A 288,358-nucleotide genomic window follows, 5' to 3' on the forward strand; every position below is an offset into this window, starting at 1 on the left:
CAGCTGCTCCTTCCTCGTGGAGCATGGAGAGAGGGACACCCAGGCTGCACCGACCAGAGCACATCCCTCTCTGCTGCCTAACGCCGAGCCCCAGCGCAGCCGGGGCCTCGCAGCTGGGAACAGAAGAGGAATTAGAGCTGGGTTATTTTAAGACTTGCACAACTTCTTGGCTCATGTGATAAAGATCGTTGCTTGTGTTTTACAAAGCAAATCATAACTCGGACCCATTCCCCTGCCTGCTGCTGCCCTCTCTTTCCCAGGCCTGGCCGTATATTTATGACTTGGCCTTTATTCCAGGGATGAAGGGACGAAGCTCCCTGCCCTGGGACAAAGCTCAGGTGCAGCTCTCCTATGGCAGGTCCATCTCAGAAGGCCACAGCCTTCATCTTCTCCCTGGCAGCAGTTGAGCAAGGCTGGACTGACACCCCTACCACCACCCGTGGTGGCCCTTCCCTCCCCATTAACTGTCTTCTGGGGGGTTGTTCTGTCCTTCTGCCCTTCTTTTCAGGTCCAGTAGATGATGGAGGCAGGAGCAGAAGGGTTGAAGAGCCAGTGACTGCTTTGCTAACACACAACCCAGTTCAAAACGTTTCAAAGCACGCTACAGCTCTGCCCGGAGATCTTGGGGAAGATCTGTGCCCACAGTTAGCTTCCTTAGCTTCCTCCAGACACAAAAGGATGCATTCCTGCTCTGAAAAGCTTACAGGCCAAGAAATTGTAAGATTGCCTTACAAACAAACAAAAGGCCCCGACGACAATGTTTAGATGTTTGTCCTCTTTGGGTTTCTGGGTGAGTTACACAAAGTGTGGGAGGAATGGGGTAAAATGTAACCTAGCTTACTTCCTGCAGTCCAGCTAACTCCCTGTGACAGCACTTCCAGAAAAAAATGATCAAATATTGATGATGTCATCTATCAGCATGAGAGTGGGGTGGGGGTGTCCCTGAAGCAGTTACCCTGTATTTGTGTTTCTCAGTGCAGCAGAAGCTGAGGGATGGTTTTCTGCCTGGACCCTGGGGAATGGGTTGGGTTTAAGCAGACTTAATGTTGACGGTATGCAGGAACACTTTTGTGAGCAAACATACCACAGGCTTCAAAAATAACTTGGGCAGGTTTTTCTAAACCTGCTAAAATTGCAAAACCCGACAAACTGCTCTGCATCTTCCTTAGGAGGGGACAGCCTGCTTGGGAACGTCCCTGCCATACACTCCATGATGTGCATGCATGTCACAGTGCTTTACTGCTGAGCTCCTCAGCTCTGCAATGCACACGTGGCAAAGGGATGAACAGGAATCCTCCAACCTTGCTGATTAAACACCACTGTGAAATTCACTCTGTTTTCGGTTGAAATATTTGCCATTTTTGCATAAGCTAGAAGACGACTTCCAGAGATGGTGATCATTTGTAAGTTATTTAATGGTTGAGAATACAGAAATCTCAAGACATTTGTACTTTAAGTGTCTCCAGAGAGCTTCAAACACAGGAAATAACACAGAAGCAGCCTGAGAAGAAGTGGTTTTTTTAACGCCACCTGCCATACGGTGGTTCTGCTTTCTGCGCAGGGGCCAGCAGAGAGCTCGGGCTGTGGGCACGGGCAGCCTCTCCCAGTGCTGAATGCGAGGGTGTTACCGAGGTGTGTGTTGCCCTTCAGACAGCGATGGCATTTTAAGAAGTGTATTCATCATTTTAACCGCTCCTTGCGCTATTCCTCATCGCACCAGGAAGCAGTACCATTGCTTGCAAGATTCATTCCAGCTGCTGTAGTTATATTGCAGAGGGCTGCCTGGCCTCCCTCCATGCTCACTCGCACCCCCCAGGCTGTGCAGGCAGTGCATACCAGACATGGTGGTGCTACTACAGAAGTAGCTCTGCTTATGTTTTTGAAGGAGAACCAGTCCCGTAAGCTTCCTGAGGATGGGCTGCTACCCCCATAGCACCATTAGGCACCGAGTCTTTCCTTAGGACTGGTGCTGCCCTGGCGATAGCAGAGTCTCCTTTGTCTGTCACTGGTCAGTAGGGACCAGGCCACTCTAGGTGGGATGCCATCTGGCTCTGTGAGCGGTTTCCAGTTTTCTGCTGTGTTTGCTTTGTATCTAAAGTTGCTAAAACTCAAGAGCTTTTCCTGTATGTCTTGGGTGAAAGAACCTATTGCCAGTTGTTTCCATAGCACTAGAGATGCAGGCTGGCCTTTGCATTAAGAGCTCGTGGTGTTCCAGGATGTGGTCGGGGGTGCTGTGTTTTCAGAAGTAGCAAATGCTTGGGGCATTGGTTTTGAGACCCAGGAGGAAGTACCTTTCATCTTCGAAGATTCTCCATGGAGCACTTGCTGAGTACCCTGCAGAAAATGCTGCAGCTCCTGAATCATTGTGACCCAGCACCATTTGTTCCCCATGCCTTTTCTCTTTGAAGTAACAGGTGAGAGCCAGTCCTGCTGAGCCTAATCTCAAGCAGCATACAGTTGCTCTGACATGATGGCCTTTCCATGGGGATGTCTGTGGTGCTCTCAGGAAGCAGCCCATTTCATTTCCACCTTTCAAGCATCTACTTGGCCTAAGTGCTATTATTTACATGATGGGCCTGGCATTCCAGCCCCATGCTCGATTTTTGTGTGCCCTGGCCAAATTCAAGGTTACTCTTTCACTGTGCCCTGGCCATCGTCTTCTTCCTCTGTTACCGTGGGGGTTTCTTGAACAGGGTACATGTCATGAAGGTGAAGAAACCCTGCTTCCCTTTTTAGCTAATGCCTGCAGCTCCCACCCCCAGTGCCACCTACCATGTCTTCCCCGTGTCCTTTCGCAGCTCCTTTCAGAACAAATCCCAAGTCCCTGGCCACGACTCGTGTTGGTGTGGCTTTGATCCTTGGCGCTGAAATCAAGGGAGAATCTGGTCTTCCCTTCACCAAGCACAGGACAGTTGTCTCTTCCACACTGTCGTGTTTAACCCCAGCTGGCAGCTAAGCACCACACAGCCGCTCGCTCACTCTCCCCCCTCACCACAGTGGAAGGGGGGCAGAATTGGGGGGGGGGGGGGGGGGGAACCAACTTGTGGGTTGAGATAAACACAGTTTAATAGGACAGAAAGGAAGAGAATAGTAATAATAACAATAAATGACAACAATAATAATAAAAGAATTGGAATATACAAAACAAGTGATGCACAATACAACTGCTCACAACCCGCCAACTGATGCCCAGCCAATCGCCAAGCTGTGGTGCCCCCTGGCCAACTCCCCCCAGTTTATATACTGGGCATGATGTCATAGGGTATGGAATAACCCTTTGGTCAATTTGGGTCAGCGGTTCTGGCTGTGTCCCCTCCCAGTTTCTTGTGCACCCCCAACCTCCACAGGCAGGGCAGCATGAGAAGCTGAAAAGTCCTTGACTTCGTATAAACACTGCTTAGCAACAACTAAGACATCAGTGTGTTATCAACATTATTCTCATACTGAATCCAAAATATAACACTGTACCAGCTACTAAGACGAAAATTAACTTTATTCCAGCCAAAAAGCAGGACACACATCCAGCTCACGGGCCTCTCCTCCATCCCGTACTTCAATTCAGCCTTTCCCTTCTTAGCCCACATTGCGCATCTTCATGTGCCACTTGCCTCCTTCTTCCCTGCTTGGGTTTGCTCTTTCTTACCCTTCTGGTTATGATGCACTCTCCAGCTCACTCTGAGCACAGAGTTTTTGTCCTTCACAGAAAGCTCACTTGCAATGGCCCGAAAGTAGCGCCAGGCTGTTTTCTAACTCATTCCATGCCTGGAGAAGGCATGGCAGCGTCCTGGCAGCGCTAGAGCACGGGGCATACTGTTCATGCTCTTCCTTCTGTTCTCCGGATGTTTGTAGGCAAAAGAGCCTGGAGAAGATGCTTTCTCTTTGCTGAAAATAAAGGGTAATTTTGCATTTATTTTCCTACCAGGCAGATTCTGAGGAACATTTTGTCATACGGGCTGTTTTAGAAAGCCAGTAAGGTGGAGCTATTTGTTTAGCAGCAGGAAAATCAATCAACCAAACAAAAACTGTTGGGAGATTCCTGGAAATGCAGCAGGGAGGGCTGATCAGAATCTCCACTGCATGGCAATCACGACCAGCAGAAGTGGGGTAAATGCCTCTTGTTCTTCTGGGGTGCTCTTCCATCTGCTTCAGCTGCCTGTAATGGCCCTTTCATGTTGCTCTGTATATACAAACCTTTCTGTGATCATTTCTGTGGAAATCTGGATCTTTTCCTTGTTCCCTCTGCGTACTGCTGAACACCACTCAAAAGAAGAAGGAGAGAAAAATAAAAAAAAAAAAGGGACTCTAGTCATATTCATTTGCACACAGCAGCAAATGCTGAAGGTCTTCTGAGGCTGCTCTTAAAACCATTTTACAAGCTATTAATGTTATAAAGTAGGGAGAGCTTGGAAGGTGAACATGTAGCTCCCCCCCCCCTCCCCCCCCCCCCCCGCCTTAGGTTCCAAAATCTGAATGGTAATACAGAAAAAGTGGAAGCAATTTGCTGACCGTTTCCACTGCACTGGTTATGAATGGCAGACAACATCAACTAAACACCCTTCCCTTTACACAGCAGCATACTCTTGCACAGTGTCCCCACACTTTCAGATGTGGATTTACCATAGGGAGCTAAAGGGTAGTGAGCTACCCCCCTCTTCTCCCCAGTGACACCACTAGTTGGCTGTGTATCTGTGTGGGCACGTTCCTAATCTTGTGACCCACTAACAGTCGAAGCATGCCTCCCCCCTTCCGCTTTGCACCAGATCTGCTTTGCCACATACATAAACAACTCTTACATATGATTTTTGAAAGGAAAACGAGAAACTGGGGAAAAAACCCAATCCATAGATGAGCTCTAAACTGCTGCTTTACAGGTGTCTCCACTGGTTGCTTATTAGCATTCACCTTTAAGCTACAAAAGTGCTGTGACTGCTGTGCTGGTTCTTCAGGACAGCTCCCAAAGCCCCCAGGGGAACAGCTGGAACACAAGGGTCCCTAATGCGCGGCTCCAGCCTCATGGAGCCACCAGACCAAAGACAGATGTATCTGTGCTGTGTGAACTAGTTCACTGGGGGAAGACCCTGCTTACCGCAGCCCAGTGGGCAGGATGCTTCCATGGGCAGTGGGAGGTAGCTTCAGATTGCGCGTCCACAAGCACTGGGACATATCTTCAGGTCCCACCATGAAGAGACAAGCCCATGCACTCTCACTCGGAGTTACTTCTAACCACCACGAGACTAAGGGAAATCCAGCTTCTCCAAAGCATTCCATTTCTTAGCCTGCTCTGGCTTTTCACAGTGCAAAGACTTCCCAGTGGTTCTGGGTGTGACCATAGTTCTGAAGAGCACTAGATGATATATTCCTCAACACGACCGCCTAAAGACAAGACACAGTTCCCAGCAAATGTACGTACAAAATCTTTGTTGCTGTCTGACTTTCAAGCGTTTCTTGCTGTAACAGTTCACCCCCCTGCCCAAGTGAGCGTGAACCAGTGTTAAACCCAGGTGTCAGAGCCGTGCTCTGGCTCAGCATAATGTTGTGATGCCAACATAACTAGCAGCCTCACCACCAAGGTTAGCATTCACCAACGCCCCACTGCGTCACAGCACTCAATGACATCAGTCTGCACCCTACTGCTTTGCTCAAGCCACAAGAGCTTGTCATAAAGGAGAATATTCCCTTGTCCCCTATCCCAACCTGTCTTTCAGGACAGTTTGAGGAAGCCTTGTCGTTCCTATTCCTTTTCTTTTAGCGCATATAGCAGCATGGTACTGCTCTGCACGTGCATGTGTGTGCACATAAGCATGCACAGCTAGGAATGGAAAAAAAAATAAAAAACAAATCAAATCTAGAAGTTGACATGGATTAGTGTCTGCTCATGTAAAATGTGTAGCAGGATCTGATGCATGCAAGGCCATTACTGGCAGTCCCCATAGCCAAAGGTATCTATTTACATAGCAGCTGCATGAGCATTCTGCCAGTCAGGGCAGTCACATTTTCCCAGTGCCTCGCCAGTGACCGGTAATGAACACGCTGAGCACTGCTGGCAAGGAAAGATTAACCACACTGCGACAGAACAGGCTTGATACATTTTATTGGCAATACTAGTGTCATACTCGGGAACCACAAACCTTTGTCAGACTGTTAGTGTTAACTTGCATGACAAGTATCAGTGACCAACTGTATTTGAAATATAGTTAAAGTGCCTAGAAATAATAGGCATCTTAAAAAAAAAAAAAAAAAAGGAAACTCATTCCATCCACTCAAGCCAACCTTTATAGATCTTACATCTTAAACACAACTGATGTACTGTAATTGTTATGTGGACTTTAATGTAACCTCTACAGCAGCACACAGACAATGCAGTTCTCTCATTATGCACATGCTTTAGGATCGTTTATTTTAATGCTTTCAAATAAATATGTTCCATGCAGCACACTGCAATAAATAAAGAGCAGCAACTTTCCTATAGTACATCCATTCATAATGTAAGTCACCATGTGAAACACCACATCTAAAGTCTTTGGCCCAGTCCCATACAGTGAAGCACACAACATCTGCACATAATCATATCTGGCTTCATATGGATTTAATAGGACTATGCCAGAAGGGCAATGTGAGCACAAGTTTAACCAGGGGTTCCTAGCTATTAAATACAGCTACTAAGTAGTTAAAAGGCAACAACTAAACCCATAAAGGGTTGATTTGTCTTTTCTTTCTTACTTTTCAGACAGAAATATAAAGTATGAAAATGCTCTGGATATTTTCAGCCTTGTGTAAAGCAGCGTGATTAATACGGAATGCTTTGAGCAATACTGGCATGTACACTGGCATCAAAAGCCACAGCAAGACTGACTCTGACACCGAACACCGGCTTACTCAGTGGGGGAAAGCTGCTGTTCTGGTGATGGTGGGCGCTGCTCCTTCTCTTCCTCTAGGCCGACAGCTCCACCGCCCCTTCCTCTTCACTGTCTGCTCGGTTGGCACGGATTTCCACCAAGGTCCGAGCGAAGCGGGTCCATTCATCGTTGTGTGGAACAGCCAGCTGGGGGAGAAACCGACAGGTAATTAAGAGACCACATGGCGAGACTGGTTATCTCTCTGGCCCAAAATCGAGGCACCTCCTTTCAGGAGAGCTCCTACTGCAGTCAGTGCCGTTGTGCATGCTGAAGGACCGAGGCATGGGCCTCACCAACCCACTGTGGGTTGGTTATGCTGTAATGTGCTGCCGAGTTCCCAGGACAAATCTGGCAGCTTCTTATTCAGTACCAGCTAGAAGGAGCATCTAGTCAATGGCAGAGAAAAAAAGCTTTATCTGCTTGATTTTAAGGAAAAGTTTCTTGCTGGAGTGTTGTTGCAAAATCTACCCCTTGGTTAAAATATTTCAGATTTTCCAAACTAAGGTGAGGCCTTGATCTCTACAAGCATATACATGTACGTTTAACTTCACACGGGTGAGCTGGCTATTTGAAGTCAGTGAGGCTGTGCCCAAGTGTAATTGTTTGCAGGACCGAGGTCAATGTGAGCAAGGTAACAGAGATTTTACAACACTGTATTGAAACTATTTTCCTGAAGTTCATTAAAGCTCTTAATAGTAAAATAAATATATTGTGTTATTTTAGTTACCCTCCTCTATGTTAAGGAATTCACAATTACAAGAAATGCATTCTCATGGAAATGTTATACCAACTGGATGCTGCATTACTGGTCTGATTTTTTACATCATCATGCAAGATCCGTTTCCATTTAATACTATTGATGTTTCTAATGAAGAGCTCTTGAACACTAGGCTTCAAGAGGGACATGTAATCTAAATAGCTAAACTTCCAGACAAAATGCTTTAGTGCTATAGCAAAATAATACTGCAGTCATTTCCCACTGGATCCAACACGGCAATTTCTAGAAGATAATGCAAATTGGGATTGAGATAATTGGGGGGGGAAAAAACCCCGCAAGCAGTTTTCTCAAACTTTGTTTTCATTAACTCAAATTCCAGAAAACAGCAACAAGCATCCCGATGAACAATGCACATTTTTACTGCCCTCTTGAAGCCCTGTGATCATGTCCTGAATATAATATGAAAAAATAACTGTTTCAAGATACTATGCAGTGCTTGGTACTGAAGAAGGCAACTGCTTGGAAACTACGGAGCATATAATAAAATGCTGTCCACCTTAGCAAATGGATGCCTTTAGACTAAAGAATGACTATGACCTTAGCTAATCCAGTTTGTGGTACCCAATATTCAATCTGTACTGACTTACTCCTTTTAAAACACCACCAAAAATGCCACACAGATGGCTGGCTAACTACGTCCATTTGGCACTAGCAGATTATAGGTGCACACAAGGCTGTATGGTACACTGTACTGGAATGCAGTCAATTTATCCTCTTCTCTTTACATCCCAACAGCTATACATATTAACTGGAGACTACAAAAAGGATCTATTACATGAACTAGCAAGCCCAGCTGGGGAAAGAGCTTGTGTATATGCCCAATGTTAACCACCGGTGAAAGCTCCACGTACACTACTCCAAGTTCAGTGTCAATTGTATGGACAAGAATTTGCAATACTGGATCTAAATATCTCCTTTGTATCTCACTCATGTTGATGAGTTTTTCAACTATTTTGTATCTAGCTTTGCCTCTACATCCAATATTTTGGGGAAAAACATAGCATGTGTTTAAAAGCTTCCCATGTATAGTGCATATATCAGTGACGCAGTTACATTACGAAGGGCTGGTGTACAAGTTTGGGGTTTTGCCTGTTGAAACACTGAATATAGTACAGTTCAGCATTTACTAAGGCTACAGTGAGAAATGCAGTCTGTGTGAAAGCCAGCTCGGCCCTTGTCTTCCACGTTTTGCATTCTTCTCCTTTACTTTTCCCAGGAATGGAGACCAGAGTTACAGGAGTAAATCATTTGAGACAACTGTCTCTCACACTTACATGCACAGATGTGGATCTGTTATGGTCTTTATTTGAAAGACAGCTCTGTTCTTTCAAAAACCTTCAGCAGAAGGAAATGTTAACACCAGAATGGAGGTCAGTGCACCAACACACAAGTACCAACAGCACAGGTTTGGTTACAGCCACACGCCTATAAAAGCTACTGTATAGTAAGTTAAGGGACAGTGCAGAGAACCTTCTATCATAGATGCAACCAAACCCAGCTGTATGGCAATTTCCCTGTTACTATTGCTTGTGTCCTAAAAGATTTTATTTCTTGTGATGTGTATGGCACTATCATTTATCAAACTCCTGAATGAATGAAAACGTGAAATGAGTCTTACTTATTTCAAGTAGTAAAAACATTAAAGTGGAACAATATCCTAGGCAAAGGACTTACTGAATTTAATAAAGCCTCATTTCTCCTTGTCTTTTAAAGTCCTAAACAGCATTACATTGTATTAAATGGCTGAAGAAAACAATACGTCACTCTAAAGAAAAAAAAGAAATATATTTATGACATTGAGATCATTTAATTTCCTTTACTCCACAGCGTGGCCATAGACAAATAAAATCAAGTCCAGTCTATTAAAACAACTTGGTATCTCAAACTTGAGGAGTCTTTCCACAAATGTATGCATTACTTGCATTACTATTAATTGACAGTGTTAGCAAGACCTGGGCCATTTTTAATGACTCGGTTCACAAAACAATTAATGATTGAAGTGAACACCTTTAGCACAGAGATGAAAATACTCAATGCTCACACACAATCTAATTACTTAGAACTTTGTTTTATTTTAATTTTACCTTATTTAATCTCATGCACTGCATCATGCTTTCAATGAGGGGCCAATCCTGCTAATAGACTGTTAGTAGAATAAACCTCTCTAATATAAATTCCTCTGGGATGCAGAAGGAAACCTTAGCAATAATGAAGTCAAAGGAAAAAATTACTTTTACTCTTCTACCCCCCCTTCTTTCTGTGAAGGCCCTAACACTGAACCACAACAGTTATACAGAAAAAGACCACAAATAAAAACAAAAGCATCCACAAACTCCAAATTCTTGTCTGAATTAATGCTCCCCTTCCAGTCATTTCCCAGTCAAGTTCCTTCAGCCAGGCACACTGACACTCACAGGTGTTAGAGGCCTGGGTCTATCTGTGGAATCTTCCTTTCAGCTTCTTCACTCAAGTTTTTTTCTGTAAATACCAGAGCAGGGGTGGAAGAAACGAGGAGATACTTCATAGAGGAAGGGCAAAGGTTTTGAGCTAGCTGGGTGTTCCTCACTCATTTGGCATTTTTGCCATTTTTCTGTCCACTTCCAGTTACTACAAAGCAGCATGTGTTGAGTCTCAGCAGTCGTGATGTCAACACAGGGTAGAAATGTTCACCAAAGCATAATAACTTAATGTAGTAACTTATATTAACATTTGAGGCAGAAGGTTATTTGAATGAACTAAGGTATGGAGCAGAACAAGAAAATAAATGCTATTAATTGTTCTCCTTTGATCCCTTTACAATGGAAGGTAAGCGCTACCAGCACCTAATTAATTGACTGAATTACTCACACTGCTTTAACTTAAATATCATGGTTTAACTTAAATATCATGGTACATTTAGGTTGTGTGAGATGATAGTAATTCTAATGAGGAAAACCAGTATTATCAAAGCAAGGTGGTGACTTTAGCCAAACTTTGTCTGTTAAGCTGTTGGAGAGGAGTACTTTTGTCTTTTGTCTGGCTTTTAAAATACTGAAAGAGTTCAGGCTGCAAGACTACTGACCTGCAAGTGTGACTACAAGTTTACACATCCAAATAAACCTGCTTCTGCTTGTGAAGTTACATGTGCTCAGCTGGTTACAGGAGTGAGAATTTAGTATAGGAAAACATCTTCTCAAGATGTTAGGATGGTGACCCATTTTTAATTGGGTGAAGATATTTAACTCAGGACAATTGGGGTCTCTTATTTCTCAAAAAAAAAAAAAAAGTTTTCTTTATGTCACTATCAACTTTTTAGATCTCCTCCCCCAATTCATTTTCATAAAATATTCTTCCAAAAGCACTCAACATCTATGAGTATCTGTGCTTCCTACATGATCAATAACGTATAACAGGTAACAAAGACATGTAACATACTAAATACTAGACACATTTAAGATTTTATCATTTAAACTAGTTCACAAACTGTTTTTCTTGCTGATATTAAAAAACTTATTTACATGATGCAAACTCTCAGAATTAGTTTTTCTACCACCTCCATTACTTTATTTTTAGATAAGCAGATTTTGCTTTAGAAAAGATAACTCTCCAGCAAACTCCTCCTGGCTGAACGGTGCAGCTCAAACAACGTGGCTGGAAAAGGAAAGCCTCCCTGGGCAGCACCTCCCAGCCTGCAGTCTTCAGACCCCCATGCAAAGTGAGCTCCGTTGAGCCCCCAGATTGAGAATGGCTGTATGCTGCACACGAGGGCTAATATTCAGCAGCCACAATTGATATTAAGCACCAGAGAGAAAGACTGGTAATTTCAGCAAGCCCAGGGGCGGCCTCCAAAGAGTAACACTAAATAGATTTCTGCCTATTCCTGCGAGGCGTTACAGTTACCGGTTTATCTTAGTATAGAGAAATAACATTATACCTATGTGAATCTTTCCCAGCCTGTGTTTACCCAGTCCACCATATGTACATATACCAAGTGAAGGCAACTCTTGACTGGACAGAACACAATACAAAGGGCCTAGAAGGTAAGATGATGGGATGCAACAGCAAAAGGATTGTAAATTAGGAGCTGAGATGACCCCATCCTCTTGTTCTTCTCCTTCCCATCTGCTAGAGGTGACTGTTTCCTGGCCAGCTAGAAGCCCCTTGTCTCTAGTATCATTCTCACCCTCTTCTGTTTTGGGTGATAATGTGTTGAGCTGTTCTTTCAAGATTGGAGAGGATCTAAACATCTAGATTTGGAAAGAAGGGATTTGTCTAGCTAGGCCACATAGGTCAACCACAGTAGGTCCCCCCAGCTCATTTTTCAGAGTCATGGGGTTACAGCAGACTCTGAAGCAACAAGGCTTGTAAAGTTTAAAGGTAAGATTGTTCCAACTTGTGCCTATTCTCTACTGTGAGTAAAGGATAAAATGACCAGACCCAAGGGAAATGACCACCAGGATCTTCCTGACAAGCGCCTGGCTTTGCCTTGCTGATGTGTCACAATACTATGTGATTTATGCAGTGAACAACAAAATGGTATCTTACAGTGCCACCACAGAGCCCTTGGATTTTTGAACCTTCTGAAGCTTCTCTGTGTTTCCAGCATGATCACTCTAGCCAAGCACTTCACTTACCTGTTACCTTTCCAGCCCTGAAGCACAAACACGTGCCTCCCTCGATGCCAGTACTGACCAAGGAGATGGTTTATGTGCATCTAGTAAGAGTAACAGACCCATCTCGCCCCGAGGCTCGCCAGCCAGCTCGTCACAGGCAGCAGCATGAATGTGAATTTCACCAGAAACAGCCCCCTCCATCTTCTTGTCAAGGCAGAGATTTCCTGTGTGTGTAGAGCTTCCAATCCATACACCAGAGATCTTACAAACTGTATTTTCCATATTTTTCCCAGAAACTGTGCTATTAGCAACTTCACTGAACACTACTATTCTTAACACTCTTAAGACAGAACTCAGGAAAAGGAGATGCTCTGACCAGACAACTCTTGATGCTGCCATTTGTGTCAGCTAGTGCTGGGCTCCCCAAGCAAGCAGAAAAGCAACAGAAAACCAGTTCCTGAAGACAGAAATCAACATAAATCTCTTCTCATTTTCAGATCATTTAACACCTTCTAGTAACATTTGCTCTTTTAAGTTAGGTCTACTTAAAATAAAAAAAAAAGTAATGATTCTGAGACAAAAAAAAAAAGCTTTGAATGTGCTTTTTAAAGGAATCTATCCAGAAGGTTGAAATAAGATATTACAACATATTTCAAGATTTTTCTATATTCCCCTCCTATCCATCTTTTTTATGGCTGAGAGTGTTTCAGCTCAATTTGTCCAAATCTCTGTATAGCTTCAGTTTCCCTGAAAAACCACTTTCCAGCAAATGAATTATTCATTGAGGATATTTCACTTTATTCCTGGCTCCTCGCCTTCCCTGGAGCCTGTAAATCTTTGGGATGGGAGCAGACAAACTCTTCCTGCCTTCATCCCTTCATGCTCCTGTCCAGCACAGCTCTCTGAGGGCTGGGGACTCTCCTGAGAAGGAGATAAAATGCAATGTCAGCAGTGGCAGCCTCCACTTTGGAGAAACCAGTGTCCCATAGGCTCAAAGGGAGTACAATCATCTGTGTTCAGCCTATTGTGTCTCCTTTTTAATGACTCTACCTCGTGGGTCAATCTACCTGTCACTGAGACACTGGTTCATAACATGCAGCGCTGATCACTGGTGAAAGTATTGTGCAATCCCAATCACCAGGTTAAGAATCACAATTTTTCATCTTCACCTAGAGTTCAGACACCTCAAAAGCAAAAATAGCCGTGGGAAGAACTTCCTCAGTGTTGTCTCTGACTGAGGAGTTGTTCTGAAGAGACAAATTTTTCCAACCAGAATGGTCTATGATCGCTTCTAACAGACACATCCCGTGGACACAGGTGTAAAAGGAGAATCTGAAAGTGAACCATTACACCACAACTTGGAACGATCTGCCAAAGTATGTGGTCTGCAGCCGGCCCGCGCAACTGCATTGCCACACACTGTTTTCAATTAGACGTTTGCAGACGAGCCTGCATGGTGGTCCAAGATACACTCTAAGGGTGACAGCGGTTCCTGAGTTAAAAAATCTGTGATCCATTCAAACACATTTCGTAGAAGTACAATGCTTTCTTGTTTTTGTATATAGAAAAACTTGTTCTGATCTAAGTTGATGGGTTTCTATAGCTGGTCACCATGTTCCTAGAGATCAGAAACTTTCTGATTAACACGCAACTTTTATTAGTTGCATTTGGGTTTGTTGTTGTTTAGAGGCAAAGGTTGATCTTATTTTAGACAATCCTGTTTACTTCTCTCCAATTCAACACAGCCGTATTTACAAAAAAAAACTCATATCCAGCAGGGAAAATAAAAACTATATGAAAATTAATGTTCCTCTAATCTCCAAAATACTCTGTTGCTATTATAACTTTTGAGAAGCGCAAGTTAAACACTCTTTGAAGAGACAGCTAATTAAAACTTAGAAGATATTCAGATTAATTTGAGTTTGTGGAAAACACCAAGTCTGGTAAACTAACTTTAACAATTAAAATCTCAGCCTTCACACTAAGTTATTTGTATATGTGGTTTATCATCATTTTTATATTCTTTCAATTTAATAGCATCATCAAATAAACGTAGCTTCAGGCGAATATCATTTTAGCTATTTTCTCTACGCAGAATTTTTGTCAACCTACATTGTCCATATCACCCTCTAAAATTAAGTGCTGTATTGAAAAGAAATGTGCTGCAAATACTTTGTGCAATGGATTAAGATCTGAATGCAGTTATGACATTGTAGGTAAAAATATTTTTAATGATGATAAAATATAACTACTTCAGCTTGATGTTTTCTAAAAAGTAGAACAGACAATCAGTCTGATTTTCTGGGTAAAAGAGAACACTTGCAGAATGAGGATCGTAATACTTACAAATGAAAACCAAGAATTATAGTTCCACTTTAAGCAACTGACCCTATCTTCCAGAGTTCAACAGATGTTTTATCACTATCACTGAGGTGAAAACAGATACGTAAATATTAAATATCTTGATATGCACACAGAGAGCAGGCAAGCACGCACCTATTCTGGCCCTGGTCTTGCCCCCCAGAATCAATTACAGACCGCCTTTGATATTTTTCTCTACCTATATGGATTTTTTTTTTTCCTGAAAAAGCCTATATTTTTCCAGGCAACACCCTATGCCACACACATGGATGGAAACAAAGTGGGAGGTAATATGTAACGAAATGGCCACCAAAGTAACCAAGAGCACCCTTTCCACATAACTATGGTACCACTGTATTTAACTCTTGGGAGAGCCAAGCATCATTGTTAACAATGGATGAAACCACTAGCAGGAACTCAAACCCCACATACTGCATGCAGATGATTTTAATGAGATACAGTGTTTAGACCACAAAGGATACACTCCAGAGTAGCTCTATATATATTTGTTTACTTAATTGAAGGGGTGGAATACCATAGGCAGCCTAAATACTGCATTTATTCTATGCACAGCAGTCAGTCCAGTGTCACAGACAGACTATACGCCACCCTTCTACAAAGTTAATTACTTAGCCCTCATCTAGATTAATGTCTGTTGTGATTTATTTCTTTGCAATTCACCAGCAGGGTCTGATTTAACTAGTGCTGCCATAGTAAAAAGAAGACAAAATATTAGCTTATACAACAACAAAAAAAAAGAGCTTAATCTCAAACAGAAACTGAATCCATTTTCAGCAAACTTTTGACTTTTTCTAACGAGAACAGTAGCTGCTGAATTGTTACACTTGATGGTAAGTTATGTTTTGAATACCAAGCAAACAATGGTGTTATTTTAATAATTTATACACAATATGCAAAGATACACTTTATAAAGGACCTACATAAGAACTCAAGCATTTGAATACCCATTTATTCATTCAGCATTATGATACTGTCTTTAATCTTTAAAAAAAAAAAGCAAAAAAAAAAAAAAGCAATAAACAACAAAACCTGTGCTGGAAGTAAACACCAATTATGGAAAACTTCAACCTGAAGGATTAAAACTTGATAGGGTATATGGAAAAGAAAAGAAGGAAGTGGAAAGTATCTTTATATTGTAGACAACGCTACAGTTCCACCTATAGTATCAGAATTGGCTCAGGTTCTCCTGAATTAACCAGAATGCTGTCCAAGCTACCAAACAGGTTATGCTTCCCTCAATTAATGTATCAAAATGCTGCACTTGGTATTGACTACAGAGGATAAAATATTAACTAATCCCCAGTCACCTTGAAAGAGATGACTGAAAAGTGAAATTTAGATTACTTTTGTTTCCTTAGATCACTTCGTATTTTTAAAACACAAACATTAAGCTGTAAGCCTATAGCCTGTCCTTAAGCACACCAGAGTGCTTTCACCAGTCACATTGTGTGGAGGGTCCTCTCCTACGGATCTCCTCAAGTGATACATTCAGTGGCAGAGACTATTGGCCTGTTTAAGACCTTGGAAACAAGAGAGATTTAATATAATTAATCAGCTACAGGAGCAGAAAGAGCATCTGCCATGCTTCAGAGAAGCTAACAATTTTGCTTCAAAAGATGTGGTGCCCTAAGCATCAAGGTTCTTGCAGTTCCTACCTTGCCACCACTTCTGTAATGCCATCAATTTACAGGTTAAGAAAAAGTGAGGCATGCTGCCCACCATTTGTCTCCCATGGGGATCTCAGTCCTGCTTTGATTGCCATTTCTCAAAGTTATTGAAAACTCCTGTGATTTTTTGCATGAGTTTCAGGATATTTAATGCTTGGAGCTAAGGGATCAAGAGAATTCCTCTACCAAATTATATTATCAGTTCTCATCATTGCACTAGAAAGCCTAAAAATACCAAATCAATCAAAATTAGAAGGTAAGGAGCCTTCAACCTATTGTTCTTTCCAATACCTACATTTTTTTTATTGACTACTACATTGATTGGAAGAACTGTCCTATCATTTTTACTTGAAATACTAGAGGTTCACCCTGTGGGGTAGCTGCACTGGCAAAGGTACCTCCCTGAAGTTCAGCTGAGTGAAGGACTATTGCCTCAGGGAATAAATAAATCATGGTGTCTTCAGCTCAGCTTGCTTCCTTTCCAAACCAAGTCAGCCATATCCACGCCATGAAATCTGGCAGAACAGGAACTGTAAAGGACTTTTGCCACAGCTTTCTGGCTCCCAGTTGGCAAATGGACTCTCACCAAAAGCAGCTTATGAACCACTCAAAGATTTTGGTTTGCAGGAGAGCTGCTGCCTTCCCTGAGATTTTGCACACGTTCCATTATCTGCCAAAGCTCATCCATGAAATAGCAGGGGGTTTTGTTTTGTTGGGTTGTTTGTTTGTTTGTTTCCATTTCAGACATAGACTTTTTCCATCACTCTAGGCATTGGAGGATAAATTTCACATTTAAGTTAAACACTGAACATGGAATTTTAGCCACCAAATAGGATGTATTAAGACCCAGAGTTATCCTCAGTTGATATTTTAGGTTTAACCATTACTTTCCAAGTCACAAATTACATATTTTTTCATGTTCAAAATACAGACCATTTTGCAAACCATAAAAAAAGATTTGCAAATTGCTGCACACAAACTGAGCTTAAACTGAATTTTGCATTTTGTACTTTTTCCCCTACCATACTCTCTGTTACTTAAAGCTATAAACATTTTTCAGTAACACTTCTTTTTACATCAGAAAGGTGGTAAAAACTTTCAGAGAAAATATCACCCAACAGACTAGCTAGATGTTTAAAATACATACTCTGTGACACTATTAACATGCATTGACTTCAGCTCTGTCCCCCACCGAGTGTCCCAGGATGCAGGGTCGGGATGGGGCAGACCAGCTAAAGCACTTGCTCAGCTTTCACTGCCTCACCTACAACTACCATGGGAAGCCTGGACCCAGATTATCTTTTCCACTAAGCTTCTTCAAAGGTTTGCAGGAGAAGCAGTAACTGAGGAGCTAGCAGTGAAGCCACCGGTAGCGCTGATGCGCTAAACATATAGTGGATGGACTGGTATGTCCAATCTGGAGCCTGCCTTTCTCCTTTGTCTCTTGCCCTTTACAGTGTTTCCCAGCTCAGCAGGAAAATACCGGCAGGAAGATTGTCACATACAGCTCTCCCCCCTCCCTCTCCTGCAGGCTTTACTGTGCAGAAAGGGAATGATCTCTTACAGCTTCTCTTCTGCCACTCTCATCACTTCGTTATCTGAGTCCCTTCTAATAGTGCATTAAGCTACATGATTAACTCCTGTCACATGTGGCTTGTTCTCTCTGATCCTCTCTGCAGGGGTATGGTGTGGGCCTTTGCAAGGGAAAAGGAAACATACGTTGGCTTTAAAACCTGTGTGCAAATGAATAAAAAGGACTGGAGCCAGATTTTTGTTGGTTGGTTGACTAGTTTTCTTAAGCTTTTTATTTCATATGATGAGGAGTTCAGGAATTCTTATAAAAGATATTTCTATCATATTGGAAACTCATGTCTTTTTATCCCATGAAATTCTCTGGAGAGCTAGTAAGCTATCTCTGGAGAACTACCGAAATATTTCATCATATGCAACTGGAAGGTAAGGATAAAGAATCACCTGAATTTTTAGGATGACAATTTAAGCCCCCTCACCCCTCCTTTCTGTCTGTTTTCACTAATGCCCATTTAATTCCACTGTCTAATAAACAAATGAGAGAAAGCATATCTTTGTTAAAAATCTGGTACTTCCTCCTTTAGTTTTAAGAAGTAATATTCTGGTAGTAAAATGAAAGTGGAATTTCATGTTCATTTATATATATAGTGAAACAGAAGAAACTCTGTCATTACCAAGAATGAGCATACATCACGGTATAGGGAGGAGAGTGACCCACTGCTATATCAAACACCACATCACAAAATCCTGTTGACAGGCTCCACTTCAAGACGCTGTTTGTCCCACTGTCCCTACCCACTCTGGAACTTCAGCTTTCCACTAGTTAAAAATATTCTTCTAATTTTTTACTTGAATACATGACCAGCTTGCAGCCACATGCCTGGTGGCAGTGTGTCCTCAGCTTCACTAGTTCTCCCTCTCTGGACCCAAACACACCTATCTCTGTAAGTACACGAATCATCTACATTGCCACCACGCTCAGACTTCCTTGGCTAGTCACACCAAGTTCTTCAGCCTGTTTCTACAGGCTACTCTCCTCTCCCAGTAGCCCAGATCCACATCTCTCCCTGATAAGTTTCAAGCATTCTTTTAAAAAATACACATTTTTAAACAAGAGGGGAAATGATTTTGAAGTAATCCTTTAAATCACATCATTTTTATGAAGCCGCTTTGTAAGTCAGAAGCCCACGATGAAGGTGACTGAGAGGGGCAGAGAAGCAGTGAAGTGCAAGGCCCTAGACTGGCACTGGAGATAAAGAGCTCCAACCCTCAGCAACCAGCCTTGGGTAAGTCAGATTAGTTAGATCATGGCTCAGTTTTCCCTCTTGAAAAGCACTTCCCCAATAAAGATTGTTATTTGTAATGCAAGCCTCCATTCCAGCTTGTATAAGTACCAAAACATGACTGAAAGAACAAGGTAACTCATATCCTTTTCCATTTCTTATCAGACTAGTATGACCGACAAACACACAGCCATGCGTATAGGGGTACTCATGGGCATAAATGTATGCATTTCTATGTCTGGATGTAGCCAAGCCTCGTTTTAAACTGTAGAAGTATATAAATGCTTGGTTTTAACTTATCAGTGTAACAACAACATTGTTTTTCTACAGGAGAATAAACCAGTGCTTACATAAAGACCTCAAAGCATTCACAGTAACCTAAAGTAATGAATATTGTAATGAGAAACACAAGTATTTAGGGTGATAATGACTGGACTTTGCTCTACTTAGATCGGCTCACCCCCTATGGAGGCTACCAAAGCTTAAAGATTTTATCACCCTAGTAATCAGCAATGGGTAATGGCCTTCATAAAACACAGTAATTAAATTGACTGATTTCAAACTAGTGCATTTTTTTCATTAGGGAGTTCTTATTTAACCTACTTCAAAAATCCCTTTGTGAATACTGGCTATATCAGTCAAAATTCAAATGACAACGAGGGATGAAGAGCTTTTTCTGTTCAATATTTCAGATATTATTCAAGTAAAAAGCTGGAGTTCCTAGTATGCTGTCATTCTTACTTTTTTTTTTTTTTTTTTTGTCATCTCTAAGAGCTTCCAGTTTTAAAAGTCTCTCAAGACTGAACGTTATAAAACTGGGGGCAGAGGGGAAGCAAATCAAAACCTTAGCTCTTTACATTTTCCAACAACTCTTAAGAGATTCTGCTTTGTTAAAACATGCTTTTAAAATTCTCCGAGGCCAGTATTCCAGCCTCCCTAGCAAAAATATCAATGGTGAAATTCAGGCACTGCCTCACAATCCATTTAATTATCCTTTATGCCTGGATTGTGCGTGTTGTTGTAACTACTGTATCTTACTTGATCTTTGAATACTTTGAATAAAACTTGGTTGTAAGCACAACCCCTTATTATTGCTCAAATTTGCCTTTACAATATGTGTGTAAGCCATTTATCTGTGTTCCAAGAATACTTGTAACTCAACACAGATTTTAAAATAAAATATTTTATGGCAAGTCTCAACTCTGGTTTTGCGGCAAAAACATTTCCTAACTCAATATATGCTCTACGAGAGCTTTATGATGGCAAAAGTAAACCTACTGGAAAATCTACCTGGATAACTACATGACACAAAACCTAGTTTCGTATTTCTCTCTCTGGGCTACAGCAGTTTTTAACTGCCTGAAAGAGATGTTGGCTATGTTTTCCATATGAAATCTATAGTGAAACACAGGGATCTCAAGCTAGGAGTACAAAGTACCAACCCTTCCCCACTCTACCCAGAAAAATAAGTGACTCTAGCCATGCTGAAATGTGAGAGTTGGTCACAAATATGCATTTTTCTTTCTCTAAAACCCTAAGAATCTCAGAGCAGCTGTTAAAGGCTGCTGAAATCAAACGAAACTGTTTTAGAGGCACCAGTGGGATATTCCTTACTGTACCACTTCATCCACATATTTCAGGCAGTTGCCAGCTCCTCTCTCACTGGTAATGTACTTGAAAATGAGATATGGGATTAACACCCATCATGGAGCAAATGGGGAAGTACACAAACAATCTAACGCAGCAGTCCTAAAAGGGCTTAAGGAGATATTAACTCTGAAACCTACCAAAGTCACATAAACATCAATATGATTCTGATTTCACTGCAAGGAAATGAAGACAGAGGTAATAACTGTGTAATGAATCCCAGGTAACTGCTTTCTTTGGCAGAGCCAGCTTTCCTGGATGGTCTAGGGAAAGACCTTTTCTCACTTTTCTCCAGTTCCACCTGTCATACTAGTCACCCTTTAAAAGCATGACTAGAATCAACTATCTGAAAGACTGCCAAATGGATGCAACAGTTTGTCCGGTAACTAGTTTAACAAAATAATGTACAGTAATAAGCTCCTTGTGATTACAGTTTCAAACTCTCCAATCCTGTGCTGCAAACTTACTTTATATTTTATTAAAATCAAATAATAAATCATTGATTTACAGTTTCTATCTATTTATTCACAGTGCAAGCAGAATATGACCTGGAAGAGATTAATGGGAAAAAAAAATAATAAAATAATGGAAGATGGATGAGAAGCTGCTTCTTTCACAACCAAAGGTGCAAAGAGCATTCTCAATAAGCCAGGTAAGCAAGAAACGTGGTTGTTAGAGAATATTTATGACAGCGGCAACGGTGTAACATCACTGAAGCATGCATAATGGGAGCTAGCTTTCTAGAAAATATAACTACAAAAGAGACATGCAGTTAGATCTAACTATCAATCACCTGGACCTGTGAATAAATCTATAGTCAGTGGTCCATGTTCTGTTAAAATCAACTTGTAGCATACAGAAAACTTGCTGCCCAGTAAATAAACTGTGAGACCACAAAAGCTAAAATATGTTATACATACTATCACAATAATAATATCTAAACTACTAGACCAGCAGAGGTTTGAATATTTAGTTCTTACAGAGTAAAGTATATTTAGAATGACTGGTTATATTCTCTGGTTAAGTTATATACATTTAAGATCCCATCACACTGAAACAATCAGATTTTTGTGTGTGCGTTTGGGTTTTTATTTCATTTTATAATTCACATTCTTTAAATCAGTGGTTACTGATCCACAAGAGCACATCTATAGGGACTATTTAAGTCTCCTCTCCCCTGGAAGTGTGTGTATAACTCCTATTAATGCTAATGGGCATAAAGCACACGCATTGAGGAGAAAATAGACCCCTCACTGTGAAAATAAACGTGTTCAGTTATTTTCAGACACAATGCCGAAATCAAACAACTAAAAGTACATACTCTAAGGAGATAACATCATATAGCCTCACTGAAAATGTCACCATTATTTTTAACTCCCCGGTCATGGACCGTGCCACGTCCTTCATGTTTCTGCCATTTCTTATGTCATAAAGAATATGACTAGATAACACATCAAAAAGAGCCAAATCCTAAATACTTACACAAGTGAAACAGCCCTGATTTCACACTCCTTGCCTCCACAAAGGATGCAAGGTTAGTCCTTGTGTCTTACATTTTCACTTAGGCCCTATAATGTTTTCTCCTTACACCATATGGGTTAATAGCAGCAGTAAACTTTACCGTTCTCTAGAATAGTTCCTTAAAACTGTGATGAATCTACCAAAGTAAAAATTCCTATCACTTATTTTTTTCCTTAATGATTTGATACCCTGATGTTTTCTGCTCTGATCAAAATTCATGGAGTCAATTCCATCTGTTCAAGCAGTTAAGAAAAATTGCTTATATAGTAATGTGAAATTCAAAGACACTATGCTTTATTATAATACAAATATAATCACAATTTTTCTGATAGAACCAATGTTTTATGAATTTACAGCTGATCTAATGTGATCCTCACAGTCATGAGAAAAGAAAGGTTTTAAAAAGGGTACAGTATAATTGGAGCATTAATGTTTTTGGTGAGTATATTTAGGGTCTTTGTAAAGTGGCCTGCTGACTTTCTAATGCGAGTAATCACACCCATCTTCCCAAATCAGAGACGTGCACCTTCAAATAAGTAGATGCTACTGAGTTATCAGTCAGGCAGGGATGAGTTCTTCCAGTGATGAGGCCTTTTCAAAAGTTGATGCTGTAGGAGATGGGTAGAGTGCTATTGCTGAAAGGTCAACTGTCACAGCTTAGGTGTCGGGCTTTGCAATACTGCTGGGTAAAATATGAAAGCTAGGTGCTCCCAGAAGCTGTACAGTCCAACTCCCAGCCCCTTGCCCCCAGCTACATGCTCATTCATCTACTCTCACACTGAGTCAGTTCATGGAGAAAAATACCCCAAAGAAAACCAAAAAACTCAACCAAACAACAAAAAAAATCAATAATTCTCTGCTGATCTATCTCCCTCCCCACAATGTGGGTGGTGACAAGCACTGCTACCAGCACGAAAACTGGGCAGTGAGTGATATGTCTAGGGCTGGCTGGCTGGCAGTGGGAGAAGGACAGCCCATTTTAAACTGTCAGACCAGCTCCATCATGTCCCAGAATCAAACCCATACAAAAAGGACAGTCAAAAGAGGACCCCAGCTGAGCCATGGAACTGGCCAGTGTTTGCACACTTAAGTAAAGAGAGAGCCTTAAAGGCTGCTGTATTTCTGCCAGACACTTCCAAAAGTGCATGTGCATGCTGTGAATTCCCTGTGTGTCATGCCTGAGGACAGCTAAGCATGGAATAACTCATCAGAGAGCTCTTTATGGATTGGCACAGAGGGTTAATGATGGAAGAAGCTGTTATTCACTGTACAAACCCTTGGTGCCAGGCTCTTGACCTACAAAGTCTTTCTGCATCTCACTTAAGGCTTTATAGTGAGAAGAGTTGTGCTGGAGAATATATGAGCACCCTTCTTTTTTAAACCAGAAAAAGCCACTAACAGCACAGCAGTCCTAGTAGTATCTAAAGCTGTTGCAGCCCAGACCACCTCTCCTGAATTTGGTACAGGAATTACTGCAGAGACTGATACTGCTAAAATGAACCAGGCAACAAATTAATGAGCTCCTTCATTCATTACGGAAGAGGATGAGGGGTGGCAATACCCCATGACCTGTCAGCAGCCATGTGGATGGACATCCATCTGTTTGCCTAAGTGTGTATGGAGCTGAGCTGGAGATGCTGGGGCTCTGCACAGGCAGGGCATGCAACATCCATGAAGCAGAACACTTTATGTAACACTGATCTGGACTCACACAAATAAATACTGTTGAATGACAGTCTTTTCTTTTTTAAGTAATAGAAGCCTGTCTTTCTTTTTGATCTGAGTGTATCACTGTGACTCATTTTGCAGGTTGAAGTCTGATTATAAAGAGAAAGGCCAAAAACTTAAATATTACTTCTTCTGCATAGAACACTACATCTATTTTCTCCTGGGTGAGCTTGCAGGGATAAACAATCCTATGAATGATTATTTGGTGTATAATATGCAAAAAGAGACATTTCTACAGCCCGTCTAGACTTCCAGACAAGATCAGACTGCACTGTCATCAAAGACATTGCCATAGCCTATCGTTTCACTTGGAAGACAGAAAAAACACCTTTTCGGAAAAGTCATGCAAAAATGAAAACTAAATAAAAACAGCCTGACCTGTCAGTGTCATAGTGGAAATCTGAGCGCAGTAACCTTAGACAATTTAGAAATTATGCTAACAGTATGGCAAGAAGTTTCAGCAAACATTTGTGAGGAAAGGCAACTCCTGCACAAGTGAATGCAATCCAAAAACATGAGTCATGCACAAGCAATTTTGCTATGGGCCATGAAATCACTTTATGAGAGTTACAGATAATTCTGTATGTATTCTATAATGTTTCCCTACTGTGTAGAGATGGATATCTCAGTATCCTATCACAGATAATGATGGAAAACAAATTCTCTACATAAAAGCTGATTGCTCAGAGATTCACCCTTAACTGTTCCAAGGGATTGTAATGCTGACAGAATACTTTACACTGTATTCATCAACAAAGCGGTAGATTCCATCAGTGCCAAACACACTGCAGTTTAGATGTTTTTTATAAGATGTAGCAGGGTGAATTGAGAGCAGCCTTAGACACAGCATACACATTCTACTATTTCTCAGCACCTACATACTCTTTATCACACATACATCTACAGTCCTCCACAATGACACCTCTCATTTCCTCCTGTTTGTACTTTTGCACATATACAGACATATTCAGCATTATTCAGTATTAAAAGAACAGATGTATTCTGTACATGCCATGCTGAGAAAAATCTACAGCATTAAGCCAGTCATGAAATAAGAGATACTGGAGTATAAAAGGTTAACCCTTCAGGACCAACTTCGGAACAACACAGCTTCTTTCTGAACCTCTATTTTCCTCTTCATGTTCCTTTGTAACTTTTTCCAACTGTACCCATAGGCCCATTAAAAAAAAGTTTAAAAACACTGAAAACTTTCAAAAAAGTCTTCTCTCATGAGCCCTTAACCAGTTAACTCTTTTGCAAGGTAGCTTTACAACAAACACACTGTTGGCAACCCAAAATCAACGGGGACTCCACTGAAAGAAAAGTGGCTTATTCTTTGGAGATGTCTTACTTATGTGTTATAATACATGACCTTTTATCAAACTTGGATGTGGCATTCTCCAGGAGCCAAGCTTTAAAAAAACAAAACCCAATAATAATAATACCTCTCCAACATCATAGATCCATATGCGGCCTTCTGAATCACCAACTGCTACCTCCTTCCCAGCCTGGGCCCAGCGGACACGGTTGAGGGCAGAAGCTCCTTCTATAGTGACACTGGCTGTGGGAACCTGTCGAAACAATAGGAACAGAAAGGACAATAAAATCACACTGCCTGTGAACCTGGGGGTCAGTTTTGAACATGTCCTGCTTAGCTGGGTGAGTCACAAGTCCCTTGGCATTGCTGGAAATAACATACAACCCTCGTCGGCGGGGAAGAAAAAGGGTTCATTGTTTCTTCGATCACATGTGCTAAAAAGAAGAAAGAGTAAGAGATTGCTTGGAATGAGCAGGGAAGACTTTTCCACAGTAAAGGACAGTAAATGAAACAGTTTTTTCCCCTTAACCTCGGAGACATGTGAAACCACATCTGCTTCTTTCTCAAAAGTCACTGACTTATGACCAAGAACCAACTGAGGGTAGGACTTGGCTTCAGTCCTGCCCTGGCTTCTGGCCTCTGACTCAGGCCCAGATAACCTGACAGTTGGCAGACACATCCCTGTATTCATGCTGACACATCCTTTAAATCCATACTCACCTCTGCAGCTAGATGCAGAGGTCAAAACTTAGGTACTACGTCAGAAAAGTCCTGAGCCAATAACTTCAGAGCAAGGACATGGCAGAAGTGAGAACAGCTGAGCTGACATTTAGGAACTCCTACAACATGTTCCCACAATTCTCTTTTACGTCCCCAGGAGACTTCTTCTGCTTTAAATACACCTGGATGCTGTCTAATTTCCAATCCTCCTCCCCGCCCCAAGTCAACCAACTTAACAGGTGATCCACAAGAATACATAAAGATTCTGGTTAATGCGTGGGACGAATAAAGCAATGAACGTGATCTTAGGAGAAGTATTTGCAATCTACGCTGGAATGAGGGCATCAAAAGATGCTGCAGGAGGAAGGAACTGTGTGGGTGTTTGTCCCAGATAGGTAGATCACTCAGTTGATTTAGGTCACCTCATAAGACAAATGACAGTAACCTACAGGTCTGCTAATGCTCCACTCAGCTGCCTTTAATAGGAGAACCTGCCTGAGCAAGGAGCCTGGAGCTTGGTGTGATGGTCTTCCAAACAAGGGTTTTTAGCTTTAAAGCTTTTTAGGCCAGGACAAACAGGATAGGAGAGCTGCAAAAGCAGCTCCTCCACCAGATCCATCTGTGAGAACAGGTCTTGGTCACATGGTGAGATGGGGACAAGGGGCTGTCCTGGGATCTACAAATGGACATGAAATTGGAGAGCAGCCCAGGCAAGAAGAGGTAGTTGAACAGGAACCAGAGCCCAGGCTATCTCTGGAGGAGTGACAGGTACTCCTTCTGTCCTCCTTGTTGGCACAATGCAGCAGAAGCAGGGAGAAAGCAGCTTGAAGGTGGTATTAAAGCCTGGTCTGAACACTGACAAACTGACAAGATTAACAAAAACATATTTTGCTGACTTCCATCTTGGTTCTCTGGCTGTAGCTTTATATTGTAGTGGTGAGACAGGTCCAAAGATCCAGGAGAATAATTTTAAAACAAACATTGATAGCTCCCATGCCAACCTCCTTCTCCTCAGCTCTAACGCCTTCATTGTGTCACACGAGATGAGCGACGGTAGGAAGCTGAACCTTTGCAGACTTCCCGAGTCTCTCGTTATGGCCACAGCACGTGCGTGGCCATGCCAGCAGCAGGACAAGGACTGGGAAGCAGGGCTGCTCCCCCTGCCCCTCTCCCCCTGGAGACTCCCCACTCCTCCTCCTCCTCCTCACCGACCCAGACACAAGGCTGCAAAACCAAAGCGGCAGCTCAAGCGCAACGAGCCTGCCCAGCCAAAGCGTCACCTCAGCAAAGGGCTTCACGGTACTGTCCCGAGGCCCATGTGTGAAATGCAAGAGGATTTTGTTTGCAGAATGATGTAGAAATAATGCTGGATAGCAATCAGAAAGCAGACACCATCCTCCGCCCGCCCCCCCCCCCCCCCCAAGAAGTCATTCAAATGCAAATAAGCTACTGGACTCATCTCCCCATTGTGCAAGGCCTAGGTCCTGTCCAAGGCAGTATTACCCAAAAAGCTGGCACACTCCAACTCCTCGTCTCAACTGTTACTGCTTAGTGGGTGAGAGTCAGTGGCCTAAATCTGACGTGGGGTCATTGATCCATGATAAAATCACAGTAGAAAACAAGCAAGTTTTAGTCCTGTGATCACTGATTTATTAAAAAAAAAAAAAAAAAAAAAGTTTTTTTAATTCCAGCCAAAATTAATTTCAAAACATTTGGAAATGGGTTTCTTCAAACAACAACTAAATGCCACATTTTAGCGGACTAATCCACTAACCAGCTATGTTTCTCAGAAAACTGTAGATCAAAGATACTTGTTTCATATACAAATATATGCAGCGTATATTTAAGGCACTGAATTTTCACAAAATCTTTCAGAAGGCTGAAATACATAACTCTAGAGCTTTTTTGTTGTTGTTAATACAGCATTCTTTCAGTGTTCCACATAAAAATAAGCAGCATGCATGCCACAGACACAAGACACACCCCATGCTCTTTTTCAAAACCCGATGGTTTTGCAAAATCCTGTTACTATTCCACAAAGCTATCTAACAAAATAAAAAAAGCAATAATGAAACAGTCTTTAAAAATCTAAAAAGCCTTTTCTCCAGTGATACAGAGAGAAATATAGTAAAACCATAGCATCTTAAAATAGATTTGTCTCTCTCGGTAGTGATAGATTAAATTACATATGCCTATTTTAGATTTCAAAGATAAGAGTTTATTTTATAATGGTAGCATTATGTTTTTAAAATCACATGTGAAATACTTCACAAATTCTCTGAAGTTGGTGCTTGTCAGATTTTTAACAATTTTGAAATGAGATTTTAACAGGTAACAGATTAAGAAAGATAGAGTCAGAAAAACCTACATGGTAAGAATATACTTTTTATTTTTTTAGTGTTATTGCTTACGTAGTGTCAAAACCTGCTTGCAAATACATCATCTGTTTCTAGAAACAGACACCATCTTCACACTTTCAAAGCTAAGGTATGGCACGCAAAAAAAACCAAACCAAAAACATTTGAATGGGATGTAACACAGCAGAAACAAGCAATTTTGTAAGTCAGTTTAGTATCAGTTCATAGATAAATAAGACTCACCAGTAACCTAGAGTCCTTCTCCAATCTTGATCAAAAAAGAAATGTTACAGACACAAGTAAGAAATTGGCATGTGGTATGCTGAAACTATCTGCAAACCTCACTATACTGATCCATAAAAATTATATTCAGTTTGCAAAAGAGTGAAGGAGTGAGTAAGGATTTTTTGCTTAAGTTTTTTTTAATATTCTTTTATCAAATGTAAAATAAAATGTGATGACTTCCGCTGCTATTACAAGAACAATTTCTGGTATCCACAGATCAACCTGAGGCATGCAAACACCCTTGTTACTTTACACTGAGATTTTGAGAACAATTAGCTTGATTAAATCTGTGGTACAGTCAAATGATTTTAGTTATTGTGATCAGAAAGCATCTAGCTCTCAGGAGAAATGTTTTTAATAAATATGAGGAGTAACACTAGTAGAAACTGTGTTACAGTTCAAAAATTTGAAGGTAGCATATTGTAACTAAAACCAGGTATTTTCTTAATTGGTTTATAGTAATACCTAAATAATAATGTGGCTTATTTCCCAAATTAAACAAAACCAGGTCTCATTAACAACAATAATACCTATTTCCTACACAGAGATTTTTATCAATAGCTAGCAGTTAAACACATTAATATACCTGTCATTTTCTACTGTCTTCACAAATACTTTGACATCACATATCTGACATCTAAAAGTAATAATGATCTAAAAAATAGGTGTTTCAAGATTTCTTATTACAAAGGCAAAAGTGCCAACAAGGACTTTTTCTTAGCAAACAGCGGTGCAGACTTAAATGGCATAATCAATCACAGAAATCTTGAAAATTATGAACTAATTATGACCTACCAGATAGAGGGTAAAAGCAAACAACAATCACTTTCAGTTACGATGTTTAAAAGAACTGCTTACAGTTCTCTTCTTCAGTGCTACTTTTGCTGCTTCTCCCGCATAACAAAACCTCACAACTATTCAGAATCCGCCAGTTTATCATTTATAGAGATTTTTTTAAATTTGTTTCATCAGTGCTCAGTAAGGAAACCAAATAGTATTTCTGCCTCCAGAGACCCAAATTCGATTCTCATAAAAATACAAAGCTCAGATACCACAGAAATAATTCCAGTCTGATCCTTTCATGAGAGCTGATTTTGACCTCTCAGAATGGAAATAATTTGTGAAATCAGGGGTGGCCTTGTGTGCAGAAGAAAAGCAGGATCGAGCTTGAAATTATTTTTTTTCCCTGATGTTCCTATGTATTTATATGTAAACACACTGAAAATATATCAGCAGTTTTCTACGTACAACCTTATTATTGATGGGAATGGGATCAAGCAGTCCATACTAATTTTTTGGAAATAAATTATGGTCTCATTGAGATAAATGGCAAAACATCAGTTGATTTCAAGCAGAGCAGGATTTCAGCCCTGGTATTTGGGGGGAAAGGGTTATTTTTTTTTTTTTCTTCTTCTTAAAATGCTGGGTTTTATGCTCTGTGTTTAAGCCTGCATTAATGAGAACACCTGAAGGATATGTCCCTCCCTTCCCAAAATAAATTCTGAGGAGACTCCTCCTGTATATCCTCCAGCTGTATGTGCTCTAATTAAAAAGGCTGCGCTGCTTCCTGCTCAGAGCACTTCAAAAGGCCTCACTGCTCCCCTTGACAATGCAGCGCCCGGTGCTGGTTCCTCTTACCTGTCCATGCTTATTTATGGCAAGCACTACTCACTGGAAGCCATAAACTGTGCCCGTATTTTACTCTGTCTGAAATGCATAGCATGTTTACGTGAAAGGTGTATTAATGATCAAACTAATCTTAAGGAAAAAAAAAAAAAAGTAAAAAAAAATAGGGTGTATGGGGGGGCAAAATACTGCCGCTTGCTCTTCAGTCTTCTCTTTTTTGGAAATAAAAAGAAACTGTCAGTTAATATGTGGCTTTTTCTTTTTTTTTTTTTTACAGTCTGTTTGTTCTTAATTTTACAGAATATCAAGTAAAAATATGCAAGACTTCAGTTGTGGAAAAATAGTTTGATTCTGATTGCTGGCCATCTAAGACTGACCTCAAGTGACATAACAGGTTTTCTCAAAACCATTTTTGGGGGAAACTCAAATCCAGAAAAAATAGTATCTATACAAGTCTGCAGCATTTTTAAAAATCTGAAATAATAGGTGGAAAAAGTGGTGTTTGGCACGTTTAGAAAAAAGACTTTTTTAAAAAAATACAGCATTTACCATTCCCAAATTTTGCAAAAAGCTCTCTGACTAATCCTTTCTTGTCAGCGAAATTCAGAGGTGCGATGTCTCCTCCCCAGTGGTCCCCGCAATTTAGTTAACAGTGGTGGAAAGAAAACTTGTTTTTTATTTGCATTTGTGCCTTTGAGTGTCGCAGCAAATCTCGGAGAGGAAAAAGGTGAGGGCATAAAATCACAAATAACACGTGAGAGAGAGGCCCCGCGCTTAAAAAATTCAAGCGGAGCAGCTAGCGCCTCAGAAGGGCGTGAGGCGAGGGAAGACGCGGGGCCACACTGGGTTTCTGACACGCTGGAGCCACTGGTACGGGCCTCGCGAGTTACCGTCTCCAGAGGATTTGGCGCAGAGGATGAACACGAAGCGAAGCGAGGTCTCCCACAGACACGAAGCACCTCCTGAGCGCGGGCGGCCGGCGAGGGGCCGCCCGGCGCCTGGGCCCCCGCCGCAGGCGGGAGAGCTGGCAGGCCTGTGGCCGTCGCGGCCGCGCTGCCGAGGTGTGACCGCCTGAGTGGCGCGGGGAGGCATCGAAAACGGGGCGTTTGAAGCGCCTGGCTGAAGCGCGGCCTGCCAGAAGCGGGACTGGGGGGGGGGGGGGGCAAACCAGAAAACTACAGAACGGGCGCGGTTTAAAAGCGCACCTTAAAATAACAAGAGAGGGGAAGGAGGCTCCTTCCCGAGTCGGCACCGCGGCTATTTATTTGTGTTGGCCTTCTGCCGGGGGTGCCGGAGCCGGCCCTCCCCACCCCTGACAGGTACCCGGCAGCAGCAGCCGCGCCGCGGGGGAAGGCGGGAGGCGGGCGGGGGAGGGGGGCGGTCAGGCGCCCCCGGCAGCGGGACCTGCCCTCCCCTTCCCTCCCCGCCGCGCCCCGGGGCGCGGGCGGCGGCCGACGCCGGGCTCTCCGCGCCCTGAGGGAGCCCGGCGCCCCCGCAGACCTCCGGCGGGAGGCGGGGGGGGGGCGGCGAGGGGGTGCTCGGCAGCGCCGCGCCGCCGGCCGTCACAGGGTTAAGGTCTCTCCCGGCGCCCGCCCGCCCTCGCCTTCCCGCCACCGGCCGCCGCCGGGCCGCCGCGCCGCCTCACCTCGGTGTCGTTATTCAGGTTCCACAGATCCAGGCGCCCCATCCCGTCCACGCAGGCGAAGAGCGCGGGATGCACTGGCGACCACATGACATCGTAGACATAGTCGGCATTGTCTTCAAAGGAGTAGAGCGGCTTGTTGTGCTGTAAAGCAGAGAGAAGCATGAAGACTTCGTGGCGCTAGTGCTGCCTGGGGCTGTCTGGCGAGTCTAATTAAAAACTTTGCACATTTACAAAGTGTCATAAAACTTCCCCAGATGAAAGGTCCTCGCGAAGGGTGGGACTGCGCTTTAATGGGGCAACAACTGTCCGGTGGGATAAATGAGATGCCCGGCGTGAGGGGTGTGGGACGCGCGGGTGACGGGGCGGGGGGAGCGCCCGCGGCCTCTCCCGCTCCCGGCCGGCACCCCGGCGGGGGGGGGGGGGGGCGGCAGGGCAGGGCTGGGGGATGCGGGAGGGGGAGGCCGAGGCCGGCCGCCGGCCCCGCCGTGCCCGCCCGAGCCAACCGCGCTTGCGGCCGCACCCGATAAGGATCGTGAGACCGGCGGGCAGCCGCGCGGCGCCCTGCGCGGCCCTCCGCGCGCCGCGGGCGGCGCCTGCCACCTAGCGGCGGGCGGGGCGACCCAGCGCCCGCCCCGGCCCCGCGGGCCGCCCGAGGGCCCGGCTGCCCGCCGCCGGCCGGCGCCCCGCACCCCGCGGCCGCCCCGCCGCCGGCCGCGGCCGGCTCGGCCCGCAGCGAAGGCCGCCCTCTCCGGCAGGCGGGAAGTCTTAGGGAAGCTAGGAGGTACACCGCCGGGAACCGGGTGTAATTGTCCGTCATGAATTATTCATCCCATCTGGCTCGTCTAATTTTTGCATAATGGCTTCGCTAATCCCCGATCAATTAATGGAAGATGAAATTTGAATGATAATGAAAACTCCGGAGATGAAGGGAATCAAGTATTCTCGTGGCTTGTGACAGAAACCTAAACAATGGGACTTCTCCGAGGGTCTCCCTCCCTCCCTCCGCCGCCAGCTGCCTGCGGCGGCCCCGCCGCCTCCCCGGCGAGCGGGGCACGGCGGCAGGAGCGCGCCCGGCGCCGCGCCGGCCTCTCGCGGGGGGCTGCCTCCGCGGATGCCAGGGTCGCCTCTACAGCCTCCGTCTCGGCCGGGTCGCTCTGGAAGGCACCCCCGGTCGCCGCGCGAAGGAGACGACATCGGGAACGCCGACACGTGCGCTGCGTAGCCGTGCCTTATTTCTCCGAAAAGCGGAGCGACTGATACTGCAGCCGTTGTAGCGCTTTTCCGCCGCATACGGCTCATGCAGAGCGATAAAGCGGTCGGCTTAATCTCGCTTTACCGCCGGGTCCTCGCCAGTTTTGTTCTCGGCGCTCCTGCACCGCACGACGTGCTCCCCTGCGTCGGGGCCGCGAGCGCGGCGGCTCGGCACGTGGACGGGCGGGCGGGCGCGCGCGCGCCCCCCTGCCCCGCTCTGAGCGCGAGTGCTCGCGTGACGCGCCGTTACGGCAGTCCCGCACTGTCATTAACTCGGGTGTGTTTCTGCTCATCGCAGCTATGGCGAAAGGCTATAAAAAGCATCCAGAGATTTAATTACGCGACTTCGTCCTTTGAAAAAAACAGTGAGGATACAAAGGGATCGGGTTCTGTAGGCCAGGTTTTCCTACACTTGAAGTAATGAAAGGCACTTTGAATGATTACAGGATCGGGCCCCAAATCTTTATAACTGGCCTAACGGGTTTTTGTGCATTTCCTAAGAATAGCAAGCATTTTGTTTGGCGTGACAATAAAATGAAATTAGAGCTTGAGCTTATAGCCTCAAATTTATACAACATTCTTACTTCTTTTCCGAAGCTGGAGTTTTGCAAAAGAAAAGGAAAAAAATCACAAGAATATTTTCTTACCTAAACAAGGTCGTGTTCTCCAAACACATATGTATCTGCTTAGCATATTATCAGTACCAGTGGAGTTCCTTACACGCGTGAATGGAATTACTTACGTGCCTGTGCTAAAGCATTTGCAGGTTGAGGGCCAAATGAAGACTAAGCTTTTGAAGAGGCAGAGGTATTTCGCAGGAAATTTCAAAGTGAATCCTTACAGCTGTGATCTGGGAAATAATATTTCGAGCGGGCCATACCGATCCACAATGTCTACCTGCTGTTTTGTGTATTTTCACTGAAAAGACCTGATTTTGGTTCGAATACATCAACCGTGTAAATGTTGGAAAAATGGGCATTGAACACAATAGTATACCAAAGGGAAAGAAATCCGGTCAACTGCTAGGTGGCTGGTGTTTTTCTTATGCATGGGAAATGTGCTGCATATATAGCATTTTAACATTTAATGTCATGGGAGAAGTAACAAAATTCCACAGAAGAGGACTATTAAGATATCAATCAATCCAGGGCAGATTTCAATCAGCATTTCCTTTTTGTCAACATATCAAAACTTGTTTTGATCTTATTTTGGGTGTGACACTTTTTTAATGCTCTTTTTAGTTCTGCCAGTTTGTTTTCCAATTCATGCCTAAAGACCAAGGCAGTAAAAGGAAGGGTCAGGAGATGTGGTTCTAGTCTGTATCTTGCTGTTCACATGCTGTATAGTCTCTGGCAAATAGCTTTAGTTGATGTGCCTCGGATTCCCTGTTAGCAAAACAAAACACTTTTGGAGTGCTGGTGTTTGAGGTGAAAAGCGTAGCAGATATGCAGTGTGTATTGCCTTTACCATAACAGTGGAAATAATTCCGTCGGATAGGAAGTCAGAGGGAAAATCTGGACAACAGGAATAATACGGCTTTTGAGAAAGATCTCAGACATGCAAGGAATGAGACACAAATGAATGGAGATGAACAGGGAGTGGAGCGCTGTAAGGAAATGAGAAATTGCAGCCATGTGAGCAGCCCAACCAGAAGGCAAGGTCAGCTGCAGTGCGGTTGGGAAAAGGGAGAAATCATATGGTACCACCAGGCAGTGGCAGTGGAGCTGAGCTACAGAGCTATACCTTTCATAGTGCCCCAGCATCCCTGCCCTCCCAGCTTGACTAGCATCGGGGGGTAGGGGGTGGGGGGTGGGGGATATTTCCCATACTATGTCTTGTTTTGCACTTTTTAACTAGAGAAGAAGGTAACAACTGCATCAGGTTAGGCTGGAGGTCCCTGTTGCCTAGCATCCTGTCTTCAATGGTAAGAGCTAGTGGCCTTTCTTAAAAGCTGACATTTCATCCTGGTCTGATTTTGCCCACTGAGAGCAGTTATGTTGATTTCATTGTGAAGACTCGATTTGTAAGGTTAAGTGTATATATAAATGTTTGCAGGAATTCCTTACTGTAAGCCTTTTAACTAAGGGCCCAGGCCTGCAGATTCTTTTAATGTAAGGATTTATGAGTAAGGACTGACACCAACCACTTTTAGAAAATGTTGAAATGTGGAACCATGTAAAGGTCACTTTAAAGCAGTTTTAAATTTCCAAAACTTCAGGCTTACACAATCTATAACTAACATGTGGCTATTATTATAAAACAACTGAAATCTAAACTTGATGAGCTTTCATTCTTAAATATCAACCCACTCTGTTATTCAATAGTAACAGAAGAAATAGTTTAAAGCAGTATCTTCAGACAAACTTGTGCCAAATCTACTTATTACTGAAAAAGAGAGTTTAAGGTGAAAATGTGGCCCTACTGAATTAATGGAGTTTTGCCATTGATTTCAGTAGGACAGGATTTGAGCATTTAGTGGAAAAAGTGAAAAAGCCAACTCCAAGACATGTGGTTTTGTCTCATTTATTTAAGCATGTCGTCAAAACCTATTGTTCATCCTCAGTGTTTGCATACGGGCATTGTTTAAAAGAACGACATAGAGTGAACATTTTAAATACATGGGAGCTGTCTAGGAATTAGCGCTTCTCTATGAAATAAGATACGTAAATAAATACTACGTAGTTACATAAAAGAGGTCTTTTTTTCCACATATAAATTTGAGCAGTGTATTCTTCTTATTATTTGCATAGAAGAATTTTCTTTAATCCAGGAGGTGCCACACATAAAGTAGCTAATTATCCATATAAAAGAATGTATACATATCCACAGGTTTTAACTAGCATCTGACTTCTGAAAAGCCATGGAAAAAGCTATTGGCTTTGCCTGTTTCATGAAGGGAGCATTTTACACATTGGCACAATTTCTGTGGGTGTCAGCTCCACCTAAAGGTACTTCCCTAGACTGTACCTTCAGCAGTGCAGATGTACGGTGACACCACATACTCTGTTGTCTCCCCTTCTTTCTACTTCATTGTCTTCCATTCTAAAGACAACAAGCCAAGCCTGTACTTCTGGCTCACACTGTATTATCAACAGCCATGAGTGCTGTGCGGTATTATAAGTTGATTCAAGCTAATTTGGATTTTCTAGGTGTGCAGCAAATACGACAGATTCATTAGTCCTTGGCATAGAAACTTTCCAAACAAGCTGATGTGTTTGTTTAGGCTCAGGGCTCAAGCTCCAGCTCTCGGGCACTTGGAAAGAGCGGAGTCGGAGCGGTCCTGGGCAGAGTGGCTGCTCTTGTGTCTGGCCCTTGAACAAACCAGGGAATAGGGGTTTGGAACTAGATGCTCTTTAAGGTCCCTTCCAACTCAAACCATTCTATGATTCCATGATTCTGTGCATCCGGCCCCTATGGGACCAAATATTGTATAAATAGCCTTTATTCGTTAAAAAAACCCAAAAAACCTACAAAAAGGTGTCAAAGGAAGGCCATCTCTTCTGGCATAGATAACACACAGGGAAAAGAAACTGCTGTCTTTATTTAAAGCAAGTGTTACGGTGTCACACTAACCAGAGGGATGCAAAAGAAACTGAGACAGGGCACAGCCTGTGAGACTTCCACTCAGGTTAGGGTCTGAGCTCTTTCAACTGTTTTATAGACCCTAGCTGCTAGACCCAGTCTTCTCCACCCTGAGAGAGACTTCTTACTACTTTGCTGAATCCAGGCTCATTTTTTTCCTTTCTGACCCTGCCAGTTAGCCAGGCCAACCCAAAAGATGCGGATAGTGTAAGCAGAAACTAAAAGCTGCTGGGAATTTTGAGGCAAATACTCCTCCAGTTAGCTTTACTTCAGTCTTGACCTTTCCTCCTTTAACCATCTGCTTCCTGGGACACCAGCTGTTAGCTGTTTGGGGTTACTTGTGCATACCTCTTGTGGTGGGGTATAAGTCCTCCGCTGTGTATAAGGCTCTACTACTCTTGTAAGCCTTCACGTTCTCCATTTGTATGAGAGTTAAAGAGGCCCTGTTTTTTATTCAGACTGATTGATCTCCATGGGAATTTTGCCAGTTCTGGACTACCATGTTTCTCCCAAATCTGTTTTCTAATAGTTATGAAAATTTAGGATAATCCAATAGTTCCTACTTTAATACTATACTTATGGGACTTGACTTAGCTCAGGTTATGCTAGCTTTTAAAAAGTACAGCGATCGCAGGAACTGTTACAAGATGCCATAAATCAGAGGTGCTAGTTACAAGTACATCCCTGATGGCTCAGCGAAGCCTGTCTGCATTCTCCCCAAAGGGTATCATTATCCCACAGACCCCGATACTATACAACTCACAACTTGCAGTCTGCATCACTTTTCCCAGGACTAGCCAGACCTTGAAGGATGGCAATGGAAAAGCAAAAGGGGGATGTTTATGCACTTCAGCATTAGCCACTCAATGTCACTGGCTAACTGAGGTGCCCTAAATTGAGTTACATGAGTAATAGCTCCTTTACCAGTCTTTAAATTCCTTCTGGCAGTCAGATTCAGTGCTGAATCACAGATGAGCCTCCGGGGCAAAATGGACATTTCACTGGGCTATGACCTGGGTACATGTTGTGCCATCTCACTGTCAGATGATTATTAGGTCACTGAATCAAGTCTAAATTGCATTTTTGGGCAAGGGAACAGGCTTAATTTTTAGATGCAGTAGCAACAGGGGGGAAGAAATGAGTGTGGAAATGACCCATACAGTCTTCACAGCCCTGTTTTACTTAAATACTGTAGTATTACTATGTTGATTGGTTTTTGGCATCCTAAAAGTTGCAGACAGTCAAGGCAGAAAACTATTCACTTTCAGAAATGATTGTTCTTGCAGAGATGCTGAAACTGTTGCCTCTCTTAATTGCCAATAATAAAAGAAAGTCCAATATTTTTGCATAAACATGTGGGAATTATTATAGATGGAGGAGGGGGAAAGGGTGAGACTGAAAGGAAAGGGGTTATGAGAGCAGACCAAGTCTGGAGATAACATGATGATTACATTTTTGTGGTTTCCTTCCAAGTCAAAGCGTCATGGGTGAGCATACAAGAAGGAAGCAAAGGAAAAAAGGTTTGATGGTTGGCACAGGCGGTTTTAATGAGAACCAATCTTAATGTCTAATACTGTGGTATGGAGGAAAAAAAACCAAAAAGAACTTGGGAAGTCAGATATCACCTGACTTTTAGGAGCATCAGAAAGTCAAAGAGCAGAGCTTTCGGGGTCTGTGGAGGTAGCCTGGAAGCTATACAGACAGATAAACTGCTGATTTGGTTAACCCTCCTTAACTGTTCTAAGTCCTCTGCAGAGGTGCGACACAGTCAGGCTGTGCTGCTACACGTCAGTTGTTCTCTTTTACTCTGCCTTTCCACTTACTCAATGGAAAAAGACCTTTTTATCTTCTGAAGGCAAAAGGCAGAAAGCATGGCATTCCTCTTCACCACTGCATTATTAGCTGAGGAACTATTTTCAGTGAGTTTAATATAAATGTGTATTACTTGATGTCTAATGTAAATTTAGATGAATAAATCTTGCCACAGATGAACTTTACAAACATCAGAAGCTATGTAAGGCCTTGAAACTCTACAAAACAGGCTTAAGAAATATTTTATATGAAGAAGCTAATATGCTCACTGGGTTATAGTGAGGCACCAGGGAGGTCAGCGTTCCCCACCTCACTTTTCTCCCCAGTTCCTATTGGCCAGGCTGGTGTATGGTTGTTTCTGCATTTTAGCTCATCCAGTTTCATTTCCAGTCTGGAGACCCTCTTACTCCACACTTGCGAAAGTTGTGCCTACAGGTGTCCACTGCTTGAGGTTTAATACCTTCTGCTCCACTCGCCCACATCAAGCTGGATGCAGTGTGGCTGGCAACAGTGGAGAGGTCTGTACAGGTATTTGCCATTCGTTCTGTATTTCCTCAGACTGCTGGCTTCATCGCTAAATGTTAATCAAGTTTTCCACCTTTTATTTAAAACATGCTTTAAGCAACCCAGCACTTCTTCCTATGTTACTAACTATGCATTTCAGTCACGAGAACTCTTCAGAAATACTATCATTTTCCTTTGGAATTTCTACCTACTTCTCAAGATGGCTCAATTTCTTCTTTTAAGAAGCTCAAAACACTATAGAAGGTCTTATTGTCCCTACTTGGCAAACTGATTCACAGTTTCTGTAGCTCATACTCCTGACTTTATATTACTATATTCCTGGATCTTTTCAGAGAACCACTTGGGTGACTTGCTGAGAAATACTAGTGAGGTATGGTTTTCCTCGGCTGATGGAAGAATCGCCAAATCCTGGTCAGAGGAAACACTGAACACAGAGTGAAACACTGAAGAAGGGTGGATGCGGTCTTCTACCTCCAGTCGTCGCTCCCTGTTTATATCCCACATAGGTGGGATCAGGAAGCAGAGCTGGAGAGTGAGTGGGATGCTTTGGCAGAAGCTGGATCGCTGTGCTAGCGTTCTTCTGTCATGCAGGAGAGGCAGTGGCATGCACTTAGGTCCTGAGCCTACTCCTGTTGGAGTCAATGGGACTGGTCTCCCTGCTTTGGGCCTCAAGTTGTTAAAAAGAGGTAGTTCAGCTCAAATTGCGAGGCGAGGAGGGGAGTGGGATAATGTGGCTGCGGTTTCAGGGGGTTGTTTCCCACCCCTGTGATTCTGACAGGAACATTCAGTATGAGGCCCCTGAAAATTCAATTTCTCTTTTTAATGGAAAATGCTGCTTCATCACAGGGTACCCGGCCTGGCATTGCATGTGGACTTGGTGAATTACCAGGCTTGCAAGTGACTCTGCTGCAAGGTTCAGCTGCCAGGAAGCGCAGGCAGGAGCATGGGCAACACTGCAGGACGGCTGACACAGCCTGATGCTACAGCACTGTCTGCTGAACAGTCAAGATGAGTATTTGTAGCTGCTGCCACCAGGATGCCCGCAGAGCTTTCATGGGTCAGCAAGCAATGATTTTGAGGCTAATTATTATTGAAGAGAAGTCCATCTTGTAGGATTTTGAATACAGTTCCTTTTTTTTACTGATAACAAAAGTCTCTCACATAGCAGAGAAATGACGGCTGCATGAAGCAGGTGGGAGAAAATTTCCATTAGGGAAGAAGTCCTGGGTTTTATATATTGATAATTTTCCTGAAATGTTTCACTATTACATAGTGAGCCTGATCCTCCAGCATAATTCTGCAACAGAACAGTCAGTGGGAGGTTTGCATTTTGATTTCAGGGGAAAAAGGAATGATGACTTTGTTTTGTACAGACTATATGAGCTCCTGAAATCCAATTCTGCTTTCCATGTGCAAATAAAGCTTTCATTGCTACAGCTGGATTTATGTTAGGGTTTTCTGAAATAGAGTTTAGCCCACTGAGTTTTTCAGAACAGCCTCAGTATTTTAGATGACTGTTTTATTTTTATGTGTGTGTGTGCCATTCTTCACAAAATGTTTCACAAAGGAGAAGCACGGTTTGCCTGAGTAGATGAAGTATGTTGGCCAGCTGAAGAATATTTTCCTATCACTTTTCAAATATGGCTACACCGAAAACCAAAATCATGAGAAACATTTCATGTGAAGAACTTGGGGCTGATTTCAAGCCACCTGACTTCACTTTGGTTTTGCTCTTTAAAATTACCTAGAAAATACCATAATCTTCTTTTTTGTACAGCTGGATGCGAGCCAGACCTCTGGCTCCAGAGGTAAAGGGCAAAACCTAAAAAAATCCTGTCTGAACAGGCAACTCCACCCTCTTCCCCAAGTCAGCTTGGCCTTTTGACAGAAAGTGAGCTCTGAAGCAAATTCATTCATTGCCTTGTTTTTGGACAAAACTCAAAATTCTGAACTCGCACCACAGAGAGACCATTTCCATGAAATCCAGCATGCTATTTTATCACCCTTTGTCTTTCCCTATAATCAGATAAAATTAGCATTTGGACAGTGATTAATCAGATTAATCATTTTAATTGCTTTTATCAAAGAGAAAAGCCTGTGCTGGAAATGAAGTGTTGTCAAAGGAAGGTGATTGCCCTATGAGCGGAGTCAAGAAGGAGCTCCACGTTGTGATGCAGCAGTAAGGGGGATCATTCTAGCCAGGTATTCAAAATAAGAGGAGTGAAATCATCCCCTGAGATAGACATTTGAGCCCCACCAGAATCAATGGGAGAGAGGAGTAGTAAAGGATTCCACAGAGAGGAGAAAATAGGGAGAACTGTCTGTATTCAGTTCACTTACTCCCAAAATAGGCTAGTTTTGGTCTCCCTCACAGTATATTGTTTCTTTTCCTCTTTTTCTTCTTGATGTTATTTCTTATTAGCCTCCCTAAACTCTCTGGGCCCTTTTGAGATCACCCACCATGGCACTAGAGACAGATGCAGATTGCATCCAGATTCAGTGGGGTGGTAGATGCCCAAAGCCAGAGGTCCTGACACCCCTATAGTTTGATTTAGCATCTGGTCAGAGCACGCCCTGGCTTTCTTCTGCTTGTATCTTAGCTTTTCTGGCTGCAGAATCAAGGTATAGCTGTCTGTGTGTGGCATGGGTAAAGAGGCTGATTGCTTCCTGGTAGTTATTTGGGAGAAGCCAGAATAAGAAGACAGACCCAGGAGCTCAGAAGTGCTGCCGCATCTGCTAGTTTAGATATGACCTGAGGCTGTCCGGATGCAAGAAAGCCATCAAAAGCTCCAACAACTGATTATCTGCCAGACTTGGGCTCCTGTATAGTTGTTGGTGGGAAGAAGTAATGGTGGTACCTCCAAAAGATACCTAAGGTATGCATTGCAATTACTTCTTTCCAGTGGCTGCATAAGAAACCAAAGTATGGAAGCCCTAAATAATAAGAGGATCCAGGAGAATCCAACTTAATATGCAGTAAGAGTCATCTAAAATGCCTCATGTGCTAATGTGAGAAGACTGAATATGGCCCAAGGGATTTAAGAAAGCTTAGAAAATAACATCAAGAATGAACAGGTTCAAGACTGACAGTAGTGATACTTTCTAAATTTCACTAAGTCCAGCTCTCATCTACACTTAAGTGTATGCGAGATAAGGTACATGAGTAACCTCTGCATTTTGCCCGTCCATTTCGCTGTTGGAGACCTGTCTGATCCTGTTTCAAACTGGAGAAGTAAGGCTGGCCCTAAGTGGACGAAACTGGTTTTCATCAGGAAGCGTCAGCACATTAAAATCAAAGCTTTAGTCTGAGAAGATCCTACTTTCAGTGAAACCAGAGTTGTTCATAGGCACAAGATACAGCTCAGAGCAAAATGGCAAGATGATCACAGCACTTCCTCCCCTTAGGGAAGACACCTTTGCAGTGTGGCCTGGTGCCCAAACCACTGGCTTACAGGATACTCTCGTGGAGCTCCTACACTCTTCATAAATAAGTGCATATTCACTGGAATAGGAACATCTTCCATAAGGCAGGGGAATGCTTTATACCATTAACCACTAACATCAGTGTCTCTAATCTGTGATCCACTCTAATCACCTGCCACGGGACTTCACTAAATCAAGTCATTCACTCCAGCACTTCCAATTACAGTTAAAACAATATTCATGAGGGAGAATTCACCAAGTTGTTGTAATAGTTCACTAAGTTTACTGTCCTTTTATCATGACTACGTTTGACTACATTTCTATTTGGATCTTTAACTTCAGGCAATGCTATCTGTAACACAAGAGGCTCTCACTCACCCACTTAATGTGATTGAAATTATACCGCAGAAAAATCTGAGCCAGTAGCCAGATACCTTGATACATGGTATTTGTAATGTAAAAAATAGTAAGTTCTTAATCTTAAAAAAAGTGATGACCCGACCCTGTTATTTTAGTAAACTTCAAAAATTGCCCATTTGTGAGTGCATTGTTTTCTTGGTGACTGATCCACACAGTCACATACTGTTCTGATTAATTCTGCTACACCATTTTCCACCACAGTAAGTTTGTTCTATCAAGTTGATCCTATCAGATCCTATCAGTCAGGCTTTTGGGGAAGGGGACTGGGGGGATAGAGGTACCTGTCTTTAGCACCACCACCACCACCGGCTTCTTTGCATTGTTCTAGTGATAGGCTTCAGCTTAACCTCTGAGGAGATGGTGTTCAACCTCTAGATCAAATTAAAACCAGTGGCATTTGAAGTTATATGCTGATAGGAAGGTATGAAAGTGGAAGGTAAAATAATTTACTGCAGGATTCTGTAGGACTGGGTTATACCAAGATAATCAGCAAAGAGATGGGCATAAGATATTGAAGGTACAGAAACGTACGTGAAGGCACATAGCATAGAAATGTGAATTTTTGCTGTTTAAAATGTGGTTTCTCAAAAATCACAACAGACTGCAGACTGGAACAACACAGGACACCAAAAGAGAAGAGCAGCATGTGAAGAGCATACGAAAGAGAAGACAAAGGAGAGGGACTAGGAAGGAGCTACCATTGATGCACATGCTAGTAAGGCAAAACTGAGCATGATCAAAAAAGTAGGTAGTCTGGCACTGAAGGCACACACGTCCTCTGGCTCAATTAGTCCTTGCTAATGGTTATGTGGTGGTCCTACTACCAGGCTGCTCACCTCTGTCTCTCCTTCTGATTATGGCACTCACCACCGTTACTTAACATTAGGCAAAGAGGGAGATAAGCATAGATGGGGATACAAGCAATGCTGTTACAGCTATTCCAATCTCTTTTCTAGTCAGCTGCCCATCTGAGCATGACCTAGGCATAAATGCAAGAGGAGAAAAACAGTCATTAGCACCTCGCCTCAATAAGGATAAGAGATAAAGGAGACAAGCTTAGGATGAAAGAGCTAACAGAATCCAGCTCTCTATCCAGACCTTTATTAACTACGTCAGCAGAAACAAGCCATCTTCTAGGCTTTAGCTGAAACTAGCTTGTTTTGCTACACTTTAACAATTCCAAGCTAGCTCCTGTCCCTTGACACAATACCTAAAAATTCGCACTCCAAACAGCAATTGCTATAATAACAACAATACTTACATTTCATTATTTAACCTCATGCTATTTGTTCATGAGGATTAGTGCTTAATTAATTAACAACACTTAGCATTTCCACTTAGCACTTTGCCTCTTCAAAGCATCATACAGACAATACCTAATTAAGGGCAATGCTGCGCAGACACTTCACATCAGGACTTCCCTTTGACAGCTCTGCATCCAAGACTTGCTCACATAGTGTAGCATGAATTCAAGTTGAAAGCCCTATTGACTTCATCAGGAACCAGGTAATGCCGTGGCTATCAAGTGACTCTCTACCTTTGCAAATTCCTTTTCTTTTCCTGTTACTTCTGCTTGCTTACTATTCACCCAGGGATCTAATTATTGGCTAATGTGATGGGTGATAATATGAACCTTGTATTAGTGTCATCTACAAAACCTTCATTCTTCCGTTAGTGAAAACCTTATTCTCAGTCACCTGGTTGAACTGCCTTTGGAGAGAAAATGTGTTAACCACAAAAACGGATTATAAAATGTCAAGCCAGAGTTTTTAAGGGAGATGGTGCTTTCAATCCATCAGTCAAATGCCTACTATGAAAGTGCCTTTCTCGTAAGCACCCCAGGGTGCTACACAACATCAATAGACAATATAAACACAGAGCTTTCACGGTTCACTTTACAATTGGACATTGACTCTGAATCTGTGAAACAGAAAGGAATTGAATTTCATGACCAAAGAGTATAATGTGCACAGGATTAAGTAGACAACACTGGCAGAAGCAGGAAAGCAATATGGCATTGGATGCTGATAGATTAAATTTACAAATAAGAAACTAAAGGAATAAACCAATTCTGAGTAAACTGTCATAAACCAGCAGTATCACTCAATGCTTCCTATCAATGCACTATTTTTTTCAGAGAATCAAATGTGCTGATGGGTTTATTCAAAGCCCACTGATTGAGCAGGCCCTGACTATGGGAACTGAACAAAGAGAGCCCTAAATATCTAATAGCTCCAGCCAAGAGAATTATCCAGGCAGTATGGAAGGAAACTTCTGCCAGAGTCAAATTGGAAGAAAAAGAAAACATTCATCACAGTTCAAGAACTTGTCTAGTGTCTCAGAGGATGTCTTCACAGGGCAGTGGCTGGCAGCCTGGGGCTGCTGCTGCTCAAACCTGCTCCAGAAGAAAGCAAGCGATCCAATACAGCGACACAGCTTCCAGCTCTGGGTGGTGCTGTGCTGTGTCACATGCACATCACAGCTCACATCAGCTAGGTCAGACAGCTTTCTCAGGAAGCCCCTCCTGCCACATGAGCCACAGCTTGATAGATATTAGAAATTTAAATGGTTTGATTCTTTGAAAACTGATTGTGTATTGAACAGAACCTGACCTAACCATTTTGGCACTGAATTCTTCCACAAAGATAACCGTGTACTGCTAAATGCAGTGTCTTTGTGGCCAAAATATACTGTGTTAGTGTTACTGCTAACTTCTAAAATCTTAGGAGTTTAAAATAAAAAAAACCCAGGCCTTATTATCCCTTAATATAATTTCATTTAAGCTGCAGATGGATAAGACCCTTATTGCCATATTCAACCTCAAGCTGAGGGTCAGATACTCATCCCAGACTTTTCTGGACATGTATGTTTGGAATTCAGTACCTGACTTTCATCTTTCCCCCCAGTCCTCACAAATTCTTTTCCCCTTACTCAGCTTCAACTTCAACCCTTCAATATTCCCTTGCCACCAGTTAGCACTGTCCAGGACTCCCTTACCTCAGACACCAAACAGCCTAGCCAGCCCCAACCAGCTAACACCTAAGCTCTCCATCACTTGGTTATCCTGCAGCCCTTTCTAATGTTTACCACCTAGGACCCATCCCAGACCCATTCAAGCCTGCTCATGACCACTCCCCTGGACCACTTCTGCATTGGTTAAGGCTGGATCCATGGATGTGTATGGTTACATGTGAATTAGGTAAATCATGCACCCTTATTATAATGAGTTTCCTAAAATATAACTCAAGACAAAACTGTTAGCTGTGGTCACTGTTGATCAGGAAAAGATACCTGTTAATTAGCATGCACACTGGAGCAGGCCATTAACAAATGCATTGTGAAGCTACTGTGGAAGCTGATTCAAGTGATTATCTAGGTAACCGTGCTTCTGTTTCCAGCACAAGGCTGTCACATAAGCCCTTCTGAACACTTTTGTATTTACATTTGCTGTGACTCTGTCCTAGCACCTCCAAGCCCTGATGTCTTGGAGGAACACACGCTGAGATACTTCCTGACTGGAGTCAGCTTCCAGTACTGGAACTCTGCCGGGTGCAGCTCAAGATGTGAATCAAATGCAGGCATAAAAACACAGTTAAGACAAAAGCCCGTCATTTGGAAAGCAGTTCTCTACTCTGGTGTATGGCAAAAATAACTGTTTAGATGACTTTTACAATTAGGATTTTACCCCTCATTCTCCTGTTTTACTCAGCCTGTGCAATGAAACAGGTTGGTCTGTTTCGTCTGTCCCACAATTTTCACTCATGCTGTCATTACTCTATATCCATACAGTTCTATGGGGTGTTGGGGTTTCAAAGCTTCACAGGACTGTCTATTAATATCTGCTGTTCATAGTGCTCTCCCTGTAAGAGGTCATGGGGACAAGTCCATAGAGTAGTCAGCAACAGATCCATGGTGGTCATGAATGTTAAGTTCCAGCATGTATTTCCTCCCTGCTTCCAGCCAGCCATCAGTGTCTAATGTCATTGGGACAATTTATGCTTTTTGGCTATCACAACCTCATACAGCAATGAATTTCACAAGTGACATTGATTGCATTAAGTTGTACGTGTGCTTCCCCTGTTGTTTCATCAGAAGAAAGTGTTCCTGCTGCTGCATCACCATGGTGCATGCTCCTAGCCTTGCAAGTTAGCCTGCACAGGCAGTGCTGGATGGATTGTTTGACGACCTGCAGTACAAGATATCCTAATCTCCTTGCCTAGTGAAATTGCTCAGCACTAGGGTTAATACTGAAGTGCGGGCCAGCTGAAGCTACCTTTAAAGGGCATGGTACGCTCCAGAGCAAATATGGTTGACACAGTTACACTAGGTATATATTTTACTTACAATTTTATCACTATGCCTATTCTAAGCACAGCCTTTCAATTAATTGATTCTTAGGACTTGATATAGAAAATATTGAAATATTTCTGACAACAGCATTTTCAGAAGTAGCATTACCCATCCCACCCCAGCTCGGATTTCTCACCTTTGTGGTCCACAACTTGACTGTCCAGTCAAATGATGATGTGACAAAGAGATGGGAAAAGTCAATTGGACCCACTGCCATGTGACAATTGATTCCTGTGACGGGTCCTTGGTGGCCTTCAAAAATTTCACCAATGCCAGCTTTACTGCAGGAAGAACAGACATTTGCATTCAGAGAATGATTTAACATCTGATGATTTAACATAATTTTTCTGTCCTCTTAGGTTCCTGTTTCCTTTTAAAGTTCCATTTAATCTGTAAATCTCTCTCCTTTCAGTAAGGCCTTTGCCTGCAGAGGTTTACTCCTGTGGGCACAATTAATGCTTAGGATCCAGCACAGGGAGACTTTCTCTTACTTCTGAAGACTTGCCTTACTTACTTTCACATAGACCGTCTACTACTGTAGCTTGAGATAACATTTATGTATAATTATAAAATAATTCTGAATTATAATTATACTATAGCTTATGCCTCTGAGTAAGCCATTATCACAAGGAATAACATTAAAATAAAAATGCAAATACATTAATGACTTATCATGAGCAATTCTTTTCCTCTTAAATATCTAAAATAACTTTCCACAGCATCAGTTAGGTCACTAGGAAGCAAATCCTTTTTCACAAAAAGTGAAGGAACTGTTCCTGTCATCAGGTATCATACAGTCATTACTTTGAACAAGGGGAGATGTGCGTTTCATCGGCCTGAGGCTAGAATAGCTATTAGGAAGGAAAAATACAATGCTGTGTAAGAGAGAATGTGCACAGTTTTCTTTTTCCTGGAAGCAAATGACACCAGATCAGTTGTCAGTGCTGTGCAGGGAATCATGTGTGTCAGAGCAGGGGAATTATGAAATTACCCTTTTAGTTACATTATAGAAAAATTACCACTGGAAGAAAATACATTAAAAATAGCCACAGCTCTGACAAGGCTGCCAGCCCCGTGCCAGTGTGAATACAGCGTACCCAAAGAGATCAGGAGCTGCAATGGAGGAAATTGGTTCCTCATATTGCTAGCATGGTGTCCCCTCACCTCTCCTGTTGACCATGGCAATGTGGCCTCACTTAGGCTCTCCTGCCAGACCTTGCAGCATGTGCTGGAGCAGGGACTGAGTTCTGCAGTGCCTCTACAGTGCTGGGTACAAAGCACACCTCTTATTTTATGCCTATCTGTCTACCATGTAGTTGGTTGCATAAGGGGAGTTCTGGAGCACTGAGAACACCTTGTGTATCTGCTGTGCTTTGACACAGCTGCTTCAAGAATAACATGGCTCTCCGCTGTGCTGGGCTGAAGGACGCAGGAGCCTCTGGAAATAAAATGGGAATGATAGCAAAAAGCTCTAGGAAAGACAGGCAGGAGCAGAAAAGGAGTGCATTTGTCAATGGTCAGCAGAAGGTTTGCTAAAAGGGTGGGCTAACAAGAGGATATGGCACCTTCCTTCTCTTGTGAAGAACAAACCAGGCATGTCTGAAAGATCAGAAGTGAGAAATGCCCTTGGGCACGCTTCATTTATCCTAGCAGCCTAAGACTAATTCAAACCATCAGCCGCCACAGAGCCTATCAGTACAATGCCTAAATATACACAATTTTGCAATACTGTCAGCAGTCAGGCTAAAATAAAGGTACTTTAAAATAAAAATTATACTGAACAAAATATATGTAAAACAGTATTTATACAACATTAGGAATGTCTAATAGAAGCCTTACAATCTTAAACTAGTGCATCCATGTCTATTTGGTCAACAGAAACACAGAATATGATAAAATACGAATTCAGAGAATATTGCAAACTACTGAAGTGTGGGGGTGAGCTTTAAATCTATCAGTGAAAAAAGTTTGTTCTCTACAAAAGCCTTTCAAGCATCCCAGAGGATGAAACTACTACTAGAAGCTATCGGATCACACTAGAATCCTGCAGATTTACAGGGTGCAAAATAAGGAACTTGCAGTATTAAACTACAGCCTGGGTTATGCAAGGAAGGAATATGACCACCATGTGTGAGAGAGCACAGAGTACCCGTCCTGGGAGCCGGTCAGCCAGAGCTCGTCTACCCGTGTGGCACACCGCGGCTAAGTCTGTGTTAGCAAATAAACCAGGTGGCAGCCTGGGGGCAAACGGCGTGGCATGGCTCCTGGCTGTACAACAAAACCCTCTTGCCCTCCTGGAGAGGGTGGGCATGTCCAAACTGCCCTCTGAGAGCAGGGGCCAGCAGGGCTCAGTCTCTAGCCTGGCTGCACAGACACAGCCTGCAGTGCTGTGCGGGAATACCCAGTGCTGGATGGCTGTGCACTGGGACATGTGTGCTCTGTTTCTCACATGCATGTGCGCCCATGGTGGCTCTTCTCTGATATATCCCTGTGGAGACTGAAGATGGACCTAAGGATGGTAAAAAATAAAGCAGATTACCATCTCTTAGGAGTGGTTTAGGTCTCATTACCCTGCAACAAAACTGTCTCCTAGGGCCTGAATCAACCTGCCCAGACATAGATACCTACATCTCAGCTAGCTGCCTAGACCTCCGTCTCACCTCATGGGTGAGAAAGAGGCATTTCTGAGGTCCCTGTCATCTCTTCTTCAGGCAGATGTCTGAAAAAGGTAAAGGAAATAAAACCCTAAGAGCAGTCGTTGCTTCCCACCAACTATGCAGGGATCCTGGGGCAACTACCCCAGTATAACAGGCTGTGGCATAGATGCCTAAAGTCAGGTGACTCTTGTCCTAGTCGAGCGAAGAACAGTACAGACACCATTGATCCAAAAGAAAAAACATGAAACACTCTCCACACACACTTGGCTACCTCATACCAATGCAGGTACACAATATTATTTAAGTACAAAATGCTGAACATCACCTTCCATGACGACAGGCTGTGTAGACTGTTCCCTCTTCACTGCCAACAACAAAGTTATTGACATCTCCAGTTGGGAAAGCCATTCCTGTAACCGCCACTGGTTTGGACTTATTGTACACCAGCTCCATGCTCTCCTACCAAAACAGGTCTTCATTATTATTCCGCAATCCTCCTTTGTTTGGCTGTTGGGGGTTTTTTTCTAATTATTTTCTAAAGGTTACACAGGGTAGCAGGAGGGGAAGAAGAAATCATTTGACCCAGCTGCAGGACTTCAGTGTCTACATAGGACATTGTGAGAAGATGCAATGTCACAAACTAGGATGCACTGCTCCTGCCATCCCCGCCGCTGTCTGTCACATGTTTGAGAGCAGCTGGAAGGCGCTAGTCTTTGCTACAATATCTTAAATCAGGCAGAGATGACAGGTGAGAATTTAAAATCTAATGGTGCAGAAACTAAAGGTAATACCTTAATGGTTACACTTGCCAGCCCCAGGCTCTAATAAAATATGCAATACCCTTCTATTTACAAACATTTTTGAAATCAATTGTTTGTAAGGAAACGTGTAATATTGTGTGCACCTGAGGCATTTATCAGACTGTGCCAATTGTCCCTTTGCAGAACAAAATTTAAAAGTTGTGGTCCTGTCACTACCACCATTCTAAGCATTGCTTTTCAGGGATTTTCTGAGGTAACCATAAACACTCCCTCTAGACTCCACCATCAAGCTACAAACGAGCAAGCATATTTCTTTCTTCATTTGGTAGCTATATTTCAAAGTAAATCAGCATGCCCATTTTTGCTATTGCAAGTACAACCAGCACGAACAGTTTCTGGCTGTTGCAAGATGCGCACACTTTGAGCAGATTTTGCAAAATTTTCTGGTTGTTCAGCCTAACTGGTGTAACCCAAGAATCCACAAAGGGGCTGAATGATTTAGCAATTTTCATTTTTAGCTATTTAAGTGGGTATGTTTTCTGTGTTTAAAATGTCTAAGCTGCTATTCTTCTAGGGCCAAAGCCTGTAGCATTTTTCTCAGGAGGGCTTTTTGCCGTAGCTAAAGAAAATGGGCATCCCTGTGAGAGGAGAGGGCTGCAAATCCATAGAGAAATACTTTTGCTTGGTTTATACTTTTCTTTGAAATACATTTGATTCTATTAAAAAAGGCAAAACAAGACTGGAAAATGCATTGGCAGAGCACCTGTGGACCATATATTTCTGTGAAAATCTTCTGGGGTGAGATCATCATTTAGTGTCCATGTGGAGAAGCAGCCAGATGCTGCGGTGGACTCTCTCCTCCCAGCACCTACACTGTGGCTGTACAAGAGTGTTCTGGATCTGTGTCTTCAGAAAGTTTCAGACTGACACACATCAGCAACACTCTACTTCTCCCAATTTAAAGCTATGGCATGTAGCTTGATGTCAAGTCCTGTGCCTTTCTTTTCTAGATCACCAAAAGCCATGTGCCAAACTTCAGCGTAATGTGGGGTGTGTTCCTATCCTTGTTGAAAGCCAGTTTTGGAGCAGGGAAATTCCATCTGAGTGATGAAGTACTGGAACTGAGATGTTCACAAATGTCTGCTTCAAAATTTAGTATTCCAGTAAGTGAATACATAAGGGTGGGATTTATGTTCTTGATGTGAAGTGAGAAACTGGGGAAGGGGTTCAGGTGCCTAAACATAGACATCAGGGCCATTTTAGATGCCTCCACTTCTATTCCATAAGAGTATTGGTTTCTTATAGTCCTAGGACACAACTATCAGACCCACACTGTTGCCTTAGATGAGCGAACAACATGATCTAACTTTGAAGTTGGCCTCACTTTGAGTAGGGGAGTAGATGGCATGACTTCCAGAAGTCCCTTCCATCCCAGGATTTGACAGTTTTGTACCCCACGGTGGGTATCTGAAATAATATTTCACACTGGGATAGCAGGAGTCGTCCTCCAGAAGTGTCCAGTCTTTCTCTACATAAATTGTAAAGGGAACTAAATTACTAGCTGAGACTTGACACAGACCTAACTTTTAGTTGGCTAAGGTTAGGATAGAGGAGTCCCACCTCTTGTGTCAACACTGAAAAGCAAATAATTCTATAGTAATTGCACATTAATGCATGATTAATGGATGGTTAATTGAATCATTAAGAGGAGTTTCTACGCAGCATTTTGAGACAAGATCAGATCCCATGATGCTTAGCAAAAATTATACTAATTTTTTTTTTCTACGAAATTATGTATAAAAACTGAGTGATGTGTTGGAATAGAAAATGTACTACTCCAGAAGATAACACTTAAAAGATGCTTTCCATAGACCTTTTTCAGCATCAGATTCTTTGTTTAGTTTCCATTATTATAATCACTAGTGGTTTGGACAATTTTCCTGGGTTTTCTTTCATTCCTGGTACAAAGAAGCGGGGGGGGGGGGGGGGGGGCGGGGGGGGGGGGGGGGAAGGGGGGGAGACAATAGTAGCAAACATTCCAGTGGGGGGAAATTAGTTCTCAAACTTTTGATTTGCATTGTTTGTTCCTTTGGCTACTGAAGGCAGGCAGCAAAGTAAGCTTTCTGACTGTGTGCCTTGGAAACCCGTAGTGCCTAGGGTGTGTTCAGCAGCAGTGCAATCTAGTCCATATTTGTTAAACAATGCTGTAGAGTAAGTACAATTTATACCACAGGCGACTTCTGTAATTACCGTGCTTTAAAATGGATTATTTCATTTTCACTTGAAACTGACCTATGTATTAACGTCTTACAATAATTACATGATTTGTGGTAAAGGAAATGGGTTTTGGCTCTTAGCAGAGACTGCTGGAAGCAAGCTGTACTCTTTCAAGTGCATCCATTGGTTTTAGTTTGTATAGGACGTGAGGTTTTGGCTTTTAGGAGCTATGTTCCATTAAGCAGGTATCCTGCTCTACCGAAGGTGCTTTTTTTTCCCCTGTATAGGTGAAAACAAACCCACCTGTGGAGTTGAGAGCATGTCCAGGCTCCAGGAGCACATTTTGCCATCCGTAGAGACGGTGATGAGATTATGCGCATTCTGTGTTCCAACTACATTCACACAATACACAGGATGCTGAAAACACATTAACACTGGAAATCAGAGAGCCATTCTCACTTCTTCACAAACAAATTTCTCATGTCTCGTAGGTTGTTTTAAAGAACAATTAAGTAGTCACATAATACCTGGAGAATACAGGACTCAGCTTTTGCCAGATAGGATTATTTTTTTTTACCTTTAAATTTTAAGAGGCACGTTATGGAGGTGGAAATATTTTCAAAGTTTCATTTTCCTCATAATAAACCAACACAGCTGAGTAATGCTGTGAAAATACTGAATTATGTGGATGAGATTTCACCCACAGGGATATGTATCATTCTACTGATGGCTTTTGACACTGAAAATAACCGGCAGAAAGAGGTAAATTGTCCAAATGGACTCAAAATGAAAACTTTATTCAAGAAAACAGCTGCCTAAAACTTGAACTTTTCCAGAATTTGGCTTGCATGCTAAATATTTGCAAATGTACTCCAGTTGAAAAACATGAACAAGTTCATCAGCATTCTCCAGCACTGGCCAATATACCTTTCAAAATCTGTCATTATAAATGTAGAGTGACTAAATTTAGGGTGTTACACCTGGTTCACCATAACATAGTCTTTCCATGGAGGCTGAATTCCACTTAGTATGCAATAATGAAACTTGGCCTATTCCTTTTCCAAGGAACCTGGTAACATTTTGAGCCTAAAGAGTCATCTGAGATCTGATGGTGACATGAGGCATGGTTCAAGTTCAGCAATCTCCAAAGTGAAAAATCAGTCAGACTGAACAATAAGATTTAATTTCCTTTGACCAGTACAAGTGAATCTGCTGAATTAAGGGTAAGACATATACACAAGTCAAGCAAAGAAAAATTGTATTTCCCTGCCTCTTTTGCTGATGAATAGAAGACCTGCGTCTCCAGGAAGAAAAAAACACTTTTCACTAAAACTTTCCTTATTTAATGAAAATTAGGACCAACTTACAAGAGATCCCTATAGATCTTCTAAGCCAACTCCATGTAGGGTTAGAAACCTAGCATTTGCTCCTGCTGAAAGGAATGCCAGAACTACCACTTATTTTAGACTACTTTAAGATCCAGCTGCAAGTCACCTACCCAGTCAGTAGGGAAAGGCAGAAATCTTCAGAGCACTGGCTACCTCTCAGGTTCAATACCTGAGCGGGCCCAGTAAATGCCCCCTCCCTAAGTGCAAAAAGGGCAGCATCTGAATACACAGTGTGTGTGTGTGTGTGTTTATGTGTGCGTGCACACTGAAGTTGGACTCAGCAATTGCTGCTGAAATGGTACCTTGTGCTTGGAGGCCACCTGTATGCACCAGTAATTTGCAAGGTCCATTCTGATGCTGATTCTTCTCTTTCTCTCAAGATTGTCAGGCACCTGGCTTCCCTTAGATCATCAAATGGACCCCAGTCTGTCCCTCACATGTGTCTCGTGCTATTATCCTCATACGATGGACCTTCTTGCTGCTTAGTGAGAGCTAATGACCCCAAGTGCTAAGCATGATTAGCACATACTGATGTGTGAAGTAAGAATAGACCTATTTTTTCATGGGTGTTTGACCTTCAGTAGTCCAAACAGACAGGGACAGAGTGGGTGGGAGGAAGCTAAAGCAAGCAGTGGAGTATCTAGAATATTTAGGGGGGAGGAGAGAGTGAGCCATGTCTTTCCAGCAGCACCTCAGTGTGCCAGGTCTGGCTTTAATCAGGGCTATCAGTCATCAATTTCATGCACAATAAAACTCACGGCAGAAATGAAAAGATGTAAGGAAAATGGATGAAAAAGGCAACCAACTGTACGTAACAGAAAGTCTAAACAGGCTCCTTCCTTTCAAAGGGTCACTGCCAGCTTGCTTTTATTTATTTTGGAAATGAAATCATCATGCAAAAAGGTTTTGTCTTAATTAAAATTTCCTGTTGTCCCAAGTGCAGATGTGTGGTGGGTGTGAAAGGAAATTAGTGAGTAAGCTGTGGGTAGAACTCTCTTTCCTGATGAATCCAGGCAGCAATCAGTGATACTAAACTTCAGGAAGGTTTAAGTCAGTGATAACAACACGCTCTCTGTTTCAAATAAACAAAGTGGGAGAAAGAAAAGAGAAAAATCCCTTTTTCACATATGGCATAAGTTCGAATTAAAAGATGACTATTCAACTCACGTATCTAGCAGTACGTAAAGTAACATTGCTACAGTAGAGTTGTCTTAATTTAATCCTTTTTTTTTTTTTCTTCTTAGCAGCTAGGATTCAAGCCAGCCTTTTGCAACCAAGACTTCGTTTACAGTTTATGTGATTCCTATATATGAACATAAAGTAAGCACTCTTTTATTGTAAAATCTGATCACTCCTTAAAAACATCATGCTTCCTCATGTTAGACTGTGTAAACACTTATTTATACCAATCCATGACAGCACACAAAGTGCCCATCCACAACTGAAAGTAATTTATTTATATTTGTCAAAAGCAAAACATCACATATTGTTCTACTGCAATAGTAAAACTAGTTTAATATATAATTCCAGGAGGAACAATTTAATCTTAAATGTTTTTTGAGTGTAAACAAATTACTTCCCATTAATCTTTTCTTTTCCACTAGATTTGGAGTCCCAGTTGTTCAATTTTCAGTGATAGTCAGCTTCTTGCCACTAGTTTTCTGGTCTGCTACATCTCTAAATTGCACTTCCAGGAGAGACTGTTTCTTTTCATGCAGATTGAACATTACTGGCGACAAAATGAGCAAAAACATTAGGGAAATGAAAAGCAATGTTGAAGTTGCAACCCATGGCACAGATCATTAGATTATTACATCAACATTCATGATAGTGGAAATTTAGGGAACAATATTTGTGCTGCCTGGCCCACTAAGCGAGCCCATGCACACCTGTCATTTTTTAATATAAGAGGCTTGCCATCATAATACTGGCCCCACGCTGAATCTTTTTCATTAATTCACCTGGCATGGCTTCTAGAGCTGTCTTTTAACTCCAGGGATTATGTTGTCACAGTCAACTAAAAGCTGAACCTTGATCTGCAAATTCCAAAGATAAGAATCGCAGAATTGTAAAAGCTAGAGGTGCAAAAGACCTATCACTTTGTCTGATCCTTCCCTCTGCTAGAACAAGATTATTATCTTATCTCTCAGAGTGCTTTATGTAGTTCAGTTTCTTATGTTTCAGGAAATCTGCATTTTTCTGCATTATTGTATCATACTATTACATTTTTCTCCTTTACAGCCTGAATTTTCTTTTCTGCTTCCCCACTCAGGAATGGTCCCAAGCCCACTACCAAGATGAGATATATTTACCATCCACAGAGTACACCTTCCAGCTCTTATGAAAAGGCTGCCTGAGCCCAAACCCTGGAAGAGGAGAACTCAGGAATTCACAACATCTTAGTACAGGACGGACTGGAGGTCAGTGCCATAGCAGAGTGAGGACACTTTAGCAGGCAATCCAGGCTTGTCTCTTCCTCCAGCACAGTATGAGTACTTTGTAATGTAAGAGAGTCTTCTAGGACAGACATCATCTTTGTATCACAGAGAAACTCTCTTCCTTCTCAGGCATTCTGTGCTACTGCTCTGCCTATATATCTCCCAGACATCACCAGAGCCCTGTGCCACCATCACTATATCTGCAGGTATCTGTTGTGTCAGCAAAATGCTCTTCCACATCATTTTATCGAAACAAACTCCCCCTCACTGTGCAAGCTCTGCCCTATGGCCCTGTCTGGAGTAGGAGACCATGACAGGCGTTTATGTATTGCTGTATTGGAAAACAGAAGCAAACTGCCCCACTCTCTTCAAGGGCACCAGTCTCTACTTGCAGGACCCCACTGAGACAACCATAGGTGCCTAATCTGGTTCAAAAGAGAAATTCATGTACAACAAGACAACAGTTAATGATTCAAATTGCCTGCCATGCTGGTCTGACAGACACACAGTCCCTAAAGTGACCTGGCTGTCTTTACAGGCAATGGAGAGCAAGAGTCACAGTCCCACTGTGCTGCCACAAAGGCGCCTCACTCAAGGGTTGTAATTGATCCAGCCCTCTTCCTTGGAAAGGAGGATAATCTCCTGACCTGACCTACAAAGTGTGATGGTTAAGCACTTACAGGAGGTGGTTGTACACCTCTCTTATCTATTTCTTTCCCTTCAAGGGCCACGCTGTCTTCATCTGTGTGGCAAACAGCATTGTAGACACAATTAGACAGCTCCACTTCCCCGCTGACCTCTTCCTCTAAGGAAAGGAGGTGATTTTTATCCTTACCGTGTGAGCAGCAGCAGATAAGGGAGTTCTCTGAACCGGAGTGCGCCTGTGACTGCGATTATCCCACAAGACAATTTGGCCAGAGTATGTTCCACCAACAACCAGGTTTGGGTGAAAGCGGGCAAAACAGACAGACATCACGGAGGACTGGAGTAAAACAGGTAGAGAAAAAGAGAGGGGTAACATGGTCAGTCATCTTCAATTCTCTCCTTAAGGAAGGATATTGTCATTAGCATTTTGTATTTTAGAAATCGCTGTATGAGCTCAATTCATATTCCTTGCAGACCAGCAATTCTGCTAAAGCCAATAGGACAGATGCAAAGGCCTAATTTTTACCCTAAAATGTGTGGTACCATTGGTCCTTGGGAAAATACGCACCACAGGATAAGTCTTCGCATGATGCTAAAAACTTGAGATAACCTCTCCCTGACAGCGATGGGAAAGTGCTTAATTTCATTGACAAAAGTGAGAACTTCAAGTAACCAGATGCCAACCCAACAGAAGCTGGCATCCTGGCCCATGATTTCCCATCAGGGAGAGCTCTTCCCTTGTTGCTCCTCTAGCTTTTAACTCTCAGACAATTTAAGTTGAGTTTGTGAGAGACCCTCCAAAGTTCACCTCAAGGTGCGCTGCCTTGAGAGCATTAGCTGACAAGCTGTGTCTCATCGTTGGATCAATGACTGATTTCTCTGCTACAGAGAGGTCCTCTTTTAATAGCAGAGGGAATCACACTTTCTCTTACACTGTTTGAGCAGAAATTAGTTTTTCCTCATTTTAATGACAGCTGAGTTGCCTTTGTACATTTTCTTTACCTGGGGTTGCTGAGGAGCCAGACTGGTGTAATGGTTACCCTGGCTATCTGGTAGAGTGCCCCACAAGCCAGTATGGAGGTGGGTATCTATCCCAACTACCACCTTCCAGTCTCTTTAAAATAACATACAACATCTGAAGTCCTCTAGGGAACAATCCCCAGAACCTTCACATGCCAAGCTACAGCCAAGAGCAACAGGCCGTAACTCCTTCAAGTCCTCCATCCTCTCTCTAAGGAATTATTTCCTGTTTTTATATAATTGATCCTGGAAATGTCTTTGTTTTATGCAAATTGGAAAGCAAAAGTTACAGCACTCATATTATTTCCTGATAAAGGAACATACAAATAAAGACAGTTTGCAAAGAGAAGCAAATGTCATTTTTTTATGGGCAGTTTTAGTGATGCTTACAAGCAACAGAGCAAGACTTGAACTGCTGCAGTCCTTATAGTCAGAAAGTTAAATTCACTGTTAGTGGTCACATTCTTAAAAATTCATTTTCTGGCTGTTTCCAATGAGTTTTGGTAACAAATCTTTGTTACAGTTTAATGACTGGATGTTTTGAAGTGGTGATGTTCCTGTGTGTGAACCCATTTTACTCAATGACAAAGGGTTAACTAAATTGCCATATTTCATGTTGCATAAAAAGCATAGCAGACACTTAAGCAAACTTTGTTGAATTGGGAATGTAGGAGCTGCCAAGCTGAACTAGACTCAATGTCTACCTAGCTGACGACCCTGTCTCTGGCAGGAGTGGATGGAATTGTAAAAACGTGGGCAGATGTGTTGTTTTCTTTCCTTACTGCTCCTTATCCTGATTTCTAGTGACTAGAGACTTGTTTGAACTCTTACACCAGAGATTTAAAACCTCTTCTGATAGGGCTAGAATTAATTATGCTAACTCTTGATGTCTATAACTAGGTTAATAAGAATAAAGCAAAATGTGAAGTTTGAACAGTTTTTAACTGAATTCATGTGGCTGCCTGATATCTATTGTTTAAAGCCAGATTATATGCTAAATTAGCTTAGTTTCTACTTACAGCATACAGCAGTATATTCAATACTGGTTTTTTTGACCTAGTAAGATTGCCAAGACAATGAAATAATCTGCCACTACCTTTTTTCTTCACCATTCTCTCTTGATTCTCATGGCTGTTCACTTGACATCTCTGACCCCTTCCCTTCTTGACTAAAGCTTTTGCATACATTTCTCTGATGTTACATAGTCTAGTATCTAATGACTAGCTGATTAGTATACATAATTGCCTATTTTAGTCCACATCTATCTAACCGCTTGAGCATAGTAATTACACTATGGTCAGTTGTAGCAACAAAACGTAGCTTCCAAACACCAGTTCCAAAGGACCTATTAGCTTTACAGATAAGAAAACCCACCTCTGAGTTACAGGACTTTGGTACTGCTAAGAGGGGCTTAAAACTCAGCTACAAGACAGCTGCCATCCTGTTTCCACAGATCCCCCATACATTATAATTAAAACGACCCTACAGCACATGTTCTACATTTTATCTCTTTGTTTAATGGCTTCATGAGTTGTTTTAATCAACCCCTCTCATTCCTTATAACTAAACTGACAGATATTCTTACATGAAGTGAAATAGCCAGATGATTTTAAAATAGTACAGCTCCACCACTGTGTACACCCCGCAGCAGCTACAAGGCTCCACATGTATTTTAAGAAACCCCAATTCAAACAGTCATTCCACAACAAAGTTCTCAGTTTGTCTGAAACAAACTTGGGAGACTCTGAAGCAGGGCGAAGAAGCCAAGTGGACAGTGTATTTTTAAATGTTGTGTTTTCATGGTTAGCGTGTTTTTGAATTCAGAATCCCAGAATACAGTTGAATGGTCAGGATATAAACTGCTAAAGTGTGTTTTTCATAAAGTTCAAAAATAACCTACAGACATGACTCGGACTTAAGCCCTCTGTGCTACTTGTAGTTTTACGTATCGCTCCAAAGTAACTTGCATTCTTCAGCTGATGAAATGTTCACATCCTTTTAATTATGTCAATATTATTTTTCTACCGAGGAAAAACTTCTGTCAAATATTAGAATTTAACAATTTAAGGACTCCACTCCATAGTACTTAATAAAGTGATTATTTTCTTAAAGTTAATGGCAGTACTCAGGTGAGTAAGGGCTGTAAGATCCAGCCCATTCATTTAACAACTTTAAAAGCATTCATTTCTTAGCCTTAATGGGAGAGAGTGGCAGACAGGTCTCCAGTCTGTCTGAACAGCTCTGTGTTCAAGGAGAGCAGCAGAAACCATTCCCTGTAAGCCTCTTCTGCCTCCAGGCTGCCTCGTTTGCCAATTCAAGCAGTCTTGCTCCTCTAAAACAGTTTCGCCACCAACTTCAAAGGGGGAGGAACTAGCGCATTGTCAGGTTTTAAAATAACAGCATATCCCTCTTTGCACTTCTATCACACCTTTCTAGGGAAATCTCACGACACTTTCCAATAACGATGGTAAAGCTTCCCAGTTTTTCAGTTAGCATATCTTATATGCTGTAAGTGCTTAGTTACCCATTGCAGAGGACAGGAGCAGCTAGTTTCATAGTATATGGCAACAGTCCACAAAGAAATATAAGAGGGATCATGTCAGAAGGCAACTCCACGAGGAATTTAATGTCCACAGTATAAAAGCAGCATTTAGAATAGTAGGTTCCCAGCGTTATCTTTTTATGGGTGCCACAGAGCATCTATGCCTGCAAGCTGTTGGGACCTGCAAGAGACAGGCAAACCCCAGTGTTTGGTCACCCTCCATTTCTCTGAATTGCTCTGTGCAGTGAATCATTTCATTATTCATTTTAGCTTAATGCTCTGGTGTTTTCTCCCTCTATGCAAATACAGTCTACGGGATTTAGCTTTCTCTGTCTCTGCTTAGCTTTCTCAGCAACCCTACTAAAGTATGTCTGGTACTCTGGCTTTGTGATCTTCCACCCAGATTTTCAACTCCTGTCTCTTGATGATGGCTTTCTGGTGGGCACCACCTCACTGGTGCGGCCGCCTCGTCCCCTGTGTATGCTCTGCCTGTCCGTGGAGGTGAGCAGCTCTCAAAGGGCCAGATGAGCGAGCCTGAATTAGCTCCAGGTGGGACCACTGCCCAGGCAAAAGGGAGAGCCAGGCCCAGGCTGGTACACCCGAGATTTTTGTCTGGCAAACAGGCAATCCCGCTCCCCGAATGCTAAAGCTTCTGCTCCCGGCTGTTACAAGAACCGTGCTGAAAACCTGATTAAGAAACAAAGCATGAAATGTCTGTGCTCTCGTCACAGCAAAGAGAGGGCTGGCCGCAGAAACATAAGTGTTGCCCAGCCCTTGGAGAGGCCTGCAGTTGAAGGGACGAAGGCGGGACACCCCGGCCCCTGTTTTGGCAGCTGTCGGGTCACCTCGGCCCCTACGGAGAGAAGCGCTACAGGGGCGAGCGGGTGGTGACTTTGCTCAGCCGCCTTGGCCTCCTCCCTCCCTCCCTCCCCGCTGATGCACTCGACTCAAGCGGGCCCCGAGCCCTCTTCAAGTGGCTGGCAGACCTGTTTTTTATTTTAGAAGCTTAATCCGGCCCAGATTTGGATTAATGATGGCATATCCCTTCAACCACAGATACACATGCTCGGGACAGACAGTCATTTAGATTCTCCTTGCTGAGAAGCCTGACCTCAGTACCCACATCTGATGTGTGTAAGGCCCCAGAGACTCAGCTGTCTGTGCTCATGTCCGTAGATTTGGATGGCACTCTGCCCAGCCACCAGTTGAACAAGTTCACAAAGACCTGGGTGCTAAACAATAATGACTTTCAATAGGCAATGACTACTGCATTCAGCGAGACCCCTTCTGCAGGAAACCACCCCCGTAGGCAGCGCTGCCATACTGGTGCCATATGCCTACACTTGACACCAGATGGATCTCAAAACAATACTTTGTCAGTGGGAAGAAGCGATCTGAGGAGTTCACAGGCATTTCTAGACTCCAGAATACCAGGTTATATTGCAGCAGGCACTCAGGAAACTCCCGGGTAGATTTTCTAGCTGAGCAAACACATGTGAAAAAGCACTACAGTCTGTGACATGCTACTATAGGTCAGTCTAACACAGACAACAGCGGGCAGTAAAATTAACTCCAGCTGAGCCGAAGAGGCAGATCCTTTTTCCATGCTTGAGGGAATTGGCTTAGAGGGGCTGAGAGAAGAGGGACAAAGCTGGGGTACTGCCACTTAGCTAGAACCACGAAAAGGTGCCAAACTCATAGTCCTTTATCCACAGGAACTGAAGAATAGGGACTGGACCTCTGATCACTTATACCTGCCCTCCTGAGGAATAAATAAATAAAGACAAAGGCCAAAACTACACGTACGATTTACTTATAACCTTTTGCTCTCACTCCTGCTCGTCAAGAACAGCATTTAAAGAGCCTAAGCACTCGCAGTCCCTCTGGAGAGTTGCCCTACCTTCTTCTGGCCAGGCAATCAGGAGACCATCTCCTCATGCTTACATTGCTACACACACTTATATGTGGCTGCAGAACAGGCACAGATGATATATCTCAACTGCAAAGGTGGATTAAAATCATCATCTAGAAACAAAACAGCAGCTGAGTTACTAAATAAAGCCCTTTTTTCCTGCCAGACCAAGGACTGAGAAACAGCATAGAATGTAGCAGTATCAGATCTGAATACTGGTTTGTCTGGTTTATTGCCCTATTACATCCTTTTTGCACCACAAGAGAAGGTGTGAGATACCTTGAAAGGGGCAATTCTAGGGTGTCTTTGCCCTGGCTACTGAGATACCCGGGTTTGTACTCTGAAATAGAGACTATGTTCCTTCCAAGAGTCTTGCTTATTTTTAGTATCAGCTGTTATCAACCTGGATATTTCTGTGTTTCACATAAATGTCTAAGTATTATTAACAGTAATAAGCAAATGGCAGACAGGATAGCAACAGAATTACAACTGTTTTTCCCAATTAAATTTGAAAAGGTACCTAAAACATTATTTATGTGTATGGAAATCTTTACCAAAGAAGTTAACTCTTAATTCTAAAAGCTTTAAATGCTAAGACTTCTGTATTGCTCCCCATGACTCTCTTCCTATTCAACTACGAAATAACATCTGAAAGATTTTGTGCTGGAGATTATTTGTGGTACCATACAAAATTTGTCTTCTACTAAAAATAAAATAAAAGCAGTTGACATCCTTCACGTATTTAAAAAAATAAATAAACCCAAACAAACACTTCTTCAAACCAAATGTCAGAATCCTGTTTAATTAAAAAAAGGAAGTTTAGACTTGGTTATGGTGTGTGTCGACATCTATCCCTTTGATTTACAAGAGTATGGACTGGAAATAACAGATTGCTTTATTCAAGAGAAAGAAAGGAGGGAGGGGGGCCCAGTGTGACAGGAAAGAGTGTAGGCTGTATTAACTTCAGTGCTTGTTAAAACATGAAGGATTAATGGTAGAAAGGGAGGGAAGAATTGTGAATGTCTCCAGTTTAGGATCTTCAAAAATGTTTGGGGATTCTAAGAATGTCTCACCCAACCACATGAAAGCTGCACAGAGAGACTCAGCCACACGACTGCTCTAAATCCAAAGCTGGTATTGCTCCACTTATACCATCAAACCAATGGAGCTGAAATGTAGCCACAAATTAAATTTATTTTTATTGAAAAAGTACTAAGTCCTTAAAAAGAAGGAAAAGAGTATGTCAGGAAACGCAGCTCTTTCTTAGATGAGTTTACAGGGTAGGTAACTCTGACATCTAACCTCAGTGCTGACATCTGAGCATGGCAGCAGAATCAGAGCACTCTGCCCAAGTCTGCAGAAGGGCAATATCCAGCCTCATGCCTTCATTTTAAGCAGGGCAGAAAGCTGAAGCTTTCTACTTTCATTTTTGTAACTGCAGGTTCAGCCCGTGTAACTACAAGAATAAAATAATCAGAAGAAAGTCCACAAGCTGCCTTGCCAAAAGGGAATCTGCACTGCAGCCCTTTTGGAAAGTGCATTTACTGATATTATTCATTTGGTGGTGGTGTGATGACTCAGAAAAGCAGCAAAACTGCTTGCTGTATTGCAAAAGCAGATAAACACGATACTTTGCATATGCGATACAGGGAACTTCTGCCTACCTTTATCCACAACTGCAACAACCAATCAGTTTGGTAACCCTGAATTACTACACATACATGCAAGCCTAAGAATACAGTCTTTACTGAACATCATACTTTCTTTGTTAGACTGATGATGAGAGAATTAAAGCCTGGAGAAATAAGGAGCAATTTCATAACAACAGCACATCAAAATCAAGTTTTCTTTCCACCCGACTGCTTACATGCTAAGTACCGGAATTTTCTCTGATTTGGCTGCTTATCAAATTGCAGGGTCAAAACCTTAACCATCCGTGTGCCTGCATGTTGGAGAAGCAAGCACTTCCTTGGTGTGTCTGTTTTATTTAGTTCATGATACCCCAACAGTTATACAAGAGCACTCTTAATTGTTTGATTAAATTATTCACAAGCCTGAAGTCATGGGTCTGCACCACCCATGCAGACCTGGAGCCTTAGGGCATGTGTCTGCGGGTGGAGCGCAGAGACCCTCTGCCATCCCCACTCATACCACAGGCTGGCCAGAATTTGGAGCAGATGGTAGGTGTCAGCTTGAGCGTGGCACTCTGGCACTCTGCTTGCACGCAGCAGGGCTTACTAGTTTTGGCACAGTATTAGCCAAAGGCTTCTGGACCAGAGCTGCTTGACACACAGCCAGCTCAGGCCATGGGTAATGGTGTCACTGCCGGCCACCACCCATAACTATAGCTGCAAGTGCTTTGGGACGGAGACTGCTTTGTTACAATGGGTTTGTAACAAATTTCTTTCAGAGGCATCTGTCTGGTGAAGGCCTCTAGAATTGACCAAATAATATTACATGAAAAATTTACTTGGTGGAGTGGTCAGAAATGCCATTAGGTAAGAAGCAGTTCTTAAACTGAAGTGTTCAGTTGCTTTCTGAAAATACGGGGCTGGTGGCACAATGTCTGTATCAACTACCAGAAATCCTTTCGACATCAGTCATCACCTACATGGGACATGACAAAACCTAAGTTGTCTGGTGTGTTTCTACTGACACTTTTGATTCTGTTAACTAGTGGTTGCTGTTTTCATATGGAGGGAAATTCCAAGAGATTTTAGAAGTTAAAATCATTGGTGAATTGCAGCCTGAATAATTTTCTAGTGATGAAACCTCCTTAACATTCTGCACACATTTACATTTAGTCACTTTGACTTCTGTTTTAAAAAGCATCTCAAACACAAAAGGTGTCTCCACACACAAGCTGGTTGGTGAGACAAAGGTATTTAGGTGCTGCAAAGTGCATTGGCAAATCCCCTTGCCTGCCTTTCTCTTCATCTTTAGGCACCTAACCACATTTGTAAATCTAGCTTAAAATCATTGGAACATAAATTAGTGTCTTAACAGTTTTGGTCTGCCAGCAGCCAAAATTCAGATTCAGGAACAATCAATTCCAAACTGTATTTCATTGCTAATTCAGGGCAAGATATGAGTCTTCTATTTTCAGCTTGTACACTGTTTGCTATGGAGGATGTATACAGTTTTCCTTTCAACAGTAAGTAATATCAGGTTGCAATTGTCACCCCTCTTTTTTTTTTTTTTTTTTTTTGTCAGAAAAGGGCTTATTGGACTGGACTTCTAATATTAAAGGACTGTTTAACACAGATAGCTACCCCAAATAAAGAACCTCAACCAAACCATGACCTCCATCGTGCTCTAGTGTGACCACCCTCCCATATAAGTGATCACACAATCCTCATGTTAGCTTAGTTACATTTGGGTTTCATCTGCACTCAGAAAATTAGTAAGATAAGTTACAATGAACAGTCTGCAGTAATTCATGAAGGGACAATAACTGAAGAGAAACAAAAGATTTCACATTCAACTTTTCAGCTCCATTGAAATGCTTAATTCTCCATTCCCTACAGACGCTAAAGAAATATGCTTAAAGACAAAGTCTTTGCACAATTTTAGGGACAGTTTAACTATGACACCAACAATTGCTGTAGCAAATACCCCTAATGCTATGCACTAAGTATCAAAAAGTATACCCTTTGCATGATCCGCTGTGTATATATTTAATCTACAGTAGGTACATACTGATAATACAATAAAGAATGAAAACTGATGCTTCCCTAATCCTTTTTGTTTCTCTATCACTCATTTTGGTGAGCAGGGCACAGATTGCAGCATTCAGTGCGAGAAGGTCCTGAAAGAGGTGGAGTATTTAGGATAGGACAAGTTTTGAAAAGCCCTCTGAAGCAAGGTTTACATTTCCATGCATTGTTATCCATGCATGTGGATAGCAGAATTTGGGGGTGGGGGGGGGGGGGTGGGGAGAATATTTTAAGCACTGCAAAATGAAATACAGATCTTGAGAAGCACATACTCAAAACATCACACAAACCAAAGCCATCTCTAAGTGTTGCAGTTATGCAACTCCAGGCAAAAGCATCTACACAGGTGAAGCCACTTCTTCTATCTAGCAAATGCCTGGGGAACCTGGCTGGGAGGGACAAGTCCAGGAGTTCTGGTCACTCTTCCTGAATTACTTCTGCATATTCTCTGATATTATCTAATATAAAACACAGACCTAGTCTTGGCAGCTCAGCCCCATACTCATAAAGTGCCCCAACCATTAGTCTAAGGACTTAAGTTTCTTGTTGTTGCACATCTCAAAGTCTGCTTTCTGCTGGAACCATGACCTGGCCTCAGGAGTGAGGCTCAAGGGTCCCTATCCGGGGTGGTTCCCACCTAACCCTATGCAAAAGCCGAAGAGATCCCCCAGAGAGTGACGTGTGGGCTAGGCTTGCCATCTTGGTGTCCTGGACTCTTCTCACAGAGAAAGCACAGCAGATAATCACTTGATGGCAAGTTCTGGAAATATCAAGAGTTGGGCTTTACAGAGCACACAGAGATAGCAAATTCCAGAGTTGGAGAACAGGAATAGAAACACGAGTTGTTCTTGAGCTGTGGTGGTAGCTTGGTGGTTTCTATGGCAGCAGTTTCCCAAACCATGCATTTGATCAATCAAACTATGTGAAGCCACAGATGAATTACAAGCCAGTTCCGATGCTGCAAGAACAATTATCTACAACAACTTGGGCACAGTAGTCACAGATGCTCATAAGGGAGTTGCAGATAAATCTCAAATGTAGCACCCAGTCCAAACCCCCACAATAAATGCAGAGGCCGTGAGAAACCTGGCATAGTCAGAAGATTGAACATACCTGACCAAGAACACTTTAAAGCCCCAGCTGAGGAAAGAACTTATCTATACGCTTAAGTCCATCTTTTCTCATAAGTCTATGAACTTTATTGTAGTCAGTTCTAAGTTTCCCCTGACTTCAATGACTCAAAAGCCTGTTCACAGCCAAGCAAATTGGTAAGCGCTTGTGATGGGTTAACCCTGGCTGAACACCAGGTGCCCACCAAAGCCATTCTATCACTCCCCCATCCTCAGCTGGATAGGGGAGAGAAAATATAACAAAAGGCTCGCGGGTCGAGATAAGGACAGGAGAGATCATTCACTATTACCGTCACGGGCAAAACAGACTCAATTTGCAAAACATACTCAATTTATTACAAATCAACCAGAGCAAGGTAATGAGAAGTAAAATGAAATCTCAGAACACCTTCCCACCACCCCTCCGTTCTTCCCGGGCACAACTACCCTCCCGGATTTCACCACCAAGCCCCCCCAGCGGCACAGGGGGACAGGGATGGGGTTTATGGTCATCACACGTTATTTTCTGCCGCTTCACCTCCTCAGGACGAGGGCTGATCACACTCTTCCCCTGCTCCAGCGTGGGGTCCCACCCACGGGAGACAGTCCTCCACGAACTCCTCCAACGTGGGCCATTCCCACGGGCTGCAGTTCTTCACGAACTGCTCCAGCATGGGTCCATTCCACAGTGTGCAGTCCTTCAGGAGCACACTGCTCCAGCGCGGGTCCCCCACGGGGTCACAAGTCCTGCCAGAAAACCTGCTCCGTGGGCTCCTCTCTCCACAGATCCGCAGGTCCTGCCAGGAGCCTGCTCCAGCGCAGGGTTCCCACGGGGTCACAGCCTCCTTCGGGAACCCACCTGCTCCGGCGTGGGGTCCTCCACGGGCTACAGGTGGATATCTGCTCCACCGTGGACCTCCCTGGACTGCAGGGGGACAGCCTGCCTCACCAGGGTCTTCACCACGGGCTGCAGGGGAATCTTCGCTCCGGCGCCTGGAGCATCTCCTCCCCCTCCTTCTTCACTGACCTTGGTGTCCGCAGGCTTGTTTCTCTTACATGTTCTCACTCCTCACTCCGGCGGCAGTTTCTCTCCATCCCCACTTTTTTTTCCTTCTTAAAAATGTTATCAGAGAGGCGTTACCACTATCACTGATTGGCTCGGCCTTGGCCGGCGGCGGGTCCGTCTCAGAGCCGGCTAATATGGGCTCGCTCTCTCTCGAACACAGGGGAAGCTTCCAGCAGCTTCTTACAGAAGCCACCCCTGTAACCCCCCCCCCGCTACCAAAACCTTGCCAAACAAAACCAATACAGCGCTTTCCTGAACAGGCAGTTTCTTGATTCAGGACTTCTGAGAGCTGGTAACCTCCTTTCAGGGAGGAAGGAAGGATGCCCTGACATTCAGCTAGTCCCAGGAAGACTCTAGAATTAGAGGCAGTCACGGCCCAGCTGACTTCTGCATAACCTCAGAGACACGGAAGGGAAAAGGAGTATGAAATGTCAGACTCACTGAATTGCCAAGGTTGGAAGGCACATCTAGAGATTGTCTAGTCCAACCCCTTGCTCAGAGCAGGGTCAGCTGGAGCAGATTACTCATGACTGTGTGTAGCTGGGTTTTGAGTATCTCCATGGATGGAGATCCTATGAACTCTCTGGGCAATCTGTGCCAGTAGTCAGTCACCCTCACAGTAAAAAAGCTTTTTCTTATGCTTAAATGCAATTTCCTATATTTCAGTTTGTGCCCACTGCCTCTCGTCCTGTCACTGGGTGCCACTGAGAAGAGCCTGGCTCCATCCTCTTTAGTCCCCCCATCAGATATTTATACATATTGATAAGATCCCCCTGAGCCTTCTATTCTCCAGGCTCAGTAGTCCCAGCTCACTCGACCTCTCCTCATATGAGAGATGATCTGGTCGTTAAATCATCTTAGAGGTCCTTTGCTGGACTCACTCCAGTATGTCCAAGTCTGTCTTGCACTGGGGAGCCCAGAACTGAATGAATCTCTACTTACTGGACCTCTCTTTACTTATCAAAGACCCTACAAGTCTTTGACTGAATGGAGCTCTGCCTAATCCTGGAAATAGGTCACTTGGTTTTCCAGGTTGTCTGGGGAGCAAAGGGACAACAGTGTATCTTCTTTTACTTATTTCTAAGCAATTGGCATTTTGTACTCTGTAGTCTGTGTCACTTGGGCAAACTTCTATCAGTTCACTGTCAAAATAATTACAGTAATCTTTTCTTATCTTTTTGATTTAATTGTAGCTTCTAGTGAAGACTGACAAGCTATTATATTTGCCCAAATTCATCACTTTCACTGATGTATCATTTATAAGTAGTGTCACTACATAATTGGAAATAATTGAAAATTAATTAAACATTGCACATAGATATGAGGATTGAGAGACTGAGAGGCACAGATAAACACCTATTTAGTGGAAGTGCAGAAGATATCACAGGCAAGTCTGTATTTATGAATAAGGGTGGGAACATGAGTTGTCTTCGCACTGTTCATGTCTCCCACAGTAAATTACTGTACAAATTCTGGTATGAGTTGCCTGGCTCTGCACCCATAAAGCATTACGGAGCAGCTAAGGCCAGGCAGAAATAGATGACTACTTCCCATTATAGACCTAATTTTTAATTCCCCTTTCTCTGAACAAACCTTAGTTTCCTGAAATTTCACGTCCTGCTTTCCTCACCTGCAAGGTTCTGCTGTTAGGCTTCTGCTATTTTTTCCCGTGAGTAGTCTTGTAGAGGAGCAAGGAATGAGATAAGTGTTCTTCTGGTCTCAGGGTCAAAGCCTTAGTTACAATAAATCAGCAGTTATGCCAGCTTACATTTCCTGACTCCTGCAGTAACAAAGGACCACATCTTGCTCAAAAACCAGCTTGCCTGGGTCATCCACTCTCACCTGTGATGGGGCATTTTATAATGTATCACTGTCCTGTCAAGAAGAATGGATTTACCCCAGACAACTCATGGCAAAGAGAAGTTCTGCACAACTCCTATACATTGTTAACTCAGTCCAAATTGGGCTTAGTCTATTTATTTACAAATGTAAACATGAGATAGCAAATATTAAGCACGTTCTTCTCCCCATGAAATGACTGGTGATTCAGTCTATGTTCATGACCAATACAGAACTGAAGTGGAATCGATATTCATCTTAGCTACAAAAATACTAAATGCTGTTGTAAGGGCAATCAAAATGAATTAATCATCCATCCTAAAGCATCCTGGCACATTTTGTTGTAGAGATAATGAAAACACTCTGATCTCTCCAATATGACAAGTTTTTAAAAGTATATTGTTTCCTGCACGTAGGACATTTGGTTGCCATCTCATGCTAAAATAAATGTATTTTAGCTTTTCTTCTCTGATACTTTTCATGATAAAGACAACCCTGTTTTAATAAAATTTCACCAGATAGATCTGCTTTGTGAAAGTTAAATCTATGGTATTTGTCATCATTCTCATTCTGTTATTATGGTTATATAATGGATTGCAAAATTTTCGCAAGACACTAGGAATGACTTCATATGGGCACTTATTACTAACAAAGACTAACTTTTTATAATCATCATTGTAGTGACAGCAAATATGATACCATTATGCAGAGTAGTGCTTGTATAATAAGAATTACTGGGCAGTCCCTGTGGGGGCTGATAGAGACTCCCCTTTCTGCCGCTTTCCAGAAGACTCTCTACCCCACGGAAAACCTCTTCCAAGGATAGTATCAGTATCTTGGCCAGTCGGCACGTGCTTCTGCTTTCCCTTTGTGGGAAGCAGGGAGCGTTAATCATCATTAAATCAATGTTGCCCATATACAAAAGGTCTTTTCAGGGAAGTACTTGTCAGTCATCCAGCTGTGGGGGAAGAGGGCGGAAAACTGTTGATTTTAGACCTAAAGCAGAGGACAGTTGTATCCCAGGCTGTAATGATGGATTCCTTGGTTTCTGGGGCCTTTTACAGCACTTTAGAAGAGTAACTGTTTTATATTTTGTGCCAGGTAACACAGAAAGAGGCTTCACTCCTCACACAGAGCTCCCACAGAGACAAAAATCATGAGGTGAAATAATTTTCTCGAATTTGGACCAAATGTAGTCTCCATTGCAAGTAGCTTACACTGTTAACAGTTACATAACCTAAACAGAAAAGTCATGCCTATGGCTGTTTATCCATCATTTGCAGTGCAGCTAGGGAATTGCATGGTATTTCATATCCTTTATGGAAAAAAATTCTGTGGAAGGATCCCAGTGACTTATAGCTTTCACATCTGATCCTGCATTTCTTGTTCACCCATACCCCTTTTAGCACTGGGAGTTTCAGGTATACAAGAAAAACTATAAAACATAATGTTCATATCAACAAAGGAAAATTATGTTCTTTTTTTCCTTCCTTCCTCCCTTTTTGTTGAAATATTTTACACTAGGTCATGTTGAAATGTAACCAGATCAACAACTACTAAACCATAAAACACCCTCAGGAACAATTGCAGGATTTGGTGATTTTTTTTTCTCTGTGATTTTGGCATAGTGTGACAAATTTGCATTTTTTACCAACAGAGTTTTTAAAAATTCTGAGTCGAACGAATAATGTCATGTGTTTATAAGTATCAATAATCTAAGCCATCTGCAAAGGAATGGTTTTGCAAAGGCATCTCTTTCAGGACACTCTGTGGATTTTGTCACTGCTTGAGGTTTTGGCAAACCATCAATATCACTATAATTTTCTCTTATGAAATATAGTTTTTGACTGTTTTTTTTTTCCTTAGCTAGCTAAAGTTTAAAAATACTGCATGTCTAACTCTGCAAATTCAAAGGTTAGGTTTTCTTCAAATTGCATTATTTGAATATTGCATATTAGATGCTAGCAATTCAGAAAGTGCTGAATGTTTCTGTGAAACAGAATGCAAGTTTCAGTGAAACAAAGAAACTTTAAAAAAAAGAGAATGCCTACCGTATCAAGTGGCCAACATATTCTTTATATTTGGTCTGAAAGGAAAACTACGTGAACTTTAAGAAGAAAAACAGCATCTTTAAGTACAGGTTCATTACAAATCACTATTTTAACACCTACAAAAAGCACAATGCTATTGTTAGTAGTGACAGCGTATCATTTAAGCATATGATAATCTACCCCCTCTCCAAAAAAAGCTTAGAAGCAGGAACTGCCTAAAATTTTCTATCCAAATCAAGCAGATTTGTCACTTCCTAATTCTTTGATTCATAATTGAAATCTTTGTTTCAAATGAGGAAGATGATCTATGTTAAGTATTGCTCTAAGCAAAAGAGCATTCTGTTGCTAGCAGACTTTGTATGTATAAACACAGTCCTCAAGTAATTCAGAATGTTAATAGGGAAACTGCACCCACCTTTCGTATTTGCAGTCATTTCACAGACTGATGGGATATGGCATACAATTATGCTGTTATAATGTACACATTGGCTTTGATGGGTGTATTGCTCTTCAGGGTTCTGCACAAGATAGCAATAGATCCAAGTCACCATGGAAAAAGCAGCTTTGCTAAGGGTTGGGAAAGATACAGGTAAACGAACCCAAGGGAAGGCACACAACTCTGTGAATCCAATTGACTTCCCTTTAGTCTACATAACGATGCTTAGTTTCTCTCTGATCTTGCCTGGAAGAAGGTTTCCTTCTCCCACTCTTGCTATGAAAAATATCATGATTTGATCTTCTGAGGAAATAAAGTCAGTTTTAAGAGATTTTTAGGACTGAAAGGCTATGTGGAAAACATGGCATACTTTTTCTTGAGCTGCAGATGCTAGCAGATGCCATATTAACAGCTGTGGCATTTCAGCAGTAAAGCAGGACTTGGGGCATTTCATACTGGTGATCTCAGGACTGGATAAGACACTGTGGCACCAAAGACAGAATATACATTTTCACATTTTCAATGACTTTTCTGTCCTCCCCCACTGATGCCTCTGGGTTCCGCAATAGCCAGGAGATAGGAGACTCTGCCTCTTGTATAGTTGGTCCTCTTTGGCCCCTCTACAAATCTGCTGCATGCAGGTCTCTCCTCTTGCCTAAGACGCCAAAAACCATTTTCCAAATACTACAGCCTTCAGATGTGTGGGTGACTTATACACAATCTGTCCACAAGTATTGGAGCACTAATCTTGGGCCAAATGATAGTTATTTTTAATCACCAAAGGCTAGAAGTGGTGTAGCCTCTAATAGGAGGAACAAAAAAAGATATCTGGTATCAGTTGAGAACAGGAGGAAGAACCTAAACCAAAAGCCTAAGAGACAAGACATGGGCTCTTGTTTACTGAAATCCCCACAGAACAAACTGTGCTCTATGTTTCTATGTTCCGGCCTGGACAAACACAACAGGACAGAGGAAAAAAGTTTTAAAATAAGAACAGAATGAATATGTCCTTCTATCACAAGCCATAGCTGAAACTGTTCTCTTTCCCCAGTAGCATAGCTAGAAATTCCCCCCAATTTTAATTCAAAATGGTGCATCTATGCATCTGCATGAATTATTACAGTGTGCAAATGACCATGTAGTCACAAATGTAATAGCAACAAAGTGTCCTGGAGAACAGGCACAGCAGAGCTCTATGCAGCTCCACAAAGATCATCCTACCAACAATGCATAGCAGGAAACAAAACAGAAATGAAAATGAAACAAACTCTTCATCTCTGAAGAAGCCCTACTTGATTCAATTTTACAACATTTTGGTATGCATTACAAAAATTCTGCAAGAAATTTGGGTCCTTAGGTACTGGAGCATTCCCAGTATGGGAGCTGCCTCAGCATCTTCACAGGCAGACATTCAGAGGTCCACTTACCAGAGAACTAGTTTGAAAACGGGCAGAATCTGATTCATGTTTAGGATCATAGGGTCACAGGATAATTCATGTTGGAAAAGACTTTCTCTTCCAAAGGAGGGGCTTGGGGTTTTTTTGAAAATTTGCAGTCAGCTCAGAGACTGTCTTCTCTGAGATTTGCAGCCTTTTAAAGACTGACCACAGGTGCCCCCTCTAACTAGAAACTGAGGAACTAGACAATTCAGCTCTGGGACTGGACATGCTGCTGGTTCTTCAGATTGTTTTCACTTATGAAATTCTGGGAAGCTTGGAGGGAGCTTACGGTCTCTCATTTCTTTGATGGCTCTAAAGAGCTGAATCCTTACTTGAAACTTAGCAGCAAAAAAGTGAGGAAGCCTTTGTGAAAAACAGCAATATAACTATCAGAGAAATTTTTCTTTAGTTTTTTAAGTATTCCAACCATGCTTTCTTGACAATTAAACGTGTTCCTTTCTTTTGAAGTTCTGGAGGGACTGAGCTCTGGTTTGGCTTCCACAGAGATGGAAACTCAAGGACAAGAGGAAAAGGAGGATATTAGTCATTTATGCTGTTACCTCAGCCTGCTCTGCACACAAATCTCATGGATTTGGGTGCTCAGCACCTTTAGAAGGCAGGCTGCTGGAGCAAAAAGTACATCTGAAGGAATTTACGTTGATTTTGAAAGAGCAGACAACAAAGGAACCAAATCAGGAAAAAAAAAAAGGCAACTGCAGCCAATATCAGCCACTAAATAGAGACCTTCACTTACCTCAGTGCATCTAATTCTAAGATATGCATTTCTTACTCCATCCATTTAGTTGAAAAGGGAAAGACCACACCAGGATAAGCAATGAAGAGTGGTCAAACACATAGCTTAATGGCAGTGTATTGAAGCCACTACAAAAAAGCTAGGGGAGAATGAAACATTTTGTGGTGCAGCTGAGTGGCTGATTTCTGTACCCAATCCACCAATATTTTCCAAGCATGGACAGCTTTTCTTGAAATTAAAATAGAAAACACAAGTCCCATATCCCACAAAAACCTGACAGTTTAGTAAAGAGATGGAACCAACCAAGTAAATTTGACTGCACGGCATTTTAGGAAAAGGACAGAAATAGCTGCAGCTATTAAAAGTGATATACTGCTGAAATCTTTTTGTGATTATGCTAAAAGTCAATCTGACTCCTTGAAAGAACTCTTAAATGGTTACTGCTTCCTCAAATAAAAGCTACTTCACATGTGCTCTCCTTCCTTAAAAATATGCTGAATGGAGTTACTTCTAAGTGTCAGATCTGTACTTCTCACTGCCCTTTTGAGACATTTGGAAAAGACATAGCTGAGAAAGAGGAAATTAATAGATCAGGAAATAATCTATAATAAATCAAAATGCAGTCAACGTAGTCATTTTTTTGTTGTTGCTGCTATCATTAGACTGGGTGTAGGAAAACAGAATCCATCAAACTTTCCAAACACAATGCAGAGTCCTCCAAATCAGAAAGTAACATTCAGTTTGGTTTATTTGCATGAAACTAATATCTTTAGCTGTCTTCTCCTCACCCTTCCTCTCTTGAAGTGATGGATGTTTGAAGCTGAGGTCCAGATACCTCAAGCAATTTTAATAACCCCTGTTTGGTTCCAGAAGAAAGGAAATGGTTTGCAATATCCTGAAGTCCACTAGACCAACTGATTATTTATTTCCCTTGTATCTTCTGCCTCTGTAGATCAGCTCTAACTCAAAAGCTATGAGACCTGGTTTAAGAGCGGTGCTGTACCCATGCTAACAGGACTTGCTGAAAGGAAGGGTATAATAGCTCAGAGTTCAAGTACCCACTTTAGGGCAAAGATAGTCTGCATTCTCCTTTGCCTCACTCAACCAGATATGTTGGTGCAAAGTTTCAGATACTTCTTCAGGTCACTGTGGCTTAGAAAGCTTAGATCAGTCCCCCAGGAAACAGAAGAAACATCATGGGCAGAGATGACCAGTAGTACATTAACAATAGGCATTGCATTACAAATAATCCTCATAATTAATGGGTAAGGTAAATTTTTATTTGTTCAGTGAAAAAACACATTACGGACATATAAGTGTTTTCTAAGAAAGAGAGCTAGAATAAGAAATATCATTGATGCTAGTCTATTGATCAATAGTACAGGAACGTTCACATACAAGGCCAGTCCCATGCATTGCATATATCAATATAGGATTGAGCTCATGGTGAGTCATATCATCAATAACCGTGCCATACTATTTTCGTTTTTGTCACCCCCACCTAAATGCAGACCAAGAGTAGCTGAGAGAAGCAGTGTGAACCACTGCTTAAAATTCTCCCACCAAAACGAGGGAGAGTCAATGTGATTTCCATGTCTTTGCTGGAATGCTCTGGATACTGCCAAACCAACCCAACCAGGGATGACTCATCTGTAGGCCTCATACAGTACTTCTGAAAGGCTTGGGTTTTGCCTTTGGAATGCACTGGATTACACCAAGAGTTTGTGATGCTCCAGCATGGGGGAAGAGGACATCCCTGACTTTTCCCTACAAGGACATTCCCAGTCTGCACTCTGCAGTATTAACTACGTGCTCAATTTATTCCTCACTACCTGAGGAAAGCGTTGGGCGTTCATTCCTTTGGCAAATGAAATCACCCTTCCACTTTGATTTTGCTTCTGAGACAACATTTTTTTGCTTGCATAGGAAAACAAATGAACAAATTGCCCAATCCCTCACTCTTCCTTGCTTTCCCATTTCTAACCTTGTGGTAAAGAGATGTATGATGAGCTATAGAGGAAAAAATCTGTGGGACTTCCAGCTAAAATACTGGCAGCACATCACTGGATGAAGTAGAATCAGAGAATCATAGAATAGTTTGGGTTGGAAGGGACCTTTAAAGGTCACCTAGTCCAACTCCCCTGCCATGGGCCGGGACATCTTCAACTAGATCAGGTTGCTCAGAGCCCTGCCCAACCTGACCTTGAATGTTCCCAGGGATGGGGCATCTACCATCTCTCTGGGCAACCTGTGCCAGTGTTTCACCACCCTCATTGTAAAAAATTTCTTCCTTATATCTAGTCTAAATCTACCCTCTTTTAGTTTAAAACCATTCCCTCTTGTCCTATTGCAACGGGCCCTACTAAAAAGTTTTTTCCCATCTTTCTTATAAGCCCCTTTTAAGAATTGAAAGGCTGCAATAAGGTCTTCCTGGAGCCTTCTGTTCTCCAGGCTGAACAAACCCAACTCTTTCAGCCTGTCCTCATAGGATAGGTGTTCCAGCCCTCTGATCATTTTTGTGGCCCTCCTCTGGACCCGTTCCAACAGGTCCATGTCTTTCCTGTGCTGAGGACTCCAGACCTGGACGCAGTACTCCAGGTGGGGTCTCAGCAGAGTGGAGCAGAGGGGCAGAATCACCTCCCTCAACCTGCTGGTCATGCTTCTTTTGATGCAGCCCAGGATACGTTTGGCTTTTTGGGCTGCAAGCCCACATTGCTGGCTCATGTCCAGCTTTTCATCCACCAGTATCACCAAGTCCTTCTCCGCAGGGCTGCTCTCAATCCCTTCATTCCCCAGCCTGTACTGGTACTGGGGGTTGCCCTGACCCAGGTGCAGGACCTTGCCCTTGGCCTTGTTGAACCTTATGAGATTCATACAGGCCCACTTCTTGAGCTTGTCCAGGCCCCTCTGGATGGCATCCCATCCCTCAGGCATGTCAACTGTACCACTCAGCTTGGTGTCATCGGCAACTTGCTGAGGGTGCACTCGATCCCACTGTCCATGTCATTGATGAAGATATTAAACAGTACTGGTCCCAATACAGACCAGTAGAAATATAAAAATCTAAAGAAGGGCAAAAATAAAACAAGTAGAAGAAAATAAATATTCCACAGGAGGAGAGAGTAGAAGCCAGTAGGACTGTTTTGTTTAGAAAGGATTTGATAGACCACATGACAGTTCACATAAATTAATCAGTAAACAAGTCCACTTGGCTGATAATAATTTTTCCCTTAATGCATATTAACTAAAATTGGACCCAGTATTTGTAGCACAACATATTGTAGAGCTATGAAATTTACTACCACCTACACTGTATTGATGAGCCAACAACCTAATATGACTTTAAATGGGGCAAGAATTTCATACCAGTAAGATGATTAGTGACAACAGCTAAGATAAACTTTTAGAGAATACATCATCCCTCACATCTGAGGACTGAAATCAAATGTGTTGTTGATTGGAGTTAGGAAAAAAACATCATCACTGGTACATTTTTGCATCATTGTCTGCCATGGCTGATAGACAACTTTAGTTGAAGCCCCTGGGTTCTAGCAACTTTCAGCAAAGGCGCTGGGAAAGCCTGTTGTTCTGATTATGACAACTTCAATGATCCTATGTAAGATTACGAAAAGTCATATAAAGAGGTAAAGAAAATTAAGAAATTTCTTGGTGATCATCTCACTTAAATCTGTATAATATACCAGGAAAGACAGAAAAACTTTACAGTTCCTAGCTTCAAGAATTTACCAAATGCGCACAAGAGGTATGTAAAGTTCTACCTGCTGAAGTTCAGCCAGCTCTTCAGCTGTCTGGAGATGTTTCACATATCTATTTCTACCGATGTTATCAGAACTCCTGAGGTGGAATTTCTTAGAATTTCCTCAGAAATGGCTTCATAAACCTATTTATTGATTTGGCTTCTCAGAAGTGGCTTGCATGAGTTCCTCAACAGTCACATCTGAAATGAGTTTCTACTTGCTTGTATCTCACTCTATAAGCCCCCAAATTGAAAGGCAAAAGGTGTATTAGTCAGCACCATATAGTATTTATTAAGACCACATTTTTATAGAAGGTCTTTGGAAAGGAAAATAGAGGGCTACTGGGAAAATACACTCAAAGTACTGTGTTTGTCATATCTGGGCAACCTAGCTGTACTGGTAAGGTGTGTGTTCATCTCTATCTGCTGGGCTGGACTGTTATAAGATCATGTACTGCAGAGGAAAAATAGGGTGTGTCTCAGAGAAGACCTGGAGAAATGACTGAATCAGGACTGAATAAGGGAATATTTCTCTTGCAAAATGGCAATATAAATGATATTGGGCTAACTAATAATACATTTTGGTTTCCACTAACTAACAGAATAACATGATGAACTGAATTCCAGACTCTGAGCTAATTTTTTTTTCCTATTTTCCATATGAGTCAGTTAGCACAAAACCTGTGTTCAAGAGACCAAGTCTCAAGCTTTTTGCTTCCCCATTTCATCTCACGTGGATATCCCCATCTGATCTGAGATGCAGCAGATATTCCACAGGTCAGAAGCCCCATAATGGTGGTTCAAACATGGTTCCAACTCATAACAGACTTATGGTGCAAATTATCTGTGGACAGTTTGAGCAAGAAAAGAAATATTTCCCATGAACAGAAGAACTGATTTCATTTAACTGAAAGATTATGAATCCAGGATGTATGTGAAAGCACAGGGCCATATGTGTCTCTCAATTCACAGGTTTTAAGGATCCAGTTTGAAAAAGGGGGACATCCAACTTATGGGTGAATTAGACAGAAGCTCAGCCAGGCCAAATCTCTGGCCACCACTTTGTCCTATGTGTGTTTTTCTAATGGAGAGTATAGCCTGTCTCAATGCTTTGAATTTAGTGAGTCATACCTCCCCTGTTTAAGGATACCTACTTTTAAAATTAGACAGTTTTCAATTAACAGAGCACATATTGTTATGTCTGTAGTCAGTCTTCCCTTTGTGTACTCAGAAGGGCTACCCTGAATCTGGTTATTATCTTGCAAAATCAATCTAGTTTAAGGATTATTCTTCCTGAAAATGCAATGGGCAATCTCTCCTCTTGAATATGTTGTTTAAAACATTAAGCTGCATGTACATCCTAGAAGAATTTGAACATGGGACCTGAGCTATGATCTTAAGCAGTCTGAAAGAACACATCAGTCTGCTGAATATGATATCCAGAAAAATAGAAGTTCTCATTTCAAAGGTAATACACACACACACACATACATATATATGTATATAAATCTGCACAGCATATTTGCTGTGCAGGCCTAGACTCCTTGTGAAGTTGTTTTTCAGTATAGCAAATTAGAAAAACATGCCCAGAATTAAAGGTTACTTAATCGGGTTGAAGCAGTAACTTCAATTCCAGCAACTCCCTCCCACTATGTTACATCTGATAATGTACCCAAGTCCAAACATAAACTCAGTTCAAAAAGATGTTTGGTCCTTGGATGTAAAATGACACTTAGCTTACACAATTAGCCAGGTAATACATATCCTTCCAAGAGAAGCAATTTTTACCGCAGAATAATCTGCATTTTACTAATCTCTGATTGTTAAGTTTTACTTGCTGAAACTTTTCCATATGGCTTTTTGAATACCACTGTCCTGTATTTAATTACCACAGAAGGATATTAATGAAGAGGTTGGGAATTTGGCCCAAGCCCTGTTCCACAGTTTGGACAGTTTGATGGAGATAGAGCCAATGAGCAGAACATTTCTGTCAATACAAGGCTGTGCCATTTCACACATAAAAGCAATGGCAAAAGAGGAGTAAACAGACCTATGGAAATAAAACACCCAACTATTTTTGAAATGGCCATAAACTTCTAAAATAGTATGGTCATAAAGTAGCACTGAGTGAAGTGAAACACTGGTTTGCTAAACTAAAGGAGAGTCAAACAGGAATTGGTGGAATAGTCCTTGTAATTGAGACTGTTTTTATCAAGCTGTAAGAAAGACGCATGCCCAGAAATGCAAAGTGTACTTCCCAATTTTAAAGGCAAAACATGATATTGAGCAGAACCAAGGCAATGGTAGGCAGCTTGGAGTACAGAGGATGCAAGGAAGCTAACGTGGGTGGGAAAGCATATGTTGCTGCCTGGATGAGGAAGTGGTACACCACAGTTACTTCATAAGTGCAAGGGCTTTATAAACTAAATCTCCCAGGGACTGTTTTAAATACACAAAGAATGACACGCAGCCCTGACAGACTTTCAGTATTGTTTGAGAAGGCTGGTTGCCTTCTAAAAAAACTGGACTGCTGCTTGTACTTTTTCCAAAAATGCCTATTTTTAACCTCAACCTCTTCATATAAACAGTGGGAAGATGCACCATGTAGTAAACTCTGTTTCATCTAGCATAAAATTAATGGCCTCCTCAGCCTTACCTGACAATGGAAAACATATTCCGGTGTGGTTTTCTTGAACTTCATGTTCCATACCAAGGCTACCCCATCAGGCTCATGTGGAGCATCTTCATTATTGTTATAAGATGCAACCATCAACTCAGGGTACTAGAAAGAAAAAGAAAAAAGCAAATGAAGTAAGATGGGTGATGAAGAATCTATGCAAAATCAGATGAGACAGAAATAATCTACACTAAATATGCAATATCTGGTTTTAATTATAATACAAGCTCATAGTATTCAGCTTCATTTTGGTTTTATATTTTACTCATCCTTAACATCCTTAAAGCCCCTGCTCCTTGTACTCTATCAGTTATTCTCAGATACCACAAAGGCAATGTTATTTTCTGCAGGTAGTTCTCAGAAAAGACAACTAGCAGATATTCATAAAGGGAATGCAAAGCAAGGAAGAGGAAAAATCTGAAAGCTTGAGTAATTCTGAAGTATTTCCTTAACCATTTCTTCAGGGAAAAAACATTGTCTTAGCTGATTTTGATAATAAAAACACTATGACCATAGCATTGACTTGCTTTTATTCTGAAATTCACAGTTTTTTCAGCATCCCTGAAAACTATTCTCTTATTTCATTAGGCACTCTTCCTATTCACTTATGCATAGAATCAACTTGAAAGCTCTTCTTGACAATTCAAATAGCAAACAAAACATTTTCTTCACAGAAGCTCAATTTTGCAAGATGCTGAGGTCATCCTGTAAAGCACAGGGTGACCTCAAATTCCACTGACTCAGTAAGATTGATGCAATGAGCACTCTAAAATCAGATCCATATTTTCTTGTATACCCATTATCCACTGATGTATAGCAGTAGATATGCAACACACATGTAAGTATTTGCTCTGTTTATACATATATACACACAGATACACGTAATATCATATATGAAAAATAAGATTTTCACATTATGCTGATGACCTTGTATTGTTTCAAAACCCCATAAGAAGTAAGAATTTGCCCACAAAACATCAATTATTTTCTACCGACACAATAGCACCCACTTCTCCACTCCCTCGTTTGACACTAGGCACCTCTGGTAGCCTCTGTCCTTCCCTCTAAATAGTCAAAGTAAGGCAGTGGACCTTATGGCATGTCCAGAGAAAAGCATGTGGCTTCTGCAGCCCAACGAGCCAGCAGCCCAAGCTCCGCAGGACTGACACCCTCCTCTTGTAAACTAGGAATGCTTTCCCTCCAAATTTCTCAATGATCTCTGCAAATCATTGTCACTTTTTGTCTTTCCCGGGTAAATTCCTGCCAAACCATTCACCACTTTATAGGGGAACAGCGCAGCTGGTAGATGTAAAGGAAGTGGGACAAAGAAACTGCCAATAGTGCTATTGGGAGCTGTGAATTTGGTCCACACCAGGCATTTTAACAATAAAAAACCCCCCACAACCCTTTATATCATTATTACTGGGGTTTGAACCTCTCTGCTGTCAAAATCCGTTTGGAAGAAATAATGTGCACAGCTATAACTTTTGCCATCAGCAGCTGTTCTTTCCCACTTTGTGTACACTTCCATGGATAATACATCATGGAGCTGATGATTTTTCTATTCAAGCTCATTGTTCCAAATGAGCCTGGACCCACGTGTGGGAGAACCAGCAACGACACGTGGCCACCATAGCTGCCTCTTTCCTCTTTTGGGGCAACTCTGACCCGGTAGTACCTACAACCTGGCAGACCCTGGCTGCTGGCACAGCTTGTAAGGGCAATTTAGCACTGTGGCAGTACACCCCCTCCACCCCCCAACAGGAAACGAAACTTCTCCAGGCAGGGAGGAGAGGAAGAAAAAACCCAAACCCTAGAGGCCGCAGGCTGAAAATTGAACTGACCAATGGAGATGTGCCAGGTACATGGAAGTGACCTTTTGGCCAACAGGGATTAAAACGACCACAGATCAGATTCGACAAGGGTATAAACGGGGCCCTGCCGGAGGACGTTTTGAGCCAGTCCTCCTTGGAGCAGCGGGTCTGCAGTTGGGGACTCTCCCCTTGGGTCGGGGCACCGCCTGAGGTAACTCCTGCAGGTTGAGGGCCCTCATCTGTTAGGGGAGTGTCGGCTGTGTAGTACTAATTCCCCTTCCGTCATTGAGCCTGTGGCCTACAAATGTTGTCAGAGTTCTAACTAACTTTCTACTGAAGAATAAATCTGAATAAACCTGTTGGATTTGATTGTGCGTGCCTCCGAAACAAGCACCCAAATCACTTGCGTGGGATTTAGAGCATGCAGCAGACCAACCACCACTTCTCCCTCCTCGAGAACTGAGGGAGACCTGAGGGTGGTTAAATCCCACACCTGAAACACCACCTCGCTGGACATAGCTGTGCCAGCCTGCCCTCCACTGCTCTCATCCATCTCATCCCCCTCTTCTCTCTCTCTCCCGCAACAGAGATTACGACAACTTCTGAACAGAAAGCTCAACTTCTCCTTTGAACCTTTCATTGCACATTGGCCCAGGTCCAAGTAAACAGCATGCGCAGTAGTCTCTTGGCAGGGCATCTCATTTTGGCTGAATAGGTTAGGTACCATTCGTGCAAACAGCTGAGCTCGCAGTTGCGAAGGGGCAGATACCTTGGCAGGCAGAAGCGACAAGCCCTTCCACCAGCATGACTGCAGCCAGCTAGGGTGCGGGACCAGGTCTGAAGCACCAGTTTAGAGGCACTTTGGGGTTGGTTTACACTCCTGGAAAGTTTAGCAAGCATGTTCTGGTTGGCAGCACATCTGGCCATAAACAAACACTGACTCAAATCTTGCTGGTCTATATGTAGGTTTGGCAATTGCAGTTTATGCATCTGACTGGAAATACAGTTTCAAGTTTACCCAGATGCTGGGGTCATACCTAGCTGGGTAACACCATTATGAGGCTTTTTGACTCTTAAAAAAACAGAGCTAAGTGCAGCACCCTAAATCTACCCATGACACACTCACTGCTTCACTCAATCTACTTGCATTTACAGAATTTCAGTCCTCACCAGGTGCCCGGCTGTCCTGTTACTGCAACTGAAAACAACGTGGAAATGGTGGTGTGGGAAACAGCATTCAAGGCTGCTGCCTAAGAATCAAGAGAGACACAGCAGTATTCCTAAGACTGTGGTTTTCTTGGCTTTAGATGAGCTAAGGTTCATCCTCACGGACAGAGCAAGGCAATCCCACTCTCTATGTTTACATTCAGTCTGTTGGGCCTTTCCCTTAGATCCCTGATGAGGCATCTAAGCCATTTTCCCTTTGCTCTGCAAAAGAATCAAGGGGCTAGTGGGTTACTTTTAATGGTATGAATGATCCCACGTGTTTGGGACCGTATTTTACATGTGACTGGGAACAGAATAACTTCTTTAATCAATGCATCAAGGTCCTTTGTTTGATTAAGCTTCTGTTTGTCTCCAGGCTGTTTTGCAGCAACAGTTTTATCGCAGAAAAATTGAGCAATGTGTTCTGCAGTTCCCATGATTATTCAAGTTATCCTTGGCATACTGGACACTGCCATGTCCTGGAGCATGGGTGAGAAGCGGAGCTGGCAATTAGGTGAAACACCTCCGTCCAGCTCCAGCTCCTGCTGCACAATACACCTCAAAGCAGGAAAAAGAGGGGGCAAATCCCTCCTCCCAAGCCAGCGTAAGGTGGTGTGCAGAAGCCGCCTCCCAGCACAGAGAAGCCGCTGGGCCAGAGAAGCCCCCGCTGGGGTGCCAGGGAGCTGAGTGTGAGGAGTTAAGGGAGGGGAAGGCAGGAGGGGCCACCCTGGAACAAAGAGGTGGGAAGCAGAACATGCCTAAGAGCCCCAGGGGCTGAGCAATTACATTTGGCAGTGCTCTTCTGAGGCGGCTTTTTTTCTTGCTGCCTTGGGAATACAGTAAGAGCTGCCTGTTAGGAAAATATCAGATAAGAATTCCATGTAATTTCCAGCCCCTGAACAAGTGAACAACCTAAGATAAGTGTTTCCTCAGGCTTATATTTGATTTCTGTGGAAATCCATATGTGCTTAAAGGCCACCCACGTCACACCAGTGCATACCTGTTGTTAAGCTGATATTTTGTATGAAAGCAAAGGGATAAATCCTTCATTTCACACACGGGGCAGAAGCTGGATATTACAAGAATCCTAACTGCAGCTGCCTGTTCTACGCCACAGCCGGTCAGAGAGCCGGACCAGCACAGCCTACCAGTGACGCTTGGTGGGACCCTCCAACTCCTCTCCTCCCTGCTGCCTGCCACATCCTCCGTGCAGTCAGCTGCCACCTTACCTGAGAAGTACCTGGAGGGATGGAAGCAGCCCTGCTGCCATTTCAAGGGGAAGGAGAGAAGGAAGGATGTGAGAGTTAACTGTGCTCCTTATCCACTGCCTCTCTCCAGCCCGCATGCACGCTTTACGTACTTGGCCTTAGACACATCATGCTGTGTCCACATGCACATCTAACATGGTGCAGAAAGAGCAGCTACTTCTAAGATTAGGCTAAGCAAAGCTTTTTCTTAGCACTGGGCTGAGCTACATCTATAGCATCTTTGCCACCCACACCAGACTGCATCAGGGCTCTGGACACACCAAGGCATGCCTGAGGCTGGGTTTGGAGCCAACTAGGCAGACTGGCTTGCGTTTGCATTTTTCAAGTCTATGTCCTCCTGGAGCAGTTCTGTATTGGGGACCCTGGAGCAGAGTCTCCCTGGTTTCCTCCCCAGGGAAACCAGCTGCTTTGCTCCAGGCTGGAACCTAGAACAGGCTAAAAGGGACGGAGCAGGGAGGATGAGAGGGGCTGGTGCGAAGCTGGGACCGAATGAATTAGACAGGACCTGTGCTGATGTGTGCGTGTGCTAATCCCAGCTCTCCAACGGAGTAACTAATTAAGCTGGTTTCTGTGCTTTGCTGATGTGGCTGTATTGCTTTTGGGAAGCTTAAGCAGCTCTATCGTCAGTTTTATTTTGCACTGACAATGCTTTGCGGCTGGCCATATTTTTTTAGGGAGAAGTTGGAAGAGATATGGAAACGTATCTCCTGGCTTCACATCTTACCTGAAGAGACCAATCCATACAGGTGACGACACGATGCTTTGACCAGTGTTCGTCATAAAATTGACGGTTAAAGGAAAGGTTGGCTCCTGCTTGAACATCTCTGTGTGAATTCAAACAAAGTTATCAGGTTTTGAAGTACCAGGGTTCAAATGCTGTGAAAAGCAATGCAAAAGTTTCTGACTACTTCTTCTCAAATCCCTGCCTGGGGAAGCCTGCCACCTTGATTTAGTTGCTCTCCCTGACTGTCTTGCTGATAATGAATCTGCACCAAGGAACAAATCTTACATCTGTTTCACAAAACCACATTTCTTTATTTCCCCCTGCCTTTCTGACTCTTCTGGGTCACCCTGGGCCACCTCTGCCACCTTTGTCTCTCAGGACTGAACCTGGCCCTGGCATTCAGCTCCCCGTTTTCTGAATCTTCACCTCCAAGCTATAACCAAATACCTCTCATTTCTGACTCCTGCAATCTTAAAGGTACAGCACCTCCTCCCAGCAATGGGGAGGGCAGATGCCTTCTGGCACCATTAGGATGGGCTGAAGCTCAGTACTGGTCCAACGCTGCCACACTGATGCATTTAGCCAGTTCACAGGGGTGATGGCCTAGAGTAACCTCCAGTAAGTAACTTCAGTGCGACACAGCTACTGAATTGCCATGAGGCTTCAACAGATATGCAGCTGTTGAAACCTAAATACTTCCTCTCCTACTAACAAGTTTTGCTGCTTCTACTCCCCTATCAATTGCTGAATACACAACCTGTCACCTCTCGTCTTATGCGTTTAGATTGCGAACGCTTTGGGAGACCATAATTTTAATCTACAGAATGCATAGTACAGTGGGATCCATTACACACCCGAGGCAGTAGTAGAATATAAACAACAGTAATTTGAATTTGTAAAAATATCATAATATAAGCACACAGACATACATCACTGGAATGTATACATGCATATCTACATTTACATGTGCATATACACATTTATGTATTTCAATTATTTTTTCAGAATTTGAAATTTCACCCCAAAAATGAAACAAAAAATTAAAACACCTGAATAATATGTCAAGGAAAAAAACCCCAGAGCAATAAAGTATGAAGCTATTCTACAAAATAATTTTGGCTAACAAAGTGACCCAGGCCTTCACAGAGGGATTTTAACCTTTTCTTAACTATAAAAATGTTGAATTTAGTTTTAAAATTAAGGCTTCCTGGCATTGGAATTCATTTTATAAAGCTTATTTTACCAAAGCAAAAAAAACCCAAACTGACCCATCTTTCTCCTCTACATCTCTGCCACTGTAGTCAAAGAAGATGTCTGAATCTTCAGCCAAAGCTCGCTCAATTACACGTATTGTCCGGTCAAAAAATATCAGGAATTCTTCTGAATGGAGAACTTGCTGTTTTTCTTCTTCTGTCAGTTCTCTAGGAGGAGCTTGGAAAATGAAAAGATGTAGTTAGGAGTATGACATTTCACCTCTCTCCCCATGAATCAACATCTTCAGTGGGCTTCTTTTGACATGAAAGCTTGCTGTAGCAATGTCAGGACAAAAATCAAAGCTTTACTCTTAAAATCATGACTAAGAATTTTTTAGTATATCTAGATACTCCTGTATATTCCCAGAATGTAGCATTTACATAGAAGAAATCCTGTAACTTATATATTTATTATTCTGAAATGGAAAATACTTAAACACCCCAAATTAAATAAACTCAGTGTTCTTATTTCAGGAAATGGCTGTGACTGACATTTAGGCAACACCTAACTTGAAAAAGCAGAACACTTATGTAACAGGGGACCTGTCAGAGGAGCCAAAGATAAAATAATCTTCTTAACTTATACTACAGTTCTTTGTACTAAAAGGCTCACATAATCTCTCCCTTCACTTCTTCCCATTTCTCCTTGGTGTCACTGATAAATTTTGTCTTTGCCTTAGAGCTTTTGTGAAGCAATGAAGTAAATAACCAAAGATCTTCTATGAGGCAGCAAAATCGAAAGCAACCCACCAAACACCAGTTTCTTTAAGGCAGTTTTATTCCTTTCAGGGGAATCCTAAGAGCTAGAGCAACAAACACCACTGAGCCATGGCCAAAGCTGCCCTGGGAGGAGGTAGGAGCTGTCTCAGGCACCGGTCAGGATAGCGTGGTCTCCCGAGATGGGGGCTTTTTTACACATACGCAGAGATGCTAAATCTTTACTGCCAAGCCAGTATTTCCAGTGTGGCCCTTCATTTGAAAAACACTATCTTTGCAGGATGCACCAATGCTACGTCTCCATCAGTTTAATGACCTGTTGGTAAATTCCAACTCAAACATCAGAGGGAAAGGAAAATGGGATGCTGCTATTCCTACAGTGCAATATTCTGTTCTCAATTACACTAGCAGGGTTGTATTGATATTGTGTCAATGTTGTATATCAATTATGCCATTGCCCACATCTGCTTTTAAACCATCATTTTAGTTATATTTCAGAATTACTTGTATTTCAAAAAATGTCGTTAGTGCCTTCATAGTTATGCCAAACCAACCTTGCAACTAGCTTAAATTCCCAGCGTGAAAAGCTCTGTTGACATCACAGGAATTATGCTAACAGAGAATTTTGTTCCAAATTTATAATTTGGTACACAAACAACATATTGTAAACAGATTTACTGCAGAATTACAGAGACTCATACTTAGAGTTAACTGGCAATCAAAGGTCTCCTGCATTTGGCTTTACACTACAGATTTGAGGTGTTTACTTGTGAAAATGCCCTTGCAGTCTCCCTGGGCCATATTGGCTTAAACCACCAGCAACCAAAAAAGATAATTCAGCACGGTGTCTCAGAGAGCACCCAGTATACAACAAAGTTTAACTCCGAGTCATACATATCTTAATGTTCAATTAAACAATGAGTGACAAAGTTAAAGTTGCAGTTTGAAATTATTTTCCAGTTGCTGTGCCATGCCACACAGCTTCTTTCAGTGATCAGGGAGATGCAGCCCTTGATCGCCACCTGATTTTCCCACAGTTCGCACTAGATTCGTGAGCTCTGGTGCCCAAGTACGACGCCACCACCCAGGGGCAAGGACGGATTGAAAGGCGCAACAGCAGGCAGGAGTAGTGACATGGTCTGCATTAATGTATTACTAAGCTCCCCCAATTTTCAGTGTACTTGCTTTCAGAGCACTCCCTGTGGTTGGGAGAGGCTGTTATCACCACACTTAGGTTTGCCTCAACTGGTCAAAGCGTTAGCTCTGAAAGACAAAATCTCTGCACTACACCTGGGCTAAATATAGAGGGTAGGAAAAATGCAAAAGGTGGAGGAGCAATTTGGCCCTCAGGAGACAAAGCAGCTAAGAAGTTGGAAACTTTAGCCTTTGATGATCTCCTATGGCCTTGGCCTTATGCCTCCTACCACCAGGTTAGTGGTCCCTGTGGAGCTCCACACATCCAGAGAATATCTGCGTCCCCCTGCATGGTCCCCCTGAGTAGCAGAGTGACAATTACCAAGGCGGGAGCACAATTTGCCTCTAAGTGCTTTAGACAGAAGCAATGCATGTGAGAAAAAGAATGACTAGTAAAAAGTACAGGTTGACCTATTGCAGCATCCACTGCTGAAGAGCAATTGGCACTAAGGGAACTCATCTGGCAAGGAGGCCTGTAATGAGGCAATATCCCACTGTCACCACCAAAGCATCGCTTTCCGAGAATCAAAGACAACAAGCATGACAATGCAGCAAAATGGCATAAAAGGGGAGAAAATAAGTGCAAATGCAACTGGAAAACTAATTTTAAACTGCTCCAAATGGTAAAAATTATTTGCTAAATCACATCCTCTCTACAGCTTGGAAATATAAATTTATTACTCGTCCATTTGCCAACTATAACTGGCAAAGAAAAAACAACCAAAAAATCAATAGAAAGGAAAAAAGGCAAAAAATAAACAGCTTGGGAGCTGTGGAGTGTTCACAAGCAATGGAGACACACATGATTGCAGTTCTACCTCAGCAAAATCTCCCTTGCAGTTAGCAATGATCTGTGGGAGGCCAGCAGTCCATTAAACCCTCTTCGGCATCAGAAACACCTTGGCTAAAGTTTGTAGGGCATAAATCAGCTTACCTCATTCATCTGACTGACACACCAGATGCCCCCTGGTGATATTAAGCTTCATATTTTAACCTTATTTTCTTCTTTCATTCGGCTTCCTCTGAAGTTTTATTTGAGGCAATCTCTTCTTACAAGAATGTTAACATCATTACTTTTTCCAGTGTAAAACACTGCTGTAACTACTGCAAATACAGGAAGTATAAGCAAAAAAGCCAAAACAGACAGGCTTGTTCTTTCAAATATGAAGATTTTCTAACCATTTCTCTTTCAGAGCCACTTCCATTTTCCCCTTGTTCCTTCTCCCTGTCTGTCCATTACCTCAAATAAAATGAAAAGAATCTACGTAATTTTCTGCAATTTTTCTTCCTATCTGGGAGCTTACAGTTACTTTGATCTAAGCTTTCAAGAGACACAGACTCTCTTCAAGGAAAACTCTAAGAAACATAAGTAGATGATCAAAGTATTTTTTTGTTTTGTTTTGTCACAGAGACCTATGTGATGTGACAGTATCTTCAGAAACTCCCTGTAAGAATACAGCATTTGCCTTCAAGTATCTGCTCTCCCTGGCGTAAAAACCAAACAAACCACATCTAACCTTCCGTGTCTAACAAAGCCTACTGCGATGCTTAGCTTACCAGTGCTAAAAGTTACGTGCTTATTGCCTGGAGTGCAATGAAAGCTCCTGCAAAGGCAGACCTATACTTTGCTCTTGTTTCTATACTGTGGCTTTGTAATGAACTATTGTGCCTGTGCTCTGCTTCCTACCTGGAGGATCTGAACCCACCCCTGGCCCTGCACAGCTCATGGCGAGAGAAGCCGTGGTGCAGCCACCATGTTCCACCTACACAGGGCCACTGGGCATCCCATCTGTCCGTGGACCCACTGAAACATCAGTGGGATCAAGTACCCACAAGCACGGTGCTGTCTGGGTGGCTCTGGGGTTATGAGGTCAACTGCGTGTATCGAAGAAGCCCTGTACTCATATTAATGTATAACACTGTGCAAAACAAAATGGAATTTACATTTAAAATTAAAATACTGTGCAGTTACATATGCGTGGAGTACACCGCAGGGGAAGAAAATGCAAGGTATATCCATAATGAAAGACATTGTACACTTGTGCATGAGCAAAAAGGTCTACAATATGTAACAAAAATTGAATGTGACATAAATCCAACAGATTTATTCAACGCTTATTTCTGAAAAATAAGGGCATTTTTTTTATTTCACGTGTGATTTAACATGACCCTCAGAAATACTGTATTTCACATCAGGTCCTTTGTCCACAGATTTCCTTGGAAAAAACAGAAAAAAAAATTTTGATATGAAAACATTTCCTTGGATCTTTAGGCACTAAGATAAAAAATGCTGCAGACTTGATCTTATCTGGCAGAAGCGGGTTTGTAGTAAATATAATATAAATAGTTGTGATAACAGTGCAGGATCAAATTCACAAATATTTAAATACCAGCATTCGAGTCTTCTCCCAAGGAAGCCAAAAAGATATTTAAAAAAGAACCCCAAACCAGAAAAAAGACCCACAGTTAAATAAGTATAATAGAATATAAAAAAATTTCTCCTGGAACCTAAGCAATTGTAAAAACCTGACAAAAGAAATGAAGTCCATTAAAGGCAAAAAAGAAAAAAAAAAGAACAGAAAGAGTAAGTAAGGGAATGAAAGAAAGGGCGAACTAATAAAAACAGTAAAGCAGGAAGCAGCCTTGTTATGAGCCCAGAGATATAACGAGAGACAGAAGGAGATTAGTAAAACCCTTTTAAGAGCTGTATTATTTCTTTCAGCATGTATTTAAACCCAGGTAGACTGTAGATGTGCTGACGACCGAGGATGGTAGAAATGTTCAGCGTCAGAACCGCAAGGCGCTAAGTGGCTCTCAGCAGCTTTTAGTCCTTGCCTGCCGATAGCGTGCGATCCTCTTGTTTTTCTTGTTCTTCTCACATTCATGTCAGGCTTGATATATGCCATATTCTGGTTTGATACGTGCTGTACCATGGTTCGATACATGTCATATCTTGGTTGTGCTGGGTTTAAGATGCGAGCCCCTGCATGGCATAATTGCTGAACTTATGAAGGGAGATTTTCAGGTGCATTTAGGCATTGTTTGGTTCTGGAGTAGCAGGGTCCAGAGGCTTAAATTTGAAGCCAGGCAGGGCTGTTCCTGATCGTGCTTCTCCAGGGGCTGTGCTGAGCACCATCCCTGAGCGCAGCTGAGCCGGGCTATCGGGATGGGCTGGCACACCTGAGCTCGCTGTGGTGTTGGCGGCAGTGAAACCGTGGTGTTACAGGCTATTACAAACCTCAGAGAGATCACAGGGGCAAAGCCGGCAACCTTGTCCTGCTCCTCCGATGCTGGTGGCTGGGCTGGCGAGAGCTAAAGCATCTCCCCCACCACAGCCGGCTGCGTGGACACCCGAGCCCCACGCACAGGGCCAGGGCAAGAGCGGGGCACAGCAGTACTTTGAAGCTGCAGATCCCAGACTCCCCCACCACAGCCTTTCATGCAAGTTTCTGTGGATATATCCACGGCTTCAGATAAACGCAGGTTGAGGCCCACTGTCAAGATCCAGCCTGTCCCACTGTTCCTGTGGTTTCTACCGACACAAAGAGGCACCTTAGGTGGAGCTCCAGAGCGCTCTGGTGGTGGAAAGCCCCAACCCATTTGATGCCACAGTTTGGGACCAGTCTCTCGTTTACATGGTCAGGAGAGGCTGGAAACAGGCAGAGTCCAGCCCAGTTCACCAGCAGGTATCCCACACTCGGCTCTTCCAAGAACGATGGGGCGACTGTGCAACCGAGACATGGGTGACAACAGGCAGCCCCATGGAAGAAACACAACGGGGTCCCAAGGCTTCATATGCTTCAAACGGTCAACAAGCCAGGTCTTCACCTCCCATTCCAGAAACACTCTGGGGGGCTGGAGCTGCTCCTCTGCCCTTAGTACCGCCATGGCATTGAAGTGCTGCAAGAGGTGTTGTGCCAGACAGGCTGCCCTATTGCAGGTGCACTGTGTGCCTTATGGTGATGCTGAGACAGGTCCAGAACTACGGTCAGACCCTGCAAACAGCCGTGACTGCTGAATAATGCCACCAAACCCTGCAGAGCAACGCTGGGGTGTGTGAGGGGAAGATGAGGAAATTAAGCATGCAATAAATGTCTGTAGAATTAAATTGGACTACCTATAAACCACAGAGGAAAAAAAAAAAAAATCACATTTCCTCTTAAAATACCATTATAAAAATAGAGCACTCCTGTCCTGTTGGCTTCGGGAGAGGGAGAGTGAACAGACTGGATCCAAGCTTTATTTTTCATCCTGACCTATTTTTGAGTTATATTCATGAAAAAAATGTCTGCCTTTCTCTCCCCGCACTTCTCTCTCCCATGTTTTTTTTTTCTTACACTCCTATAACTCAAAAAAGGCCATGCTGATTTTTTTTAATCTGTTAAAAAATGTGCTCCCTGAGCTGAAACCAAATTTCAGCCCAGAGCAAATTTTTACGGCTGGGTTATAAATCCCTGAAAAACAGGATTCATAATGGAAGTGCTGACACAGCCTTAACTACTATATAGCAGTGTGAATGGCGCCACTATAATATCTATTAGAGATTCTTTAAAAAGTTTGCAAAATATTGTCTTGCCTTGCAGAGAAAAAGAAGCCAGAGTACTTAATGCCAACATAAACATGCTTTTAACCCATTATGTGCTAATTTGCAGAAAAGCTATTAATTCTGAGTAGGCACACAGAGTGCAGCACCGACAGGAAATGTTCTTCTAAACTCCTGTTTGACTTGTAACATGGTTTTAATCACTTCCATGAAACACAAACGATGACTTCAAACTCTGAATGTTGCTCAGAACATGAGAAGGGTGATTACAACAGAGAGGAAAACGGGATTTTGTTGGCAAAAGGGCTGAAGCCAACAGGGAGAGAGCAACACCAAATGCTAAAAATGGGACTCCATTCCCTGCCAATTTGGGGACGACTGCTTCATTTGATTCATAGCATTTAATGCCAGTCATCAGCACGTCACTATTTTATCCATTGCAACACATACTGCAGGTCAAGTTCACTTTCTATCAGGCAATGGGCATGTTTTCTTCTTCCTTGAACGCAGTCAAGTGTTAGCACCTCACAAAGCCGGTTCTGCTAAAACAAGCTGTGCCTTGCTTTTACAGCCTGCAGTTTGTGTGTCTGAGACTAGTGCTAAACAAGCCCAGTTGATCTACCATTCCTGGGGGGTCTGCTAGGCAGGGAAGGGGAACACTGCCCCAAGACTAAAGAACAAAAAGAAATAAAAGATGTTGGCAGTGGTGCTTGGTCAGCAAAGTACATAAAAGGCTAACTTCAAAGCCCGCAAAAAAGTGAAAGAAATCAGTTCAGGAATGTATTTAGATTTTTTCTTCTTCTCTTCATGCAGGAGTTTGTCCTTTCTCCTGAGGTATGGGGGTGGGGTCAGCTGTAAGCTGAATACTAGAGGGACATTCAGCAACTCAGGACAGTGCTTATGCACTGCGTGCAGTGATACTGGTTTTTACGGCTTCCTGTCGTCATCAGTAAAAGAGATACTGTGTTAGGTCCAGTGACTGCTAGACCCCATATGTGAGTTGACCCCACAGGTTTGGGAGGAAGGGTAATTTTCAGGAAAAAGTAATTTTTCCTGTGTTGCCATGTTTCTTGCGCATGTCTTCAGTTCTGCCTTTGCCGACTCTTGTGTGACTCCTGTTCCTCCTGTCACGGCTGCTCCCGCTGCTCCCCTCCACCCACGGCAGCGGTGGCTGGCGGCAGTGGGAGAAGCAGGAGGATGAGAAGTGGAAGGAGTGAGTTCCACCCTCCATGTTTCTACAAGGACCTAACAAGCAATGGACACAGCGGGATTTATGGTATGGGTGATTTCTACGATGCTCTTAAGAGGGAAGAAATATCAATTTACAATCAAAACAGGATGGCTAGTACTGCAACTCACTTCAGTGTGTGAGGATAGTGCCTGTGGGCACTATACACCAACTCAGTTTTTTTGGACACTGATTTAAATCTTGCCAGGCTCCCTTGGATGAGAAAGGAGCATCCACTGCTACATTCTCAGTTAATGATTTCATGGGCTTCTCTGTAAAATGACTCCATATTTTTCCCATAGTGAGATCATCTTGTGAAAAACAAAGCCAAGATCACAGAATCATCCTGATGAGGATCACCACAGCATGAAGTGACTTAGGCCCTACCTGAGGAAGTAAGTTACCTTTCAAGAGGGTAAACAGCGTTGTGAACAGCCCTGGCAATACAGAGCTAAGAAATGCTGGAGAAGAAACTAATTTCCTCTCACACTGGAGCTGCTGATATTTCAGCAATTTTCCCCTACTCCACACAGGGGTGAGCTTTGACCGTTCAAGGCGACATACCAGAATAGCCAATACTCTAGTAAATTCCCAGATGAGGAAGACCAAATTTCACATCCCTCTTCTCATTATGAAAGCTAGAACAGGTCCAAGAGAAGTGAACAAGAGACACCCAGCATATCTACTGTGTCCAGTGTTGACACGCACCACTTTGACACGTGTCTCTTGTCTGCACCAGAAAGAAGTAGTAACCTGAATTATTGTCTCTTGTAACCCTGGAGAGTGTCTCAGTCCAGAGAAATTGATAGAAGGGCTGGACCTGCCTGGCTTCAGCTTTGGCCTTAAGTTCCCTGGGGGCAGCTCCTACAAAAAATTTTGACAGTCAACATTTTCCAGTTGAATGGTTTTCTGTTGGAGGATTCCTGACCACCACTAGCTTTAAATTTGCCCCTCTCAAGCAGGCAGGCAGTTGTGGACTCTAAGTACCTTTGAAGACCAACCAACTTTATGGAGTTGCTGGAATGCCTGGCATTTGCGTTTTAAATCTTTCATGTAAGCAAGCTATTTGAGCCAGATGACAAGTAAGCACCAGTCCTGGAATCCAAAAATCTCGACTTTGTTCCCAAATTATAAGGACATGTAGCTTCTTCTAAACAGCCAAGGTCTTGTGCCTTTCACAAGCTTCTCAGACCTACCAGCTGGGTCGCTCGGATACAATTTTCTGCTTTTATGCCACTCATATGGTTTTGAATCAATAAAACTGGTGACTGTTTTGATTTCGCAGTGTTCTCAGTAATGGAGACTACCTATGAGAATAACTACTTGCAGGATTCAGTCCTTTAAAGCTGTAACAAAATCCTTTTCATTTTTTAAGTACCTTCTTTCACTTCCTGCTTCTGGTCTTGATTTTCTGTCTCCAAGTCATCCTGTGCTTTTGGCTCCACCATCTCTTCATCATCTTCATCCTCTAAAAAAAAAGGAAGAAAAAGATTTGTGAGAGTCTCCTCTTTAAGGGGGATGGAAATTGTGTATCTTCTTTACAATTATAAACTGGTAGTAAACACAGGTAAAGCAAAGTGCACAATAAATGGAAATGTCTACATTTATACTCAGAGTCACACTCTCAGACACTTCTCCCCAGACTGCAAGATAATCTGCTAACACAGGGCACCTGCCACTTGAGCTCCCTGTGGCAACTTCCCATCTCAGATGTCGGCTGAGTATCTCCCTGACCTCGGAGATGACTTCTTGGATGGTATAAGAACAGATGCAAACATGTTTCAGCCTGGCAGCTATTCTACGGTTGGGACACCTGCTATCCAGGCACCTCATTTCCAATTCAATTCTCACCAGATTAATTTGTCTTTTGACCTACAGGAAGGGGTTAAATAGAAATCTGACCTCAGGTCAGATGCCACTAGCAAGCAAACAAGCATGGTACAGTTCTGAAAAGTCATCACCATCAACTGGGGGAACATGGCAACCAATAGTGGCATTTGGAGCTTAAGAACCATTCTTGCATTAATACAAATTTAATGAACACTAAAATTTGACACATGTCAGTTACTACTGCCAGATGTTTTAATGACCTTTCCTGACCTATGCAAATGCCTTTCCCCCCTCCCCTCTCTTCCCACATTCACATGTTCTCATTTTATTCAGGAGGGCAAACTATTCATTCCTTTCCTTGATGTCTGTCTGAACTTACAAAGGTTCCGATTGTCCAGACCAAAACATAATACAGCAGAGCTGGAGAGACAGTGATGCACCAAAATGGCTCAAAGCCTACCTAACCCTCATTACTTCTTCCCAGCTACAGCAACATGATTCATTCTCTAGTGCCCAGGGCCGGCACCCAACCCACTCACACTAACAAGAGGGTAGGGATGCTCAGCCTTCTAGATTCAGTGAAATACAAAGACTGAAAATAGACCTGGTCCTAAAAGAGTGAGTTACAGTAATTAACAGTTAGGATGAGCAAATCTGTGGGCTATGGAGGAATTATTCTGGAGTGATTCTGGAGCTTGATGTACCATCAAGGCATAGCAAGCACCACTGGTGTCCTGGGTCAGTCCATCACATGAGAGAATGCATGTTGTCCCAGACCTGGGGCATTCGGCCATCAGCAAAACCGCCGCAGTTCCTTCAGGGCATTCTGAGCAATCTGGCTGTCACCACACAGTTTCTTGTGACATGGTGCTTCTCCAGGCACACTCCCTGATTTAACCCTGCCACCTTAACACAGCCTGGAAGCGGGCAGGAGGCAACATGTCATGCTTCTCCAACTGCTCGGCTACTGGCACCTTCTCCTGAAAAGGTTGGCTGCAATCAGTCCTGGCTTCCTGGGGAGATGTTGGTGCTGACAGGTTGCATTCAGCTAACAGTAACATGCAGCTGTATTTTGTTTTCAGTAATGTAACAGGCACCATACTATTCCCACCATGTTGCCTACCCTAGGACTTCTCCCCCCAGAAGCCCACAGAGCGCAGGTTGCTAGCTGACATCTTGGCTGGAGAGCACGGCTTAGCCACATACCGTAAGGAAGTGTCTCAGCATGGGCAGATATGCTTTTCCCTCTTGGGAAAACGAGGAAATCTTGGCATAAGATCTGCCATTGCTCCCCCTACTGCTAGCAACTGCAGCAAGGAGAAGAGGAAAGCTCAGCTCCCCAGCCGTCAGGGAGGAGGGATAACCGTGTGCTCCCCAGGCTGGGAAGGGAGGAGGAATCCAGTATGGATGGGCAGGCATTTCCAGAATTAAAAGCACTACTAATGAACGCAACCCCTTTATCAGGGATTTTTCAGACCACGAAGCTTGGAGTGGGGAAAAGGCAGGGTATTCACGATGCCTCCTTTTGATGCCTCACTTGACAATTATGTTTCCCTAGGTACCCTATATAGAAGGGCCATAGAGAAGAGCTTTTAGAGAGCAAGCCAGGGCGTTTCAGTTTGGCAGGGTAAAAACATTGCTGTGTCCACTGGCTGAAAGACAGATAACATCTGACGCAGTCAGCAGAGAAAAGCTCTCCTGCTGTACACACACAGGAGGGGTAATAAAAGGTCCTTCTGCCACCAGTCTGCGGCACTAGCGGAGATGGGGATGTATGAAGGAGAGAGGCACGCCCAGTTTCAAAGAACAGATGAGAAGTGTGAGAAGAGAGAGGAGTGACGGGCGCAGCAGGGAGTGAATACTCTGCTAACCTCAGGTACACATGCACACACAGATAGGATCGCAATGGTGTACAGATATATGCACACAGACACGCTTATGGTAGATACCTAATGAAGCCAACTCCCACAAGAGTTTTGTGAGTCTTGCATTACAAGTTTTCATTCCCTAGAGCACCAGCTCTTGGAGCCAGCTGTTTACATATGGATTTCAGCTTCCATTTTTAACCTGTTTCCTACCTGTCAGCTTGTGCAGGGAAGTTTCAGAAAGGGAAGGCTTTGAGAAAACTTGCAGGCAGCAAACAAAAAATAAACCAATATTTAATTGAAAATCTTGGGATTTTTAAGGCAGCATGCTATGCTTTTTAATGCCTCACTTGTAATTTGGCAATGGATATGGATGATGTAGCAAATGTAGAATTTGAGATTTAGTAGTGGGTTTTCAGACTGAAGTGAAGCAAATTTATCCCTGTCCCCTAGAAGTCCTCGATCCCTTTGATTTTGGGTGTCAAATTGTTTGCCTGCTTATAGCCCATTCCTGCTTCTAAAGCAGAGTAGGAATGAATGGCTGAGGCACAGCTGGAACAGGGGGATGTATTGATACTTCAGCACCTATTAAGGTAGATCTTGTTCACTTCCCTTCCTTCCTCTTCTGGGCACAATCAAAACCAAGTTTCCCTAGATTTCTCTAGATTTAATTGCAGCAGGAAAAATAAGTAAAGGTTATTACAACACATGCCATGCCTTTTTCCAAGGGCACAAACATGAATAAATTTGTTTTATTGAGAAGGTGCTGCAAGAGTTTTTAGCAGATAAGACACAGTTGAGATGTCCTTATTTATTTACAGAGAAATGTATACACATACACAGAAAAACTCAGCTAAAAGAATGATAGGATTGTGAGCCAAATGCTAAAATGTTAGCAAATGCCAGAATTTGGATTGCCTGGGCACGATTAGCTCCTTCCCCCTCCCCACGTGTAGGGAATGATGACATCATTCTGGAATTTCCTCCCTCTTGAGTGCTTGGCCTCATTTTCTGGGTGCTCAACAAGAGACACCTGGGGCCTGAAATGCAGAAGTGCTGAGAGCTGAAGTCAACTGGCCCTGGGCTTTGAGTGGAGAAAGTGCTAGGGAAACACTACGCATGTGAAAGCTCCCACAGCTCTCTCTTTCAGCTTTCACTGAAAGTTATCACTCTGATGTTTTTGTCCCTTCTCCCCCTGTGCTTCAGTGCTTTGGCATGATGGCAATAATATTGTGAAGATAATAGTATTTTCAGCCTGCACAGATGTGTTGCAGAGATACGTTCATCAGGATTTGGGGCATATTAAGATGCTGTCACGGGAGCAACAGAGAAACAAAAGCTTGGAAGGGGATTAATCTTTTCTGTGTTCAGTGTAACACTTAGACCACGTGCATTAACATGAGATCTGTGGCCAGAGCACTGAATGGAAGAAGATAAAAACCAGAAGGGTTAAAAAACTGCCTCCCCATTGACTAACTGAAACAAGAATCCGTTATGGAAAAAAAACCCTATATGTTATCATGTAATTAAAACTGTATCATCATACATATTAAAAAGGGCTAATTAAGGATGCCCAGGAAACCTGCATTCTGGAATAGCCAATGTTGCTTGGCTTTGCAACCTGAATGTTTATTTGCTATATATTTTTTTTTTTTTTTGCTATTGCACACTATTTAATGTCAATGAATGCATACTTACACATTTTCATAGCACATACATTTGCTGTTGTGCCTAAGTATGGTTATGCATTTGTACATTTGACTGTGCACATACACATACATTACAGAATAATGGGAAGTGCTTTGGCATTAATTTTCCTGTGTTTTACTTGAGTGTGAAAAAGATAACATTTATGGTACATTTATTGGAGAATCTGTGAGTCTCTACAGGGTTATTTGTTTCCACACGTGCCTGCTCAGATTGGATGTACCATTGCAGTAATTGTCCAGGGAGATGAAGACAATCCTGTAGTTTCTGAACAGAGATAGCCTTTCCCTATTTAAAAGCATATCTGACATTGGGAAGTTTAAAGAAGTAACTTTTTAACTGCTTACATCACAGATGTAGGAGTCTTCTAGTCACATTTGGCAAACACAGAGTTGTTACTAACACCAGTAGTGTTACACCCTGTTCAGAAGATCTAAATCAGAACCCAAATGTCTATTAAAGGAACCACATGAAAAAGAGCTAGTAATGAAGAAGTGTATAGCTGCTGTGTAACACTTCTCCTTTGTAGATCTCAAAGGACTTCTTTGCAAGGAGGCCAGTTTTGTTATGCCCATTTACCACGCAGAAGCTCACAGATAGACCCACTCACTGTAGATCACTCGGTAGACCAGCAGCTGAGTGAAGAACAGAGGGTTGGCTTCAGAGTTTCAGCCTAGAGTCCTTCCCACCAAGGCCACCCTGCCTTTTACCATAAACAAACAATTCCTCAATGGAAATGATCATTAAATGCTTAGGTTAAAGATGTTTGTCTGCTGAAGCTGGTGGAGCCGTATGTGGGATAACTATAGACTGACATAGCAGGACCAAATACCGTTTCTTCTTAACTCAAAGCTTGATGACTCTCCAGGCTCTGGGAGGTGGCCGATCAGTCCTAACAGTGCTTTGTTTAACATGATGAAGTAAAAGCAGAGCAATTGTTCTCAGCTTGTACTTAGCTTTGAACACTCCTGCTTCTGTTCCAGACCAGAAGTGGTCTTGTCTGTCTAAAAGCTTGCCTGTTTTTTCCAACTATAGAAGCTGCTCTAATAAAAAAGTATGACTTCTTCCTACAAACCCGGTTTTGTTTAATCTGTGTGTAAACTTCTAATTTTCGAGTGTTGCTCAACTACTAGCTCCAATGAGCCTGCTCTATGCCTGGCCTTTGCCTTAGCCTCCACAAGGATAGATCACCACTTTGCAATCGCAGTAAATGGAGGGGAAAGCCCTGTAAACACATGGCTAACTCCCTGGCACCTGCAGAAGAAATGCCCAGATGTGTTGAACTGGATCAAATGTTCACAGAGAGCACAGATGATCTCAGAAAGTCAGACCCTGCATTTCTACAGAGCTGAACTATTTATTACCTACTTGGACTTTGCAGGGTTTTAAATCACTGTATTTATTTTTACAGCATATAAAAACATACCAGGCACATTCAGGACAAACTAGAATACAGTAATTACATCTGAGAGGACTGCACATGACACTGGCTTAGGGTTTTAATTCTTGAGATGAATACTGTTTTGCTTGGGTCAACATTTTCTTTGTTAGTTGTCTGAGTTTTGGATTGTCAGTTTTAGGCAGTTAGCACTGGTACTGCTCAAATAGTTTACTAAATAGCTAATTGAGGGGGGGGGGGAATTTATGTAATTATAGGCCTCTGCTCTGCTAATATATGTACCACCAGTTAAACAGCAGGCAGCATGTTGTGTATTTTTCTTGGGTGGAAGATTTACACCTCCTCAGACCTGCACCTCTGAGACTAGCTAAGAAGTTGCAGCTTCCGTGTATTGTTTTTAGTATTGACAGCTATATCGAGTTAGACCAAGAGCTCTGTTTTTAATTCTGGGTAGGTACAAACAATCCCTTTATTAAAGACATATCTTTAAAATAGCAATTTAATTAGCATCACAATTATATATTTTGTTGCCTGAGTCACTGATATATGAGAAGCCAGTGGGTTATTATATGGGGTTTTATATCAGCATCAACATTCCTTCAGTGCATGAGAAGGATCAGCCGTGCATATGACACATCCAGTAAAATCAAGTGTCTTCACCAGAAGCAGACTTGATATTTGCAACTATGAAATACCAGAAACCGTTGTATCACTTTTATATTTACAACTGTTCAAATTAATTTTGCTGTTTCTGTTAGGAAAGAATTACAAACTAAGCAAGGACAAATGCATTGTGTTTATATTGACATAAGCCTGAATCAAACAAGTTGAATATTGTTGGCATTATCCTAGGAAGGAGTTAAAACACTGTCTTTCCTTTTTGAATATGTTCTTTCCATCACTAGCAAAATATGCAACAAGCAAGGGAACACGTATTTTTTCAAATAGGACTGCTTGACATTTCACATTTTTGAAAATCTATGATTCGCAATCTGGCTGAATGACCTATTTTTCATATAATGTAATTTTCTGAAATATGTCCAGCTTTTCACTTTCATCTTTTGACTGCCCTTTGAAGCAAGAGGAGAATTAATTCATCTGTGGATTTTGTTTGCAGAGTGGGATGTGAGACTGGACGTACACTGGGCACATGTTAGTCATCCCAGATGGAAATATTCTTGCATGCAGGCTCTTCTTGGCAATAGGCAGCTGCCTCCTAAAATGTATTTCAGTTAGCCAAAGAAGGGAAGACTACTCAGTGCTGAATACTGAAAAAAACCAGAGGTGAACAGATATTGGCCTAAGCTCTGTGCAACAGGCAACAAAATTCAGATGAGAATTTCATGTGAGCCTGAGCTTGCAAGCATATCTGCATGCAAGAATCATATGCCTGCAAGGTATCTCTGCCCCCTACCCAGAAAGATACTTAAATGGGCATTGCAGGAACATTAAAAAGCTTCAGGTCATCCTTCTAGAGTTCCCCATCCCTGATACAGCACATTCCCAACACATCATCTTGTCCTTATGAAGAAGTACAGAGAAATCATGCTTTCTAATGGCCATCAGATGAAAACAGAACATTAGGAAAAAAAAGGGTAAAATTGGATGGATGAATGAATGTCTGGAACTATCTTATGGCCATAGCACCTAAAAGACTTGAACAGAAGCATGTGACATTCCTCCTTCACTTCCCACCTGTACGTTTTTTAATCATCTGAAGAAAATGGTCTGTCTGTATATTCTTTGACTGCAGTTCTGCAAGAGCAAGAATAAATCACAGCAGTGCAAAAGCAGATTGCCTAGCATCTTCAAACTCCCTTGATTTTTTTGTTATCTTGAAGTGCTGTAGTACACTTGTAAAAGAGAGGCTTCACATATTGATAAAATACAGGCTGTATGAGTCACATTACTTTTACCAGACTCAGGTATATTGACTGAATCTTTTTGAAGAAAATATTGTTTTAAAAATTAATCATAAAAGAATATAATGTTTGACACATATATCACTTTAATCCAGAAGATTAAAGATTGCAGGGCACTTTTCCCTGGAATTAACAAATTTAGCCTAACGTCTTCCACAGCAAGTAGACTAGTAATAATAGACCAGTTTTAAAAGTGCGGGACTAAGAGAAAAAGCCCTAAGTTTTCTTGTTTCTTGCAAAATGAAGTACTACTTGCATATTTCTGCCACATCTAAGAAGGGTTTTCTGATCCCAACCCTTGTTCGCAATGCAAATCTCTGCAGAGCTTCACCCCTCATCCCATAAGGAGCAGGTGGTATTGCCAGACATTATGACCAGATCCCTAGAGTCCTCCTTTCGGGCTTCAGCTATCCTTGTACCGGTGCAATGAAGGAAATACATATTTCACCTCAAAAACAAACACTGTAGCCTGGCTGACTGAGAGGAGTCATTTAGTTCAGAAAATTTATTTTGCCTACAGCATAGGCTGCGCCTGTACTATTGCCACTTAAAAATTTGTCCTGAAATTTACTACACTTCCCTCTTAAAACAAGCACCCTGTAAGTAATTTTTTACTCAACATTTCTTTGTAAAGCTCTCCTTAACAATTACCGCATTCAATTACTCCTGGTTGGGGGATTCTCAGGACTGCTGGTATATGATTTCTCATAACCATCTCCTGATCTAGGGTTTCACCACTCAGCTCCAGTCCCTATTCCTCTTCCTGACTTGTGTTTGCAGTCAGACTTCTTTTTGGTACATTATGAAGATATCTTATTTTTCCATTTTGTGACAAATGATAGACTATCACATCCAAATGGCAAGAAAATGTCACAGAAAAATTTGTTTTACTATAGCATTTCACTAAGCTCCATATGAAACTATCCAAATCTCTTCACAGCCCTGATTGCAAACCTTTGCACCGGTTCAATTGTTAGAATCAGTGCTTCAGAATATAATAATTTATCTACCAATTAAAATGGAAAGTTGCCTCCGATTCTTCAGGGAAGCATTTCTCTAATTCAAGAAACTGATTTTCCAGTTACTTGGCCTGAGCACAGTTTTCAGTTGTGGTGAGAGTCTCAGAATTCAAAGTGTCCCTCAGTTTTAGTTTCTGGTCAGTCTAGACCAGACGTGGATTCTTCTTTCCTCTTTTGGACTGTTGCAACATTACACTGGTTGAAAGCATTATGCAGTCCCCAGAGAACTAAAGTGCAGAGTACCCCACTGGAGTCATCATCTCTTCTAGCTGATTCCCTTTTCTCCTCTTCCTCCCTCCCAAAAGCTCATGTTCAGTTCTATTGTGCTTGAGAATATTCCAGTTGGAAGATGTAACACACAAAGAAAAGCACAGAAGTTTCCTTTTCTTGGCCATGGTTGGGCCTTCCAATAAAAATGCCAACATGAAATAATGATTGAACAGCAGAAGCCTTACTGCAGTATTTACAGACCTCTAGCTCCGAAACCAAATAGCATAAATTTAAAATATCCTGCTACAGTATAACCATGGTGGTGTTATCCTTGAGGAGGAAAGCGGCGGAGACCCTTTGTTTCTGTGGATGAAGAAGGGGTTGCTAAACCATGCAGGTTTTCACAACCTCTGAAACCTGTAAGGATTTCTTCCTGCTGTGCTGCTGGAAGAAATCACGTCGTGCCAGCAGTGTGAAATGACTCCTGCCCTGGGAAAGGGCACCGAGACGCGTGGCAGGCTTTGTGGATTGGGCCTGCTCAAGTCATTTTCAAACACTCAGATCATGTAATAGTGTTAAATCACAAAAGCCCAAGTATGTTAATGAAAACCAGTCTCCACAACCTATGGAACTAGGAGCAATTGTAAAACAAAAGCTGCTTTCATATTAAACACACACACACACACACACAGACATTCACACAGATGATGTATCTGGCATATACACAGTGCCTGATTTGGAGGTCAATCACAGAAGACGGTTGCCTTAGCTGGGCACGAGGTACTTACTTAAAACCTTAAGTATAATGTAGACCAAGCCAATTCTGTGCGACTTTTACTGCTGACATATAGGGGCTAGGACTTCACTCGTAGACTCATTTATTCCAAGTGCCAATGACTTTATACTCCACAGGCCACCTCTCCTATTTTCCACCATGCTTTTGCTTGAGCAAGATTACAAAATCTTGCTACTGTGGAAGAAATTAATTCTCCACTTCCATACTGTGTCTCCGTCCGTGAAGCCACACTAATGTGCTTTAGGTCAAATTCTCCAGCCCTGATTCTGGCCTTAACTTCTCCTGCAGGCATTAGCATGAGTTCTGGCCTTTCAGAGTTCCTCCTTTATTTTTTGGATATGAAATAACATTTCAGTCCAAGGCCCTGAAATTAGCCGTATGGCCACATAGTTGTTTGCATGACCATGGTTTAATTTTTAACTCCATCTTTTCCACGAATCTCTCTCTCTTTGTTCTATGGCACTTTATGAATAAAAATCAATGCTTAAGATGTAGCATATGCTTTTGTAACTGAAATATCTGACAGCATAAATCTCTACATTTATACACAAACCTCAACAGAGGGAAACGGAGACAAGAATGCTGATGTATTACAAGGATAATTGGAAAAAACAACTATATTCATAAACAATTACCACAGCAAATACACAAAGGCTCCCTCTCTTTGTCTCCCTGAAACACACATGCATACACTTTGCTCAGCGCTTTAAAAATAACCATTAGTCATACGGCAAATGCATTTTACATGAGCAAAGGTTCATTTCAACATTTGTCTTTAAAAAGGCAGACAAAAAATTGTTTTATTAAAAAATTAAACTACAGAAGAATAGCTGGATCATGTCCCTATGAGTGTGTGCTTATTACTTCTATGGGCACTGAACAGACCCCACTTAATTCTGTTTCCCACTGACGCCAGTTCACCTTAGTCACTGGTGTCAGCCCCGATTTGCATCAGCGTGTGCGGAAAAGGAATTCCCTCTGACAGTTTTGAACTTGCCATATTTTAATTTCAGTGTTTTTGTCCTACCACGCTGGGAGAGCAGAGGCTTCCTCTTCTAGTGCCTCAGTTTCGGGGGTATCAAGACGAGCAAAACCTTTTGGCGGCAGGGAAACCAAGGCGCAAGCACATCAGCTGCTTGCCCAAAGTCACTCCTGAGATAGCTGCAGACGATGGAATAAACCCCGGCCTCCTCCTGATTCGGAGGCTGATACTTCAGCCGCTGCCTCCCCCAGGGCATGTGATCAGGGCTCAGCCTTCGTTATGTCAAACCAGCTGTTAAAAAACACAAGCCGGTTTCCCCCAGCTGCTTGTTGCAACCTGCCCGGCGAGCGCCCAGCTCCCGGCGCTCCTGTCCCCGCTGCTGGGAGCCCCCCTGCCCCACGCCCTCCGCCCTGACCCTCGCCTTCCCCTCCCTGCCTCCGCAGCCGCTGCGCCCCGCTGCCCCTCGCCTCCACTCCCGCTGTTCCCACCCCAGTTCTGCTGGAGGTCATGCTTCAAAGTCTGCCCCCCCTCCCCCCCCCCCCGCCCCGGCCCAGGAAGGCCTCTTCCTTCCTCCTGGCCCCTCTCCAGCCTCCCTGGCATCGGTCTTCCTGAGGCAGATATCAAAAATCCCCTACTTGCAATCCGGGGGTTTGTGCACGCCGAGAGCCATACCCACCTGCAGATACCTGTTTGACACGGAAATGCCCTCCGATTTGGATTCTCAGATGAACACTTCAAGGTTTTCCTGAGAACTTGGGTTGTAAGACACTAATTAAAAAACCCCTAAAAACCAGCCCTTGCCCCACCAAGTTCCCCATTGCTATGGTCAAAACCCAGCTTCTCTGCTGCAGCTTGGAGGATCAGGTATGTTTTTCTGTGCTTAAGCTCAACAGACTTCAGTAGCTTCAGATGTCTAAACCGGCATACTGCATCTGCAGTTGGCGTACATGGGAAGATTAAACTGCACCACAACCGCTCATCACTGGAATATCCTTCCCTTTTCCGACTTCACACTCATCAGGAAAACCATTTCTGTGGCTACTTTACATCTGTCACACTTTGGAAAATGGATGCTTTGAAGTGCCATACAATAGGCTGCCTGTAAAACAAAATCCTCCTTTTTCTCCTGAAACACTGTAAAGACCCTCTCCTCAGCCAGCTTTCGGGAGCATTCAGCTACAGACAGGGGCATTAAGTCAGAAGAACCACATGAAACTGGAGAGAAAATAAACTGGCTTATGCCACCTCATAGTCCTTCACTTGAAGAAGCATCTCTACACGGACTTTTTTTTTTTTTTTACAGGAAAAGAAAAGAAAGAAGTTGCTGGCTTCAGCCCCTGCGTCTCCTTTTGGTTATAACACAGCTCACAGCTGCAAAGTTTACACGTGTTAACTTGGGATGCCACAAGCCAGCCAGCAATGAGGTTGTCATCCTGATCTAAGGAAACACAATGTGCATACATGCCAATGATTTTACTGCAAGTGAAGCGTTTTGCTGAGATAATTCAAAGCATACTATATTTCATCAGTTGACTATTCCATCTACAGCCGATCACAAAAGCCAGCAACACTGGAGCCATATTCCATCAAAAAGGTGCAGCTCCGTAAAAGCTTAGTCTTTTGCAAAATGGTACCACTTTCTTTGTGGAAGGGGTACCTTGCTTTGTGGAAAGCAAGATGAAGAGACAGTTCTGGCAATGTCAAAATGGCTTGTTTTCACATTTTCTGAATGGATTTGGGGGGGCTTTCCATTAAAAAGTACTTCTTATATTTTTTACTTTTAGACTATTTTAAAATATGAGATGAAGCAAATCAAAATGGAAAGATTTTGGTTTTGTTAAAACATACATGTGTTGAGTGAACAGACAGGAAAATTCAGGTGGCATTTCAGTACACTGGAGTCTTCTTTCAACCTGGAACAAAATTATATTTTGAAATTTGAAATTTCACAGCACTGCATGAAGAAGGGACTCCTTCTGGGCCTGACTTTAATGCTGTCACTGCCTAAGGGATTCAGCCTTAGTTGAGTGGGGATTTTAAATTCTGATATTAAAGCAACACAGAAGCACACACTAGGTTGGGGATAAGGATGTCTTTCATCACAGTAATGACAAGATCTCTTTTCCCGTGATCTGAGACTCCCTCTCCTACAACTTCAGGTTAATAATTTCTTTTAGGCGGGACAAACTTAAAGTCATGCTTCCAGTGCTGAGTGCCTGAAGGCAAATTTCACATTCATGTCCTGAGAACAAGATAACAGACACCAGTGACAAATCTACTAAGTGCACATTTGAAACACAGCCCAGTACCCCAGACAGTGCCAATATTTGGAGGAAATATGCAAACGGGCATTTACCACTTTTGAGGCCTGATCCTGACTTTTTTTTTTTTTTTTTGCATGCAGAACTCCAAATGAATGTGACAAATGCATTATGAAGCCAGCAAAGTACTACCAAGTTGTCTTGATGGCCCTTGCATGGAGAAAGAACTGCCCAAGCAAGTCTGACAAGCTTCTCGGAAACCATTGTCTTAGTCGCCTGTACTGTTATATAGTTGGATAAAAAAGGAAAAATCACGGCAACAGAGGTGTTTGCTTTGGGGGTAAGCACTGGGGGTAGTACTAAATTCAGCAGCCACAGCAGAACAAATAGAAACTGTGAGCTTTCCACCACATTAATGAAACTTAATTCAAAAGGTGGAGTGTAATGTTCTTCAAGATGGATAATTCACATAACTTGTGTGATTCAAACACTCATGTCTCCACACCGGCTCCACACCACCTCAGGATTTATGTTTTATTTCAGTTTTCATCGGATTGCTCATGAATGACCAACGACAAAAGAGCATGTGTGCATTTTTCTTTTTCACAGGTCCCTGTTAATGAGGACTCTGTTGCATTAAGACAGTCAAGATTGTCTCTGGCAAAACGTGTTGAACCAAGGTGTTTGTGCCTGCATAAAATTAAGCCACAAGTAGAGCACTTATTTCTGACAGCAGATTTATAATAGGAAAATCCCAGCAGGAATGAAGAGTTAGAAACCCCCGTTGTAGGCTTTTTCATAAACTTCACCTTGATTTAGTATCTCAAACAAGTAGCAGGAAAGGCTAACAGCAGAGGTAATCCTATCATCTTTTCTCCAACAGCACCATTCCATCTTTTTGACTTCCTCATGCTGTTAACACGAATTCAAATCATCTGTGTTTAAACTTAAATGCAGTGATTGACAGATCTTTGTAGTCTCAGTCCACACTGAAGATTATTCTAGATACCTATCAGTTATTACTACAAGCCCTGTCTGATATCCAATACCTACAGGGAAAATTGTTTTTAACGGTGTAATGTCTGATCTATTTTGAAAGCTATTTTAAAATAAGAAACTAACGATAACCAGGTGGCTAAAACTCAGACAGGTTTTTTTATGGGTTGATATTTGGGGGGAGAAGGTGGAAGATAACAGCAGAACTCTGTTATACTGCAGTAACAACCATGATTCAGAGCAAAACACGGACAAAAAAGAAGCATTTTGTTTTGATTCCATGACATCGATTTCTGTAAAATCACCTATTCCAGTAACATAGGATACAGGAAAGTTTAGGGGTTTGCTCCTGGCTCTTAGTACAGACTCATGACAGTATACGCTGCTATGAAGTAATTGCTTGCTTTCATGAACACAAGTCATTTCAAAGCTCAGTTGCTATGCTAGAAAACGGGGATGCTAGAAGAGACCTCTGTGTGTACTTCATCTCTTACTGTGGAAACAAATGAAAAATGAAATAGTCAATGCAGTGGTCAGACCATCCACTGTGCTGAAGGACCAGTAGTGCATAAAGGGAGAATGATGTCCTCTTTAATTAATACCCCCTGAGCTCAGCTCTGCCAACCCCACTGCTATGATGCAGCTATAGCCTTGCTGCTCCCGATTACAGCATTACAGAATAGGCTGGCATTAGGCACGAGAAGATCACCCAGTTGGGTAGCAAAGCACTCCACTTGATGGCCCTGCACCCACAGGGACGAAAGTGGAAGCACTGCCCTCTCACATGAGCAGCCCAGTGAAGGTGGAAGATGGAGGAGTAATAGCTGAGCAACGCCAGCTGGTGCCCATCTTCAGTTCCCTGAGCTGACCACTTCACTCTGAGGTCAGCTCTTCCCTGAGCCTGTTCCATCCTTCCCCACCACTCAGTTTTGCTGCTGAAAGATTTTGAATCAGTGCTGCCTGACGACCTCATGCTCTCAGTGCTTTCCCCCACAGCACTGAAATGTAATAGCAGGGAAAGAAGTACAAGAGAAGAAGCTTGGCACAAACAGCAGGCAGGACTTTGCCCTCAAACTCCACCACTTTTCAGAGCTCCTACTAACATGACTGGGATCACACCCAGATCTTTGTGAAACGTGATTAACTTTGTGCTCACAGTTAAATGAATCTCAAACTGTTAGACAAGGGCTTAACAGTGCTGCTCAGTTCAAGAAAGTCTTTCCTGGTTTTGTGACTGGGGTATGAGGAGCGAGCACAGCTAGTGTGTTTTGGCTGTAAATCGTGGTAGGAAAAGAATAAACAAAACTAGGGAATGGAGCTTGTGTGTCTTGGGTTAGATGGGATGATTCGGGCTGCTGAATTCCTAGTGGCTTTTTCAAGATTTAATTTATCCCTGGTTGTTACCCTGTGTGCTTAGCAATGAAAAAAGAAGTACAAAAGAGATGAAAATACTGACTTTATGAAGCCAAACTCAGCCCCCTAAAATCAAAGTCAGTAAAGGCATCAGTAGTTTGGCCAAATTGGAAAGTCACAAAGATGGGCAAATTCCATCAGCAGAATGACAGCTAAAAATAAACTCACATGGAAATGTGCATGGAAGTGCATTTTTTCACGCACTGGGCAAATAAAATCCGATCGGTTTTTGCATTCTCAGTATTACCCCATTGCATTACATGGGAGCCTGAAAGAAGACGGTGATTTAAATAAAAAGATCCTCCCCTGTTTGTCAAGTTGTCATTTTTCCATCTGCAAATAATGAAACATAAACTACTCTGAAAGGGAGAGAGATGGAAGGGAATGTATTCCATGGATCTGTGGAGAACCACATAGAAACATATACAGAAAAAGAAGCTGCAGCATGGAGCACTTCCTGACCTCCTTTTGGCTACAAGTCTAAAAGAAGTCTCTAAGGCAAGAAGCATGAAAGAGCTTAAACAAGAAACCCTTCAGAAGTACAGCTCTTTGCTGCATGAATACCACAACACAGGGAAAATCTGCTGTGTAGGAGTACAGTCCTCCCACTTGAAAAGAGCTGGTAATGCCATCATGTCACGGAAAGATTTTCTTCATGGCTTTTGTGCATTGAAGGCATTAGCAAAGTGGGAAAAGTGCGAGCTGACAATTGTGCAGAAAGAAGGGTTTCTTAATTACATTGTAAAGCATGTCTCATTTAAACATGCAGCAGAATTAATGTTAAAAATACATGTCTTCCCATATAAAAGGATGCAAAATCAGTGCAGTTTAACCTAGCAGATAGTGCGCTCCAGAGGTCTTTACAAATATTAAGGAGATTAAGTTTCATCAACGGCACCTAAATATTACTACTACCCCAGCTCCCTCCTGTAGTGTTTGCCACAGCAGTACTCGCAGGCCCCCTGTGTTACCTTCAGCTGGACCTTCATACAGTTCAGTCCATGCCTCAGCCCTTGGCCTAATGCTTTGTCTGTCCTGACTGTTCATCATTTCCCACTTCACAAATCCCCAGTTCAGGATGTGTTGACCCTTTCCTATTTAGCCATGTCTGGACGTCTGCTCACATTTGCTGCGCCATGTGGCTTCAACCAGTTACATCCATCCCGCTTGTGGAGGTGAGACTTGAGCTCAGATCAGTGTCTTGCTGTGTTCCCACCCAACTGAGTTTCTCCACAGCTGGCTCCCAGTTGTGCCAGACTGCAAGTCAACAGTCAGGCAATACGGAGCACCAAGGCATTCAGCAGAGGCTCAAACTGTGAACCCTCATGACAACAGAAAGACATAACCCAAGTGTCAGAGCCGAGAATTGAAACCAGGGCTCTGTATTTTGATCTGATACCTTACACAAAAGGCTGTGTAGGTGACCAAATCAAAGCCTTTAGCACCAGGAATGTGAGTAAGATCTGCTGGGTTTTGAACCAGTACCACTGCCCGAAGACTACACCAGGATGATGGCAGGCTTCCTGTTAATGCAAAACTTCCTGGGTACGCTGAATATGAACATGCTTATTCATACTATTTCCTTTTGTTACATGTTGGTGAATAGCAGCCTTCATCTCTACGCATGTCATTTTTCTCATTTCAACTGGTATATCAGTCACCCTGCTGAGCCTGCCTAACACTGTAAGGACCAAAGAATATTCTATACAAATTAGTGACACAGACCACTTGTAGAGTACAAAATCCTTACGTGAAATAAATACCAGAGATACACTTCCCTCCCTGTCCTGCTTATGGAATTCAGAATTAAAGGCCAGACTTGCTTTCTTTCCCTGACCTTGGAAAACTCTAAATAGGATTATTCTCCTTCTGCCTACTGATCCTTCAAATGGCATTTGCTTCCACTAACATGCTTTTTAATTCGGGAAACATTTTTTTCTTTTCTTTCATTTGCCTTGGAAGTCCACTGTAACACATATAAAGCACGGGCTCTGGCTCTTGTGATATGTTTGTACAAGGTCTAATGTGCATGTGCAAGCATACACATGCACATTCAAACAGACAGTGCTAATATGCACTGGTGCAGCTCAGCACTTCACCTTGCTTTGGGCTATGCTTTAATAGAACAGGCATCGGGGCCTTGAAGCATAGCAGTAACGAGCTGTTCCAAACATGCTTTGTGTTTTGTTTTCAGAGGAGGAGTGGTGGGGGCACAAGGGATACTTAATCATAAAAATGCTGAATATTTAAGCCCTTTCCCCCTTCCACCACCCCATTTAAATCAGCAATGCAGTTGGAATGAAATACAACTCGGCTTTCAAACATTTTCGTATTTAATTCAATTTACTTCTAGATTGATAGCTAAACTCAAAACAGATTTTACCCCTTTTCTCCTGGATGGGGAAATAGAGATGACCATGTTCCCTTTGAACTTGGTTTAGAATGTTTCTGTTTTTACCTATTAACTAAAAACAAACAAACAAAAGAAAGCAATTATTAAAGTGGTCCATAATCTATTTCCAGTAGAGGACTGCAATGAAATGGGGTGAAGAGCTGAGTTTCTCTCTCCAAGCCTAAGGGACAGGTGTTTCCACTAGCTGACACGTGGGTTGGCTGTCTCAGAAAAAGGACAAGATCTTGAATTAGCCTTTTATTTTCAGAGGCAAGCTTTCTCTACAAAAGTTTAGGTGCATCTATGAAGCACTTTGGGTGATAGGAACTGTGATTTTGGGGGTAGATGGCTCCAAGAGCCACCCACATATGTGGGGAGAAGAACCCATGGGTGTAGCTCACCAGAGGTCAGACTGAGAGGTGAAACTACCCAGCCATCATGTGTATTGTACCAGTTGACTTCTGGGAGGAATGACACCAAGGTAAAACTCAATCACCTGTTTTGGGACAGACATGAGTAAAGGGGAATGGAAATTGATAACAAAATCACAACTTCCACTGATGTAAATGATAAAATCCACCAGCTAGGCATTTCTAACACTCTAAACTGGGAATACTGAGACTTTTTTAGAGTGATCCTTCAGCAAAATGGAAGAATTAAAAGGTTGTGGACACAGGGCACACACACAGTTCACTTGAGGAAAAGAACTACCTCAGCCCAGCCCCAACAGAACCTATGCTGCCAACAGCTCCGTTCTTAAGCAGAGATGTTTGATCTCCACAGATGTCAATCTTGCCACTTTCATAAACATTCATTGCATTTTAATGCTCTTTATTTTCTTAAGTCTGGTTTTGGTGACTATTCCAGAGTTCAGACGTCTCTCCAAAGTTTAGAGGACTTCATTCCAACATCTATTTTTTTTTTCTGAAAATACACTGGAAATTTCACAAGAAAATCTTTTCACTCTCAAATCTCCACATCATTCAGGTTTCGTCCAGGTCAGTGAGAGTATTTTGCAGCTTGCTCACATATTTTTTTTTCAGGGGTTTGCTCAAGCCTGAAGGGTAATAGAGGAAAATGATGAGGAGATGACTTTCAGAGGCCCCTTCCAGCCTCAACCATTCTGTGATTCTGTGAAAACTGACTAAAAATGAAGTTAACTGGGTCTTCAAAAATACAAGTTGTTTGAATTTGGACAGAAGATGAATCTGTGGGATTTTTTATTTGAACATTCCTATTGCCAGCACATACTAATAAAATGCTAAATGCATTTCTGAACAAACAACTACCCTCACAGTGTTTGTAGCTGAGGTCTCTGTCTTGACTTTTAGATAGCCTAAGATCAACGTCCTCTCACTGGAATTGCGGTTATCTGTATTTAGTAGGAGGAGAGTGGAAAGGGCTGTTCTTTTGCTTCTGTAATTCTTCCAGAGCCTACAATAATGAAACACATCTAGAACCTCCTTCTACACTTCATTTCCATTCAGAGGCCTATTTTACACACCACAAGCATAGCTCTATTTCACACACCTCTCATAATTTCAGTGAGTGCAAGTTCAGGCACAAAGCCAGCCCTGCTTCTGAAGGACTCAGCCCTGCAAAGTCTGTTCACGCTCAGTCCTCCTCTGATGTTTAAAAGGGCCCAGCCTCCCTTAGAAGTACTTTACAATTCAAAAGTGAGGGTGAACTGTTTTCTGTTCGTTAAACTTTGCTCTGGCCTTGCTAGCAGACCCAGACTTTCCATGTGCACAGGAATGCAATAAACACACAGGGAAAAAAAGATCTGTGAGGAAAATAATTTAGAAATCAAAGGATCATAATATACCACTTTTAAAGTATTTTGTGGATTGAATTACTGAATAATAATGAAAGATGAGAGATTAATGGCAACCTGGTCCAAAGCCCTCTATTTATGCCCAGGCCAAATAAAATGGTAGGCAGGTGCACTCTATCCCTGACTCGATAGAGGACTTCTGTCTGCCCCTCACTTTTCAATCCCATTGAAGTTATTATACATGCTTTTGTAAAAAGACAAAGAATATTTCCCAGAGTTAATGACAAATATATTTTATCTTTAGTATTTACCTCCATCAATTACATTTTTTTGGCAGTACTATAAAACAATGCAGGGCAAAAAAATCTCCATCCATTCTAAGCAGAGTTCCCTCCAAAATTACTTTCATCTTTGTTTACAGGAAATCCAGACAGACTACTAAAATATCTTCTTTTTTTTCTTCCTGGCACTAACAACCATCTGAGATTTTTTTACTCTTTTAAGAATTTCAGGAATTTTTATTTGCCAGAACAGAAAACTCTAACAAAACAGCAAATCATTTCTAGAGAAAATAAAACATTTATTTCCTGCCTCCAAATAGTTTTTTAAGTTCATCCATAAATAAGGCCATGTTAATGCCTTCTATAACTCCTGTTCCAAAAGCTCTTCCACTCTAATACAACTTTTTGTTGCACATTTGTACTTTGTTATGCTACTTGTTCTGTAACAAATAAAAAGCCCAAACCAATTTTCTGGCAACAAGTTTGCTCATTTATAAAGTCTTTTAAAACGGGGGGGGGAGAGGGGGAGGGGAGATGCTCTGTTAGAAATTTATGGCATCAGATACTTATTTTATTTCTCCTAAGTTAAGGTTCTTTATTGATAAAAAGCCACACCAAACAGCATCAACAAGGATCAGAAGACTGAACATAATGGACTTTCTAAGCTAAATCTTAAACAACAAAGCATTTATTGCAGTGTTCAAGTTATAAGGAAGAGTAACAACTGGGGAAATGAATGATAGAAAGAAATGGTCTTGAGGAACTTGCACTTCTATGGATCAAATTCTGTCCAATGGCAAGAAGGAATTGCTAACTGAAAGCTGTTCACCAGAGTATACAAAGAAAGAAGGGGACCTTAGTCTAATGCCTAATAAATAAACACGAAAAGCATACACCAATTACAAGCTATATACTGAAGCATGACGAGACCAGGATAGGCATAAAGAGTAGCAGAGGTTTAGCTAAAAACGGGGTTCTCAAAGAATTTTGCTGAAATAACACTTTTGGTACAAAAAGGGCTTCATGTTCTGACAATTGCAGGATACCTGTGATTTCAAACTCTGCATGCAACATATTGTAGTGATTGACTTTGCAAGTGATATACAGGAAATGCAGCAGACGTGACTGCAAAGTGAAGCCTTATATAGAGGAACACAGTTTAAACCACTAAAAAGTGTGGGAGGAAAGGAAAGAATGGAAGCTCAGCTCTATAAGCCTTTTTTAGGCCAAACCCTAGAAAATCAACTGGAAAGGCTGAGTGCTCAGCACTTTGGGTAACCAGGCTATTTGTTTAAGTGCCTGTATACAGATTTATGAGCCAAAGTTCCAGCTCTTTATAAATCCTTAAGCACAAAGGCAGAGGGTTAATATTTCAGAAGTGCTTAGTTCTTAATTACATTTAAAAAGATGAGGTGCAAATCTACGTTGTAGAGATTTTCAGAAGACCTCAACACCAAACAACTTCCAGTATGGCCACCTTGAGGCTTGTAGAGAATCAGTTACAAAATCTGCTTATCTTAGACCTAAATAAGGCCTAAATGTATTTACAAACACGACCCTAGGACTCTATCCATAAACAGTTAATTTCTGTGCCTACTACTATTGGATGCACTTGTCTAAGACCTGCCCGATCTCTGAGGCCTTAGCTCTGCCCCTTCAACTCCAGTGAATTTCACTAACAGACGGTGTTTTTACAATTCTTATTTTATTGCAAAACTGCCATTGCTATGTGAGGGCAGGAAGGGCTGCAGAAGGCACGAGTGCATCAGAGGTGCCCTGGATGGGTTGCTGCTCCCCAGATCTGCCACTTGTCCACCAGACCACCATTTCTGCGTGAATCTGTCGTCTTCAGCACATCCCCAAATCAGGGCCAAGTTCAAAATGTGCAGTGCTGCTTGCATGGCATGTCTGAGAAGAGACCGTATCGCCACTTTCCTAAAGACCACTGCTTTCTAAACAAATATCACTGAAAGAAATCTTGAGAAGAGGGGTGGAGAAAGGAACTGGGGGGAAAAAAAAAAGATGAGGGGAATTGACTAAAACCAACCTAAGGAATATTTTTCTTATTCCAGCATGAAATGTTGACAGAATTAAATGTGGGATTAAAAAAACCAACCTTCTAACGCACAGTTTCATGTTACCTCCGCAAGAGTTTTGATTCCACTTATGAGACTTCCCGAATGAAAACGCTGGCTGTGTGCCTGCCTCAAAAATACATTTTTTCCTCAGCAGAGTGGATTTGCCAGTTGTCAATGCCATTTCTTTGCTAGCCAGCAAAATATGTTCGTACTCACAGCAGGCAATTACCATTCTTTTCTCTACTGGTAAGGGGCATGACTTCACTCCTAGGCCTAAGATCCCTGGATCCTTTCCTTGTTGCACAGTCTCGTTAGCCAGTGTAATTAACCCTTAAAGCAAATGGAACAATTATTTCCTTTCTTTTTAAAGTGAGTTTAAATGGCTTCATCTGAGAATGGTTTTGTAAACAGGCGAATCTGTTTTACACATTTGCGGCCTGTTCCAAGGGGCATCGGTTGCTGGGAACGCCATCGGAGCTAAGCTGCCTCGCACCATGGCTTGAAAACCGCGGTTACAGTCAGCTCTCCAAAAACAAAAACACCGGGGATCGGATCCAAAACTTCTTAAAGTTAATAGGAGCCTTTTAATTAGTTTCAGTGTCTTTGGGGAAGGCCCTTAGGGCAAATATTCCTTTTTGAAACTTGTTCTCCAACTCGTGGGGCCGGGAGGTGGTATTTTTCATGCATACACAACAGTGCTGCAAATGCTCCCAAGTGCTCTTATTACAAGCCCCAAACCATACTGGGAAAAAAAAGAAAAAAAAATAACAGGTCTCTGGAATACGAATCTGATCTGCTTTGTCTGATAAGAGCAAGAATATTCCAGTGAACACCAAATGCGATAGAGCTAACAGATCTGGGCACCTCACTCACAGCGAGCAGACAGGGCAAATTACTGTTAGGGTCCTGATCTGTGTAAGTAAAGCATAACATGCTGACCACTGAAATGTGCCACAATGAAAAATAAAAAAAAAATTAAAAAAAAAAAAAAAATAAAAAAGAAAAAGTCAGGCTTCTTATATAAAAACAGTTGTGAATTCAGCTGTATAAACCACGTGCTTAAAAATGCTGGGCCCAGAGATTTGCTATGATCAGTTAGATCTTCCATAGCACAGCTGGGAAGTTTGGGGCTAAACCACTAGACATACACGCTCTTTTCTAGAGTACAAGGATTACATCTTTCCTTGTCGGACCGAAGCACGATCTTTTGTTTCTGCCACTGTGCAGCACTCAGGCCAGAGCCGGCATTGTGCTAGAGAAAAAAAGACAAACCTTGGTCACATACTGATATTCATGTAACACAGCTCCTCGCTCAAAGGAGCAACGTTAACAGCTTCACCCCATGTTTACACCACAAAAAATGGGATCAGAATCTGCACTACAGTATGTGGGGTACAACTTTCCAGCCCAAATATGGTCCTGAACTAGAGTTATGTAGAACAACCTGTCTGTACCAGAAAATGCAGACAGCTTCTTAAGGGTTACATTTCCTTTTTACATACTTCTACATCAAAACCATATTGCTGCATAGCCTGGGATTCAAACACATCCTACAAAAACAGGCAGCATAACTCTGATATTGAACTCCAGCCCAGTTTTAATTGACTGCCAGCTCTCAGCCACTTCCTAAAGCTCCATATAGCCAATACCAATGTTGTAATTTCTAAATGTGTGCTTCTCTCAGCTGGAGACCAAATCTAAGAGCTTCGGCTTGCCTTTTGAAATATAAACATGATATTTTAACTCTCGCAGTAGACCCCCACCTTAGACACCTTTCTGAAGGGGACAAAAAAAATTAAGGAGGGTGGCAGGCAGGCAGTTGCTTATTAAGAGGATATCCCTGAAGTATAAACAACACAACATTTTCATCATTCATTGACAAATAATTTACAGTGCTGCTGGTGAAATCCCTTAGAAACGTCTTCAGGCACTGGCAACAGGGTAGACTGATAAGTATTTTTAATTAATGCCACGGTAATCATGTGTTCCATATACTTAGGATGGTATTTTCATGCCAATACTTAATAGCAAAATGGCTTTCAGTGCATGCTACAGTTCCCAAAAGCACGACTCTACAAAACTCAGAGGCAGCGGTCTTGGGCAAGAGAAATGTTTAATCATGGGAATTTAGGTGAACACTACACACTGTACATTGCTATGGCCAGGACTGGCAGACAGTGCACAGCCGTTTTGTCCTAGCTAGGTGTCTAAGAGCAGCCTCGCTAACATTTCTAGGCTTACCATGCCAGACAGCCTTGATGGAGCAAGTCACTTGATGAAGTAAATTGGGGGGCTCATGAGTCCCTACCTTCTTTAGATGGTTACTCCCCATTTTGAATGTCCGTATTTTCCCAGTTCTGCTGTACTCACTATTGCCTCCAAAAACCTTCTGGGAAAACTCTTCCTCTGCAGAACCTGCACACAGGAACTGTTGATGACATCCTGTCCCTTCCTTTCAAGTCAGAATAAATTTTTAGGCAGATGCTAGGGATTAAAACAGCTATGCTGTTGTCTGGAGGGCCCTCAGCTTGACAGCAGTAGCCCACAACAAGAAGCAACACTAGTTTTGTTTATTTATAGCACTGGTTGAAAGGTTTCAAAAGTGCAGTGAAAAACATAATGTCACTTCCTGAAGCAGGCATAAAGACATATATAAACATGTCCTCCAGCCAGCCAGAGAATGCGGTTTTGGTAGCAGCAAGGAGGCTGCCTCTGTCACTCTAGGAAACACACTTAAATGAAAGCTGAGTTCCAGTCCTGGCTCCCAGTGTAAGGGGAGGGGTGATTTAGCAATTATTTCTCTTGTTCATTATAGCATCTCGTGCCTGCAAAGCTTGCAGAATATTGGCACTACCCCAAAATATCTCCGGCGCTGATACATCACAAAGCACCAGAGTGCAATGATGCATCACCACTTCCCCACACAGCAACATGACAGGAACATCACTAAAGAACAAGACAGTGACTTTAACACTGAGTAATTTAATTGATGACTTGAGCTCTAAATAGCCAATTCCCTTCACCTCCTCAGCTGCATCCCTCCTTATAAAGATGTCATCCACACTAAACTAGCACTTACTGTTGTGATACTGATTGATGCTTCATGGCAGCAAGTAACAGGAAAGAGCTCTAGTGAAAGTTCATTAACTTTAAGCTAATGCATTTCATGATAAACAACAAACTGAATCACTAGGGGAGGGAGAACATCTTTGATTAACCGGAGATGATCTGTAAAACATCAGGAATGCCCAAAAGCCAGATGGAGCAAAGGGTGAAACAGAGGAAGATGGAGGAAGCTAGAATGGAAGAGAATACTGTCTCTGAGCACAGGACTGGCAACACAGAAAAACCAAGATGTAGGTTCCCTCAGTGTTTATTAGACAAAGTAAGATCTCCATCCCAATGGATAACTAGGGTGTTCATTTATTTTACTCTTCTTCAGAAAAAAATATATGGAGAAGCTGAAGGGAGAACTGGATATGAAACCATGTCAGTTTATGACTATTTCACATACCATGACTCAAATGGTCTTTTTTGGTCAACAGCAGTTTCAAGATAACTCGAGTGATCAGGTTTCTGCTTGGATTGCAGAGAAGCTGTGAATCCACCTCACAGCTACACCAAACTCCATGGCTGTATTGGAGGCAGGCCAGAGGTTTCTCCATGAGCGCATACACTGATGGGGCAACTCATGCACCTCTGCCTTTCCCACCCAGCCCCTTCTTTCTACTCCAAAACTTCTTTCTCTACTCATGCCTTGGACCCACTTTGTCCATTTAGGAGTATATTCTCTACATCCTGCGCTCAAACACTTGGTCAAAAGATTCCAGGGGAGGTCAGGAAAGAAACCAAACTTGTGACACTCTTTGTATTTCTAGGTATCATTGCATAACAAGACTAAGGTCTCTTAAATCTCCTGGAGTACGGGAATGCAGGCAAATTCCCACAGCGCAGCTCAGAATTGCACAGCCTTCTAAAATTCCTCCAAATTTCTTCATTCAGTCTCTAAACAGAGCAGGGATGTGGAACATGTTGGTACTTGAAGCTTAGAACTACCACTTGGTTAATTATATAGCTGATTATGTAGGACTCTGTTGGCTGACTTACACACAAAAGCTTGGGCATTTCAGTAAAAAAAAGTAAAATAAATAGAAAGACCTACTGCCACAACGTGGCAGGAGCTAGGAATGATGAGAAACAAGGTCCTCTGGCTTCATGTGTGGCATTTACAATATGGAAAACTCAATGCCACACATGAAGTACAGTAAAAGTAACAGAAACAACAAAGTAGCTCTTGGTTTCCTTATTTAAACACTTCAACTACAGCTGGAAGCTCCCCTTCTGCAAAAGCAACTCAGTCAGCACAAGCCCTCTGAACTTTTTCACCCAAGTTGCCTTGTAGAAAAAAATACAGTTTCTTGCTTCTCAGTAACAGAATTTTTTAAAGTATGTGTGTATATTTAGTGAGGTTGTTGAATTACGGAAACCAGAGCTACACCCGGCAGATAATCCTTAAAAAAATAAAAGCCTTTTGTGCATTTTGATTGGGCTGACTGCTAAAAATACTCCAATGCAGCTGTTTAATTTGCTGTAGCTCGAATGCTAGTTTTATACTTTTAATTACTACTATACAAAATTCTTTGATTGCATTTGATGAAATTAAGATTTTCAACGTTTAATGATTAAACCTGAGAAAAAAAATGCAACCACTTGCTAGTTAAAATGTAAATTGTCTGTGCTGGGAAACCGAGGTAAATCTTTTCAGATAGTTGTCACAGATCTAGTTACACTAGCTTGACAAACTGCTCAAAACATGTTCATTCTACAGTCTCCTAGGGGTCAAAAAAGGTGTTCTCTTAGTAGAAAACCTAGATACCACTGCTGTCATGTAAGTTTTGCACTTATTTCTGAGGATAAAATATGCCCCTGTAACAGCAAATGTCACATTTTCAAAGACCCAAGGTAGCCTGGTTTAGATACACATTATTTTTGTTGGTGCGTTTTTTACACACTGTCCCTCAGGTACGCAAACACTGGAATTCACATGGACAAAACCTGTACACTGGGAGTGTGCAAATACACATGTGTACAAATAAGAGAGATGTTTACAAGAGCACACAAAACTTAGTGGTTGAGGTATTTTGCTATGCATACAGAGACACAGGTTTTGAGTTCTTCTGGACTGATGCTGAAAGCCACCCGCAATTAACCACGTGTTCTTTTGTGTGTTGTACCTTGACCACATTAACGTGATGGCCTGCTGGGGGGAGAGCAGAGTTTCCACCTTAGAATATCAGAGCCCTCAACGTATGACCACTGTTCAACCACTTTTTCTTTGTAAAAGATGCCTGCCTCAGCCCTTCTCTCTCTAAATTTTGGAGTGCTCCAGATTGTTTAGTCTAACTGTAAAGCTGCCGTAAGGGCCATGCACTTCATCTGATGTATTTCCTCTATCTGGGATAGGTGACTGTTGTGCCAACATCTGGGGTAATGAGGCTGATGTTCAGATTATCCTCTGGAAACTCAAGTCTATCACCCCAGCCAGTGTTACTCAAGCATAGGTCTGGCAACAAACTAAATATATATTGTTCTTTTAAACAAGACCAAGCCATATGAAAGGAAAGCTGAAGTGCCAAGATAAAAATACAGTGGGTGTTATTAGAAGCATGTACTACAGAGGCATTTGTTCTCACAAACTTTTTAAGAAATACTGCAGTGATTATAGCATGTTGATACCTATTGCAGAACCTGAGTCTTCACGTAACTGCATCACAAGTACTGGACTTTGCTGCTAAATAAAAATTGTGCACCTACTTCACAAGCTGCACAGGGACACCAGGAATTTAACAGAAGGCTCTGCTCTTATGCAGTATGCAGTAAGCTGTACTTAATTCAGACACGCCATTTTTTTTCTTACGCTTTTACATTTTTACCTAGTAATTATATTACAAAGGCACGCAGGCAAAGGACAAGCACACAAAGCACAATCTCTTTCCATTTTCTTCCTCCCTGCAGAAAATGCCAGGATTTGAGATGATCTCTCTGACTGATTCTTACAGTACTCAATTCTACCTTCATTTAGCAATCTAGTATATTTTGCACCTTCAGATTTTTAATTAAATATTTTAAGTCACGCACAGTTGATTATGCCTCCTGAGCACTATACACTTTGTTCTAGTGTAATGAACTCTTGCCATACATATGTACAGTAACAATGCAAAAGCTTTGTAAGTCAATTCTTATAGTACCCCAAATGAAAGCAGCATGAAATCCCACCTTCATGTCAGTTGTGCACCTTCCACAGATTACAGTAAAAATGGCATGTACAGGTATGCATCTGGGGTTTTTTGTTTGGGTTTTTTTTGTTGCTCTGTTTTGGTTTTTTTAGGATGGGCAACAAAGAAAAACATGTTGCATTAATGGGGTGCAGAAAAAAACTGGACTAGTTTTCTAGGAGGTGCTGTCACAAAGACTCAGAGCAAGACTGGGGTCAGAACAGAGACATGTAAACTCTGTCTCTGGCAAGGAGGTGATCATGGTATGCCTATATCATGTGTTACTAAGGGTAGGCAGGGGATAAGTGTGGGACAAGAGTTCCTGTGTCAGCCCAAATTCCCTGGGCAGCTACATGACCATGCATAATCCATGCTGCAACGTGTGCTTGTATATGACCCAGAACATGGAAGAGGTGAAGCCTGAGCTCCCATAACCCTGTAACATAGCTGCCCTAGGGTATGTCCCGTGGTGCACGATATGGATAGTGGGAGCACAGGTCAAGGAGAGCACTCCACTTTATAGTTCAGCCTCTGCCTCATGTGCCTACAAATGGCACAGATGTAGCCAGCATTGTTTCAAAGAAGCCTCATACTTGCTTTGCGTTGCTTTCCCTGCTATAGAGCATATAGGAAAACCTTGACTTGTCTAATTTCTCAGTGTGTAGCCATGGCTAGAGTATTTTTAGGAAATCACACAAGAAATATTTCCCCTATATGTTAATGGAAATGGCATCCACATTAGGCAGTACAGACCCTTACACTGATTTTGCTACATTCCCTGGCATTGATGCATTTAGGTCCTTAAAAGCTCATCGTGACTTAAGTCAGTCCACTCCTATCCTGCTAAATATATGGTTGCAAAAGTTAAACAAATGTCATTAAGAAAGCTGTGATCTTCCCTCAGTCATCTCAGGCATTTGCTAAATCTGCCCTTTTCCATGGTGTTTTCTGTGATCATTATGATGCCTGCAGCTCCAACAGAGGTAGTAACAACAGGAGCACTTGTTTATACAAGCCACAAAGAGCTGTCTACATTTGAGTACTGTTCTCTTTTGATCTCACACACAGTCAGTTTTACCTACTGAGTCCATCTTTCTAACTATGGCCACTTTTCCCAACATTTCCAGAAATCTCAACTCATTAACATTAAAATAAAACTTCTTCCAATAGACTGATTTTTTTTTTTTGCCAATGAATACAGAAAAATTTCATGTTTCTAGTTTCATGTTTCTAATTAAATAATTAAGATTGTATTAATGGCACAGGCTTGTTTTAATGACAGACAATATTTTTTGATACAAAGCCAAAATAATATTCTGGAGAGATCCTCTTTCATTACACAAAAGTCTGAAAACAAGCCAAACTGTAAAGTGGATACTGTGGAACCTAGGAAGATAGAGACCGTCTTTTTGTTTATTGATTTTTACCAGAAATAAAGATTGAGAACTATTCCAATGTTTTCTCCTATTCTTTGCATTAAAGATAGAGGCTTATTCAAATTATAGTGAACAGCAAAACCCATCCACTCTGAGGCATGACTCATGTGTTTTTTCTTTTGAACTCCCAGCCCAAAAGCAGCATGCGTGGTAGAAGGCATGGGTTCATTTGCCAACGCACGACATTTTTCATGCTGTCACAATACATCTTGTGCCAGCTAATCAGCCAGCCAAGAGTGGCACCCACCAGCTGCAAAGGACGCTCATCACTTCCATTCCCAGTTGGTGGGAAAGTGCCATGTAGAGAAGTTTGGACACATAGAGCAATGCTGTTTCTAATGTAAAAAAGCAAACAAAAACCAAACCCTTATGACAACATTGTAAAAGATAATCTAGCAGTGTCACAGAGCCTTTCAGAAACAATTCATTAAACTACTTTAAATATTCTTATGCAAGCTCTGGCATGAAAATACTGCAAAGTCTGTATAACCAAAGCAAAAGGCGATGAAAGATCCTGTACAACCTCAATTCTCCCTCTTTATCCCTCCCGCAATACTGAAGTTGCCAGGGTTTCACAGATGTTTTGAGATCATAACACAGGGTCAGAGGATAACTGGTAAGGTCAGCTGGAAAAGGGGGAATGTAAACACTTTTTTTGGACCTTCATGAATGGGACTCTCAGAATAGGAACTTCAGGCTGAAAGCAAAATGAGATAATCTGACTCCCTTGCCGTCCTGTACTGTACTTTTGGCTCAGAGTTCAGCATCTTCTACAAGCCTCAAAGTTGTTTTACCTGCTGATTTTGTGAGTGCCACTCCAGAAAAGGCAATCGTAAAGGGATATAAGTTCTAACCCAGAAAGAATAATTTTACATTAAGGAATAATAAAAAGAAAAGATATTCAGGAGGTTTTAAGCAAACCAACAACTAAAGATTTTTTTTTTTCATTTCATCATAAGAGAGCAGCACACTCTACTGGCTGTTTCCCTGCAGTTTTCTAGGTAAACCCCTAAGCATTATTACTGTAAATCAGTATCTTTTACTGTTCCACTGATACAATCAGAGACAATATAGTCTAGCTGGAAAAAAGAAAACTGAAGGACATGGATGGCAAGTTCTGCTCCTGCCACCAGCTCATGTTACTCAAGGCAAATGACTTGACTTGCAGCACTGCAGTTTCCATGTTAAAAGAGTAAGGAGAATGACACCAACCATTGCAAAGCACATGGATGCTCATAGTTTAAAGGCACAGACAGAGAGTACTAGTACTGTCGTTACTGTATTAACAATGAAAATACAATGGTAGAGGTTTACATTTCATCTTTTATACCAGCTCAGTCGTTCAAGATTCTTCCACATTTTAGCACAGCACTGTCTCAGGAGAATGCATGTCTGTATACTTATCAAGATGTTTGTGGTTAAAGATTTTCTGTTCTTTAGTTTTGTGTCTCTGCAAATACACGATTTTGCCTGGAAAGTATATAACTGATGAAATTGAAGACTGCTATTTGGCTGATTTTGCATGGAGTACATTACAAAGAGATGTCGTTCACTCTCATGAAAAGTCCATCTCAGAGGCATATGCCCTACATGCCAAGTTGTGTGTTAGACCACAAGAAACAGTTAAACTGGTGCTCCAGTGTTGTGTGAGGTTTCTGCTGTTAGCACCCGGTACACAGAATCCAGTTTCACATAACTGATTGGTTTAACGTGTTTTTTCCTTTCAAAATATACCGATTCAGTACATTCCAAAAATGTTACTGTTAAAAAACCAACTTGCATACTTAAACATCCCTGAATGTCATATACAGGGAACTCTTCTTTCAGGTTAAAATAAATTAACCTATTTAAAAAAAAGAAAAAAGAATCCCAGCCCCTAAAGCAAAACATTGGTTTCACAAACAACTATCAATAGTCATTAGTGTACTGCAATAGTTTGAAACAAATCTGTAACTTCCATTTTATGCAACTATTTGTAGTATTTCACTACTACAGACATCTTTGTTTCTTTATCACAGCTCTACACTAACTTCTCTATAATTCAAAAGAACATATCTTCGTTCCCCAGCTACAGCTTTGCATATGTACAGACTACTTATAACACTATTAAAAGAAACTCCCTAACTAGAGACATAGAATTAAGTGAGAAGAAAAGAAAAAAACCAACAAAAACCCAGATCCTACAAATACTTTTGTCCACGTTTACATAAAAACATTTTTATGAATAATCTATTTCTTTAGTATCAATACACTTAACATGATTTTGCCTTTTTTTGCTTGCAGGTAAAGAAATATAACCAAACTCTTACAGAGTCTACAAAAGAGACAACATGATTGCAAGATACTTCCAGGCTTTTTTTTCTACAGAGAAAGAGAAAATTCCCTGTGTTCACTGAAAGTAAAACGGGCTCTTACATGCAGCTGTAATTTTTAGTTTATCTGAAAACAAATCAATACTGTCTCCACAAAACTCTTAACTCTTTATAATGGCACTAAACTGAACTCTCTTTATCAAGTTCTCAACAGAATTTCAAGTTTATTTGTCTATGTTTACAAGAGATTACATTCAACCAATTGCACCTATGAATAGAGTACCCAGCTCTTTTATCCGGAAAACTGGACAAGAGCTTGCTTCATGAAACTACTTCACTGTGTACAAAAGAATATATGATCATATACAGTGTCACAGGAAAACCGGTAAGATAGTTTTCAGAGAATGGCATCTTTGGGGCAGCTGACACATTTCACACACTTCTTTCTGTCTCACAGCTAAGGAGGGATGAAATTTACCCCTGTAAGAGAAGCTAAATCCTTCTGGTATAATTCAGCCAGTCAGACTTCAGTTCCTTTGTCCTTAGGGCTTTCTTCAAAACCTTTTGAAGTGAATAGAAAGACTTCCCCTGACTGCAGTAACTTTGGCTCAGATCCTAAACCATGCTCCTCTACCTTTCACTCACCCTTATGCCTTCCCTCTTTCCCAAACCTTGGAACCAGTGTGCATGTTTCATGGCTTACAGGAGCCTCAGGGCCGCTCTGAATTACTTTAGCTAATATTACCTCCCAAAGAACTAACTGAGGGGGATACAGCATCAGTCTATTGTACCTTCTCCTCTGGTCTATCTCCATAATGGGCTCAGAAGAATGGTTGGCTTGAGACAGCTAAGATTTTTAGTGTGCCAAAGGAATTAATATCCAGAAACTAATTCAGCTTTTTTTATTTTACTGGCAGAAAATAAGGCCAGGTTCTGGCTGGAAACAACTACAATTCATCTCAGAAAACAACTTTCTCCCAGCCCTGCATTCCTTCCCAGCAAAGGGGACATACTCAGAGCTGGGCTCTGGGAGCCCTTCACTGCAGGGTAGTGTGCATGGCGTAAGGCTCTCCGCATCCCAATGGCACCAATTAACAGAACAGACACTTATAAATATAATAGTAAGGGTCAGATGCACAAGGACTCTCCTTTTATATGGCGATTACAATCAGCCTAAATTTACAAAGGTAGAATTCACAGTGCCCATTACATGTGTTTTAAGTGTCTCTAAATCTGGCCGAGTCCTAGCAGGATGCCATCCAGAACCCCGGGTTCCTCTCGGAGAGGTACTGCCTTTCTCTTTTTTCTTCTGTAATCTGCATCTCCATGGTACTCTAGCAGCCATGCATTATTCAGTAGAGCATTGAGTAGTGTGAGTGACATCTGTGGGTCCTTTTTCCCTTCATATTCTCACCAGAAAGAATTATATTTCATTGTTATCAGGCCCAATGTAATGGTCAGATGGTACAGACTGTTGGCAGAGCCACTTGCCAGAAACAGCTCTCCCATGTCAAGTACGTGCGTCGAAGCCATTTGACGATAGAAGCATTGCCTGAAATCACATTGCATCTCACTGTTACTGAAATTAAGGTACATCCCATCCCATAGGTCTAAATGAGCAACACAAAGGAGCTGACTGCTGCACTCCATAAAAATGCAGTCAATGCTATGACTGAGCGTCTAATAACAGAAAAAACAGGATAAAATAGTACAGAAGGTTTATAAAGAATAGGGATAATGTGATAAGGATCAAATGTGTTCAGTTTGTACGTCTAGAGAAAAATTAGCTTCATTAATTTATTGATATCTTTTTCATATCCAGAAGAAGTGTGTAACTTTCTGGTAAAATAAGAAGTGTAGAGCAGTTGAAAGGAAGATTTTACATTTAGTTCAGTACTGCAGAGAATACAATGTGCAAAAATATCATTCTCCAAAGCAGAACCAAAAGGGTATAACACAGACAATCAATCTATAAAGCTATACAACCACCAAAGCCACTGTCTTTTTTTTTGCTAGTTCCTGCTCACTAATTTCCTTCTTTTCTTCTAAGTGCAGTAATAATATTGCATGGGTCCATTTTATTTATTTACCTCCTTTAGGATAATGTGACAGTCTACCAACCTGTCTGCATGCTTATACCTTTTCCATTCTAATTAATAGCTTGCCTGAACCACACAAAAATGAGAAGCTATGTGGGCTCTGCACTGTTTGTACCTTTTACTGTTTCTTTACCAATTTTTTTCAAGTAACTTTTTGTGTAATCACTGAGCAAAATTCTGGAATACACAGTCACAAAATTCCCCTTTAGGACTTTAAAAAGCACACCAATGTAGAGAAGAAATCTAATTATGACATCAGATCATCATCAAACACAGACAAATGTATTCTTCTAAAATAGATTCAGAATTACATGTTAATAACTGTCCGAAACGTGTAGAGTTATTTCTGTCTTATGGCCTAGTATTTTTTGAAAGCTTGATGAAACATAAGCACAGCAAAAGAGAAACGTTGCTACAACCTGCAATCGTATGAAATAGGAAGTAATCAGGAGGCTGTCTAGCATTACTTGCATCATCTAAATGTGGAAGAAAACTTTGACCACTGGGAAATTATTATTAAGCAAATAGTCAGCTGCATGGATATGTTCCTTCTTTTTCCCAAAGCATCTTTCAAACACTTTGCCTGCTGCAGAGCCTGCCAGACAATGTGCGATACACAACTGTGTTGGTGGGCCAACGACCACTGCCGTGTTCTCCACAGTTGCTGCCTGCCGATACAGGGTGGGTCTGCTCCTGCTTAGACTTAGTCCAGTTTAAGCAAGCTATCTGAGCTCTCCATGTGGTCAAAAGGCTGAAATAGGCGTCTCCTGAAGGCAGCTCACCCCACCTTAGATTGTTATGTTGCTGCTCTCTGGAGATGTCCCTGACTCTACAGGCAACCCCAGCAACTAACATAAACAAGGCACTTCATAGCAAGCTGGGTAAGACAGATGCTGTGTTCAGTGATCAGGCTGCAGCTGGGGTCTTCAAGGGGGCTGGCTCAAAGACCGATGAACACGGCATCCCTTGAAGTCTTCACCAGGAGCACCCAGGAAAACATTACGAGAGTACCTTCGCCTAACTAACCCTAGTGAATACTCCCTGCTCGGCATCATCATTCTTATTCTCTCATGACGAGTGGTGGGTTTTGTCTCTTGCTACTTTTATCTATGTGGATTTGATCCACTGGTGAGTGTGAGAAAAGCTTGTAGTGTTTGGAGGGCCAGCTGCTGATGGGGGCATGTTTCAGGTACTGGTGTGTCTACAACACAGAGCTGCTAAGCTGCGGCTTGAAATTCCTGTTGCGCTGTACAAGAACAAGAGAATAGTCTGTGCAACTGAACAGCAGCAAATTCAAACTTGAAAGGAGGAAATACTTCTTTCAAATAAGGTGTAATAGGACCTTGGAGCTCATTATGACAGGATGTTGCTGGGGTTATGGTCTTATGAGAGCGTAGGCATGTACTGAAACAGTAGTAATATCCAGGGTTGTAATAGTTAATGCTAAAAGGAAGAGTATGGGAACAAAAATGAAACCTTATGCTTCAGGATTTAAAGCAATCTCAATTTACTGAGAGAGATCTTTTCTGAGTGTGATGAAAAGAGGGAGGAATTATCCACCTCTGCCTGCTCTGAGTTGCTGAAACCTTTCTCTGAAATACCTCATTCTGCATGTTGTTGAAAATAAAAGTGCCACACTGGATGGATATCAGACTTGATCCAGACTGGCATTTATGTTACTGAATATCTCCTGTATATTGTATTGTTGATTGTATACTACAATACGATAGTACTGTATGTGAGGTGTTTTCTTTAAGGGCAGGACATTCAGATGGATTAACTATTTGTTTATTTCTTTACTTTAGTGTCAGAGATGTCTTTTCAAGCCACATATATATTCATTTCACATAAAGTGTAATTAGACTTTGGAGGTTGTTATCAGATGATCTCCCTGGGGTGTGTGTATGTAAGAAAAGATTTTGCATTTTTAGCTGTCTCCAAGGACCACAGAGATCACAGTTCAGCCAGTTTAGGCAAGGATATTCCTCTGGGAAAATGGCAGGATGTGAACAACTTCCACTGGCACTAGCAGAGACAGCACATACAAAATGAGGGTACACACAGCCCAAAAGAAGATGCTAAGAGCAACGAGAGGGTTGTACATACCCACAGAGAAGGTTTCAGCCATGTTAAAATATGATGGGTTATTGTTAGTATGAGGTGAGAAATTTTCCCCTTGTCAATTAATAGAAGGCCTGGAATACAGAACATGCTGACTTACATATTTTGCTGGGGAAATAATTGGAAATATTTTCTTATTGAAAAGGAGACAAGTGGATTTAAAACATGTCATGTTTTTAGATGACTAAGTTTCCTCTGTATGGAAGAAGAGTTATAAATATTGCATTTGAAAAATGCCATGTTGATAAAAAAGCTACAGTTTCACCAATATAAAATATGAATGTAAACAACATGTCTGTCAGACATGGCTGTAACATACTGCTTAACACTGCTAACTTATAATATGCACCTATTATTGTTAGTTCTCTTAATGAAAGAAAGTAAAGACACTGCATAAATTCTTGAACACATGTTTGACTTTTCCAACTGCCTTGTGCTGTAGAACATCATGCTAACAAGAAGTGATGCTAACAAGAAGCTAAAACCAGTGTAGCAAATGGGGCATTTAAATATATATAAACATACAGACATTCATATATAAATAGAAACTGGCTATTTTGGGGAAATGAATGGATCCCTAGACAGACATATTTCAGTTTAATATTACCTATATTTTCCAACATGGTAACCATTACAGTCCTGCTTAATCAGAAAAAAAAAAATGGTTATGCTCAGTGCTAAAATGGAAAGTCAATATTCAGCTATCATCTCTTTTAGGTTCAATATGAAATTTTGTCTGTCAAGCACAGGGAGCAAAAGGAATATGAATTTTGACATTTTTCCTCGGTCACTTCAAATTAAGACTTGACACCTGTATCTGCTAGCAAAAGGCGTGTGTTCATGTTCAGACCATTTCCATATAGACTACCACCATGCAATGGCACTGACAGTGTCAGAAACCCCAAATCTCTGTTTTAACATTATAAAAAAAAGCATATTTTAATACCATCTCCAAATATGCTGTACTTGCACTGTCTCAAAGAGATTATTTTTCTTTCCTGCACCAAAATCCATGTTCTCTGCTGTGATTTTCAATCTCCACTCAAGTACAAAGCATCTACATCATTATTTGCTGAGAACTGCGGCTCAATGCTGCAGCAGGGTGGCATACCTCTATCTAACCACCACATCATAAAAATGATGTGCACTTCACACTAAATACTGACTACAAAGTCATATGCAAGCATTAAGCTATACTCTTTCATCTGAAACGGAAACAAAAAACTAAAATGAAACTAAGGGGATTGCATAAAACAGGTTGAGATGTTAAATACTTGATGATGATTACTAAGAAGTCTGGAGGCTTGAGTATCTGATTAAACAGAGAGAGAAAAATGACCCTTTGAACTTACAACCTACTGGGGGTGGTTTCTACTGCAATAACACCCTGTTTAAACCCTATGGCTACAGTACATCTGCGGTTCACTGGCTATAATTGCAGCTTTAATACTGTAACTGTAGCAAACAAGTCCCATGGTGTATTAGACTAAACACACGAGGCATTCTGTCCTCTTGACTACAGCCTGTTTAATGGCATTTCAGGCTCCAGCACATAAGTCTACTCTTGGCCACGCACTCCCAAGCAGTTAAAGTTGGCCTGAGCTGGTTCCAGAGGAACACCGATCCAACCCAACTGGGCATTGGACAATTACTTGAGAATATCATTTAGGGTTGAAACTGATATTTATCTAGTGATTGAAATCAGTTGGGAACTCAGTTACTGTTGTGTCAGCATTATGTCTTTCCTGGAGCCTTCGGCACTGTTGGTTTGGCTTGTTCCTACACTGGGCATTTACAGCTGGGCTGACGTGGCAGCTGAAGAAGCAGCATACTGAGTGTATTTGTTTGTGTTTTTTATTATACTTCACTCTTTATCCTGGCCCCCCTCCTGAAAAAAAACAAAACACAACCCACATCAGGAGAATTGAACTCACTTGGACTATCCTTTCCCTTCCTTTTCAGAAGTCTGCCCACGCTCCCCTTGCCATGCATCACAGGCAAGAGTCCAGCCCAGAGCCAGGGACTCACTTTGAGCCTCTTTTGTCAAACACACTGCAATGCGCAGCCTCATCTCTGTAGCTTCCCAAATAGAAATCCGTGTCTACTTACGGTGAGTGAGTGACCTATGGAAACTCTTTAAATGTGATGTTTCCTCCTGCCTTGATCAGATGTCCTGACTTTATCTCTGCTGTTAAGGACTGGCCAGTGGAACTCCTGCTGCCATGTCTCATGATGCATGTATGTAGACCTCTGTAATCCTTCCTTTAGTGAGAGGTTTCATCTACCCAGCCCTGCCCAAAAGACCAACCTTTTAATGCCTTGAGTCTTCCTTAAATCCTGCACTTAAATGAGTCATTAGCAATCATTAGCCTTGTCCTGACCCTCAGAGTAGGAAACATTTTTTTTTTTCCCAAGTACTTTTGCTTTCCTCCAGTAAAATACAAATTTTCCAGTTTTCTGACTGTATCACTTGGTCAGCGAAACCTCACAGCCCTGTTAATGCTCCTGCCTCCCACAGTTGGACATTTCTTTTACTGACTTTGTACCTTTCTTTTTTTGCATCTTCTTTCAAACCCATTTTTCAGTATTTTCTCCTATGTAGCCAGTTTATCTAAATGCAGGGTGACCCTGAATACAAATGAGACCTGACATTTTTTCTGTGGGGTGGAGATAGGCACTGGTCTTTAAAGCAAGGCCATTCCTTTGCTTCCCCACTGCCTGTCCCTGAACCTCTGTTCCCCTGCCACCCACTCCCTTTCACAGCTCCTACTTTGTAACCATACCCTCCTATCTCCATGAAACACCTGCATCCCCATTCCCACTTCTTCCGCTGGAAAGCCCAGGGACACTCCTCTATTCCTGCAGGCACTGCAGAGGCTTGAAGGGGGCATGCTGTTTACTTGCCTCTGTGTTATGTAGAAAGTCCAAACTCCTGACCACGAAGAAAACATAATGACTATAAGGCAAGTACATTCTTAGGGCAACTATTTGGGGGGGGGGGGGGAAATCTTGTTGTTTGGGGTTTTTTTTAATGTAGGAGAAATGGTAGATTTTATAAATACCCAGCAGTAGCTTACATCACCAAGTAGAGTCTAGTGAGAGCTGTTTCCACGAGCTGCAGGTAGAGTGCAAACCACATACGGAGACTTATGATCTCGTACCACAACTACCAGCCAAAATAGTCACAGTCATTTCCTTAAAATATTGGAAGAGTACTTGACACCTAATTTGGCCAAGGAAAGGAGACTGCACACGAATATTTAGACTTCCACTATATCCTCAAAATAATGTAGGTTAGAACTTTAAAAATAATATCTTGCCCCTAGTAATAATAGTAATACTTCACAGGGTTGTAAGTACCTTTCAACCTAGGTTATCAAAACACTTTACAAAGGCAGTTAAGTAAGTATCATTATATCTATTCTACTCTGAGGTGACAATGACTTTGTGTCAGTTAAAACTGCAGAACAATCCAATACTTATCCATTATTCAGCTTCCCAAAATAACCTGTAATTCTCTAAGCAATTCTAACAGGAAAACGAAGTTACAAACGGGGCAACTGAATGATTCATCCAACAGTGAATTTAACAGCTTATTCTCCTAACAGGCAGAATTACCACCACATTGCACTCAAGCTGCAAATAATAACGGCTTGCATCTATACACCATCTTTTGCCCTGAATGATCGCAAAGCACTGGACAAACTCTCTGCAGTTAACAGCTGAGGACTGCCACATGGCAGCATAACGCAGCCACCTCTGGGAAGGAATGCAAATAGCATACTGAAGCAGAAAATTAAATTAAAAAACCACACAAACATGAGCTTTTTTAAAGAAAAGCTGTAAAAGGGTGTAAATTCTCCTTAGTGTAGAAATATAGCAGAGTTCTTTTTGGTAGGCGACACGAAAGTTACGGTGAGACAATCAGTTGAAAAACTCTGTGGGGTTTCCTAAATAAACACAAAAGCCAGGGCCCCAGCAGGTGGCCAAGTTTGATATTCAAATCATTAACATTTTACATGTGGAGTTTTCATTAGGACAAGGTTACCACATGATGGACAATCTGTATATATTTGCAGATGTGGCATGCAGGGAAGTCAAACCTGGGCAAGGAGCATAATTCACAGCAATCTCTCTGCCCGAGAATAGCTGAAGGCAATGTCCAATCAAAGTACTGTCAGTGCAGTGCTCAGCGAATAAATGAGTTGCTTTGACAGGAAATTCCAACAGCAATTTTAATTCTGATCAGGCTTCAGGAAGTGGAAAGAATAAAAACACATCAATTATAGTGACAGGAAGTTTTAAATCACATGGCAAGCAGCTGCTGCCAAAGGACACGTCTGCCAGCTTTGTTAAGAAGTATGGTATTTTGGTGCGACCAAAATTTTACACCAAAATTTTACAGGCTGACATCAGTCCCTAATTGTATGTTATCCTACTAGACGGGTAAAGAAAATGACACAGTGCAGACAGCACACCGTCATTACAACAAATCAGAGAGGCTGCTTTTATTTTTTAAATCCTGACCCAAAACAAGCATATTTATAACAACTCCAGAACACACCACCAACTAATGATATGAAGTCCATGCACGTCTACCTCAATAAAGCAGGAGATCCCAGCAGCAAGGCAGAGACCATCATTTCCTGAGTCAGCCTTAGGCTGCAGAACGATCAGCACTTTAATCATTTTACATACATTGCCTTTTTTCATTAATCCATGTTGTAAATGGTGACCATTGAGATGAATCAGTTGTGCACTGATCAGAAGCCTGAAGAACGTCTGATACCAAGTTCTTACTGTACAGTGCAGACTCAGAGTCTACCCTTATAGTTATATAGGTTAGGTCCTCAGTTATATAGGGTTAGGTGCTCTTCCATGCTCCCTGTGCAGTACCGCATCTACCATGAATGAATTCTGGGCTAGATTTCTTATGGCAGAACCTAATTAAGCTGGCCTGAGAATGGGATGGTGGGGATGGGGTGGGCAGAGGGAGGAGGTCTCAGGCTAAGTTGCTGATTCTCCTTCTATGGCATGATGGTTCAAATGGCTATCACTTCAGGGCAAATCATTCAAATGGATGCAAATTGTTCTGGCCTCACTTTCAGGTACACTGAAGCTGTTTTATACAGCACTAGGACTAGAGAAGGGTGCTACAGATAATGCAAATGTGATTTATAGTCTGACATAATGCTGTAAAGCAGCCCAGCTGTACAGGGGATTTGAATCCCTATAGTAAAACCTTGATCTCACTTTTGTCAATGAGATTTTGTAATTGGCTTCAGCGAGTATTTCTGCCCTGGAGTCCAAGAAGGGAATGGCTATTGCTGGCTACATGACAGATGCCTACAGAAGGTTAGTCAGATATGGCAAGTGCCATTCAATGCAAAGTGACCGAAGAAGTGTGTTGAACTGCCAAACAGTGATTGACTCATATCCTACATGGATAATTGGTTTATAACCTCCACAACTGAATTACATCCTCCGCTACACAGCTTCCTGGCCTGCCTAACTCCTGCTGTCCCTTCACTGAAATGACCAAGAGTGTCAAAGGGCTTAGAGCTGAAGACTATGTTTTTCAGATGGGTGGGTAAGTATAGGAGAGAAAAATTTGACCTCAGAAAAGGAGGTGCTCATGCGATTTGCTAATCACATGGACACAGATAGGATAGTATTTTTTAAACTGCAGAAAAAAATACTCAACCAAAAGTGACAGAAGTATTTATTCAGATTTAGCAAAGGTCAACAAAAACGGTGTCATTTTGACAATACTGGCAAGCTTTGCATACAGTTTTCCTTTTCAAAGAGAATATTTTTCAAAAAAAAGACTACTGGAGGAAAGACTTAAACTAATTCTACATAGAATTTTTCATTATGTCTTTGGAGACAGTGTGAATATTGGATTCCAAAACAAAGAAAAAAAACCTGTCAAGATAAGACATGATACATCTTTTTATTTCATTTTAACTTCTACTTAAAGAGTAAATGAAGCAAAAACATAAAAGTGCTCATAGTTTCCTGCATAATTATCCACGTTCAAATCTCTCCTCAGGAGAGATTCTGTGGGCTTTGATCCAGGGATTTTCAAGCATTTAAGGAAGATACAGGAGCCAAATCTCTTATTTCTTCTGAAGAAAATATGGTATAATTTCCTTATGCTTTTAAGGACATTCCATACACGGACAATCTGGCCTGAAGCCAGAGACAAAGAAAAATACAGGCAGACTTCTTAAATGTCCATTATTTTTTTATGTCTGTTTCTATTATTTTTTATCTTTATAAGATTCTCTTTATATTCAGTGTTTCCAATCCAAGAACACTTAAAGGATATCCATAGTATATCTTACTAATTGTCCATATTTTTCATCAAAATTACCCTATTTCACCCTAAAATGACATGTCAGTCTATGTACATGCAGATATATATCTTTTCCAATGATTGTGCAATATTTCAACTGCAAAAATATGAAATAATGCGCCAAAAATCACTTAACTCTCATCACATGCTGCTGCCTTGCAACAATACCTATGGCAGTGACAGTAAACTTAGAAGAGTGTGAGAAACTCATCTTTAAAGCATAGCGCTGAGTCCTAAGGCACTTCTAAAGTAAGCAAAGAAAAAGAAACATACATTTGCATATGCAGACAGGTATTTAAAATACCTCCTAATGACCACTCTAGCACTAAATCACTTTGTGCTTCAATAAGTTCCTAAAATGGGTGAAAGAGTGAGCGGCACAGGTTTCCTGTTTCTGTTTCCCAGTATCGTCCTGCCAACGATTACTATGAACATATGTGCACAGATTTGCTTCCGAAATCCAGCATTGGCCCAAATCATCTAGAAATTTCCCATTCAGGTCACCTAGAAGTGTACCTTGAAGGACAAGCATCTCCTATGGCACATCCTTGGATGTGTATCTTGGCTGTACCTTGACTACCTACCACAACGTTCTTAGCAGCACCATTTTATGCAATGCCCTTATTATGCATAAGGACTGTGGCAGGCAGGGTTGCACTTTATCCTTCAGCCGAACTAAGAAGGCTCCCCTGTTTCAAGCTAAACACATTCTTCAATCCTTTGTGTTGCTGTAGCAGTTCCATGTGCCAATAAAACCTGCTATAAACCAGACTGTCATGCATCTTCCTCCTGTGTTAATTAGCCACTTTGTGCAAAGTATCTACAAACCATGGAAATAGATCTTTGGTTTCAGTGGTTTTACTTCTTTCCTGCTTGATTTCTTCTCTCTCTGCTCTTAACAGCAAGACTACAACCAACACCTGGACTCCAACACTTTCTTATGGCCCTGCCTTTCTGCTTATGCCCACAAAGGACCCACTGGTCCACTGTCAATACTGTCAGTGTTCACAGGCTGATGAAATACTAGCAGTGCGTCATGGGCATACACAGCTGAAACTCAACCCTTGTAGTCCCAAGCCTTAGTCCTTCTCAGGTTTCTTTTACTTTGTTCCCAACACTGCTTGCCAAAGTAACTCCAGAAACAATAATGTTTTACAGCTGGGGACCAGAGGAATATAGACAGGACCCTCAAAGCCTGACCACTTGACAACATTAACCAAAGGCAAAGAGCAGCACTGATTTACCAGGAGGTGAGTTGTAGAGCCTTTGATACTGCTTAGTGAAGTGCACACCCCCATGTTGCATGATGAAATTATGCAGCTTACAGCTGTGTGACCTTCCCTTCATCTGGCTCTGCCCACCTCCAGAGACAGACTTCCCATGCTGGGATGCACAGGGTGGCAGTTCTGAGACTGCTACCTTCACTCCCAGCCTAAATCAGGGTTGTTCTCATCTACACTGTGCAGTATCTACTCTACCAGCTGACAACAGACCCCCCAAGACAGAACATGACCAGATACTCAGCTGCTGGTACATTTAGTCCAAGAGCTCTCTGTGTTGACTGACAGAAGCCTTACCTTCTCTGAAGGGTACACTGCAGCTGATCAGACCAAGTTTATTTCTCATTTACTCTGAAGAGCAAACCTGCAGTGGACACTGCAATCAGAGCATCTGGAATCAGGAGCAATGCAACAAGATGACTCACTAGTCCGTGGTCAGACTTCTTCCAGTGCAGGATGTCAGCTCCTCATATCCTCTCCCTCTGCCACCTCCAGGAGCATCCTCTTAATTTCTTAGGAAAATACAAATTTATCTTTGTGGTTTGCAGGACCTCCTCTTCATTATTTCTTCATTCTTTACAATCTATTATTCATCCGCCTGCTTGTTCTATTCATCTTGATTTCTTGTCCATCCCTATCACCAGGAGTTATTCTTTAGCTTATGATGTTCCCGCATCTCTTCAACTCTTTGTTATCCCACCAAGTGTCAAATGTCGTCCTTTTCAGTATTTTCTCCAAAGACTTCTTCTGATTTAGCTTATGACTGGTCCTCTCCTGTATCGTTTTGTTTCTTCATCAATCGGGGAACAACACATATGGTGATTTACTGTTGTAATTACTATTGGCTAATCCTTGGAAAACTGTGTTAAAGTTCACAGGTGGATTGAAAAGCTGAAATCCCTCCCCCCAAGAAAAAGATCTCATCTCCAGATAACCACTGGTTATTGGTTTTCCAGCTGATACACTGAAGGTTCACCTCCTGGAAAGCCTCTCCTCTTAGTCACCTTCCAATGAGGCCATATAAATGGCTCTCCCCACCTCAGTGAGATGGTCAATGATATAAAAGGGTGATGCTGACACATGGTGATTTTGTAACCAGCTTACTATCCAATTCCTCACAACCATTAGAACAAGAGGAATCATTTATGGAGAAGCCTTTCAACATTCATCTAAGTTTTTCTGATCTCTGCAAAACCACTGAAAATTTGTAGACTCCATTGCTGAGAATTCTCCAGGGATCACGCTACTCCCTGTAGAGATGCGAGTTCTTCCTAAGTCCTGTTCCTTTGGTCCAAGCCATCTTGCTTCATTAATTCCTTCCCTGAGGAACTTGTTCAAGATTCTTGCACAACTCAGATCTCACCATCCAAAGGACCACAAAAAGACAGCTCTGTATTTCAGTTTGTCCATACCCAGACTCATGATTTTGAAAAGCAAGTGCTTAAAATAAATCAATAGCTCACCTCTTTTAGCAAGACCTTGTTTCTCGGCAGAAGAAACATTGACTGAACGCAGCTGCAGGAAAGGAAGACAGGTCAGTGTCCTTTTTAAAGACGCTGCATGAAAGCCCCACCAGCACAAGAGATTCAGGGGACTAGAATTCTACCAACTCTAATCAGCCATGGGAATGACCCAGCTTGTTGCAGTGTCTCAGCATGTCTCATAAAATGCACTGAAACATTTGCTAACAGGACTATCTACGTGTTATTGTTCATTTTTATTACAGCAGCAGTAGGAGTGCCCATCAATATCAGGACCTTGTGCCTGGTACAGATGTCAGTCGTCAGTGTGTTAACCAAAGGAGACCAGATTATTCAACTTCCTACTCCCAATATAAACAGTCAAATAACAAGACCCTTTCATGTCGATGTGCCATTTGTACAGACAAGTGCTCAGCAGCATGGGTCATAAAAGCTAGCCCACAAGGACTGTTTCTGGGGGAAAAATAAATAAATAATTCTTAACCTTATTTTAAGATTCATATCTATGCATTCATGCATGTGTATTTAACCATATACATAATTCACTTAAGTTTAAGAGACCTGCTTTTAAATACTTCACCACTGTGTCATACCATGGAAACTACCTCAGGGCTACTAGGAAGGGGGTTCAAACATCCCTCATATAAAACACATCATTATGCATTAGAGGAAACTTCATTCACCAGAGAAGAATGGCACACCAGCTGGAGGTGAACACCATAAACCACATAAAGTTTTAATTAAATTCATTAAAAATTCTTTGTCTCTCACTGTGTTTGGAGGCAGATAGAAGTCTTTAACAATGGCCAGCACACAATCAGGTTTGTCAAAACTAATAATAATACAAAAGCATTTGCTTACCCTGGGACATTTTGAAAAAGTCTGAGCAAGTGTATTATTTTTAATATGGAGCATTTATAAATTATTGCAAGATGTGGCCAGTCTTGGAGCAGAGTTGCTGTTTCTATTGTTCATTGGATTGATAAAAGGTGTTAATAATAAAAGGCACATTTTTAGCAGTTGACAAAGTGAATCAATCTGGAATATATATATTTAGTAGGGCCTGTTGTGATAGGACAAGGGGTAATAGCTTTAAACTAAAAGAGGGTAGATTTAGACTAGATATAAGGAAGAAATATTTTACAATGAGGGTGGTGAAACACTGGCACAGGTTGCCCAGAGAGACGGTAGATGCCCCATCCCTGAAACATTCAAGGCCAGGTTGAACGGGGCTCTGAGCAACCTGATCTAGTTGAAGATGTCCCTGCTTATTGTGGAGGGGTTGGACTAGATGACCTTTAAAGGTCCCTTCCAACCCAAACTATTCCATGATATATAAAACCATTTTTCATGACCAATATTTCTTTACAGCATGTCTTCTATATCCTGTACTGGTAAGTATGATATGATATTATTACATTTATTATTATTATTATTACATTATTATGATATGATACTATTACATTTCTTGCCCTTCAGAACTTGTAGTCTATCAGCAAAGCAGGGTACAACAAATGAACGTTACAGCACCAGACCTCCTCCTGAAAACACATACATGCCTGATGTCAGACAATCAAATATGCCAGGGGACTAATCATCAGCACAGAGCTTGCATAAATATTTGCAGGATTAAGCCTACTAACCAGGGTAAAAGAGGATAGCTATGTGGTTGCTTAGCTCTTATGTAAATGACTTTGTTTTTCAAAGCTGAAAAGCCTTGCAAAATACTTTTATGTTTAATCAAATCCAAATAAAATGATTCTACAATGTACTGAAGGGCTTCACATGATGAGTCAGTGACAATGTCAGCTATTTAGACTCATGGCAAGCACTTAATTTTGGTCCCAGTCCAGGTCCCATTGAAGTCGGTGGGAGTCCTTTCCCTGATTGCAACATGAGCCTTTGTTACTAAATTATCTCAAGCCGATGAACTGTTAAACAGAGAAGTTACTTTTACTAACCATTCCTAATCCAGACTTATTAAGGATAATTGTAAACTAGTACTAACTAATTCAGTAATTAGGTCTGAAAACATACTCACTGCATAGATAATACATAAGGGTTGGGTATTCATTTTTCATACTTCATCAGACACTCTGACACAAGAAATATCACAGGTCAAATGAACAGTCCCACTACCTATGTGATATATTCCCCACTCTACACCTCAGCAAACAGACTTGTGGTTTTGTCCATTTCATAGTCATGGTGCTATAAATCTTAGATTTAAATCTGTATCTGTTTGACGTTCAGTGTTCTTTGGGGCAAGGAATTTGGCAGGCTTTAGTTCTACCTTTACTGTAAGGCATACGCCTTGAGCAAAATGTGACAGAAACATGCATTTGAGCAACTATACAATACAAAAATCAGCTTGGTGGATCAAAATCAATGTTAGCACATGAAGTGCAGTATTGAGTCTACACGATATTCTAACTAGTATGAAAACACTATTTAACTGAAGAAACAAAAGAACAAAGTATTTTTTCTGTTTTTTTTCTCTGTCCTATTGCCTTTAAGTATCAGCTATAGAAGTGCTGTCCTCAATTACATAGGTTTCAGAGGAAAATAAGATGCCTGCTTTCTCAGTTTGCTTTCACACAGGCACAACAAGCAACTTCAAAGGAGAATAGCTCAGAGATGAAGGAGCTGAAAAAACAGCAATAACAATAGTCCAGAACTGTTTCAGGGGTTGACAGAAGAACACTGCATAACACATTTGCCCATATTCCCATCACAAAATGATGGGAATTATCTCATCTAACCTCAATCATCTAAAAATGAAGCTTATAATTTAAATGTATTGGCTAAGTCCTGTAGGCAATGGAGAAAGGCACAAATAGAAGGTAATTCTTTCAGTGGTATGATAAATGCAATAGGTACGGTAAATTACCTTCTGGAAGGGTCTGTCTCACTCTTTGGACCATAGAAAGTCTACACAAATAGGCTAGGCCCCTTAAGGTGGAGCTATTGCATGTGATTACGCTGAAATACTGAAGTATATCTCAACAAGGATGTAACTAGTTAGCTTGGGTACTAGCATCAGTCATGCTGCCAGATCAGGTAGCTCTGTGACAGCTAAAAATCCTAGTAAATTTGGCTGCTGTGAGTTCACTTAGTTCATGTTTAAACAGTTAGTGATCTCCACTATGGGTAAATGAAGAGATATATCTATGTCTCTGCTGTGACTGTAACCCAGTTTGTGATTTGCTTTGAATTACACATATAGATTGTAACAAAGATAAGACTCCTAACATTCACTCCATTGTTCTGTCCCCAAGGCGATCATTTGCCAGGTGGTGAGATCTTTTAGTGGTCAGCTTTATATATGCATCTACAAGTATCTGTACATCTATAGATACAATATAGATAGATAATATATTACCTAAACATTGTATCTATAGCTATACCTATAGGTAAATACTTAAGTAACTATACAAATATATCTACAAGTTTTTAGCACAGTTCAGTTGATAGACTAGAGCGACAAAAAGAGAAAAGGGAGACCCCCGTTTATCTCCTCCTGATGGGTTGACCCTGGCTGGACGCCAGGTGCCCATGAAAGCCGTTCTATCACTCCCCCATCCTCAGCTGGACAGGGGAGAGAAAAACATAACAAAAAAGCTTGCGGGTCAAGATAAGGACAGGAGAGATCATTCACTAATTACCGTCACGGGCAAAACAGGCTCAGCTTGGGGAAAATTAGCTCAATTTATTACAAATCAGCCAGAGTAAGGTAATGAGAAATAAAACCAAACCTCAAAACACCTTCCCTCCACCCCTCCCTTCTTCCTGGGCACGACTTCACTACCAGATTTCTTCACCAAGCCCCCCCCCAGCGGCACAAGGGGGACGGGGATGGGGTTTACGGTCATCACACGTTATGTTCTGCCGCTAATCCTCCGCAGGGGGAGGGCTTATCACACTCTTCCCCTGCTCCAGAATGGGGTCTCACCACGGTCCCTCCCCCAGGGAGACAGTCCTCCACGAACTCCTCCAACGTGGGCCATTCCCACGGGCTGCAGTTCTTCACGAACTGCTCCAGCATGGGTCCTTTCCAAGGTGTGCAGTCCTTCAGGAGCACACTGCTCCAGCATGGGTCCCCCACGGGGTCACAAGTCCTGCCAGAAAACCTGCTCCAGCGTGGGCTCCTCTCTCCACAGATCCGCAGGTCCTGCCAGGAGCCTGCTCCAGTGCGGGGTTCCCACGGGATCACAGCCTCCTTCGGGAACCCACCTGCTCCGGCATGGGGTCCTCCCCGGGCTGCAGGTGGATATCTGCTCTACCGTGGACCTCCCTGGGCTGCAGGGGGTCAGCCTGCCTCACCAGGGTCTTCCCCACGGGCTGCAGGGGAATCTCTGCTCCAGTACCTGGAGCATCTCCTCCCCCTCCTTCTTCACTGACCTTGGTGTCCGCAGGGCTGTTTCTCTTACATGTTCTCACTCCTCTCTCGAGAGGCTGTTTCTCCGCGTCCCAACTTTTTTCCTTCTTAAAAATGTTATCACAGAGGCGTTACCACTATCGCTGATTGGCTCAGCCTTGGCCGGCGGCGGGTCCGTCTTAGAGCCGGCTGGTGTGGGCTCTCTCGAACACAGGGAAAGCTTCCAGCAGCTTCTTACAGAAGCCACCCCTGTAACCCCCCCCGCTACCAAAACCTTGCCACATAAAACCAATGCACTCCTGTTCACTCTCTGCCTCCATAATGTTATAACCTTGGAATCGCAGGACAGATACCTCCCAAGCATACAGTATCAGCAGTGCACTCGTGCCTCCACACTCAACCTTAACTCTGTCCAAGGTCGCCTCGAAAATAGAAGCTCACTTTGTTCACTGGACACCTTTTCAGGACTGCACAACTGAGACCCAGATGTAAATTTATTGCATCTTGGCTTAAACAGCAACTCTTACATCCTTAAAATGTACGCAAACACTTCAGTGCGTAACTCCTAGGAATCCTGCCTGTTTGGAAATCCACAGCCCTGAATCCAAGCTTTCTACATTACCCAATGTAGCAAAGACCAAAATGCAGACAAAAAAAGATCCTAATTCCTAATCAGTCTGAACTGTAAGCATGTTATATCATGCCCAGTTCACATCTGGATCAAATCAAGTAGTTCCATTGGCCTGGAAACTTGGGCACAGACTGAAGGACAGTCTGGGCTAGGGTCCATATCCCGCCTCACAGGGCTGTGCTGGGTTTAGCTTTCTTGGAGAGTTCAACCAACTCTCCAAGTGAATCCCAGCACATCTCACGCTCACAGGTAAGAAGTCTGTGAAATGCATGCAAGAAGAATTCGTGCTGTCTCATCGTGTAAGATGATGAGATAGCTACCACAGTACACTGTGAGCCTGACAAGAAGCAATATGGGTACAACTGACTGCTCCAAGAGATTTTAACATAGGAGGTAAGATGACCCAATCCATACCATTTGTCACAGGCATCACAGACCATTGTCTGGGATCACCGCCAGAAATTGTGTACACTGCCTGTGTAGTTGACCTGACAAGAACCAAGCGCCTACCTCTGGTCTAGGCAAACATTTACCACTTCTCAGCATCCTCAGCAATGGATCTCCTCCAAGGTAAGGAATCTATCACTAGATTTTCTATCACCAGAAAACACAAGAGGGACCCAAATTAGCCAATAACTTTAAAACAGTGCCTCAGATCCATAAATGCCAAGGTAAGACAGGATGGCTGCTCTAGATATCCAGAAACAAATCAGTCCTATGTCATGATGACAATGAACATTCAGCTAGCATATTGAACGCTACGCTTCTGGTGCCTGGTCCAACAAATAACCCAGATCACCCAACACTTTACTGGTTAAAATATTAAAGTGTACTCTTTGCTGGGTGAAAAACTGGCTCGCTGGATGAGCCCAAAGGGTTGTGGTGAATGCAGTTAAATCCATTTGGTGGCAGGTCACAAGTGGTCCCCAGGGCTCAGTATTGGGGCCGGTTCTGTTTAATATCTTTATCAATGATCTGGATGAGGAGATTGAGTGCACCCTCAGCAAGTTCACAGACGATGCCAAGTTGGGAGGGAGAGTTGATCTGTTCGAGGGTAGGAAGGCTCTACAGAGGGATCTGGACAGGCTGGATCGATGGGACAAGGCCAATTGTACGAGGTTCAACAAGGCCAAGTGCCGGGTCCTGCACTTGGGTCACAACAACCCCATGCAGCGTTACAGGCTTGGGGAAGAGTGGCTGGAAAGCTGCCCGGCAGAGAAAGACCTGGGGGTGTTGGTCGACAGCCGGCTGAATATGAGCCAGCAGTGTGCCCAGGTGGCCAAGAAGGCCAACAGCATCCTGGCCTGTATCAGAAATAGTGTGGCCAGCAGGAGCAGGGAGGTGAGTGTCCCCCTGTACTGGGCACTGGTGAGGCCGCACCTCGAGCGCTGTGTTCAGCTTTGGGCCCCTCATTACAGGAAAGACATTGAGGTGTTGGAGCGTGTCCAGAGAAGGGGAACCAGGTTGGTGAGGGGCCTGGAGTACAAGTCTTATGAGGAGCAGCTGAGGGAACTGGGGCTGTTTAGTCTGGAGAAGAGGAGGCTGAGGGGAGACCTTGTCGCTCTCCACAACCACCTGAAAGGAGGCTGTAGTGAGGTGGGTGCTGGTCTCTTCTGTCAGGTGGCTGGAGATAGGACGAGAGGAAATGGCCTCAAGTTGCAGCAAGGGAGGTTTAGGTTGGATATTAGGAAAAATTTCTTTACTGAAAGGGTTGTCAGGTATTGGAACAGGCTGCCCAGGGAAGTGGTTGAGTCACCATCCCTGGAGGTATTCAAAAAGTGCGTAGACAAGGCACTTCAGGACATGGTTTAGTGGGCATGGTTGATGGTTGGAATCGATGATCTTGAAGGTCTTTTCCAACCTAAATGATTCTATGATTTGCCTATTGGGCAAAGCAAAGACTTGATCCCAGGCATGTCATACAAGAAACATCCGAATTTTGGCTACTAAGCTACCAATTTTTCTAAGTACATGTATGTATCAGTTGTAGGTGGCAAGGTTTTGGTAGTGGGGGCACTACAGGGGTGGCTTCTATGAGAAGAGACCGGGGGCTGCCCTGTGCCAGACACAGATGGTTCCACAGCAGACCCACCGCAGGACACAGCTGAGCCCATCAGCCATGCTGCCGGTGCCTCTGGGAGAACATATTTAAGAAAGGGCAAAACACCACATGGCAGAGAGAGGAATGAGGAAAAACAAGTGTGAGAAACAGCCCTGTGAGGACCAAGGTGAAAAAGAAAGGGGGGAAGGAGGTGCTCCAGGGGCCAGAGCAGATATTCCCCTGCAGACTATGGAGAGACCATGGTGGAGCAGTTACTTCCCTGCAGCCCATGGAGAGGACCATGCCAGAGCAGATATCCACACTGTAGCCCATGAAGGACCCCATGCTGGAGCATGTGGATATTTCCTAAAGGAACTGTGGTCCATGTAGGGGCCATGTTGGAGCAGGTTTGTCCTGAAGGACTGCAGCCAATGGGGAAAACCCATGCTGGAGCAGCAGCAAAGTGTGAGGAGGAAGGAGCAGCAGAGAGGATCTGCTATGGACTGATAATTAGCCCCCATACCCATCCCCCTGAGGCACTTGGGGTGGAGAGGAGGTAGAGGAGTTGGGAATGAAGGAGTGAAGTTGAGCCCAGGAAAAAGGAGAGAAGCAAAGGTATTATTTAAATTTTGTCTTTGTTTCTCATCATCCAAATCTATTGTAATTGGCAGTAAACTAAATTAATTTTCCCCAAGCTGAGTCAGTTTTGCCCAGGATGGTAACTGGTAAGTGATCCCCATCCTTATTTCAACCCATGAGCTTTATCATCTTATTTTCTCCCCCATCCTGTTCAGGAAGGGGGAGTGAGAGAGTGGCTGGGTGGGCAACCAAAGTCAACGCACCACAATGTATATGTCCCCCAGCTTCCATTTGTGAAGACAATAGGTCAAGGCAATTTTGAGACTCCACTCTGGAAGGTGGGTTTGCGCTGTGTTTTCAACCTGCACATTATCTGTGATGCAGCATCAGCGCATGGAGCTCTTCACGCAGTCACAGGCAAAATCTTCAGTGCTCTCTGTGTTTCATAGCAGATGAGTGCTTGTTTTGAGCATGTTGTTACTGAGTAACTAACTGGAGGGAGACAGTAAGACCTGAGCGTCTGTGCGGAGATGACAAGAAACAAGATATGAAACAACCATGTTTAAGGGCTAAAATTTCAAAAATTCTCCAGCTCCGCAGTTGGGGCCAGACCTTCAGAAAAAGTTCAGCTCCAAACCAAGTACTGAGATCTGAAAGAGTTGTCAAAACCCAGCAGCTGCTACTGAGACCAGTGAGGCTATTTATAAGTGCAGGGATCTGCTTGTGCCCAACTTAGAGGAGCTGGACCCATTTTGAGCTCTGATCTGGCAAACTTTAGAAGGCAAGCGGGGTGAGGAAAATAAAAAGAGTATCCACAGCAACAACATGCAATTGTAGACTTAAAATAAGTGTGAAGCTTCATGGCTCGAGTGCAACACATTTTACAAGAATAATTGCTATTCTCTCACTTCCAGTAGGCCTTCAGTAGGGCATTAACTTGCAGGAAGAGTGACCACTGTTTTGGAGGTTTATGACTAGGACATACAACTGAATTAACTGTTGCTTGGAGTGAATTTATGCTAAGTTTATTTAAAATAAGATAGATGGGCAAGTGGCTGCCAGGGTCTGGTTGAAAAGTGACATTATTAGTGGAGACAGTCTATTGTATTGCAGCAAAAGAGAATTCCATCTTCTATTAATAGTGGCCAGTGGGAATTCACACTGAGACTTTTACTTCACTGACATATCCATTTCATTACAAGTTTCTTCATCCAGATCCTTTCTTCAGTTTTCATAGTAACTCTTAGTGTGTGTGTGAGCGAGCAAAAGGATTCTCTGGAAAGGATCCAGCTACTACTGATTTTGAAGGAGGGATTCTCAAGTACTTCAGAGGAGATCTACAATTTGTCATTGTAGTTAATAAAACATGGCTTTACACAACCTTGGGAGCAGCTCTTGGGAGGGAGAAGGGGGGCCCAGGGTTGCCATTGGAAGGCTCTGCCCAGGTGCTTGGGTCAGGCTGTGGAGATACACTTGGTGAACAAAGACCCAGCTTGGGGTGCATCCCCATTCATCTTTATGGCGGGTAATAACATGGGGTGTGGCAAACCCTCTTCATTCTACCCAACACAGACACTTGGCTCCTTCTCCAGTTAGTCTGAGGGCAAGCAGCTGACACTCCTCTACCCCAGGCAGGTGGCCTCTCCTATGGAAATGAGCCAATTAAAGGAGACTATAGAGACACACAATTGGCCAGCTTCTTAAGCTGTGGCTCAGCTATAGAATTGAAGATAGAGAGGTGATGAACAGGAGAATTTTCAGCTGCATAATTTTTGACCCAGTACATTAGTAGTGTGAGTTTAAACAGAGGGGATTTTGGCATGTGAATCTTTTTCCTTTCTTTGAGTCACAAGTGCCAAGAAACAAATTGAGAAGTATGAAGTAACAGAGCAGTGTTTTTTTTCTGTACATCTTTTTAACACTACTAATCAAGGGCTTTCCACATTATGGCCCGTGTCTATTACAGCCCTGATTTTGTATCTACTTACAGGATTAGAAAGATTAAGTGCTAATTAGAGCACTGAGGATTAATAACTGCTACTTCTGCAATGCACGTTCTTCTTAATCTTGTGTTTAATTCCAGCAGAGATTGGTCCATGCTACAAAGCCAGAGTTTGCCAAAGATTACTAAAGATGTAATAGAAGGTGCTGAATATTTGTTTTCTTGTATATACTGAATAGGCATCATCCATCAGGCTAAAGAAGGAATTACAGGGATGGTAGGAAAAAGCATGTTTTGTTTCTGGAGAAAACAAAAAGCTGTGTCTTCATTGTTCCATTGGAAGCACTGCTAACCCAGCTTTCCCCCTTTTTACATTTTCATATCTATAACTTCTAATGTGAGCATTGTTAATTCAAAGTATATTCAAATACTACTGAAATGATACATATGGTAAAGTGAGAACTAGGAATATGTGAAAATGGCAAATAGAGAAAAATTGGCCACTGTCTTTTCACTGACTTGACTGGGGAAATCATGGTGCTGTTCATTAGTGGGATAGTTTCCTTCAGTTCTCATGTTAAATCTCAGTTCTAACATACTGATAGTCGTATATTTGCAAATAAGTTTAGAACTATTTTGTTACTTGAAGGGAATGCATAAATCAGCTCAATACGGCAGTTGTTCATGGCTAGGATCTTTTCCAGAGAGGAAAGACTTAGAGGAAGGTTTTCATTTCCAGCCAACAAAGGATTTAATTTGCACACAGGTGTTACAGGGCTTGTCTCCGAATTCATGAATCACTGCTAGTTTCAGATGTCAGGACACAAAGATGGGTCAAAGGCACTGTGAGATGACTTGCAGCTAGTTAAAGGAGTTTGAGGTCAAGGCTGCTAATGTCAGAGCTCTCATTTTCCACCGACACCAGATGTACCAGTATCTCATTCAATTACGTATTTCCCACTGCAACTAAAAGAGCAGGTTGGGTTCTGCACAAGGGGGCTGACTACAACATTTTTGTTTTATTCTAGGATAGAGTAGCCTCTCATCCTTTGGGTGGAGGATGGGATCCACTTGCTCAAAAGCACAGAGCAAGGATCATCCATTAGGATCAAGCAGGATCTGCAAGGAGGGGAGGTAGAGCATGGTCCTTCTCCATGCTGTCTGCAGAGGCTTTGAAGCAGTATTACTTCCATGAACAGAATAACAGTTGCACAACAGTCCCCTCTGAGGCAGACACAGCCTAAAAACTAGTTCCTCATTTCATTGAGAAGGCAGTTAACCTTTTGGGTTTGTTCCTCATCTTCTGGAGCCTGAATGGTTTAGAGAAGGTGTAGGCACAGCTGTGACAAGGCTGTTGTTCTCCCTCCAGCCTTGTAAAGAATTATTAGGTGTGTTTCCTGGGCTTGCATTTAATGCAGAGGTACCTTGTGCAAGAAGGCCTGGGCCTCTTTGCAACAGAAACTCCCAGGCATGTGGGCCTGGTTTTTAGGACACCTTCCCAGGATTTTGTTAAGATTGTGGAGGAGCTGCAAAGACTCAAATTACTCTGTCCCTGTGTAATGAAATGATCAGGGACAAAGTCCAAGATCCCTAAAGAGTTTTCCTTCCTCAGACCTCCTACTGTGTGTGACCAGAGCCAATCTTCTCTCTGTTAAATCAGTTCTTAGTAGATAATTCCCAGAGAATTACCGATGCTTAATAAATTCTCCAATCTGCCCATTCAAAACAGTTTAGCGTTAAGAGGGCTCTCTGCTGAAAACTATATGAAAACCATCTTCAGTGTAAGAAAAACCCTCCTCCAGAAGTCTTTAGAGAAGACCTGGGAGGAGAGACAGGGAATGGGAGCAAATATTGCAGCAATGATCACTGATAAATATACCTGTTGACTGTGGATGTAACAGGCCACCTTTTAGAAATGGAGTGGGACTGTCCTACAGAAATCCTATTTTAGCCTATGTGTGCAACATATATCAGGAGATTAGACATCTGATGTCTCCTCCTGCCCCCAAACACCAAAATGTACATGACCACAGACTACAGCCTCTTCATTCCCTCCTCCCAGAAGAAACCCTTGTCAGTGTCAAATACATTATTCTGCACAACAAAACCCACAGAAACACATTTTCCAAAGCCAAGCCCTTATCCTAATTCTGTACTACATAAAATTAACATGAGCCAGCTGGTGAAGAAAGCCTTTAGCAATATACACCTAACATCTGTAGCTTGCTAAGAGTGGAACACAGACCCACCACACCTGGTACCTGCCTGATGTGGCTGTCCTGGAGAATATGTATTTTAACAAGCTGTACTTTACTAAGTGTACTTCAAGAAGGGACTGGCAAGAACAAGGGATTGCAACTGATTTCACTTCTGTATTATTCCCCTGGATTTTTGTAATAATACCTATAACTGAGTTTTTAAGGCTTTTTTTTTTAAACATTTCTAGTTAATATCATTCTTTCCAACTTTTTCTATAATAGCTTGGTGTCTTCTCAGACTCGTTTCATCAGCACTTACATTCATACAGCTTTTCAGTCACACAACTCAAGCATCTTCTATTAAGTATAATTCTTGCCTCAGACAAAAGATCAGGTGAGTGGTTTTCTACAGCTCACACCAGCATCCCTCCCTCACCTCCAGCATCCCTTAGGCACGACGCATCGGTTCATGGCTTCGCCACCAGAGGGAGCTGCCTGAATACCTTTGAGAGATTTTAATGCTAAATTTAAATTTAAAAAAATAAATAAATATTCCACCTTTGAAATCTTGTTATTTAGAAAAGGGGATGTAGTTGTGACAGACATAAAAGGGAATTATTGAAAGACTGTTATACAGTGCAATGCCTCGGACCTTTGCTCCGCTTCGTTCTAGTCTCATCTAATCTTGTACAGTCTGGTACAACAGTACAAAATAAGCTTTGTTGATTTAATCAAACAAAGCAGTCTTGAATTAGGGTGTTTATGCCAGCTATTGAGATCCACAGTATGACTCTGATGGACTGAGGTTTGAGAATAAAAAGCAAACTAGATTTTTATACCTAAGAACACTGAGTGATACATGACACTGCCTAGGATAGACCACGTTTCTTACAAAATTAGTGTCCATTAGTACTAATACTAAGGCTCTGTCTCTTTAAAAACCAAAATTCCGCTTTAACACTGATTCATCTTTAGTTATCTCCTCTTTTTATTAGTAATTTCTATCCCAGTTGTGCTCTACTTTCCAACACCACCTTTTGTTTACAAAAAAAGGTCCCTGCTTTCCCCCCCAGTTATGCCTAATGCCTTTCCATCACACATATTTTCATGTATCCTGATACATCACATGCATGGTGATGCACAAATGCGCATCTGCATTTCCCATTAAATGAGGGATTCAAAGCTATACTCGGGGCCAGACTTGTCTTATCCTCTTCAGACTGGAGCTGAGCTCTAGGATTCTCTGGAAGGGAAAAGCCAAAGTAAGCTATTTAACTTAACCCCCAGCTTCTGATCCATGAGCGCTAGACAGATTGAGCATGGGAAAGCTCAAGTATGGTCTTGCTTAGTTCTGGGACTGGCTTTTCTTAAGTACAGCATTCATTCACAAAGCTAGAGCTACAGTCAGACACAGGAAAGGACAGCAGGCCTGGTGCATAATTTGCTGTGCTAGAGGTCTGCTGCACATTATCTTAGGAGACAGGCAGAGCCAGAGCTCCACACTGATTAAACGTGGAAATCTCAGCCCCTAACATTCAAAGTAAAAATAACTTTATCTGTGGATTTTATCATGGAAATTCCACATGCCTGACTTGTTTTCATAGCACTGGGGCTTGTTAGCCCTAGTCACAGGTAACTCCTCATCCAATTACCGAAACACGAAGTAGGACGCAGTCCTCACATGGTGTCAGTGTATGACAATTTTAGGCATACACAGTTTACTCAATAATGAGAAACCCACATTAATATGCCTACATATTAGCAGGAGAGCATCTCAAGAGCAGCACAAAGGAATTCCAGCCACTCCAGCCAGTAAGTCAGCTTCAATAGGGGCCCAACGCAAATGCAAACACACATAGCATGGGGAATAAACAAGAAGAGTTAGAGATGTGCGCACACCTTCAGGACTATGGCCTTACTGGCATCACAGAGATGTGGTGGGATGGCTCCTATGACTGGAGTGTTGGAATGGAAGGATACAGGCTCTTTAGGAAGGACAGGCAGGGGAGATGAGGAGGGAGTGTCGTCCTCTATGTCAATGGCCAGCTGGAGTGCATGGAGGTCCGCCTGGGGATGGATGAGGAGCTGACTGAGAGCCTATGGGTCAGGATTAAAGGGAGGGCAGGGCCAGGTGACATTATAGTGGGGGTCTGCTACAGGCCACCCGACCAGGAAGACTAATCGGATGAGGCCCTCTATAGACAGATAGGAGCAGCCTTACATTCGCAAGCCCTGGTCCTCATGGGGGATGTCAACCACCCTGATATTTGTTGGAGGGACAACACAGCAGGACATAAGCAATCCAGGCAATTCCTGGAATGCATTGATGACAAATTCCTTCTCCAAGTGATAGAGCAGTCGAGGAGAGGTGCTATGCTGGACATTGTTCTCCCCAACAAGGAGGGGCTGGTGGGGAATCTGAAGCTCAAGGGCAGCCTTAGCTGGAGTGACCATGAAATGGTGGAGTTTGAGATCCTTAGGGCAGTGAGGAAGGCGCACAGCAAGCTCACTGCCCTGGACTTCAGGAGAGCAGACTTTGGACTCTTCAGGGATCTGCTTGGTGGAGTAGCATGGGATACAGCCCTGGAGGGAAGAGGGGCCCCTGAAAGCTGGTTAATATTCAAGATCACCTCCTCCAAGCTCAGGAGTGATGCATCCCAACAAAGAGGAAGTCAGGCAAAAATGCCAGGACGCCTGCGTGGATGAACAAGGAGCTCCTGGACAAACTCAAACGCAAAAAAGGAAGCGTACAGAGGGTGGAAGCAAGGACTGGTAGCCTGGTAGGAATACAGAGATATTGTCCAAGCAGTCAAGGATTAGGTTAGGAAAGCTAAATCCCTGATAGAATTAAATCTGGCCAGGGACATCAAGGGCAACAAGAAAAGCTTCTATCGGTATGTCAGTAATAAAAGCAAGACTAGGAAAAACTCTAGACTAGGAGACTCCCTCACCAGAAGGAAACAGACTTGGTTACCCGGGACATGGAGAAGGCTGAGGTACTTAACGAATTTTTTGCCTCAGTCTTCACCAGCAAGTGCTCCAGCCACACTGCCCAAGTCACAGAAGGCGAAGGCAGGGACTGAGAGAACCAAGAACTGCCCACTGTAGGAGAAGAGCAGGTTCGAGACCATCTAAGGAATGTGAAGGTGCACAAGTCCGTGGCACCTGATGAGATGTATGCATGGGTCCTGAGGGAACTGGCAGATGAAGTGGCTAAGCCACTATCCACCATGTTTGAGAAGTTGTGGCAGTCTGGGGAAGTTCCCACTGACTGGAAAAGGGGAAACATAACCCCCAATTTTAAGAAGGGAAACAAGGAAGACTCAGGGAAGTACGGGCCAGTCAGTCTCACCTCTGTGCTTGGCAAGATCATAGAGCAGATCCTCCTGGAAACTATGCTAGTGCACATGGAAAATAAGGAGGTGATTGGTGGCAGCCAACATGGCTTCACTAAGGGCAAATCATGCCTGACAAATTTGGTGGCCTTCTACAACAGGGTTACAGCGTTGGTGGACAAGGGAAGAGCAACGGACATCATCTACCTGGACTTGTCCAAAGTATGTGACACTGTTCCATATAACATCCTTGTCTCTAAATTTGAGAGACATGGATTTGACAGATGAACCACTCGGTGGATAAGGAATTGGCTGGATGGTCGCGAGTTGCGGTCAACAGCTCGATGTCCAAATGGAGAGCAGTGACAAGTGGCATTCCTCAGGGGTCAATATTGGGACCGATGCAGTTTAACATCTTTGTCAGTGACCCGGACAGTGGGATTGAGTGCACCCTCAGCAAGTTTGCCAACAACACCAAGCGGTGTGGTGCAGTTGACACGCTGGAGGGAAGGGATGCCATCCAGAGGGACCCTGACAGGCTTGAGAGGTGGGCCCATGAAAACCTTGTGAAATTCAACAAGGCCAAGTGCAAGGTCCTGCACATGGGTTAGGGCAATCTCAAGCACAAATACAGGCTGGGCAATGAGTGGATTGAGAGCAGTCCTGCAGAGAAGGACTTGGGTGTACTGGTGGATGAAAATCTGGACATGAGCTGGCAATGTGCACTTGCAGCCCAAAAAGCCAACCGTATCCTGGGCTGCATCAAAGTAGCGTGGCCAGCAGGTCGATAGAGGTGATTCCATCCCTCTACACTGCTCTGGTGAGACCCTACCTCGAATACTGCATTCAGCTCTGGGGCCCCCAACATAAGAAGGGCATGGACCTATTGGAGTGGGTCCAGAGGAGGGCCACGAAGATGATTAGAGGGCTGGAGCTCCTCTCCTATGAAGACAGGCTAAGAGAGTTGGGTTTATTCAGCCTGGAGAAGAGAAGGCTCTGGGGAGACCTTATAGTAGCTTTTCAGTACTTAAAGGGGGCCTACAGGAAAGTTGGGGAGGGACTCTTTAACAGGGAGTGTAGTGATAGGACAAGGGGTAATGGTTTTAAACTGGAAAAGGTTAGATTTAGATTAGATATTAGGAAGAAATTATTTACTGTGAGGGTGGTGAGACACAGGAAGAAGTTGCCTGGAGAGGTTGTGGATGCCTCATCCCTGGAAGTGTTCAAGGTCAGGCTGGATGGGGCTTTGAGCAACCTAGTGGAAGGAACCTAGCTTTGCGTCTAGTGGAAGGTGGTCCTGCCCATGGCAGGGAGGTTGGAACGAGATGATCTTTAAGGTCCCTTCCAATGCAAACCATTCCATGATTCCGATTCTATACATGAAGCTCTCCGCTATCAAGCTAGTCAGTGAAGAGCTAGTCAATGCAGTCAATGGCACGTAGAGAGAGTTTTGCTTCACCCTACAGTAGTCACTTACATTTGGTATCACACACAGATATCTAAACTCATGTGTCTTGGTCTCATGAGCCTTAGACTGTGAGAATTCCCCTCTCCTGCCTCAATGCTTTAAAAAGGACAACTTTTAGGAACATTAGTTCAGAGAATTACAGTGTCAGAGAGATGCAGAACCCCACCCAGCCTCTGGAGTTTCACCACTCCATTCCAGTCTACTTCCAAATGGAGTAGAGAACTTATTTTTCCTCTTTCCCTGATAGCCAAAATATCCTCAGTGTTTGAATACAGCAGATAAACAGATGGAGCACAGGCATGAACTGTGTTCTTTGCCAGAACTGGGCAAACATTTGTGATGTAGGATGAGGTTATCCTGCTCAAGAGGAGTGTACGGTAACACATTTGTTTTCCCCACACGAACAACCACCTGTTGAAGATGATAAACAGGTGAAGTACATAGGACCTCCATTGTTCTAGAAAGTCAGATCTTGTTCCCCTGTATATGGGATCTACTTTTTCAGAAATGCATTTCAGACTAACCTGTTTGCAGTGACAGTCTGGCAAGCCAGAGAAGTGAGAACATCTCATTTTATCAATGAAGAAGTAGTTTCTACTTCTTGAAAGAGGAATGACAATATTCCTGATGCTGGCCAGCAAAGCCAGAGAGCTCACAGACCTTCACCTTCTTGCTGCCCCCCCCTGTTTTCGAGGGGAGCCAGATCAGAGGAGTATCTCTCTTTTCAGTGCGGGGACAGTGTGATGTTCTCCACACTGAGATTTTGCTTCTTGGCCCATTAAAGAGCAGGAGAACAGTAAACTGGAGCTGAGGTGGGCACCCAGCAGAGTTTGAATGGGCAGGCTGTTTTCCTATCTGAAAAGGTAGCTTGCAGGCAGACATACAGACCTCCTTCCACTGTTGTATGGCAGTGAGGGATTCATCCCAGGAGAGGTCAGGCCATGGCTTTTCTGTTGCTGCATTCTCCAAAGTGTGCCTTCAGCAAAGGGCAGTTCTGCAGTGCTTTGGAGGGTCCAACCATCAAAGGCTACATGGGGCTGCCATTCTGGGGCTATGTGAGAGTCTCTGTTCAGTGAAGGAATGTGTCCCAGAGACCTATCAGAAAACATTTGGCATAGTCTAGGTCTTAATCAACTCCAGAATGGAAAAAGCAGCACAAGTGAAATGTCTCTCAATGCCTACAAATACCTAAATTCAAGTCCAGTTATAGAAGAAGGAGGGGAAGAAGGAGGGGAAAAGTAAAGACCACTTTTTTTCTTGGGCTCCGAAGCCAAGATCTGGGTGTTTTTGAAGTCATCCTACAAGGAAGAAAAGAAAAGTCTGAAGCTTACTGTGACCTAAATAAAGCAAAAGAATTAGGTACTTGTGATCAAAGGGTTGAATGATGCATATACACATCTCCCTAAATAATAGAGTGGGTGGGGGAAATGACATGTCATTATTCCTCTGAAATAAACTGAATTACCTGTTCTGAAAAGAGGATTTAATCTGTTTTTATACAGTGAAGAATAATGCCACATTATTTCTTCTAAAATTAGCAGCTGACAAGCTGAGACTTCAATGCTTATAGCATCTGGCTCCCTGGCACCACACTGTACGTACCACAATGAAGCTTTCCTTTACCAGTTTTATAATGTTTGGGGGGGGGGGAATAGCCATTACCACAAAGGCCTACATCCACTGAGCTCCAGAACAGCAGTAGGTCAAAGTTACCTCAGAGTTTCTTTCTTTCTTTCTAGAGAAGCAATATACAGAAAATCTGATACTGACATTTCAAAAAAAGCTACAGAACTTTGAATGGACTCGAAGTCCTCTTTCGGTGGATTAATTGTACAGGAAAGATCTTTCCAACCAGTTGTACCCATCATTAGCTGTCTTCCAAACCAGAAGCAAGCATGTGACAATCTCATCCTAAAATTCTGCATTTTGACACAAATCCTGTCCCACAGGCAGCGAAAGAGTGAATTCTGAAAGCTGAAGTCAGACTCATCTAAGTAAATAAGGGGTTTCTTTTTTTCTTTTCTCAAACTCTAAGGCTTCACATACTGAATAACTGAGCACATAACCATAGTACTGGCTGAACAATTTATCTTAAAAAGATAATGGCTATATTTTATCACATGAATGTGTAGGAACAGCATAGGGACTTCTCCTCAAAACTGCTCTCCAAAGGAATTCCCCTCTGTTTGCTGTTCATGTTTAGAGACAGCATGAAGGGCTCAGCATTCATAAAGAGGCTTGGGAGACTGAAAACCTGAGAAGTCATTTCCATCAGACCTGGGAGACCAAAATCACAGAGCTTATTTCCCCTCTAGAGAGCTTCCAATTAAATACAACTTCAATGGAATAACCAAACATCTCCTTTACTGATGCAGGGCCATATTCGTGTCCAAGTTATTTGCAGAGAATTCCCTAGCGACAAATTGGAAGAAAGGAAATAAAAGCTAAACTTTCTCTCCCACACATCTGAGGGAAGTGATTGGGTGATGTCTTCTCTGAGTTTAAATATTAAAACTTCGCTTTTGTTGATTTTTTTCCTTGACTCTGGTGACACAGAGATATGAAAGATAATAAATCCAGTCACCAAAACCACTTATCACCATTTGACCTTTCCCATCACAGGTTTGGCCTAGGCAGTTTAAAGTCCATGACTTTTTATGTTTGTACTTATCTTCTTTCACACAACTCTGTGCTTGCTGTCCTGACTGCCAGGATCCACAGCAGCACACTGGTGTTTTGGGTTTTTTTTTTTCCTTGAAGGGTAGGAGATTGTCCTCTTGTCTACCCAAGAAGAGGATTTTGTAATTGTTGAAGAGCTCCTTGGAAAAAAGTGAGAAGGACTTATTGGAAGAAGTTTCTTCCTCAATAGAGGTTGGCCTTTTCAGAAAGGCTTGTCAGCTAATGAGCGCTGGAGTTGCAGGCCTGAGAGAGGTAAACACATCAAAACTATGTCTTCAACTCCCCATATCCATAGGCTCTTGCACTGGACAAAGGCCCCGCATCAGGGAGGAAGGGCATCCTCTCCATCTGATCTAACAATGACTCCATGATAATGCCCCAGGGTTGAGCACCTACTGGTCTCAAGCCAGGAAGGCAAGGCCTCAGGGGCAAGCCCCATTTTGTCGAGGCTTCAGCAGCCCTCAGAGACAAGCAGAGATGAACTGGATAGAACTAGAGAGGCTTGTGAGGCAACTTCTCCCCCTGAGAAGGCAAAGCTGTCAGGACATGCTGCTCAAGCAGCAGCATCCAAGCAACAGGGTTGTCTATGCTTGAAGGCACTATTTCAGACAACAGATGACTAGGGTAAACTTGTGGTCTGGGAAAGCAGAATCTGAGTATCTAGCTCAGCAGTTTTCATTTCTGGTTTCTTAAAGGCAGACCTGGTAACCCAGTTGCTGAAAAAAGCTGGGTATGTTAATCACTGTATCTTCCCTGATGGTAATTTATATTTAAACAGATTTACTTGCACATCTTTTGCAACCTACTTGAATCTTCTTTTTCTGTATGGAGCCTGGTGAAGTTCTACACTATCTGCTGCAGGAAAGCACCCAATTGTTGAACTCTTCTTGATCCTTCATTGTTAACAGCAAAAATGACAGTCAAGACTGTCTTCAGTTTTTCTCCTTCTATCTGATTTGTAATAGTGTGCAAATTACATCAGGCTAATGTACAGTTTTACATTCAGTTTAAATGGTTTCAACTGACCTGCAATCAGTGTTCTGCAGTACATCCCTGGCAAGTGTCTAGTCTAAGGAAGAGATACATCAGCACTCACCTACTAACTACTCCATGTATTTACTTACCAACGGGAAAGCCAAACAACTAACAAACAGCTCCAATGAGTACAGATAATATATCTGTCAGCAGAGAGAAAGCAAGACTGTCCACATTAAAGTATGTAAGCCTCCTTTTTCAGCACATGGAGCTAAACTGTAACTTCTCCTAAGATTCACCTACTGGAGGGGAATACAGTTATACTGACCACGTATCTGAGGGCAACTTTCCATCACTGTCTCTTTACAAAGCATGCAATGAATAACTTCCTTGATAAAGAAAGAAAAATGGAATAAAGCACTATCTTAACTATATTCATAATGATTTATCTGAAAATATGTTCTCATTAAACTGGTAGGTAACCACAACCCATTGTAAGACAGAAGTAGTTTTGTTCCACCTGAATTTAAAGTCATTATTATAATTATTCTCACCAGAACAGCCATTAATCACATAAACAATACCTGGCTTGCAGAAAATATGTGATAAGTAGCTATATTATGATTTACTATTATTTTTCTTACATGCTTTAACTCTTACTCGAATACTTATTTTCTATGAAAATTTTTTAGAAAAAAAAATCTTACCTTCAGATTGATGCGTGGCAAGAGGTGTCTGTGTCTCCTTGGAGTATGATACCACCTCCCGAGGTAAGAAATCAACCTGGGTAATCTTTGACACCCCTAGTTTGTGCAGTCTGCGTCTAAGATGGAATACACGACATCAAAAGGTTAGTCATGTTAAATGTAAATCATCAGCAGGAACAAGAGTGTTTGCTTTTATGAACAGGATCAAAAAAATACTTCAGTGTTTACTAAGATGAAACACAATACACTATGCATAAGAAGTACCTAACTGCAGTGAAGAAAATTAACCTGGGAACCATTTGCCATAATAAAGTACAGTTACTGAACCTTCAGATCATGCTGCTGAGAGGGACTGTAAATGGGAGAGAGAAATGACCTGCTTGTGCCCCTTGTAACATGCAACAAAATTCTCTTTCATACCATCATTACTACAATGTTCTGCCTGCTTGAAAGAGTTAATCCTCAACCTGAGATACACAATAGTGGAAAGAGCACAGTGGGTGTAAACCAGGCTGGATTAGGACTGTCAAATGTTCACCTGAGAGTGATAATAGAGCCTTTAATTGGCAAGGTGGTTAATTTCCATAAAGAAGGAGATTCTCCCTTCTACAGGAGTCATTAGTGGTGGGATTGATGTAGGTTTATGATTAATAGAGTCCTAATGCAAGGGTTAGAGGGGAGCTCCAAGATACAGCCGGAACAGGGCACGTATAGCCTTCTCTTTTTATTACTTCCTTTACTTTAAATAAGCTGTATGAAATAAATCAGTAAAGCCAATTAACTGTAAGTGGGTAAGGGAAAAAGAAGAGAGACAGCTGAATGTGGTCATGAACACTTTTAGTAATACACAGTTCACTCAACAGTGGGGGGAAAAAAATCAATTTATTTCCTGAATATTATTTGACTGTCTGTAGGGAGAGAAGAATAAACAAACGGCTACTTGCAAGTGTTTTACTGGAAAAAATGCCAACTTTCAGCAGAGAAAAGAATATGTACATAATAAACAAATCAACTGAATAAGTCCAGTTGCCTAGATCAACAAGTGCAAGCACGCTTATACGTTTATGGAAAATAAATTCATGGACACGATGTTTCTGAACTGCCATGTCATTAGAGAGTGCAATTTGGAAAAGCAGAAAATTCATACGCATTATCCATATCCTCTCCATTTTCCAGACTGTCGGAAGAAGAGAGGTCAAAGGGGTTTTGATCTAATTAATTTCCAATGGGTTAGGTATTCAATTAAGATTGATGTCAGAAAGGAAATGAGAGTCTCAAAAGGAAATTGTGATCACTGGATGACACCTCCTGAACTCTTCAGCTAGCTAATGCTACATCAGCTATACATTTTTCTAATCTATCTTATTGGCTGAGTTGTTATTAAGCTGAATGCAATTAGATTCAGCAGGTAATCAGTATGAATCAGCCATATCGCGTAACAAACCACTAAAGCAGAAATAGTTGTTGCAGCTCTGAGTCTTTCTTCTTTTCAAAGAGGAAAAATTAACAAGTCTCCCTCCTTACAACAATCTGTGACTTTGCCAATATGAACAAAAGCTACAATTGTCTCAAAATCCTACAGAAAAACTTCTAACCTATTACTGGGGGCAGAAAAACTTCTACAGCTTGTGATATACTTCAGCTAACAAAAGTTTCAGTAGTGTTACATTTTTGTAGCTCTTTAACTGAGGGTTTATGTGAATTCAAGCTTTAATAAATATCTCACCCCAGCAAAATCTCATGTGCTTTTTCCTCCTTCAGCACCAGACGTGCAATCTCTGTTGCCTACTTGGTCAGTTACACTTTCCTATGTAACCAGTCCCTTGCTGCCCCAAGCTACTGGTTCCACTTGACTAAGATTCTTAAGCCTTCTGCATTGAAATTGCTTCTTGACAGTGGTCTTGGTTAAGCATAATCTCTAATTAATCATATGCCTAATCTGGGCCTAATTGGAACCTCACCTAATTCTAACAACAGTTTCACATGAGGTCGCTCTGTATGTCCTCAACAGCCTGAGGATGGGGAACATCGATCCTAATGGAGAGTTGGATTTAACTGCTAGTTGGGTTAGCCTCTTTGTAGACTGCTAATCAAGAAGTGGGCTACATTCCAGAGCACTGTGCTGAGAGAATGTGTGGAATTTTTCACCTAAAACATTTCTAATTTGGGAACTGCTGGTGCCTGTACAACTGTCTAGCATCACCCATATCCTGGTAATTACTGAAAACAGGGTGGTCTTTCTTATCTGAAGGAATGTAGTCTTTTAGTTCTTTTTTGCCCCTGTTAAGCAACCTGCAACAGTTCTTGTGTAACTAAAAGTTGGCCTAGCCCCTTGGTCCCAAGTACACAGGGACAACTGGAGCATCCTTTCAGTGTCTGGACTCTACCAAATATGGACTATAATGTTCTAGTCTCTAGTTCTTTTTAGGGCAGCAGTAAACTGTCTATTGCTTTCCCATCTCCATTTTTCATCTGAGGTGCTCATAATTCTTATCATTTACAGTTTGCTGAATATTCATCTTAGAGAGCACATAAGCTTTGAAGGATTCCTTTCAAAACTGTCTATGGGATGTCAGTAGGAGGACAGTAACTAAAGTCCATGCATTAAAATTGATTCCTCTCTCTGTAGGTGGCAGAAGAAAGATGTATCTGCTAGAAGTATTTTGCTACATACATCATTTAATTGCTGACAGCAGGATTTCTTTTCCATTGGTATTTTTTTAAATCTTGTCTCATGACACCAGAGGGAAAACTGGTCCTCTCTCTAACTCTGCCTTGGTTTTGAAGACAGTTTTCTTTCAAAAGAGGCAGGACTTCCCATCCAGACTATACACGTGGATTTACTCTTTTGCGTGCTTCTTTTATGAGTGGTCAGTGCAAAGACAGAAAAAGTGTGAAGTCTGTGGCTATACGCAGGGTTATCTTTTCATGAATCAAATAAAGGAACTTGCTTTGCACAGCTGTTTGAGGAACCTTGCTCCTAGGAGTTCTCATCTTTTAATCCAAACTTCCAGGAAAGGGCAGCTGAGATTTCTAAAAGGTTTCTGTATATTAAAACAGCCCCAAAAGCTCTATCTTTTTGGTACGGTCCAGGTAAAGCTGTAGAAGCTGGATCTATTTGAAGCCACACTTAGGTAGAAATTACAACATTCATAGTAATTCTGGATGTGGAGAAACCCTGTTTAGAAAGCTCTCTGGATACTTTCCAATCCTTCTGATCTTTCCTGGTGAAGAGCCCTAACATTCCTAACTGCAGCTGGGAGCACTGTCAATCAGTAGTTAAAGAGAAATTGTTGATTTTCTTATAGAATGGTGAATAAATTTCACATGAACTAGTAAAAGCATAAGACACTTGCCTGGAGAGTCAGACAGGCAAGCGCTTAAGTTCATAGGTAGACCAATTTCTTCAACATAGAGATTTGGTTTTGAATATTACTCAAGTTCTGAACAACTTGAGGGACTTCTAGCTATCCTTTTTAGAGGAACAGTTTATCCTAAATATCTCTGCAGGCAGGCATTTCTAAATTATTTAAATTAACTAATTTTTTCAGATGCTTGGGGTAGAGAAGTTCCAACCCATACTAGAAAATATTAATTTTAGCTTTAATACCATTTAAAAAATACTTGATTGGCCTGAACTCAACTAAGATAGCAATTACTCGTGGACTATGACCATATTTAAGTGCACAATTATAAGCATATATAAAGTTCCTAAGGATAAAGGGGAAACTGTTACTGCATGTGGAAACAGCATAACTATGGCAGACAGGAAGGAGGGGAAAAGTACCTTGCAAATGATTCAGATAGAAAGGTCTGAATCAACAGGTACAAACAAGGCCAATGTAGCTGTACATGCACGTTTAAGTGCCACAATAATAACATTTCATCTGTAATGAAATAGTTATTTGTATTGTGTTTCAGGCAACAGAAATAGCAGCTTATCTTTTCATGAGCTTCTTTAAATAGAAGGGTTTTTTCCACAAAGATGCTTTGCTGAAGCTTCTTACTGATGAAACCAAAAAAACGGAAACTTAAATTATGGTCTTTTTGAGTCAACAAAGCAAATGAAAATCACATAAAACCAGCTCAGCTGGGAAGCATTTTCAACATAATTCTTGCAAAGAAATTATAAACAAATAACAAAAAGAGCTGACATATACCCAAGTTCAGAGTCAGACTGGAGCTGCAGCACTGAGGGGTCTGTGTCCCATTGCAAGGTCCTAGGGTGGTAATCAGCCGTGCAGCACAAAGGGAGGGGGGGAAAAAAGAACACACAGAATTAACTGAAAGGATGAACAAAACCCCATCTCATTAGTTACATGCTCTATGTAGTACATTCAACCTCCAAGTGCAAGGGACAGCCACGCTATGTCAAATAAGGTTTGTGTGTCAAACTGTGACAAGGCAGGCAACTTATTAAAACTAGAAATTATTGGTAAACAAAGGGAAGAACCTGGGTTTCCTTTCAGATATTGGTTAATGAAACATATTTTTTTTCTTTTTCTGAAAGATTTCTAACTCTTTAACTATGGTTGGATACATTCACAATAATCTGTAAAATCTGGAGGCACAATTTATTGTAATCGTGTTTTTATGATAAAGTGGACTGAGCACTTGCCATGAACTCCACTCAGTAGTCTAGCTCTTCACACACTCCTGAGACTGACAGTAAGCCATTCGGTAAAAGAGTGCTCTGGGCACAAATATCGCCTAGCGCATATGCCAACAAATGCCAAACTGACACCTGCTCTGACATATTCTGGGGGCGTCTGGGACAAATAAATTCTTTTTCTTTTCCTCCAGACAAAATTTCTGGGAAAAGGGGAATGATACATCTAGGGAAATCAAATCTATGACAGTCTGTTAATGGACTGCTGTCATATGGGACTGTCATCAAATGTATGAATGCTCCAGAGGTGTGGTCTGTAGTGAAGACGTTTTTCCTTGCATTGCAGTGCAACTTGCCATGTTACCACATCTAAAACACTTTGCAAACACTCACAGAGCCTTTCTGGAGTCCTGTGAAATTATAATCCCCCAATTTAGAAATACAAAAATTGACATATTGAGGGCAACATTTTCAAAAGTGCCCACTCATTCCCTGGCTCTTGATTTTATTTTATTTTTCCTCCCTCAGGAAGCCACATCTCGTATGCAAGAAAACTGTCAGAATCTATGACAGAATCAGGAATACAAGTTTGGCTCCTGAGCACCTTTTCCTGTAGTATGAAGGCTAGATTATGCATTGCTCTCACTAGCAGAGGCTGAAGCAGAGGAAAGTGCTCCTTCACTGAAGCAAGGAAGTCAAGCAGACACGCAGGATAATGATAGTCCTCAAAATTAAAAACTCCCCTCATTTCTCCTGAATACAAATTTTGAGGATACAGAGAACACAGTATTATCACATTCAGCCAAAACCAGCTGTATAACCAGCCATGCTCAATTTACACAAGCCTTTCTGCAACAATAGCAACTTCTGCCAATGAATCACTCATATATACTAACAAGTTATTGAATTAGGTTAGAAATAGATCTCTTAAAGCCATACAATTATGTTACCTCCTGTACTTAGTAAACTCATTCATTCTATTACCTATGTTAACTCACTCTCTGCAGAGACAGACAAGGGCATGTGCCACACTCTGCCATGCCAGAGTGAAAGTGAATCAATCTCAACACCCTTTACATCCAAAAAGAAGGAAGAATTGTAATGCAAAGGTGCTTTCCCATGCAACGTAAGGGCACTTATTCCCCTCAACTTCTTATGATCCATAGTGCTGTTTATTGGCATGAAAGACTTCACAGTGATAAAGACTTCTCCAAAATGACACTGTATTACAAAAGGGTCAGAGGCAAAATCATACAGTAATAAAGAACAGATTTTTCCTTGTAACTTGACTGTGGCTCAAGTACATTGGAAAGTGGACATAAGGATCCGAATGCCTGATGCAAGGCAAAGGCATCAGTGACTAATGCCTTATAGTTAAAAATGCTATCTGTGTGAATTACTCTGGTAATGTCACCAAGGTCAGTAGCATATATTAGGACTTGCTATGTAAATGCCAGTTTTTAATCTGATAGCTGCCTAGGGGCTGCTTATACATGCATACCCAGGTTTTCCTAACACTTAAAAGAAAACATACATAACTCATTTCAGTTTTTCCCCTCCCTCCATCCATTTTCAAACCTACCAAATTCCCCAAGGGATAAAGACTATTCCATCAGAAAGAACTCTGTTAGCATCTGATTAAAACAAGAGCTTGCAACAGGTCTCTAAAGAGGCACATCCCTATATTTCACCTCTACGAATCCAGACCAGGCTACATCTACCTGGTACCCAGCTGAATTCCTAAACAAAATAAATTTAGAGACCTCACACACTCAAGATAACACGCAAATCCCAAAAATATGAGAACAGCATCACCTATGGTTCAGGCCATCATTTGTTACATGCAGACCATACATGTAGTGGAGACGTGTTCTTCCCTTAAGTACTTCATTATCTGGATTCTGACATAGAGACTTCACCATTCTTGACATTGATACCTACTTTTAATAGCAATTCTCCTTGACTCCTGGTTACACCTGTTTTCAACAGTTTTAGTGCATCTGCAAAACATTTCCTAGATTTGTGCTCCAAATGGTAATTGTTCTCTCTGCATCATCGTGTTACCATTTGCAAGGGCTTGAAAAATAGATAAGGAAGCAATCTGCTGTGTTATCCTCTCAAGCTTGGCAGAGCAAGGTTACTGTAGAAAATGAGGCTGCAGGTAGCAGGTCTTCAGGTTTCAAGTCTCTTGCCATGGGAGACACAGAATGCAAGTGGCTACACTTGCATAGTGGAGGATGGAGAACACAGGGATTGACTATATGTTTCAAGGAACAATATTGATTTGTCCTTTGCCTCTTCCTGGCACCTGAATAATGTCTGCAGATCAAAATGAAAGTGAGCAAACAGTAAAGATGTAATCTGGACCTGCAATTTAGCCAGTTTCCATGGCAATAACATTGAAAAAGAAATAAATAGATTCTTTGAGGATTAGCAACCCAAAGACAATGTTGAATAGCCTGTGCTGTCATCCAGACTAGAAAATTAAAGCTAATCTCTTTGTGATGAGCAGACATAACGTATGGCATTCTGTGATTGTTTGGATGAGCATCACAATTATGCTTGTTCTCCTGTGGACAGTTCTCAGTGGGGATTGTAAAATGCCATTGGATCTCAGTGAAAAAGCAGTGCCAATCTTTCTCAAATCTAGTACATGAGTTCCTTCTCCAGAGATTCCTTCATGAAGAAAATGATTAGGTGCTGTTCCTTTTTTTTCTTTGTTCTTCATAAAAGAAAACTGAAATTAGCTTTGGCACTTCTAGTCACCCAAAGACAGGGCCAGAGGGAGTAACGTTACAGACCCTGAAGACAAGTGCATGGCCTAGGAGAACTGCCTGACTGGTCCATCAGCAGTCAGGCAGAGATGCTCCTACTCTGGACCCTTTCAGAAAGCACAAGCTGGTGAAAAGTCCCCCTAAATGGATTCAATGGCTTTTGGCACAGATCTATGTAGAGGAGATACAAAACATTTTACCTTAACTTTTTTATGGGGAAAAGAGATGAGCATGAGACCAAGCAGGGAAAAGTAGTGTTCCCTTGCACTTTCCAGTCCTTCCACAAACCTCCTGCAGACCACCTGAGCTGAACCTCCTCCAGTGGGTGAAGCGAGTGCACGCAGCGTGGGAAGGGCCCCTGGAAACTCAGCGAGCATGAGCAGCATGGCCAGGACTAAGCCAGATCAGCCAGTTCCCACCACTCAGACAGTGCAGACACTATTTTAATCAGAACTACCCAACATTGTTTCAAAGCTGGTTGCTCTATCAGTCTCCCACATAGTGACAAACAATACCCCCGCTATCAATCTTCTTTTTACATGTTCAGTGCATAATGGCTGCCCTTGGCTGATTGTAGGATAAAAAGCTGCAACTATTATCAAATAACATATTGCTCTAAAGCAGCACAAAGGGAATGAGGGCTTTTAGATATTGCACTAACTAGACAAGGTATGAGTGTTACTACTTCTCTTTAAACTGATCTGCTTAGATAGGCATATTTTAGTATTCTCTATTTGCTCTGTATTATTATTTCAATAATCTTTTTTTTTCCTCGAATTTAGGACAGTATTAATGCTGATGCTGTTTCAGCTCTTAGTACTGAAGAAGTACCAGATGATTTTGATACAATGCATCTTCTTTTCCCCCAGTCAGTCGGGGAATAACCTGCAGAAAGAAACCAACGGGAGGAGGAGCCCCAGATGTCATACATTTATTAAAGGATTGGGTGGTAAAGCAACTTGCTACATTTTTCTATTCTGAATACATGTCCAAAGCATTAGGGAGATATCCAGAGCACAGTTTTAAGAGGACAGAAACCATTGCAAAATTTAAGGTGGGAGGTGAAAGCAATTTGAACAGAAGCATTCCCTTTTCTGTATTATTATTACCATGGAAAACCAGGCACTCTGGCATCTGTTACGATGCCCTATGGAACCTTCCTTCCAGAAGATTTTATTCTGATTGCATAATGTCAGTTATGTAGATTAAAAATGTGGAAAAGACTAAAGTAAAGAAACTAAAAATAAAATATTTGAACTCTTTTAGAAAGTTCCCAACCTCTGAATGCATTAATTAAGCATGGAGTCTGTCATCTAAACCCGTCTGGAATCCATGAGAACTTCTCAGCTGATTTAAACAACTTGGGTTCTGGCCTCAGTGATAGTGTATGAAACACGTAAGGCATCAGTGCCATACATTTACTTATTAAATCACCATCATAAAATGATATTTAATATCCAGAATCACGGTCACATTGCACTACAGCTTGGCTCTGGTAAGTGCCCTAATCCAACACTTTTCAGTCAACCAGTATGCAACATGCTGGCACCTTGTTCTGACTCTGCTTCCCTGAAGCTAAACCCAAATCCTCCCTCATCTGTTGCTGATGCTGCAGAACATGTTCTGCATGACTTCTTTTCTCCCCGCACACTCCCTTCCCAGGTCAAGAGCAACCAGGACTGAAAATCCATGCTTTTGAATAAGGCTACTCACAGAAATAACAGCAAACCCTGCTTTCCCAAGGGGCCTCTTGCAAGTCAGAAATCTCTTTGCTGCATTGCAATTCACACCTTCAGGCAGAACTAGAGGAAAGCAAACACCATATTGTGGCATCTCCTGTCAGTAAGAGCTGTTGTGCTTTCCAGACCAGGAGAAAACTGCACTGACAGTGTACCAAGTCCCAAAGTGTCTGCTGAACTGAGATATCCATATGTGTCCTTAATGAACCACCATTAGACCTGACAGGTCCCAATTCCAGCATCTTCCCTGCAGCAACAGCAATGCCCTAAAATGACCCTTTGTGTGGGAAATAACTATGCCTTCCTAACCCTAAAATACAGTGGAGCGTGCCATGACTCCACAGATAAGCTGCACTGAAGTTTTCCAAGATCAAAGGCCAATCCCATTAAGTAGAGCATAGATTGTTACTAAACTGAGAGACAAGAACTGAAGGAGAGACTCACCCACAACACATGAAGTCTTATAGCACCTTTGCTTACCAGAGTAAAGCTTCTAAAATTATATGAATGTTAGGAAGAAATTACTAGTCTCATTTGCCCCATTTGGGGAAGCAGGGGATCTTGACGTTACAATGGGTATTTATACTATCTTCAGGCACCTAAATGAAGTGCTCCAGCAATGAAAGATGTCACCATGGATTCTGCACAGGAACAGAAAGACAAGAGATTGCTCCATGCAGCAGTTCTGAGCACCCAACTCAGACTCCCAGCTGTGAGTAGGTTTCAGAGGTGGTTGTCCACAGAGAATTTGGCGGGGACAGCCCAACTTGGGCAGGTGACTTGGGAGGCTGAGTAAAGAAGATGGAGCCAGACTCTTCTTGGTGGTGCCCAGTGACAGGGCAGGAGGGAATGGACACAAACTGAGAAAAGAAAATTCCACTTAAGCATAAGGAAAAATTTCTTTACTGTGAGGGTGGTCAAACACTGGAACAGGTTGGCCAAGGAGTCTGTGGAGGCTCCATCCTTTCAGAGACTCAAAACCCAACTGGACACAGACTGAGCAACCTGCTCTAGGTGACCCTGCTCTGAGCAGGGGACATTGACTAGCTGATCTCCAGAGGTGCCTTCCCACCTCAGCCACTCCTGGTTGTGTGATTCTGTGGTCTTTCCCTTTCGCCTCCCTGCTAGCACCCAATGAGGAGCCAAGCGGCTATCTGCACTGATAGGAGAGCTCCTCGAGAGCCTGCAAGCTTCAGTCTGCTTCTTGTTTTCTTTTCTTCTAACTTCACATGCAACTAGGAAAAGAAGTGAATTAGGAAAAAAGAGCGAACCAAAAAGCCCCACATTGCAAAGAATAACAGGGTTCTTGTTTTTTACTTTGATGGAAAGAGGAGCCCCATGCTTAAAATACAGGCCTGGATTACAATTTCCAAAAGATTCAGAATTGCTTACATTAAGAACTGTGCACCTGCACATGGATGATGATATACTGAAAAACAGGTTCCAGCCAACTCATATATTCTTGTAAGTCCTGGATGCAACAACTGTGAGATATGAGACCTATTTTAAAATCAGTAGAATACAACTCTTAAGATGTGTTTGAATGCATTTTTTCAATATGATACCAAATATTGTCGCCAAATTACGATCTGGTATTATTTGCAATTTCCATAAGTAATCTATCACATATATAGACTTTTTTTTTTAATGTCTAAATATTGCCAGAATGAATTTAAGGCTGCATAATTATTTAGCTATAAAATTTTAAAGAGTTCTGCCTATTTTGTTGTGTCAGCTTCTCCAAAGCTCCTACTTTGCTGTTGATTAATTAGAAAATCTGAACTAAGAAACTGTTGGTGAGAAATTACTACGGAAGTTTAAAAATATATACGTGTATAGATAAGCTGTTTGGTTTTATTCCCTTCATTCTACGTTTTCATAATCTTAATTTTCTCCACTATAATTTTCACTTTCTGTTATTTGTCATACATTTAAAGTGTGTCTCCAAAGCAATATATACTAAGAAAAGAGGACTCAAAACTACTACTCAGAGATGGAAAAGTAGCACTTGCCTCAACTGGTGCTTTGCATTTAAGCCACTATTCTGCTGCCATCTGTGCTCTGTTTTGCAGATTTGTTCCACTTTAAAAGGGCTGGCAAAAAGAAAATACCTTCCTTGTGCTACTTGTTTTCTGAAGCACATTATAAGCAAGATGGCTATCAGCAGCTAGGGAGGATTTGTGCCTCTCAACAAGACGCTCACTTATGCCTGTAGAGTAGTATGCTCTGACTTCACCGCGTGTTCTTGTGTTCGGAGCTGGGCCGCTAATCATAAAATAAAATGCCATAATACATTCAGCAAACAACGAGTTTGGCACCACTCTTGGAGTGCAGCCAGATACTTGGGTTTGCATTTATACTTCCAAGCAGGCTGAGAACTCTGACTTCCAGTCTTTACCAATAAAAAGAGCAACTATGACCTTCCTGAGAGCAGAGCGCTCTTTCAGCTGCCTGGCAACCATAACAGCCCCTCTCAGAAGGGCATGAGTTTAAAATACTGTCCCGTTTCCCCCCCCCCCCCCCCCCAGATATGTTTATAAAAAATCATGGACAGATAATATTTAAAACACATGTATATTTTGATATTCTTTTTAAATCAAGGCTATGCTGCTGAATGTATTTAATAATTTTCAAAATCCACGTGACTTTTAAATCAGAATGAACAATTCTGGCATGCCTTTAATTGTAAGGACATATCACAGGACCAACACCTTGTTGATTCCCATTTCACAGAATTGCACTAATTAAATCAGCAGTTAAATTCATCCAATCTGCTGAACTTATTTGATGTATTTAAAGTCTGTCCTTTGATTCAGGTCTACATTACAGAATATAGTCTCCTGGCAATATAATGAACCTTGTCATTCTCACAATTTATATGCTATAGCTTGAGAAACCTTAGTCTGCAAATTTATGCTGGTTTACCGGGAGGGTCACTGTGAGCAGCAGCCTGGATCTGTGAGGACAGAAGGTCAAATAGTTAGAAGCTTCTGCTGAGCCTATGAACTGACACAGATCTACTCTAAGTGCATGACAGCATGAATGGTCATTTTGAAAGTGCAGTAATAAAAAACACGTTCAGGAGGGAGAAGGCACAAGTTGTTTTTTTTCTTGTAGCAAACCCTGAAAATTCTTTTTTAAAACAATATTTTTATCTTCGTTTTTATACCAAGAGTAACTCTACACAACAATATAGAACTCAAATGATCACAAATGTAAAGAAAGAGCTTGGCAGAAGTTTTACGTTATCAGCTCCTGCAGATGCTTTAAAGGAACCACAGTACTCACGTTAGGGCACTTTCATCCAGAGGCCATGGATATGCATATAAGGGAAGTTATCTCATAAACTTCAAGGGGCTTTGAATACAATCACATAAAAGACAAAGTCACATTTATTAGTCAAACCTAGGAAAGACAACCCATAGCATTTCAGAGGAGTCAAAGAGGTAACATGAAGGCTGGAACCTACAATTTTTAGTTCTGGTATTATTCAGCTGAAGAAGGTGGTGAAAGATTTCAGCAAATTTTCATTTTTGCTTCAGAGCTAAAATCCAGTAACTACTAGCTGGAAGAAGAGTTGGTGTTTCCCTTCCTTTATACAATTTATTTTGTGCTAGAAACAGCAAAATCATTCCAGAAGGGGATAAGATTTTTGCTACAACTAGGTTGAAACAAGAGTTTGTTGTATGTATGAGAGTTATCAAAAAATTTTCACATTAACAGTCAAAATGTCAAAAGTTTTCATGACCCAATTATCTGACTTGCAATAGACCAGCTCAGAATTTATATTCTGATCTTGAATTATTGAAATAAATAAGCACAACTAAAATTTCTGAATCAAAATCAATTTTAAGTGGAAAACCAAAATGTTCTGCTTATGAAAAATTTAATACGGGATGCTTAGACTGTTTCAAAATTCCTTGAAAAAAAAGAAAAAAAAGGATCTGGAGATTTACTAATATCTTTCCAGTGGCAGCAATTCCCACTTTACAGATTTGAAGAAAATTCCTAAGAAATTCATTACTGAAATAGCTACACAGAGCCTCTTTTTATTTTTCCAGATTAAACATAAAATTGTGAATGGGGATTTTCTAACAGGCTTTTTAATAGGCTAGTGAAGGAGAAAACATCTACGTGCACAAACTGTACCAGTTTAACTATGTTAAACAGTTTAACATAGGAGGTGATCTCACACAATTTAATTAAATCAAGATGCAATTCTGTGCAAGAGAACTGTTTAAGCCAAGCTGGCCTTAGCAAGTAAGTTGTTTTAAGAGGATTAGTGTTTTAGTCCCTAAAATCATCTGATCGTGTGACTAAATACATGCATGGTATGCCTGGAAATAACTACAGAGAAGTAACTACAGCTGGGCTGATAAACTAAATGGTTAACTGGGGCTTTATACATTCATATTATTTTCTTCTGGATGCAGCTGGGGCTCAGGTTTCCAAGGCATTTTATGAAGCACCCTGGGAATGGCAATCTTTCCTTCTCCTTTAATTTATAGCATGGAGATGCGTGCTAATGAGAAAAATAATCAAAGATCTGGAGGACTGAACTCTATCCATCCTTCAGGAATGAAAGCATGAAAAACCTTAATGATGCCACAGGCTCACATGCTAAAAGGACTGCAGATGATTCTAATTAATACGGACCATTCTGACTTTGTAACTGGCACATACTGAAAAACACTCCCTACTTTCTAGGTCAGATACACAGACACTTGAAAGCAACTGCCAAATATCAGTCCCTAAGGTGTCTGCTTATGTTTATAGGCTTAAAAAAGAAAAAAATATTGGCAGGGAGAGACTTCAGATATCTAGGGCTAAATATACATTGAATATAAAGGAGAAGGATTGTGGTTCTTCTTGTGCAGGAGCAAAAGAAGGGAAAAGACTGCAAAAAAACTGCCTTCCTCCAGCCTTGTATACTAACCTATGCAGGGCAAGCCATGATACGTGCCAGTAGCTCAACGCAGCCACCCATACCGAGCAGCCCATGCTCATGGAAGGAGGACTGGCCAGCCCTGTTACTGTCCTGTAAATGGGCTGGGAGTAGGAAGCATGAGAGATTTGCAGCATCGCTTTAAAAAGCAGCAGAGTTCCTATGGCAAAGACAGCTGAGATAGCCAGGGTCCCCCCAGGCAAGGGGAGGAGGCTGACACTGTCACTCCTTCACAGATGCCAGCACAATTCAGGTCAAGAAGGCTTAAGGCACAATTTGGCCTCTAACACTGTTGGAAACTGTAAGATAAAACATGTGTGCCAAGAGATCCTGACAATGGTGTCATGGTAAATTATACTGGAAAAAATTTAAACAGCTGGCGTGTGTATTTCTGCCTTACCATGTAATGGCAAACATCCCATACTAAGTCCAAAGCCACCAAAACAGAGTAGCAACGCCAGCATCCCACAGGTTATCCCATTTGCCTCTAGCCACCAAGCAAATGTTTCTCTTGACTCTCCACTGTGAAAGACTCATGTCTGCACTACACAATGGTCCGTAGGGTTACAATCCTTCTTTTTCTGAATAAACATCATTCAAGCAAAGGTTGCCATAAAGTAGTTTTCTTCCCTTGGTCCTTCCTGTAGCTCCCTCAGAGTCTTTACATTGTCCTGTGCTTCCCTTTGGCTCAGCCCATTTATGAAGTACGAATGCCACTAAACCAGCCATTTAAAAGCCATTTTGTACATATAAACCCATCCTAAAAAAAAACCCAAACTGCTACTAAACTGTTAGGGCTGCTGCCCCTGAGGCAATACAACACAGGCCCACTTGTACTGGTCGCATTTGAAGAAAGATGCCTATCATTTGTGAACGTGGTAACACAATGAAATGCTGCTAATGCAAAGCTGAGCGGCACTGATGGAACAGCATCGTTGCGCAGAACCTGTCAAACGCATTTACTTAATGATAAAGTAGCTAAGCCCTAGGCGATAGGTTTATGTTAGCAGTGCTTTCAGCAGATCGTACAGAAACATGGTTTTGTTAATGTCTACAAGAGATGTTTTCTGTAGCTAAGAGAAGATAGGAAATAAGCTGCATGGACTGTAAAAGACAACCTACTACAATAGTCCAGCCTTCCCATATAAATGAAATGGAGACCAGGATCCACCTTCTTCTGCCTTCTTTATCTGTCTAATTAAATAGCAAAGCAGACATTTAAAAGGGAGAATGGCATTCTGATACTCTTTCTTCAGCTTGTCAATATGTTATATTACTGTACTAGGTAAGGAGCTGTTTAAAAATAAAACAGTGAAAATAAAAACTGAGTAGCCAAGTCCGATATTTCAGGCAAAAAAGCCTAAAAAGTGCAGAACCTAAGGACTTTTGTGAAATTTAGATACACTCGTGAAAGATCAGCAAGCAAAATCTTTGTGATTTTAAATATTGTGTGGTAAGAATACACTTCTTAACTAGAGATGCCTTTTTTTTTTTAACTTGACTGACAGTGAAAAAGATTAAATACAAAACTGTAAAAGTGTAAATACAGTAATGACATGCTCTGACATATCCTAGTGTATTTCTTTCTACACACAAATTGCTCAGAGTGGCCGTGGTAGATGATAGAAGCAACTCAGAATCACGTCTGATGAAAACATACATGAATGCAGACTAATATTGTCAGCAAACTTCAGAATGAGAGAGAAGACGACATGCTCTTGACTCTCTGTCGGTAAGGACATCCAACCTAAAGTGACAGCTCCTACTATGTTCTCTGGAATACAACTGGGAACACATTTAGAGGCCACAGTAACTGCAAGATGAACAGACATAGTGGACAAAATTATGCCAACAGCCAAAGCCAAAGGTGATATTGCTCCTCAGAGAAAAGTCCTCCAGCATTACAGAGAGCTGTTCTATTTCTAGGATTGCTCATGCACTGTATTTTATCTAGAAATAAAAAACTGTAGTGATGATGAGGCAATCAGGATTCCAGAGTGGTCTAACTTCTATGGCATATTACTGCTGCAAAAATGGCATATTACTGCTACAAAACCTCTTTGAGAAATCAGATTTCCCTTTAAGTTTTTCTTTTCTTTGCTATCTAATGCTATGTTCAAACTCATTCTCACTGGAACTTTCATTAAATATTTACAGCTTTCATCTAAATAAGGACTAACCCTGCTTTACTGCAAGTAAACTTCACGCACTGAAGGAAGAAGCTACGCGATTTCAGTGCATCAAACACATCTCAAAACTGTGATATCAATGGAATGATAACATAATTCAGGTAAGAACCATTTAAACTAAGTATTATGCAGTGCCCTAATCCAAGTGAGAACAATAATTACAGAATGAGTAGCTGTAGCCAGACAAACCTACCAAAAACAATGGACTGTGAGAGAAATAGTACAAAATAATCCACCTTACATTATTTTACAGCAGCTAAAACACCACATTGAAGTAACCATCCTCTGAAAGAAGCTACCAGAAGATGAAGAATGCTTCCTATCACCTTTGCCTTTATGGGAGCCCACAAAATAATCAGGTATCTAAACGTATGGGCAGCAAAATATGCAAGTTAGAAAGTAAAAGAGCACAGATGAAGCTGTTGCAGAAAGAAAGGCAACCATTAACCTTTACACATCCAAGACAGCTGAGCCTGGTGCAGTTTACTGAGCAGATGGAAGGCGGGAAACCTTATATGCAGTCTAATGGGATTCTCATGTTCCAGTACAAAATGCATAGAGGGGAGTGCTGCATGCATGGGACTTCACTGCACACAGGCACACACAACCCAGCTCAACAATAAATGGGATGCTACTGTGCCAACCTACCGTTGTAGGGTAATGAAGCTAGCTGGGAACATATGGGAGCAGTGAAGGATACAGGGAAAAGATGGGCAACGCAGATAAATCACACCTTGGTCCACAGATGGAACTTCTCCAAGCGTGCAATATGCCAGGGTGAACACATGGACACTGTGCAGGTAATACAAGCATACATACCAATGCAGGCTAGTATTAGCACATGAAAGCTACCCAGCCACAGGAGCGCAGCCTTCCAGCACAGATGTATTTCTGCTATCTTATGTTGAGCTGGCATGCAAAGCACAGACTGACCCTAGTGTTCTGGCTCTACCTGTGACAGGGTACCAGGGCTCTTCCAGAGAGCTGCTCAGCCCATAAGACTGGGTATTGCACTGCCTGGCTGAAGCACTGTACAAGGTTTGTCCTTGTGTACTCCCTCAGATGACACAAACATGCAGTTCACGGCTGTGAGTGCTCAGAAGATGAGATTTATGCATGTCTAAGGTATGCTGAGTAGTAAAATATGCCTCTCCATGGGCGGTGTTTCATGACATCCTAGCTAGCATCCTCTCTGGCACACTAAGGTAGCAAAAGTTCACAGTATCTGCTAGGGAGGGCTGAGATGCATACAGTTACCACGAAGAAGCTCCATATTAACAGCCCAGAAGAGGCAACTTTGTGTTTCATACCATGCTACAGCACAGGAGCTCTCAGCATATGCCTTTACCTCAGCCCCTTTCTTCACAACATTTACTCAATTCTAGTTAGCTGAAATCTACATTTCAGTTGTGCATGTCTGTATAAGCTGACCATCAGCAATAGCACTCTGGGCATCAGCAAAATGCTGACAAAATAGTAAACAAAACAAAATATTTATCCTGAAAGAGCCAAGCATACTCTATTCCAAGGAGAATCTTGATGGGATCCTGCCACATTCTCCTGTGGAAAATGAATCACGTCTGAATACATCATAACAGAAAGCCCTGTGAACCAATAACCCATCTATCCAGAGACAGGTATTTGTTCAGGCTGTGAAGTCATCTTCCTGTCCTATCTGTGTAGCACAAGCAGCACAGCCATCAGAAAAGTGAAGTGGGGTGTGCAAAGCAATGTGGAGACAGGCAACAGGGCTCTGATGAACTGGTCAGAGCAGCCTGATAACTAAGAGCATCACGTACCAAACCATTTCTTACACCCACAGTTAGGGTAAAAAGTATAACACACCTTTGCCTACCCAGAACTGATCCCCAAGACCACCTAAAAAACTGGTTAGCTCTCCTGTCCAATTGAAAGCATTCAAAGAAAACTGTCAGTAGTTTCTAGCACTGTTATTCATCTAACATCTGCTCATTCTTACAGTTGCTGTCATGGCTCAGGGGGAAGCTGGAATGCTCCTGAAACCTAGTGTCATCCCTGGTGAAAAGGCTATGACAAATAGCAACATGGTACTAAAGATCAAGCAGCAAAAAAACCTATAGAAACCTGGGCTGCACAGGACAGAAATGGTTCCATAATTTAGTGCTATTACACAGTCCGTCCCACACCTTCTCCTAATAAGCTTAATGGCATCAGGGAAAAGACAACGTTGCTCTAGCTGTTGTGCTAGAGATAACAGACAATGGTCCTGCAGGATAGCAGCACTACTGGTCTATAGATCGTGTAGCAGAAGGGAGCATTGTGACCACACAGCTTTTCTTCCTGTGCAACAAAAAAGCTGTACGACTTTTCTGAATGAATTATTGTTTGACCTATTATCTGCCTGTTGGGCAGGCACATTATCCTGAATCTGAATTATCACTGGAGAAATGTCCAGTGATATAAGATCCAATAGAGTCTTTAGGTAAATTGCTTTAGTGATTGATTTGTCTCACCATTAAAATTTTACAAAGTTTTTCTGGTTCTATATTTGTCCAGCTTCAATGCCAAACACTGCTTCTCTTACACATTGCCTGCTGGAGCCCTTTTGCTCCCCATATAACTATTACACTTGGTGACCAAGTTACCAGTTAGTTTTCATCTTGCGAAGTAAGACTGAGTGAGGTCTGTGGTTCCAGGGTAACAACTAATTAAGACTGTCCAGTTGTCCTTCCTGAAAAGTGTATGTCGGAAACCTGAATTTCTAGCTAAACTGTGTTTACTGTTCTGTAAGAAGTCACAGGTGCTTGCCAATCAAAACATACCTCAGATATAGTTGGTGATATTGGGACCAATAGATTAAGTTTGACAACAACCAGAAGTGCCAACAACTCACAGAAGTGTGAACCCAACCTAGTTCTGCACCAGAAACTGCAGCCTCAAATGTGAACTTATGAAGATCTCTTGCTTTCTTCAAAGCTTTCAACAGGGCCTCCCTCCTATAGTGAACCAAAACCTATGACTTAACAGCTATTTTTTTGAATATCCATATCTTCCTCTGGAGAACACTTCAGCGATGAGTAATCAGACTGCATGCAGGATTTCTGCCAGCCTGTGCAAGCTCATTATTTCTGCAGCAGTGTTAGCAGCAACAACAACAGACAAGATGTGATCTCTGAGATTGGGGCATTAGCGGTTTAGGACCTAATCTGCTCTTCCCTAATGCCTGTGCTCAGTCTACTGTTGTACAGCAAATTCGTAGCAGGATGAGGAAAACAGGAAGATCTTACAAGCACGATGGCATGACAAGGGATCCAGCAAAAGCGCGCTCTCTATCATAGGCAGTGAAATGGAAGGATACATTAAAGTGAAGCAGAATAACCTTGCTTATATAGATAAACAGGCATTCATACATGCAGCAGTCAAAAGAAGTCAGAAATATGGTCTAGGCGTCTCTCAGAGAGAAGACAGCTGAGGTGATGTCATCCTGTTTACCCGCTGTGATGACAGGTCTACCAACATCTTCCTCTCCAAGTTTGACTGCTCTATCACACATGCCTGCTTGAGTACACTCATTCACACAAATACACACTGAGCGCATCTACCTGCACCCAGTGACAAACTAATTTAACTAATTGCCACCCAATACTATCCACAGGTTACAGAGACTCCACAGGGCCTGGGGCAGACAATATCAAATTTCCATTACCACAAACCAGTCACTCCAGGCAAGTGGCCTTCCTGACACACAAAACAGCTCTTTCAATACCAGAGAGGATGGCAAGCAAACTGGTGGACTACAAACAAGGTCTTGGGATTCCCACTGAATTCCTAGTATGGCCACAACAAGCCAAAATGAAAGCCCACAATGCAGTATGTCATGAGCTTTGAAAAGCACAAACTCCGTTCCAGCATTGTCATAGCTGCATGTAGGGCTGTGGGAAATAACTTTATCCTGAACAGCAGGCTATACTTTGCTTAAAAACAACTTTTGTTCTGCTCAAAGTATTTTGATTTGCTGAAGTCTATTGCATTTATTCATGAATGTAGCATTACACTATTTGCTGTGTTTTGAACTGCCATATCTTACAGACTAGGGCTTTCCTACTCAACAACCTCCATTTCTTGTAGAGGGTAGACCTGGGAGGAGAAGGGCTGAGCAGATTTCAGCAGCATCTGTGCAACCTGCACATCACAACGTACAGTGTCTGCATCTGGCTGAAGGGGGACCCGACAGACTTTCAGCTTACAGAATTGTGATTTTTCTAAGGAGAAGACTGGTGTGGTATGAAAACTGGTGACCTGAAGCTTTGGTGACATTAGTGCTGATGTCTGCAAAGGCATCGTGTCTACTCCTGACAACTGTTAACTGTGGAGAACAATCACTGGGTTTTCAAGCCATTAGCAGAGTCTTGCCTCACAGATTTGGATAAGCTGGCAGGTCAGCTTTATGTTGAATTAGTTTGATACAAAAAGAGCTGTTAGGACCCATGCTTTACATTTCTCAAAATATACAGTATAGTTGCTTGGACCTCTTCTTATTTGAACATAAGCGCCTTTACCAGCAGCATCCTCCTTTCTTTTCTACTCCAGAGTAGGAATTATTCAGTGACTGCCACTTAATTTCCTATTTCAGCCATACGAACAAAGATAAGGAGGTTGCTCTTGTGCCCATCCCTTACACACACCCCACAACCCCTTTCCAACAAGAGAGCTGCTTCCCTCCCACTCTGCATGAAACTCTCTGATATTTCCAGCTTCCAAGGCAGAATTGCCAGTTGGTCCTCAGGTGTTTCAGCACGTTTCTGCACAAGCTCTTCCCTGCCACTGCAATGCCCCACACTGCCATGAGCAGCCGCACAAGAACCCAAGGCAGCCTGGCGTTACACCTGGGAGGACGTCCAAGGGGACGGGTTATGTGAACAAAGATAACCCACATGAGTAACAGGTTCTACCACTGGGCACTTCCCCCGGGTTTTAGTGTATGTGCACACAGAATGACAGCTTTCTGTGAGCTATTTTAGGACCGCAAATTCAGCTCTTGCTTCCAGTATGAGGTTGGTGCTCATAGCTTAAGATCCACTTGCTGCATGCATTTATTTACCTCACATCTGAGATGAGTCTTACTGGATGGTAACGCACAGTGGAAAATGCAGAAACAAAAGTACACGTTTGATACGGCATGTTCGTATTTACAGACGCAAACTTAAAAATGAGGAAGTAAGAGCAAAGTGAATAAACCCCACACTTACTCAATGTTATTGACTCTGTGTCTTACCTTCCTATGGGTCCCAGATCTCCCGAGTCCTGGCTGCCTGCGTCACTGGGTGTGCTCACTGATTTCGAAGAGGGAGACATAGGGGTTGGGACTAAATAATGAAAATAACAGGTATCCCATGTTAACACATGCAGCGACTGCACTGATGAAGAGCAGTGTCAGACAAATCAAAACCAATGGACCAAAATGACAGTGGATGAATGAGTAGGAGAGTTTGAAATGGTGAAAGCAAATAAGGAAGGAAAGAAAAAGAAAAGGAAGAGAGTCAAGTGAATTTTAAGTCTTTTGGAAGTGTTAAAACTGACATGAATTTAGACAGGACCGAAAGCCCAATGGGAATCTACAGCTAATCAATGGAGGAGATATCTGTGGAAATAAAATAGCATTTGTTTTCTTGGGTATAGTTTAAAGTTGACTTGTAAAAGATTTTAAAGGTATGAAGAAATATCAGGGGCTTGTCTTGTCAAAAAACTAAGTGAACTCTTCTGGAAAAGTCAAGTAGGCGATAGAACAAGCATACTTTCCAAATTTTGAATTTAAATCAAAAGCCAGTGTCCATTTGATACGGTCTAAGGCTGCAGTGTGGAAATGACATCAAAAATAAAAGCTAAATAAGGAAATCCAGCTAAGTTAAAATCATTTCCCAAAGATGGTGAGAATACACATTAGTTTGCTTAGCAATTGTGTTTTCTTAAGTAATTTAGGTCATATAAAATTTCCATTTTGGGTGGGACATGATTTCAACACTCAAGGAAAAGTTTCCCTTGGTTTACATACTATTTGCCCAAGCTCTAGAAATGATTTTCCCTTTGGCTTGCCAGGGCTTTTGAAGCATATTTCATGCAAAGGCAGTTTTGTTTCCTGAAACAGGAAAGGAAGTTCATAGCTCAAGGTCAGCCCAAGTTAAAGCTCTTCAGCAAGGAAATAATAAATAAAAAAGTAAGAATATCCTGATTTCTTTTAAAATGGTTTCTCAAAAATATTTAAAATGCAGAGATGGCTCCAGTCAAGATTTAATGCAAATATTCTTCAAAGCAGCCACATTGAATAAAACACAAAAAGAGGTTTTAATGCAAGAGTGAAGTTTTCCATTTGGTTTAAATCATGTGCATTTCCTTTTATAGACTTAACAGAGTAAAACTTTAAACTGTTTTGTTATGCTCTATAATGTATAATGACAGACCTGTCAAGAGATTTGGATTTTCCATGTGGTCAAACATTTCATGCAGATTCTCACTAGAGACTGTCACAGAAATGACTGCAGCATGAAAAGTGAATTCATCTTCATGACAGCCCTTTGGCAGGTTACAGGTATGTCGTGGCTGTTTATGTATTCCATATTCACAGTGGGATCTGGATATCATATCCTTATGTGAAGGCAGAATTAAAGCCTCCTTTGTATATTAATTGTGACTGTATATACAGGGAATGAAAGAGGACAAAATACTATTGTTTAACTAAAATGAATCATCTTATGTGTGAATTTTCGTGATCTTTTGACAGTATCACACACAAAATAATTAACTAAGATAAGAATTGATAATTCACAACATGAATATATGTGTTTAGTTAATAATATGATAAGGAAATATATCCTCTTTTTTAGATAAAAAACGAGTATTTTAAATGCTAAAACATTAAAAATGTATCTGATTTTATGATATCACGATATAATTTACAAAACATATTTTATGATACATAAAAATAACCTTAACATTACTTGTCACACAGTTCTGAGAAGTGGTATTTAAAAGCTTCAGTCACTATATCATGACTTATAAAAATAGTAACTTTTCTCAATAAATGTTGGTTGATGCAAGTTATGAATTGAAATCCCAATTCAGAATGTCACAATCTACTTGCATATGCACCCAAGCATCTGTATAAGGTCCTTTCCTATATCAAGGCTTCAGTATTTTGTCAAATTTGGAGTTCTTCCTAAATATTACAAGCAAAAATATCTAGAGGTAAAATCCTAGATTCAGCCCCAATGAATTTAATGACAAGGCTTGATACCTCCAGAGGAGCCAATATTTCAGCTAAAAGAGTGAGAGTGATTCTGGATTCAAGGGAGAAGAAAGCACAGGAAGGAAGGAAGGAAGGAAAGAAAGAAGGAAGGAAGGAAGGAAGGAAGGAAGGAAGGAAGGAAGGAAGGAAGGAAGGAAATTTCTCACTTTAGGGCCACCCAATAGGTGAGACAGAATTTAATCAAGGTAACCAATATTCAGGTACTATAAACTTTGCCCTGTGTATTTTTTAACTGAGGACTTCAGATTCTAGAAACGAAACATCAAAACCAAAAAGCACATGAAACCAGAGCTAAAATCTACAGTAATGATCTGATGATAAGCTTTTTGCTATTTGTGATTTGTCTTTTTATTGCTCCTCTCCAGTCTTGCTTGATTTTAAAAGAAAATAAGTGGGAGCTCCCACATGACTACGCTCCTCCTTCCTTAGCAAATGTTTAATGTGAATTTTTGAAACAAAACTTGGGGCTAAAAAAATACAGCATTTATAATATTTTGTGGGTCATCAGATAGATGTGACAGAAGATAAAACAGTCCATCAGAAAAGAAATCACTGCTGGTATGCAAAACCAACCTGCATTTTGTTCACAAAAATTTCTTGAAGAGATGAAACAGATGTTTTTGGCAATGACAAGTACTCAAAATGCCATGAGCTGGTAAATGTGAATGGTATGGCAGGCATTCAAACAGAAGAGTTCACTTCACTAATACAGCCAAAAATCAAAAAAGCCAAGCATGCTTTAATAGAAAGAATGCATTCATTGTGGCACAGCTGAATGCTTTACAGTGTGCTTCACTTAAATACCTAGAGGTGGTTCTGGAGATATACCAATGCTCTGTAACAAAGCTTCTGTCTCTCGTCTTTTGCGGTCTAGGTCAGAATCTTCCTGAGCTGGCTCCTTCTTTTGCTGTAGATCAGCCTGAGTTAAAACAAAACAAACCAGAAAAGTTTCATCTACATATGATCAGCTCTAGCAATTAAGTGTGTGGAAAATATTTATAGGCACCACTGCTTAGGTACACTTTGAAATTCACTTAGATACGTTTAGATAATTTATAACTTAGATAATTTATACTGTATATATCAGTAACAATATTTTTCCCTGAATGCATGGGAAAATTGGTCTTTGCAAGGATATTTGCAAGCATTTTTACAGCTCACCGATGGAAATCTTCTGTCTCTCAGTCATCAGATGCGACCATAGAATAACTGATATCATTACCCTGAATAAAAATGGCCCCTTCCTACTTCCTCCAGGATCAAGAAATAAAATTCCATTGGACTTTAGTGATGTAGCTTAAGGGCCTACATTTGGTCCCAAGCACTTGTTGGCAATAAAAATACTTTCTCATAAACTTCAACATCTAACAGGAACCAAGGAAAGGACTAATGTGTCTAAAATAGAATTCTGGCAGCCCTGGGCACCAACAGCCAAAACTAATGGTCCATAAGATCCCTCCCCCTTTGCTTAGATACCTATACCTCCTTGGAGCTTCCACACATTAGCCTCCTCCCCCTTTGGACTACCGGGACCTAGAAACAGGAGGAGCAACATCTGCATCAGCCAGAATCTCTTATATTTGGCTCATCATTCCCCAATTTAGTAGGGTGGAAGGAAAACACCGATACTCCAGCCTCGTGGCTAGAGCACTCCATTGAAAGAAAGAGGCTTGCAGCCCTTCTCCCAAGCAGATGAGGGAACTGAACCCATGTCCCACTTTGTAGTCTAGTGCAGTAATCAGTAATGCAAGTAAAACAAAATGCAAGCGGTCGGGTCTATCTTTTTGTCATGTCTTAGATAAAAGCAACCGCAGCATTGTTCTTATAGAGAATGCCTGGAGGCATCTGCCTCTATACTTTGGATCTTAAGGTTGCTTTTATATCGGCTGATCCTATCCAGCCTCCACACAGAGAGGTCTTCATTTCTGCTGAAACCAGAGTGTGGGGCACAGGGTACTTGCACAGTGCCTCAGCCTGGTGTTGATGTTGGTGCAGGCACAACAGAAAACCTTGAAGTTCAGAAGCATCCCCATGTTCTCTGGTTTGGACACAGCCAGGATGCAGAGGAACATTGGTTTTACAGACAAAAACAAAGTTCAGGCACGTCCCTGTGCTCACCTCTTCCCATGAGCTAGCCTGAAGTATCTCACAGTAGACAGGGTTGTAGACAACTCTTCTGCACCAGTGTACATGGCTAAGCACCTAAGTGAATATTAGACTTCACTCCTGGAGGCCGTCAGGCATCACAGTGCACCCCATTTACAGCACCAGCTAGGCACTGCAGCATAATAAGTAGAGCTGGGTGTCCCAAGCTGGATCTGGCTATTGGGGCCAATGGAAAGTTCCAACCACCACAAAATCTCCACGAGGCATAAAATCAGAGGCATGAGACAAAGGAAAGGACTTAATAGCTTCCTCAAGCCATTAGCTTGGCTCCCTTCCCTCTAATTCATTAGCAGGCTAGTAATGAACACTAAAAATGTTAACGTTTAAAGTTCTGCTTACAGAAGACTCCCCTAGTGACTCCAGGAGCCCCACTGGGGGGTGTGCTGGTAATTGCACAAAAATGCCTCAAATAAAAAAAGATTTAAAAGACAGCCAAAACTGGAATGCTGATTTCTTGGATCACATCACATTTCCACGGTAATTCCATGAAATTCATGTACAATATTAAAGTGTCAGTTTAAAAGGAAACCAGTTATTAGTAAAGGATAACGGGTGCTTTAAACTATAGTAAGTGTTGACATTTGAAAGAAAGGAAACATAATCACTTAATGCTTCTCTGACTTCGCATGAAAATGAATATCCACTCCCTGTCAATTCTCACCTCTATTCCACTAAGTGACTGAATAAAAAGAAGTACAAATCCCTTAATGAAAAACCTAATGCATATTGTCAAGGACAAATAAACTAATATGTCAATCAAACTTTAACAGAACTGAAAGATGCACCCATGCCAGAAGATGAAAATGCAATTGCAATTATGTTTTACTTTACTGGAGAATAATAATTGTAAATCTGCTACTTTAGCTAGTAATCAAACTAGACTTCAGAGTACAAAAATACATATTTAGATTGTAATGGCTTGAAAAAAATGTGAGCCCTCTTTCTGTCTTTCCCCACTCTCCACTCCCATTCCATCGAAGGAGAGCCCAGGAAAAAGCATTGTGGCAAATCAATTTTTCTTTCTACACACACATACACATCATGTTGTCTAAACTGTTGTCATCTGACAGTGCGTTGGTTTTAAAAGCAATTCCCTCACTCCAACTTTCTTGACTAAAAATAAGCATTTTGATTTTAAGGTTAGACTGATGTGGGTTTAAGGATCTCATTCCACATGACAGATACCTTGGGGTATACAATACTGAGATGTCAAAACCTCAGCAAGCACCTTCTACAAGCACAAGCTATCTAAAAGGTTCTTTTGCATATTTACCTCTTTCTTCTTCCTTTCTTCCTCCTTCCGTTTCTTTTCTTCTCTTATCTGAGCCAAACGTTGCTTTTTGCGCTCAAGTTCTGCTTTTAAATCACTTTTGTCTGACATTTTGACTCTGCTGGAAACAAAATTACGGAAACCAATGTGAAAACCAAATTAAATTTTTCCTTATTTACTTAATTATATAAAAAATAGTCTTTCTAAAATGGCTACAAATATATTTCTGTATAAACGCTGGCCCTTGGTCTATACAGAAAGCAGGATATTTGTTTCACAATTCTTCTTTCAAGAAATTAAACCAGTGTGTCACTGAACATGGAATATATTTTCAAATGACCTTTATTAGAAACTACCTTTGTGAAGCAAACCCATTTTTGGCTGCTCTTCAAAATAATGCTTTAATGCTTTTACACACTGAAGCTAAAGTCTTTTGATTTTCATCAGCTTCCGCAGCTTTGCCAGACTCTAGGACCCAGATCCACAAATGGATTTCAGTTTTAAGTATGAGAACGAGATCTGCCCCAAACAGCCCCATACACCTTAGACAAGTGATAATTTTACTCACAAAAATTGGAAACGTGGTAACTTTCGCTTCTGCAGGTGCCTTGAATGGCTGCCATCCCAGGATCCCGCCCCATTCCACTGGTACAGCCCCACACCGACCACCAGCTCAGTCTCAGCATCCTTCACATATTCACCCCTCTGGGGAGCACCCTCACCAAGCTATGGGCTATCCTGCACAGGTATCTCCACCACCCTTTCCAGGGAAAGCTGGGCCGTTCCCCCAAAAAGTTGCAGACAAGGCACAAAACCAGGCAACCCAGCAAACCTGAGCTTCTCTTTAAGGAAGCAGCTCTGCCAACAGCCTTGTGCTCAGATCATCTTTCCAAGAGGCCAGAGACATGCCTAATATTCCTGATTTGACTCCAGTCACACAAACTTGGCAAAAGCATTTCTTCTGAGCTACTGAAAGACCTCCCCCACCATTTAGTCTTAACCACAATTCTCTGTAGAAGAATTATGTGAAGCCATGTACACTCTCTGTGTTTTAAATCTCTGACAACCTATGCTGCTGTTCTGTGAGCCTTGAAAATGAAGGGTAAAGAGATACAAAGTCACATCAAAGAGAAATAGAGCCAGATCTCTCAAGAACATACCATACCGATCTTTTTCTACAGTTTCAAAACCCCACCAGTGTTGCACAAATCCGTAACTTAAGTCACAGATTATTTATTTATTTTCTAACAACATAATCATTATGGGCTGTCACCTGACTGTATCAATACTGATTTTCTTATTAGCCCTTTATTTCAAAGACAATCCTGACTAATAGACATTCATGAAAAGAGTTAACTGTGCCTTTCCTATTAATTCACGCATCACTGACCACATCCACCACTGCAACCCAAAATCAATCAGATCAATGGCAATGCCATGTATACGCAATGAAAGTCTATTGTTTGCTTGATGCATGGGAAATTTAAATGGCAGCTCTCCGTTAATATAATCGGAACTTCACCCACATTACTGCCTAGGCGGGTGGATGACCAGAGAGTAAATTTATATGCTAGAAATTATATGGCATTTTCACGCATCATGAATTCCTCTGCAGTCATCAGCTTCCTCCTCAAAATGATAAAAGCATAGTTAGCCCATGATATGGAGGATATTGCCAACAAAACATCACCTGCACATTAAACGCAATCTTGGCCCCAAATGCTTTGTTGTCTTTGAAATCATTTTCCTTTCATGAAAGAAAAGAATAATATTTGTAATCAGAAGAGGAAAGCATTCAATGAAAATGGCAGGTGTAACAGCAGCATGAGGGATGCCAGAGGGGCCAGCATAGCTGTATCTGTGTGTGGACCACACCACAGATGCTAACATTTCCCAGTCAAACTCCCAGCTGAAGCCCACCAGCAGGAGTTAAACCAGTCCAGGTCACACTGCCACAGATTCTGCACTTCAGCAGAGCTGCCCATCCTGGCAAGGTATCCTGCAGTCCTTTCAAGGCCCAAGGACTCCCGGTTCAATCCACAACAACTCATAGTAAATGGTATAGCTAGGAAAGACACTAAACTGCTAAAAAACTGGACCACTGGGTGCACTGGCTGTATGCAGAGGACCATCATTTCTTTATTCATTCATCACTCTGATCCTATTCATGACGATACTGTTTTCAATTTGAGAAAGAGAAATCAAAACTGTTTGAAAAATTGCATTTCATAACAAGAAAACTAAGCAGTAGCACCTTACACAACACTAATCTGTATGATCAGTTGATGTCAGCGAGCTGTTTTTCACATGAGAAATGCCCAGAGAAGAAAAAAAGCTTTTTAATGGCACTGCAGGTAGTATTTTGCCTACCAATCTGCTCAGGATTTGTGGTTCTCTCTGAGATATGGCTGAAATCCCATTTGAAGTCATTTTCCTAATCTGTTGCACACATTTGAATTCTGATTATGAAGTTCCCCCTCAGAGCCCTTCAGACTAGATAGAGTTTTTGCATCCTTTTAGTTCTGCAGTTTGGCAACAGAGCCCAAGCTCCTGTTTCTACGCAAAAAATATGCAAATGTGTTTTAAGGCTCATGACAGAAACCCTGAGGGTTTGGCATCCCTTTCAAGCTGTTTGTCAGATATCAATGAATGGCTTTCTAAAAATTCATTCCCTTAATGTCAGGGAAGCTAACTAGCTTTTTCCCTGATTTAAGCATCAATGGTTTAGTGCCTGGCCCCTTCTTTACAATGCTCCAGTCAGGGTGATCAAATCCTATTATAACTTTGCCCTATTTTCAACAAAACAGATCTCACATACAACAAAGATGATGTATTAAATTTCCTTCAAAGAATGTTACCACCGCTAAGTTATAGAAAGAAATTAATCTCAAATTACTTTCATCTTGCATATATCATAGTCATGTGTTAGCTCCCCAAACAGCTTACCAACCTTCAAACTGGCTATTTACAATTTTAGCACAAATTGAACACCGAGGGTATGTAGCCATACCATTTCTCAGATGTCAGCAAGTTAGCAGCAAGCAAGGAGGCAAGCATACTCTTCACTCTACGTGGCATTAACCATAGAGTTAATACTCTGTATTCATTACTGGGAACAAACTTCTAATAATTGCCATTCTGAGTGCCAAAAGGCATGCTACACCAAGAGAGATAAAGGCAAACAGTAAAAAATACTTACTTGAATATTCTCTGTGGTGCAGAATGACAGCCCAAGGCTTATGTACAACCTAATCTTCTCCAGCCTGAGAGAAGGCATTGGTCAGAGAGGAATAGTAAGGAGCAAATTTTGTAGTGAAGCAATTAAATCACCTATCATCTGGGAGAAGGAACACATAGGAACAAACACACTGAACACAGCATTAAATGTAGAAATAGTTCTCATAGCAGAGCAGCAGCCTAGGGCTGCCCTCTTCAAGGGAGGTGCATAATCTTTACATCAATTTTTATTTTGTTTGGACAATTTTACTGTCATGTGATACAGTTTTAAAAGGAGAGAGTCCTGCCACTCCAGAAGAGCTTATTGCCCTGTATCGGCTTTGTGTGGCAACGTTTTGGTAGCGGGGGGGGGGGGGGGGGGGGGTGTACAGGGGTGGCTTCTGTAAGAAGCTGCTGGAAGCTTCCCCTGTGTTCGAGAGAGAGAGAGCCCACACCAGCCGGCTCTGAGACGGACCCGCCGCTGGCCAAGGCCGAGCCAATCAGCAATAGTGGTAACGCCTCTGTGATAACATTTTTAAGAGGGGAAAATAAGTTGGGACAGAAGGAAAACAGCAGCCGGAGAGAGGAGTGAGAACATGTAAGAGAAACAGCCCTGCGGACACCCAGGTCAGTGCAGAAGGAGGGGGAGGAGATGCTCCAGGCACCGGAGCAGAGATTCCCCTGCAGCCCGTGGGGAAGACCCTGGTGAGGCAGGCTGTCCCCCTGCAGCCCAGGGAGGTCCACATGGAGCAGATATCCACCTGCAGCCCGGGGAGGACCCCACGCCGGAGCAGGTGGATGCCCAAAGGAGGCTGTGACCCCATGGGAACCCTGCGCTGGAGCAGGCTCCTGGCAGGACCTGCGGATCTGTGGAGAGAGGAGTCCATGGAGCAGGTTTTCTGGCAGGACTTGTGACCCCATGGGGGACCCACGCTGGAGCAGTGTGCTCCTGAAGGACTGCATACCGTGGAAAGGACCCATGCTGGAGCAGTTCGTGAAGAACTGCAGCCCGTGGGAAGGACTCATGTTGAAGTTCATGGAGGACTGCCTCCCACGGGAGGGACCCCACGCTGGAGCAGGGGAAGAGTGTGATGAGTCCTCCCCCTGAGGAAGACGAAGTGGCAGAAATAGCATGTGAACTGACTGTAAACCTCATTCCCCATCCCCCTGCGCCGCTGGGGGTGGGGGTAGGTAGAGAATTAGGGAGTGAAGTTGTGCCTGGGAAGAAGGGAGGGGTGGAGGGAAGGTGTTTTGAGATTTGGTTTTATTTCTCATTACCCTACTCTGTTTGATTGGTAACAGAGTTAATTTTCCCCAAGCTGAGTCTGTTTTGCCCGTGACTGTAACTGGTGAGTGATCTCTCCTGTCCTTATCTCGACCCATGAGTCATTTGTTATATTTTCTGTCCCCTGTCCAGCTGAGGGGGGGGAGTGATAGAACGGCTTTGGTGGGCACCTGGCGTTCAGCCAGGGTCAACCCCCCACACGCCCATGTGCTAACATAAATTCTTGAGATATAGCAGGATATGTGGATGTGAACCACCTTGCGCAGAGAGCACTCGCCTGCACTCCTAATATTCTGACGAAATTCTCCTGTCTTTGAGCTACTGGAGGAAGGAACCTGCTCCTCTTGGCATGACTTTTAATGAAACGGACTGTTCTATTTCAAGATGTCATTTTTTCCCATATGCATTAAATATGCCTTAGAGTCCGCTCTTAGGCTTCGAAATACAGCCAATTCCACTTACACATCGAAGGGCCACCAGACCCACTAGGATGGCAGCCACCCAGGCACGTGCAAATGCAGCACCAAGGCTTCTGAGGACTGCGTGCTGGGACTTCACCATCTACTGGGCTTATCCCACTCAATCTGGATGCGCACAATGTAGATGCAGAGCAATCCTTACCATCAATGGAGGTAAAATCAAAAGAGTCTGGGTATCCTAGGATGTGATTCCACTTTCCTAATGCAGATGTCTAAAAGCAGTTAAGATTAACTGTGCCCCAAAGCACTGGTTCCTCTCCAATGATAATAAAGGGCACTGGGTGATCAGTTAAGTTCTAGAAATCTCCACTGTAAATGTCTCAGACTGGGTGAGAAAAATCCTGTCCTTAATACTCTCCCACCAGTTCCTTTTAGCTTGTCAGTGTATGAAACAAGATCTTCAAAGACCATTTACATTAATCTTAAAATAATAATGGTGTTTGCACAAACTCCTCTGCTCTACAGAACATATGCAGAACTACTCCACTAAGCTTACCACACAGGTAGTAACACCTCACAACCATTTCATTAGTGACAGTGGTAAGGACATGAGCATGGAAGATGCAAACAACAGCGTTTTAACCTCAACTGGACTAAAAGCCATGCAAGTAGACTTATTACAGTTTTATAATAAGCTACAAGATCTTTATCGATGATCAGTATCACAATATTTGAGCAGGTATTTTTTTGAACCATTTATATGAGCATTTAACAGCAGAAACAGTTACAGGCATCTAAAAAGGTTTACTACAAGTGCAGAACTAATAAATTGATACTTGCCAGAGTAATAAAACCACAAAGTTACAGAGGTACAAAGAGTGGCAATACAGGTACATACTTTGGACTAAATATAAGAAAAAATTAGCACAAAGTGCCCAATGTATAATCAATAAAATAAAACCAAAGAAAATTATGACAGTGCACACTTTTTATAAGCAGAAAAAGAAAATAAGATATAACATCTCCCTCCTCTTAAAGCTTGTTGTTTCTGCCTCCTAGAATAGCATCTTGTTTGTATGCTATCACCAAGCTTATCTAAAAAGAAACCTAAGTTTCAAAATCTGGTAGGAGATAAAAAAGCCTACAGATTTTATTGCTTTTTGGTGTTTGGGGGATTTTTATATGCTGTTCATTCAGTAGGCTACACTAGAGTAGAACTATATTCACCAGTTCATAAGCCTCAAAGTCTTTCCTGTTTTGTGACTTCCTATGTTGTCCTTTTCGTTATTATCTCCATTGCAATTACCAAAGGGGTTCATTAAATACTGTTACATATGGCATTAGTCATCCTATATAACTAATTATAAATAATTGATTCATTAATATACTTTTCTAAAATAAATAGGCAGCATCTAGTACTTGTAGATGCTGTACATGTATTCTTCATAATGAGCCAGTTACTCTTGGGTCCAAAACTGCAAAATGTCTCTAGTTTGAAAGGCAAAGGAAGTTGCACAATAAAATACATCATTCAGTGATTTTTGGTTTTAAAGAATGGGTTTGTAGAGTGGGAGTAATATTACTATTGAAACTACTACATATGGAGTTTTCTACTGGAAAAAATTATTCATTTCTATTATGCACCATATTTGTCTCTATTTTGTACAAACTAACACATTTCCTACAGTTAGGAATATTATACGTTTTTGCAACAGAAGAAATTCCCATGGGATCTACCTATGACTTTCACAAGTGTAAAGTGTTCATGCAAAGCATGAAATTTTACAAAGCAGATAAACATCTTTGGTCTGCAAGAAACCAGCGGGAGCTGTTACCCTAGCATAAATGCATTCTAATCCATGGTATTCATTTGAAAGTAATGTTTGAAACACACTTCAAATGGGCAAGAGGGGCTAGAATCATCTTCTTGACAGCAATTTTTAAGTAAACATATGAGTACCTCTTTTCATCATGCATCAGAATTTGTACTTGACTTCAGTTGAATAACATAAATACTTCTGCTAAACAGACATATCAATGTTTATAAGATCACAACAATAGGCAAATATTTGCAGCTGTAAAAACTTAGCACTTGCAGCATTTTAAGGAATCTCCTGTGTGATGAATTCAGGGAAAGACTAAGTAAAATTGGAGAGACTAAGTATTTTTTTCTACGTAACCTTGAGGCAAAACAGTTGGGCTTTTTACATTGCATCTGTGTATTTATCTATAAATAAAAATGGTTGTTAAGTGTTAGATTTCAGGGAATGTACCATTTTTATCCTTCAGCTTCTGAACATTTCTAGCAGATGGGTAAAGGTCTTGTACTTTGTTCTGTAAAGGTTTACAAATCACAGCATCCCGAGATTTGGTTCTGTGCTTCCTCCTGGTTGCTATGCAGCAGGTCAGTGCATCTCTAGTCTATTTATTTTGAGGCTGACAGGGTGTAAGATATGTACCCACAACTGCTCAATTAAACATCCCTTACAATCTATTACCATTTAATCTTTTCACTCTCATTCTTCCATAGTAGCCCTTCTACAAAATGAACTCAGTTACAGCAGAATTATAGGGTCCCTACAATACAGCATATGAGCAAAGCTCTACTATTGCCCATTCTTCCAGCACTAGGCATCGTGGCAATGAAGCATCACCTTCTCATCATCCCATTCTCTCATGCCCCCTTAGCCTCTTAAATTTACCATGACCTTTTCAGTTCCAACAAGCATAGTTCCAGGGGAAAGCCTTCAAGGTTGAAGGGAAGAAGCTGCTGGCAACAACCCACTGGGGATAAGTAAGAAACACAAGACATTCCAGCTAGGATTAGAATGAATTGAAGTACTACGTACTAACAGCAAAGCTGCTGCACAACTCCCACCAAATATGCTCCCTTCATATGGAGTTCCACAGAACTGACTGCCTGTATCACCTCAAAGAAAACTAGATTTTAAATAGGTCTTTTCAAGTGTCTTGGATTTTCCCTCAATAAGCATTAATGAGCACAGTTATAACTGCATAATGGTCTCAGATGTGATGCTGGGAGAAGATCCTTAATGATGCAGCCAATACTGATTTGTATCTTCTCAGGATCTGACTCAGCAATCGTGCCCCAGTTATGAAGAGCGGATGTTTTTAACAAAACAACCAATTGCATGCCTGACAACATTTTGGTCTTGTAGAATACAAGATCTCTAGGTATTCTTGGACAGTTCCCTCTCTATCAGCTTCTGTTTCTGTTATCTTTTACTGTTTGGTTGCAGTAAAATGCAGGCCTCCATATGTGGCTCTGCATGTGGCTGGGAATGGACTTACCACAATTCTGAATCTTTGTGACTCTACATTCCCCACACATTAACTGGTCTTACTAGTTGCACTATGTTATCTTCTGTGAATTTCCCAGCTTGCTTCAGAGAGGAACTGCAGGACCTAGCAGGATAGGTTTTTTAAAAAAAAGTTTTCTGACATTCAAAGAGAACCAAATGCAAGCTACAAATTGATAAGATTTTAGAGATGGATAACGTGAGAGAGATGACAGAATTTAATCCTCAAGCTACAGGCCACTTATCTAAAAAAAAAAAAAAAAAGCCCTGTATTTCATGTTTCTGATTTCAATTCCTTTTATATGTACTTCTTATATAATGCTCAGATTTCAGTGATGTCTGCTGCTATCATTGATGCCACCACTGCTTCAAAACCTATATAAAAATCTGGTTCATCATAACAGTACCAAAGTGCCTCCCAGGAATATATTTAATGACTTTCTAAGTCCTAACATAGAATTTCACTTCAAGATGTCTGCTAGTCTTGCCTGAAGTGGAACAAAGGCTCATTTTCTCCATCCTGCAAACCTTTCAGACATTAAAACATGTACTTCCACTCTTTACGGGGGCTAAAACTGACCCCTCTGGCTTTTCTACCCTCCTCCTGAGATAAGCCTAGTGGTATATGGCCAGCAAACTGATACTTAAAGCCATTTCCCCAAACATGAAAAATGCATGCTCTGGTGTCTGCCTCTTAACCCAGTTATGACAACTGCCAGACAGACATCAAAGAAGCAGCTATGCTGCCGACATACAGGTTTTGCTGGAAGACTTACCCAGATATCATTTCTTTCTTAAAACAAAAATATGCTTTGCTTTGCAGCTGATGTTTCTAAGGATGTAATTAGGCTAAAAATATTGCACATTGATTTCATCTCTGAAGTCAATACACCTAAAGATTTAGAAAGCAGGGAAGAGCCCTGGCTGTAAGAAATATGCAGAGTATCTCGTCTGAGTTCTCACAGTTTTTGAGGAAGCAAAGTGGAACAAACAAAACTACCATTCCCTTTGTACTTCCAGGGCTTCTTTGGCTGTACTAACAAAGCAACATGAATGATCAGATATAGCCTTAGCCAATCATCCCTGTTGATCCACGTAAGTGGAAAAAGACATGCCAAGATAAAATGGCAAGATGATAAATGCAGATGTCTAACAGCATAATTTAAAGGACATATAAAGATCTGCAAAGAATTTGAATATGAGAGAGGACTGAGAACCAAGAAATCAATGTCTTCAGTTTATCTTCTCTGTGGTTAAAGTATTCCACCCAAATGGGAGAAACATGTTTCGGGCATGGGGTTGTTTGCTTGTTTGTGTTTTGTGTTAGTTTTGGGGGGGTCTTGGTGTTTTCTTTTGTCTTGAGAGGACTGAAACACACCTCCCTAGGGTGACTGTTGGCTAATGGGTGAGAAAGACTAGAGGAATGGAGGTTGCATTCTTAACCATTGAAGCTATTTTCTATTAATTTCTTTTCTGCAAAGACTCATTGGACCAGAAGAAGCAGATGCAAGAGAGCGAACATTAGTCCCTAACTGAGGCCCCTGGGTTCTAGTCTTTGTTTCAGGGTTCATTTATATTATATGCAATGACTGTTTAGTTTAAAATAAAATGCTGTATTTAGTACCCAGAGCCCAAGACTCTTCTTTCTTGAAGCAATGTGCTGAAGAGTCCTTTTTTTTTTCCCCACATGCTCTGTCGTGCCCAAAGAATCTTTAATACTTTAGACTTAGTGGAGCTGCTTCAGTGGGAAAGACTGAGAGGGTGCCTACTGCAGAAGACACATCGTTTGCTGATTAGAGAGAGCATAGATGAAGGCAAATATGTCCTTAAGCAAAGGCAAAAACTACCTTACGTGAGTCCTGTTAAAACCAGGGCGCACTAAAAGAGGGAGTACATGCTATCAGCTGCAGCTCAGCATGGAGCACACAGTCTGACAGATGGGCTCAAGAAATGCAAACTAGATGAAGCAGCCTAGGAAAGGCAGACAGTGGACACCCAGGCTGTTGAGTCTGGGGGTTCAAGAGTAAGAACACATCCCAAAGAAGTACTCTAAGGTGAAAAAGGGAGTTTTCAGAGACTGCATGTGGTTTGAGAGCTAGGTGACAGCCAATCACAGATTTTTGAGGACTGCAATTTGGGTTTCTGTTTCGACACCATTTTATCAGTCTAGATTTATCTGAGCTTCGCAGGCACCGTAAGAACTTCCAAGTTTGGGGAATTCAGGTATGCATCCCAGGTTCAAGATGTGGGCATGCTTTGCACCTTAAGCACAGCCTTCTACCAAGGCAAGGCTGACTGCACATGAACTCTTCTCTCCCATGCACAGACGTACCTCTCAAGTGTCCTGGCTTCCACAGAGAAGAGACTTGGCAAATGGGCTGACAGAGCAGAAGCAAACAAGTCCCCAGCCTAAATGCTGGTGCAGTCGCACCTCTGGAGTGCACTGCAGGACTCCTCCAGAAGTAAGCCTCAGTGCATGACTCACTGCGCCAGGACTTCTGCTCCTCAATTTGAGACCAGGACACCAGTTAGATGTCACCAGTTCTCTTCAAATGAGGACCCCAGTGCTGTAAATATTTTTGGAAAATAAATCAACTTTTACTAGCGCTTCCCAAAATATGGGACAGCTGGTGATCACAAGGCAATCAGAAATGGTCCACATCTCGTTTCCAGCCACATTAAACTGTAAAATGTATGGGCTTATTGATTCCAACAGAAAGTCTTGAGGATTAAGAGGGGAACGAAGTTTAAAAACTCTACAAATCTTTGCAATATCACAAGAGAGAACTGAGAAGAACCCAGGAGAAAGCAGGTAATACAGTTAGCCCTTTAACAAAAAACGGACATTATGTGATATGAGAAAGCCCAGCGGTCTTACTGCTTTATAGATATATGCAGTATTTTAAGAAAAATAATACAAAAAATGGGAGGCCACTGACTTTAATTATACTTACACCTAATTCATCACTTAGTTTAGTGAGATCAGAAACTTTCTTGGGAAGAACTTGTAATTAAACTTTAGAGAACTTTGAAAGTTTACTAAATCAAAACTGAGGCGGCATGATCTTCATTTAAAGACATCAATATTAGTATTGACTAATATTAATATTGCATTATATTACAATTTTGTTCAAAAAGACTCATATGTTTGTATGTTAATGTGGCTGTCTATAGTTTTTTACTTCCCTGTCCTGTGATTCATTGATGAGTAAACAATAAAACCCAGTAAGTGTTATGCACATAAAGGAAGGGCTGCTGTAAAAGGTGTGGAGAACATTGGTAGTAAGGTTGCAACATCTTTTTTTTCCATCTTAGCCCCTTCCAGAGAATATAATTGTGTCATCTTTTGAGTTCTATGCTTTAAACATATGAGAAAAAACCTAAAGTTCTATAATTCATAATTATCAGATAAAAATAATACTGAATTTGCACAGGGTTTTTTTAATATATTTGAATAGGCCCATAAAGGCTGAGAAACCAGGCTTTCCTGTGTTTTCTTGCTATTAATCAACTTTCTGTGAAAAAGAAAATATTGTGGGAAATAATGGGACAGTTTTCCCACGGGCTCTTTCAGTACAAACAGAGAATGGCATCACTGGGTTTTTTTGTCTCCAGCACAATACCCTCCTATCCCATCAGCACAATTTTTTGTATTATTATTACTACTATGGAGATAGTGAAAGGCAGGAATACAACATTCACAGGCTTTGCCAAGTGCAGCAGATTATGTACATGAATAGCTAACTGCACAGTAGGGGGTATGATTTAGGTCAAATTTCTTCTTTCATTCCAAAAGGTTATAGATTTTTAATCCATTCGTTTTTTAATGCACCACACAGTTTACACCCATACGTATATATAACGTGAACAATCTTTTCTGTGTTTTTTGCAGAAGTCATTTGTGTTCCTGGGCGATGAAGACTGGCAGAAGTTGATAGTCTGTAACAAACTGCTATGGGTGTGTAACAAAGCTTTATGAGCAGCCAGAGCTAAAAAAGGACAAAAAAAAAAAAGAGAACTCATTTAGGGGCAAATTGAGATCTGAAATCCTTCAGGATTATGATATAAACCACCTTCTGATTCAGCAACTGGTCAAAATGTAACTAGAAACAAACTGATGAAAAAAACCAATGTCATACGACTTTGAATAGCGTGATTAATGAAAATGGTGATTCTTTTGTACTACGTAAAGAGAAGACAAACACGTATTATGAAGCAAGTCACATGAGTTTAGACAGTCCCCCAACTTTGTTTGTGCTGCAAGAATCAGAGAAGAAATTCTTTTAAATGCTCAGTCAGTGGAACAGTCAGTCCTTAAACCAGGACAGACAGGTTCAAATACAAGGAACCATATTAGACAGCAGTCTGGTTTGTGGTGGGTTTTTTTTCCTGTGACCCCGTTTTGTTAAATATTTTAATTTCTGAAAATATACAATAGCAATCATTTGAAATGTCTTTGCCCCAATTACCAAGTGACCTGGTAACCGCTCTGATCCTAACAGTAGTGGCCTAACGTGCAAAACACAGAATAAGGGCATGCCTTGAGTAGTATGGATTTAATACCACTGTCTATGCACTTTAAAAGCTAAGATCTGTGTTAATGGATACAGAACGGAAGGGCTGAATAGTTTAAAGCAAGAGAGATCCATATTTTCCCTGCATGTGGTCTAGGACCTACAGTGATTAACTTTCAATACTAACATAGCATAGTTTGGGGGATAGTCTTTGTCAAATTCAGCCTGAAAAGATTAAAATCAAGCATCAGAAAAGGCTTAGAGATATTGATATAAATAGATAAACAATATATCCTCCATTATACTTATTTATATTTAATCATACTAGGCAGTTTTGTATCTTTGCCTTATTATAACTCCCCATTGTTTGAACACAAAACACACTTTTGGCTGGTCTGAAGTGTAAAATGAGTAACTGAGGAGAAGGATTTGGAATTACTTGTACCACACTGCAAAGGGAGGGAGAAAAGAACAGGGAACTAAACCCAGTTCTATCCCAGGGAGACATGACAAAAGGGAAGGGAAGACCAGTCAGGAGGGAACATGGCATTAAGACTAATATTGATGAAGAGAGAAAAGGATAAGCCTCAGTGAACAACAGCAAGAAGGAAAAGAAATGTGAAGAGGAGAAGATATCACTGGAAATGAGAAGCTACGTCCTTAAAAGATTCCTGCTGTAATTGTTTTCTGCTGAGCGGCAGTAAATGAGCCCTCTTCCTCTGCAAAGTACTCATTAATTATTCTAGGCCCAAGCAGGGACAGTCAGCCAGCACCTGGCGAATACACAGGGTAGAACTGCCCTGGTCCAGGAGGGCTCCAGGGAGGCTTGTTCCTCAGGTTGATGTAACCTGTCTCTCCAGGTCAGGCAAGCTGATCCACATGCATGGGAGCAGTGTTCAACATTAAAATAGGATAACATGTACTTTTACTCTAAGATTAACAGCCGAGCATCACAAGAGTCACCTGAGCAGCAATTATTCATCAGGTAACACAGGTATCTGTACACAAGTCAAAGCAGCAGTCACACAGGACCTCATCCAAAGTCTGTTAAGTCAATGCCAAGACTCTCATTGGCTTCAGTAGGGTTGGAAATGCTCACAGCTTTCAAACAATGTACACAGCTGACTCCTGCCATCACTCTAGCGGCTAGATTCCCCACCAGAGAAGTCACAGAGAAACTCCTATTACTGTCAGCAGCAATAGGACTAAGTCCTCTGCCCTTAAAACTTCAGCATGGAGTTACGGAGTGCTGCCCCCAAAACTCTCCCAGAAAGGTCATTCTTGCTCCGTGCCTTCTCCTGCTGCAGTACACTCCCAGACACTCACCAGAACACTTCTGCCTCAGAAGGGAAAACAAAAGGTGCTGAAGAAGCACAGTGGGGAAAAAAAGAGGCGGGTATAGTTTTAAGCTCATGAGGAGTCAGGACATCATAGCTCTCACAGATGATCAGAGGTGTCTTGTGTCTATGAGATCTAGCGGCTCCCACATCAGTCTGCTTCACAGCTTCCTGCAGCTTCTGCCATCTGCTTGGAAGTAGCCATTTCCCAGAAAAGTTGGCAAGATGATGCCACCTAAAATGAACAGTACTGGGGGAGCAAGCTCATGTACGCTGTATACTGCCTTCTTTTGAGTGCTTGCAGATGGCCAAGTGAACAACAGCTCCCAATGTCATGTCTGACTAAAGAGAGCTAGCATGGTTTTAGATGGATAATTACCAAGTAGCAAAAGGGACATATTGTCTCTATCTGAGATTTAGACTGAACCAGGGTCTCAGGCTGCCACTGAGGCTCTTCAGATACTTTTTTTCAGATTTTTCAAATTTTCTGGTTTTCAAGCATTATCATTCCTGCATTACCATTTCTTCTTGCTTATATAGGTCAGCTGAGCAGAAGATCATACGATCCCTCATCTGGAAAGCAAGCCCCCTTATGGACACATAAATGTATACTCACCTGTATAACTTGTGTTGCTCAGATGAACTAAAATAAGCTGCACTGGCAAAAGCACAGTTTTACTAATACAAGATGCATCTGTACTAAGGGCACTTTGCCAGCATAGTCCATCACTATTCCTGCCGGAAAACGTCCCTTTTACAAGCAGACTACATCTACAGTCATTATGGTTTGTTTCATTTAAGGTTTTTAAAATAAAAATACAAAAATATCAGATGAGTATTGCACTGAGGTCATGATGCCTGGCTATGGGTGCAGAAAGCCTGAGACCATACCTCTACAGATACGAATTGCCCTATGCACCTCAATGAGGATTTCAGTGTTAGCTCCCCCTAACTCCCCTGAAAATTAAAGCCCATGGGTAGGACAAGGAGGATCTTTCTGTTAACATCCCACCACCACCTTCAAGTCGCAGCTTGTTTTGGCACTAGGCATCAGTGACTCTGGAAGATTCCTAATTACTACTTCTGTTGTTAGTCAAACCAAGCCAAAGGAGCTCAGCAGGGCACTCGAGGCATAGCACTAGTTAATAAGCCCAAGTAGTCCTGGAGAGAGACCATGAACATATTTTAAACCTCTGTGAGAAGAAGTCAAGTTTGAGGAGAGGGAAGATATGATGATTACCTGATTCATTAGCAGGAGATGGTGAAGCTTTGAAAAACAGCAATGCCTTTCTATACCCTTATGTTTTTCTATTTCACTCATCTTTTTTCCCTCCCAGCCCATTTCACTTCATTGTCCAGTACCCTGCAATGGTGAGACCTCTACCACAACCCATTGTGTCCAGCTCTATCTAGTATTCCCTCTCTCTCTTCTTGCATATTGGAAACTGATGGCAGCAAGGAATGATTCTTGAAACCTGTCTTTCTTACAAAAGAAAAGGAGACCAAGGGACTTGATCTGGTAATTTATTTGAAAATAAAGCAGGTAAGTTCTTGCCGCACAATTTAGGGTACCTACACTGAAGACAGCTGCTAAAGCAAGGCTTTTATCTGTGAGAGACAAAACAGGAACCAGGAACCTGAAGCTGGAAAAACACAAACTGGAAAACAAACAAATGCATTTCAATAATGAAAAAAATAGCCACTGAAAGGCATCACAAAGGAGGGCAGCTCACTGCCCTTCCTCCTATAGAAAGAGCTGGAAGGTCAGCTGAGATCTGCAAGGTACAAAAAGAGTATTTGCCTGACTATTCTCTGAGTAGTTAGGTTTCTAAATTCTCAATAATCACTGCATGCATAGGGTGTGGTTTATTGCTGCTCCTTTAAAGATTCCTCTCTTAAACTGTGGATAAGGCAGCACTGGAGTTAATGCATTTTTAGGGTAGACTAATTTGATGCAGAGGTGTTTCGAGCTAGGAGAAATCTAGCTAATCCAACTCTAAACAATCTCTTGGACCTCCACATACCTGGCCCTCAGAAGTCTTTCACATATCAAGGAAGAGGATAGCAAGTCCCAATCCTCAAAATAGCCTGTACACAGAGAAGGCGGCGCAAAAGGGGCAACACAGTTTGCGTTTTCACGGACTATAAATGGATGGTTTGGGGAAAACAAAATGAAGCAGAGGACAGTTATCAGAGTGAGCACTCCTGGGCGTAAAGACCTGGGTGCAGCCCCAAGGTTTGCACTGAGGAAGCCCACTCTTGCTGAGAAATGCTACACAGAGATTATAGAAATAATTTTATCCACCTTCAGGAAGTGTGGAGACTGTTATTAGACACGTCCTCTCAAATGGAAAGAAAGTAAAAAGAAGAACTTGATAGAATCAGAAAAGAAAACATATAACTTCTTCCCATTAACTTAGCAAGAACAAATGAGGCACTTCAACAAAGCACATTGGTAGTAACAGAAATGAAATTCCTCGGTGGCTCTGATAATACCATCTGTCAGGAGATAGATGGTTGTGGGATTCGGATTTCCGTTCTGAAACAGGTTTTGCAGCACTGTGCTTCATGATATTTAGAGCCATTTCAGAGGTAATTTAAAAGTCCTCATGCAGAGGCGAAGTGCTGACAAAACCCTGTATGTCAGGATAAATTACCAGGTGCAAGTGCCAAAGCCACGTGCCAACTTCATGTCAGGTCTTTCCATCTCATTGCCCCTCTAATAGCAGGTTAGATCGCTTGATCTGCTGAGAATCCTTATTTTATACGTATTTATAGTTGAAATTTGTACTTTCTGTCAATGCCAATACTGACAGAAAAACATACTTTGTTCCGGTCAGTAAAACAGAGGTTTTGTCTAGGAAACATCCAGGGGCCTTAATGCTCTCTGCTCACCCAGGGGGATTCCCGGGGCGATGTAACTGTAACAACACGCTTTTGACAGCGCATTTCAATGGACTACTAGTGAAAAAGGCCTCTCATTGATCACCCCCTTCTCTCACCCTTTTAGGGAATTACCTTAGGAACGGGAAAAGATGTAATTCTCGCCTGCTGTCGTCGTGGACTTGAGTAAGCCCGCTGTTGCCCACGCTGTGCGAAGAATTGAAGACGGGAAACTTTTTCCCACCTCCCTTTGCTTTAAGCTACTCGGCACCGCGGCAGAACCCGAGGAGCCTGCGGCAGCCTCTGGCGGCGGAGCGGGCCGGGGCCGGGGCCGGGGCCGGGGCCGGGGCCGGGGCCGGAGGAGCCCCAGGGGCTGGCACAGGTGCCGCCGAGGCCGGTGGGGCTCACCGCAGCCCTCCCCGCCCGCTCCCTCTCCGGAGACGAGCCGCCGAGGCGGGGGGCGTGGGGGGGGGGGGAAGCCGCCCCCGGCGAGGGCCGGCCGCTTCCCGCGGAGCAGCCGGGGGATGCCCGCTAACCCAGCCCGGCCCGGGTGCCTGGCCTCCGGCGGCCGCGCCGAGGCTCCGCGGCCGACGCCGCATCCCGAGGACCGTCCCCCCCCCCCCCCCACCCCCGCCCGGCTCCTCCGCCAACGTCGGGCCCCCAAGGGGAGGCCCCGCTCGCCGCCGCCCCCCCCCTCCCCCCGCCGCCTCCCGCGGGCGCCTTACCTCCGTCGGCGCCCGGGAGATGCGGAGTGGCTCCCGGCGCCGTGCAGCCCTCACCGAGCCCCCGCCGCCGGGGGAGCGGAGCGACTCCCCGCTGCCCGAACGTCTGCTGCCCGAGGCGCTGCGCCCTGCCGTGCCGGTGCCGCGCGGCGCGGTGCGGTGCGGTGCGGTGCCGCCCGCCGCTGCAGCAGGACCGCCACTGCCGGCTGAATGTGCTGTCTCACGCTGGACAGGCTCCTCCCGAGAGCCGCTGCTGCCGCCGCCTTCCTCCTCCCGCCTCCTCTCCTCTTCCTCCGCCCGCGCGCCCCCGGCAGCGACACCCCCCGCCCCGCGCCGCCGCCGCCGCCGCCCGGTGGCCCAGCAGCGCGCGGCGGGGCCGGGGCGGGGCGGGGCCGCGGGGGGCGCGGGGCAGGTGGCGGCGGCGGCGGCGGCGGCGGGGCCTCCCGGGGGGGGAGCGACGCCCGCCCGGGGCTCCGCAGGGCCTGCACCCCCGGCCTGCCCCCCCTCCCCAGCCACTCCGGCCTGAAGTGGGGTCCGCCGGCTTTTCCGAGGTCCCCTCGCTGGCACCGCCGGGGATCACCCCCACGTTGGCGCTGGCTCCCCCCCCCCCCCCCTCCCCGCAGCAGCCTAGCCGGCAGCTGCACGGCAGTCAGCCCAACAACGGCCTCACCAGCAGCCCCGCGACAGCCTACCCACCACCCGCCACCACCTCCACAGCATCCTTGCCGCCATCCCCACGGCCGCGGCCATCAGCCCCACAACGGCTTAGTCGTTGCCCTCAAAACTGCCTAGAGATCCACCCCCACCCCCCCCCCCCCACCCCTCAACCTTACCATCCCCCGTAGAGCAGCCTGGCTGTCAGCCCCATAACAGCCTGGCCAACTGTCGTGAGGGCAGCAGGCTCCCGCCCAGGCCCTGTCCCTTTGGGGAAGAACAGAGAGAGCTCCGGAGCAGGTGAACGATACCCAGCTTTCATGGTTAGACGAGGGCAAGGCTGCCCAAAGGCACCGGTTTGTTTTGTCCCTGTTTCCTCACACCACTCCTGGGGGGATGGCACCCGAGCGCAGGCCAGACTCCTCCAGCAGCACACCCGCTCCTCTCCCCCATGCCCGCACATCCGTCTCCTAGGGGAGAGCAGCCAAGCGGAGCTGTTGGAGCTAGTCCATGTTCCTGCAGATAACATCCACCTCTGGCACAGATAACCCAGGTTCGCTCTCCCTCTCACCGCACACGGGTGTGTTGCCCCATGCAGAAGGAAAACATGCGCCCTTTGGTACCAAGGCTTGTTCTTTAAAAATGTGATGTCCTGGACATAACGACTCGCTGTTCTCCAGCCCTGTGGTCTGAGAGAGCAGGAAAGGCACCCTTCTGAAACCTGTCCCTGGAACCAAGTTTCGTTTGTTTTGGTGGGAAGCACTAACTCCGCTCACTGTCATTTCAGGTCCAGGGCCTCCCCTGGGAAGAGTGAGGTATACCCAGACCAATGAAAAGCCGGCAAGGATTCACATCACCTCCAGTCCCTGCCAGACCCAGCCAGACCGCACCTGGCCAGGAGACACAGAACCCTAAGAGGAACAACAGCATCCATTGTGGGTGAGGACATGGTGATGAAATAACGGTTTCCCAGTTTAACTGGAGTTGAAGCAGGAAAGATTTGTATCTTGCTCTCCTGTAAGAGTCCTTAAAGAGCAACGTCTTCTGCTTGCGCAGGCTGGAGCACGTGGAAAAGAGCCCATGGCTTTAAATGCACGATTTGGAAAGTTTCAAGTTTGGGGGACTCAGTTTGCAACTCTTTATTAAAATAAGGCCCTTTCAAAAATCAGACACTCAAAATTGAGCTTCAGAAACTGCTGTTTGCTTTTGGAAGTGTTGGCCTTAGTCTCAGCTTTAACATAAATCCCACGGGGTTTGTTCAGGTTTCTTTGGATTGTGCATCATTTGCAAACTCAGCGGATTCCTTTAAATTGTTCCTGACCTAAGAGGGCCTTGGGGTCATTTAGTATCCCTGAATCGACAGATCAAACCGGTTCTACATTGTGCCCGATGAGGTTCTGCTATTGTTAACATGCCGTCATGTACATGTAACCATAATGCCGTGGTATCGTATACATGCAACATGGTATCATAGACTATATCATGCCATCACATCGTATGATGGTATCAGGCACACTGAGATATGTCATAAATAAGTCTTCAAAGCTTGTTAAGTCCAACATTTTTTGTTACAAAGTAATGGTATTTTATGTTCTACCAATAACTCACATAAAAAAACACTGTAAACCCCAGTTCGATGAGACACAAGTTTGATATTTGCTATATTCACATTTGCCAGAGGTGATCTGCTCTTTCTAAAGTGTAAAAATAAAGCACGAAAATGGAAACATGAAGGAAAACCTGAAAAAAACCCCTCATGAAACATAATGATGGATCTGGTAAAAATTATTTTTGACGAATGGGGAATCCTATACAGAAGAGTTTGGAAAGAACTTGAGTGGCCAGGGTAGTATGAAAAATACACAGTTTCTCCTCAGAATCAACTATTGTAAGGAAATTTGGATAGAAGCCAGCCTTGCTCTATGTTCTTGATAGGAGATCCTAGGACCAGCAAACTTCAGGAACACAAGAAAAATGCACAACCAGCCCAGTTAAGGAGTTCTCTGAAGGAATATCTAATTTCCCTACAAGTGACGTGCTGTTCTCTTTGATCTCATTCTCGTCATTGTCTTCTCTAACCTTCCACAGCAAAAGCTCTCACCATTTTTGTGGATTTCTTGTCGTGGGGACGCAAATTGTATTATCACTGATCTTACAAGACAGGGATAAAATCTTTATATTCCGAAAAGATATTATTATACTCATTTTTACAAAAAAAATTGTTACGATCAATAATATCTTTTAAACAGCATTTCATGAAAAACATCCAGACATTTCAGTATACACCAGGATGTGTACTAATTTTACATTTTCCCATTAAACACAAATCCATAATATTATCCAGCTCGTTATATGCTGCCAGTAGGCATTATCTGATTAGGTATGTCTTAATCACCAGGTGAATGTGCAGTAGGGCAGAGTTAAGATTATTTTCAAAACTTTAAAGTTCTCTGTGGATTCGGAAGGTAGTTATTGTAGCCTCAAACTGCTTTATTAGATCAACAGACGGCAAACCAGTCAGCAGTCATGCACATCTGACAAGCTGCCTTCTCTCCGGCAGAGGTCAGTTGTACATGGACACACAGCAACCATGCTGTCATCGAAAGAGATATCAAAGATTAAGGGGAAGTTTGCGGCTCATCACAGCCCATGGATTGTGTGGAAAAAAGGCTATTGATAAAATTACAAAAATTCAGTGTTTGCCTGTCTTTCCTCTTCTATCTTACAGACACACATGTAAAATTCAGAGGTTTCTGAGGACATTAATAAGTGCAATAGGTGGTTGATTACTAGATCTGAAAATTTCAAGGGAAAATAATTCGACATAATTTCTTTTTGAAGTTACTTTATATAGAGTTGTTCACATGTAAGTTATTAATGAAGATTGGCATAAGTTGCTCTGACAAACCAACAACAATTTATGATGCAACATGAGATACATAATTAGTAGTGAGTGCATTGCATTTCCCTGCCTTAGGCACCAGCAACTCCTACTTCACAAAGGGCAGTAACAAATAAGCAAACCTCTTGGAATTTTGTGCCACTGGAAGATTAAAAATGAATTTCAAAGCTGACATGTCCAAGGCTTAATGGAAATGGCAGCACTTTTTAGACACTTTGCATGATAGACTTCACCTGGGCTCTGCAAATAACAGAGAATGTTACAAAATGCCTTCCAGCTTTTCAAAGGCAATGATTTAAACAAAGGATCAAAAGGCAGAATGAAAAATGAAAGCAAGCTTTAGAAAAAAAGTGTGGAATATCACTTCTAAAGTCAGGTTTATTGTTATGGCAGTAAAGTCACTATAGGGCACACACACATGGCTTCAGAAATCTTGTCTTCACAAATGAACTAGTTAGTCTTGGAAGAATACATGGGTGGTTATTTGGTTAGGAAAAAATTGAGCAGAAAGTATTGGAGAGCTTTTCTTACTGTTTGCTAAAACCAGGTAGTTCTCCAGGCAGATCACTGAGTTGAAATTTCTGCAAGCCTGAATATCCACAACAGGTGCAAGAATAGAAATGAAGAGTTTAATTGTATCTGGTACACAGTCACTAATAATTCCTCTGACATTTGATTTGCTATTGGTAGATCACCAGTTCCAAAATCTTTGCACAAACACATGTACAAAGCTAAAAAGCACGTATCTTAAAAAGGAAAAATTATTTCTCAGAAAGAAATGGCAAAAATAAGAGGTGCAGTGTACAAGTAGAAGGTAAAGGAAGATCTGTGGCAGATGGGTGAGTTCCATGTTGTTCCGTATTTGGGTTACTCTTCAAAGATATTGCAACTGTGTGCTCTTAGAAACAATTATTTTAGTGACAGGGTCTTTTCTAAGCCTCTTTTCTTTCTTTGTTCCTCACTTTCTTACAACGTTGGCGTCAAAGGGATTACTTAGAAGGCCAGGAAATAACAGTTTCAACAAAGTTCTATGGGACCATGGGTAGGTGACTGAGGGACTGAGAAGATACGAGGTACTTCTCGAGACACAAGATAGGAGGTTTCAGGATTTGCAGATCAGCCCAACTGCAGTGACCCACACAATGCCTGAAGTGTCCAGGGAAGGAGTAGCAAGGCTGCAGCAGTATATTTTATTTTTGCTACTATTCAGGCAACAAAAAAGGAAATGGGGGGGGGGGGGGGGGGGGGGGCAAGAACACACTGGTACTTGCAGGACGGGGAAACATGTCCATGCTCAAACAAGCATTGACACAACCATTTGGGTCTAGTGGTTGGGTTTTTTTCCATAAAGCCCCAGCTGCATCCCTGCTGTTCATACAACTAGCACTCTGTAGCCCTGACTTGTCTCCTCTGACAGGTTCACTTCACCTTGAAAGCTCTCTCAGCTTTTTTGGCTTGTGGAGATACCAAGTTGAAGGGAGGATAATGTATGGCTTGTTGCCCTATAGAGGAACCCTAGTCCGGGTCAAGAGAAAGAGGAATAGCAACCTGCCCTCATTTCTATCCTACTTTCAAAAAATAAAAAAGCTAACTGCATTCACAATGTTAACTATACATTGTGTTTGATGTACACTCTATATTTGGTATTTATATGAGGCTATAAATTCTTCAGTCAATCTACCTATACAGTCGTTAGTAGATTAATGTGTCAACTGTGACTGAAAAAGCTTAGTGAGATGTAGTATAAATGTTAAGTGATAATAATAAGCACCATCTAAAATAGCAATTAGCTGGAAGTTAGAGCTACATTTCTACAAATTGATCAAACCTTAGCAGAGCAACACTAAGCAGGATGACTGTGGATTCAACCTGGTTTATAAGGTAGAATTCATCCTAAGGAATCCTAGTCTTCCCATAAAAAAGATAACAATCATTCTCCAAGAAAGTGTCTTTTTGTGTTGTCCTAAAACATTTGAGACTGTCCATTAAAATACATCATTACCCAGGCTTCTGGTTTTGCACTTGTAACTGAGGTACGGAAATGGCATGCAAGAAAGACAGCCTCCGGAAAATTTGGTAGTGCCTTTGGAAATAGCAGGTGCTTGCCACATAATGCAACCACTTACTTTTAGTTGAAATGGTTCAGTGTACTGGGAAGGGCTTGGAAACATAGGAGCAAAACAGCTACCTTGGGAAGGAACTGGAAAGTTCTGGGAGATAATTTCGCAAGCTTCCTGGCAGTGGTCATGTGGACTCAGCAGCCTGTAGAGGACTTCAGGCTTGAAGGGTTTTACTGCGCTTTGCTACTGTGCTCATGTTCTGGATTACTGAGGAAACTGCAAAAGGAGAGCTCCACAGCTTGCATGGTAGGACCTGGAAGAGAAATGGGCTTTGTGCAGGACTGGATGAGTGGCTTAGGGAACATAGACTGAAATACTCTCTTAAAAACCAAACAAAATAGATGCCTCCATTCAGCTCTGTTTCGAGTTCCTGATGACTCAAGAACTTTGTTGAAGAGAGCAAAAGAAAGGCTGAGATTACGGAATTACTGGCAGCACTCAGAGATCTTTAGAATTTTGGGTGCTTTTTATAAAATGCTGCCTCATTTCCCCACACCACCTTTGGTTTGAAATCCAATCCTTCATCTTTGATTTAAAACAACAACAATTTGCATTTTTACAAACATCAACATTTCTTTATAGGATTCCTGAGACCTCTCAAATATTAACTTGAAGCTTAGCTTTACCAGTCAAAGTTAAAATCATCAGTACATACAAGGTGATCCATGAATTTAATACATCATGAAGATGTATTGAAATGAATGAAACCAACTAAGTTCTATTTTTGACACCAAAGTGACCATTATGGAAAATTATTCATATGACTGAAAGTAAAAATGCATTATGGAGAGAAGATCATAAAAGAAATGATTTCTCTAAATTATCTCTTTGAAATGTCCCTTATTTTTCATACTTAGTTCTGCCCAGGACAGTCTTCTTTGCTGTCCTCTCCATTATGCCTTAACCATGAATTGGATGGACTAATTGGTGTAAATTAATAGGAAATTGTGGCCTTAATGTCCCATCTACAGAGATAACAATAATAGGTGCTAATTACAGTAGTGATCTGGATCTCTTTAGAAGTGGCTATCAGTACATCAGTGCACAACAGAAGTTCCCAAGCAGTGGCTCTGAGTTTATGCTGTAGTCTTAGAAAACCAGTTACCTAGGGCCTGAGACGTCCAGCCCTGGACATGGCTTCCATTCTTTAACCCTGCTCTTCTCATACATACCCATTGCTTGTTGACAAATAGGCCTGTATTTTTTGCTCTCTTTCCCTCATTTTTCCTGACTCGAAGTCTCCAGATGAGGATAAGCAGCTACGCTTGCCTGGAGGCCTGGATGACACTCACAGAGGGAAGATGAAAGCAGCAACAGAGAAATATAACAGCTTAATCTTCTTAAAAGGGCATAGCTGATAAAACAGTTCTGGGCTGGGTCTTGTTCCACTGCTTTGAATTGCTGCTTGGTTAAGGGAGTTTCATGTTGCAGTGTGCGAGCATGATTATTTCGGCATTGCTTCTGATCCCAAATAGCTGTCAGTGCCTAGAGTTGTAGATGGGTATGTTTTTTCTCATCAAAATCTAAAAATAAATGGTGGAAATGGTGGAGGAGTTGGGGAAAATTACTACTGAATGCGATGAGCTTTCAGACACAGCAACCACCTTAGTAAAGAAGCCTAAGGGAAGAGATATGGCAGCACAGACAATGCAAATTAAAATTCAGCAGACAACTGGCCTTCAGACCCAGGCTTTTGGAAAATCATATCACTTGTGCATTTTAGTCCAGAGTCAGGAGGCTACCTCCTTGTAGCCAAAATGAATAGGACTACTTAAACATGACTTTAACAGGGCTATCTGTCCTCACTTCATGCCTGAACAGAGAGCTGTGTGTCTGCAGCATAAAGAAAGTAAGATGATTTGGGATTCCTCAACTCACAGGACACTGAGATTATGACTTGGGACTGAAAGTAGGCAGGCATCTAGTGCCATTTTAGACATTGTGGTGCATGACAATGATTGATTTTGACTACTTCCCCACAACTTTTTAACACACCTATCTCCTGCACAGAGATGTCTATCTTTGTAGGCAGCTCAATTCCAACATTTTTGCTTTGAGGGATGTCTATGTCACTCTCACATATATACAACTGACACGTCTCCTCTAATCCATCCCCTGTGACGTAGGTATTTTATGCCCAGCGCCATTCTCAAGGTCTAACCGCCTGCTCTCTCCAGGCATGACAGAACTATGTCTGCACCAAGAATGAGATGCCAGGGGCAAGAATAAATCTTGTCCACTGGCAATAAAACCTCCCACCCCACTCTGCTTAGCCTAGAGGTTAGTGGAGACCACAGAAGAGATGGAGGCAGGAGGCTTGTTTAGGAAATTGTACCCTAGATGGGTATAAAGCCAGTGTCAATTAGAGTAAATAGGGATTAGGGAAGAGTTAAGGCCTGGGCTGAACTTTAGGTCTGGACAGGGTCAGAACAAGCAGGTCTGCAAGATATAGGTGAGGGTCCAAGACCAATAGTGCTAAGGAGTGAGGAGGGTCTGAAAGGGATCACTGCACCTCCCTTGTCTCCTAGGATTGTGGTGGAGGAACTCACCCCTAAGCCTTTTGAGGAGGGAAGGTCTGGCAGGAGCTGCAGAGGTGGAGGTGGAGGTAGCTCCAGGGGTGAATAAATGACAGCAGTCACAGCACAATCATTCCCTGAGTGGTGAAGGGAGAGGTGGTGATAGTCCAAGATGTTGCTGCTGTGACATCAAGTTTAGGTGTCCCTCTAGCACAGCCCAGATGATGTTGAGACAGTGATGGAAGGATGAAAGATACTATGTCTGTGTCTCCACCCAAGAAAAAGGAGATATCTGCCTGAAATTCATGGCCCCAAGCAGTGGAAACTTGTCTTTCCTCTGGGACTGTGATCATCAAGTACAGCAGGGGCTCACTTGAGTGCTGGCTTTCCCTCTGCACACCAGCTTGACAGAGTTCATTATTGAGAAGGTGCTGGGATAGTAATTGACAGTGGGAAATATGTCCATGAGGGATCACACTGTTGCAATAGCGCTCTGCAGTGCCAAAGTGCTTCCACACCTCTTAATGTGCAATGGTTGCTGGCCTCTGTTTTCTGGAGCACGTTTGGCATCTTCAGAAGACAGCCCAAAATCTGAGACGCTGATTGAGAAGATAAGACCAAGGTTGTCTTTGAAGAAGAGTTCTTTCTGCTGGAAAGCTGTGTACTGGGAGTGATGGGCTACAGTGGAGGCTAGGGAGAGGAGGGGAGTATTAGGGAGGTCAAGGTCTGTGTACATAAATCTCTCTTACCTCTTGGAGTGTTAAAAGTGGCCAGACCCTGCAATGGCCAAATCATGTAAGTGCCCATCCACAGATCATATTCCCATGTAGCTTGTAAGAGATCTGGCAATAGTCTGTACAGAGAAAGGAAAAATGTACAGCCTGGTCAGAAAAGAAGTACTGTGCATTGGCTTGGTGGTGTCTGAGGGATGAAAGATCAGTAGTAAAGTGTCATTAGTAGACACTTTGTGTCTGCATTGATACCTTACTGCTGGTCGTACTGGAAGCAACCAGTTGTATTAAATGACTTGTTTCTTGCCCTATGAACCCAGTCCCTAACTGCTGCAATCCAATCACATCCTGGACCCCTGTTAGTGTGCAGGCAGCTGCCAAGTGGAGCACCAGTTAGGTGCCACAGTAGGAAACCCATGGACCCATGTTCCCTGTGGGGCCATGTGAGCACAGTGTAGGGAATGTGACAATCCTCAAACTGTCTGTTCATGATGCCTAATGTGGAGGAGGAAAGAGAGTTCTTGCCTGAGTTATGTCATCTCAGAGGCCCCACACAACTTATCCTCCTGGAAAGGGTTGTTTTCTTGTGGAGGAGGCAGAAGCCATGCTTTGGGGTGGCTAAAAGACAAGCACTGATTTCATGTGCGTACACTCTTTGACCTGCTTACGGCAGGGCTATTTGGCATCATCCACCAAGGCTGATGCAGAGCTGCCATGGGTCTAACTGGTTGTATGGTGCCAGGAGTCTGGGGAGAGCAGGGAAGGGGGGACCTCTTAACCTAAACCTAGCATCAAATTTTTTGCCCAGGAAATTTTGTGTGTCAGCAGAGAAATCTGTCACTGTTGTCTTGATTCTGCTGAAGTATTTGCCCAAGGTGCTGTTGTGCCTCACTGCAAGCTCACCCATTCCCAAAATAAGGTGTTTCTTCTTGCCATTCACGTCATCGGCAGAAGGCAGTGATGGGTCTGAGGTGTGGGAATGCACGTGAGGCTGGGGATCTACTGTGCCTAACAGTGCTGCTGCCCTCCATCCCCACAGCGACACTGACATTTCTGGGACTTTGTGTTACATGGGGGTCTCATCTGTCGGGGAAGACAATGGGCTTCCAAGGCCTTTTTGCAGGGGGAAACCTATGTATGGTACATGGGGGAGAGGGTGAGGGGTGTCTCAGCAGCTGCCTTGCAGCCACCTTGGCAAACAGCTCAGGGATGCGGGAGCACTGCACAGCTCCACTTGCAGCCTTCAATGCCTCTAGGTTTCCCTCTGAATGAACAGGGGAGCAAGATACCTGCTGCATGATTGAACACAGGCCTAAGCTTTGGGAGATGCCTGTAGCCTAAATGCAGATGACATCTTTTAGTCAGATGAGCTACACATCAACTAAACCCATCCATTGTAAAATATCATGTAAATGCACATTATGAGAGATTCAATTTTGGCCACTTCAGTTCTCACAGCCTGCTAGCCGTAGCTAATGGCAAGGTAGAGGTTTTACTGCAGCCTAGGGACTGTGAATTTCATTGGGCAGCCATGATGTGCCACCAGTTCATATCTCAGCAACCCTACGCATTTCTATGTCAGTGGCTAGTGTTGCCTCTTCTTCCTTGGGCTGCACCTGCTGTGCAGTGTTTTCTAGAATACCTTCTTTTACATAATTGCCTGTCAGCTGCCTGCAGTCTGTATATGCTTCCTGGATCTCACGACTTCCCTGCAGCACACCTGGCAGGTCTGGCACATATTGTTAATGCCTCTCCAAAAGCATCCAGGAGTAGTAACTCATTAGCAGGAATTAGTTTTTGAAAATTAACTGTCAGGCTTTGGAGTGCAGTACAGATGTAAAGAACTACTCACAAGCAGCATTTATTAATGTCCTATTAATACAACCATACCAACGCAAAATGATGATAACATGGAATTATGTTGAAAGCATTGTAAGCAGCTTAGGAGTAAAAAGTTTACAAAGGTGTCCCCCAATCTATTACACATCCAAGAAATCCTGTTCCAGCGTTACACAGGAAAAAAACCCCCAGCATATAAAGATCTAGAAGGGCACTGCTGATTTTATACTATATAATTATGATGAAGGAGTATTGTGTTTGCAACCACTAATTAGAGTGGATGGATTTATAATGGCATACTGCTTTCCCCCCCATCCCCTAAAAAAACCCCTGTGGTATTACTATAAAGGAGGCATAGAGTTAATAGAGAAGTAAATATCTGTGAAAAATTTCAAACTGTGCAAGATGAACCATTACCTATGTTCACACTCCACACTAGGAAGATTAATCTATCCCCACCTCAGCATGGGTTTCTCGCCATGACTGCGATGAAAATAAAAATAGTTCTGTGTATGTGTCTAGCCAATATACATACAACTCTCCCCAGTAAATATAAATATCTTTTGGGGGCATAACCAGATACTCTGTTTTCCACTGGTTCATCCTATATAGGTAAGGTTTTTTATGACTATCCTAAAGAAAGACAGCTGATGTTCTACTTTTTAATAAAGACTTTATTATAATATCTTCCCTGTTTACCTGAAGAATGTTTCTCTATGTATAAACAGGAAACTTCATTTCAATGACTTCCAATGCATGCTAAGATAGTTCTATTGCTTTATAGTATCTATTTTAATTTTTATGGGTTTCCTTCATATTTGGGAAGTATTCTATCATTGTCCCCAAACTTTTTACATACAGGTAGGCTGTGAAACAGACTGTGCAAAAAGTTCAGTGAGCTCCATGGGACACGTAAGCATGCAACACTGCATTGACAAGCCCAGGGCCTATGTCTGTGTACAGGAGCTAATGCTGATTACACTGAAGTCAGTGCCAAAATCTCCCTTGCTCAGAGTCCATATAATGTGCCTTGTGAAAAACTTCTCACCAAACAGATATATAGCATCACCATCTATGTGTTATGTTGAAGGAGAAGCTTTTGCATTACATACAAATGCCATGCCTCAGCATTTATTTCAGACCACCGCCCTCCTTCAAGATAAGCTGAGTTACATACAAAGTGACTCTCGAGCTGTGAACTCAGTCTGGCATGGCCATTCACACAGCAAGAGGGAGGTCTGCATTTGGGAACCTCATAAATGGATAATTAGGCTCATGCCATTGATATCAGTCCCAGGTTCTGCTACCCAAACCTGCAGCCTCTCTCATGTTTTGTGATCTCTCCCCATAGAGATGCCCAATGTAAGCTTTCCACCGTAAGTGCTTTTGCTACCTTTGTCTGAATAGTATATTTTCATAATCATCATCTTCTTCAGATAATTCAGGACCAATCAAGTCGGTCAATGGGAAGTGCTTGGATGTCCAGTCTCCAGATTAAGTGGCTGGGATCTTTCACAAGAGTGAGCTGCTCCACAACACCAGTCCCTGAAAAGCCAGCATCTCATCCAGTTGATGATCCTACTCTCCATCATCCAAACCATGGATTCCATCCCTGTGTACTTACATTTTGAATACTTCTTTAGTCCATGAACCTATCCTTTTAATTCTCACAGGAGAAATAATTTCACTACACATTGTATCATTAACCATCACACTTTTCAGGAAGATATGATGGGTGGATGAGAGGGTGTGGGTATATTCCAGGGTAGAGCACATACATGATGTAACAGAGTGATTGGAACAGCCAGCATTCGTTTTTCATTTTGTTCCTTTTAAATTCTTGTTTAAGCACTAAGTTTTATGTCTAATTTAGGAGATTAGAAAAACAGTCCTAAACAACTTATTACAAAACCACTACTTTTGTTTCCTTACTCACCTCTGTATTTTGCGTTTGTTCAAATATTGGTGTTTTGATGTGTTTGATACACTGCTAGTAAAGTACAGTTATTCAGTATTCTTGATCCTCCTATTTATTCAGGCTTCTTATTACATATAAGAACTTGCATTAACACTCTTGACATTGATTGATGCTTGGTCCTCCATTTGTACAAAGGTACAGAGAAAAGAAAAATAAAACACCTCATAAAAGTGTGACAATCATAATAAAGCCAATATAATAAATAGACTTAATTACAGCTATGCAGTGACATATTGCCACTAGGTGGCAGGCCAACAATGCATTCCGTCAGGGCAACAGATTAGCAGAATTAATTCGTACTCGCATCCTCCAAGGATTTAGTGTTAATATTGTCTACCCTCTTGCACTTCTCAGTTAAAGGCCTTAAAACTGTAGTGGGATTGATTCTTTCTTTGACAGGGTCACTTTTTTTGAAAACTCTGTATACTGCTGCACTTAGCTCTGCCACTCTGATAACCATAGTGAGGGAGTTACAACGAGAAATTAGAGGCAAAGTATAAAGAAAGTATAAAGACAAGGGGAGAGCAGTAGATATCATCCACCTGGACTTCAGTAAGGCCTTCAGCACTGTCTCTCATAAGATCCTCATAAAGATCCTGATGAGGTATGGCCTGGATGAGCAGTGAAGTATACTGAAAACTGGCTGAATGTCTGGGCCCAGAGAGTGGTGATCTGTAGCACAAAGTCTAGCCGGAGACCAGGAACTAGCAGTGTACCTCAGGGGTCAATGCTGGGTCTAACCCTGTTCAACATCTTCATTAATGATCTAGATGATGGGGCAGAGTGTAACCTTAGCAAGTTTGCAGATGACACAAATCTGGGAGCTGGGAGGAGTGGCCGATACACCAGAGGGTCGTGCTGCCATCCAGAGGGACCTAGATAGAAATGAGCGGACAGGAAGCTTATGAAGTTCAGTAAGGAAAGTGCGAAGTCCTCAACCTGGGGAGGAACAGCCCTGCGGGTCAGTATATGCTGGGGTCTACCCAGCTGGAAAGCAGCTTTGCAGAAGAGTATCTGGGGTCCTGGTGAATGCAAAGTTGAACATGAGCCAGCAACGTGCCCTTGCAGCAAGGAAGACTGATGGTGTCCTGGGCTGTGTTAGGAGGATTGTTGCCGGCAGGTAAAAGGAGGTGATCCTCCCTCTCTGTTCAGCACTGGTGAGGCCACACCTGGAGTACTGTGTCCAGTTCCAGGTTGCCCAATAGAAGAGAAACATGGACATACTGGAAAGAGTCCAGCAAAGACTTCATGCTACTTATCACCACCCTCTGGGCCTGGCCATTCAGCCAGTTTTCAACCCACCTCCCTGTCCACTTATCCAGCACATATATCAACAGCTTCTGTATCAGGATCTTATGGGAGACAGTGCCAAAGGCCTTACTGAAGTCCAAGTAAACAATATCCATCACTCTCCCCATCTACCAAGCCAGTCATTTCATCATAGAAGTTTATCAAGTTGGTCAAGCATGACTTCCCCGTACTGAAGCCATGCTGACTACTCCTGGTGATTTTCTTGTTGATCATGCGGCTGGAAATGTTTTCCAGGATTAGCTGCTCCATCACCTGCCCTGGGATCGAGGTGAGGCTGACTGGCCTGTAACTCCCTGGGTCCTCCTTCTTGCCCTTCTGGAAGATAAGAGTGGCATTTGCTTTCCTCTAGTCTTCAGGCACTTCTCCCACAAGCAATCAAAGATTATTGAGAGCGGCCTTGCAATGACATCTGCCAGCTCCCTCAGCACTCATAGGTGCATCCATCACCTTATGGTGGACTTATGTGTATCCAGTTTGCTTAAGTATTCCCTGACCTGATTCTGTTCCACCAAGGTCCTCACTCCAGCCTTTGCTCCTGGTCTCTGGGACCTGGGATTCCTGAAGGCTGGTCTTACTAGTAAAGATGGAAGCAAAGGTGGCATTCAGTAACCTCAGCCTTTTCCATGTCCTGTGTAACCAAGTCCTCCACCTCATTGAGCAATGAGTCCACATTTTCCCTAGTCTTCCTTTTGTCACCTAGGTACTTACAGAAGCCCTTCTTGTTGTCTTTGGCACCCCTGGCCAGATTCAATTCCATTTGGGCTTTGGCTTTCCCAGCTTCATCCCTAGATGCTCGGACAATGTTTCTGTATTCCTCCCAGGTTACCCATCCTTGCTTCCACCCTCTGTAGGCTTCCTCTTTGTGTTTGAGTTTGGTCAGGATCTACTTTTTTATCCACATGGTGCTCCTGGCATTTTTGCCTGCCTTATTCATTGGGATGGAACTCTTGTGAGCTTGCAGGAGGTAATCCTTGAACATTAACCAGCTTTCTTGTCCCCACATTTCCTCCAGGGCCTTATCCCATGGGACTCTTCCAAGCAGATCTTTGAAGAGGCTGCCCTGGTTTGGGGTGGGATAGAGTTATTTTTCTTTCTAGCAGCTGGTATAGTGTTATGTTTTGGATTTAGTACGAGAAGAATGCTGATAACACACTGATGTTTTCAGTTGTTGCTAAGTAGTGTTTAGACTAAGTCCAGGATTTTTCAGCTTCTCATACCCAGCCAGCGAGAAAGCTGGAGGGGCACAAGAAGTTGGCACAGGACACAGCCAGGGCAGCTGACCCAAACTGGCCAAAGGGATATTCCATACCATGTGATGTCATGCCCGGTATATAAACTGGGGGCTGTTGGCCTGGGGGCAGATAGCTGCTCAGGAACTGACTAGGCATCAGTTGGTGAGTGGTGAGCAATTGCACTGCGCATCACTTGTTTTGTGTATTCCAATTCTTTCATTATTATTGTCATTTTATTATTGTTATTATTATCATTATTATTTTCTTCCTTTCTGTCCTATTAAACTGTTCTTATCTCAACGCACGAGTTCTACTTCCCCCCCTCCCCCCCCAATTTTCTCCCCTATCCCACTGGGTGGGGGGTGAAGTGAGCAAGCAGCTGCGTGGTGCTTAGTTGCTGGCTGGGGTTAAAGCACAACGAAGGCCAAAGTCTGCTTTCCTGAAGACCAAGGTTGTGAGCTTGCTTTTCACCCGACTCCCTGCCCTCAGGATCCTGAACTCCACCATCTCATGGTCACTGCAACCCAGGCTACCTTTGATCTTTACATCCCCAGTAAGCCCCTCCTTGTTGGTGAGTATGAGGTCCAGCAGAGCACCTCTCCTTGTTGGCTCCTCTATCACTTGGAAGAGAGAGTTATCATCATTGCACTCCAGGAACCTCCTGGCTTGCTGATGTCCTACTGTGTTGTTACCATTATTATTTTGCAGATATTACTATCTAAATTTGCACTGTATATTGAACCTGTTATGCAATGTGTTTTATTCTGTTGACATCAACTGACTTCCGTAAGTTTGGCAGTCCTCTGTGCAAGATCCACAGAACTAACCCAGATTCCTTTTGCCAAGTCACCTGAGGGTCATCTCTTTGTGCGTGGGGCCAGGACTTGGGACTTGGGACTGGACCCTTTCTACTATATTTTTAATACTATGTGTGCTGTAGCTAAGATTCCTATTTCATTTTAAGCCATTACTGCCACCATCAGAAACATTAGCTGGCCTGCAACTAATAAGGAAAACAGTGGTCAAAATGTTCAGGAAAAAGAAAGATACTTTTTCTAGAATTTGCAATAAAGTCACCTCCAAAGTAATGAGACTTTCCACATCTTGTAGGGCTGCCTGTTGGTCATATATAATAGTGCCCTGATAGGTTGGTTTCTGTATATCTGGTGACACAGTGCAGGAATGTAAAAAGCAAAAGTAAGGGACTGTTAAAGCAGCCTGAAGACTTTTCTTGAAAATTTGTTATTTCTGCTCAGAAATCTGCAATTGTGATTCAAAGAAACTTAAAAAAAAAGATTCTTAAGTGAACACCAAAAGACACTCAGATGACCAACTATAAAATTTGAAAACAAATAAAAATAAAAACTGTAAATGGGAGTCTTAAGTATGACTGAAAGCAACCAGGCAAAATAAAGGATTGGCATTATAAGAAGAAAACATTTCAGGATCTCAGCAGGCAACAGCCCTGAGCTCAGACATTTCCACACAGGCATATCTAACCTAGGCTGGGTTAACTGTCATGACATCCTGCACTACCACAGAAATCTGCTAGGGTGGGATGTCTTGAAGAACATAGCCAGAATTCATCCATTGTAATAATGTCTACTGTGGGTTTCAAAGCCTTTTGCTTTCTAGACAAAATAACATGTTTTTTACAAAATTTTGCTTCTTCATTTATTAGAATACAATTAACTTATGGAGTTTGCTAAATTCCAAGTTTTCTCTCTGATTATTTACCAAGAATGGCTGCAACATACATTTCTTCTAACAGCTACATAAATCATGTTTGCACAGTGCACGCCAGGATTTTCCACATTTCAGGAGTAAACTCTAGCTAAAAGCACTTAGCAAAACCATATTTTTTCTGGGCCGGGAGAAACGAGCTTTTATGTTTTGCAGCAGCTTCCCTAGCAGATATTTTCACTATGCCAAAGACTAGGGATACAGTAGTGTCTGGTTGCTCAGTGTTAAGTCTGGAAGTCACCTTTCTGAAAGAAGGATTAGTTGTCCATTTAAGATGTTTTGAGTTGCTCTCCCAGAAACTTGGGCATATAAAAGGCATTTGTCAGTTCTAAAAACATTTCCTTCCATTTTTGCACAAGGAATGTACACAGAGATTTAGTGGCAATACCATCCCCAATTTACTTCTTAGCTGGTATTGATTTAAACAAGGGAACAGGCTTCCAGTTAGTGAAGACTGGCACAGCTTTGAAAATTTTAGATGGAAAACTTGAATGTATAGAATAATTTCAGAAGAATAAACTTGAATTCCTATGGAAGTTTTCATTTTCAACTCTGTAGCATTTTCCCCCAAAAAATTACAGAACTTGTCTGTGTTAAATGACAAAACAGGTATAGCTTGACCAGAGGCCTAGATTAGATCTGACAACAACTTGTTTGGAATCCTGAATACCTAATCTATTTCTGTACACCTATATCATGTTTTCCCTTACCACCTCTGCTCAGAGCCAAAACACAATCATGCTGCATGTGGATACTTGGTCACATGTAGGCATGGCAAGCTCTCAAACACAGATGAATCAGGAACCGCTCCTTTCCAAGGTGGGAAAAGATTTATGTGTCATTGAAACGTTGACACTTTGCAAATGATAAAAACAACACGTCTTCAACGAATTCAGATGTAAGGAGGGGGAGAAGTCCATGGAATAGTAAATAATAATTCTGATTTTATTGTTTTCAGTTGCAAGGTGATATTTAAATACTATCTCCCAGAGTAAAATAGGAATGCCATGCTGTTGTATTGCTGCCTAGTTTTCATAAATAGGCTGTTTCCAAAGAATCAACACCTCAACTGCCATGCTTCTGACTGAAAACTAATTTGTCTGAGCTATGTTTATATCTCTTTCGTATCCTTCTTAAACTAAATAATTTCCATTTATGTGAGCTAGTAGCTTTGATTTTGTGTCACACAGCAGATGTAATCCAGGCTCCAATTCAGCCTAGACTTAGTTCAAATGCTCACAGCCTGTTTGCTTGGGAACTAGATGATAATAACCTTGCTCATTGTCCTACCCACATTGCATCTTCAGTGCAGAATTGCACTGAAGTTCTTTGCAGAACTAGGGTTAGTTCTCACCAGTATTGTGTCAATGAAAAGAAGTTACGTGAGTTTATACTTATAGAAAATTGGTATCCTCAAGAATCTTACTGTTCACAGAATGGGCAAAGGTTCATCTTTAGCTACAGCAGAACAGAACTTGAACTGGAGAAACCACACTGTTACATCAAAGGTTGCTCATAAGCCGTAGTAGCTCAAACTTTATAGATTTGGTTTTGACATTATTCTTCTAGGTGCTGCCTGTTATGTTACATGATATGATATTCATATAATGAAGCCTATCAATTTGTTTTGTAAAAATTATCAGAAATCTAATCTTTACCCAGGTAGTTCAAATCTGACATAATTTATGAAGGTAAGTCACTTCTAGCTTGTCATCTTCCTTTCCCTCCACAAAAACTTTTAATCATAAAGCTTTCAGATCAGAAGGACAGAGTTTGTTTCCCTGTCCATCAGAAGAATATGACATACCAGAAAAACCAATCACAAGCAGTACATAAATGATGCAGAGCTTTTTGGGCTGATTTGCTGGGTTTGCTGTTTTGGGGTTGACTGGTTTGGGGTTTTTGTAGAGGTGGAGTATAGTGAAACATTACTAAGTACTCAATAAAATAGGTAATGTTTGGGAAAAAAAAAAGGACTAAAACATTAACATTCAGAGAGGAATGTAAACCTTTCTGTGAAAGTTATGATCAAGCAGGCTGGTAATCAATGGGTATGAAATGTAGCGCTTCTTGGAAACATCAGGCTGGTACACCAGCCCTTCTATTTGTGTTGCTGGACAAACAGGTTGCATACGGAGACTTTTTTTTGCTTCCAAAGCAGAACTTCTTTTTTGCCATTTCACTGACTGTAACTCTATTCTACTAGGTGATGGGAAATTTTCTCTGTGAGTCAAGGTTCAAAAAAGGTCTGGAACTGGTGGAGAGTGAATGAACACAGGTGGCAGCACTGCCTCACCCTGGAGGTTACATTATCGCTCACCCCCAGCAACATCTATGCAGGCAACATTTCACATAGATAATTTTTGTTCCAAAACTACAGATGGTGATACCATAGAATATGCTTCACCATGAGACAACCAAGTATTCTTTATGGAATGAAGTGAAACAAACATTGTAAAAAAGCATTTTAAAATAAGGTTCCCTGATGTCTAGAGATATTTTTGTAAGTAGAGAGGAAAATGAACACAAGTAAAAATCACTCTTTTACCCTTTTCTTTTAAACTGCATTTTTTCTAGCAATAGAAACAAAAATAAAACAAATGAAATATTTCTTATGCTCTAGAAAGTTTTGAATTTAGGGTTCATAGTATTCAAAAAGACCTCAGTCTTGGACATGAATTCCTTGATTTACAAAAATTATTGTACCAAAAGAACATTGAGGTCACTGATAGTGAAGGACAACAGAGAAAAGAAAAAGGTGGAATGAGGTAAAAGTGTAAGGGAAGTCAAACAAAACCAAAAGATGCAAGGACGAACACATCAAGGATTCTATTTCTACTTCTTCCTTACATTTTCTCTCTTCCACTCAATTATTCCCTTTTTGCCATCACTCCCTTTTTTTTCTTTCTTCTCAGGCATTCTCCCTTCTCTCTCTCCAACATTTAAACAGAAATGGAACCCACAGGTACACCCCTTCCATCTCCCTGTTTGGTCTTGGAAGTTTAGGCAAAAGTTAATGGGCAATTCATATATTGTCAATATGGATTTAACAGAGAACTTGTTTCATAGACATGTTATTTCTTGAGACAATTCCACCGTTTTCAAAGCAGGTTGGAAGCTTCTTTGTAATAATATTTGTAGAAGTTTCTCTGTGATAATGAACTGGGTGATCATTATGAAAGGAAAAATATGGAAAGTATGCACTCAAGCAATGCACTTTGCAATTATCCTGCAACCTTCCACCAGCTGGCATGACTTCCAGGGCTATTGCATTAGGGTTGTTTCACAGAAGGTTACCCTCCCAGAAGGCTCTTTGCTAACTATCATCAGAGCCTTCCCTGACAGAGTCCACTCTGTGAATTGATGTTCAGGGCTGTAAATTCCCATTAAGACAGTCGGTTTGATACAGGCCTACAGCAAAAATCAACCTCAAGATTTTTTTTTTGGCAGTGTCACCCTCAAAAGTCTCAATATATTAAATATATTGTTGATAGAAGTAAAAAAAGTTGGAGAAATGGAGCCGAAGTGTTTCATGTTGCTTCACACTCAAGCCATTGTAAAGAAGATGCTACCTCACTGATAGTTCTGTGAAGGTGGAAATTAGAGAGAGAAGCTGTTTGGCTTCCATAATGGTTGCCATTCATAATCCCATTTGGAATCCAAACCATTGCCTTCAACATAGTTTGTAGCTGAAGTCTTCACTGAAATAAATCATAAACCATTGTCCTGTATGGTTGCCAACCCTCATCTGAACTCTAAATTATATAGGTGGTACAAAACCACTCTGGGTTTCTTTCATTCCCTAAACATGAATCTGAAATAATCCTTAAAGTAAAAAATAGCAAAGTGACTAGTGCCCACAAGAAAATACACGACCTGAGTACATAAATGAAAATGTTGTCTAAGTGTGCTATCAACACCAGACCTGTCAGTGCCCATGCAGATCATACAGGACACGACAGTATCTAGGTTCTTTCAATTTTCCTTTCATTCTTCCTTTCCCTAACTGTAACTCTACCCTAATTCTAACACCACTACCCGCCCCAATATAGAGCATAGGATATTGGCTCTGAACCCAGTGCTGAATACTGCCCATGGGCATTGGCAGCTGGGACTGAGGATTTAGTGTCCACCTATGACCCACCAGCCTTGCACACCCCTCATCCCAACTTCATCCAATCTGCAAAGGCCCTGACACAGGCGTTCATACAAAAACATGCCTCCAGTGCCTTCTAAGCCCAGCCCTTACTTCAGCTGTGCCTACTGTTCTCACTCCACTGCTGAGCAGAGGTCTCCCATCCCTCAACAACGCCTGTGCCAAATGGTAAGCATCTGTGTGCGGTTGACTGAAAAACAACTTCCCTGAAGAATGACACACGAGATCTTCCATTCAGGCATCCTCTCCTCTTCCCCAAATTAACCTTATTTCTCTACCACATTCAGAGGTGCATAGAGGTGCCAGGCCTCAAGGTGTGGGCATTGGCCTCTATGGACACCAACTCTCATAATATCCCAGGGACCGTTCCCTAAGACAGCACAAAGAGGAGGTCAGCTATGTTTGTGTCCTCTCCTCTAATGTTCTTAAAGAGGCAGTCAAGCTGTCTTCCAGAGTCATTCTCTGTGACAATCTGCTCAGACTCTTTTCTTTTGCAAACACTTCAGCTTCTGATCATTTTGGATGCCATTCTATATTGAGAGATGACTTCATTGACTTGGATCTTCAGACTGGATGTCTGCAGGCAGTAGCAAATAGTAGCTTTGGGTTGTTCTCTCCAGATGTTGACTAACTGGGAAGAAAGCTCACAGTCTTGATTTAGGAACTAACACAAAAGGCCAGAGTGGGGTGTGAAAAACTTTCAAATAATTTTGTGTAGCTTAAAGCTAAAGACTGTTGCTATAGGACACATAATTTATGCAATTCTTTGAAGGACCATAAGGACTTTTGACTGTGTTGCACCAAGTCTTACTGTCTAGATTGAGGTGGCCTGCATCTGATTCCCTGCTGAGTACCGTTTCAGAATTTAAGGTAAAGCAGGCAACGGAGTTACACCTGTAAAAAGTCTAGGGAGTTTTCTAAACATCTATACATCACTGAGGCATGGAAAAAAACATTGTTCATGCTGATAGCAAGAGCATCTGTCCAAAGTCTGAGAAAGTAAAGAAAGTAAAGATTTTTTGACCTGAACAATGAAGGAGGCTTGTATGCCTTGCTAGGAATAAAGTGTGCAGCACTTACAATCCATGTCTCGTCTTCTGACTAGTCTTGTTTTGAGTATGGGTCTTAAGACCACTTTCTCTTCCAGTTCGTCTCCCTCTGCAATACCAAAAGACCCCAGCAACTCCATCTCTTATCAGTCATCAGCTATGAGGTGCTGAATCTTAATAGCAACAGCTACTCAGAGCCCTTTGTATCATAGTGGTATGAACCCTAAAAAGGCCTTGATAGGACCACTATATGGGATATCTGTCCTAGAAAGAGTCTATACTGTATGGACACAACTGGGACGGCTTAGTGAAGCTAACGTGTCATGCATGTCTAGTCTGGGAAGCTCACAAGAGCTCTCTGACAGAATGTGGTGGCCATGACCCCAATAGCTGACTGAAAAGAAGGAGGCTGTCTTCACTGAGATCTTGCCTAAAGCAACAGTCAAGGTGTTCAAGATTTCCATGCAGAGCTCCATCCTACCTTTCTAATATTTTCTTACTACTTAGTACAAGGCATCTGGAGAAGAGACAGGTAACACTGCTGTGTCGTTCAGCAGTTCCAGGGTTAGGTGTCCCCCGCTTCCCTCCTGATCTCAGAGTGCACTCAGATGTTGGTGCTCACAGGGGGGCTCTTCAGTTCATCCTCCCCTCCTGCCTCCTAGTTCCTGGCACTGGGTCCCAGATCTCCCTGCCAGTGTCTCTCAGTTCAGACACCTGTGCTTCTTTCCTCTGACAGTCCATGACCGATGATGGACACAACAACTTCATAGCATTTTTAAAACCAAAGTATTGCTTATTTTAGCCAGAAAGAACGAAACACACACAGAAAAGAGTTTCAAAACAAGAATATGAATGTCTGTTTTATTTTTCCTTGCTGTAAAGGTGGCCTAGGTCACTGTCTTCCTCAAGTTAGACAGTCATAAGAAAACAATTTTCAACTCATTAAATTAATCTATGTTTAATGTAGGAAGCTGAACAAGGGGCAAATCAGACTCCAAAATAATTTTCTGTATGTTGTTAAAAATGATTGAAAATTTTAAAATATCAAGCCTAAAACTGACTTTTTCCTGTCACTGGGCATTTTGCCTTACAGAGGTTTGATCCAGTTCCCACTGAAGACTACAGCTAAAATGACTGGAAACATTTAACTGAATGCAGTGGACTCCAGATTAGGACTTCATTCACAGGCATTCACACGCCATCCAGTAACTGGAAATAGCACATATAGAACTTCACTCTTGCTGAGAAGTTAACTCATCATTTCAGGGATATCCCAGTGATCCACTCTAATATCTCACATTGCAACACCTATGCATCATACTTTGTGCTGTTTGCAGTTGGCAAGAAGATTTCATACCATCCTGCTGAATATCGTCCATTTTACTCATATGTGAACTTGTCAGTTGTTACCTGAACTCTGACAGCAAGCTTTTCCACAATGCAGTAGACAGTGAGCACACCAAGCCTGTCCTTTTCTGTAAACAACTTCTCTTAACCTACTTTCAGACACACAGCTGTCACATCCCCAAATACTTAAAAAAAATTTGAAAGTTTGGGTTGAACCCTGCTGGTGACAGCTCAGTTTCCCAGTTATAACACAGAACAAATCTGTTCTGCAAGCATAAAAACTTCCTCTTAGGCCAAACTAAGGCTATGTAGCAAATACACACAGCAGCTAGGAGGAGACAGTCCATACACTTCTAGAACTGGGAAACACATCCTTTTGACCATGGTGTAAACAGTGTATCAGACATAAAATTAATTTTTTAAAAATTCTGAAGTTAATAACTTTCCTAATGGAAATGGAAGAGTAAGGCAACCACGTATTTCAAACACTAGTCACATTTCTCAGTGTACTTCTGGAAAACATGTTTATTAAAATGAAAAGAGTAGGATAGGACGGGACCAGGCAGGGTCCCTTTCCTAAGGAAGCTCTGGAAAAAATAATTCAACTGATGTGATTACAATGGGATTGTTGAAGGCTATTTACATCAAGGAAAACAACGCTTTTCTGGCTCTGGCCTGGATGCCCTTCAGCATTTCCCAGCATCTAGCACACCCAGGCAATGCCTGTGTCATGGGACATACCCAATGGCATGCTACTGCATTTTTGGTCCCTTACCAAGATGACGAGCGACACTTAAAATGCCACCCTCAGAATGCTGTGGTAATTGGCACGCTGACTTAGTACAAGTATGAGAGATGCTCCTAAGGAGAGTTAAAATGTCACCTGCATAGCTAATGCATTTGAAATGTTACCTGTTATATATTGAGGTAATGCCAGGAACTATGATGCTAAAGCATTAACCATATCCTGCAAGCTGATCAATACCAGTATAAATTTGACAACACTGGCAGGAGTTTAGATTATGTTAATACAAACAGCAAACAAAGAGCAGCCAGAAAGATACTCAGAAGTAGGGAAGATAGCGAGGCACCCAGTCTTTATAACAGTGCTGAAAAAAGAATCAGGAGAAAAAGCTTTGTATGATCTGCATTTGCACCTTTATCTGTTCCTTTTGAAATGTTGGAATGCGTTTCTTACCATAGAGGGGGAAGTTAATGGAAGAGGTAGTGAATGGATGGAAATAACCTGAAGTGATTTATGTTCAGATGAGGGTGGTGAGTCACAACTCCCTCAAAGAGGAGCATTTAGTCTCTAAGGTACATAAATATCATACTTGGAAAACTGCAAGTTGCAGGTTGTAGGCTTGTTCTATTTGGCTGTCCTAACTTTTAACTGGGGTTCAATAGATTCAATTTTTCAATTTCAGACCATTAGAGAGAAGAAGAAAAGGAGGTTGTAATTTTTTTGTCTTGACTACCTCATGATCTTTTCAGCACATAAAGGTCACCTACAGCAGATATCAATAATCACACTCTTTACAGTTTCCTTAAAGTTCATCATTTTAGTGAACCACTTCACAGGTTACTAAACCAAACCAAATTACCGCTCAGCAAGAGTGAATTGGTGCCTTTCCTCTATAATTTTATGTGTTCCCTCTGGGTCTTCTCTGCTCCAAGGCATTCAAGCATTTGGCACAAGATTTGAAACACGAACTGACTGTAAAGGGCTAGAATTATCTGGATGTTTCAAAAGTACAATTTTAGATAGATTTCTCCAGGAATGGTTAAACAGGGCGCACACACCCTTTTTATGTGAAAGAGAAAATTCTGGGAGTCAAAATGCTGTCATTTGTCTTCTTTGAGTGACTTGGGGTGGAAATTTATCCCACATTTTCAAAAGTACAGTTAAATTCAGGATGTTGGTCAGACCTAGCATGTAATTTTTCAAGGTGATATAGGTTCACAACTCTGACTGAAGTCTCTCAGAGCTCCAGAGTCTCACAGCCTTTATTAAGCAGCCAAAACTGCTCACACAAAATTACCGACTGCTTTTCAAAATGCAGTCCACCACTCCTTTGAAGCTTTTTCATGGAAAGGGCAGATACCATATCCATTTACTGTATTTCACAGGGAGGGTCAAAAGTGTAATGAAGGTTTGACTAAGATGTTTTAATGGGAGAAGTGATAGAAGCATCTTTATTAGTTCACTTTAACAAAATCTCTGATTTTTCTCAAGGCCTTGAAGAAGGTCACTTTCAGTAAAGATCACATCTCAACTAGGATTCTTGGCACTGATTTGAGTCGAGCAAGGATTTTACATTTTAACTTAAATGCTTACAATTTAAGACTCTGTGTTTCCATATCTGAGAGGGGATTAGCATATACATGACTTGATGTACATGCTCTAAGACAACCTAAAATACCCATAGAAAGAAATACAGATATCCTTGTTCACTTCAGTGTGACAACACCCACGCAATATCAGTTGAAGTAGCTTCCTCAAATTGTTATCCTGTTCTTGCTGGAACTACATATGCATTTCTGAATTCCAGGTTGCTTTTTTGATAACTTCCTTATCACTGTTTCTTAAGCTTCAGCATATAGGGAGTTGCAAATAAGAAACAGGTTTTCAGGCTTCCACATAGCATATCTGGAGTGGAAAACAGATGGAAAACTGGTGCTCCAGCAGCTGCCCTGGGGGAAAGCACTGCCCTCCCTCTCAGCACTCACTGAAAGCTAGCAAGGTCTCTTGTGGTGGTTACCAAGTTTTCTTTTGGCTGGAGTGTCTTCTGGTGGTTTACAGTAGATTTATTGCTTGATCTGAATATTAAAATTTCATAACATTTCTCCAGTACTGAATGAAATAGAGAGTAAGCTTATATTTCTTTCTGGGAATGAGGAAATCCCCATATATTCAACCCTACTTAAATATTTATTAATAATGACTAGCCATGACATGGAAGACTTGACAATTCACCCTTCAACAGTAGTTGTGTGAGCGTGTAAAAGGAAATTACGTTTCCTAGCAGGTGTAAAGGGAGATCTTACACATTTCAATGAATCTATGTTTGTGCAGTGAAAATCTATCTTGTTATTAACATAACATTTTCCATCTAAATTTATAATTCAATTGATCTCACAAGAGAAAAAGACTTTTTCATCTTTATTTCACAGACTGTATCCTACTGTTAATATGTTGAAATATTTTCTTTCAAAGGCAGCTTTGTGAAACCAATGCCTGCAAACATATAGCTGATTATTTGTACCCAGGTATTATACCCCAGATAGTAGGTAATCAAGATTCGTATTTGCACACATTTTGAACTTTTTCAAAATAGGGAAATATGTCAGTTAAAACTCTGCTTTCTTCATTCAGTATTTTTGAATGTCTAAGGGTCTTTTCCCATGTAAAAACTAAATAAAATGTATGCTCACGAATGCCTGCGTATAAATATAATCACCACAGTTCATTTTGAGTATTGGTATAACTTCAACGAGTGAAATAAAGAAACATTAAACTAGTGGGGGGTTTTATGTCACTTTAGGTAGACTGAAATCTTGGATACCAGCTACCACTATAGCTCTGATGATTTCATTTTTCAGTTCAGTGACTATTAGATGAGCACTAAATTGAAAACTGTATTTGAAAATGCCAATGTGGATAGAGTAATAAAGAATGTTAAAAGAATGACAGTAAAAAGAAAACATACTAATACTGCAAAGTGAAACTCTGTGTATTTTACTAGACTCTAGTATACCATGAGATTAACACGGTTCCGCAGTTAATGGAGAGCTTCCCTTGTTTAGGCTCTTCTTAACATTCCAGCAATGTTGCATTGATGATTTACCCATAATTAAATATCTGTTAGTCATATGACACAAAGATATTGTTGTACTTATTCAGACCCAATGGCACACAATTTTAATTGTGCAGTGCAACATTTTTTATTGTACTGGTTCTTTATCAGGAATATTTTAATACACAAGCTTCATTTTCATATTTAATTGCAGCTATTATGGCTTAGCCTGTGGTTATAGATTTCATCAAACAAGAAAACTCCCATAGGATTACTGTGTGGCTATCTTCTGTAAAGTACATTATGGAAACTCAATCTTTATGAGATCAACTTACCAATATCTGTGAGTTCACACTTCAGTAATAATAGTCACAATGTTGCAAACAGGAAACAAACTTCCCTTGGGTAATCCCAAACACCGTGGAAACCGCATTCCAGCAATACCATGAACTCCACATCTCTTTCGAAAGGGTGGCCCGACAGCACCGTAGTGAGACCTCTTCTAGATGATGTCTCCTGTCATATCTCAGTATTTCCTAGGCTAAATTTCTTATTCAAGTTCCTACGATGTCAGACACTAAAATAAAATAAATTCTTCCAGATCTGATGAAAGAAATGCTGAGAGGGAACAACTGGGGAAACAGAATGCTTTCTAAGATCAGCCTCAGACAAAATAACCTGGAGTAACAGTTCAAGGCTATCATTCAGAGCAGAAACTCAAGCCACCAGATCCACTTTACCAAGTATCCTGCTACAGTCAACAGTAACAAGCACAGCTGATGATATAAAAGACTCAGCAAAAACATCTCATCCGCACCCAGAGTGGTCCACGCTGGAAAGGAAAAGCAGTATGTGCACCAGTTCAAAGCCCATGACTCGTGTAAGGGTTACAGGTGAAGCCAGAGCTCCTTCTTCTCAGGGTGAGGTGTTTCTTAAGATGTTGAATCCAAAACTTTTAAATTGATTCACATTGTTCCACTAACTCCCTTCCCATGTTCCTACAGAAAAATGTAACTGTTTTCTGATTCTGCTGAAACATATTTAGGCCTTAAAAGTTGTATTCTTTTGGTAACATTCACTTTTTTTCTGATTTTTCACAAGTCGTCCACCTTTTCCCTGGTGCTCTTCTCCAGAGCAGGGCTGTTCACAACAAAGGCAGCCATGGCCCAGAGTGGTGGCTGTCCGGACGATACCTTTCCTCTTGTTTTTTTCCTCTGCATCAGCAGCTCTCATAGAGGATGCCACATGCTTTTCCACAAGAACGGCTATGGTAGCTAGCTGAGGCTGGAGAAGGACATTTTTTTTGTCCAGCTATATACTTTAGATCAGTTCCAGCCCACACTGAGAGTTCGCTTCTATTTCCTCTGCAATGGTGTACTTGGCCAAAGATTACTATTCTCCTACATAGTAAGCAGACTCCTGAATTCAACATGTTCTAGTGACAAGCTTTTCAAGATAAACACTTTTGTGCAATATTTTATCACAGCTTGAGTCCTAGTTTTTTTTCCTGAAGGGTACAGCTATAGTCCAAAACAGTTTTCCCTTTCTCTACTATCTCTACGCTCCAAGTTTGAAACGCCCACAGTTAATCTTGTGCAAGCCTCTCTCTATTTTTTGGAAAAGCAATTTTGAAAGCCGCGATCCATTCTCCTTGTCCTTGATTTTAAAGCAGTTGACACACAATTTCAGACATGGATAACAAAGGCAAGGAATGAGGAAAAAGGGTGTCTCCTGTTCAGGGCTGGTGGGTTGCCATGCGCATCCTGGTGTTTACAGCTCCAGCTGTAAACAGGCTGCCGGCCGGCCGCAGCTCCAGCAGTAAGATGATCCAGCTACTGTACTCTTGACTTTTGCAAACTATGAGCGAGCGGGGGAGATTGCGCAAGTGCTGGCGCAGCTGCAGGACCTTTCCCTCACTGAACCGGCAGCGGGGCTGGGCACGCCAGCCTGTTTGTGTGCTGCTCCACAACCTTTCACCTACTTCGGCTATCTTTGGCCGCGCCGGGAGCCCTCGGCAGCTTGACAGCTCCTGCGGCTGCAGCGTTAGGTGACAGAAAGATGAGAACGGGAAGATATGACCCTTGTTTGTAATGCTATTTCTGTCTTTTTTTCCATGCAAAGGGCCACATGAATATTTAGAAAACAAACGCATTAGTAGATTAAAGTATCAATCCAATTGCCTAAATGCAGACCCATCTGCAGGCAGAGGGTAAGTGCTTTTCCCATGGTACTGCTGGAAATTTCACGAAGTGCTGTGAATACAGCTCATGCCCTTCAGTCATCAGGCCATTCCTTCCGCTTACATTCAAAACTTTCTAGTGCTACCATTAATTTCCACCCTGAATACTGCTCCTCCTGGGTCATCATTTTCCCTTCCTTACAAAAGCTGGATTAGAAGTTGCCTTTGTCCCTAGTAGAAAATGTTTTTTTTCCCTCTGGTTTCCCAAGGGAAAAAACTTCAATAATGTTGCCTGTTCACCTGTTTGCCACACCATCCCTCCTACCCATTTCAACCAAATTTGAATCAACTTCCTACAAACTTTGTACAAACTGGCAGATGGTTGAGGGAGGAGAGATTCAAATTTTGGTCCACACTGAGGAAAAGGCAGGGGAAACTCGGCCTAGACTCATTCTACTAGCCAGCAGTAACCCCACTAGCTGTCACACATATTCTGGCTGGTCAGGAGAGGGTACCCAGCCCAGCACATCATACTGTGTCTCCAGCGCTTGTTGGCAGGTGGGTTAGGAAGAAGAGCCTTAAATTTGTGTCCCCGTGGGAGAAAAAGGTAGGGCAAAATCTGTCAAGACACCTTCTATTAGACATCAGCAACATGGCCAGTTATCATGTGTTCTGGCTGATAGCCAGGAACACAGCTCTGACCTAAGTACACCATGTTGCGTCTCTAGCACTGGGGAGGACATAAGGAACATTGAGGAGGGAGACAACCGATTGTGATGGATAGCAATTAGGAAACAAATGGACAGGAATCCGGGCTTCATGTGTTTCACTCTTCTAGACCCAGCTGTTGTGCAAAAAAAGCAGAATGTTAATGCAGCTCCATTTTCTTAAGGATAGTTGGCAAAACATTACTGTGACTGAGCAACTGAAAGCGTTACTGCCTTTTCAAAACTTCCCCCAGGACAGTTCAGAAGAGGAAAGTTAAAATATTAAAGCAGCAGAAATAAGACCCCATCTGATGAATGCTGGACTTCAGAATCTGGTACTGTCTTTCACCATCAAAATCCTGTTCTGCAACCATCACGTGCACTGGGGCTTCAGGAGGAAGGGGGAAACGGTGGTTTGGAGAGGAAATAAAGTGAGAACAAACAGTACTGCAGTCAAGATAGATTGTGGAGTTATTTGAAGTGGTTACAATTTTCACAGCCTAGTCTTCTTCACATGCAGCTTGGCTGACCATGAATCCTGATATATTCATAGGTCCTTAAAGACCATCTAGTTCCAACCCCCCTGCCATGGGCAGGGACATCTTCCACTAGACCAGATTGCTCAAAGCCCCATGCAACCTGGCCTTGAACACCTCCAGAGAGGGGGCATACACAACCTTGCTGGGCAACCCGATCCAGTGTCTCACCACCCTCACAGTGGAGAACTTCTTCCTTATATTTTTACCTCTGTGCCTAAAACTTAACTGTCTTGCCCAATATTCAGGAAAACCCTAACAATTATTTATATATCATTTATATATCAGATATGTCATTTATGTCTACAGGAATGGAAAGTTATATAGTTCAGAACATACTGTAATATATAACCCATCACGCAAAGAGCAAGAAGCAAATTTGCATTTTGAAGCAGACACGCTTCTTCCAGAAGCTCACTGGAGCAATAAAACTCTGTTAGATGTTGCACTGCTGATGTGTAAAATTCTTGTAGAAGTTTGGTTTGATTTGAAAAGCATCCAGGTTTTGAGCTACTGGAGCCTTGCCCTTTTAATAATTGGGGAAGGCAATACACTTCCTCTATTTCCTGCAACTATAATTATACTGTTTGTTCAGAGCGAAAATGAATATGTAAGATTTTTGTTCATCCCTTACTGCATATAACTACCAGCAAAACTATGAGAAAACAAGTTGCTGTAAAGAAGAGGAACGTAAACAACAGGAATTATTCCTAGCAGACTTCTTCCCTATTCGGAACAGAGTGTGTAATGCAACTACTCAGAAAGGTTATTCAAGTTACTTATGTTAAGCAGGGCCAGCACACCAGCAGATTAAAATAAAGTATCTCAATAGGAACAGAAATAGTGGCCTTATAAACTAGAATAACTGCCTAGTGCGGAGAACTTTCTTGACTCAGATTTTATTGCAAAGTGTCACTCTTGAGATTCTTGCGTGCCATTGATTAGTGGCTTCAGGAAGAACATGAAACAAAATAAAAGCTATTCTACACATGCTCCATAATTTAAACAACTTTGTATGATATTTTTACTTCCATGAGTCATCTGCAACTTGCAGGCAAACAAAGTTAAAACAGTCAAAAGCAAACTCCAACATCTATTCTTAAATTTTCAACTTCTGGCAACTGTAGGAAAAATCAAAATGGTTACATTTGCTATTATTAGATGTCTTCATTTTGCTTTGTTTCATAGGCCAACATTCAAACACTGTAGTAAAACATAATGTATCTGACGGAACAGTAACAGAGTAACTCACCCAGTAAGATAATAAACCAGAAAGTACAGTGGGAGTAGAACAGTAAGCAGGGATAACAGACATAATGACTAGGAAGACAAAAATGAGATAAAGTTTAAAAAAAATCTAGCGATAAGCTGAAGTGTTGTCCTCTGCCTAGTATAAGAGTAAATAGTATATAGTATAATTAGTATATAACTAAGTATATGAGTATTTTCCCTCCCATGAAAAAAAGTATGCGTATTTCTGTGTGTGTAGAAACACACACATATAAAGATTGGACTGAGGACTTCTATGTAAGCGTTAAGGCTCTATTCTTTTGTATCGTTGTTTTAATGCCACATGCTCTTGCTGCTACTGCCCAAGATTTAGGATGTCAGGAAGTCCTTTGCCGACATTAACTCCGTTCTTCGACGCATTATGCAAAGCCTGCCTTTAGTGAAGTGGAGTGGGAGCCTTGGGGAAAAGCCGGGCAGCGCTGGAGATCAAAGCCGCCTCTCCGGTGAAGGGGAAAGGTGTGAAGGTGCGCAGGCTCTCTCTCCCCAGCCCATCCGTGACCCCGGGAGGCGAGCGGGCCGCCAGAGAGCCGCTCGGTCAGTCACCTCTGGGGTCAGCTCTAGAGAGAGTAGATAAGGGTCACATGGCGATCTGGGACCAGTGCGTCACCGAAGCAGCTGTCTCCAGGTATTTGGTCACTACTAATCCGGGTCACAGCGATGACCTACAAGCCAAGCGCCCCGACCCAGGCCCGTGGTTAGGCTCCAATTTTGCCCCCGTCACACCTCCGCGCCTTCTCTGCGCCGACCCCGCACTTTCAGCGATTCCACCGCTCGCGTCCCCTGCGCTTGGCGCAGAGCGACGGCTTCCCCGCCGGTCAACCCACAGGACACCCGCCTAACGCCTCACGGCCGGCAACGCGGCCGCCGCTACAGCAGCCGCCAGCGGCCGCCGCCCGGGCCGGGCGGGCCGGGCCCGCTCCCCGCCGCCCGGGGGACCCCCGGCGCCCATTGGCCGCCTCTGGAAGGCCGGATCCCCCCTCAGCGGCCAATGGGGAGCGGGAGGAGCGCGGGCGCCCTCGGCGGTTGGCAAGGCCGCCCCGCCGCTGACATTGCCCGGCCCCTGCCCAGTAAACAAGGTCGCGGGAGGCGGCGCGGGGCCAGCACCCCCGCCCCGCCCCCGGGCCCCGAGGCTGCCCCGCGGCCAGCTCGGCGCCCCTGGCGCTTCCCCCGCGGGGCTGGCGACGCGCCCGCTGCCCGCGGGGACGGCGCGGGGCGGGGGGGGGGGGTAAGGGGGAAGCCCTGCCAACGGCTGTCACGAGCCGCCACGCGCGGGGAACGTTCCGTTAGGGGCAGCGGGGCGTGGCCTGCCGAGCCCCGCCCCCCCGGGGGCTGTAAATAGAGGCGGCACGTGAAGCCGCCCGCCACAGGCGAGGGGAGAACGCGAGTCCCACCGGCGCCTACCGGACCACACACACCCACCCGACTGAGACCCACCGGACCACACACCCACCCGACTGATACCCACCGGATACCCACCCACCGACTCACACACCCACCGACCCGCTTACCTGCCACCCACCCACCCACCGACCGACCGACCGACGGACCGACGCCCCGGGAGCGATGAAGGCCGCCCGGATCGCCCTGCGCACCGCCGCCCCCCTGGCTGGGGCCAGCGGCAGCAGCAGCCGCGGCCGGTTGCCGCGGGAAGTGGAGGAGTTTTCCCGCTTCTCGCCCTCCCCGCTCTCCATCAAGCAGTTGCTGGACTTCGGTGAGAGGCGGGACGAGCAGGGGAGGGCCGGGCCGGGCCGGGGGGTCCGCTCGGCGGGGGACGGCTGCAAGCCCGCCGCTCGGAGGCGCGTCTCCCCCTTGAGGGGCGAGCGCGGGGACTGCGGCGGGAGCGGGGTGCGGGCGCGGCGCTGCTGGGGCCGGGGGAGGCGGCGATCCGCCCGCCCGCCCGGAGGGGCCCGGGCTCTGCCCGCGCTGAAGGCGCTGCCGCCCCCCGGCCTGACTCCCCAGCGCCAGGGCGGAGGGAGGGGAGCGGCCCCTCGACCACCCCCGGCCTCAGGCACCCGCCGGCCAGTTGCCGGGCGACGGTGAGCTGGGACTGCCTCGGTCAAGGCTGGAGATGCGCTACAGCTCCGTTTCGGTGGTGGTCTCGGGATGGGGGGGGGGGGGGGGGGGGCGAGAGTGAAATCAGCTAAGGGATGTTTTCGTGTTCTGCTAGCGGGGAGGAGTCATTAGTCTTGTCTGGCCGGAGCGTACAAGCTGTACCCAGATCCGATTACCGCTGTGGCAGCTGTAAAGCCTGTGCTCACATGACACTTTCAGACGTCACCCCAAAGCAGCCCGTGTTTACGAAGGCTGGAGTGCTGCTTCTACAGGATTACAAATAAGTCCCGTGTCTAAATGGGAAATGTCCAAGTATTCCTCCCAGGAGCACGCTGCGTCTCGCTGTCACGTAAACAACAGTCAGCACAAACATATACTTAGGCTTAGGAGAACTGTCCAGTAATAACGCAGTGATTGTAAAGGAATATAGTCCTGAAGTCTGTGGAAAGACAGAGCGATTTGTAGTTGGACCTTGATACTTCTTACACAAAACTTTTATTTTGGATTTATTCATAGGCTCAACTAATGGATGTGAGAGAACTTCTTTTGCATTTTTGCGACAAGAACTTCCTGTGAGGTTTGCAAACATCCTGAGAGAAATTGAACTTCTTCCTGATAAACTACTAGGCACTCCATCAGTACAATTAGTAAAAAGCTGGTAAGTAAGAACTACTGGAATTCAGTCTGTAAAATAACATAGCTTTGACAACTTGGTTGTCATAGACTTTTTTGAATAGTAGAAGACAATAACAAAGTACACCAGAAATGTCCTTCCTTCATTCAAGCTGAATTGCAAGTTGTTATACACTGTCCTTTTTTAGCATACTAAAATTAAATTGAAAAACAACATAGTTATATTTTTATTTTTAAATAGTTTGGGTGGGTTTTTTTTTAAACAGTTTGAAATCATGAGATTTGCTCTACTAGCTTTCTCTTTAAGAAGGGAGAGAAGAAAACATTTTGTTTTCACATAGCATTACAGCCCCTCAGAGCTACACAAAAATGGGAAAGCAAGCTATATACTTGTTTGGGTCTCTCACCGATGAAATTACTAACAGAGCTTCCGTTCCATAGCATATTGCCTTGGCCTGTCCAGCAAGTGTTTGGAATTCAGGTAACATAATCTCTGCAGTTCACACAGTGGTTGAATCTGATCTAACCTTGCTTTACTGGCACAGTTGCAGCACTTGCAAGGATGGCTGACATAAAGGGCAAAAGCATTAGAGTGAGATCCAGAAACTGTTCTTAATCCTGCAAACAGGTGTGCCTTTGCAGTATGCGTCAAGGCTGTCAGATGTTAGCACAAGAGGCTCAAGTACTTAGCTTGTGCCGAAGCTGATCAGATTTGGAAAAAATTTTGCTTAGGTGGCTTCCTGATCAGTATTGTCATTTGGACCTTCTTTTGAAACACCTCTCTTTTCAAGAATTGTAAGGGGATACTACATACCTAAAGTGAGGGTTTAGATTCCTTTCTGCGTGGCAGGCACAAGAAAGGACTTTGAAAACTTACAGGGTTCAGGCGGTCAGGAAGTGTCCATCTGTGATCCTGTACTTGGATGGAACTTTGATTCTTCAAAAACACTTCAAACTTCTAGCTGACTTATTAAGAGTAATGATTTGTACAATAAAGTATTTTTCCTGTTCTAGACTAATAAGAATCAAACTAATAGCATATATTTCTTGTGTTCTTTTTCAATAGGTACATCCAAAGCCTAATGGAGCTGGTTGAGTTCCATCAGAAAAGCCCAGAAGACCAAAAAGTCTTATCTGAGTAAGGTTTTAATTTGTTTCTTTGAACTTTTGATCTCACATTCCACTTTTCACAATGTAGTCAGTTTAGAATGACAGCTGTCATGAGCTGAATTTGATAATCTAGCATGAGGTGCTGTGCGTAGAGCAAGCTGGTTTAAATCTGATCATGTTTAGCAATGTTGCAAATAAATATGACCCCTTGCACCTTGGTTTCAGGGCCATACTACCCCTTGAACTGTCATGACAGAGAAATATCAACAAAAATTATCTGCGATGTCACATCCCTGCTTTTTTCCAAGATGTCAGCTAGGTGTCTTTTTCCCTTCCTCCCATTCTCCTCTGCTCAAACTATTATGAGTGAGTAAACAGGCAGTGAATTTGACATGGCTAATGATTACACCTTTTGGATTAAAAATATCAAACTCTTTTGGTTTAGGTCAGTGAGGGATTACTTTTAAAAGAATGAAAAAACAGACTGTACTTTAATGTTAAGGTTGTTATGCACTTACCTGTGCTGCTGATGGATTAGATAATGACATTGTACAAAGCTTGCCTCCATGTAGTCTTAGAATAATGTTCTAAAAAGATCTCTTTTTTACCTAGCTTTATAGATACATTAATCAGAGTCCGAAACAGACATCACGATGTGGTTCCTACAATGGCACAAGGAGTAATTGAATACAAAGACATTTATAAAGTAGATCCTGTCACCAATCAAAACATTCAGTATTTTTTGGATCGTTTTTACATGAGCCGTATTTCTACACGGATGCTAATGAACCAACACAGTAAGTAGAAATTTTTACCTGAGGAAAAACTTCAACCTAGTGAGAAACATGTTAATATAAACATTTCTTAAAACCATTGGAGATCTGCCTCAGATAATTCTGTGTGACACTGAAAAGTTAGAAACTGAGTGTATGACTTACAAAAGTAATGGGAAAACTTGTTTTCTGGACTACAGACTAATTGTATTAAGTCTTGTGCAGAACATGCAGGGATCTCGTTCTTTACATCTGAAAAGCCTTTAGATGTTGAACTACAGAAAAGCCAACATAGTTTGCTGGCAGTAGAAAGAGTTTTTAACTCAGAAAAGGCAGAAACAACACTCAGTATTTTATATGTGATTATGTGTTGTGATCACACTGAATTATTCTAAATTTAAGGCTTCTTTAACATACAGTATTTGGGATTAAATACCATATGTTTTTCATTTCAAACAGCCCTTCTTTTTGATGATAAATCTGGCTCAGGGCACCCAAGGCACATTGGAAGTATTGATCCTTGTTGTGACGTCGCTGAAGTAGTGAATGGTACGTATTCTCAGAGCCTTAACATTTCTCTCAGTGATCAGTATTTACATCTTGTGGCAAGCAATTAGGGTAACCAACATGCTGACTGGTTTTTGTTGAAATAGCTGAAAGCAGACTATCAAAACATGAGCTTTTATAGGACAGAATTTAAAATACAAAGCACCACTTAGAAATGTGTTGGAATAAGGCCTAGCAAGTGACAGATGAAGTAGAAATTAAAGTTGTCTGTGGTGTTGAGATCGGCCTTACCTACTGATAGATAACAGATGTGTCTGTTTTACCAAGTTATCGAATTGTTCTGAAGATTTGCACACGCTGCTGTAATTGCCTATTTGTTCTCAGTTTTTACTGCTCATAGTGGATGCAACATTATCATTCCTTTGAGACACAGGCTTAGAGTGTTCCACACCTTAGCAGCTACTGCAGTTAAAAATCATATTTTGCCATGCATTAGAATGAATTTCTACAGTTTTTGATACTACACTTCACGTATTTTATTTCAATAAATATTTCAGATGCTTTTGAAAGTTCCAAGATGTTGTGTGACCAGTATTACTTAACATCTCCAGAACTGAAGCTTAACCAAGTGAATGGTAAGATGAGAGCTTTTACATCTGTCTTCCTATTGGTAGCCAAACTGCAGCTTTTACTGAATCAAAAGGTTCCCATTTCTGTAGCCATAATGGTACATACCAGTTGATCTGTCTTTGGCTAGTTCCTCTTCGTTTTCTGTTACAGGCACCTCATTTAATCTCCTGTGTTAGAACCCAAATGTCATTGTATCTTAAACACTAGATTTCCTGAAGTAACATTTAGGAATTTGAGAGAAGCAAGACTAACCTGTACTTAAAGTAACATAAGTTGCTAGAGAGGAGCTCTGTCTCTGGGGTGAGGAAGTGGGGCTATTGACTGACATACTGGTTCTGGTCCAAGCTGCCTGCATCTGTCTGACCTCAGGCAGTCTGCTTAACCTCTGAAATCCTTTAATTATAAAAGGGAATTAATACTTGATTTTTTTTTTCAGTTTATCTGAAACAAAACTGTTATTAAGCAAGTGGCAATTACAATCTAAACACTGTCAGGAGTGCATAAAGTTGTTAGCTCATTTTAGAGGGGAAAAAAACCAAAACTGAATCTTGGTTTATTTTGTTTGTTTTGGCATATGGCTTGCTTATTTTAAAATTTGGATACAATACAGAAAAATTCTATCACCCTTTTAAATCTTGCTTGTATTTTTCCCTTCCTCTAGGAAAATTTCCAGGAGAGCCAATTAACATTGTATACGTTCCATCTCATCTTTTTCACATGCTTTTTGAGCTCTTCAAGGTAAGTCAGTACAAACTTGTTTCTTCCTTTAGTAGTCTGAGCTGGAGTCAATACTTAAAATTGCTAGCTACGTCTGAATGAAGTAAAGCTCTGCATAGGACAGTGAGATTTCTAAAATTTTCTTATTTGGGGAAATAGCTTTGGCAGTTGGGAAACGAATGATTGCAGTTTGTAGGAGAGTATTTGGATGCTTTCGTGTGGTGGTAAATGGGACAGGGTAAGGGAGAGAGAGTAAAAGTGGGACATGGGCTTGTGACCACTGCTAATCTTCTGCTCTTAGTGGTTACATCTGTGGTGCAGGTTTGCTCTGGTGCCTTTTCTGTGGAGTGGGTGATAGCATCTTGAAGTAGTGAATGGGGCTGAACTAATGTGCTGCCAACATGGGGTGCAGAATTCTGGCAGCCTTTAGCAACTCCTGAACTCTGCTCTTCTCCAGAAACCAGGATACTTCTAAGGGACTTATGTTAATTTAATTGGCTGAGTTATGTTGGGCAAGAACAGTGGTAATCTTTCACACATAGAAGAGTCTTGGCTATGCTTAGTCACTTCTAGGTGTGAGGCCTCCTCTGCTCCTGTTAACACTAAATTGCTAAGTGTGTTGCTTAGGAACTAGGCACTGATAGAAATAGACGGTAATGGTGCTCAGCCTCTGTGTAACACGGGTATGATTTTAAGTACGTAGATCCAACACTCTGATAATGGTAACCTTCTTTTCCATAGAATTCAATGAGGGCAACTGTTGAATTCCAAGAAAACAGTCCTTCCCTTTCTCCAATTGAAGTGACAGTTGTTCTAGGAAAAGAAGACCTGGCAATTAAGGTATTTTTTTGGCCTACTACAATATGGGCTTAATGTAATCTTTATGATTTCACATGCTGCAGCAAATTCTATTAAAACAACTTCCAGCCTCTGACAACAGATTAAAGATACTATGCATGAGCATTCTGTTGATAGTCTCCATTTAGCACAGTTATCTAACTGAAAAATAATATGCTGCAAAACAAATGTTTGCATTTATTACTATTGGGAAGGTTTGTTCAAGTAACAGCATTTTAATTACTATTCTTAGTATGTGATTGTAGTTAACTTTATTCTCTCTTAAATCAGATCTCAGACAGAGGAGGCGGTGTTCCAGTAAGGAAAATTGAGCGGCTGTTTAGCTATATGTATTCCACAGCACCAAGGCCAAGGATGGATGATGGTCGAAATACCCCTCTTGTAAGATATTTTCAATACTCATGTTGCTAATAAGGTTGCTGTAAGTGTTGAACAGATTGCTAGGTTAATAAATAAGGAAACGCTACGTCCACCCTACTGCTTTGTGGGGTATGCAAAGATTATTGAGCCTCATAAATATGAATTAACATTTTCTGAAGCAGATTTTTAATATCTAGGTTAGTGGACAAAAATATGCTCTTAAAGATATAAACAAAGAAGAACATTCCAACCTGAATCTAACCCTGGGTTTTTTCTTATACTCCAATGACAGTAATTTACTTGGTCTTCATTCCCACTCATTCCTCAAACTTGTTATAAACTATGCTGTCTTTATGGAGGCAAGCACAACTGGAATAGGCTTAGACTATTGTTGTTTATCTAGCAGTAGCAAATTTCTTTTACTAATCAAGCTGTACTTGCAAAAACGGGGGAGGGAAAATACAGAAATGTAATGTGTGAATGTGGGGTATGTATATAAACCTTCCCTCTTGGAGATTTGTTGGGTTTTTTCTTTCTTGTGGTTTTGAGTTTTTTAATGGTCAGTTTCAATATTCTCTATGAAACTGTGTAGAGATGTCTATTTTCTTTTAAGAGAAGAGGAAGTGCAAAGGACTTTAACACTTTAAAATCTCCGAACAATCTCCAGCTATTTAATTTTAAATCATAAGAGCTAGGAAAAAAATAAATTAATTTTGTCTTTTACTTTGTTTTTAGGCTGGCTTTGGGTATGGCTTGCCAATTTCTCGTCTGTATGCCAAATACTTTCAAGGAGATCTAAATCTCTACTCCATATGTGGTTATGGAACAGATGCTATTATCTACTTGAAGGTACATATTTTGATTTGGTTAAATAAAAGATAACTACCATTAATGCAGTGACGTAACTACTCAGTATCATTTTAAGGTAAACAAACTCCCTGCTCATGAGAAGAAAAGCTCCCATTTTTATTAAGAAATGCCAGTAAGATTTGTAACTGGTATCTGGAATTAAAAAGGTCACTTGGCTTTAACTAGTCTACTTGAAAAACTACTAGCGAGAGCCCTGCTTGTTTTTAGTTTGTATCAATATTTGTTATCTGCTGGTTCATGGAATACAAAGTACCAGAAGGAAGTGAAGTAACAGAAAGGTGTGAGCAACACATCTGGTTTCTTTACTGTAGTTTCTCTACTCTTGACAACCAGAAAGTCTGTGTAAACTAATACTTAAAGACTCTAGTATCTGGTCCTATTCAACATCTACTATGTAGCCCATATATGGGATTCAGATACCAGTAATCTTGAATACCTGGCATATAACATGCACTGCTGTTTTTATAAAAAGTAACCTGGAAAAAAGGACTACATATTCTTTTCTACTTTCTGTGCTTACTCATGGGAAAAAGTTGTTTTGAATTTCTTCTAGTAAACCAAAAACATAGTTCCAAGCACACTGAAGCACAACCAGAGAAGCAGTACAAAAGGAAGAGACAGTTTGACTATATATGTGTTACATCTGTATTTAACAATTTCCCAATAGAATATGATTTTTTTTTAACTGCAAAATATGAAAGTAGGAAAGGAACACATTCTAAAATTTCTCTGGAGTTTGGTAAATGCAAGTTCTTTTCCATGTCTTCCAGGACTATCTTGAAACCAGGTTACAGAGTAACTCTTCAGGCCTATAAAAAAATGCATTTGATGTTACTGCATTTGTACTGCCCAATTATCAAAAGCAAACATAGATACTGAAGTAGATAAACTACTGCATCTATTGTGTAAATAACTTTGGTTTGTAGTGTTACTGGCTTAACACTTGAAACCTACTGCATGAATTTTTGAAAAGTGGCATTATTGAGAGGTAGGAACCAAGTAACATTTTTTTCTTCTTGATTTTAGGCCTTATCAACAGAATCAATAGAAAAACTCCCAGTTTTTAACAAATCGGCTTCCAAGCATTACCAGGCTACCTCAGAGGCAGATGACTGGTGTGTCCCAAGCAAAGACCCAAGGGATGTATCAAAGCAGAGTGCAGCTCTCTGAAGAGAAGTTGGGATCGAGGCACCCATGGGGATCAAGCTGGCTTCTCAAAGACTAGTGTTTGGAAGTACTTGTCTACCTCCAAACAAACAAATTCTTCAGTTTCAGGACTGGCAGAAGAGAAAGAAGGCAAGGCTATTACAGCCTAGGCTGTATGCACTGAATGTGAAATCTTGCTTTGGACTTCAGATGAGGAAAATGGCGCATATGTCTTTAAAGAAGAGATGTATATAGAGGAAAATCAGACTATTTTTCATATGATCAAAGACTTGAAGTGGTAGAGGTGTGCAATTTTTGAGTCCTGTTTAATGCTTGAATTCTGAATACTGATAAATGTCAGTTATGCTTGTGTATATTTTTCTCCTAGAATAGTTATCAGTGGATCATCTTATTACAGAACTTCTCAGGTAATAGATAACACCTGTAATTTAAAGCTGTAGTTGTAACATTTGGAAAAGATCCACTTAACATGGCAGTGTTGTAGCAAGATACAAACAACATTCACATACAGCCTGACTGGAAGGGAGGGAGCCCTGGGAGGTAGGGAGAAAGTGTTTTCCATATATATAAGGAAGTCCTGTTTAAGAAAAAACTCTATTCCAGTAATAACTCTTATGTGATGCCTTGCTCTGTGAGTTACATTGCTAGATTTTTTTTTAAGTTAAGCTGTTCCTGGAAAAACTAGCCAAGTAAGGCTCCTATGCATAAGGTACCTAACAAAGAAATCAGGATATTTTCGAAAGCTACTGGAAAGAAATAGAGAGCTACTGGTTATAGCAGCTATAAGGTTAGGCTACATCCCCACACTCCAGAAAGCATGTGCCACGTAAGTCGGTTAGGATTTTCCAAGAACTGAAGTCAGACATGCAAGTTGAATGGAAAGGTTTTGGTGATCTGTATTATGTAAGCATGATGTGGGAAACAGCATGCGTAAAACATGGTCTCATGGTTCCTTTTTGTCGTGCTGTTAGAAGATTAGTGGCTCAGTACACTAAACCAAAATCTGCCTATCGTCTTTGTCAAATTTGTATTGGACCACACCAGCTCAAAGAGGTGTATGGGGGTTCTACACCCTGAAAGCTGTGATGAGCACTGAAAGTCTGTTTGAAAGGTTTTCAGGAAGAGTGGTCTTGGAACAAGAATTTCATTCTAAGAACTGTTCATTGCAATGGAAAGGGCTTAGGAAATGAGAAGTTTCAAAATACGAATAGCACTGAAAATGATAGAGTAACTTCTATGAACAGCAAAATACTGGGGAGTTGTCACAGGAACAGTGCCAGTGGGAGAGAGCTGTTGGGAAAAATAGTCCATTCCCAATAAGCTTCTTCCTTCCCCATCTTTCTGCATTTTCCCCCTTACAAGCAAGGTAAACTTAATGACAGAATAGAAGTTAAACTATTGGACGTTGCCAAACTGGCCTGTCAAAGTTCATCAGGGCTGTATAATATTACTTGATATTTTTTTTAAAGTAATTAGCATATTAGCTTAAGTGTCTATGATCCTTTGCAAGAAGTTGCAAGTACAGTATTTAAAGCATCCTGCTCAGCTGTATGGCAGTTTTCTAAACCAGATCTGTACTTGTTGGACAGAAAGCCACTCCATACTCTACTGTGAATATCAAATATTTTTTAATAGAAACAAGAGAAAGCTGGAACTACCTTTGTGTTCTAGAAGTTCTGTTGGGATAGATTTCTCCATCAAAAATAAAAATGTATTTCATTACTTAAATAAATTTAGAAGTATTGGTGATAACTGCTGAGCATAGTGACTTCAGTACTGCATCAAGGCTGTTTTTATCCCAGTGAATAAGCTGCAGTCACCAGATCTTGTATCTGAGATAAGCTCAGTGAATGAAATGGATAATAAAAGTAAAATATATTTGTCTAGAATATACAGGTGTGAAAAAGCTGCCTTCACTGCCATAATACACTTGAGTATTGAATACAAGGTTACAAAAACATACCTAGGTAGTTGTTGTCAAGTAAACACAAATTATACCTCTCTGTCTGCACCCGGTAATGCTTGAACATGAGTTGTGATCTCATGGTATACTGTACATCTGTAACATAGCTGCAGCTCCTCCAGGTAGGAGCTGTAACTTCTCTCTCAAAGCAGCTGAAGCACACGGTTCCTGTAAACATATCTGTAATGTTGCTTGCAGAGGGAAGCTGTAGAACACATTCACGATGCAGACAGAGGTATGTATAGCACTTAAGGAACCCATGTGGAATCTCAAGTATTAAAAATTACTTAAGGGCTATTTACCTAGATAATAGAGGACCTCTTTCAGCATTTACTGAATTTTTATTCCTGAAAGTAAAGCAGTAGTATTAAGCCTTTTACTTGGATGTAGATGTTTAAATAATTTTATAATAAAATCTTCTAAATGGTTGTCTAGTATCTATTTTCTTTTAAGAAGTCTAATGCAAGCAATGGCCTTTTTTATTTTAAGTCTTACCAAGCAGAGTTGAGCAAAGCAACTTTCATACTGTGTCAAATAGATGTAGCAGGGGCGAGAAACACTGAAACAGTCTGCTTACCCTTAATGTTGCATCTGAGAATTTACATAGTGCCTAAAATCAGTGCATCACCTCACATGTTACCTTTTTAATTAGGAAGCATTCATCTTCAGAAATGAGACTTGAGAATCCTTCATCAGTGCACATTCTACCCTCTAAAATACCTATTTTTTGTTCAGCTGTAAAGAATGTGAAAATTCATGACTAGTTTTACATAAAAAAAGACATCCATCATCGAGTCTATATTTAACAAATTACTTTTTCCACAGACTAAGTGAGAGCCTCTCTTCCAGCTCGGAAGCAATGGGACAATTGGCTTTTAATGGCTGGTTTGTAAGAGAATAGTAGTTACCAGACAGAACAGACTGTGCCATGACAAAACAGTCCTGTACACCTGGTGCTTTAGCAGACTTGTGTTTACCTGGGAATGTCCTGCATCTCCCTTAATTCTAAGAAGATAGAGTAACTGTAAAAATGTATGTAGGTACTTCTCCTGAGAGAGGAGAGGTAAAAAACCAGCCAAAGTCTGGGAGTCTGGCAGTAAATCTACAAGTGACAGTCTTGTGTGCCGAGTTTCCCCTTCTTAATGATGTTTTTTCATCTTAACAATGTTTTTTTCACATGTAATGCCAGGGAAGCAGATCAGATGGTGTAAACCTTAAGCATTTTGCAATTACAGAAATGTACCACTCTGACATACATCAGTCTGTCAGGTGTGATGGGAGAAACAAACCAGGGCTAAAGTACACCAGGGACTTTTAATAAACTACTACAGAAAGCAAAAGAAAACCAACAACAAAAACACCTGTTGTGTTTTCTTTTCCCCATCCACCTTTACTGTCTTGCAGTCCCTAGAGACAGGACTAGCACATTTCCCTCCAGGTTCTTCCAAGCAGAAATACATATACATGCATTCTATTCCTCACCCACGGCAGGCTCAGGAGACGTACAGGCTGCACGTGGGAGCCAGGCATGCAGCAGATGTGGCAGGGATGCACCTGACTTGCTGTGCGGCCCCGTGTCGAGCACGCAGCTGCAGCAGGCAACGTGCAGTCTCTCTGCAGCATGCTGCTCGCGGGCTATTAGTTCCAGCCAAGCTCCTGCAGTCCAGAAGTTGAAATTATTATTTTTTTTTTTCCTTCCCCCGCACAAACCCAGTGAGTGACAGAGGCCACGCACCCGGTTCCTGATTCAGCAAAGCACTGGAGGTACAGGACTGGCTTGCTTCTAGCACATCAGAGGTTCACTGAAATCAGCAAGTTTACTCATGGCTAAAAGGTGTTCTGCTTTTGCAGGAGATAAGCAGATGTCGCACTTTCTCCCTTTGCCTCCCCGATCAGGACGTTACAAAGCCAGGTTCCTGATGTCAACAGAAACCGTGCCAAAGCACCCTATGTTTTCTCTTCCAGATCATTAGCTAAAATGCGTACACCGATTTTGTTAGTGGTGCCTTGGGCACATGTCCAGACTAATTCTCCCAGAGCCTTGATAAGTGGTTGTTCATTATCATCTTTTTCCTATCACTTAACCAAGCCTTCAAATCCACCAGACTTTGCCCTTAGCGTGCAATAATGTCCTTCCAAGAGCATTATTACAAAACAAGCTTTGCTACCTTTGATAAGAAACACTACCGGACTGGAAAAATAGATTTTATTTTTTTTTCCCTTACAGTAGTGATGATGACTTGAGAGGATCAAGTTATAACCCCCAAGAATTGTCGACCCTTAAACTCTTGAGCAGTTTTGGCAAACAGAAGGCAGAACTTGGCAGTTTATGATCCCTTGTCTCAGCTAATTTGGGGGGTGGGGTGGTGAAGAGGAAGGGCCACACTTCTGGGTTAACATCTTTGGGTTTGCATTCCCCAAAACCTGGCAACCTAATTTTAGATGCCTGTATTACAGGCCCTAAGGTGGCTTTGCACATCTGTGCTGGTACGCACATTCAGGACAGAATGACTGGCTCAGTACCAGGCCAGATGCTGCTCCTTCTTGCAGTCAGCAAAGAGAAAGCAGGACACCCTGGTAGGCAGTCTCAGTCAGTCCTGCTTCTCTCCACTCACCACATAGGGAGAGAAGGGCAGAAAATCCCCACGGGGCAGTCTGAATTCTTCACTGCAATCTTGAATGTTGGATGGCACAGCAAGAGGCTGGAACACAGTTCTGGGTCTTCAGAATATTCTCAGGCTTCTTAATAATGTTATATTTTTATATAAGTAGAAAAATACATATGTGGTATCAGGAGCTGCTCCTCACCAACTTTCCTCAATATTCCTTCTGCAGCTATGAAAGAAAACCAAAACAGAGTGCAACAAATTGGCCCGCGTAGAATTAGCACAGATTATCCTGTGTCACTCCCTTGCTTTGCAGTTCCTAGCAGGATGAGGCAAGAAAAGAAAGGACCTACCTGATTTCCTGCTGTGTGAGGGGGACAGCCTCGAGGAACAAGCCTCACGCTACCTTCCTGGAGTCATGTCCAGTTGAAAACCCAGACAGACCTGTGATGCGGGAAACAGCAAGAGGAGTGACCACCATTCCCACCATTTGGGGCTGCAGAGCATTCTCCTGGAAGGCAACAAAGAGTTTCTATTTTAGGACGGCCATACTTGAAGTTACGTTAATATGATACATCCAGATATGGCCCGTCTGAAAGGCTCCAATAAGAAAATCAAGTAAAAAAAGATAATTGTTTTCATTGTTGTTTATAGGTTGGGCTTTCTGTACTGTGTCACATTAGGGGACTGGGCCTGAAAACTGAGGCATGGGATTCGGCACACCAGGTACGACACCTTTTCATGACACTATGTATGTGTCTGTATGTATGTGCCAAGGTGTGGGTTGGATATCTAAGCTCCCTCTCATGACCAGAGTCGATGTATCCAGAAGACCCCAGAAAGCTATCAGCTCCTTCCGAAGCAGACACTTCTGGCCAGCTGAATAGGTCTCCTGCCTTCAGTGGCAGAGTTCAGCTGACTGTGATGGGACCATAGACACCTGGGGGCACATGTAGGCACCTGCGTTCAGATGGCTTCAGCTGTGAGCTGCCTCCCAGCTAATTCAGTTACCTAAAAATAGACACCCGGTGCTATATGAGGAACCCTGGAGTACTCTTCCTGTCTCTCATCTGTCACTCCAGAAGACCAGAGATCTTCCACAGGTCCTTTGTGATATCTGCCAGTCCCATGCAAATACCTTGTATGGACCTTCTTGGCTTTCTCGAGTATCAGTGACTGTATATGTTTAGGTGAATGACTCAAGTCCCCTTACTAGTTCTGGGTCGTTGCAGGAGGCTGGAAATACAGAGCTCAAAACAGCGTCACTGCTATGTCATTGCTGGCCAGGGTCGATAGATAATGGAAAATCCCAGACAATATTTATCCTGCAGCAAATGCCAGGGGGATCACTGCAGAGGAACTGGCTGGCTGCTGGCACAAGCTGTGTCAGCCGGGAACTGCCTCTGCACAGCTTGTCACCACTGGCTGCATTTCCCAGCGTCGCAGGTCTTTCTGGGTTTGGGGCTGGCCATGGTGGCACACGACCGCAGGAGACAGCGTGAGGCTCATCACCTGGGGCTCTGCACCCCACAGGGCAGCAGTGCTGCCCGAGAGCTCCGAGCCACACTCACTCTGCCTGGGACACCCAAATACCAATTACTGGGCAGACCTTTTACAGAAAATTAGGACCTAACTGTAGCTGATGCTGGTCGTTAAATACCATGAGGCATACCAAGAAATCAGATGCATTGAAAGCTCTTTTCCAAGTGTTTAGAGTGGCCTTCTCTTCCTAGCAGCTTTAACGTCCACAACAGTCCTGGTTGATTTTTAACAAATTAACTGGGAAACAGGGTGGAATACCTGGCAGGGATACTTGTCCTTTCCTCCAACCGCTGTGGCACACAGCATGATTAGTAACGTGCATTGCAAAGGGTATTGGTGACCCAGAGTCACTCCCCTGCTTACAAAGGGTATTACTGGAGGAATTCAACCTTCAGATGGTTTATACCACTCTGGGTATTAACAGACATGTGTCATTGCTTCACAGACCATAGGAAGCTTTTTGCTTAGGCATAAAACTGAATTTATGTTGACACAGAAGCACTTGTTTGTGCTTAGTTAGGACCTGTTATGAAACACCCTGAACTCACTGGACAATTTTCCCTTGCTTCAAATCAGTTTTGCCTCAGGTTTTACATAAATATGTGATGAAGAAAGCTTCATTTTCAAGTTCTGACCAGGGACATTCCATTTGCTTCGCCTCCATGTCCTTGCCCTCCTGTTCCTCTTTTCTTCCTACTCCTGCTGCTGATGCCAGGCTGTGCACGCTCTGAGCATATCTTCTGTAGCTGAAGGATGGGAACAGTGCTTTGGAGCATGCCACACTTCCCAAAGCTTTTGATGATCTTTTTCAAGGCCATTGGATGATCAGTTCACTTGACCAATAAATAAATAAATAAATAAATAAATAAAAATCATAGCACCTTCTGCATATTCCCAGGCTTCTGTCTTTTGAAGGACAACATCCATGTCAACAGTTGGAAAAAGGGCAAAGCTGTTCACTGGAGTGCCATAATTTGATGCAGGCAGACCTTGGAAACTATATTACAGACATTAGTATTCAGGGCTGACTGAAAGAGGTATTTTCATCCTTCTCCAAAGAGTTGTCCTTGCCTTCTCCTTTGCTCTACAGCAGAATAATACTCTTCTCCTGTGAGTATTGATGTGAAGGGAGATGTGTCTTGAATTAAATCTGCACTGTCACAGTCAAACAGAACAGAGAAGAACTGCAGATCCTCCTGTTTCTTCCCAGGAATGAACACACCCACTGCTATAGGAAATGGGAATTCTGGGGGAGAAGGTCTATCCTCAACAGCACGGTCTTTCAGAGGGGGATTATTTCATTTCATAAGAACAGAAAGAAGATTCCAGTAAAGCTGTTGACAATGAAAGGCTAAAATAAATGGTCTTCACCATTTCCTTAAAGTATATTAACACTGGAAGGTTTGTTTGGTTTTTTTAATGTAAACATTTCTAGCAGAATAGCAGTATATTGGTGTACATGATGTTAAGCTTTTACTTATAAATTTTTTTTAAAAATAATCGATTCAGAAGCAGGTATTCAGTTGTTCTCATTTTTATAGAGTATGGGTATGGAATACAGCATATAGGTGATGGATCAATAAATAGGTTGTCTATAAGCATGTCTGAGAACTTCTGCTGGTGTAATTCACTTTTCTGTAATGTGCTTCTAACACATGCTACCCCTTTATTTTCTTTTTCAAGCAATAAATAAAGTGTAATATAATGTGGGATCAACATATTAACCAGTGTAAATGATACATATTAGAGTAGTAATAATTCATCATTAGACCTTGCACCACGTCCATTGAAATCTGTGACAAGCTTCCTGTTGACACCAGTGAACTGTGGACAAGCCAAAACGGTTTGAGCTGCTGATCAGTAGAGGAGACACATACACTCCTGAGGGTCTCTAGAAGACAGCAAACAAACTAATTTTTTACTCCTTCTGAGTGCAAGACCAGACAAGAGGCCAGCTTCACTGTGTTACCTGCCATGCAGTCTGCAAGATGGCACGTGTTGTGCTGGAGGAGTTTATGATCAAGCAACACACCTAGGGGAGGAAGAGGAGTATGTGACATATATTTAGACATTGAAGATATGTTGAACAGAAACAGGTATATGCACATATGGCCAATTTAAAGGTACTGAACTGGCTGACAGCTCTTGCTTCAACACCATCCCTTTCATCCAGTGCAGTGCAACCCTTATACTGGAAAACCTTGAGCTCCAAAAACCCCAGACCAGAGGGAAGTCAGCTCTCAGCCTTTCTGTTCAAGCCAGGTGAGACCAAAAGCCCAGGTCTACACTGGGGAAGTCTGGGTGCAGAGATGCCGCTGTCTCTAAGGTCTAAGCATGTCCCTGTTCAGCAAAGAGGGCAGTTTGTCCTTGTGTCCCCAGCCACCGAGAGCTTGGCTGGGATAAAGGAACTTTACCCACACCTGGAGACAGAAGGGCAGGACTTTTTAAGGGCACACAACAGTGACCAGCCACAGCTTGTGCTTATTTCACACAGCTGAGGCTTTTTAAAAAAAAAAAGGATTAAGAGTGTCCAAACCCCAAACAATGAGAGGGTCCGCTTCAATTCGGCTGGAAGATTATTCCAGCTGTTTGGGGCTGGGAGCCTAAAAAAAGCGAAGCTTGCCTCCCATAGTCAGTGGAGCTCCAAGACACTTGGACATGAATAGCTTGGTTTAAGCAGAGGGCAGACTGGCAGCTAGTGCTAGATAAAAGGAAACAAATCAGTGCTGTAAATAAGGAATGAACGATTATAAACCTTAAAAATACCCTTCAGGAAACACGTGGCTGCTGTTCAGTTGCTAGCTGCTGGCTCTTTTGTTCTGCTTACAGCTTTCCATCTTTTTTCTTTTTCCTCTTTTTCTTTTTAAGGACAAACACTGTGTAAGTATACAACACAGCCTCCTCTGGTCAGGGCTGAGGGCCGCAAGAAGCAACGGTGCCCCTTGGCGTTGTTCTGGCAGCCTCCCGAGCGAGGGGCAGGGAACCCACGGGGACAGCGTGTTCCCCGCCGACTGCACCGGGAGCTTAAAAACATGTTTATGTCAAGTCAGCGAGAGCCGCCAGGGCTGGTCATGCTGCTGCTCTCCCTTCCCTTTCAAGGCTGCTGGAAGGAGCGGCTTCAAAGTTCAAGCCCACGTTAGAGTCTGTTCCAGGCGCTGCCTGCAGTTTGCTCCTGCCTACCCGGAGCCACTTACCTGCCATCTCACCAGTGCACCCAGGTCACCTGAAAATGAAGGGGAGCCAGGGCTCTGCCCCTCTCCCTCTCCCATGTTGGAAAGGGCAGCTCTCCCTGTGCTCGAGCAGGTGCCGGTGACCAGGCAGGACTTGGTGCCATTTAATGGCAAACCCTCACACGCTCACAGCACAGCCGGGTGACAGCGGATAGCGTGTCCCGGTCAGCTGAACTAGGAGTCCTCCTTCTTGATCTTCTCCAGGCAGGATGCACCCTCTGTCAAAGCTCTTGAGAGGATGGAAAAGGGACAAGGACGTTAAGGGGTCACTGAATGCATAGCTTTGGTATGCCCCTGAAGCACAGAGGTGCGTGGGTGCTGTGTGAGGTGCCCCACAAGAGGGGACTGCGACGGCTGTAGCACGGCATTCCGGGTACCGGTAGAGTTTCAACCAGCTGAAAAGAAAATTAGGAGATCTGGGTTACAGAGGCCTCTGGTGCCCAGCTCACCACAGCTGTGTCAGGGTGTTTCAGTTGCCTCCATCTGAAGTTTGCTAGTGCCACACGTCTGCCTGGGATGGGCTTGTGTATTCACCTGTCTGTTTGCCTGTTGTTAAGGTCCCCCTGAGAGTCTTTGGCTGCCCCTGAGGGCAAGCGCAGGAGAAGATGTTCAGGTTTGCCCTGAACTTGCAGTCACCGCGGTGGGAAGCTGCTCTCCACAGAGGGGCTGCAGCCCATGCTGGTGGCTTCTGAGTCCTGCATGCCAGGGACAGGCCTTTTGGATGTGCCTGCAGGGGCAGAGCATGCAGAAATGGTGACCGTGACCAAATGGAGAGTCTTGTGTTCAAAATAAGATTGTCAGCTTCAAGTATCACAAGTCAAGGTTCACAGCCCTCAAAATGCTGATTCTCTTGTTAAATAAACAATGTTTAATCTTTTTGGCTTACATTGGGTTTGGTTTTTTCTTTTTCTGGTTTGCTGTTGGACTTCACCTCCAGATATGCATGACCACTCTCCCAGGTTTATTGAGACAGTTTTCACCATGTGAAGATCTACAATATCACTTCTAATGCCAATTCTCCCCTTTCTCCCTCAGTTCTTTGCCACTATCACCACTTGGATCAGGTGAGCTCCTACATCTCCCCTGCACAGCTCCCTGCCTCATCTGCCCATTTCCATCCACCCAGGCTGAACTGGTTTGGCCGGGGCAGGGTGCAACCACTGCTCCAGCAGCACAAAAATAAACTGCCAGAGAGAAATGGCTTCATGGACAGGGGCTTTGCTGATAAACCTCAGATCTCTAGAGGGTCCTGGTGTCATTAGAAGCCAAGGTCGCTGGTTTGTACTTCCTCCCACACCACTGGAGAATGCAGAATTTGATTCTGGGGAAAGCTGGCAGGGCAAGGAGTCTCTCCCATGTTTCTGATTACAGGGTAGGAGCCTCCCACCATGCTGGCAGATGAAATGTGTGAGCACAGCTTGCCTCAGCTGGTGCTGAGCCAGGCAAGGCACACTGCCTGCACCCCAAAATCCACCCAGCGTTTGGGTTTCATTCACCCGCCATATAAGTGAGGGGCATTTGACTGAAGAGTTTGTTTCAGAGGGCTGGGTAAACGGGTTGCTGCGGGTTAGGAAATCCAGACATGGTGGAGGGTGGCACAAACCCACAGAACTGCAGGGGAGCAGAGAGGAGTAGTGGCTCTGCTCCCCTTGCTAAAAGAGGGTGCAGTGACGGAGTAGCAGTGGGGACCAGGCACCATGTCATGTGCCAGAGGCTTCACAGCCAGGGAGGGGAGGACACACAGCTCTATCCCATCTGTATCCTCCAGATAATCCAGCCGCCCGGTGCGGCGCAGCCCCAAGCTGCAGCGGGTGCTTGCTGCCTTTGCTGGATACTCCACCCACCCTCCCAAGCTGAGCACCTTGAGTGCTGGAGCACACATCCAGAAAAACATCAAAATAATATGCAAATATTATTCTAAACAACAGGACTGGGAAGAACTAGAAGTTCCTGTGTTAAACCCTCAGAATTATTTCTAAATTAATCTGGCAAAAATAGCAAGGCAATTGGGTCTCAGTTTTAGACTGGAACGCTGCATATTCTGCAGGTCACACCAGGCTTGATTGCATTAGAGACCTTTAAGGTGGGGTCAGTGCTGTGGTACATACTGTACTCCGTCTACCCAACAGCTGCAAATTACACTGTCAGTGTATTGACATATAAAAGCCAAATGTTACATATAAAAATGTATTACTTCTTTTCTTTCCAGCTGGTTGAAGCTCCTTTAGTTGAGAGGAGTTTGACTTTGTTCACGTCTTGCTGCTCTGCGTGTGTGCAGGTGCCTGTGCAACTCATTTCAGATGATTTTTAACTGGGACAAACTCTCTTCAGTGTATCAAAAAAATTACCCCAAACAAAAGCTACCAAAACCTGCTATAAGGTGGGAAAGAGAGAAAGAGAGAAAGATAGGTAGAAAGAAAGAAAGAAAGAAAGAAAGAAAGGAAGGAAGGAAGAAAGGAAGAAAGGAAGAAAGGAAGAAAGGAAGAAAGAAAGAAAGAAAGAAAGAAAAATCACTGAAATTCCATGGGTTTATGGTGGATGGAAGGGCAGGGCTGTAGAAGAAATGGACCCAGATGGCAGACTGGGATCCAGATTAGCAGCAAGGTATAGTTCAGAGCTGCCAGCCCCAAGCGGTGTGCTCACCATGGACAAAGGCAGACAGCATGCTCCTGAGTTCAGGGCAGCCATGCACCTTTTCCCCAGCAGTGAACTTGGAAACAGCTGGGTAGACTCACCAAAGGGTTGACTCAACTTTGGGAGGTAGATGTAATTCAATGGACTTCACTGCAGCTGGGTCTTTAGGGTGAGTTTTACTCTGCATGGATGTTAAAATACCTATATTACTTTTTGTCATGAAATGGCTTTGCCCTGCCCGCAGTGATGTCTCTTTGCCTGTGCTCTCCAGCACGCTGTGTGTTTGTAGTCAGCCCAGGCACTGCCTTGCCCTTCAGCAATGCCTGCCTTCTCATACTGTGTGAACCAATGCCCGTATATTTATAGGGCACACAATTCTGTCCCCTCCTTTATAGCGCATTATTATAAAGTAAACTCTCTGCGAGTATTGCTGCTGTTTTGTTCCTGTACCTTTCTCCTCAGACCTTAGCAGTTATTTATTCTTAGTCCCTGACCAGCTAGTGTTTTTTGTAGGGTTACCAGGAATAGGTAAAAATCCCTATTCTTGACCAGAGTTGTCTGGATTCAACCCCCTTTCTGCCCATAGATAGCCAGCAAGTTTATGGCTACACTGAGGCTGTGCAACTCCCCACTGACAGTTACCAGTGCTAATTTCAGTACCAATAGCCTAAGCACCCAAATCAATTGCACTGTTACAAGGCTAAAATGTGGTGTGATTCTGGGACTAGGCAAAAGGTTGATACCAGCAGCCTTAGCCAGCCCCAGCTTGAAAGAACAGAACTGAAGGGTTCATCAGTGGTGTAAAAATCACCACGTGCCCTGCTGTCCTTGTTTCAAACCTCTTAATTGTAATTTAGCAGCACTCCATAGGGTGCCTGTGCAAGGTAAAGGGTAACACACAGCTGCCACATGCTAAGAAAATTTTAACTGTGTATTAAAATCAAACAGATCATTGGAATGGGTAATATCCATTGTCACCTTTCTACTTTGTGTCTTATGAAGCTTAAGACACATTTGGAGAAATAGAAACAAATTTCTGAGCAGCCAACCAATTTCATCTGACAGTTGCTGGATATAGCAATCTTTTCTGACCCACTCGTCTGCTGTACCAGAGGTCCCTGCCGTTCTACAAATAGAGACTGTGGTAGATCTTTCCACTACTTTAATATAATGCTTGGCGAGGTTAAGGTGTCAGACGCTAGCTAGGCTTTGGCATCTCTGCTAATAGCATGTTCTACACTGTCATTTAGTAGAAGTGCAAACCCTAGGGAGTACAAGGAAATTCCACTGCCATATCCTGAAAGTAAATGGAAATATCGCTGTGTCTGACCCATCTATAACTTGTAGCATTTCAGAAAAGCAGCAGCAGCCCTTCAAGAGCCCTGCAAACCTTCCAGTGCACTGAAAAGCTGGCATGCCTCTTCGGCTTCTGAGAGTTTAATAAAGGTATATAATAGCATAGGCTACCCCAGACTGTTTCAATCTTCCTTCCAATCTTAAAGACTGAACTCTTGTACGTTTAATTTAAAGGTATTTGTCCCATGAGCAAATTTTGCTGCCAAAAGCATTAGTACAGTTTCAAAGGATATTCCTCAAATATGAATGAGCCGAGACCCTGTGATCATTTTAATTGATCCAGCAGTGCTTGCAGCTAAAAGTAAAGCTTCTGCCTTTTATGGCAAACCAGACCTTTTCCCCTACCCCCTAATATTTCTGTTCCTGACATTTTATGAAAATAGTCATCAGTCTTGCTCAGTCTGGGAGATTTATATAAATTCATGATCACAGCAGTTAACTTGATTCTGTCAAAACTGGTGTATAGGCTGTAAGATATTGCCCCATGGAAAGAAGAGAAATGTTTTTTCAAGATGGCAAGTGGCTTTGAATAAATAAAATTTCATTGATACCAAAACACTTATGGGAATTTATTGGTTTCAGCACCGATACCCTGATTTGGGTTGAAAAACTCTGAAACCAGATCAAAGATTTTGACTGGGATCTTTCTGCAAGTCTCCTCACACGTATGCCGATGCACACACAGACCCACGCAGAGGTGCCAGAATCAAAATGGGCATTTCAACACCATTCTGCTTTCATGTAGTCAGGAGTTTTGGTTCAAAACCTTACAAGATGATGCAGACAGCCTCGTCATCCTCCGTGCAGCCCTAGTGACAATGCCACGTAACAGCATGAAAAGGAGTGCAGGCAATCCATCCCCTTTCTCTCCCGGCTTTTCAAATGCTAAGGGCAGAAAGTCATGGAGACTCTGCCAGGTGGCCCCAAGACCCTCTATTTTTATCTGGGCTTTGAACCTTTTCCTCTTTTTAATGCAAACTCATCTGAATGCAGTCCATTATGAGAGGAGCAAGGGATGTGGAAGCTTGTGCTGAAGGTCCTGAGGCTGAGTATTGCTGCCATTTGGCCAAGCTTTCTGGAGTAGAGGTGGGTGACATCGACTGTTGAGTATGATCTTAAAGTACCAGTAATGAGCACATTAACAAAACATTTATCACCCTCTAGGACCAGTCTGTACGTGGACAGTTGTTGACACTTATCCAAAGACACCTTTGTGGAGAGAAGACCTACTTATCACATCTATAAGCCTTGTGCAACCCTTATGGTCTTGATACCACTGCACAAAGTAGGAGGCAGCTGAGAATATATCCTTCCCCTCCTGCCACCAGCAGCACTGGGAAACTAGTCTGTCTCAAGGACGAATGGTGAAGGTTTTAAAAACGTGCTGGCTGGAGACTGAGCAGGAACTGGTCAATGTTTACATCTTCCTCTTCCAGTGTCCTGAGTTGCTGCTCTGCAGTCTCTGGCTCCTCTTTTTGGCATTAGGCTGGCAGGACAAGCAGCAGTGTTGGAGAGGTGAGCTAGCCATGCTCTTTTGGTTTCATTGTCCTAGTATCTAAAGGCTGACCAAATATGAATAAAAGTTTAAAGGTTTTGCGGGAAAATACAGTCCTGAACACTATTAGACTTCAGTTTCACCTACGTACTCTCCTTGGATAAATTATTGGAGTTTTGAGTCAAACTGGATCCAATCAGACATCGGGGGCTAAGTTTAAAATTATTGCAAGACCACTTTACAGAGAGAATGTCCATATTTCCATGAACAGCTGAATTATGGCTCTGCACTGGCCCACAGATCCATGCAGAGTGTCCCTGGTCATAGATGGGATAACTTCTTTTGTCAACAATGCATGTGGCTTAAGAACATCTCTTTGTATACACCTCTTAAAAAGTGCAAGGACAAAACATATAATCCCATTGCTACCCATTGAGAAGTCATTAAGGGAGCTGTGGAAAAAGGCTGCCAAAGGGAAAGGATAGTCCATTCTTTGTGCCCATCTATGCTTTAACTATTCTAATAGGCTGTGAAATGCAGTGGGAATGTCTCAAATATAGCTACATCTCTACTAAGAAGCCAATGTCACAGAAGACACCAAAGAATCCTGAAAACAATTTTCTGCCATTTTAGGTCATGACTAGGTTCAAACTTGCAATGTAGGGGTGACAACTTGGTCTCTCATTATTTCCACCTGCAGCCATCCAATCTGTTGCAGCTTTGAAAATATAAAAGCATGATCGGGAGTTATATGAAGGTATGAAATTTCAAGGCATCCACACTAAGGATAATAAGACTGTGCATCCCATACATTTAATAAATTATGAGCTTATTATCAGGTACCCCCATGCCTCACATGAACAATTCCATCCAGTGCGTGGGAATAGAGTACAATAAGAGAAAGAAAGAGAAAAATGCAAAAAGGTAGCAAATAATAAGGTTTGCTTACTGTTGGTCTCTCTAACTCCAACAAGAGAAGCAATAAAAGTGCATCAATCAGGTCTTTTTTCTGTGATAGGGATGTTCTCCAGTGTTTTTAACAGCTTGCAAATTCCTATGACTATAATCAGCCTGATCCCACTGTGCTCCCTGTCAGATACCACAATGGCTATAATCTGGCACCTGCTCAGTACAAAGCTTGGAAGTGAGGCTGGGTGCCCACAGAATAAAAATTAAGTGTGCTCACTGTGGAGGGGGAGGATTGGAGGGAATTTAGGAATACTGGTGACAGCCTTTTTTCTTCTCTCTCAGCAAGAGAGTCCTGACTACGACAAGTCAGAAAATGCTGCTATTGTTCTGCCTTAAACCTCCCTCTTCCAGATGCAGAATTTCACTTCCAGAAGCAGCCAGCATGGGGATGTGTTCCCAATAAAATCAGCTACGTCCATCTGTCTCTTCTGGACTACCCAGCTTGCCCCATTTTCAGACTGTTCAAGAAGCAACAAACATTTTCTTGCCTTGATCATTTTGCAAATCCTCTTCCTCATGCCTGACTTATGTAGGTACAGCACCTAGAAAAGCAGTGGGTTTAGATAACCTAAGCTTTTTTCATCCTTCCAAATTCACTGGTTTTCCTCAGTGCAGAATTGCCTGGATCCCATCGACCTGGAACCGCCTCAAGTGGATTTTTCTACAGACAACCTGCCCCAGATCCTGATCCATTCTCCCCTGGAGACTACTGTAATGTCTCTGACAGAGATATCTCTGCAACGCTATAGAAATCTTTCATCAGTTTAGTAAAGTACAGGGACCTATATTACAACTTTATTCACATGAGAAAGCATTTTCTCATGGTCTGTGTTGTCTTTGAAATTCTCCATTGGAACTGGAAACTGTTAAACAGCAATCTATGTTGCTGTCTAGCTAAACATAAACAGACCCATGAATTGGATTCTCTCCTAACACAGTGTACAAGCCTTGATTCATGAAAACTGAGATGGAAAGAAAGAGAAGTGATTTATAACACTAAATAATCTGCACATTTCTTCAACTGCTGTTATTGCCACTTAGGAAGACACAGAGACACTGAACAGCTTGGCCGCTCCTGTCTGGCTGGGAAGAGCCTGCCATGCTGTGGGCTCTCTTGCAATGAGATAATAATAATGGTGAGGACCAACAACCTCACAGTCAGAGGTGCAATGAGAAGTCAGGAGTTACTGGCTCCCGATGGTGCACACGGCTCACTGCCCTTTTAACAGAGCCCACAATTGTCAGGGTCTAGAAGTGGAACAGCACAGATGGATTGCATCAAACTAAAAAAGGGAAGAAAAATGGGTTTTATCTGCAGGTCAGATCACACACTTGCCCTTGCTGCAGGACACTTGGTGTGTGAACTGCCTCTGCCCTGAATTTCATCCTCCTGGACCGGAGACAGTAGCTCAGTCAGGGGTAAAGGTTTCCTGCTGAGCCGGCAAACCAGCGCTGGCAGGTCCAAAAGCACAGGGCCTGCAAATCAGGGGGACTGGCAGGTCTGTATCAGCACAGCCAACACATCTTCATCTTGGAAACACCTTTCAGTTAAGGGGGGATTCCTCTCATCTGCGCTTCGCTGCCAAAAAATGAGGTGTATAGTCCATGTTAGCAGGCTAGGTTCCCTTTATAGTCAATGAAGAGAAGGGTTCATATTCTTCCCAGATCCCATCCAACACCATCCTGAGGGATATATGGATGGGTATAAGTACAGCTGTGCAGGTTGCAGGGGCAAGTCCATTCTACCTGCATTTCTTCACACCAGGATATGAATTTATCATCGGTTGCAGTGAGAGTAGAAACAGAGACAGCATCTGATAAAAGCTACCCAGGCACAAATATCAACACACGGAAATTTAAGTGCTGCAGATTTCAATCCTGTTCGCATACTATGATTGATAATGGAAAAAATTCTTACAATTACAAGGGATATTATGACAAAGCTTTATAAGATGCGGACAGGTGTAGTGAACAGCAAACTAACATTGAACTGAGAGTCAATACACAGGAAAATATGGAAACTACTGAAATCCTGTCTGTGGTCACAATTCAAAGCAGTTTGCCCATGTCTCTCCGGGAAAGCATTTCTGTGACTCTTCTAATAAATGTCCTGTTTTTCAACAGTATCCTTTCTTTTACTCCCAAAGTGACAGCTGAAGAAAATTACAGTGAAACAGTATCAAAGGTTGTTCAGATTGAATCTAATGCTATCTAGCAGGCAGTGGAATAAATACCAAAGGAAGCAGCAGCATCCTTTAAGCTAGGCTGAACAAAGCATGGAAGTACAAGCTCCTGTGTTTGTTCGGAGCGGGGGGCCTTTCCAGCCCTGCCTCCCCCAGCACAACCCGCAGCCTGCGGCTGTGATTCTTCAGTGCGGGGAGAGACAGCGGCTCGGAGGAGAGCCAGTAAACCCCAGCCCAGCTTCAGGCTGGCCTGCCACTGTACGAAAGCGAAGGGCTGTGTCAGGGTTGTGCCTGGATCTCCAGCACCGCGCCGAGGTGTGTGGATCCAGGGAGGGAGAAGCCGGTACCCACTCCGGTGTGGCTCAGTAGAGGATTCCTTCTGGTTCCAGCAGCAAGTACTTCTTCATGGACAGGGGGATGGAGAGCAAGGGGACTCCTCGGTGACACCTTTCTGACAATATCGCCCGAATAGCACATCTGCATAAATGCATGAGTGACCGTGGTGAATTGCTGCACACAGTGAACAAAGAGTCATAGAAATCCTGGTGCCGCTGTAAAAAAAACACAAGTGGGTTTTAGGAAAAGACGGCTTTTTCCTGCCCTCCCTTTCCCCTACCCACACGCAGCCCCTGGCAGAACAGGGTAAAAAACACAGCCAGCCCCCCTGTCCCTTGGAGGCTCATCAAGCACCGGGGACTTGGTTTAGCCAAAAGCCTGCACAAAATCCTTACGCTTGCCTCAAATATTTAGTGTTAAGTTAAAGGCCATGATGAAATCTTTAGGTTTGGTATGTCTTTTATCCAAGAGTTTGAGGTGGGGCTTCCTCTGTGGTGTTAGTCCCGATCTGAACAGACGCTGCAGCCAGCTCAGGGGCAGCGCACGCAGACGAGTTAATCCTCTAAACCTCACCACAGGGCAGTGAGGCAGCATAATGCCAGCGTTACCAGTGAGTTTGCTGGGGCTGCAAACGGCAAAGCACCTTTGGGCTCACTCATCGCCCCAGGGGCCTTTTAGAATAAATAAAATTGCATCCCCACAAGAAGAAAAGTGCAGATGCTCACAAATGATGTTGAAATAAAAGAAGCAAATGGCAAATATGTGCAACTGTGTGTGACTTGGCCTTATTTTATAATCTTGCTACTTGACAGATCTGGTTACGCATATTTTCGGGTACACAATATGTATGGAAAAGTACGGATTTGTGTCAACAAAAGATTTGCTTCAATTTCATGTCAAATTCAGCAAATAGCTTTGACAACAAAAATGAAAATCTCAACAAAGAAATAGAGCAACTGTGGACTTTTCCAAATAAGAATGTTCCAATATTTCAGATCAAGATTTTTGTTTGAAGAAAAATTATTATTATTAATTATTGTTATTAAGGTGAAAAAAGACCTTTACATTCTAATTTTGTGTTTACCCAGAATGATTTCTTTTAAATTTTTCTGAACAAATCTGACCCCCCAAAAGTCTCACAGTTCCCATGGCTATATAACTCTGCATTATAATATGGATGGAGTTCCCTAAACACCACTGATGATGTATAGAAGATATTGGTGCACTTAACTTCAGCACTGATTTGAAAATTTTGAAAAAGCCCGGTCTTAATAAAAGACTAGATTTAAACTGGAATATGGGGACTATGAGGATTTCTGAATTAAAGGGATAATTATGTCAAAGCATATAGTTTGTCACACAGCTTTGCCTTTTGACAATATCTTCTCCTCTTTGATCTCTTATTTTTCATTTAAATTCTCCCTTGTATTTGCATCTAACCAGTCCTCCTCACAGAAACCCAACCCATGCGACAGAAACTAGATACATAGTCATACTCATGTCAAATGGTACTTTTATAATATTAGCTGACTTAAAAAAATATATAAATATATGCATTGACAGATCTGAAGAAACACCAGTCACAGCCAGAACCTTTGCACTTGCTAAATGCAGGGAGAGCTGAGCTCCTACAGCACCCCTGACAGGGGGTGCTCCAAAGGATAATGTTGCAATGAAAACTTCTCAAAAAATGTGTCTTCTGTCAGTGAGTGATATGCTTTTGTCAAGTGAGTGGTATTAAATGGGGAAGTCCTAAATCCTCTGAGATGTTCTTCTCTTTCAAAAGCATTCTCACTTTTCTGGGGTCGGATATGGAGAATGCAAATAATGAGCTTGGATTTTACTTGGTTACAACTGATTAAGAGCTTACCTCAAAGACGTCATCAGGTATGGCTGCTTTCCACTTAGATGTTGACTTGATGTGTTTGTAGGTGTTGACAACAACCTCCACAGCTCTTGGGTGGGAATGACAGGCTTGTAGCACCTGCAGGCAAGATGCACAGAGACCATGAGTACCACCAAGAAGCTGGGGCTAGCCTGGACGCTTGGCACTGTGCAACGGCATACTGAGACGGACATAGCCAAAGAATTACGAGAGGATAAGGTCGGAGATGCAAAGGACACAAGCCCTGTCTACGCTATTCAGTGCAAGTACAGCAAGAAACCCCAGGCTAGCCCCCAGTGGAGCTGTGCACAGCCCAGTTTAACACCATACAGAAGTACTGGTTTAGATCTCCAGAGCAGTGTAACTTGCTGACTCGGTAGGCTTTATCACCCAAATCTGGAGATAACTTGCCTATAGCTGGGTTGAGTGACTCAACACCAGACAAAGGCATGCACAAAGTCCTTGCTCCAAGTGACGCAGCACAGGAACAGAAAAAATCCCATCACGTGAATCAAAAATGCATAATTACAGGAAAATTTAAAAGAAGACTGGGAGATAACACAGCTCAGAAGTAGGGCTTCCAAGCCACATGAGGCCCAAGACACAACTGCTCTGCCCAGTAACTTTAGCTCAGTAGGAAAAAACCCAAAGCCTATTGTCACTTGCACTCAGGGAATAACATTTTGCATTCACACCATACGATGCATAATTTTGTCCCACACAGTCTCCAGGTTTTCACAAACAAAACTGCAGAGCATCCTTCTGGGATAAATATCATCTTACGTATTTTACAGATGCCAAATGACAGTTTGGAAGGGAGGCCCTCTCCATGCAACAGGAGAAAGGCGGAGGCAGGAAGAGGAGACCCGCTAGACCCGCTCTAGGAAACTAAGTGTTGTTCTGTTACGGACAGGGCCAGCTCATCCTGGGCTCAAGAGGGCACAACCAAAAGATTGGCATTTTATTCAAAGGCTTCTGGTTGCTTGGATTGTTAAAACTTTACATATACAGTGGAGGAGCTGCAAAATGTTGCTCAGGGCACTGGATGAGAGAGAATAAGTCCTGACTACAGCAAGCTTACTTAGTTGTCTGATATAATAAGACTGTCAGCTACTTCTGTCAGTGCCTTGGGCTTTGCAGACATTTAGAAATTCTTTGGGAGGGATCCTGCAATTATTTTTCTTTTTTTTTTTTTTTCATCAACTATGAGCCCAGGCCTGGCATTTTCCCTTAATTTCTCACATTTCCTGGGAATGAGACAAAGCTTTATTGAGATCCATTTAATTTTGAATAGATTTTTAAAGGCCAGAAGTGACAAACTGAATCAACTGGTCTGACCTCCAATCTTTGGTAGGGGCCATGAAATAAGCATTTCGTATAACCCAGTTAAGCCAGGTTTGACAAAAGCACGTAGGTTTTCTGAAATGAGAAAGTGAATCAGCTCTGAAAAGTTAGGCTTGAGCCAGCATTTAGAGTTCAGGGTTTCAGGTTTGTTAAGAACAAAAATGGGATCTGGGTCTGATTTCTGGCATTAGCAACTGTAATTTCACTTCAGTCAAATGATATCACTCTTAACAATAGGTCACCTCACAAGGTTTTGGGCATTCTGGGCCCACAGTTTACAGGACTCCAACAAATCCAGATACCACTAAACCCTGAAGTTTCGATCTCTCACCCCATTCCTGTTCAAGACATCACCTCTCTCCATATAGGGATATATGTACAAAGCCATCCTTAACCTTGTGGAATTGCAGAGGATATATCCTAGCTGCTCCGTGATTCAGTAGCAGCTGGTAGCAGATGTCAGGCTGGGCAGCCGGCCGCACAGATGTCACTTTTATGATGTACTGTAGGGGTGCACAGCCGTTGACATCCATGACGTTCGCTTCTGCTCCTGCCTCCAGCAGCATGTGCAGCAGGACGTGATCACAGTTCCAGGCAGCTTTGTGGAGCGGGGATTTGAAATCCTCATCGCGAGTGTTCACTTCAGCTTTATAGTCTAAGAGCATCCGACAGATGAGGTGGTGATCCGGGCTGTATATCTGATCCTTATAGTGCAGGGCCCAATAGGCTGCACAGGCCAGGGGAGTCTCCATGTAGGCATTGAGAGCATCCACGTGCGCTCCTTGTTCCACGTAAAAGGCCACGAGCTCTGGGATACCTAAACGCGCAACGAGGTGCAGAGGAGTCTCCTCATCTTGGTTGTTTGTTTTTATGTTCACATTTGCTCCTGCCAAAGAAAGATGAGGGGTCAAAATGAAGGCAACGAAAAACCGGATTCGGACATCTCTCTGCTTGAGCCCTGCTACCCAAGGAGAAGGTGAGGCTGGAAACTGGCGCAAAAGACACACATGGAAATGCAAATAGCTAGGGACGTGGATTCTGCACTTCTCGAGCCTCCAGGAAACCCTTAGAAACTTCAGGTTCTTGGATCCAGCCTCAGATGTGATAGCTTGGCCCCAAGCTGGCAGAAGACCTTATCTGAGCTCTCCCTTTTGGAGCAGCACGCAGGTCCAAATCCCTGTGTAAAATGCTTTTTCCTAGAAATGAAGAACCGAAGGAAAAAGGAGAGCTTTACTCCTACTCCGGAGAACAGTTCTGCTCGGATCTGCAGCTCCTCATTAACTGCGACCCTGGAAGAAGGGCCATTTTATGATCGATCCAGAGAGGATATAAAAACCCCAGCGCCGAAGTCCCCGGCTGGGGGTCCGGATCCTGTTGCCAGGCTGCTGAGGGCACTGGTGCGACTGCTCCGTCTGCGCCGAGGGGCTGCCGCAGCTGAAGCAACAGCACCATCTGCTGGAGCAGACAAGCCGGGCCGCGGCGGGGGCGGCGGGGGGGCCCGACCCCCCACCCGGCCCCGGCCCCGGCCCCGGCCCCGCCACCGGCCCCGCCACCGGCCCCGGCCCCGGCCCCGGCCCGCCACCGGCGGGGCTCCCCAGCTCCTTGCCGGCTGCCTTCCCGCTTTCCAGCTACCGGCGATTCGCTCCGAAGAGATGCAAATGACCGCGGGAATTAGTACCGAACGCTGCGTGTTAAGGAAGAGGGGAAGGCTGGCGAGACCCCGTTCCCCAGAGCAAAGCAGTACCTGGGGTGTGACACCGCTCAGTGGAGGCGGCAGGGTGGGAGATGCATCCTGGACACTTTGGTGCGGGGACATTGACCGAAACCCTGGCTTCAGCTCTTGGGTGGTGCTGCTGTATGAACGTGCACGCCTGCCGCGTTTTGCTCCAGACCTGGCCTGTTTTGCCTGGAGTCTCCACATCTAGCTCATACGGAGATTCAAGTCCACCCAGTGCTTTGGGATGCAGGGTGGCTTGTAAAGTATTAGTATTCTGTTGCCGATGGGTGGGTGGAGAAAGCCTACAGAATGCGTCCTTCCATTTGCGTTCATCCTATGCTACATTTTAGAAGAGTACATTTGACTTTTAAGCTTTTCCATGGCAGCAAATTCAACTCCTGCTGTCAGGACTGTTTGCTTTGGGCAGGATACAACTGGCAGCATTTATTTTCCTTTCTACCAAACAAAATAATATGTATCTTTCCAGCAGAAGAAAAACGATGTGGTTATTCACTTGGGACTGCAGATTGCCTTGCCCACAAAGCATACTTGGGTTCTGCATCTCAGGAGAAGCCTTCAATAACAACACACGTTAAAACAAAACAACAAAAAAACAAAACAAAAAAAAAAAGCGATTGTATTTGCCATGGCACAGTGTGATAAAGAGGGGAATCTGTCTGTTTATAACTGAGGCCTTGAACTACCTTACTTTGCTGTACCTTTTATGTCTGTCTTTCACTGTCCCCTGAGTCAGCATCCTTCTGTTAAGGAAATAGCGTGTGACACCAATTTATTTATCCAGGAATTACATCTATTCATAACTTCATTTGTTACAGACGACCAGCAGCGTAACGTATCTTACTTTGGGAAAACAAAAATCTTAGCCTTTTTTATTTCCCCGGTCCCTGAATAGATGCAGGAGTTTGGCTGCTGATGAAGAGATGGTATGAAAAACTACATCCATTTTTTCTAGGCCAGGTCTCAAAAAAACAAGTGGTTGAAAGAATTTTACTGAGATCAAGGAAATTTGAACAAGAAAGGAGAGGGGTACACTTTCATGTGAAAACATCTCAACAGTAAACCTAGATGAAGGAGACGGAAAAATAGTAGAGAAATAGAAATGCCCTGATTCAGCGGAGCTGTTCTGCTGAGGGACTGGCCGGGCAGTGGGCTGGAGGCGCTGAAATGGGAAATGATCCTGGAGTAAGGGCCGGTGGCCAGGGAGAGGGAAGGACAGATGGGGTGAGGAATCAGAAAGGGAGAAACTTCCTCTGATCAAAGAGATGGGGAAAAGGAGACCGAGATGAAGTCATGGGTCAACTGTGGATGGAAGTGATAAATACAATGTACTTTGACAAACTGCCTCCTAAGAGAAACCACCACCACCTCTGGGCATACCACCAGAGATGCTCCAGAGCTTTACCTTACCTCTCCAAACCAGCTGCTGGGCACAAGGCATGGAGGTTCGTGTCGTACAGAAGTGCAAAGGCGCTTGTCCACTCATTGAAAAGCAGTTCAGCTTAGCTCCGTGGTTGCAGAGGATCTTGAGACACTCAACATTTGCCATTTCACACGCTACGTGGATTGCAGCTTTACCGTTGGGCCGGCAGTTGATTGTAGCTTTGTGATTGAGGAGGACCGAAAGACTCTCCAGATGTCCATACATGACAGCTAGATGAAGTCCAGTTGCCCAGGATATTTTTAATTTGTAGCTAGGCAGCCAGTACCCTGTACAAAGTGAAAATGTGTTACCATCCTTGGCAAAGACTTTCATTTGGACTATCCACCTACTGAGAAGAGTTGAGGGTGAAGGAAGGGTTGGAGTTTTGCTTTCATTTACTGCAATTTCAGCAGCTACAGCTTAGTGCACACAAAGTTCTCTCAAGTATAATTTCATTTGCATTACACACTTTTACTACATGTGCTGAATAGCCTGCCTTTTGGCGAGGTAATTCCCATGTAGATGTACTCTGAAGGCAGCTTTTGTTTTTCTTGTGACCTGTGTAGGCTAAATGAAAAAAAAAAAAAAAAAATGCTTAGAGCATTTGAAATGCCACCAGCTAAAAAATATGGTGGAAATGGGATCTTCAGCCTGCCAATAGCTGAACAAAGGTGGCATTGGAGTATGAAGGCAGCATTTACTGAGGCCAGTGACTCAACAGATAGCTCAGCCTCCTATTTCTGCGTGGGAGATGGCAGGATCTTGCATGTCAGGAGCTGGATTCAGACCTACAGTGATGCATTGCACATAGATGACCCCTGGCAATGTGGCTGCAGCTGTATCGCAGGTCGCCTGCCAACCACTGCCCCTGAGGAGCATGGAGCAAGGAGTTTGGATGCTGATGTAAATTAGGTTGAAGAGCCAAATAGAGGCAATGACACTTTAGCAGGAAATTTGGCTCCAGAATGTTTGGATTTTTCTCTGAAAATGTCACAATTATGGTGCAGGGTTTTTTTAATTACCAACAGGTGTAAGACCAAATAACACTTAAATATTTGTTCCCAAAATAGGACTACATGCTTAATGACTACACAGTCTAAGAAGTGATTACTATAATCATTTGTTTAAAAAAAGCAAAACACAATAATAATGTGCAGAAGGGCAAGAAAAGTCTAAAACTTCTTCTTTTCTCTTTCTTTTTAGATACAGCAGCTGCACCTTAGCTAGAAAGTGCATACAAAACTTTCTGGGTTTGATTTATCTATTTGTCCTTGGGCAAATGCCTGGTTGAATACTGTTACCATGTAAAAGATACAGAAAAAAATACTAAAGATGTATAATGAGGTCAAATTAATTCAGACCTCCATTTTAAAATCTCTACTTTTATATAGCTTTCAACCTTGATGTCATATAGATACAGTTTTTACAGTATTCATGTGTGTTGTATTAGACAGAAAGAAGAGGGAGAGGGAGGAAAGAGGTAGATAGAAACAAAGTGCTGGTGGCAGGAAGAAACATGGATTAAAGTTTTTCTTCCCTCCTAGTTAAATTGCAAGTATATTCTGAGATAGATGCCAGTAATGCAGTTCTTGTATTCCTCTGAAAAATGCTAGATTTTCACTGAAAGATTACAGATATAAAATGGACAGTCATGACAGCAACTGCAGCTCCTGCTCTGGCATGGCTGCAGTGACAAGTTCCTGACCAATATAAGCATTTATTACTACCAGCGTGTGAGATGTCAGGGGTGAGAAACTGTCTAGAGACCATGGCACCCACTCTAGGACGAAATTCTGGGGGACTACCAAACCCAGGCCCCAAGGAACACACGCCGCAAATGGCAACAGCAGGCAGCCCCGAGGCACCTGAGTGCCCAAGCGGGGTGACGGGCTCCTCTGCAGCCACTCAACCCTCTCTCAACCCGCTGACTATGCAGGCTAGGCTGCCAACTCCATTAAGACAACCTTTCCATCATATGTCCCCAAACCAGGCACAAAGAAGTAGGTGGGCTATATCCCAGAGTCTATGCATATAGCAGAGCAAGTTTCTTAAATCACCTCCCTGTCTGAATTCACATGCAGTATTCCCCCTTGTTACAGGCGAGCTGTGGAGCACTGCCGGCTTATCCCACATGGAGCTGGGCCTCACATTTATGGCCCGATGTGAGCCATAAATGATATGTAACAGCAGGAAAGTGATCCTTAAAAGCCAAGTTATCACTTTATATTGCCACGGTTTTCCCGCCTGAGACCACCGTTTATTTCCTTTGCCTGTGCTGCTGCAGGTGAGCTGTGCTCTGCCCTCTGCCCAAACCGGCGCGTGTCTCTGCACCCAGAGGGACAGGGACCAGGCACTGAGCGGGAAGCAGACATGGGCTCCATGGGAGGCCTCGTTCAGCTTGCCTGGCTTTTTGGGTGGAAACGTGAAAAAAACATGGCACACGCAAGGTCAGTGTCCTTGGGAGCTCTCAGCCTCTGGAAGAGAGGAAGAAAAGCCACTCTGTCACCTATGGCATCTCTTTCCTTCTTCATTGCTTAACGGCTGTGGCAAAGCTCAGGCTGTTTCTCAAGGAAATCCCCCTCTCATATCACAGTTATCTGGGATTCTGAATAAAAGTAGAATTTGCACAAGAGTTGAGAGAGTGCCTCCTGCCTTTTGGACACAGAAAGTGAATACGCTGCTGTGATTTAGGCCATAGGGTGCATTTACCTCTCTACTTTTTGGAGAAAGGAGAGACTTCTCCCACAGAGACAGGTTAATGCTTGCAGTCAAATGATCTACAATTAAAAATCTGTGCATTAATCCTGTAGTCTCAAACCACAACCAGAATGCATTTCAGCCTGCTCAGAACAGAGGAAAAGGTATTTTAAGATACATTCATCACTGTGTAGGTTAGTTCAGATACTGTCCCGAAGGGAAAGACATCATGACTGCATCATCCTCACCCTAATGAAATCAAAAGAACAGGAGCCAAACATTAAATGAGAGGTAAACACAGGAAAGGAGAAGAGGTAGGATGTTGTGCCTTCTTTATACCACAGAAAAAAAAATGCATTTGCTGTGCTGCTGAGACTGGAGATGTTTATCTCCACGTATTATTAACTTCTGGCAAAGTCTGATTATTACTCTTTTCTAGATACACATGAAGAGTCTGTTAGCAAGTAGGTCATGAAGAATGTTGATTTTAGCATAGAGCAAACTTGTTTTACTGCTTTAAGTTATAAGTTTTTGGAAATGCAGCCAGTGTCTGGCTGAGAACCAGTTTGGGTTTTCTGCACTCTGAAACAGATGTCTTTTCTGGTTGTGTTTTTCCAGATGATGTTTCTGTTTTGACAAACTAGCACATCCTCAGTTTCTGTCAGCTTGAAAAAAAATCCTCCTACCATCCAGCAACATCCAAGGTCTGCAGGATTTCCATAGCTCTCCTGAGCTAGGGAAAACGCACTGTGCTACCACCGTAAACTCAAAATGGAAGAGACTGAGTATTTTATGTTTCTAAATGGTCTGCATATGTGACTGGGTGCATGCAAGAAAGGTATATACCACACTTAGCCTGCATGTGTCTATTCTGGGCCTTGCACCCGAGTTCTCTGCGAGGAAATGGCAAAGGACCCCTCTTTCTGGACTCCCCTGAAGCTGCAGCGGCTGCCTCAGCAGCACGGAGGCTCAGGCTGGTCTCTGGCCTGCCCTCCACCAAGCCCGGTGGGTACAGCTGGTAAGCTCCCCTACTGCGGTGACTGCGGCCGTACATACCTACCGAGGCGTTACTGCCTATGAATCAGCTTACGCTGCAGCTTCAGAAGAGATAAAAGACCACAGTTTCTTGAAAAATCACTCAAACCTGTCTACTTCCTGGCTGGTGAATGCTGCCACATTTACCTTGTTTGTAGGATGCCAGAATCAGGTTTTCATCTTCCACTTCAAACACTGTGTCCACGTCTATTTTCTTTTGGCTCAAGAGCTCTTCCAGTGTTTCAAAGTCATTGGACTTCAGGGCTTCAAGAAAAGCCTTTTTCGCCAACTTTGCAGCTGCAGCTCGAGTAATTTTCCCCTCCGTATTCTCGCCCTCTTTGTGTGTCTCCTCGAGATCCATTTTCAAATGTATTTGTTTGTGCTGTGAAGAGGGGTACACTGAGGTCCCTATAGCACAGTTGCATGCTGAAGTTCCTGAAGACTAGAAGGTAATTTTATCACTCGGTCATGCTGATCTGCTTGTTCTATTTATATGAGGAGCATTTCAGGCATTGAAATGCCACTCTTAGATATCACCACACTCTTTTTATGAAAGCGAGGACAGACACACTAGCAATAACACCAAAATAAGAGTTATTTCCACAGGCTTTATCCACGTTAAGCTTCATTAACCACATGGTTACCCTCTGCTCCCGCCATACACGTACATTAAAAGACACTAGTCCCGGGTTTTGTTTCTCAGCTGGAGGAGTACTCACATCGCCTTTCATAGTTACCATTGCTGATTTATTGACTGCAGTGGGATGTGGTGCTCTGCCTGCAGATGCCTTTTAACTAGTGCATTTCAGGGGGAAAAAAAAAAAAAAAAAATCCCCAAGGCACTCTTCTGTGGGAGGTAGCTCACTCTTTCCCCAGGATAGCGTTCAGCATGTTGGTCCTGGTTTCATTCCTCCAGCCAGCAGGCAGGTCTCCACAAGAGCCCCCCACCACGCAGGTCTCACAGGATCCCTGATCTGTAAAGCCCCAAGGGAACATTGGAGCTGTTGATGGAGCCTGGTCTCCTGTATGCAGGATTTCCCTAGTTTGCTCAGGGGCCACAAGCAGTGCTCCCAGGAAGGAGAAATGCTGGGATGAGGGGGCTGCAGAGCTGTACAGCCATGTTATGGGCTGAGCTCACACACCGCAGGGGGCTTGCATGTGAATTAACTCACGTGCAAGCACAGGAGGCCACATGGGTCCATGGGCTCTTCTCTTTCCCCTGCTCATCCTTCATCTAAATTCAGACCCTCTCCCTCACCACCCCGTCACCCACCGAACGCTTCCTCCTTCCCCCCTTTTCCTTCTCCCTTTGCTGGCCCTGTCCCTGTGCTGACAGCAGTCTGCGATGACGCAAACCCACACGTGGCCAGCATGAGCTGCTGCCATGTATCCTGCAGTAGTGGTTCACGCGTGCACCCACTTGGGCTGCTGGATGAGACCATAGCTAGAAGGAGACTATCCACCCTTGATTTAAATCACCCAGAAAAGCGGGCACCACCACAACCACTAAGAAAACATTTTCATGTTTATCCTTCCTGGGAGTTCGGCTGGCTGCCCAGTGGGCTGACGGGGAAATGTGAGCCAGGGGATAGTGGGAGTCAGAGCAGCCTCTGTGCTCGTAGGCTTTCCAGGGGCCAGGCTCCTCAGGCAGCCCCATGAGGACCTGCAGGACCCCCGTCCGTGGGAATGCTCGCCAGCTCTCTCGTAGAGCCAATACTCAACAAAGGTGTTGCAGGACAGCATTTCATGGAGAACTGTGAAATTTTGTGAGTTCCTTCTACCTGTGTACTTTTGGACAAAGAATACTTCATAAGAACAACTTCCCTGAGGTACTGTACTTTGTAATAAACACAGTGGGAAGGAAAATGGCTTGCCCTGGTGCTATAGGTCCCAGGCAGCTCATGTGAGTCTTTCTAGGCTTTCTTAAGAGGAGGGTCAGCATCAGGCTCTCCATACCTTTACACTCCCTCCTGCACGACTGCCTCACTCTTACTCGGTTACTTTCAGTAGTGGATGACTCCACTTCATGCTTTAAAAAAAACCATTAATGCTCGTCTGGCGTGAGCAGGGGGACAAGATGTGAACTCCAGATCTTACGGGCTTCTTGTTACTTGTTCCTTTTTTTTTAAACCACTATATTCCTGAAAAGTCATGGATGCACAAAGCACTGATACATGGCTGCAGTCAATTGTTCACCTCAGCTACGATTTTCGTTTTGAAATGGACTAGCTTTTCATCTATCATCTTTCATAAATAGTATTAGATGAGACAAGGACATTCAATCTAGCTGAAGGGATTGTGTCAGTAACTCTCCAATGCTGGTCTGCAGCTTGAAGGTTGAGATGCACAAGCATGTTGCTGTAACAGATTACTGCACATCTGCTGATCCATCGTGCTTGCTCTTGGCTGACAAGCAAGGTGAAGTAATTTGTGATGGCTTGGCCCACAGTGAAAGAGAAAGCTGATTAAAATTATCTTACATCCGTCATGGTCCAAGAGCATGCACAGGAACAGCATCTCAGACCAGATGATGCACTACTACTTGCTCACCTACAGCAGTTTGTGTGGCCCTGCTCTGACTCTCACAGAAATTTTTCTTAACATTAATGAGCTTATGAAAGAGAAAGGGAACAATTATAGATACCTATAGCCTTTAAGTTAGTGTTTTCCCGTAAGCTGCATTTGGGTCTAATCTTGAAAAACCTACTCATATGAGTGCATTGGTGGTTTCAGTACAATTACATACAAGAATGAGGAGATGGTTTTATGTTTTACATTGACAAACCATCACAAAAAGTTAGATTGACTTTTTTAAAGTATGACATAAGAATTTTTATTAATTCACCTGAAGTATAGTCAAAATATATTTAAGAATACATAAATACTGTGAGTCATTGGTGGGGCAAAGGGACCAGTTTTTACCATGTATCTGTATTTCTGCTATCTGTGTGATTTCCAACAGACTTCTCCCCCACCGTACCACAAGGTGGCAGTTTGATTTTGAAAGTCAAAACTGATGTCATCCAAACTCCAAGGCTGCCAAATACTCTGAACATCTCACTGTGAAACAATAGCTCATCCCTTGTTTAACATCAGCACTAGTATTTATGATATTTATAGTTTAGACTTGAGGCCACTGTGATGGGCACTGTGCACTCACACACCGTATCCACTAAGAAAACCTGGTTTCCTCATTTGGGATCAATTGTCTAAATTACACGGCTAATGCAAAGGCACATTTTTACCAGGGAGAAAACTCCTGTCCCCAGGCATGCCGTCTGCTCCGCACAGTGCCGTGCTCCCATTCACAGGACAAGCCGCAGGTGCACAAACACCTGCACCTCCTGGGGAAAGGCTGGATCTGCCCCTCAGAAATGGTTACAGCAGGTCAGAAGAACCAGGTGTGAAACCACACAGCAAGCAAGAGAAGAGCAGACAATGCTCTTGGGGTGCACGCTGCTTTCCACTGTGGGTGACGGGACTGTTGCCCCTGGCTCCAGAGGGGCTGCTGAGGACCCTCTCTGTCAGGGTTATCATAGGCTTGCTCCAAAGCCCGCTGAAGTCAGGGGAAGTATTTCCACGGATTTCAGTGAGCCGTGTCCTTTATTGGGTTGGGCACCAAGCAGCAGAGCTGAGCCAGGGAAAGCTTCCTGAACGCCGTCGGGGTGGTGTTGTGAGAAGGCTGTTTGGTGGCACAGGAGCGTGTATGAAAATCAGAGTTGTGACTGCTTATAGAAGACAAAGCTTTAAGGAGAAAATGAGAAAAGATGTATTGGCGGGCTGTGCAGAGTGCGTCTCCTGAGGAGCCAGGGCCCCTCCGCTGGCATTTGCTGATGCAGAGCAATAATCTATTGGCAGCTACATAACTCACAGCAGTGCTGGGAACAGCTCGAGCAGAGTTTTGGAGGTGAAAACCAACATCCTGAACTCTATGCTGGGGCAGGCAGAAAGCCAGCAAACGGAGAAATGCTCCAAAAGAATGATGGTGATGCAACCGGAGCAGTGGAGTTGTTCCTAGCTGCAATACAGAAAAGCCTGGCAGCTCCCTGCCAGCTCCCTGCCAGCTCCCTGCCAGCCAGCCTACTCTGCAGCAACGCTGTTCCAAAGGCAGAGCTGGTGGGGGTGGGCACAGACAGCAGTAACAGATGCAGGGTCACACTACCTGCAGCTTTAGTAGGGCCGTTACGAATGTTCTCCCACCACCACTTACAGAGGGGACCTTGAAACATTGCCTGCAACCTCCAGCTCCCAGCCTTGCAGCAGTGTATCAGCACGCTTGGCTAGAGAGGGTTCAACTCTGCCCTTTCCTTTCCTTTCCTCAGCAGGTTGCTGGCTAAAGCGGGTTGCTTAAGCAGTAGTAACACAGCCCCCGTGTGAAGCAGTCTGTCCCGCTCCGAAGCCTTTTTTGAGGAGGGAAAAGTATGAAACGTCAGATCTGTCGGCCTGAAGCAAAAACCAGATCCTTGAGTTAATCCCACACTTTCATCTCTTCTGAACAGTGCGTGCTTGTAAAAGTACTGTTGCAATAGTGATCACAATCCCCTCGCCTTGCTGCGGCCCTTACAGCATCTGCAGCATCAGGCCGAGTCTGCAACGCTGCCGCCCACTCTGTGGGCAGTATTGCCTTGCATATCCTTTGTGTCGCCAAGTATATCCCTTGTTTCTTCTTGACAGCTCTCAGTTCCCAAGCTGGATTAAGCACAGCCCTCTTACTTATTCATATCACACACCTTTTTGCTAATATTGACTTTTTTTCACTGCCGTATATCTTTCTGCCTGCTTTAACCATCACCATATTTTATATGATTTTCTTCTTCCAGGATGCTGACTATAAGGGTAAAGATTAGATAAATCTTCCCCATGCTTCTTGCTTTATTTCTTAGTAGAAAAAAAGCTCTTTAGCTGTGCCAGGTGCAAACTATTTTCTCTGGGTGCTCAGCTGCAAATCATCTTTTGAAAAAAGTCCTCTCTGTAAATTCATCCCTGTGACTGGTTAACTGAAACCTTCTTAGTACCAGTAGTTTGGAATCTTCCTCTTGTTCTTTGTTGTATTATTTCACTTTTGCGCTCATTTGCTAGGGATGGGGGAGGAAAATAGTCTCAGATCCTCAAAGGCATTTAGACATAGAACTCTCAGCTCCCTGGAAGTCAAATTCTAGGAGCCAGGAACCTAGGTATCTTTGCGAGTCCGGGCCTTCTGGTTTTGTTTTCAGTAAAGCAAATATAATTTAGAAATACAGATCAAGTGAGGTGCTTAAGCCTTTAAGGTACACACGTGTTACGAAATCAAAGGTTGATGCCAACGATACTGAATTGTGTTCTCATGGAATTTCATGGCCGAAGACTTCATGGCAAAAGCTGAGCCTATCCTTCCATGGGTTTGGTTTTGGCTTTCATGCCTGGTATTTCCATCTTTAGCCCCAGGGAAGTCTTTCCTTCATTTCTGCATAGTGTTCCAACTCCTGCTATCAGAGTATTTATTAGGATGTCCAGAAGCTCAGGGTTGAATTACCTATTGATGTTAGGATGTTAGCGGTTGAATTTAGGATGTTTTAAAATGAGGAATAATCTCTCAAAAATTGCTACTAAGATAATATAATTAATAGTTTTTTGTCCTATAAAAAGTATACACAAAATGCACTTCTTTTGCAAAACAGTTAAATGCCATCTTTACCCAGATACAATGCTTGTAGGTTCCCTTTGATTCAAAGGGCATGAGTATTGTAAACAGGATCCATGTACACAGACAGAAATTAAAATCAGGTGGACAGTTTTTTCAAGGCATGGAGAAAATGAATCTTGCCTACCTATGCTTAGTGGAAAATTGTTCTCATATTTTTTGCAGCTTGATGTCACAGTACCTGACAGTATGTAAAACAGTGGGATTTTGCAACCAAACTTAAAATGTGAATCTCTTCCACTTCTTTCCTCCTGATGAAGCAGAGCGTGGACTATGGGCTTAAATGAAGCCTGTGGAAAGCAGTTCTTTAAAGACAAGTGTTCCTTCAAAGCAGTGAGGCAAAAATAATTCATCGCCCATAGAAAGAGCCCCGCAGGTGGCTGTGTCTCTCCTACCCTTCTCTCTCATGCCCCGCTGCCTGCTGCTTGGCCGTGCTCCCTGGCAGGGCTGGCCGGGGCTGAACTCCCACAGGGATTGGCCAAGGATGAGACATTCTCATCACGCTCTTCCCAGTAACTTTTGCCCTACCTGCCGAAGCGAAATTTGTGCAGAGCTGAGATGGTGTATGTGAGATGGTTCCTATATATTAAATTGTTTCCTAGATATTAAATTGTTTCCTATATATGAAATATTAAATATGTATCAAATAATAAAGTGATGAGGGTTTTAGGATAGGCAAACAGCCAAAGTGTGAAAGGCTCTCCAGTTTTGCAACTGCTCTAAAATGCCAGTCTTTTTGGATTAAAACACCAACGTATGAAGGAATATGAACACATTCAGCAGAAGCTGTACTGGTATTCTTTGAACAGCCATCAGGCAGCCTAAGGATAAGGCTATTCCTGCTCTGAAGGACTAAATTTGAAGCGATGCCAAAATAAAGCATGTGGAAAAAAATCTGCCAAATGGGTGGAACGTGTGAAGAGGGAAGATGAGATATCATGAAATAAGCAGCACATCAGAAACCAGGCTGGACGCAGTGGTGAGGCAAATGGGGACACCGCAGCTCTGTCTGCCTCCATAATCACCCTGCGCTCGTATCGTTGGGCCAGCGGCTTTGATGAATGTTTTCAATCTCCACTGTTGCCTGTTCTTCCCACCCTTTCCTGATAAATCAGTCACTGATACACATCGGCTGTTCATTACATTTCTAAGCAACATAAGCTGTTAAGCTTGCTCGTTCAGGATATTGCCACCTACCTTCCCTGAATGTGACAGAACAAGTCCTTAGGTGCAGAAGTGACAATATAGTTGTGTTAGTCTAAATCAGAATATGCACATTAGATGCTGGTTTTATTGGTATTATTTACCGTATAAATCTTGCTCCAACTGCAGGAATTCCAGCTCTTATTGACAGACATCCAAAATTTGTGTGAATGGTGCAAGGCTGGCTTGGCCTCGATGCCTTTGCGAGGGGTGCAGAGCAAAGGGGGTGAGAAGTGAATTGCCTCCGTCAGAGCTCAGGCCGTATGAACAAATTCTTATGTCGTGGAATAGAGCTCAGTATGTTGATTCACCAACCTGAGTCCATTAGTATAAAAGCCAAGAAAACAAAAGCAAATATTTCTCATCTAAGCTTACCGTTGCATTGATTTACACCAGTTATTAAAAGACTCCCCGAGGAAAGAAAATAACTAATGTTACCATTTACCTCCTGAGCCTCTGAACGACTGAATCAGTAATATGGGAAAAACATCAATATCTGACAGCTATTTATATTTTGATTTTTTGTGTATTGGTGTTTCTAACATTATACAGAATATCTGTTGTAAAATTATATTCAACTTAATGAGGTCAGAGTTAATTTACTAGGTCTGTATAGGAAAATGTGCTTGCAGTATTAAAAGCATTTTATTTCCATTTAACAATCTGTTGCCATAGTGACCAACCACAACTTTCTCAGTAGCTTTGTCTAGGAATTGGATGTAGGCTTTATTTTTGCTTTATTTTTTTCTCCTGCATTCTCTGGGCCACGTCCTTGTTTAACTCATTTTTATTCTTTTTATAGTCTGTCCTTTTCCAACCATATTCTCCATTAGTCAGTAAGAGTTCTGTCTGAGTTTAAAATAAAGATCATGACTTGGGATCTTCCTTTTAAATAATTATGTAAGAAACAGGAAAATACAATGCTGCACACCGTGGGCTTTCTTTATCATCAACAGATCACCTAGACCTAATATAAGGACGAATCCTAAAATATCAAAAGCCTTGGGAGTCTGATAGCTTTTAGTATCAATACAATAGTCACGTCAAAGATATGGTGAATTGCATCTAAAACTGAAAAGCTCTTGGAGAAAAGCGCTATTTCAAGAAGATTCTTTATCTTCTTTAAAAAAATCAACACACATCTCTGTTGCAGCCCAAATCTTGTCAATAATGTACCTCCTTCTGAGAAATGGTAACTTAAAGTGGTGGGTTTATTGCTGCTTGAAATACATATCTTCTCCAAAAGACGAACAGGCTAAAGAGCATGCACACAACTGTATCCTCTCCTCCTGAGGCTGGTAGAAGATTTTTGCATGGGGAGAGGCAGTGAGAACATTTCTGAAGCAAGAGGAAGTAGACAGAGGAAGATGCAGTTACTCATTTTTGCCATCACCTTTCTCAAGACCAGACTTTTGTTTCCCTGATAGGCACAGAGAAGCGTAAAAAACCTATACAAATATAGATACCAGCCAGAGTGAGATAGTTGGAAAGATTATGTGACTCTTGCAGCATAACGCTCAGATCAGCCAAGAAAACTTTTTTTCCTCCTTTATCCAAACATAGATACCTACAGTGTAGGCATCTGACTCTTGCGCTTGTCACGTCATCTCCTGGGAGAGTCTGTGGAGATGGTTGCAGGGTGCAATTCACTTGTCTGAAGAAGGAAATCAAAACCAGGTCAGACGTACTCTAGAAATATTAATTTTCCTCCACTAAAGTATGAAGTAAGCCAAATATAATCTGATTCTGTAGGAAGGTACTTTTAAAAGTAAATTACAGATGTTTGTCAAAGGCAGTAATTTAATCAATTTTTAGTTTAACCAGTTGATTTTTAGGACATGTTTACTAAAATTATGCAGAAATAAAAGCTGATTAGTAAATAAGATATGTGCTGTGGTGATATTAGAAACTACTTTCAAATACTATGAAGAAAGAGAACATTATTGTTTTTCTTTTATTATTTAAATTTATTATTTATCTAACATTAAAATCAAACTTGTGATACAAACAACTGTTGTGCTGTTCAACAGAGGAAAATGTTCTTCTTAATCCCTCTAAATGCTCATCACTGAGTGAATGCAAAGGGCAGTGAAGGGGTTAGTCATCTTGCAAATATGCCTGATTCTTGGAGGACAGGTCTGCAGAAGAAATCAGAGAATTCCCTTTTGAAAAAAATCTTACTACTTTTCCTTCTAAAGACATTTCTTTTTGGTCTTTTTTAAAATGACCCAATAAGAAGTGGCAAATTTCCCCAAACTCTAATTATATAAATCTGAATTATTTCCTTACAACTGTTATTTCTTGTTCACATGTTAAAAGCTCTGAGAAAGTTTTCACCCCCTGCAAAAAGTGAGAGTAAATAGCCAAAGTGCTTGCAATCTAATGAATTCCAGAGGAAATATTTTGGTGTAGATCTCTGTGATAACGTGCAGTCCTGTGAGTGCTGTTTTGTAACCAAAGCAGGGTGGTTCAATGAGCAAAAGCTAAACAGGAACGGAGGACCCCAAATGTTTGGATTTGCCCCAGTTTGGCCATTGATGCCTGTGGGACTGAGTGCAGGGGATTCCTGGGGCAGGTTAGGAGCAGAAGGAGGCTTGTGGCACGCAGCAATGAATGCCCTGCCCAAATCCTCCTCTCCCAGCTTCCAAAGCCTACCTGAGACCAGCACCCTGGGGGACATACACAGCAATCTAGTGGCACCTGCACCTAAAAGTGCCCTCTGTTCTCCTAGGGGAAGGAGATCAGTAGGAATGCAGTCTGCTCTTCCTGAGACAAATCCCTGAATCAGTTCCATAAAACACAAGAGACTTTAAGGGGTTTTAGGACTCAGAGCAAAACTAGGCTCTCGACACAAAACTTGAAGGAAGCAGTGAGCAAGACCCAGTTGTGTGAGTTTCCAACTCAGGGTGTCAGGGATGATAGGTCTCTTTTTCTGGGCTCTGGCTGGGACAGCCTAAGTGCCCATGGTTGCATCTTACCTGCTGTGCAGAGAAGCCCCTAGGCCAGCCTGATGCCAGCAGACTCATCTGTCCATATTGTCTTTTGAGCTTTGCAAAACACTTAATTGCATCAGTGAAGACACTTTACACAACCCTTGAAGCCCCACCTAGGCTTTAAGGAAGAGCGCTGGAAGTTTCAGCCCTGTGCAATTTTACTGCATTACAAAATTGTGAGCACTAGGTTATAGGAAAGCATTAAATCAACAACTTCTGAGGCTACTGGTATGAAAAAAACCCCAAAAAAACCCCAAACCAAAACCCACTTATACGGATAATAGAATTTAAAAAAATAAGAATGTACATATTGGGATGAGACCTTAGTAATAGTTCACAAGAGCATTTTAACAGCTGATACTGGAGTACTCTACAGCCTTCCGAGTGTTGTATGTAAGATTTCTAAAAGATGAAGGTAAATGATTTCTTGTTCATCGCACTGGTATTTGTAAGTCAAACCAAGATGGTAAAAATTTGGAATACAACATGTTCTGCACTGTGTGTACCTCCACACTGTGGTCAGAAAGTTTAAGCTTCCCTCAAAGATGCTTATCAGAGGTTTAAAATATAATCTTTGCTTCTTATTATGTAACAGAAATTTGCCTTTAGAGTTCAAATTTATGCTCATGTTAGAACAAAAGGTGAACCACAGAAACAATTCATGCAATGTCTCCTAAAAAACTGCT

At 42.5% G+C, this 288,358-nt stretch overlaps 3 protein-coding genes across 10 annotated transcripts; 1 reads left to right on the forward strand and 2 right to left on the reverse strand.

Annotated features, from left to right (window-relative positions):
* Window positions 1-6,049: 6,049 nt before the first annotated feature.
* Window positions 6,050-207,900, reverse strand: DYNC1I1 (dynein cytoplasmic 1 intermediate chain 1). Of its 7 annotated transcripts, none has more exons than XM_049798837.1 (17): window positions 207,603-207,900; window positions 189,907-190,021; window positions 187,272-187,386; window positions 184,440-184,581; window positions 167,090-167,149; window positions 162,930-163,045; window positions 97,088-97,177; window positions 88,043-88,205; window positions 86,775-86,874; window positions 81,742-81,867; window positions 57,635-57,781; window positions 53,277-53,390; window positions 50,321-50,454; window positions 47,475-47,619; window positions 31,976-32,116; window positions 25,470-25,595; window positions 6,050-7,042 (listed from the first exon to the last, which is right to left on the reverse strand). In XM_049798837.1, the coding sequence occupies exons 2-17, from the start codon at window positions 190,012-190,014 to the stop codon at window positions 6,932-6,934; spliced, it is 1,938 nt and encodes a 645-aa protein (XP_049654794.1). In that variant the 5' UTR covers window positions 190,015-190,021; window positions 207,603-207,900; the 3' UTR covers window positions 6,050-6,931. The 7 variants fall into 7 exon arrangements, with proteins under 7 accessions (XP_049654794.1, XP_049654792.1, XP_049654796.1 ...); XM_049798835.1 differs by having other exon boundaries at window positions 189,907-190,024; XM_049798840.1 differs by having other exon boundaries at window positions 6,052-7,042; window positions 184,440-184,497; window positions 189,907-190,024; window positions 207,603-207,899.
* A 33,048-nt stretch (window positions 207,901-240,948) lies between these two features.
* PDK4 (pyruvate dehydrogenase kinase 4) lies at window positions 240,949-251,754 on the forward strand. 2 transcript variants are annotated; one of them, XR_007505846.1, is made up of 12 exons: window positions 240,949-241,397; window positions 242,255-242,396; window positions 243,438-243,509; window positions 244,094-244,278; window positions 244,714-244,803; window positions 245,319-245,396; window positions 246,053-246,129; window positions 246,850-246,948; window positions 247,237-247,347; window positions 248,062-248,175; window positions 249,223-250,556; window positions 250,590-251,754. XR_007505846.1 is itself a non-coding variant. In XM_049798843.1 (11 exons), exons 1-11 carry the CDS (start codon window positions 241,250-241,252, stop codon window positions 249,364-249,366), a joined length of 1,260 nt encoding a protein of 419 aa, XP_049654800.1. In that variant the 5' UTR covers window positions 240,949-241,249; the 3' UTR covers window positions 249,367-251,754. The 2 variants fall into 2 exon arrangements, 1 of the variants encoding a protein (XP_049654800.1); XM_049798843.1 differs by having other exon boundaries at window positions 249,223-251,754.
* Window positions 251,755-267,703: 15,949 nt separating this feature from the next.
* On the reverse strand, window positions 267,704-278,157 carry ASB4 (ankyrin repeat and SOCS box containing 4). The gene is made up of 5 exons (XM_049798844.1): window positions 277,944-278,157; window positions 274,052-274,351; window positions 271,302-271,792; window positions 269,548-269,661; window positions 267,704-267,892 (listed from the first exon to the last, which is right to left on the reverse strand). The coding sequence occupies exons 1-5, from the start codon at window positions 278,155-278,157 to the stop codon at window positions 267,704-267,706; spliced, it is 1,308 nt and encodes a 435-aa protein (XP_049654801.1).
* Window positions 278,158-288,358: the final 10,201 nt, after the last annotated feature.

This window comes from Accipiter gentilis, chromosome 4 (assembly GCF_929443795.1).
Source record: "Accipiter gentilis chromosome 4, bAccGen1.1, whole genome shotgun sequence".
Taxonomy (NCBI): domain Eukaryota; kingdom Metazoa; phylum Chordata; class Aves; order Accipitriformes; family Accipitridae; genus Astur; species Astur gentilis.

Coding starts and splice junctions, on each gene's coding strand:
- PDK4 (XM_049798843.1), top strand. CDS start 241,250: ATGAAGGCCGCCCGGATCGCCCTGCGCACCGCCGCCCCCCTGGCTGGG. Junction 242,397..243,437: donor GTACAATTAGTAAAAAGCTG/GTAAGTAAGAAC, acceptor CTTTTTCAATAG/GTACATCCAAAGCCTAATGG. Junction 244,279..244,713: donor GATGCTAATGAACCAACACA/GTAAGTAGAAAT, acceptor CATTTCAAACAG/CCCTTCTTTTTGATGATAAA.
- ASB4 (XM_049798844.1), bottom strand. CDS start 278,157: ATGGATCTCGAGGAGACACACAAAGAGGGCGAGAATACGGAGGGGAAA. Junction 269,662..271,301: donor ATCCTCTGCAATTCCACAAG/GTTAAGGATGGC, acceptor TCTTGCCTGCAG/GTGCTACAAGCCTGTCATTC. Junction 267,893..269,547: donor TACCTGATGACGTCTTTGAG/GTAAGCTCTTAA, acceptor TTTTTTTTACAG/CGGCACCAGGATTTCTATGA.
- DYNC1I1 (XM_049798837.1), bottom strand. CDS start 190,014: ATGTCAGACAAAAGTGATTTAAAAGCAGAACTTGAGCGCAAAAAGCAA. Junction 53,391..57,634: donor TATCTGCTGCTGCTCACACG/GTAAGGATAAAA, acceptor ATGTGTTTTCAG/CATCCTGTGTATTGTGTGAA. Junction 7,043..25,469: donor GGATCTATGATGTTGGAGAG/GTATTATTATTA, acceptor TTTCTCCCCCAG/CTGGCTGTTCCACACAACGA.